Consider the following 281,547-nt stretch of genomic DNA (forward strand, 5'->3'; position numbering starts at 1 on the left):
ACCAAGTGGAGAGGGTGAAGACTACACACGCCTTCCTCTTCGGCGGTGATGAAACGGTGAGTGTGAAAGTGAAGATAACAAACGACAGAAAAGGGTTGCGCGTGGAGATGGAGCGCCCGGTGAAGCAAACAACGGATTACTCGAATAGGGTGTTTGAAAAAATGGAGGAAAAGATGGAACGTGAAATACGGAATAATATGTTGTCGATTTTAAGAAATGTCTCCGACAGTGACTCCGGTGTGAAACAGAACAGAGATCCGAACCTGCAAGCATCGTCCTTGGTGTCCTATAAGGAGCAGTGTGAGTTCCAACCCAAGGTTAGGTATTACGAGAACCCCGAGCCATAGTAAGAGGTGTGCACTAAAGAGAGCGATCCATGGTGGTATATTTAGTTCGAAATGTTGGTTTTAAATGAATCTTTTCTTAGTATGTTTAAATCTAATTATCTATTAATCTCGATACACTTTGTTGTTGTAAGATAAAATAATGTAATGTTTGAACTAAGTGACCTTAGTTCATAATATATAAATAAATTATGCTTCTTCTTCTGTTTTATTTGTTATTACAAACTTTTTCTTTGGTGTTGTGTATATATATTTTTTATTCCTGATAAAAAAAAATTCAAACTTTTCCTTTGATTAGGGAGTGCTTTAATCTAAAGGTATTTAAGGTAATAGAGATTAGTTATGAACAACTCTCCCCTTGTAAATATGAGTGGAGAATATATATATATATATATATATATATATATATATATATTATGTGATATTTTGAATAAAGGATGATAACAAAATAATAAGTATTAATGATGTTTCAGATTATGTTGAAATTATAAAAATATTTTTGTAATATTTTAAATAATCATATAAATGAACGTAATAAAAATAAATCATAGGATTATTTAAAAAAAAATTAAGAGATAATCAACTTTCGATATTCTTCATATATTATACCTTTTTACTTTAAATAACATTGTTCAAAGTTAATGGATTTTTACCAAAACTATTAAATCATCATATTATAATTATAATTATTATTATTTACATTCATTCTTCTTCTTATTATTATTATAATATATTACACAAGCAGCACAATGACCCGTGGAACCACTTCAGGAGCTTTTTTTAATTGCATCAACTCTAAACAAAATTTTGTGTGGAAAGGTGTATGGGTGGCAATAGTTTGAAGCAATGAGAACAAAGAAACAAAATATTATTTAACTTTAATGTAATTTGTGAGTTTTAAAATTAGAAATTATTATAAAATAATAGAATGAGCACTACAAGAAAACAAGAATTTAGTGTGGGCCAAAAATAGACTCTTATGCGTCGGATTTCCGTTGACCACAGTTGGACGAAAAAACTTTGGCCCAGGTTGCGTGGGGCAAGCCCACGCAAAATGGACGACACATAAAGGATGAAAAAATAAAATTTCATATGTAATGCAAATCATGTTACACACAAATTGGGGTGGGCAAAATTTGAACCCAGATCCTCTGGATGACAAAAAAACTTTAACCACTACACTAAACAAATTCTTTTGTCATAATATGATTTTTATTGTACTTAATATTATTATTATTAATGTGGGGAACGTGAAACATGCGTGGGCCGCGGCCGATGCAAGCCGACGCATATGCGTGGGCCACGACCGACGCAAACTGAATTTAAAAAAAATAAAATAAAAAAATCCACAAGTGCGTTCGTTTTGCGTTGAATGCTATTTTGCATGGGTTTTGCGTCATTTTAGCTGACGATATTAGCGTCCGTTGCTGGCCCACGCAAATATTTGGAAGCTAATAACTTGTTTTCTTGTAGTGAAGAGTTTGGATATGTGAAAGGTCAAAAATTGTGAGTGGAATTTTAATTATGTTGTTAGTGAGGTTTTAAGGTCATGATGAAGATTTTTCTAAAAGAGCTTCCTAAAGCCTAGAGCTTCCAATCATGGGTATTGCTCAAAGATAATGGATTTTCACCAAAATCATTAAATCAATTTAGTGATCTTATGATTATTATTATTTATATTCTTATTATTATCATTATAATATATTACACAAGTTAATGTTTGATCTTGGATTTCTGTAAAACTCAGCTTTCCTTCCTTCGGTTTCCTTTTTCTGTTGGTGTTTGGAACCTTCGGAATGTATGCGTCTGGTTGCTTGATGTATTTTGGGGTTTTTTCAGGGGCAGCGCTTTTCGCCTTTTGGTTTGGTAGGCATTGTTAGATAGTTTTTGTATGTATAAGGATTGATCCACCCCTAAAGTGGTTCGCATTTATATATTTGTTATTGCTGATAAAAAAAATTACATGTAATTATCTAAACATCCAAGGAAGTTATCTAAACATCCAAGGAAGTTAACATGTAAAGAAAAACAAAGAAATTAAATAAAAAAATAATTATCATAAATGTTCTCTACGAACACATGCAAAAATAAATACACAATAAATTACAAACATATCTTAATTTATTTATTTTATGTGTAGTGTCTAAATAATTGGTAGCAACAACTTTTGGTAACTAATTAGATATAAATTTAAAAATTATTTATTAATTTATTTTATCAGCAATCAAGAATATACATACACAAGAACAATGTCAGAAGATGTGATTCAATACAGAAAGATATGAACAACCTAACCACATAACACCTTTAAAATTATTTATTAATAATAAAAATTAATCTAGGTACTAATATTTTTTAATATTTTATTTATTCAATATAATAATTAATTATCTTTTTAAAAGTGACATTATACTCGGAACATCACTACTAGATATATGATAATTAATAAAAAAAAATATTAAATCAAAATAAGATGTTATTAATATCACATTTTATTAAATGTGACGAATATTTATATTCCTAATATAATTTAGTAACATTTTATCAGACGAATAAAAGCACTTTCAATAAAATTTTGACATATTAACCGAGACATATATAAAATATTTAACAGAGACATTTATAAAGATATCTCTAAATACTTTTAGTAACATTTATTTAATAAAAAAAAATATTTTAAAACTATTATCAAGTTTTTTTAGTAACACTTTTTTAATAATAAATGACATTATAAAAGTATCACTAAAAATTTTTAGTAATATTTTTTATTATAAAGTTGACATTTTAAAATGTTAATAAATTTTTTAGTAATATATTTTTTAAAATAAATAAAATTATAAAAATGTTATTAAATTTTTTAATAACCTTTTTAGTAAAAATGTGATATTTTAATAGTGTTATTAAATTTTTTTAGTGATATTTTAAAAAAATAACATATTGGAAAAGTATTATTAAAAATCTTTAGTGACTTTTTATAAAGAGATAATATTTTAAAGTTTTTACTAAATATTTAAATATTTTTGACAATATTTTTAATACAAAAATAAAATAATAAAAATATTATTTAAAATATTTAGTAAATGTTTTTTAATAAAAGGGTGACATTTTAAAATTATTATTAAAAGTGTTTATTAAGGTAACGTTAAAAATGTTACTAATATGAATATTTTGTAATATTTCAACAAATGATACTAAAAATTATTTAATAAAAAATATACAAATTATTTAAGTTTGAATTATTTAGATTTCAATTATAACGTGTGAATTTATTCATTTATTAATGAAATTTTACATATTTATATAATTTTTTTTATCAGTAAAAAATTAATAAATTAAAATAGAAAGAGATACTTTAGGATATTCCAAACGTTATGAAAACCACATTTCTGACTGAGAAAAGACTTGAAAAATCAATACAACCTAACATTTTTTATCTTTCCCTCCCCTATTACATATTGATATAATTAAAATTGATTTTGATTCGAAGTAATTATGTTTGCATATTTTTATTTAATTTTTTTTATTAACAAACAATAAATTAAATAAAAAGAAGTTTAGAGATACTTTTATTTAATAATAAGCTAGTAATAAAACTTTGGCTTTGGTAACACGATATCTATATCTAAGTAGTCTTAGAACCAATAAACAAGGTAGAGATGAACGTTGTGTTGGTTTTCTGTGGAGGCAAGTTCATATGAAGAGCCAAAACCCGGTGAAGTTGCACCATTTTTAGCAAGCATTCCCATTTGCCTTTTGAGCATATTTTTATTAAAATATGCTTATTTAATAAAGAAGAAGTTCAATAAGCCTTAGTAAGTCCAGCCTGCATAGGTCATGATGTATTAATTCAAGTATAAACACACGAACTCTAATAAAAAGTTTCATTAGTCTTCATCTTGACTTTGGAGTAAAATTAATCGAGAAATTGAAGGAAAAACCTTTTTAATCACAATGCAAAACGAACTTGCAACGAAGCACAATGTGACTGAGAAAGATGATGAAATCTTCGCGTGACTTGGGGTGTTAGGATTGCTCCCTCTTTTTCTCAGACTCCCCTCACAGTTTTCTTTTGGCTTGAAAAAAATCAAGATTAAATGACTAATCGCATGAAACCACATCGACTTCTCGATCTTGTTCTCCACTTTCTCTAGAAAATGAAAAGCAACATCCACAGAGAGACGGAACAACATCAACAGAGAGAAAATGAGAGTTTACATTAGATTTCGTTGATTGAAGGAATAAAAAGGTAAGAAATGAGGAAATGAAAAATCTATTTGAATCAAATTGAAAACTGTTGTGTAAATCAAATGATAAATTGTTATGTATCAAATCGAGAACTGCTCTCGCGGATTCAAATTGTTTCGTAAATAAAATGAAAAACCGTTCTGCTGATTCAAAAAGAAAAACAACAAATAGAAAATTAAATTAAAACTGTCTACAAAATAACAAAAAACGGTTATTTAAGAAAATTCTCTTTATATTTAACTGTTCTTTTAAAATAACTATATATAAAAAAACAGTTACAAAATAATAAAAATAAGAATAAAATATTAATATATAAAATATTAATAAAATGTAACTGATTTTGAAAATAAATTAAACCGCTCATCCACCTCTCTTTTAATTCATAATTGTTCCTTCACATCTCTTTCAATTCAAAACCACTCTTCCACCTCTCTTTCAATTCAAAACTGTCCCCACGTATACCAAATATTGTAGAAAAAAAAAAGAAATGACACAATTACCATAATACAATAATAAAATTAAATATTAATATAAGGATAAAATGGGGAAAAAAATGAAGAGCAGTTAAGAGGGGAATCCCCTTTATATATAGGTATAGATTACACAAGCAGTACAATGACCCGTGGAACCACTTCAGGAGCTTTTTTTTAATCACATCAACTCTAAACAAAATTTTTGTGTGGAAAGGTATATGGACGGCAATAGTTTGAAGCGTATGGGAACAAAGAAACAAAATATTATTTAACTTTAATGTAATTTGTAAGTTTTAAAATTAGAAGTTACTAGAAAATAATAGAATGAGAGTTTGGATATGTGAAATGTAAAAAATTGTGAGTGAGATTTTAATTACGTTGTTAGTGAGGTTTTAAGGCCATAATGAAGATTTTTCTAAAAGAGCTTCCTAAAGCCTAGAGCTTCCAATCATGGGCATTTCTCAAAGATAATGGATTTTCACCAAAATCATTAAATCAATTTAGTGATCTTATGATTATTATTATTTATATTCTTATTATTATCATTATAATATATTACACAAGTTAAGTACATCTTATGCAAGTTAAGGTTTGGTCTTGGATTTCTGTAAAACTCGGCTTTCTTTGGTTCCCTTTTTCTGATCGTGTTTGGAACCTTCGGAATGTATGCGTCTGATTGCTTGATGTATTTTTGGGTTTTTTCAGGGGCAGCGCTTTTCGCCTGTTGGTTTGGTAGGCATTGTTAGATGGTTTCTGTATGTATAAGGATTGATCCACCCTTAAAGTGGTTCGTATTTATATATTTGTTATTGCTGATAAAAAAAATTACATGTAATTATCTAAGCATCCAAGGAAGTTAACATGTAAAGAAAAAACAAAGAAATTAAATAAAAAAATAATTATCATAAATGTTCTCTACGAACACATTCGAAAATAAATACACAATAAATTACAAACATATCTTAATTCATTTATTTTATATGTAGTGTCTAAATAATTGGTAACAAGAATTTTTGGTAACTAATTATATATAAATTTAAAAACTATTTATTAATTTATTTTATCAACAATCAAGAATATACATACACAAGAACGATTTCAGAAGATGTGATTTAATCCTTATACAGAAAAATATGAACAACCTAACCACATAACACCTTTAAAATTATTTATTAATAATAAAAATTAATAAGGTACTAATATTTTTTTAATATTTCATTTATTTAATATAATAATTAATTATCTTTTTAAAAGTGACATCATACTCGGAACATCACTACTACTAGATATATGATAATTAATAAAAAAGAATTATTAAATCAAAACAAGATATAACATTTTATTAAATGTGACGAATATTTATATTCCTAATATAATTTAGTAACATTTTATGTGACGAATAAAAGCGCACATTCAATAAAATTTTGACATATTAACCGAGACATATATAAAATATTTAACAGAGACATTTATAAAGATATCTCTAAATATTTTTAGTAACATTTATTTAATAAATTTTTTTTTTAAAAACTATTACCAAGTTTTTTTAGTAATATTTTTTTAATAATAAATAACATTATAAACGTATCACTAAAAATTTTTAGTAATATTTTTTATTATAAAGTTGACATTTTAAAATGTTAATAAATTTTTTAGTAATATATTTTTTAAAATAAATAAAATTATAAAAATGTTATTAAATCTTTTAATAACCTTTTTAGTAAAAATGTGACATTTTAATAGTGTTATTAAATTTTTTTTAGTGATATTTTAAAAAAATAACATATTGGAAAAGTATTATTAAAAATCTTTAGTGACTTTTTATAAAGAGATAATATTTTAAAGTTTTTACTAAATATTTAAATATTTTTGACAATATTTTTAATACAAAAATAAAATAATAAAAATATTATTTAAAATATTTAGTAAATGTTTTTTAATAAAAGGGTAACATTTTAAAATTATTATTAAAAGTTTTTATTAAGGTAACGTTAAAAATGTTACTAATATGTAATATTTCAACAAATGATACTAAAAATTATTTAATAAAAAATATAAAAATTATTTAAGTTTGAATTATTTAGATTTCAATTATAACGTGTGAATTTATTCATTTATTAATGAAATTTTACATATTTATATAATTTTTTTTATCAGTAAAAAATTAATAAATTAAAATAGAAAGAGATACTTTAGGATATTCCAAACGTTATAAAAACCACATTTCTGACTGAGAAAAGACTTGAAAAATCAATACAACCTAACTTTTTTATCTTTCCCTCCCCTATTACATATTGATATAATTAAAATTGATTTTGATTCGAAGTAATTATGTTTGCATATTTTTATTTAATTTTTTTTATCAATAAACAATAAATTAAATAAAAAGAAGTTTAGAGATACTTTTATTTAATAAGAAGCTAGTAATAAAACTTTGGCTTTGGTAACACGATATCTATATCTAAGTAGTATTAGAACCAATAAACAAGGTAGAGATGAACGTTGTGTTGGTTTTCTGTGGAGGCAAGTTCATATGAAGAGCCAAAACCTGGTGAAGTTGCACCATTTTTAGCAAGCATTCCCATATGCCCTCTGCTACGGTGAAGAAAAAGAAGGATAGCTGTATGAGTTTAAGGTATTTGGTTTGATTTCACCAAGGTTTAACCACCTTCATAGTAATTCTCTCCTTGTTGCAGCACCCTCATTCCTAACTATGACTACTATTAGGCACTCAGCATACCTGTATTTCTTCCAGAACCTGCATGCTCATTACATCATTTAGCAGCAAACACCGTAGAACCTTGCAACGCCTTCTTTGGCCATCATAGATTCTATGTTACAACAATTTTCGCTTCCATTCAGCACGTCTCCCAAAACTCCTACCTATGTCAACTAGTCACAAGACCTTACACAAACACAAGCAGTGAGACAGCTTACAGCATGAAGAGAGAACTTTTCATATAACTTCAAGGAGGCAGTGGTTGGGATTCAAGAGCCAATCTGAAAACGCATATGAGAATCCAGCTGCCTTGTGTTTTAACCACAGCCATGACAGTAACTGAACATTTTGGAAAACTTTGTCAGCATCGGGGATCCCTCCTCTAAAGATTACCTGGTTTCGCTGCTCCCAAATGCTTCTAACAATTGCCGCCCATAAACCTCTCCACACCTGGTTTTGTGTACTAGATAGGTGGATTAAGTAGAAGTTTACCAAATGATTCCTTATGTCCTTGTTGTTGGCCCCAGAATGCCAATCCAACGATAACAGTGGGACCATACTCGTTGCGCATGTACACTCGAGGAAGAGATGTTGAGATGATTCGTCTGACATACTGCACAAGACATATAAAGGCGAATTCACCTGTATACCTCTCCTTATAAGATTGTCATTGGTGGGAAGTCTGTCAAGAATGACTCTCCAAGCAGTGATAAGTACTTTGGGCGTGACTTTCGACGGTCATAAAAGGCCAAAAGCATTATCCATTGTGCCATTTGTTTGATGCTGGCCAGAAGGGAGTATGCAGATTTTACCGAAAACATGCCTTTTGGATCTTCCCCCAGACGAGATGATCTTGAGCATACCCAATGACAATCTTGAAGATAACTCTTCCTCCATATTCCGCTCCCAATCATATTTAACCATTCTCCAATTTAACCTCCATAGCCACCTACCATCCTCCCATCCTCCATTTTTAGCAATGTTGTTTGAAGGTCATGACTAAACGGATTGAAGTTATGTAAAAAAGGTGCATGGCAATGCTTGTGATTCATGGTCTCTTTAATTTATAGGAAGTTTTTCTTATTTTTAATTTAATTTATAGCAAGTGAAGGAAATTATGTTGATGCCACATCTTCTTCAGTCATTCCCATTGGGCTATATCCATCATATATAATTTAGATAATTTGTAACCATTTTAAGTAGATTAATTAACTATTTAAAAAGACTTTTTTTTATCAATAATAAATAAAATAAATTGAGAATATTTCTGAGGTATTATGTCCCTTAATCAGTTCTAAAATACTAAATGGTCAAACATCTAAACCACCTCTGTCGTTGATGACTTTTTATGACAAGTGCACCGCGTTTGTCAGAAGTAATAATGGTCCTTAAGAACGGATATGATATCGATCCACAAGTAATAGTGAATTATCGAATACAATATTCGTTAAATATAACACTAAAACAATCAAAAAAAGTGTTTTAAGTTGGTTATGTTGGCACTGATCAATAAGAAAACAAACAAAGAATGAATTAGGTTTCATCTTTCTCACTCTCATGTATTTTGATTAGCATGTCAATATTAAGTTCTTTGATTGAAATTGATGTCCGTATAAAAATCATTTATATCAATCTCTCAAACGTTTAATAGCAATTAACATTTCAAGTCTATTCCTAACACTCAAATATGTTAAGTATTGTTGTTTAGGTCCAAACACTAAAAATAGCTCCAGTTAGAATTAACCACACATACTTCTAGCACCTTTCATTACCCAAGTAGTCCTTCAAATGACCAGGAAGCATTAACCACTAGATCAGAGAAGTTCTTTGGTCATATTATCATTTTTATTATACTTATTATTATTAATATAATTTATACATATTAATATAATTATTATTAATAATAATAAAATAAATTATATTAATATTTATTAATATTATTCATATTATTAATATTTATTAATATTATTCATATTATTAATATTGATTAATATTATTCATATTAGTAATATTATTAGTAATATTATTAATATTATTATTATTATTATCAATATTATAATTAATATTATTAATATTATTATTAATAATAAGTATAATAAAAATCATAATAATTTTAAAGAATTTGTTTGGTGTAGTGATTAAATTTTCTTTTATTATTGCAAGTTTTATTTTATGGTTGAATGGAGTGGTGGTGTTTTAAGGATTTTGGTTTTAATTTGAATGACCAAACGGACTTCAAATATTTTTTTCATTAATATAGAAATCTACATTCCTTTATAAATTGAAAATAATATGTATCTAATAAAAAAAAAACATCGATCCTATTTTATCATTACGGTATAATGATAAAAATGGATAGTTTATGCTACACTATAATTATCAGTATCATGCTAGAAAGGAGCATCCATCCTTTATTATATTAATAGAATAATCACAGTGGAAAGTATAATTCTTATATTTCTTTTCTTCTTATTGCGTTTATTCTTTTTCTGTGGTTGACAACTTGACAATTTAATTATTTTTATAATCTTATAATAGAACCTTGACCACAAACATTTTCTTTAACTTTTATCACATCCTAAGCAGATTTTTCATTTGCAGCCTTACAAAATTTCATTTGAAAGAGAATTATATAAAGAATGAGTCATTTTTTTTTTAATATTTGAGGATTTTTTTATCACACCAAAGAATTAATTAATTAAAGGGGATTCTTATACAAATTTTTAGGAGTGACTCTTCCATATATGTCGTCCTTCCAAAGTGATAGGATTAAAATTAAATTTTTATTCAAAGTAACTTATGTTCGCATACTTTTATTCAGTTTTTATTAGTTGTTATTATTACGAAGTGGACTTTAAGCCTAACCCAACCCCATAAAACCGGCTCATGAGGTTGAGGTTTGCACCCACGCCGAGACTGCCAACTCGTGCTAAGATAGGCTCGAAATGACTCTGATACCATATTACGAAGTGGACTTTAAGCCTAACTCAACCCCATAAAACTGACTCATAGGGTTGAGGTTTGCACCCACTTATATACAATGAAAGGCTCTAATCTCTAGTCGATGTGGGATCTCCAACAGTTATAATGATTAAATTAGAAATTATTTTAGATATTAAAAAAATTATTAATTTTTAAATTAGTTTCTATTATTGATAAATAGTTTTTAAATTGATATTTAATTAGTTATCAAGATTTTAACTATCAATTATTTAAATTCTAAATTTATTAGCAAAAATCTTATTAACTAATTAGATACCAATTTAGAAACTATTTCACAATAATATAAACTAATTTAGAAACCAATAATTTTTTTTTATTTTTAAAATGGAATAACTAATTATTTTTGGTTAGTAAAATTGGTTTATATTCAATTATTTTTAATAAGAAGTTAGTAATAAAACTTTAGAACACGCAACTCTAATACTTTGTTGGACACTAGAACACTATCCAAAAGCCTCATCCCTTCAAGAAAAACAGATTGCCTAACGTCAATGACTTTATTAATCACCTTTTTCATCCTGATAGCCAAAATCTCCAAAACGATTTTGTACACGCACCCTACCAACAAGATGGGTCTATAATTGGTAAGTTGTTACAGGTTATCAGACTTAGGAATCAACTATTACGACTTACCTATTTACATACTTTTTTTTTTCAAATATGTTTGGTGAATTTGGTGCAAAGATAAAATTTCCATTGAAATTTCACTTTATTAAGTATCACTACAAGAAAATCATTAAATAAAAACCAATTTTAGAGACCAAAAATAATTAGTTGCTATATTGACTAAATTAGAGATCATTTTAGAGATTAAAAAAAAATTTGGTTTCTAAATTAGTTTATATTATTGTTAAATATTTTTTAAATTTGTATCTAATTAGCTATCAAAGTTTTTGCTACCAAATTTAGAATCTAAATAATTGGTAGTTAAAACTTTGGTAGCTATTTAGATACCAATTTAGAAACTATTTAACAAGAAACTAATTTACAAACCAATTTTTTTTAGTTTCTAAAATGATATATAATTTAGTCAATATAGCAACTAATTATTTTTTGTCTCTAAAATTAGTTTCTATTTAATGATTTTCTTGTAGTGCATTAAAATATAAAGTAAATTATTAAAGTGAAATTTCAATTATGGTTAGAAGAAAAAAATGGAAAATGATACTTTTGTTGAATCAAGTGTGTTCAAGCTTTGAAGAATCCAAACCCTTTGAAGGTTGATGGAAGGCTGGATGTGCTTGTTGTTGCTGAAGCTGTCTTTAGATAAGATCTACGGTAGATTATATATGTTAAATCCACTCTTGATTGAATCCAAAGCTTAAGCATTCTCAAACCTTTTAAATGAAATGTGTTTTTCAAACTAAGTGAAAAACAACCTATTGTTTTGTCGAAACAACCGATTGTTTTATACTTAAGTGTTTTTAGAAAGGTTGAAAACTGTTTTTGATGGTTGACTTGCTGTCAAACCAAAACAACCGATTGATTTAAGCATTCAACCGATTGTTTGTTTTGGGACCATAACAGAAAACTGTTTTGTGCTTTGACTGAGCATTAAATGATTTTATAACTGAATACACTCCAGTTTTAAATGCTTTGACCAGTCTTTGAATGCAATAAATACTTTGTTCAAATTTTGTATCAAAAAACAACTGAGATTTAATCAAAGAAAAACATATTTGAGTTTTTCAATGATTTTGCTTTTGAGATTGCTTTGATCAAAGAGTGTGATATAGGATTTTCATATTGTATTGATTTCAGATTTTTTTATGTAACAAGTGTAATCCTTTGTACTTTGAAGAAACTCCGTGTGTGAAGCTGAGAAGTGTTGTGTGTTCTTGAGGTTGTCAAGATCAGCATTCTTAGTGGTGTTTGTGCTGAGCCAAAGGAAGTGTGTGTCTTGAGGGGATCAATGTCACTTCTTTGGTGGTGTTGTAAGTAATCTAGGGTTGATTGCTTAGTGGATTCCCAGGGGTTTCTGGGAAGACTGGATGTAGCTCTTGGTTAAGAGTGAATCAGTATAAACCTGTGTGTTCAATCTCTCTATCCCTTGAACTCTTTAATTTCAGTTTGTATTTGTGAATTGGTATAAACAACCGATTGTTTTCTGGTGCTATGCTTATTTGCTTTGTGTTTTGGCAAACTGATTTCTTAATCAAGTCTTTCTCGAAGTAATTTCATTCTAGACTTAAAAGTTTGTGAAAACCCTCTTTAAACCATTCACCCCTCTAGTTTAAAGTCATACATTCTAACAACTTTGACAACCTATGGAGTTGTATACAACTCTTAATATGATGGATTTAGAAATAAATATATATAAAAAGGGTAGGTTTGGAGATATGAAAAAGATATTAAAATAATAATATTGGAAGTTGTAATGTGGTTGTATGAAAAAATGAGAATTGTCAATATATCATTATAAAAAAAAGTTATGATATTTTGACACTCAAGCTCGTAAACCCACAATAAATATTAATATTTATAATAAAAAAAAATTTAAAAAAGAAAAAATCTCCTTAATAAAAAAAAAATTGTAAAAAGAAATACATAAGATATGTATAAATAGAACATTTTGGTTCTCTTTGTTATCTTGAAGGAAGGTGGCTCTTTAGCATATATTCCATGCTTTCTTCTAACGCTCCAAATCTGTAGATACAGCAGTTTCACCTATAAATGAACCCTAGCGCTGCAATGGATCATATAACTCACCACGTGAATCCAACAAAAAAGCATATTATATATAAATACACTAGTGATGTCTAAAGCCATGGAAGACCCGAAGAAGTATTTTATTAAGCTTAACTGTGGCGGTCCACCTGTGCAAGTGAAAGAATTCATAACGCAGAAATACCCCGACGGTGAAGAACAGGGCGTGTTCTGTGTGAAAAGGAGCACCGCATTCTGTGTAGGTAAGCGATTTTGTGCTCTCAACATAATTGAAAAATGCAAAGACAATGTTGTATACTCAGTAAATATCGACGTGAGGGAACAATTCGGTGAGAGTACTGGTACCCAAACGAGCATGAGCTTCGTGAGAAATAACATGTGCGATGTTTTGTCTAGCGTGGTTACATTATCATCTGCTTCATATGATTCGTTTAGGATGAATTATAGTGCGCCATCTCTGCCAGACATAGAAGCCACGGCTCTTTTCTGTCGTACGAGCGGTTGTGGAAGTTTCTCCACTCTAGAAAAGAAGAAAGTCGATGGGAGAGAAGTGGTGGAGAGGGTGAAGACCACACACGCCTTCCACTTCGGCGGTGATGAAACGGTGAGTGTGAAAGTGAAGATAACAAACGACAGAAAAGTAGGGTTGCGTGTGGAGGTGGAGCGACCGGTGAAGCTAACAACGGATTACTCGGATAGGGTGATTGAAAAAATGGAGGAGAAGATGGAACGTGAAATACGGAATAATGTGTTGTCGACCTTAAGAAATGTCTCCCACAGTTTCTTGGGAAAAACTCAGGAAACGGAGGTGCAAACATCGCCCAAGATCTCAAGAACTGTCTCCGACAGTGACTCCGGTGTGAAACCCAAAATGGTAACGTGCCCGTTGCCCGTGATGGAGTATCGGGAGCTGTGTAATGGAAGTTTCACAGGCAAAGAGGATGATTACAAAGTCAAATGGTATTGAGAGGTGTGCACTAAAGAGAGCGATCCATGCATGGTGGCTCTAATTTTCCCAGCGCTGGGATTTTTAGTTCCAAATGTTGTTTTTAAACGCATCTTTTCTTAGTATGTTTAAATCTAATTATCTATTAATCTCGATACACTTTGCTGTTGTATGATCAAATAAGTGATCTTAGTTCATAATATATAAATAAATTATGCTTCTTCTTCTGTCTTATTTGTTTGTTAGTACAAACTTTTTCTTTGATTTCAGATGGGATTTAATCTAAATGTAATAGAGATTAGTTATGAACAACTTTCCCCTTGTAAATAAGAATGGAGACTATACATATATATTATGTGATATTGAATAAAGTATGATAACAAAATAATGATGGTTCAGATTATATTAATTGAAATTATAAAAATATTTGTAATATTTTAAATAATAATATAATACGATTATTTAAAAATAAATAAATACAAAGATAATCAACTTTCAATAGTTTTCACTACACTTTTTTACTTTCAACAACATTGTGCCCTTAAGTTTAGAAAACAATTTGTTCATGATTTTCCAATCATGAGCATTGCTCAAAGATAATGGATTTTCACCAAAATCATTAAATCAATTTAGTGATCTTATGATTATTACTATTTATATTCTTATTATTATCATTATAATAATAAAAAAAAAATAAATAAAAATAAATATATATATATATATATATATATATTATACAAGTTAAGTATATGTAATTGATGCAAGTTAATGTTTGGTCTTGAATTTATGTAAAATTCGACTCCGCTTCAGTTCCCTTTTCCTGTTGGTGTTTGGAACCTTTGGAATGTATGTGTCTGATTGTTTGATGTATTTTTGGGTTTTTTAGGGACAACACTTTTCGCCGGTTGGTTTGGTAGGCATTGCTAGATGGTTTCTGTATGTATAAAGATTGATCCACCCCTAAAGTAATTCGCATTTATTGTTATTGTTGATAAAAAAAAATACATGTAATTATCTAAGCATCCAAAGAAGTTAACATTGTAAAAAAAAACCAAAAAATTAAATAAAAGAATAATTATCATAAATGTTCTCCACGAACACATGCGAAAATAAATACACAATAAATTACAAAGATATCTTAATTCATTTATTTTATGTGTAGTGTCTAAATAATTGGTAGCAACAACTTTTGGTAACTAATTAGATATAAATTTAAAAATTATTTATTATATTTTATCAGCAATCAAGAATATACATACACAAGAATGATTTTAGAAAGATATGAACAACCTAATCACATAACACCTTTAAAATTATTTATTAATAATAAAAATTAATCTAGGTACACTACAAGAAAATCATATTTTTAAAGACCAAAATAATTAGTTACAATAGAAACTAAAATAGAGACCATTTTAGAAATTAAAAAAAAAATTGGTTTCTAAATTAGTTTCTATTATTGTTAAATAGTTTATAAATTGATATCTAATTAGCAACCAAATACTTAATTATTATATTAAATAAATGAAATATTAAAAAAATATTAGTACCACTACAAGAAAATCATTAAATAAAAACCAATTTTTAGATACCAAAATAATTAGTTACAATAGGAACTAAATTAGAGACCATTTTAAAAACTAAAAAAGAAATTTGGTTTCTAAATTAGTTTCTATTATTGTTAAATATTTTCTAAATTGGTATCTAATTAGCAACTAAGGTTTTAACTACCAATTATTTAGTTTCTAAATTTGGTAGCAAAAACCTTGGTTGCTAATTAGATACCAATTTGGAAACTATTTAATAATAATAGAAACTAATTTAAAAATCAAATTTCTTTTTAGTTTTTAAAATGGTCTCTAATTTAGGTTTTTTTTTTTTATCAGCAAAAAGATTAAATAACAGGAACCACTTAAGGGGTGGTTCAACCCTTATACATACCTAACAAATATGAGACAATTTCTCTGGTCTCTCAAACCAACAAATAGAGAGACAAACAAATCTACCACTAAAAACCCGTACAGCCCATTCACTTTCAAAACTAACCCGTTTCAAATTCAAATCTAACCCGTACAAACTCAAAGCCAAACTCAATACAATCTCTTTGCGACCACAAAAAAAGGACAAAAAGAACAACAGAAGCTAAGAACAACAAATAACCCAACCGAAGGAGTAACTCAGACAAACAAATCTACCACTAAAAACCCGTACAGCCCGTTCACTTTCAAGACTAACCCGTACCAATTCAAAACTAACTCGTACAAATTCAAATCTAACCCGTACAAACTCAAAACCAAACCCAATACAATCTCTTTGCAACCACAAAAAGGGGCAAAAAGAACAACAGAAGCTAAGAACAACAAATAACCCAACCGAAGGAGTAACTCTTATAAAAGCTCACTTTATTGAAAACATACAAGCCTTAGGATCAATGCACCACTCAGAGTAAGTAAAACTAGCAGAAACAGAAGTTACCCAAGACCAAGCCTTTAATTGTGCCAAAGTGAACACTTTTGAAGGATCGATCACCCCTCCTTGGAAAATATGTTTATTCCTGTGCTTCCATAATTCACTAACTACAGCTATCCAAACACAATTCCAAACTACATTAACCTGGACAGGAGCATTTAGCAAAATAAAATGCAAGAAGTGAGCTGTTGGGACAACATGGTCAACCGACGCAATCCCTAACCATGTATAACACTAATTCCAGACTAACCAAGCTATCTTGCAGTAAAAAAACATGTGTTTTGTTCAGCCATCCTGCAAAAACTACATAGATTGGTATCCACCAAAACTCCACGTCTCTCCAAGTTAGCTTTTGTGGCAATTGAATTAATCAACACCCTCCAAGCGATAATCTGTGCTGAGGGCAAAGCAGTAGTCTTCCAGAGGAAGACAAACACACTTTTTCCCTCAACAGGGCCTCTTAAAAGATCATAGGCAAATTTTACCGAGAAACCACTATCCTTACCAGCCTTCCAAACGGACTATCTGCAGAATTCAAGATAGGGGTCTATTTCATGATTTTCTTATAGTGAACATTATAAAAGTATCACTAAAAATTTTTAGTAATATTTTTTATTATAAAGTTGACATTTTAAAATGTTAATAAATTTTTTAGTAATATTTTTTTTAAATAAATAAAATTATAAAAATGTTATTAAATTTTTTAATAACCCTTTTAGTAAAAATGTGATATTTTAATAGTGTTATTAAATTATTTTAGTGACATTTTAAAAAAATAACATATTGGAAAAGTTTTTTTTTTTCAACAATAAACAATGAATAAATGTGAGTCACTTTAGGGGTGACCTAACCCTTATACAAAAACACAACCTTTAACCTTTTCCACAACACACACCCCGTCAACTCCTAAATACTTAAATAAATCCGGAGAGAACCGCCTACAACCCTCACTCTTATACCCAAACAAAACATCAAAACATCATCTCCACACAGACCAAATGATTAACACACCAATCAGAAAAGGAAAAGATTGCATCCTGCGACTTGGAAGTAACCAAGCCCATGCCTTTAGTTGCACCAAAGTGAATACTTCCAATACATCTATTACACCCCCTCTAAATATTACTCTGTTTCTATGTTTCCAGATTTCGTTGACGACCGCGATCCAAATCACTCCCAAACCTCATTTACCGAAACAGACTCCTTGCTCAACCTAAACTGAGAGAAATTTAGCGGTGGAGCATTATGAAACATACTTTGCACGCCCAACCAAGCACAACAAAGGTTCCACACTCGCCACGCAAAACTACACTCAAAGAACAGATGAGTGTGAGATTCCTCCTCCACCCCGCAAAGACTACACACAGAACTTACCACTGTGATCCCACGTTTTTCCAAGTTAGCCTTAGTAGCCAACTTATTTTCTAACACCCTCCAAGCCGTAACATGTGCAGAAGGTACAACCTTACACTTCCAGAACTTCATAAACTCTCCCTCTCTCTCCTACTCGGCCCTCCCCTAGACGGAGATATTCAACTTTAACCGAATACTCTACCTCCTCCCCTTCCTTCCACTCCCAGCTATCTTCCTTCTCCAAATTCAACCTCACACCCTGAACTTCCTGAGACAGAAGACACACTAAATTCTTTTCCCACTCAAAAAGATTCCTTCTCCAACCAAACTTCCAAGTCTATTCCTAGCACTCAAATATGTTTAGTATTGCTGTTTAGGTCCAAACACTAAAAATACATCCGGTCAGATTTAGGATTCTCAATTTGTCATGGAGTTAAAAGTAAAAAACAATACCAATAATCATCAAGAAATGAATATTAATATATAAGATATCACCTCAATACATAAGAGTTCAAGTAGATTACTCTCTATCCCAAATGGTATAATTAACCACGCATACTTCTAGCACCTTTCATTTTCCCAGTTGGATTAGAATTCACTCTATGGTGTTTTTCTCTCAATCTGGCACATTAGGGTGAACTTCTAGCCCCCTATTTATTCTAATTTTCTAGGGTTAGGTGGCTTGTTGTGTCGCGCTAATGGGCTAAGTGATAAAATATAAAAAATGTCCAATCTTTCTCTACATCTTTTTTCATTATGGGACCTTCAAACTTTCTCTTTTTAGGTCAAATTATTTTCCTTTACTCCAAATCTTCAATCCTCCCTAAAAATATGCAATTAACACCAAATTTAGGAATAAAATGCTCTTATTCAAATAAAGCTCATAAAAATGTAAAAATGTATAAATTCATAAATTAGAAATTATTTTATATGTAAATTAGAAATAAATTCTCATAAATACCTATATTTTAATATAAAATATTATTGAAATTAGACACTTATACGTCGTGTTATCTCTTTCTTATGTTGAATAAAGTTATACGTCGTGTTATCTCTTTCTTATGTTGAATAAAGTGGTGGTGTTTTAAGGATTTCGGTTTTAATTTGAATGACCAAACGGACTTCAAATATTTTTTTCATTAATATAGAAATCTATATTCCTTTATAAATTGAAAATAATATGTATCTAATAAAAAAAAAGCATCGATCCTATTTTATCATTACGGTATAATGATAAAAAAGGATAGTTTATGCTACATTATAATTATCAGTATCATGCTAGAAAGGAGCATCCATCCTTTATTATCTTAATAGAATAATCACAGTGGAAAGTATAATTCTTATATTTCTTTTCTTCTTATTGCGTTTATTCTTTTTCTGTGGTTGACAACTTGACAATTTAATTATTTTTATAATCTTATAATAGAACCTTGACCACAAACATTTTCTTTAACTTTTATCACATCCTAAGCAGATTTTTCATTTGCAGCCTTACAAAATTTCATTTGAAAGAGAATTATTTAAAGAATGAGTCATTTTTTTTTAATATTTGAGGATTTTTTTATCACACCAAAGAATTAATTAATTAAAGGGGATTCTTATACAAATTTTTAGGAGTGACTCTTCCATATATGTCGTCCTTCCAAAGTGATAGGATTAAAATTAAATTTTTATTCAAAGTAACTTATGTTCGCATACTTTTATTCAATTTTTATTAGTTGTTATTATTACGAAGTGAACTTTAAGCCTAACCCAACCCCATAAAACCGGCTCATGAGGTTGAGGTTTGCACCCACGCCGAGACTGCCAACTCGTGCTAAGATACGCTCGAAATGGCTCTGATACCATATTACGAAGTGGACTTTAAGCCTAACTCAACCCCATAAAACTGACTCATAGGGTTGAGGTTTGCACCCACTTATATACAATGAAAGGCTCTAATCTCTAGTCGATGTGGGATCTCCAACAGTTATAATGATTAAATTAGAAATTATTTTAGATATTAAAAAAATTATTAATTTTTAAATTAGTTTCTATTATTGATAAATAGTTTTTAAATTGATATTTAATTAGTTATCAAGATTTTAACTATCAATTATTTAAATATCAATTATTTAAATTCTAAATTTATTAGCAAAAATCTTGTTAACTAATTAGATACCAATTTAGAAACTATTTCACAATAATATAAACTAATTTAGAAACCAATAATTTTTTTTTATTTTTAAAATGGAATAACTAATTATTTTTGGTTAGTAAAATTGGTTTATATTAATTATTTTTAATAAGAAGTTAGTAATAAAACTTTGGTAAGACATATCTAGTAGTATTACAAGCAATAAACAAGCTACATATGAACGTTGTCTTGTTTTCTCTGAAGGCAAGTTCATATGAAGAGGCAAAACCTGGTGAAGTTACACCATTTTTAGCGAGCATTCCCATATGCCTCTGCTACGTGAAGAAAAAGAAGGAGAAATAACAAAACTTGAACGAGGAGAAATATTTCAGCATCTTTAATTGCCGTTTTGAATCTTGTGGTAACTGCACCACCATTGTTTGTTGGGAAGAAAAGGAATCAATAAAGCCTTTTACTCTAGAAGTACAATCTCCAAAAACTGATCACCTTATTTATTCTAGAATTACAATCTCGAAGCATATTTTACTCGTTGAACTTTTGTTGTCCTATACAGAAATAAATCTTCTGATTAACAATAAGACAACCGTTACCATTGCCATTAACACATCCATCGTTGTGGATGAGGCATCTGCTGATGACACCATAAGAAGGAGAAGGATTAGGGTTTGCAGGATTCTTGTTTTGGTTTGGAAGCTGGATTGCCCAATCAGAACTGTTGGGATCAGGCCACCACCCTCTTGCTTTGACATCATCAAACATCTTCAACAACTCAGTTTTGGGATGCTCAGAAGGCTTCTCAATCTCAACTTTCAAGCCTCCATCATGGCTACTGCAAATCCTGGCCACAAGAGAGACACCGTGAGAATAACATGCAGAGAAAAAATAGTGTTTTATAGTGATCATGTAAGGAAGCGATTCATCGTCATCGTGTGTCCTTGCTCTTAAGAATACCACAAGACCCTTTCTGCCGGTGCGAGTTCCGTATAAGTAGGAGGTGGCCTTGAGAATCCCACCTTGCGCAGTAGGAATTTTGCACATCGGAAGACGCAGCACGGTTCCAGTAATATCACCATCTCCTAAGAGAAGACCTTCTTTAAACCTCACGTCAAACTTAAATTTAACGTATTCGTTTCGGTAGTTTGATGAGTGGTCGTGGATTGAGATGATTAACTGTTGATCCTTCTTGTTGTAATCGCCGTTGGTTTTGGCCAAGAGTTCGCAGGTGCTTCCCAATGACTTGTACTGAGCAGTCCAAGTGTGGACAGCTTTTGGCCCGAACTTGGTCTTGCGAAGGAAAACCACAGGTGAATTGCTCAAAGGAAACTCCGCAGAGTAGTTGCTAGTTTGAGTGTTTCCCATGATGGAATGGAATGGAACCTTTGTGTCTCTCTTCTGCACTCAAATATTTATCACAATGGTGAAAATTGGTGCTTTGATGCAGGAATATAAAACATAGAAGCTAGCGTCCATCTTCTGCAGTTCCTACTTTTGGATAAAGTTTCTTTTGACTATGTTCATAGAAATGGAATGTCAAAATTTGAGAATTTTACAGCACATCTCACCTTTAATTTGAGGATCCCGTGGGCATGTCTGAGTATGGCAGAGTGAGCGATAGTGAGAACTGTGCAGCAATATTTAAACATCTTTAAATCTAATTATCTATTAATCTCGATAGACTTTGCTGTTGTATGATAAAAAAATGTAATGTTTCAAATACTGAAGTACGTTACCTTTTTAGATCATATTATATAATTGATTATTTATTTAATGGATTCTTTTCACGATAAAAAAAATTATATTAGTCAACGACCCAGCTATATTATCATTACAGTATAAAGATAGAAAGGATAGTTTATGGTACATTATAATTATCAATATCATGCTAGAAAGGAGAATATATCCTTTATCATCTTAATAGAATAATCAGTGGAAGTATAATTCTTATATTTCTTTTCTTCTTATTGCTTTTATTATTTTTCTTGGGATTGGCAACTTGACATTTCGATATTTTAATTTACGAAGATTTTGATTGACTTGATCTCCATTTGAACGACATAAAATAATATAATTCAAATATATTTTCTTTGTCATAATTATAGATGGATAATATGATTCTTTCATTCACATATTAATATCTTTTGAAATGTCTTATATTTTTTATGTGGCTTATGTTTGTCAATTTGACTTTTAGCTGTTTTTGTTTTTTTTTATATCGGTAATAAATAAATTAAGCTAAATACTTTAGGGATCTTTCAAATATAAAGAAGCCAAACCTAAGGCCGAGACTATAAAGATTACTTAACCCTAATTGAAAGCTTAAAAGACTATACGTGTATATAATATATGCACTTTCCAGCATTGTGCAGGAAAACCAGAAAATATTTACCTTCTTCACCTCACTAAGCAACTCCCTTTACCTCTTTCACAAGCTTCCACTTCCTCACAAACTCCCCATCCAAATGATAACTGCAAAAGCACTCCTACCCTCATTTAAAGTTCTTTTTCTGCTTTTAGTGAATTTCTTTAAATGATATGGGTAAGTATAGTAGAAATGTGGGACGAAAAAAAGATGGTGGGTAACATTTTCTAGTTCTACGATTGAAGATGCTCTTCTTCGTGGCTCTTTAACATATAATTCCTTGCATTGTTAACGCTTGGAATCTGTGCGTAGGTTTACTTCTAAATTTAGTTATTATTGTTTCAAGTTACTGAATTCTTTGCATTGTTCTAACGCTTGGAATCTGTGGGTAGGTTCACTCTTTCCTATAAATGAAGATGCCGCAAGACAGGATTTGAGAAAAAAAGACAGTGATAAACATTTGAGCGGCAATGGCAGGAAATAAGAGGGTTGTGAAGCTGATTTCTAGCACTCATCCATTGGAAGTGAACACCAAAATGCAGAGAGCCGAAGATGAGAGTGGAACCATGGAGTTCACATACTCCCACAATAATACCCTCCTAACTATGAAGATAACCCAAGAGATTTGCTCCGGTTCTGTAAAAGCCCTGTGCATTCACCTAGAGGAGAAGACTGGTAAGGGTTCCGCTACTCTCACCCTGCGAGTAACGGAAAACATGACGTACGGCATTCTATGCAATTACTTGAAAACTAAATTCGTGAGGTGCTATGATTCAGATAAGGACAATTACTGCATGCCACCTTTCCTAGAGAGAGAAGTGGTTAGTTACTTATGTCGGGAGAGTGGTTCCGGAGGGTGTTTCACTCTGGAGAAGAAGAAGGAGGAGTTTGGAGCGGTGGTGAGGGTGAAGGCCACGCACGATTTCATCGTTGGCGAAGAGACCATGCACGTGAAAGTGAGAATAAGGTATGATGATGATGAAAGTAAAAAAGAGTTGAAAGTTGAAGTTGAAGGACCAGTGAAGCTTACGACGGAGTATATGAAACATGTGCTTTCCAAATCGGAGAGGAGGATGTGCGCTGCGGTTGAGGCAAGTACAGTAGGAAACGACGCCGTTAAGGCAAGTACCGAAGTCAAGGACGCCGTTCAAGCAAGTACCAAAGTCAAGGACGCTGTTCAAGCAAGTACCGAAATCAAGGACGCCGTTCAAGCAAGTACCGAAGTCAAGAACGTCTTTGAGGTAATTGAAACCTTAAGGGCGGCTGGTCTGTTGACCTTTAAAAACATCCTGGAGCTGTTTCCGAGGATTCAGCCAACAATTCAGCCGAGGATTCAGCCGACCGTTCAGCCGAGTATTCCTTACAGTTTTAACGAATCTGGGCCACGTTTGCAACGTGGGCAACGTCGGATAGAACACATCCAAAACAGAGCGTAACCATAAAATTTATAACCATTGGAAAATGAAAATTAGCAGAAAGGTATTATAAATTTAAAGGGTACTCATATGTTGAGAGGGTGAAGAAAATCATCCATTTCACATTTCAATAAATTTATATTTTATTTAAATGTTTGTAAAATATATATATTTTTTTTACTGTTTTTTTTATCGTAATATAATAAATATGCACCAATCCAAACCTTCCAGCAAACACCATAATCAGATTAGTTGATGAACCAATGTAGTCACATCTAGTTCCCAATGCACCCTTCCCCTTGCGCCTCCTGGTTTGGACGACAACAGCAGTGGAACATAACCAGTTCGCACTTTTTAGGTTATTTGTTCCGAGTTTTACTCTTTCTAATATATATTTTTTTTATCTTAAACCTTATCTTATGATTCTAGCCAACCCCTCTTGTAATTATGAAGAGGAAATATGCAAGTGGATCACATCGCTTACTCATCATCACAATGCATATATATTTCCTTATTTCAAAATAAAATCATTTTGTAAGAAAATAATTAGTAATTATAGGAAGATATAGGTGCCACACTTTATAGAATAAGGAATGAATGCTTGGCATTATACAAATGCATCTTATCAAGAATAAAATAATCCACACATAAGAGAATCACATTCTCCATTTCAATATCAGTATACTTTTCTTATCTCTCTGTCTGAATTCAACTCTCTAGGGTTTGTCAAATAACCTTTATCCAAAAGTAAGCATTGCGGAAGATGCACGCTTCCGTATAAGAACAATGTTTTCATATTGCCATTGTATAAGTGCACATCCATAGCCACATAATTAATTCAGTTCCAATACAAACACAAAGGTTCCATCATGGGAAATTCTCACGGTAGCAAGAATTACTCAGAGCGATTTCCTCTGGACGATTCTTCCGTGGCTGTGTTACGCAAAACCAAGAACCGCAAAGGAAGTGATGTTGAGGACACTTGGAGAGCAGATTACTACTCACATGGAAGGAGAAGCTGCGAACTCGACTTGACCAAAACCAAACGCGACAAGCGCGAAGAAGAGTTAACCATATCTATCTGTGACCATGTATCAAACAATGCGAACGACGACGTCGATTTTCAGATGAAGATGAGAGTGGAAGATGATCTTCTTTTGGCAAATGTTACTCTAAACGGACCCAGAAGCCTGCAGCAACTTCCGGAGAGGAAAGCCCCTATTCCGCAGGGTGGGGTTCTGAAATCCTCCTCCTTCTTATACGGACGAGACAATGATCGAAAGGGTCTTATTGTAGTTTTAAGGGCAAAGAGAAGAGACAACGATGAAGACCTTCCCTACATGATCACTGTGAAACACTATTTTGTTTCTGCATGGTGTTCTCATGGTGTCTCTCTTCTGGCGAAGATTCGCAGTGATAGGAGTGATGGAGGATTGAGCGTTGAGACTGAAAAGCCTTGCATGCAGCCCAAACATGAAGTGCTGTGCATAATTGATGGTGTTAAAGGAAAAGGTTGGTGCCCTAATCCTACTAGTTCTGATTGTTCCATGGAGCTTGCCACCAATGGTAATGTCCCAGTGATTAGCTCTGGGGGAAACCACAATAATTCAAATGCTAATCCTTTTTCCTATAGCATTAGCGGCCAGCAAAACATCTCGTCCCTTATAAGCTCAAGTGGATACAACAAAGGCGATTATAACGGTTCTATGATATTTCAGGACTGCCAAATTTCTATAGACGGTTTTCGTACTCTGAGGACTAATTAGTAAAATACACCTGCCATGCATTCGATTTGATCCTTCATCTTTCAGCTTCTCTTTTGTTGGTAGTATTGGGATAAGTATGATGTTTCATTTAGTATGTATAAAGATACTCTGTGTCTCTTATTTTGTTTTGTACATGAGTGTTGAACTATTCCTTAAATGAATCTGTTTAATTTAATTGTTTCTTGCTGATAAAAAAAATCACAATTTCTATAACTCTTAGAGATGATCTCTAATAATAAGATGCTCGAAATGGAAACGGTGGATAAATGGGTATGGAAGGATAGTGAGTCATCAGAGTTTTCAGTTAAGTCCGCTTATAGTTTTTTAAGGAGATAAGAAAGTGAGGAAGTCTCAAGAAGATATAATTTTTTCTAGAAAATTAAGGCGCTTCCCTCCGCTCATGTGACAGCTTGGAGAGTGATGGAAAACAAGGTTGCTTGTAGGGTTAATCTGGAGAGAAGAGGAATCGGGATTGAGAGTAATATGTGTTGCTTGTGTAGGAGGTATGAGGAGTCAACAAATCATTTGTTTTGCGAATGCAAAGTTGTTTGATTAATTCGGAATCTTTGTTATGAATGGTTAGGAGTAAGATCAGTCGATTTTATGGATCCTAGATCTCATTTTGAACATTTCAAGATTCTTGATGCGCCCACTTTAGTTAATCTTATTATAGGCAACGTGTGGATTGCGTTGATTAGTGAGATATGGAGGCATATGAATAACTGTTTATTTAAAGGTGGAGTGGTTGATCACACTGAAGTGTTTGATCACACTGAAGTGTTCTCTCTGGCACAGATTAATGTTTGGTCCTGGACCTCTTCAAAGATACCGTCAGCTAATTTCTTATTCTCTGATTGGTGCCTTGAATCATTGGTTATATGCATTCAATTTAGTTTGTTATAAGGATTGATCCTTGTACTTCTTTTTTATTTTGGTAGAGATGTGTTAGACTCTAGAAGGTCTTGTTGGTTGATATGTAGTTGGAAAGGTACTTTGTGAACATTATTTTACTGTATTATATAAGGGTTGGACCACCCCTGAAGTGGTCCATTTAATTTCATTGTTATTTGTTGATAAAAAATAAAATAAACCATTACACCTACCATGAGAGCTACAAGAACAAAGTTTCCTAAATAGCCTAATAGCGTGGAGATAAGTTTGCAGCAATGGTTAAACCCCACAAAGCACAGAAGATTCGTTGTAGCACGTATTTGGGGGAAATAGTGCATAAATCGCAGTTACAGTATAGATCCACGCATATCAGAACCTACTTACATGTTCGATGTATGACGTTTTTCATTGAATTTCATTGTTATTTTGTACTGTAGTTTCACTTTAAGGAATGACTATAAGGTGTATTAGAAATAAAATTAAAAGATATTTATGATGAATGAAGACAAATGCTATGCCAACTCTAAGAAAAAATAGATTATTATAAAGTGAATTAATTTAAATAAATATTAAAAAATGCTAATTGACATTAATTTTTATAAATATATTATTAAACATAAATAAAATTAATTGAAACTAATTTAAATAAATATGATTAGTATTAATATTAAATATATAAATATTAAAAGACAAATTAAATTAAAGTTCATTGTTACTAACTTAAATAGATATTAAAGTTAAGTAAACATCGACTTACTCATCGTTAAATATTAAAAATAAATTAGATATTTTAGTGTTGGATATAAATATGAAAAATAAATATGATTAACATAAAGTAAACTATGTGTTTGCTTTATTTTATTTATTCATTGCCGATAAAAAAAACATAAAGTAAACTATAGAACTTTCATCTGGTGGAAAATTTGTAGAAAATCTGGAAGTTGGAGATTTTGGGGTTTTAACTTTGAAGACCGTTTTAAGTGAGAAGTTGGTAACAGGAAGTGTATTAAGTTCTGGGAGGATCGGTGGGTAGGTAACGAATCCTTGAAGAATGAGTTTCCAAGGCTTTTTTCCTCTGTGTGGCGAGAAAGATGTGTCATTGGAACATTGTGAGTCTTGGAAAAATGGTGTATGGGAGTGGTCTTTGGCGTGGAGAAGAAGTCTTTTTGATTGGGAGAAGGACTAGCTTTGTCAACTCCTCGAGGTAGTGCACAACTCGTGCCATGTATTGGGTAAAGTTGATAGGTGGGTCTGGAAAGAAAAACAAGTCTCATGTGTTTTCTATTAATTTGGCATATAGGAAACTTAGAGGGAGGTCCGAGGGGGTATGGTCGGGGATGTTTTGTTGGTTTAGGAAGATTAAGGTCCTGCCTTCTGCTCATGTTACCGCTTGGAGGGTGCTGGAAAACAAGATTGTCACTAAGGCAAATTTACTTACACGTGAGATTGTGATCGAAAGCGCTCTTTGTTGTTTATGTGGGGTAAAATTGAAAGAGACTAATCATATGTTCTTTGATTGTAGAATAGTCTGGTTGGTGTGGAACCTCTGTTTTAAGTGGTTAGGCATTTTTTCGGTTACCCATGGTTCTTACTCTCATTTTTTGCAGTTCGAGATGTGTAATGTTTCTGAGTCGGTCAATTTAGGGATGGGGAGTATTTGGATTGTAGTGGTTAGTGAGATTTGGAGTCACAAGAAAATGATTTTATTCAAAGGTGGAGGGTTGGACTATTCTGAGATCTTTTCTTTAACTCAATTAAAGGTTTGGTCTTGGATTACTTATAAATTCTCCTATGTTTGTTTCTCTTATTCTGATTGGTGTCTTGTTCCTCTAGATTGCCTTATTTCGCTTTAGCTGTTGTGTGGTTGTGGTTTTTGGCAGGACTTGTTTTGAATTGTTAGTAGGAAGGTGTGTGATGTAAGGATGTATCCGTTTTTTTGTATACGGATTGGATCATCCCTGAAGTGATTTTTATGTATATATTAATTGCTTATTATTGATAAAAAAACATAAAGTAAACTATATTCATTTTAATAAATATTAAATATAAATTAGATTGGTATTATTTAAATAAATATTAAAAATAAATTATATTAATATTCGTTAAATTGATTTTAACTTAAATAAATATTAAAATTAAATAATATGAACTTAGCACTAATTTAATAAATAGTAAAAGTCAATTAACATTATTAAACTGTGCATAATTTAATAATTTTAAATTTTTTTTATTCTAGTTTATACATTTTCTACTAGAATAAAAAAAATATTAAAATTAATACATAAGGGAATTTGATCAAGAAGGTCTTGTAACATTAGGTGCTTTTGAACTATCAACTAGTCACTAGTCTACTATGTGAAATGCTCTAAGAATTTTAAACACGATTTGTAATAAATCAATCACACAAATCTTTATTCTAGTTCAACACAAATCATTTGTGATAAAACACTCACTACTTCTAAGTTCATAACAAATTTAATCACCAATCAACTAGAAAAAATCCAAGACTCAGAATAATTGCACTATGAACCTTCTCCAGCAACACTTTCATGTCTTTATCATTCTAGGTTACATCAAGCTTGAATTCACCTTCAAAAGCTTCAAGAAGGTCTTGTTGAACTAGAAGAACAAACATCTTCAACTACCACAACTCGAAATCATTCAAGCTGGTGAATTTCTCAACTTTATACTTTACGAAAGTCATGATGATTGAGTTTCCTCGCTTCATGCTTACTGCACCAGTTTGTAAGGAAATAACTCACAATTCACTAGATCGTCTACCAACAGAAACACACAGATATTCTGGAGTTCAAATACTCAGCGACATCTGGTAATGACCATGCACGGCCTTGCTACCATTCTTGGTGGTGGAGAGATTTAGAAAAAATATGTAGGGAGGGTAATGGGGAAGGCTGGTTCCAACAAGCTGTTACATGGAATGTCAGATCCGGGGACTTGGTGCGCTTTTGGGAGGATCCGTGGGTTAACAACAAAGGTATCAAGGAGTTATATCCTAGATTATTCTCTATCTCTCTCAATCAAGGGATGAAGGTGGGTGAGACTGGATTCTGGGACAGTTATGGGTGGCATTGGCACTTAAATTGGAGAAGGGAAAGATTCCATTGGGAATCCATTCTAGAGGATGAATTATCAGAAGTATTATCTAGGGGTGTTATGCACAAGGATTCTAAGCGTTTTTAGGATGTTATGGAAGACCAAAGCTTTCCCAAAAGCTCTTATAACAGCTTGGAGAATCCTCCTGGACAGAATCCCAACTCGTCAGAATCTTATGGTACAAGGGATTATGGTGAATTCTCCTCTATGTGTTTTATGTAACCAGTCAGTAGAAACTGCCCAGCATCTGTTCTTGGATTGTACCTTTGCTTATCGTGTCTGGACGCTATGCTCTATATGGATAGGTGTTCTGGGTGCATACAATAAGGATATATGCAACCATTTTTTGAATTTTCATCTTTCTAATTTGTCCGAGAAGCAGAACCAGGTCTGGAAGGGAGTGTGGGTGGCCATTCTACGCTGCATATGGGAGCACAGGAACAATGTGATCTTCAGACAAGGGATCCCTGACCATGAGGAAGCCTTTCAAGCAGCTCAACTTATGTCCTGGCTTTGGCTGAAACATAGGGAAGGGTCATTTTCCTATGCTTTCTCTGATTGGATCTTAAATCCAATACAATGCATGTTGTGTGTACGCTGAGTATCCTTGGCAGAACAGGTGGTTTCCGAAGGTCTGTTCACATCAAAAGTAAACCAAGCAGGGTCTCCATGTGGTTTGTTGATAGAGAGACACCATAATTGAATTGGGTTCGTTGGTGACGTTGGGTATCCTATTTGGGCTTCGATGCTGCAAGTACGGTGCTATCACTGGGACGAGTAGGGGAACCTGGTCAGGTTGCTCTTTTATCAGTTTCGGTTGGCTACACTAATTTTATGTGGATTCCGAGTCATGCTGGAGATAACCAAGAAATGGGTCTGGTTGGACCCCTAATTATCTTGAAATCTTGTGCTGGTTTGATTCTGTTTAGCAGGTGTCTTTGGAGGATATAAACGCTGCTTTGGTCTTCACGAGTTGAGTCTGTCTTAGGTAACAGGCCTTTTGTTGGAGCTAGACTTTTTTCTGGAAGTTGATAGTGGTTGGAGGAGGTATGAAATAGGGTATGCTTGGTTAGGAAGTTTTATGAACGAGAAGACCTAAGTTGTAACTGGCACTGTTGGAACCCCTGTTCGGGCACTGTTAATGCAGTTTTTATATGATGTTGTCTTGAAGGATATGATCAACTTTCTGTTCTCTTGAGTAGATGTGGGTGGTGCCTGGGAAGGATGGAATGTACAAGTTGTTTGTATAGTTGTTCACGTGAGCTGGTTCTGCTTTTCAGGGACCAATCTTTTTGATGCTTTGTGGAGGAAATGGACCTTGGCTCACGTTTATTGCTATAAGCCCAAGTTTTGTTGAAAAGATTAGGCATGCAACATCTTTATTTTTATTTTTATTCTCCTGTTGTAACTGTTGTTTAGACTTGTTGTTGTTGGTTCTGTATAAGGGTTGGAACACCTCTGAAGTGTCCCCTTTAATTTATTTAATTCTTTGCTGAAAAAAAAAACACAGATAGTTAAACAGAAAGAATAACAAAGAAAACATACAAGAAATTAACGTGGTTTAATTGAAGTGTTAACTAACTTTAATATACATTCTGAGTCAAAAATTGGTTAAAAACATATATTACAATTCAAAGTAAAGACTAATTAAAGGTCAACCCAATGCAAAAGAGGAAGTTATAATTAACGTGGGGATAGACAATTTGATATTTCTGTGTGCTCTCAAGACAAATATTCCAAGAAGACAAATACATAGTGTTAAATTATCAAACCATCTACTTCATCAAATAATCTAAAAATCTTTGAACATTTTTTTTATTTTTCTTTACATTACATTAAAAAAAAGACATAATATTAATTTGGAAAACATAAAAGGAATAAAGTAAAAATACTCTTTTATCATCTAGATAATTTTTTTTTATTATCAGACAAAATAAATTAATATAAACTATTTTAGAGGTGACTCAACCCTTATACATAATCATAATAGAACAGTTCCTCAAAACCCCTTCTAACCTACCTAATCCTTATAATCTTAAAACAACAAACACCCTAGTCAAAGAAATAAATCTTGTATAAACTCACTTAATTAAAAACATACAAATACAAGCCAATGATAAATATTCATATTCTTTCATATTCTTCTCATAAAATCATAAAAGAGGAGCATCGATCTACCTGACTTTAATTTGGAATTACCACATAATGTAAAATATGCATATTCTTTGTCAGTGGAAAAGATCAAACGAATTTTATCAAAAAAAAATTTAAAAAAAGCATTAATCCTATATTATCATGATGGAACGCGTGTGTTTAATATTTTTTTATTAATAATAAATAAATTAAATAAAAAAGATATTTAAGATATATTCTAAATACAGAAATCTGAATTAAACATGAAGAGAGCATACAAAAACACATCTGCCACTAAATTCAGAAACTGATGGATATTAATTTTACTGCAACATTCTACCCAATTGTTTCAAGATTTCACAATTCAATCATATATACTTAACCTAACTAAGTAATATGAATATCTTTTGTAACATGTAATTTTTTTCTCAGAAAAAAATAAAAAAATAAAAATAAATATATATATATATATATATATATATATATATTCTGTATAAGGTTTGTTTAGCAACTGTTTTTTTTATGTAATTAAACAAGGTTTTGGAGTAACATTTTCGTTGATTTTACTATATGACGTATAAGAGTGTCTCTCTTAGATTTTGGAGATCCTTAATAAGATTGGAACATCTTATTTTATTCATGGGAAGGGGGTAAATGTATGGGTATTGCTTGCAGAGGGGATGAAGTAGAGGTAGTTAAGGAATATAAGTGCATGGAAGTGAGAGACGCGGAGTGTATACAAAGGTTTGAGGAGGGAAAGAAGACTGGTTTTTATGCTGATCATTAGTTTAAATATTAGAGGTTTGGGGGGAGGAACCAAAGCCAGATACTTGAGGCAAGTTATTGCGTGTGAGGGAGCAGAAATCGTATGCATCCAAGAAACAAAGACCACTGTTTTTTCCGATTCTAGATGTTTTGCGTTGTGGGGGGATAATGAGGTGGGATGGATACACAATGAAGGTGAAAATGGAGGAGGTAGTTTGCTCACTATGAGGAAGAAGTCTGTGTTCGGGTATGAGAGTCATGTCATGGGAAAGGGGTTTATTGTTTTTTTCGGGAAACATATAAGCACTGCTATGAGATGTGTAATTGTAAATGTTTACGCTGCTTGTGCATACACAGAAAAGGTGAAGCTTTGGGAGGATTTGACTAACATTAAAGCAGCATCACAGGATCTGTTATGGTGTTTTTGTGGGGATTTTAATGCAATAAGAAACAGAAGTGAGAGGAAGAGTATTAATAGTACAGTGGGTTGCTCTAGGGAGATCTACGGTTTCAATAATTTCATTGAAACAAATCTGTTGTTAGATTTGCCTTTAGTAGGGAAAAATTACACTTGGTTTAAGGCAAATGGCTCGGCGAAAAGTAGATTGGATAGAATCCTTGTAACTGAAGAGTGGCTACAGATATGGCCAAGAAGTAAGCAGTATATTCAGCGGAGGGAAGTATCGGACCACTGTGCCATTGTGGTTAAATCGGTTGACAAGGATTGGGGGCCTAGACCATTCAGAACCATTGATGCATGGCATATGGAAAGGGGATTCTCTGGGATGGTGAAAGAAAAGTGGCAGTCATATGTTGTTCAGGGGAATGAGATAACAAAGCTCAAGGACAAACTGAAAAGGCTGAAGGGAGATCTGAAGGTATGGAATAGAGATGTATACGGAAACCTACATATCAAGAGGAGAGTAATTCTACAAGAAATGGATAGCATGGACTGTCAGGAGCTTACTGATGTCCAACATGAAAGTGTAAGGGTGGAAAGAGTGGAATTGTTGAGTCAACTGCGTGAGATTGATAGGAAAATCGACTCACTTCTAAGTCAAAAGGCTAGAATGAACTGGCTGAAATTCGGGGATGCATGCACCAAATTCTATCATTCATCCATTAGATGGAGAAGACTTAGAAATGAACTCAAGGGTGTGGAAGTGGGGGGCCAATGGTGTGAGGAACCTTGCACGGTTCGAATAGAAGCAAAGAAGTTGTTTGAAAATATATTTAAAGCAATAAAGGACCTGGGGGTGCGGCTTGATGTAGTTGATTTTAAAAGAATTAGTCAGGAGGAAAACTTGTTTCTTCTGGCAGCGTTTACAGAGGAGGAAATCAAGGAAGCGGTATGGCAATGTGAAGGGTCCAAGAGTCCTGGTCCGGATGGGTTCAACTTCAACTTCATTAAAAAAAGCTGGGATTTTATCAAAGATGAGCTAATTACAACTTTGGTTGTGTTCCATGATACAGGTACTATACCAAAGGGCTGCAATGCATCATTTATAGCATTGGTACCAAAAGTAAGGGATCCATCTAAGCTGGAACAGTATAGACCAATATCTTTAGTGGGGGCTTTTTATAAAGTCATATCGAAGGTGTTGGCGGGCAGACTTAAAAAAGTGTTACCCTCTGTTATTGATGAATGTCAATCAGCTTTCTTAAAAGACAGAGGGATTCTTGATAGCGTTCTCATGGCAAATGAAATAGTAGAGGATCTGAGGAGGAGTGGGAGATCTGGGTTGTGTCTGAAGGTGGATTTTGAGAAAGCTTATGATTTAGTTAGTTGGGAGTTTCTCTATGATATGCTCTTAAAATTGGGTTTCCAAAGTAAATGGGTTGAATGGATGCGTGGATGTCTGGAATCTGCATCATCAGTCTCGGTGCTTGTGAATGGTAGTCCAACAGAGGAATTCAAGCCAACAAGAGGCTTGAGGCAGGGTGATCCCCTCGCTCCCTTCCTTTTCTTAGTGGTTGTAGAGGGTATAGCTGGGTTAGTAAGGCAAGCAAAGAAGGCTAACCTACTATCAGGTGTCAAGATTGGGAGAAAAAAGGTTGAACTCTGTTCTCTGCAATTTGCAGATGACACTTTATTCTTCTGTGAGGAATCTCGTAGTAATGTGGTGGCTATTAAGGCAATCCTTAGGGGGTTCGAGCTAGCGTCAGGACTGAAGATTAATTTCCACAAATCCAGAATTGCAGGTGTAAATGTTAACCAAAATGCCATGGTCTGCTATGCAAAAATCTTGAATTGTGGTCAAATGGGAGTTCCGTTTAAGTATTTGGGCTTGGAGGTGGGAGGGAACCCAAGAAAGACTGCTTTCTGGGAGCCGGTTCTAAGTAAACTAAGAGCAAGACTTAATGCATGGAGAGGGAGATTTCTATCTTTGGCAGGGAGAATTTGTCTCATCAAATCAGTTTTAACAGCAGTCCCGCTTTTCTACCTTTCGCTTTATAAAGCACCTGTTTGTGTATGCAGAAGCATTATCAGCTTACAAAGGAGGTTCCTATGGGGTTGGGGGAAGGAGAAGAAACCGATCGCTTGGCTAAGTTGGGAAGTGCTGTGTAAACCAAAGGAGGAAGGTGGTTTGGGAATCAGAGATATTAGGAAGTTCAATTATGCTCTTCTGGCTAAATGGAGGTGGCGTCTGTTATCTGAAGAGAAAGGGAGGTGGAAGGAGATGCTGTTTTCCAAGTATGTGGAGGATTTAGAATATTGGCAAGCACCAATAAAAACCCAATCCTGGTGGTGGAGAGACTTACAGAAAGTGTGCAGGGAGGGAGAAGGAGAAGGTTGGTTTAATCAGCAAGTCGTATGGAAAGTAGGAAGTGGAAACAAAGTAAGATTTTGGGAGGATGCTTGGGTCAGTAATAGTAGCCTCAAAACTCTATTCCCTAGGCTTTATTCAATTTCTTTGAACCAGGGCCAAAAGGTGGAAGAGGTTGGCTCTTGGGTAGACTCAGTGTGGGAATGGAAACATAGGTGGAGAAGAGCAAGATTCGAGTGGGAAAGCATGTTGGAGTCAGATCTGGCTGTGCACTTATCAAGAGTTAGGCTAACTAGGGATTAGGAAGATATACGGGTGTGGGGTTTTGTGGATTTGGGGCTGTTTTCTGTCAATTCTGCATATGAATGTATTGCCCATCCAGTTAGAAGATCCCAAAATGATGTGTTTAGCTATCTTTGGAAAATCAAAACCTTCCCCAATGTGATAACCACAACATGGAGAGTTCTTATAGGCAGAATACCTACAAGGGAAGGCTTGAGTAGAAGAGGGGTGATAATGAACACAACTCTTTGTGCTATGTGCGAGTTACAGGAGGAAACATGCCAACATATTTTCTTAGAATGTAATGTTGCTCAGAGGGTGTGGGTGTTAAGTCTTAGATGGATCGACATTGTGTATGTCCAGCATAATATCATTTTAGCTCACTTTGAAAGTTTTTATCTACCCCAACTTAGTAGTAGACAAAATCTCTTATGGAAAGGAGTGTGGGAAACTATAGTGGCATGTTTATGGGAGCAAAGGAACTTTGTTGACTTTAGCCAAGGGAAAATAGATGTGGAGGAGATTTTTCAGAAAGTCCAACTTAAATCCTGGCAGTGGTTAAAGCACACGGGCCCCTCTTTTAGTTGTTCTTTTTCAGATTGGGTGTTTAATCCCCTTGTCTGCATAAGAAGCTACAAATAAATGGGGGAGGATGATGGTTGAGGGGGCGAGGTTGAGGACGTGAGGACATATGTACGCTTTGTGGTGTATAAAGAAGAGTCCCTGGCTGCAGGTACTGTGATGGTTGTTAAGCAGCCTTTTGAATTGTCTCAGGTAGAGGAAAACATAAGTGAAGGTTGAAAAGTTAGTGTGGCCAGCGTGATCTGTCTCGGCTTGGAACAAAGTATGGCGGAGTTTTGTATGTAAAGGAGGTTTGTTTCTGTGGTTTAGGAGAGCAACAATTGGTCTTGTTAAGCTTAGTTTAATCTAAAGCAGTTTGCTATTTTGGCTAGACTGTTGGAGGGCTACTTTATACCAATATTTGTACCAATTGTGGATGGCATAGCCACTGGTTTGTATACATGCTCTTGGCTTTTTGAAGACAGCAAACATAGTTGGAAAAGAGCTAAATGTTGTGGTCAGGGGAATGGGATGGGTGAGCAGAGTTCTTTTACAACCCACAGTATGGTGCAGGGTGGGAGTGGAGTGTTCTTATGCACTAAAGGGTGAAGAAATGAACTTTCTCTATTGTATGGAGACCAAGGCTGATGCAAAATATGTGGCTGTTAAAAGAATGGCAAAACTGCTGTGGTTTTGTGGTTGATTAGCTGGGGTATGTGGTCGGTGATGGACCAATTTGTGAGGATCTTGATGGCCAACACCTACGGATGAGGTCATATTCACACTAGCGAAGAAGAATATCCGGTTAACATAGCAGGTGTAGTGGGGCGAATTGGTTCTTTTTAGGAGGGACCACCGTGTGGAGGGTGAGGCTGATGCAAGGGGAAGATGTTGTACTGCCAGCCGTAGGGAGTTGGTTATGTTATGGTGGGAAGTTTTCGTTTGGCAACAATTAGAAAGGAAGCAGGGTGCTTGGTACATGTTGAAGTGTTGCTGCCACAAGCCTTGTTAGTGGTTGCTGCTGATGGCAGTTGCTAATCCAGGGTGCAATCAAGACCTTTGCAAGACCAAACGTATGCAAAAGGAAGCAAGAGGTTGTGGAACCTGTCTAGTAGAGGCGGTGGGGGTTGGTTTATTGACACCTGGGCTCTTCATGACGTTCTTAAGAAGTAGGAAGCTTAGTCACGTTGAGAATTGCAGTGTGCTTTTCTACTGGCCTATGTGTATACCTATACCCTGTGATTGGTTCCCCTCTAGCTGAAACCACCTAGTGTTAAGTGTTTTTTACCTCTGTTTTGTTTTGTTGTTAGCTTAACTATAGAGTGGTCTTGTATAAGGGTTGGGACACCCCTTAAGTGTTTCTCTGTTATTCTATTAATTTATTGCTGATAAAAAAAAATCTTATTTTATTTATTGTTGATAAAAAAAAATAAGTGCAATTGGTATATATGACATATTTATCAACATTTTTTTAATATTTTTTTTATCAGCAAATAATAAATAATAAAATGAGACATTTCAGGGTATCTCAACCCCTATACAAAACACCCAAAATTAGTTTCCTAACATCCTACCAACACAAGATCCAACAAATAATACACTACAAACCAACCAAAATAAACGAATCCAAGATATAGAAGCCCAACAAATACATTTATATCAACCAACCAAGAGCTCACACTTTTCAAACTAAGTACATGCACCGCACAACTAAACAGGACTAAACAGGACAGCAGGTGCCAAAAGAGAATCACATTTCTCTCGACATCTCCATTAGAATCATGCAAATTGTTAAAGAGCGATGTTTTCTTTTACTTGTGATTCCCTCAATTTGCAGCACGGCATAAAACAAAACTCGAATGGTACAATCTGACAAGCCACAAGTGGAACTTTTTCCCTCTGTCGGTTCTTTCTTATCTCGTGACCCTTCAGCACATTTGCCTTGCTTTCTTTGAACGCTAATTAAGAATCTGCATGTAGAGGTTCATCACTTTTACTGATAAATGACTGCAAGGCCAAGATTATATAACTGAGAGTACGCACATTCAACAAACTAAGAAAGTCACAGAGAAACAGCTTCAGAAGCAATGATACGAAACACACCAAACACAAACACCAACGTGATGTGGCTCAAGTCTGGCCCGGTGAATGTCTACACTGATAAGAAGAGATACATCGACAATGAAACGGGTGAGGAATCTGTGGTAAGGTGCATTTCATACTTAGTGGGGCACCGATATCTCACTTTCACCATAACTGAGACGTGCAAAGAAGATAGTGTAATCTTGGTATGCATCGACGTGAAGGAGGAATATGGGAGGGGTTCTTCTGCTGTTCTGAGACTCTGGTTCACGGCAAACGACAGGTACGGTGTTCTGAGTACCATGCATACTCATCTATCTGGTTCCTTTGAATTGGTTAAGCACAACTATCGTGTGCCACCTTTGCCAGACACAGAACTTGCGTGTTACTTTTGTCCTGAAACAGGTGATGGAAGTGGTTTTAGTCTGGAGAAGAAGAAGCGTGAGGGCAACGGTGATGTGGTGGAGATGGTGAAAGGCTTACACGCCTTCATGGTCGGCGACGAAAGTGTGGCTATCAAAGTGAAAATAAGAAACGACAGAAGAGTTGGGTTGCGTGTTGAGGTTGAAAATCCCATGAAGCTTACGATGGAATATACGAATCGTGTGTTTTTGAAAATGGGGCAGCGGATGGAGAATGAGATGGATAAGAATGTGATCTCCCTTTACAGAAACACCATGTCTCAACTTCAGGGCTCCTACCCTTACCCCTACCCTTACCCTTACCCCCACAGCCACCACTGATAATCTTAGGACAAAATTTATATGTTTATTGTTATGCATTTTTATAGCTCTTAGAATAATGATGCATTTCACGTTATCAAATGCAACTCTTCTAATTCTCTGAAAGGATATGTATAACAATGAACACTGTTTTTGCTGCATAATGTGCTGTTTTTGTTGCTTATAGTGCTGGGGATTTGCAGTTACTGCATTTCTTGGGGAGCCAAACATATGTTCATCTTCATAAGTTTAGAGAAGTTTTTGTTGCTTATAGTGCTAGGGATTTGCAGTAACTGCATTTGTACTAGCTAAAAAATTACAATAAAAGAATATGCATCTAACCCATCCAGCCCTATAACTTTTCTGTTTTGCTACTCAATCCAGGTTTTGCACCAACTCCGGCTAAGAGCTCCATTCTTCCAACATCCTCCATTTCATTACTTCTATCACCTTCTATCTCTGCTGCAACTTCATCACAATTCTGCACAGAGCCTCTAGTAACTAAGCTTATTTTTATTTTGAATGTGGAAAGAAAAGTGATCCATCACACCTTTGGAACAATATGAATAATATGAACACCTAGAGAGATAAAGATATGAAAAAAAGACAAACAAACATATATATAATAGCTGAAATATGACAAATAAGAAGCTAACCATAAATAACGAATGCCAAAGTGTTTGTTTAATGCATTTTTTTTTTACTAAAATTTATTAAATATTGTATATACCCAATGATACTAAAGTACGAGAAATTAGTCATGTAAATTTTCAATTAAAATTTACTAAAATAGAAAAGCAATCGACAGGTTTTCTAATATATTTCGTTTTGTTAAATAAATTTGATAAACCATTCAATCATCTTATCATGCAAAAAAAAAATGTTATTTCCAATTAACTATCAATATTCATATTAGTTATGTCAATTTTTTTCATCAGTAACGAAAAAATATTAAAAATATTTTAATAAGACACTTCAGGAGGAGTATTCCAACCCGTTTAAGCCAACAGATAAACTAAAAGTTATAACATAAAACATAAAAGTTTAGGCTTAAAAAAGACAAACTCTACAAGCCAGAACCAACCACCTACTTTTTCTACAAAAAGACCAGCGAATCTGATGGCACACACCTACATAAAAAAGCATATAACTTTAAAGAGAAAAAGCAGTTAACATGGAGAAGAAACCAGCACCCTTTTGCTTCGAGAACAGAACCAGATAACCAAAACATAATAGGGTCTGAGCAACTTCTTCATTTAGGCAGGCACTCCAAATTGAGAGTTCTTAACAATCTCCTTCTTGTATAGCAGCACTCCAATAAAGTGAAGTCACTCCCACCAGCCTTAGCTTGACTCTGTGAGAAGCATTGAAGACCCCAAAACATCTTTACTGCATCACCTTTCCTGCGCATAGCCAACATTGCTTGGTAGCTTTGCAGTTACCCGAACAAATCCCTCCTACATCAGCTAACACACTTCACATCTACACACCTTCCTTCAACTTCTAGTCACCTTCCAAACACTTCCTGCATGGTTCCAGATCCCATCAAAGGAGCATGAGGCTAGGCCAGCACCTCCAAACCAGGAGAGAAAGATCTGCCATAGGCAAAGAAAGCGCCTATTCTCTGTGTCCAGCATAATCATAGTCAACAATCCCAGCCAATCCAGATACTCAGAAAGCAGCTCGTTAACAACACTTTTATTTCAAGCCAGAAGCAGATAAGCATCAATACAACACCTCACAGCACCACTAGATCGCCCTTAAGCCCTCTGCCTCGCCTTCCCACTGATAACTAACATCGGAAGCAATACAAAGGTATACCTTGCACATATACATACACCACCAGATAAAGCAGCATTACTCATCAGACCACTCAACCCCAAGATTCAATCCAATACATCTTCCCCATCTTCAGACACCTCATTGGTTGACCCCATCGCTCTCTACTGATAACAGTAGCTACTCTCCTCCATAAACTAGAACGCCCATACAACCGTAAGAGCTCCCCCTCCCTCTTTATACATAGCTTTTGATGCATAGGTTGGGATTGAGTAGCCAATCCGAAAAAGAGTATGTGAAAGAAGGTAACATGTGTTTCAACCAAGCCAAGATCTAAGTTGTGCCATTTGGAAAGTTATTCCGCGTCAGATATCCCTGCTTAAAATAACATTATTTCTTTGTTCCCAAATGCTCTTTACTATAGCAACCCACAAACCTTTCCACACCAAATTTTATTTAGGGTTCAGGTAGCACCTCAAGTCTTTATGTTGGACGATCAGAATACATATCCATTTGAAAAATAACACCCATACACGTTGAGCTACGGCACATTCCACAAACAAGTGTTGGGTACCCTCTTCCGGTGCCTGGCAGAGTGCACATGACGACAAACTAACCATCACCATTCTCCTTATCAAGTTGCTTCTTGTTGGAATTTTGTCCAACAGAATCCTCCATGCAATTGCGAGAGCATTAGGAAATGCTTTAGTCTGCCACAACTAGTGAAAGATGGCCGATTGAGCCCCTGTGCTAAGCAATTGTAAGTTGATTTCATGGAGAACTTTTCTGTGAAATCACCTCCTCACAATTGGAGGTCCTTTTCCTTCCTTTTCATAGAGCCCATGGCTATAAGCTTTAACGTTTCTTCTTCTTGTAAGGATTGCCACTCGAATTTGGCTCTCCTCCACCTGAGATGCCATTGCCAACTTGAATCTTCTCACTCTCCTACCTCATACACCAACCTCACCAACCTCCCCTAGTCCAAGTCCAATGAGATAGAGTACATCCTAGGGTACATAGAAATAAGCTTGTTATTGTTGTGTCTAATTTCAGTAATATTTCATATTAAAATATAGGCACTTATGAGTATTAATTGCTAAAATAAATATAAAATAATCTTTAATTTATGGAATTATACCTTTTTACATATTTTATGATCTTTATTTGAATAAAAACATTTTATTCCCAAATTTGGTTTTAATTTCAAGTTTTTATGGAATAATGAAGATGATTGGTTTAAAGAAGAATAATATAATTTAAAAGGAGAAAGATGAAAGACCTATAATGCATAAGTGCACAAAAATGCCCTAATGTGCGATGCAGGAAGTCACCTTACCCTAGCAGCAAATTATGTTAAATAGGGGGTTAGAGGCATAACCCTAGTGTGCTAAATTGAGAGTAAAATACCATTGAGTGAATTGTAACCCAATTGGGGGAGAATGGAATGTGCTAGAAGTATGCGTGGCTAATTCTACCATTTGGGATTGAGAGTAATTTGCTTGAACTCTTATGTATTGAGGTGATATCTTATATATTGAAATATTCCGTTCTTGATTGATTATTGATATTGTTGTTTTACTTCTAAATTTATGTGACAAATTGAGAATCTTAAATTGAGAGGTATTTGTAGGGTTCGGACCTAAACAATAATGTAATATACTTAACATATTTGAGTGCTAGAGATAGACTTACTTGAAGTGTTAATTGTCATTAACATTTGAGTGTGATTCAAAGTTGTCTTTATAAGTATGCGAGAGATCGATATTTAAAAAACATTCTTAAGATTTTATATGCGAGAGATCAATATAAATGAATTTTCTACAAGTATCAATTTCAACCAAAGAACTTAATATTGACATGCTAATCAAAATACAATACATGAGAGTGAGAGAGATGAAACTTAATCCCTATTTTTCCTATTGAAGCAACCACTCTTTGATTTGATTTGTTTTCTTGTTAATTTTTGTCATTATAACAATTCTCCAACCAGTTTTTATTATTTTGTTTTTATATTTAGCAAATATTGTACTTGATAATTAAATTGTTTCTTGTGACATCGATATTCATCCTCAGGGACAATTATTACTTCTGACAACGTGGTGCACTTGCCGTAAAAAGTCATCACCCGTCCAGGTATCTTCCCAAAACCTGACTTTATCCCCCAACACCGACTTTCCAAACCAAAGATTCTTTGAACCAACCATCTACATCTCCCTCACCACAAACTCTAGACAAATCCCTTCACCACCAAGAATGGTACTTCCTGGGCAGCTGACGACGACTAGCTTCGGTTCCATATTTAGAAGTTAATATCCTTCCATTTTCCTTTTTCTTCAGCTCACAAACTACCATTTCCATTTGGCCAAAAGAGCTCCATTAAACTTTCCAATATCTTTAATCCCCAACCCTCCTTCCTCCAGAGATTTGCAAATATTAGTCATCATCATTTTAGGGTATTAGTGTTAAAAACTTTATAAAAAAATTAATGTAAATAAAATTGTATATAAAACATTAATCACCATCAATTTTAATTTAAAAAATATGAGATTTCTCTTTCAAAATGTAAAAAATAAAGAAGGATGAAGTGACGAGCTAGTCCACCCTGTCCCTTCTTTAACCCACTGGATTGACATGTTAGGCGGATCATACCAATGAAATTGGTAGATTCAAAAAGTTAACCTGTCCTACCTAAATAAGGGTTAGTTGGCGAGTCGTCACTTTGTCATTCTATGTATTATTACTCTACAACCCCATATCTAATCGAGTAACTAGATTATTACTAGAATTTTTATAAAAGTAAAAGGTATTTTTTTAAAAAAAAAGAATATCTTTATTCCATCTAATTTTTTCAAAATCTAAATTTGATTTTCCTTCCTATTTGTCATAATATGCTTTTATCAAACCACCATCCATCCACTTAACTTATTGAGTTCCTCCCACCAAACTAGATCATAATTACTCTAATTTTGCAAATTTAAATTTTAATATTTCTTCATAATCCATTATCTGCGGTTGCTAATCTCCATTTTTATTTTGCGCATAATTAAAAATTTATATTTCCTTTGTGCCTCAATCTCCTGGTTCCTTCGGTTTATATATATTCGACTACTAACTGGCGAAATTTTCTTTCCTCCATAACACCATCCTCACAAAAATCTGTGTTGCGAAGGATATTGCTTCAAATGCTGTGTCCTGTTAAGAGATTATAGTTGTCGTTATATTACATGCAGAATTAAATAGGTTCAGAAAACTTGAGATGGAGAGAATGAAATTTGACAAAGCTTGTTTTTTATATCAGTAATTAGGGTGTCCCAACCCTTTAACAAGATCCACAAATCTAACCTTCTTTGCCTCTTAAACCATCCCTACACTAGTGCTAAAACCAAAACAGGGCAGCAGCAGAGCACACAAAGGCCAACACTACACACTCTGCATCACCCTACAAGCACCCACAACACTGCAGTTGTGTAAAACTGCTACCCATGATAATACTAACGAGGCATAAACGCTAGACTCAAACTATACAGCATGACCATGAATACGAACCTGCCCAAAAGCTCCAATAAAAAACAGAGTAAACCATAACAGGAAATCACCTCATCACTAGATGTTACAAAGTAGACTTTAAGCCTAACTCAACTCCATAAAATCGGTTCATAGGATTAACACACCCTCTCAAGATAGGTTCAATAAATACTCGCTAGGATAGACTCGAAATGACTTTAAGATTGAGGTTTGCACCCACTTATATACAATGAAAGCTCTAATCTCTAGTCGATGTGGGATTTCCAATAAACCAGTGGACAATATAAGTGCTAGAAAGAAAGCGGCCATCTCTATGCATAGACATAAAAACAAAGAGGATGAGCACTGTAAAACCGGGCTTCAGAGAGCTAAGATACGCCCTCTAAAGGGTATTAGATCCAGAGAGAATGAGCACATCACCTTAGCATGTCCCTCAACTGGTTCTGCACATTATAATTTAACATTACACCACACCATATGTTTCATTACCTATGTTCTATGCCTTCACGCAGTGTACAAGCAAAACTGAAATTAACGCAAAAATTGAGAGAAAAGTGAAACGGCAGATAAATTAATACAAGAAAAATTAGTTTTAAAAATTAATTTATTAATCTCTAAAATATAATATTGGTTATTAGTGGGTATCACTGGGTAACGAGATGAAAATCTTGGTTATACGGTTAGTTCGAGATATGGTTAGTTAGGCATATAGATGTTTAAAGACAAAAGATAGAAGGGGATTTTAAGTTGTTATAGGAGTCATGGAACATCAAGGCTTTATCATCATCAATGACTACTACATGAAGAGTTCTGGCTAACAAACAGACTTCCAACAAGAGTCAATTTGGAGGAAAGAGGATTAATCTATACGTGGGGAAGAAGAGGAAACAAGGAACCATGTTTTCTTCAAATGCAAAGTAGCCTGGAGGGTTTGGTGTTTATGTTGTGAGAGGGTGGTGAGAAAAGAGGGTTTTTGTTGAATGTAATGCAGGAAAAGGAAGAAGGAAGTTGAGAATCTAGAATGGGAATCTAGATTGTGCAATTCTAATACAGATTTTTGCTCCTTTGTGGCAACAAAAGTTTTGTTCCAAGGGTCTAATTATTAGTTCTTGATCAACATTTGAATCTAGTGCAAAATCATGCAGAGGTGCAACAAGCAGGATAAGGCTAACACAAGTTTAGGAATAAAGTTAATATGTAATTATGCAGGATTTGTTGCATAATGTTGTTAATGATAGCTGAACTTGTGGACTTGCCATAATTTGTTCTTAACCAATTTGATAGTTGTTCTGTAATTCTGGAATAATTAGCGAAGTGTTTTTTTTAATTCATTTATTATTTACTGAGAAAAAATTAATTTAAAATAGATAAGTAATTAGATATCAATTTATAAACTATCTTATAATTTTTTATTAATAATAAAAATTACTTTAAATATCAATAATTTTTAATTTGTAAAATAACTTTTAATTTAATTAATATAATAACTAATTAGTTTTTATCTTTAAATTATTTCATAAATAATAAATAATCGTACCCAAAAACCTATTCCAACATTTAAGAGGAAACAAATGGAAAGAAGGGTGTTCTCCAACGCATACTTAATCATGTACACTTATTTATGCCGGTTTAACATGTAAAACTGATATAAGGTTATTACAACTGAAATTTTACATTCCCCTGTTTATTTATTCATTTTATTCTTTAATGATAAAGAAAAAACTGAATTTTTCTAATATTTTAAATTTTAAAACACTAATTTTTAGTTTCATAACTCTTTACATTTTAATCAATATATTATTTTTAGATAAATTAGAAAAGAGTATGTCTGTTTATTAAAATATAAAAGGATGTAAATAGTTTTTATTAAAATCTTTTTAAAACTTAAAAATATAAATATTATTTGATTAAAAACATTAAAAAAAAGTAAATGTTTATTTTAAAATTGTAAGCGACTTCTAAAACCGAAAAGGTAAATGCAATTTCTTCGCATCTATAATTTAATGCATATATCACTTGGTGATAAAAAAAAATTGGTAAGCTTAGATAAGTTGATGATGCAATGTGCTTGTGCGTCACCATATCCGCAAAGATTAATATTCATCACTTCATACAAATTAATGCATATATCACTTTATTTATTTTATTCTTTCCTATATAAAAAAATGGTAAGGAATTGATGTGCACTGATAATACAGAATAAAAGTAACTATTGTGATCACTCTATTCGCATTGTAAATAAGCCACAAAACATGGAATAACATTCTCCATTTCAATCTCACCACTTTTCTTTATATTCTTTTTCTTAGGTGTTTGTTTTTCAAAGAATGTCAAAATACATATTTTTTTTTTCTTTCTTTCTACCACTAATAAATTATATTGGGTTAGTTGCTTGGTTAACTAGTAAAAAAAATTGCAGATTTCTCTTACTCTAATTGGTCTTTGAAATTACTCTGATTGATGTTTGAAACTTCTAGTATGAATGAAAACCGTAAATTAATTTTGTTCATTTTCCTTTGGTTTGATTCTTTAACTCCTTTTAAGAATGAAGGAGTTGTGTGTTTTGCAGGTTGGTCTTAAATTTCGCTTGAAGGTTCTATCTTGGTTTTTGGATTAAGTAACTCTTAAGAAGAGCTAAAAAATTCTGTTTGTTAAAGGGTTGAGATACCCTAAAGTGTCTCCTATAATTTTTTTTATTTTTTGCTGATCAAATTAAAAAATAAAACTTTTAGGACTAGCTTTTGTGTTGGGAAATAATTCTCTTTGGTTTTGTTAATGTGTTAGTTGTAAAGAGGAGTTTGTTAAGTTCTTTAAGTTATTCTATTTGTTGGAGATTTGTGTTTGTGGTTTGCTTTTGGTTTTGTTCTTTTGGATTTTGATGTGTTGATATACTCTAACGGTTGTCAAGGATGATTTTCTGTGTAAGCGATATTCTTGAGTTTTTGGTTACTCAATAACTTTTGTTAAGAAATTATTTTAGGTTGAAACGTAAAAGTTTATCATTTTTTTCTTTTTATTTTATATAAGGATTGAGTCATCAATATTTATTTATTTATTATATTTTTTTTTGATAAAAAAAGTTAGAATAACTAGTGTTTGGGATTTGCTTGAATGATTTGTTTCCGGTAAATACTTTAAAAAAGTCAAATAAATTTAAATTATATATATAAATTAACATGGAAATTTTTCTATTAAAAATATCATAATTAACATGAAAGCTTATGAATATTTATTTTCATCTTCCTAATTCCGAAAATGGAAAAAAAAAAAGAAAAAAAGTAACATGAATCCTGTAGGAAAAGTAGTTATGTATTCAAAAGCAACAATTGCGGAAGGTGAACGCTTCCTTCCAAGGACAATGATTATTTGTTCTCTTGAAGTGTGTCCTATAAGAAAACATGCTACGCTGCTCATAGCATTCTGATTATTTTGTAAGTGAATCCATCACAGCACAAATCGAGTGTAGATAGATGCAAAGGTTCCATCATGGGAAACATTCACAGTACCAACAGTTACTCTGATCGGTTTCCTCTAGACAATTATTCAGAGGTTGTCTTCCTCAAAACCAAGAACCGCAAAGGGCGTGAAGTTGTGGACACTTGGAGAGCAGAATACCACTCGTTTGGAAGGACAACCTGCGAACTCCAACTCATCAAAACCACATGCAGTAATCACGAAGAAGAACTACGCATCTCAGTCCATGACCACGCAGCAAGCCATGCAAACGACGACTTTGATTTTCAGATGAACATGAGCGTCGAAGACGGTCTTCTGCTGGCAAACGTTTCTCTGCACGGACCAAGATGCATGCAGCAACTTCCCGAGAGGAAAATCCCTGTGGCGCAAGGTGGGGTTCTGAAGTCCTCCTCCTTCTTATACGGACGCGACACTGACCGAAAGGGTCTTGTTATCATTTTAAGGGAAAAGAGATGCGATGATGATGAAGAGCTTCCTCACATGATCACTGTGAAGCACTGGTTTGTGGCTGCGCGTTGTTCGCAAGGTGTCTCTGTTGTGGCAAAGATTCGCAGTAATGATGGGGGTTTGAGTGTTGAGATTGAAAAGCCTTCAAAGCATTCGAAAGGTGAGTTGTTGAAGATGTTTGATGATGTCAAAGAAAAAGGGTGGTGCCCTGGAACTACAAGTTGTGACGGTGGAATGGAGTTTTCGAACCAAAACAATGGTAATGTTCTTCCAGTGATGAACATGAGCGGCCACCAAAACATCTCTTCCCTTTTAAGCTCAGCTGGATACAATGATGGCAATTACAACGGTTCTGTCATATTTCGTGGATGTAAAATTTTGTTTGACAGTGCCTTTTTTCATCCGAGGAATTGGTCAAATATGGGGAGCAAGTGAAATAGTGTGATATATCTGATAATCAGAAAATAAATAGCAGATGTTTAAGGAATGTGTTGGTATATAAAATCTTTGTTAACGTTTTGTTTTTTCATTTTTATCAGCTATAAAGATTAAATAAATAATAACTATTTCACCGGTGGTACAATGGTTATACAAAACTATAACTATAACTCATCATTGGAGTACAAAACAAAGATCAAAGCTAACCTAGCTAAATAATTAAGATAAATTCAATACTAAAATCAACATTAAATCATATATACATATTAAATCATATTTTTTTTATCAGCAATAAACTATTAAATTAAATCGGTTCACTTAAGGGGTGATCCAACCCTTGTACATATAACAAAAGATAAAAGTTCCTTTCCACCATCGTATCTAAAATTCACAGATTAATCCTCTACTTCCTTTCCAATACTAATAGCTATAACTGAAGAAAAAAACAAATAACACACCAGTATTAAATCGAGTACATACATACCAAATGTTCAAGACACCATTCAGAGAATGAGAAACTCACTGAAGGTATCTCTGAGTTGATCCAAGACCAAACCTTGACCTGTGCCAAAGAAAATACTTCAGTATGATCAACCACTCATCCTTTAAACAAACAATTATTCTTGTATCTCCAAATCTCACTGACCAAAGCTATCCAGATATTACCCATAGTAAGATTAACTGAATGAGGTGCATCAAAAATTTTGAAGTGTTCAAAATGTGACCAGGGAATGATAAGATCAACCGAATTCATTCCAAACCAGTCATAACATAGGTTCCAAATTTGCCAAGCTACCCTGCAATCAAAGAATAAATGATTTGTTGACTCCTCTGATAACCTGCATAAGCTGCAAAGATTACACTCAATCTGTATCCCTCGTTTCACCAGATTTACCTTGGAAGCTACCTTGTTTTCAATCACCCTCCAAGTTGTGACATGAGTTGAAGGCAACGCTTTAATCCTCCAGAAAGATTTGTAAAACCTTGAATTTTCCTCATCTCCTTCTCCCTTTAAAAGCCCATAAGCAGACTTGACTGAAAACGCTCTTGTCTCACTATCCTTCCAGACCCATTTATCCCCTATCTCTGACTCAATCCTCTATTAGAAATTGTTTCTAAGAGCTGGCTTACTTGATCCTCCTCCCAAGTGAATAAACCCCTTCTCCACCTTAAATTCCACTCCCATACCCCATTAGCCTTTGATCCACATTCTCTTATGTTTGCTTCCTTAAGAACAGATAAAGAGAATAACCTTGGGAATCTACTTTTCAAATCTCCAGATGTTACCCAATTATCTGACCAGAACAAAATGTCTTTCCCATTTTCAACTTCCCAATTAACACAATCTTCAAACTTCCTTCCCCACTTCTCTGAACTCCATACCTTCATCAAATCTCTCCACCACAAAGAAACTTTGTTACTATCATTATGAAGTTCCTTTAGGCCTCTCCATCCACCGTACTTAGAATTTATTACCTCCCTCCATAACCCTCCTACATATTAAATCATATATACATGTAATTTAGAGAATCAAGACACTACTCAAAATAAGAAAAATAAATTAAGAATACTACCCACAATCAAATCTTTAATTAAATAATAGCAAACCCCTGGGTGAATCATCCTCTCCAAAATCTTTGTTAACGTGGAACTTTGGTGCTTTTTATAATACTTACAACAATTGGTGGTTGTTGTATAATCCCTTTTTTCGAGTCTCTGAACAAAATTTCAGTGAATACTCCTTCCATTGCTCAAAATGTCAAGAGAAGTTCACATTATCATCATTCAACTGTCAATGTATTAGGTTTTTATGATATTCTTTTAGTAGATAATCATACATTAATGATCTCAAATTTTCATATAATTTAAATATAAATTTATCTTTTATGTGTATTTATTTCTAAACTCATCACATCAAACATTATATATAACTCGGAAACTTCAAACTATCATTTTTCTCTTTTAATATTTGCACATTTTAATTCATTCTTTCTCTATCTTAGCTTTTGACACAAAACAAACTTCTTATTCATACAAACATATATATACGAGAGAAACTTTATCCATAAATAATTATTATGAGTTTTTGCAATTGTTTTCAGCACGTTTCGTTTCTTCATTTCGACATCTGTTTATATCTTTCCTAAGTGATAAAAATTATTTACTCTTTACAAACTGAATAACATTTCAGTCTTTCAAAGTTCAGATCTAGGCTTTGGACAAAATAATATCTAAAAGTTATGAATAGTTTTTTGCCGATAAAAAAAAAGAAGAAGTTATGAATAGTAAGATACACTGTCAGTCACATATAAATAATTCTATAATATTACATTAGTTCACACATTTACATTTATAATAAGATATATAAGTGTTTATCTTTAACGTCAGAAATAATACTAGTAATTAATAATATGTTAATTTTGCTCCCTCTCTGGTGCCAGTAGCAGTGTGACTGACAATAACAAACCCTTAATTGATTTGATTTTATGTTTAATGCTTAATAAGTTAAGTGAGAAATCACTATTAATGTGAATAGAAAATGAATGATAATGAAAAATATTTTCATTTTCTAAAGTAAATCAAATTATTCAAAGACTACACTTAGGTACAGAGTTGTAGTAGTTGGCTTTGTTTAATGCAGAAATGATTATAACTCAAATAGCAGAATTGCTGAATGGAATTGCCGAGAAATTTGATTGGGATAAAATAATGGAAGGTGATAAAATTATTGGACTCAAACAGGTGAGTTAAAATTTGAATGAACAAGGATGTGAGGCATTTCTTTTACAATTACAATTTAATTCATTTGTTTAAATTGCATTGTTATTGATAAAGATTTGAAGTTTTTTTGCACTTTATGTGAACCAGGGGAAGCAGAGCATATCATTGGATAAAATATATTATGCAAATTCATCTTTTCTTTTTTACTTCTCTTCTACACAACTGGTAACTGACTATGATTGACATTTTTATTTTTTTTAGTTAATAGCTATCTTTTAAGAATTTTGTTATATATCTATAGTAATTTTACCTACTTTAGATATTTAATATAATATGCATATACGATAATGCTATAAAGAAAAGTTAAGGATGTTTTTGGCCATGGTAAATACACTACAAGAAAATCATGAAATAGAAACTAATTTTTAGAGACCAAAATAATTAGTTACAATAGGAACTAAAATAGAGATCATTTTAAAAACTAAAAAAAAAATTGGTTTCTAAATTAGTTTCTATTATTTTCTATTATTGTTAAATAGTTTCTAAATTGGTATCTAATTAGCAACTAAGATTTTAACTACCAATTATTTAGTTTCTAAATTTGGTAGCAAAAACCTTGGTTGCTAATTAGATACCAATTTAGAAACTATTTAACAATAATAAAAAATAATAGAAGCTAGTTTAGAAACCATTTATTTTTAGTTTCTAAAATGGTCTCTAATTTAGTTACTATTATAACTAACTATTTTGATTTCTACAAATTGGTTTCTATTTGGTGATTTTCTTGTAGTGATAGTTAACGTGCTGCCAGAAAAAAAGTGTACTAGACCTTTCATTTGAAAGTTGTTATATTATAAATTGTTAGTTAATTATGATAAAAAAAAAAGTAATGCACAAAAGTTACACATAAGATTTTAAGCTTAGTTTTCGACAAGGATGCAACAAAATGGCTACCCAAATTTATATCTAATGCATTTATGAGACTTTGTTGGAGTAGTAAAGATGCATTTGTGGTTAAGTCAGTTGAACCTTTTCAGTGCAACTGCCAGTAGGACTGCATTTATTAACTTGCTTTATTATTTATTAATCATTTTCTATAAATTTTCTTCTTTCAATTACAATTTTATGTTTGATTATATTTTGAGTTTTGGGACAAATCAAAGTGAACTCTTATTTAAAAAACTAGAATATAATTTTCAGATTTGTTGGGTATTACTATATATCTGTGACAATCCAGTGCAAGGAGTGTTGTGAAGGTGTGTCTAATGTCTTGGGCTATCATATATTGGGGTGCAGCTTATGGAATTGATATGATAGGCATGTCTCTATTCAATGCTATTCGTCCTGCTGCTGCAGGTGGTACAATGTAAGTTTTCTTATGATTTCTTCACTTTTGTTTGGCTTACCTGTCAGTTCAAAAAATATGAATGTAGATCCCTATTTGGGATTAACATCTCAAATGATATTTGCCATAAGACCTGCCTGTAAATATTGAGATTTAAAAAAAAATTAAATAACTTTTTTATTTTTTAGATTATAATTTTTTTTAATTATGATACATGTTTATATTGCAGGTTTCTGATCGAAGAAGTGTGTCAACTAATAGAACAAACTCTGGACATCAAGAGAAGCATAGTTGAAGAATATAATATAATGTGAAAATGATTTGTCTTACTTTTGTTTTGTAAACAATATGATACATGAATATTCTTTTTTTATTGCTTTTTTCCTAATTCTTTTAACTCATATTTTATGTTTGAGTTTTAATTTCAGTGTGTATACTTCATATACTTTGATATAAATTTAAATTTAGTTTTATATGCATAAATTTTCAATTGATGAGTGTTATATCCATTTATTTGTTTTCTTTTATTGAAAAATTACTTTAACAAACATAGATAAATAAATACAATAGATGTAAATAATTGTGGTTGAAAAAGCACATGAATGCTTAAATGATAAACAAGTAAAAAAAAATGGTATTTTACGGAGGTTTAGAAACCTATGGTAATTTATGGAGGTTTCGAAACCTATGGTATTTTATGGAGATTTTGAAACCTATGATATTTTATGGAGGTTTTGAAACCCATGGTATTTTATGAAGGTCCTAAAACCTATGGTATTTTACGGAGGTTCTTAAACCCATGGTATTTAATGGAGGTTTTGAAAGACTTTTCCTTGGGTTTAAAAAAACCCCGGATAACACATTTCCCAGGGATGATTTAGCGGGGGAAATTGTAACACTGGGTAAATGACTTAGCGGAGGTTTTAACCCTTGGTAATGTAAAAATAAACTCTCGTTAAAATCATTTTTTCTTATAGTGTACTATGGTTTGCTTTCTAGATAACTAAGATTAAAGAATTAAATTGATTTGACTTTGATTTTAAAGAATAAAGGACTTGTAGTGTACTGCATATATAGTCATTGGGTGCAGATTGGTTTCAGAGTTTATTCAATCCCAATCCACATTATATTTAAAAATCAATACCTTCACGGCTACTTTTTATCATTATTCAAAAAGGACAATTCCATTTTTTATACAACCACATTACAACTTTTAATATTATTATTTTAATACTTTTTTATATCATTTAATTACAAATTTATCCTTTACTATATATATTTATTTCTAACCATATCACATCAAGGTTGTATAGAACTCTTTCAGTTCTCACACTATCATTTTCCTTATTCAAATGTGTTGTGCATTTCATTTCATATATTTCTTATGATTGTCATGTTATACACCATGTTTTATCACTACAAGAAAATCATGAAATAGAAACTAATTTTTAGAAACCAAAATAATTAGTTGTAATAGTAAATAAATTAGAGACCATTTTAGAAACTTAAAAAAAATTGGTTTCTAAATTAGTTTCTATTATTGTTAAATAGTTTCTAAATTGGTATCTAATTAGCAACCAAGATTTTTGCTACCAAATTTAGAAACTAAATAATTGGTAGTTAAAACCTTAGTTACTAATTAGATACTAATTTAAAAACTATTTAACTATAATAGAAACTAATTTAGAAACCAATATTTTTTTTAGTTTCTAAAATAGTCTCTAATTTAGTTACTATTGCAACTAATTATTTTGATCTCTAAAACTTAGTTTCTATTTCATGATTTTGTTGTAATATAAAAGAAGTTACACCTGCTAAAACTCTACTTTGAAGACGTGGCTACTCTACAATTTTAAGTATACACGGGACTCTGCTACCCTGCCATACAATTATGCAGGTAGCATTGGTTATCAAGTGTTATGGTTTTACGGTTTTGGATGCAGTGTTTAATGTTTATTGATTTTGAAAGCAACATGTAGAAGCTTTAGGGCACTTGTATTGTTGATTTTGGCTTAATCCTAAGTCCCACATTGGTGGGTTCATTGTTTGGGAAGGAGGTTTGAGGGTTATAAATTAACATTTCCTCCTTCACTGTAATATATCCTAATTTGTAATATATTCTCCCATAATAATAAAAGCGGGTTGTTTCAGCTGTGCTCGGAGATTAGGCTAAATTGGCCGAATTCCGTTAACAATTTTCTGGTGTGTTTTTCCCTCTTTATCTCTTTTATTATTCCGCTCTGTTTATTCAATATTATTTGTCGGGTAGCTCTGTTAATGTTCTGTTTTAGTGGGGAAATTACCCGTTTTTCCCAACAAGTGGTATCAGAGCCGAAGGTTCGCCCTTGGGTTGTTTGAAATTATTTGTAATATTGAATACTATATTTTGAGTTTGTAATGGCAAATCAAGAAGAAAAAGCGAAGGATGTATCCAGAGTGTCGGGCTCCTCGTCATCATGGTCGAGGTTCTCGGTGTCCACTTTGAAATTGGCGGTGGAAATATTTGATGGCACTGGACATTTTGGCATGTGGCAAGGAGAGGTCTTGGACTCTCTTTTTTAGCAGGGTCTTGATATTGCTATTGAAGGAGAGAAACCAGAAGAGGTAAAGGAGAAAGACTAGAGCATCATCAACCGGTTAGCATGCGGAACTATTTGATCCTGCCTGTCCAGAGAGCAGAAGTATGCTGTAAAAAACGAGACTTCTGCACACAAACTGTGGAAGGCATTGGAGGACAAGTTTCTGAAGAAGAGTGGTCAGAACAAGCTCCTGATGAAGAAAAGGTTGTTCCGATTTGACTACCAGCAAGGTACTACTATGAATGCACACATCACTATGTTTAATCAGTTAGTAACAAACCTGTTGAATTTAGATGTGAAGTTTGAGGATGAGGATTTGGCTTTGATGTTGTTATCATCTCTTCCTGATGAATTTGAACATTTGGAGACTACGCTCCTTCACGGGAAGGAGAATGTGTCGTTAGATGTTGTTTGTTCTGCTTTATATAGTCATGAATTGAGAAAGCAGGATAAGATGAAAACCAAATCAACGACATCAGAAGAAGCATTGGTGGCAAGAGGTCGTCAACAAAGCCAGACAAAGGGGAGAAGAGGGAGGTCTAAGTCTAAAGGTCGAGTCGTTGCCAAATATGAGTGTGTTTTCCATCATGAGAAAGGACACTGGAAGAAAGACTGTCCAAAACTGCAAAAGAAAGGGAAGGCTCCGCAAGATGCAAATGTTGCAGAATGCAAAAGTGATGTGGAATCAGATATCTCTTTAATTGTCTCGCTTTCAGCATCATCGTATCCAGATGAGTGGATATTGGATTCAGGTTGTACCTATCATATGTGTCCCATTCGGGAATGGTTCTTTGAATTTCAAGAACTTGATGGCGGTGTTGTTTACATGGGTAATGATAATCCTGGGATATGTTCAATCAAGCTGCGAAATCATGATGGATCCACCAGAATTTTCCGGGATGTACGGTACGTGCCAAAGTTGAAGAAGAATCTCATCTCATTGGGGGCTTTAGAATCTAAAGGCCTAGTTGTTTTTTTTTTATCAGCAATAACAAATATATATATAAAAGAACGAACCATTTCAGGGGTGGAACAACCCGTATACAAGGAAAAACATAATCTAATCAACTATCAGACCCTCCAAACCCATCTAGCAAAAGCACCAACCACTCTAAAAACCTAAATAACATTAAATAACCAAACACATACATTCCAAAGGTTCCAAACACCAGTTGGAAAAGGAGATCGAATTAGTGCTAGATTTTGCATAAATCCAAGACCAAACCTTTGCTTGCATCAAAGTACAGACTTTAGACATGTCAACCACTCCCCTATTAAAAATAATAGAGTTTCTGTGAATCCAGATTTCCCCCACGACCCCAACCCAAATAGTATTCCACACTTCATTAATCGAAGCAGAGGATGTGTTCATCCTGAATTGGGCAAAATTTGACATAGGGTCATTGTGAGATACGAATGACACTCCCAGCCACTTATAACAGAAACACCATACTCGTCAAGCAAAAGTGTAGTCGAAAAACAGGTAGGACTCTTCCTCCTTTCTACACAAACATCACAATGAACTTTCAACCAACACCCCTCTTCTATACAAATTAACCCTAGTAGCGATCTTATTTTGCATCACCCTTCAAGTTGTAAATAAAGCTGAAGGTACCACTTTACAACTCCATAACTTACTAAAAACCGGAGAAGGATCTGCCTCACAATCCCTCCTAACCAAAGAATAAGCAGAGTTAACTGAAAACCTCTGATCACCCCCTCCCTTCCACACCCATTTGTCTACCTCCCCCAAAACCAGTCTCGCCTCAAGTAAAGCCTGACTCAATTGATCCACCATAGACTTCTCCCAATTGAAAAAAGGTCTGGGCCAGGCTAAATTCCACACCCAAACTCCTTCGGACCGAGACCCGAGCTCAGCCACCCTAGCATTTTTGGCCGAACAAATAGAAAACAATATCGGGAATACTCTCTTCAGCGCACCACAACTGAGCCACCTGTCCTCCCAAAAAGAAATATCCTTTCCATCTCCAACTTTCCACTTGAACCCATCGATGTGAGATGAAATTCTTAAAGCAACTTCAGGAGCACTGGTGATGTTGAAAGGTGTGAGGAAGAACAATTTGTATTACTATCAAGGTAGTATAGTGGTGGGGATAGTAGCGACATCAATTTCTAGCACTAAGAAGGATGACAAGGCAACGAAGTTGTGGCATATGAGGTTGGGACATGCTGGAGAGAAATCCTTGTAAATTCTTACCAAGCAGGGATTGTTGAAAGGTACGAAGGCTTGCAAACTTGAATTTTGTGAGCATTGTGTTCTGGGAAAGGCACTGCAATTCACAATACCAAGGCTATTATGGATTATGTGCATTCAGATGTGTGGGGACCTGCCAAGACTCCGTCAATCAGAGGTAGGCATTATTTTGTCTCTTTTGTGGATGATTTTTCTAGGAGAGTTTCGGTGTTTACTATGAAGAAAAAAAATGGTGTGCTTGAAATTTTCCTTAAGTGAAAAGCTCAAGTTGAAAACCAAACAGGAAGGAAGATTAAGGTTCTCCGAACAGACAATGGAGGAGAATACAAGAGTGATCCGTTCTTGAAGGTATGCCAATATTGTGGCATAGTTCGGCACTTCACTGTTAGAAAAACACCACAGCAGAATGGGGTGTCGGAGCGTATGAACAAGACACTTGTGGAGAAAGTTCATTGTATGTTGTCTAATGCTGAATTAGGCTGAGAGTTTTGGGCTGAGGCTGTGACATACGCTCAACATCTCGTCAATCGTTTGCCATCGTCTACTATAGATGGCAAAACCCCGTTAGAGGTATGGTCTGGAGAACCTACAACTGATTATGATTTTTTGCATGTTTTTGGTTCTATTGCATATTATCATGTGATTGAATCAAAGTTGGATCCACGGGCAAAGAAGGCTTTTTTCATGGACTTTAGTCCTGCAGTGAAGGGATACCGTTTGTGGTGTCTAGAGGCAAAGAAGACGATTATCAACAAGGATGTTACCTTTGATGAATCTGCCATGTTAAAGAAGGTAAATCCAGAAGGAGCTGATAGTACTCCGCAATAGGTGGAGTGTGCCCGGAAGCAGGTGGAGTTTGAGCAGACAGTGGTGATCCCAACACGAAATACCACAAGTGACTCTCCTATGGCAGAAGAAGAGTCAGATGAGGAAGAGGTTCCTACCCAAGAATCTCAACAGCAATCAGCGCCAATTGCAGTTAGAAGACAGAGACGAGATATTCAGAAGCCTGCTCGTTCCATGGATATGGTTGCCTATGCACTTCCAGTTGTTGATGACATTCCATACACTTACCCAGAAGTCATTCTGAGTTCAGAGAGTGGTAATTGGGCAGGTGTGATAGAAGAGGAGATGCAGTCTTTGAAGAAGAACAAGACGTGGAAGTTGGCACAATTACCAAAAGGTAAGAAGGCAATTGGGTGCAAATGGGTATTTACAAAGAAAGAATGATTTCCTAATAAAGAAGATGTTCACTACAAGGCAAGGTTGGTTGCTAAAGGCTTTGCTCAGAGGGAGGGAATTGATTATAATGAGGCATTTTCTCCAGTTGTTAAACATTCCTCCATTCGAATTTTGTTGGCCTTGGTAGCACAGTTGAATTTAGAGCTAGCTCAACTTGATGTAAAGATCGTGTTCCTACACAATGATTTGAAAGAGGAAATCTATATGACTCAACCAGAAGGATACAAGGTTGCTGGTAAAGAAGATTGGGTTTGTAAACTTAGCAAATCGTTGTACGGACATATTGAAGAGCACCCACTGTGGATCTGAATAAAGAGGGATCAGAAAAGGTTGCAGAAGCATTTTGTGGAAGTTTTAAGTTGGTAATCATAGGTGTAGGTTGTGGATGGGACTCAAGCATTTGCGTTCGTTGAAGAAGACTTTGAACATAGTGACGCTGTGATAAGTGCAAAGATCCATCTTGGAGAGTGGAGACATCAATACCAAGGAAGTGATGTAGAGGGCCCAAGTCCTTTAGAGCAAAAACAAAACTAAGAGTGGAAATAAGAGAAATAATATCAGTAGGTACAGATCCAGTAATAATTATATCATCTACATAGATGAGAACAAACAAAGAAGAAGAATGAGTAAACCTAACAAACAATGATGGATCACTAGTAGTGGAATTAAAGCCAAGACTTTGAAGAGTGATACTTAGCTTTGTATACCATGAACGAGGTGCTTGTTTGAGACCGTAAATAGCTTTGTTAAGCTTACACACTAGCTGTGAATTGTTAGAGATAAAACATGGTGGTTGTTGCATGTAGACATCCTCATACAGATCACCATTTAAAAAGGCATTGTTGATGTCGATTTGATGAATGTTCCAATGAGCAGACACAGCATGAGCAAGCACCACTCTGATATTAGTATGTTTGATTACAGGACTGAAAGTCTCTGAATAATCAAGACCTTCAGTTTGACTATATCCCTTGGCCACAAGACGTGCTTTGTGTCGCTGAAACGTGCCATTTGCATTATACTTATTCGTGAAGATCCATTTACAGCCAAGCTCCTGATGGTAGAGGAGTCAAAGTCCAGGTTCTATTGGCAATCAGAGCACGGTATTCATCTTGCATGACTTGATTCCATTGAGGAGATTGGAGTGCAGCTTTGAAATTGACAGGTTCAGAAGGCACAGATACAAGAGATGCAGTATATATTTTGGGCTTGGAAATACCAGACTTAGCCCGAGTAGTCATAGAATGAACATTTTGGTTAGATAAAAGGAACCAAACACTCATTAGTGGTGACAGCAGGTGACAATGTGTGATTGTGTAAAGGTGTTGTGGGCAGAGTAATGGAATCAGAAATAGGGATGGAAGAGGGAGAGGAAGAGATCACAATTAAAACAGGAGGAGTAATTTGAGACACAGGGGCAACATCAGTGTTAGGTAAAAAACCATATTTTGAAATAGAATATGGAAAAATATCTTCATAAAAAACTACATGCCTTGAGATATATATTCTACCATCAGGTGAACGACAGATGTAGCCTTTATTACATTGACTATAGCCAAGAAATAAACAACAAGTAGACCTGAAATTTAATTTGTTAAGATTGTAGGGACGAAGGAGAGGATAACAGGCACAACCAAAACTTTTAAAAATAGTATAATTAGGTTTCTTGTGAAAAAGAAGTTCATGAGGAGTCTTACCCTGTATGACAGAAGATGGAAGAACATTGATAATCTGACTAGCAATGAGAAAAGCTTCACCCAAAAAATTTATAGGAAGAGAAGCTGCGGAGAGCATAGATAGGCCCATGTCAACTATATGACTATGCTTCCTTTCAATAGCACCATTTTGCTCGTGTGTATGTGGACAAGTGAAGCGGTGTTGTATACCAGATTCATTAATAAAAGATTTAAAACAATGAAATTCTTTTGCATTATCAGTCTAAATAGTTTTAATTGTAAGACCAGTTTGATTTTCAGCCAATAATTTGAAGGTTTTGAAGGCAACAAGCGTTTGTGATTTAGAGTGTAACAAATACAACCAAGTGAATTTGGAATAAGCATCTAAAAACGAAATATAATATTTTTCACCACTTGTAGCATGCATAGAAGCAGGACCCCATATATCAATGTATATCAATTGTAAAGGAAGAGTATAAACAGTTGTAGAAGAGGAAAAAGGAAGTTTATGAGCTTTCCCTTGAACACACGCATCACAGAAACCAGATTTAGAAGTACAAGCAATATTACATTGATTTAAAATGTTTTTGACTACATTAAAATTGCAATGACCAAGTCTGTTGTGCCACAACTGCAGAGCAGGTTTTTCAGATTTAAAGGATGTGTAATTAGCAGAGTAAGCAGTGGATCTTAGAGCAGGAAAAACGTATAGACCATCTTTAATGATTCCTTGAAACAGAATTTGCTTGGTTACCTGATGTTTAACATAACAGGAATCAGAGTAGAACTCAAAGAAAACATTATTATCTTTGGCAAATTTGGAAACGCTTAACAAATTTTTATTGAGAGTAGGAACATGTAAAAGGTTTTGTAAAGAAAGAACAGTGTTAGTAACAGGAGAAACACAAGATGCAGAACCAATATGAGAGATAGACATACCTGCACCATTACCAAGTTTAACATTTGCAGAGCCTTGATATTCTTGATTATCAGTAAACAGAGTTGAGTCGTGTGTCATATGGTGAGAAGCCCCACTGTCCGGATACCATAGCGGATCTTCGATAATGGAAGGTGTGCCAAGAATCGATGGTTCACCATCATCAAGAGATAGAGAAGAAAACGGGGATGTGTTGGCAGTGACCTTGGAAGAAGATGATTTACCAGTCCAATGCCAACATTGAAACGCATGATGACCAATTTTTGAACACAATTGACAGCGAACCCGATTAGGTTTGCAGGATCCAGAAGGAGAGGGGGTCCAAGAATCACGGTGAAAAGAGCGAGGTCCATTAGATCGAGAATACCCGCTTGAGGGTTTATGCGGAAAACGACCACCACGGGAGTATTGATTGAACGATGGACGAAAGGATGGGATTTGATGATACTGAGAATGAACAAAAGTAGCATTAGCTTGAAAAGAAGAGTGAGCAAGCTTATACCTCTGAAATCGTTCTTCTTGAGCAAGTAAAAGGGATTCAATCTCATTGATTGAGTAAGGATCTGTGTGTGACGTAACAGCAACAATAAATGCATTGTATTCTTCTGGTAACCCTTCAAGAATACTTTCAATATGATCTTCAGTAGTAATTGGGGAGCCGATTGCAGCAAGCATGTTGACAGCCTTTTTAATGTCATGAAGGTAAACAGAAATTGTTTTGTCATTCTTGGGAGTCTTGAGCAGCAACTTCATCTTCTGAATTTGAGCACGCGTATGAGAGGCAAACTGTTCTTGAAGACATTTCCAAATTTGCGCCGAAGAATCCAAGCCCACGACTTTTGTAAGAATCGGTGTAGTCATTGAAGCAAGAAGCCAGGCGATGATAAGCTGATCTTGTTGTTGATATTGAAGAACTTCCTCTGATGGTGAAGAGGGAGAAGATGAAGGGGACGAAGAAGGAACCTGATTTCCTTCAAGAAACTTCAAGAGTTTGAGACCACGTATAGTGGCAAGAACTTGATGACGCCAGAGAACAAAATTGTCTTCATCAAGTTTGAGGTTTATGGGAGTGGTGAATTGCTGAACAGAGGCCATCGGAGAAGAAGATGAAAGGAAAACAGAAGAGGAAGAAGAGGCAGTTGGGGATGAAGACATGTGTAAAAAAAAAAGGCTCATGATACCATGTTAATAGGAGAGAGAATGAGTGGAGGCATAGAGAAATAAAAGAGTAAAATATTCATATATTCACTTCAATGTAAACTGATACAGAGTTATGAAATATATAGGCAAAGATACACTTGGAGACTAACTGAACCTAACTTAAGTAATCTGCTTAACTTAGCTTGGAGCAAGTGCCATATTGGCAGTATCTCTTGCAGTCTGCAAAGCTGGTGCCAGCGTTCTGAAAATTCCTCTTTACAAGGTAATTATTCGTGAACTGTGGCATTTGATTAGCTTGGAGGGTGATTGAAAACAAGGTAGCCTCCAAGGTAAATCTGGTGAGACGAGGGATACAGATTGAGTGTAATCTTTGCAGCTTATGCAGGTTATCAGAGAAGTCAACAAATCATTTATTCTTTGATTACAGGGTAGCTTGTCAAATTTGGAACCTATGTTATGACTGGTTAGGAATTAATTCGGTTGATCTTATCATTCCCGGGTTACATTTTGAACACTTCAAAATTTTGGATGCACCTCATTCAGTTAATCTTACTATGGGTAATATCTGGATAGCTTTGGTCAGTGAGATTTGGAGACACAAGAATAATTGTTTGTTTAAAGGAGGAGTGGTTGATCGTACTGAAGTATTTTCTCTGGCACAGGTCAAGGTTTGGTCTTGGATAAACTCAAAGATACCGTCAGTGAGTTTCTCATTCTCTGAATAGTGTCTTGAACCTTTGGTATGTATGTACTCGATTTAATACTGGTGTGTTATTTGTTTTTTTCTTCAGTTATAGCTATTAGTATTGGAAAGGAAGTAGATGATTAATATGTGAATTTTAGATACGATGGTGGAAATGAACTTTTATCTTTTGTTATATGTACAAGGGTTGGATCACCCCTTAAGTGAACCGATTTAATTTAATAGTTTATTGTCGATAAAAAAAATAAAAATTGATTATATATCTTTGATGTAACTGGTCCTTCAGATCCGTTGTGTAACTGAAGCTGTCCTGAAAGTTTGTATAAATACGTGATATGTCTAAAGACAATAAAAATATTTGCTACTTTGATGTTTTCTTTACAATCCACCTAAATTTTATGAAACCCGGTCTTAAAGATTAACAAGATAGCTAGGTTTTATTTTACCATCACATTGTGTACAACTGTTCTCTTACAAAGATAGAATGTTTATTTGAATGTGGTTTTCTGTTGTTTTCATATTTTATTTTTTTTATCAGCAATGAATAAAATTAATAAAATGAGATACTTTAGGGATATCCCAACCCGTATACAAAACACATAGTTACTTCTTCTTATGGCTTATAACTACACGCTTGCAAGAGGAGCTAAGCATGTAGCTAGAGCCACTTGGAACAGCATCCCAAGGTTGCACCAACATCACAGAAAGCCTAAAAAATTTACGGTAACTACTTTATCAAATAGCACATTATCTAACCAAACTTCACACCACAAATTTTCCAGGTCAATCCCTTGCCAGAGCCATCAATTTGTGTTATGGTAACACTAAGCCTTAAGCTCTTTATCTTGTAGTTTTCATATATCGACATGGCATTCCATTCTTTTGGTGCAGCACATTGCAAATCTTCTTGGTAACAAAAAGTTGGTTTTGCCTGTTCCTGCTTTCAATGTCATTAATGGTGGATCACATGCTGGAAACAAACTTGCTATGCAGGCATGATTTTAAACACTTTTTTCTGTCTGTGAGAGGTGAAGCAAGACATGTGTTTCTAATATTTATGTAATACTATGAATATGCAGGAGTTTATGGTTCTTCCTGTGGGAGCCTCCTCTTTCAAGGAACCCGTGAAGAGGGGCGTAGAAGTATATCACAATTTGAAGGTTAGTTTGCATGTTGCATCCATTTAGTTTTTCCCACATGTATTTTTAAAATTTTTCCAAATTAGGATATCATTTAATGTAATAGATAACGTTTTAAAGTTCTCATTGCTTCTTAGGCCTGGTGCTTATCTATGAATGCTTTCATGCTGTGATGGCTTGTCAACTTGATTGTAGATATGTACTACTGTGTCTTAGTTATTAACGAAAGGCTATGCTCATTTTATTTCAGTTTGTGATTAAGAAGAAAAGTGGCCAAGATGCAGTAAAAATGTTGGTGACGAAGGTGGCTTTGCTCCTAACATTCAGGTCAATGATGATTTTTAACTCGTTTCTTTTTATGCAACTCTGGTACTTTGTCACTCATTTGCAACGGATCGTTATCTTGAATAAATTGATTCTTTCCTCGTTATCCATGTGTGCAAATTTATCCTCTAACCCACATCCGTTTTTCAGTGTGTAGACCTTAGTAGCAAAACAAGTATTTTGCTCTGAAGGTGTTAGTTGGTACTCAAGAGCCACAATTCATCTTGTTTAGGAGCACTTATATCTCATGTATACGGGTTGAGACATCTTTGAAGTGTCCCATTTTATATTTATTCATTTTTTGCTGATAAAAAAAAATAATCAAATTCATATTTTAAAAATTAAGATTTTTTTTACAGCAAGCAATTAAAAATAAATAATTGAGATATTGAATTGAAACTTTTAATAATATATGAACTACATTTGATAAATTTCAATACATGGATCAAAGAAGTAATAAAGCCTATTATTTATTATCAAATATAGTTTTCAAATTAGTTACTTTAAAAATAAGATTATAAAGATAATTAAATTGTCAAGTTGTCAGCCACAGAAAAAGAATAAACGCAATAAGAAAAAGAAATATAAGAATTATACTCCTACTATGATTATTCTATTAAGATAATAAAGGATAGATGTTCCTTTCAAATGTAGCATAAACTATCATTTCTATCTTTATAATGATAATATATATAGGATAAACCCTAAATCCTTTAATCTACCACTCGGATTGAGAACTTAAAATCACAAGACATGGAAACTCCACGTTTACCTATACGCAAATAATAATAAAAATATTGAAATGTCAAGTTGTCAACTACCAGAAAAAGAATAAACGCAATAAGAAGAAAAGAAATATAAGAATTATACCACCACTGTGATTATTCTATTAAGATAATAAAGAATATGATTAAAAAAAGATAATAAAGGATAGATGCTCCTTTCAAATGTAGCATAAACTGTCATTTCTATCTTTATACTATAATGATAATATAGGATCGATCCTTTTTTTATTGGATACATATTGTTTTTAATTTATAAAGGAATATGAATTTCTATCTATGATTATATTAATAAAAAATAATATTTGAAGTCCCTTTCGTCATTCAAATTAAAACTTAAAACACCACCACTCCATTCAAGATAAGGAAGAGAAAATGAATAATACTTCAGTCTTTTCAAAGATCAGATATTGATTTAGGCTTTGGACAAAACAATATTAAAAGTTATGAATAGTGAGATGCTCAAAACCTCATTACTATCAGTCACATATAAATAATTCTATATAATTACACTCTTTCACATTTAAATTTAAATTTATAATAAGATATATAACTGACTATCTTTAACGTAAAAAAAATACTAGTAATTAATAATATGGTACCTTCTGATTAAAAAAAATATGATAAATTTTCTAAATACATCCAAATATGGGACCATAAAAAGATGCTGGATAACATTTTATAGTTCTACGAAATAAAGATGGTCTTCGTGGCTCTTTTATAATGATACACTGAAAACTCCAATCTTATCTTTTATATCAAATTATAATTTTTAATATTATTATTTTAATATATTTTTTCATATCATTACAAATGTATATATACAAACTATTATTGATTCGGATATTGATGACTCGTGGGTTTGGAAGGATGGTATGCATACTAATTTTTCGATTAAATCGGCTCTGTCGATTAAATCGGCTTTGCCTGCGGTTCAGATTCTAGCATGGAGGGTGTTGGAAAACAAGATTGTTACTAAAGTCAACTTGGCACGGTGAGGGGTGAAGACTGACGTTTTAGTTTGCTGTTTTTGCAGGTTGAAGGAGGAATCTACACTCTTTGACGGTAGAATTGTCTGGCTCGTTTGGGATCAATGTTCCGCGTGGTTAGGAGTGTCGTCGGCAGCTTCCATTGATCATTTGGTGTCATAGGAACAAGGTTATTTTTAAAGGAGGTGTGGTGGATCATTATGAAATCTTCACTTTGACTCCAATTGAAGGCTTGGTCATAAGTAAAATATCTGTTTCTCCTTTTCTGACTGGTGTCTTGCTCCTTTATTTCATATTATATAAGTATGTATAAGGTTGAACTACCCCTTGTTGGTTTGGAAGACCTTCATATTATATAGGTATGTATAGGGTTAAACTACCTTAAGTGCCCTTAAGTGGTTCCTGTTATTCAATCCTTCTTGCTGATAAAAAAAAATTATTATTTTTCTTTTTAACATATATTCTTTGCCTTCTTTTAGGGCTTGGAATCTGTGCGTAGGTTCAGTTTTTGCTTGTGCGTAGGTTCAGTTTTTGCTATAAATGAAGATGCAGCAACACCGGATTAGAGTGAGAGCTGAGAAAAGAAGAAAAAAGGATTAGAGTGAGAGCAGACGTTAAAAACAGTGATAAACATTTGAGCGACAATGGCAGGAAATAAGAAGGTTGTGAGGCTCATGTCTAGCTGTTATCCGTTGGAAGTGAACACCAAAATGCCGAAATTGGAAGATGAAGATGGAACCACCGAGTTCACATACTCCCTCGGTAACACCCGCGTAACTATGAAGATAACCGAAGTGATTTCCTCCTCCGGTGGTGTAAAACAAGTGTACATCGACTTCTGCGAGAACAGTGGCAAGGGTTCTTTGGCTAAGCTGAACCTGCGACTCTCGGAAAACAAGAGGTACGGCATTTTATGCAATTTCATGAACACTTCATTCGAGGGGTCCTATAATTCGAAGAAGAATCATTACTACGCGCCACCTTTACCTGAGAGAGAAGTGCTTACTTACTATAGTCTTGAGAGTGGTTGCGGAGGGTGTTTCACTCTGGAGAAGAAGAAGAAGGACGAGTATGGTGTGGTGGTGACGGTGAAGGTCACGCACGATTTCATCGTCGGCGAAGAGACCATGCACGTGAAAGTGAAAATAGGGTATGCTGATGGTGGAGGAGAAAAAGGGTTGAAAGTTGAAGTGGATGGACCAGTGAAGCTTACGATGGAGTATGTGAAACATGTCGTTTCCAGATCGGAGAGGAAGATGTGGACTGCGATTGAGAAGGCAAGTACCGATGGAGACGGCGGCGCCGTTGACTCCGGCCGCAAGAGAATACAAATGGACGCCCTAACAAATTTGGAAATAGAACCACACACTGTTGTCCCTTGTAATAAATATGCTCCGTACATTAAAGAGTAGGGAGTGGAAATCTTTTATAAAATAATTAAACTAAATATATTTGAATTTTAAATTATTAAGTAAAAAAAATGTAATTTAAATATTATTATTTTGAGTCGTGTGTATTTTTTTATTATGTATGTCAAAATATAATCACTAAACATCTCAGGATTACTTTTAGTGAGTTTAGATATATGTAAATGGAATGGATTACCCTGTATTCCTAATAACAAAAAATACCTTAAGGGAGTGAATAATATCTTTGTTACAAAATTTATTGAAGATTCAATGTGTATATTTTGCATGTATAACTATTAAAGTATTATAGAATTCCACTAGTTTATTTGTTATTTATAAAATGTATTCTCAATCAAAAGAAAACAAATAATAGAAAAAGAGATCACTTCAATTCTAAAATTATTTTTTTATAAAATGTTTGATATAAAAAATATCACCCTATGAAATATAACCAACAAAGTAGTGTTGGGGTTAGGTTCTTACAACAAGTTTAAAATTAAAATGGAAAACTATGAACACAAGTACTTCAACATCTAACAACATATTTTAATAGTTCTTCTCTCCGTTTCATTCATCTTCTCGATCACTGTATGAAGTCTTTTGGTTTTTTATAAGGTTTTTTTTTTTCACTTAAACCAATCCCTTCTTTATTTTAAGCACAAATTCACTTATTTGCATTCAGCATGAATATTATCTACGAATTTGGATTCTGAATTACTAATGATATCAATGCATGGGTATTACTCATGATATTAATCAATGGGTATTATCTGTAGATATACATCCACCCATATATATAGATCCATGGATATTACTCCAAAGATAAAGATCCAAGGATATGGATTTATGTAGATAAATTTATGTACGAATCTAGTTGTATGTAAATTTATTCATGGACCTATATGCATGACTAATATTAATAATATTTTTTATTAATTTATTAATTATTAATAAATGTTATTTTTATCATTAATATTAATCTTTTTATTAATATTGTTAGTATTGTAATTAATGTTAACTAATATTTTAAATATCTTTATGTCATTATTTTTCAATGTTATTAATATTATTATTAGTGTTATTATTAATAATAATAATATCAACATTATTATTGGTATTGTTATAACTCTTGAAGAAATAGTATTCCTCCCTTTACAAAATATCTCTCTATAATAATATATATTAGAATTTTAAATTAAAAAAATATATATTATTTTAAGTTATCAAATGTGTATTTTCTGTATAATGAATCAAAATATCACAACTAAAACATCTCTGAACCTTACTACAGCTTTAATAATATAATAATACATATTAAAATTTTAAATTAAAAAATAAAATAAATATAATTAAAATATTATGATTTGCAGTTGTCAAATGTGTATATGATGAATGTAAAAATATAACAACTCAAACATCTCCGAGATGAGGTCTGATGATACTGAATAATGTCTTTTATCACAAAAAGTTTATTAAAGATTCAATGTGTATACAAGGGGTTTGACTTTGCTACACTAATAGGTTTTCAAGTGGGAGAGGGAAAGGTAAGGAAAGGTAAGGTTGTCTTCATGGCTGATACTTCGTTTTTCTTCACTAATATTCCGCCTGGTCATGAAGAAAAGGAGCTTTGGAATATTTTTTAAAGACGGGGTAGAGTTTTGGATGTTTTCATACCCAAAAAACTTAATTATAGAAAACAACGCTTCGGGTTTGTGAGGTTCCAAGGGGTGAGGGATGTTTGTGAGTTAGAAAGAAGGTTGGATGCTATTTGGATTGGGTTATGGAAATTACGTGTGAACATAGCCAGATACCGTAAGAAAGAACCGCCAAAGGAAGCGCGTAATCAGAACCGGAGGGTGGAGGGCTCTAAAAAAGTTTGGAGCCAGAAGGAGATGCACCGTTCATTCACAAAAGTGGTTATGTCTGGGAGTGCGAGTTTGCCTCAGGGAAAAAAGAGTGATGGTGAACAAAAGGAGCTCGAATTTGATTTGCCTTGTTTTAAGGTGGACGTGGAGCCATCATTGTGGCTCGAGAGTTGTTTTATTGGGAGGTTCTTGGAACTGTCTAATTTTCAGGCAGTTAAGGAGAGTGTTGTGGTGGGTGGTTATGGTTCGTTAAGTCTTAGCTATCTTGGAGAGAATTTTATGCTGCTAGCTGGTGATGGTGAGATTTCTGTCGCGAAGGTCATTGATGATAACAAAGAGTGGTTAAGGGATATCTTTGATTCTCTTGTCCCATGGGATAATTCTTTCTCCGTCTCTGGTAAAAGTTGCTTGGGTTCGAATTAGGGGTTTACCATTGATGTTTTGGAATAGACAATGCTTTGAACTCATTGGGGAGTTAGTAGGAAAGTTTATTGAGGTGGATGAGGCGACGGAGGCACGAGAGATTATTGAGTTTGCTAGATTACGGATCAAGATTCCAGCGGGCGGGAATGCAAATGTGGTAAAAAGTATTATTATAAATGATTATCGGTGTCGGATAACCTTTGAAGAAGATACGTGTCATCGTTTTTCTCAGCTTGGTTGCAGTAAGTGCATGGAATGGGGGCAACTGTCTGAGGGGAGTTCGGAGGCACGCTACTTAGTCACTGATGATGAAGATGTGGTTGAGTCCGTGTTTTTGGACATTGGAGGAGAAGATGATGGAGCTAAGGGCAACTTAGTTTTATTAGAAGATCCAGAGTTCATAGATTTTTCTTCTAAAGTTGGTGTAGACCTAAAAGAGGGAGTAATGACTGTTTTGGGAAGCCAAAACAATGAGTGGGAAAGGTTGGGAAGCCAAAACCGTGCATGGGAAAGAATGGAGATGGGCGGCGCATTTAAGGGGGTCCAAAACCATGTGTCAAGTGGTGTAAATGAGAGTAGTTCTGGAAAAGAAGGGGGGTGGTCTGATGAGTTTTTCTGTGTTGGGCCTACTTTGGCCCAAGTACACGTGGTTGGTGGGGCGGAGCAGCCATTGGTTTCAGACCCATTTGCAGACGTGGCAGACCATGTAGGTTTCCTTGCAACATGCGACTTTGGGGTGGGCGGAGAAGTGTATCCAAGCGGCGTTGCCCTTGGTGGTACGCCAGCCAGCGACGACGCGGTGGCTCCGACAATGTCAAATACTCTGCCTACGAAGGGGTGGTCGAATAAAGCGGAGATGAAGGTTGACGGCGACACCGTTAGTTACGTCAACGATAATAGTGACGACGCCTCTTGGGCACCTACTGGGTGCGTCGCCGTGTGACGAGGTGGCAGCGGCACCCGTTTATAGAGACAAAGGGCTCGAGGTCACCGGCGGAAGAGGTCTAGGTTACGACGAGCATTTGGGTGGTTCGCCGGCGGTGGAGGGTTTGTCTGCAGCGGCGGACGGAGGAGAAGTTGACGGTGCTAATAGGAGTGTCGGGAAGGAGTCAGTAGGGGCGGTTGAGATGGTGTTTTCGACGGAGGCAGCAGGTGGAAAAAGACTTGGCAACACTTTATCTAAAACCAGCCTTAAGAATATGAGAAAGAAAGTCGCTCTGTCCTCGCTGGCGGGTAAAAGGTTAGAAACTACTGTCTCTTCTATTTCTGACAATGATGTAAGGAACTGTAATAATCGTTATTGGCTGGAAAATAAGGAATCGAAAGCCCAAAAAATTTGGAACATGGGAAAAGTTTTGGGGTTTTCGTTTGCTGGGAAGGAAGAAGTGGTAGTTAAAAATTTGCAAGCCTTGGAAGCTCGGGACAGAGATAACATGTTGCTCAAAAGGAAGGAGAGTGTAGTTTCTGATGATGAAAATAATTAGTTTGAATGTGAAGGGGTTAGGAGGAAGTAACAAAAGAAGATATCTAAAGGAGTTGATTTTCAAAGAACAGGTAGGAATGGTGTGTATTCAAGAGACTAAGTGTTCTGAGTTCGGAGAAGAGAATTGCTTCAATATGTGGGGTTCTAATGAAATAGACTGGATTGAAATTGGGTCTATCAATAATGTTGGTGGGATTATTACTTTATGGAGGAGGAGTTGTTTCCATTTATTAAGCTCTGTTAATGGGAATAATTTCTCGATTATTGAAGGGGTATGGAAGGTTGGTGACGGAGTAAGAGTAACTATTGTGAATGTTTATAGCTCAGGTTCTCTGAAGGAAAAGAAAGCGAGTTGGGATGAAATTAATGCTCATAGAGCGTGTCAGTTAAACAGGATCTGGTGTGTAGTAGGGGACTTCAACTCAATCAGAACAAAGGAGAAGAGGAAAAGTTTGGCTATGGGCTTGAATTATAATAGAGAAATGCGGGATTTTAATGAGTTTATTGGAAAGGCTGAATTAATGGACATTCCGATGGTTGGTCAGAAATTCACTTGGTATAAACCGAATGGTACTGCTAAAAGTAGAATTGATAGAGTCCTTGTCTCTAAGGAATGGATGGAGGAGTGGTCGAACAGTAAGTAGTTCGTACTTAGTATATCTATTTCAGATCATTGTGCTTTGGTAATTAAAGATTCCTGTCCAGATTGGGGTCCGAAACCTTTTTGCAGTCTGGATGTCTGGCAAAAAGACAACAAGTTCCGAGAGTTTGTTCGAAGTAAATGGCTTAGTTATGAAGTTTACGGTAGGGGTTTGTTTGTCTTCAAAGAAAAATTGAAGAAGCTAAAATATGATTTAAAAGTATGGAACAGAGACGTGTTCGGAGATGTTAATCTGAAAGGGGAGATTTTAAAAAAGAAAATTGAGGATTTTGATGCTCGAGATGATGCTGGTGTCTTAGATGAGGAAGGCAAAGTGGAGAGGAGGTATTTGCTAGCAGAACAAAATGAAAATGCTTTTAGACAAGAAACAATTATTCATCAGAAAGCTCGCCTTAAGTGGTTAAAAAATTGTGACCTTAATTCAAAGTTTTTTCATTCGACTGTTAAATGGAGGAGGGCAAGAAACGGAATTAATTGACTAGTAGTTGATGGTTGTGGAGTGAAGATAAGGAGGTGGTTAAAGGTAAGGTTAGGGACTTCTTCAATGCCAGATTTGAAAGTGTTGATGGGCTTCAAGTCAGGTTGGATAATGTGCCTTTCAATTCTATCTCTGCTGCTAATAATGAGATGTTGGTCAGTACTTTCTCCGAAGAGGAAGTCAAGGAGACTGTTTGGGATTGTGAAAGCTCGAAAAGTCCTGGTCCGGATGGATTTAACTTTGGGCTCATCAAGTTTTGTTGGGAGTTTATTAGGGAGGATATCCTGCTGGTCGTAAACAATTTTGCTATAGTCGGAAAATGGCCTAGGGGGACAAATGCGTCGTTCGTGTGTCTGGTCCCTAAGCTGGAGAATCCACAAAGTTTATGTGATTTTAGACCTATTTCTCTGGTTGGATGTCTATATAAGATCATACCGAAGTTGCTATCTCTGAGGCTTAAAAAGGTGATGAGTAAAATCATTGACTCGAGACAGTCTACGTTTCTAGCTGGTAGGGAATTTTGGATAGTGTGTTGGTGGCCAATGAAGTCTTAGAGGAGGCAAAAAGGAGGAAGAAGAACTGCTTATTTTTCAAAGTGGATTATGAGAAGGCTTATGATTCGGTAAGGTGGGATTTCATCAGTTATATGCTTGAAAGATTAGGTTTTTGTGAACAATAGATTGCTTGGATTAAATCTTATCTGGAGTCTGCAACGGTATCTGTGTTGGTTAATGGCAGTCTGACTAAGGAATTCGTTCCTTCAAAGGGTTTGAGACAGGGTGATCCTTTGGCTCCGTTTCTTTTCCTTGTTGTAGCTGAAGGTTTAGCAGGAGTGGTAAGGAATGTTGTCTTGTTTGACTGGGTGGAGAGTGTGGAGGTTGGGAGGAATAAGGTTAAGGTTAATATGCTTCAGTATGCAGATGATACCTTGTTCTTCTGCAAAGCAACAACCAAAAGTGTTTTCTGTTTAAAATCTATTCTGACTTGCTTTGAGCTGGCTTCAGGTCTAAGTGAACTTTCTGAAGAGTAGTATTGGAGGTGTGGGGTTGATACTTTCACGATCAGTTGTTTCGCAAAAATGCTTAACTGTGAAGTGATGAATTATCCTTTCAAGTATCTTGGGTTTCCTGTTGGGGATGTCACAAAAAGGAAGCGTTTTAGGATGGGGTGGTTGAGAAGATAAAGGAAAGACTGGGAAGATGGAAAGGCAGATTTATCTCGATGGCAAGAAGAATTTGTCTGATTAAATCTATTCTCTCTGCTATCCCCTTGTTCTATACGTCTTTGTTTAAAATCTCTGCTATTGCTAGGAAGAAGATTGTGAAAATTCAAAGAAACTTCCTATGGGGTTGGAGGTCAGGTGGGCGAAAGATTGCGTGGGCTTCTTGGGAGAAGGTGTGCGAACCCCGTGGAAATGGTGGTCTCGGGGTTATTAATATTAAATTTTTCAACATTGCTTTGTTGGGGAAATGGATTTAGAGGTTGGGTTTTTCCAAAGGTGGTCTGTGGGAGGAGGTGGTAGAATCTAAGTACGGGGGTTGGAGAAAGTTGAAAGGGCCAAGTTCAAAAACGATGGGGTCCCTTTGGTGGCGGGAGCTAAAGGCGATTTGGTCGATGGAGGAATGGGGGAGAGAGTTCGACGACCGTTTCAATTGAAAAGTCGGTAATGAGAAGGAAATTAGGTTTTAGGAAGATAAATGGGTGGGCGATTTGGAGTTGAAAAACAAATTCCCAAGGTTATACTCTCTTTGCAGGGATGAAGATGAGTTGTTGGAATGTTGTGGGGTCTGGGAAGAAGGAGAGTGGAACTGGAAGTTTGGGTGGAGAAGAAATTTATTTGATTGGGAGAAGTCTCAGGTAGACCAACTTTTTGAAGAAATTAGAGGTTTGAGTATTGATTCGGATATTGATGACTCGTGGGTTGTTGTTCTTTTTGCCCCTTGTTTTGGTTGCAGTAAGTTTGTATTGGGTTTGTTTTGAGTTTGTATGGGTTTGTTTTGAGTTTGTACGGGTTTGTACGGGTTTTTTAGTGGTAGATTTTTTTGTCTCTCTCATTTTGTTGGTTTAGGAGACCTGAAATTTGATTCATATTATATAGGTACGTATAAGGGTTGACTCACCCCTTAAATGGTTCCTGTTATTCAATCCTTATTGCTAATAAAAAAAATGTGTATACAAGACTTATTTAGTGGTATTACTTTTTTACATTTTTAACTATTAAAGCATTCTTAAATAATTCTAAAAGTTATTTGCTATCTATTAAATATGTTCTAAATTAAAATAATAATAAAATAATAGAAAGAAAGATCACTTCCATCCTAAAATTATTTTTCTTTGATTTTAAATTTGATATACAAAATATTGCACCTATGAAATATAAACAACAAAGTAGTAATGAAGAGTTTTATAAACTGATTTTATTAGGTCGAGTTAGTCTTAAAATTCAGTTCTTAATAAAAGTTTTTTCTAACATAAAAATCGTAGTAAGTATTTTCAAATAAAAAATTATTAAATAGAAATCAATTTTATATGAAAAAATAATTAATTATTATATTAACTAAATTAGTTTTTATTATTGATAAATAATTTCTAAATTAATTTATATTTAAATGATTTTCCTGTAATAATATTTTATTTTATGTCGTTATGGAAAATCTAAGTCCATGAATGCACGTTTCTCTTTAATTGGAAAACAAAAAATAATTCAGTTTTCTTCCTTTTAATTTTCCGAAATTAAAATATTAAATATCAAGTTCTCATCTAGCCAGAAAGAGAATAAACGCAATAAGAAGAAAAGAAATATAAGAATTATACTCCCACTGTGATTATTCTATTAAGATCATAAAGGATAGATGCTCCTTTCTAGCATGATATTGATAATTATAATGTATTATTCTATATTGATAATATAGGATCGATTCTCTTTTTTTATTGGATACAATATATTATTTTCAATTTAGAAAAAAAATATTTTGATAACTTTCTACCTATCTTAATTTGACTATTTTAAATATATATATATATATATAAAAGTAAATTTTAAAACACCATCACTTTGTTCAAGATAAGAAAAAAAAAATAATTATTTTTTATCAGTAAAAAATAAATAAATAATAAAGATATTTCAAGGATACTTCAATCCTTATACAAGTAAGTCATCATGTGATTCCAAACATAAAACATATCAAAGACAGAATTCCAAATCAGATTAGAGTAGCACAATCATAACAACCTAAGACTTCTAACATCCAAAAATAAAATCAACACAAAAACTAATCCAAACTAACTACATATATCTATCAACATACCTTGCAATTCATCTAAACCCATCTTTTGTTTGTTCAACCACCTAAAGCTTTATGATAGATTTCATGCATATCAGCGGCTTAAGGCACCAGTTAGAATACGATAAGCTTGCAAGACGAACCTTGAAAGTCACCCATGACCAAACCTTCAATTGTGTCATTATGAAAGTCTCAATATGGTCTATCCTACCATTTTTAAAAATGATATTGTTCCTATGCTTCCACAATTCGTCTACCACTGTTATCCACACACATTATCAAATCTGATTACCAATTTTATTGAGTCCACTCAACTTAAAATTTATAAAATGCCTTTTTGGTTCCCAATGATTTGTCGACGCTAACCCTATCCACTCATAGCACATAGACCACATGAGTCAAGCAACTCTACAAGTGCAAAAAACATGGGACATTGTTTCCTCTTCCTCCCCACACAAACTGCAAATGTTACTTACTATACTGATCCTTATTCTCTCCAAAATCGCTTTAGTCGCTAACTTATCTTCCATGACCCTCCATGTTGTGAAGTGAGATGAAGGTTACCTTTATCCCCAAAAAACTCTAATACATGGTCACTTCTTCTTTTATCGGCAAGAAGCAATACAATTAAATAGACCCACTTCATGGGTGGTCTAACCCTTATACAGAATACAAGAGTTCAAAGAGTACTTTTCCATATACATATCAAACCAAAATGTAACCTCCTACTGTCTGCCTCAACACTACCAACTAAAGTAGAATTAGAAATATCAAGGATCAACCCTTATAAAGACATTAAATCAAATGCATACATACCAAGGGTTCTAGGCACCCGTCAGAGAACAAGAAGCTCGCTGACAGTATCTTTGAATAGATCTAGGACCAAACCTTAACCTGTGCTAGGGAAAAAACTTCAGTATGATCAACCACTCCACACCTTTAAAGAAACAATTATTCATGTGTCTCCAAATCTCACTAACCAATGCAATCCAGACATTGTCCATAATAAAATTAACTGAAGTAGACGCATCTAGAATCTTGAAATGGTCAAAATGAGACCCAGGATCAATAAGGTCGACCGAACGCACCCCTAACCTGTTATAACAATTATTCCAAATTAGCCAAGCAACTCTACATCCGAAGAACAAATGGTTTGTTGACTCCTCTGGTATCCTGCACAAGCAACAAAGATTGCTTTCGACCCCTATACCTCGTCTCTTCAGATTTACCATACAAGCAACCTTGTTTTCAATAACTCTCCAAGTTGTGACTAGGGATGACAAAGCGAGGCGGGCCGTGCAGGCCGGCCCGCAGCCCGCTGGTAAAAAACGCGAGGCGGCCTAACCTTTTCAACCCGCTAACCCGCAAGAAAAAAAATGGATGAAAGTTCTTCTAAGACGGCATCCAATGTTATTGAAATGGAAGAATGTCAATAATGTTTATGTTTAATGTTTTTGAATTAATGTTTATGTTTAATGTTTTGGAATTAGGTATTTTTAATGTTTTGGAAGTGGAAGAATAGTGATATTTGATATTTATCTTAATGTTTAATGTTTTGATGTTTGACTATGTTTGAAAAGGAAGAAAAAAAAATTTAGGTTTGATAGTAACAAATATATAGGTTTAATTTGATAATTTCTTAAGAACAAAATGTAAACAAAAAAATTAAAAAAAAAAAAACGCAGGCTGGCCCGCAAACCCGCGGGCCAACTCTTATGCGGGGCGGGTCGAGAATTCTAGCCCCTAGTTGAGACGTGAGCTAAAGGAAACACCTTAATCCTCCTGAAAAACTTGTACCTTCTCGAGTCTTCCTCGCATCCCTCTCCCCTTAAAAATCCATAAGCAAACCTAACTAAAAACTATGCTGACTCACTATTCTTCCAAAACTCATTTGTCTGCTTTTTCCAACTCAAGCCTCTGGTTGGAAATCATCTCTAAAAGTTGGCTTGCTTGATCCTCCTCCCAAGCAAAAAAACCATTTCTCCACCTTAAATTCAACTCTCAGCATTAACCCATATTTTGAGAATCACATAGATTTGCCTCGATAAGAAAAATAACATCTACTTTTGAAGTCTTTTACATCTACTTTTGAAGTCTTTTTGAGAATGCCCATGCCCAATTATCTGACCCCAAAACTGAACATCTTTCCCGTTTCCAACCTTCTAATTCCGACAATCTTCAAACTTCCCTCCTCAAACCTCCAAACTTTCATTAAATATCTCCATAAAAAAATATAACTTTGCTAAATACATCCAAATATGAAAATGGGACCATATAAAAAGATGCTGGATAAGATTTTCTAGGTCTACGATTAGAGATGCTCTTCGTGGTTCTTTTAACATATAATTCTTTGCCTTCTTTTAACACTTGGAATCTGTGTGTAGGTTCAGTTTTACCTATAAAGGAACATGCATGCAGGAAGACCGGATTAGAGTCAGAGAGCTGAGAGAAAGAAAAAAGGTTAGAGTGAGAGCAGACGTTAAAGACAATGGCAGGAAATAAGAGCGTTGTGAGGTTCATGTCTAGCGGTTATCCGTTGGAAGTGAACACCAAAATGCAGAAATTGGAAGATGAAGATGGAACCACCGAGTTCACATACTCCCTCGGTAACACCCACGTAACTATGAAGATAACCGAAAAGATTTGCTCCTCCGGTGGTGTAAAACAAGTCTACATCGACCTCTTCGAGAACAGTGGCAAGGGTTCTTTCGCTAATCTGAACCTGCGACTCTCGGAAAACAAGAGGTACGGCATTTTATGCAATTTCATGAACACTACGTTCGGGGGGTCCTATAATTCGATTAAGAATCATTACTACGCGCCACCTTTACCTGAGAGAGAAGTGGTTCGTTACTATAGTCTTGAGAGTGGTTGCGGAGGGTGTTTCACTCTGGAGAAGAAGAAGCACGAGTATGGTGTGGTGGTGAGGGTGAAGGCCACGCACGATTTCATCGTGGGCGAAGAGACCATGCACGTGAAAGTGAAAATAGGGTATGATGATGGTGGAAGAGAAAAAGGGTTGAATGTTGAAGTGGATGGACCAGTGAAGCTTACGACGGAGTATGTGAACTACGTCGTTTCGAGATCGGAGAGGAAGATGTGGACTGCGATTGAGGCAAGTAACGACGCCGTTGAGACCGGGCGCAAGGGTATAACAATGGCAGTTCGAAACCCAACCCTAAAACAAAAGGAAAACTCAATCGCCTTACAAAATGATATTACATATTAGAATTTTAAATTAAAAAGTAAAATAAATGCAATATTTTCAATATTATTATTTTGAGTTGTGTGTATTTTATGTATGTCAAAATATATGATCACTCAAACATCTCCAGTTAAGCTCTCATGCTATATACAACTTCATACATTTATTTATTTATATATATATATAATAAAAGATAAATTTATAATTAAATAGTATAGAAAAATATTAAAATAATAGTATTAATAATTGTAACATGATTGTATAAAAAATATAGTTTGTAAATATATTATTATCTAATTTAAGTGAATAATGTATTGGTTAATTGTAAAGTTTATTGAAATTTTCAGGTGTATGTATTAATAGTACTTTTTTGCATTTCTAATATTAAAGTATTAAAGGATTCTACGAGTTAGTTGTTATCTAACGAATATATTCTAAATCAAAAGGAAAAAAATAATAGAAAAAGAAATCAATTCAATCTTAAAATTATTTTTCTTTTAAATTGTAAATTTGATATAGAAAATATCACCCTATGAAATATAACGAACAAAGTAGTATGGGAGGTAGGTTCTCACAACAACTGCAATATTAAAATGGAGAACTATAAATCCAACTACTTCAACGTCAAACAACATATTTTAATAATTCATCTCTCACTTTTATCCCTAAATCAATTTCCTATCTACACCATCTACATCTTTATTTCCCTATCTAGCACCCTTTTGTTTTTATTTCCCTATCTAGCACTTTTTTATTTTTTATTTCCCTATCTAGCACCATTTTAAAAATAAATAAATAAATAATAAATTATTATTTTTTTATAATTTTAATTTTGAATGCATTAAAAAATAAATATTTTTAATGTTTAAAATAATTAAAAATATAATTAATGAATAAATAAATGAGTTTTTACAAAATAAAAATAAAAAAGTAATAAATTAAAAATGTTTAGTTTAAAATTATTTTTTTTTAAAATGAAGAAAATAAAAAATTAAACTCTACAACAACGTAAAAGTTGAATCTATAAACATAAATTAGTATTTATTTTTATTATTATTGATTATGTAATCATGTTAATTTCAAGTAAAAAATACAGGACATATTTATAAAAAAAACCAAAGTCAATTAGTATTAATTAATAGTGGACACATAAATAATATTGAAGTGTTTACTGCAAAATTCTAAAAAAAACTAATACAAACGTTACACTTAATGCTTAAAAATGAGAAGAAAAAAATGCAAAAATAAATAAGTCTAGAAAATAAAAACAACAACAATAAAATAAAAACAAAAACCATAAATAAATAAAGATTGACAAAAATAATAATAATAACTAAAAACATAAAAGGTATAAAATAAAGGAAAAACAAAATAAGATAAAGATAAAAGATATAAAAAAAATCAAATAAATCAAAACAAGATAAATATAAGAGATATAAGGCACTAAATAAGTATATGTGGATCATAAAAAGGAAAATAGATGAGAGATGATCATTCATTTAATATGTTCTTCAATGGTACATTAAATAGTTTGTGCGAAATGAAACATAATTAATGACGAAAAGTAGATGGTGTAGTAATGTTGGGACACGTTCTTCTTGTGTGTCCTGGTGTTTGACAATATTATTATTTTTTCTGCCATTCTTTATTTATTTCTATTTATGTTTTTATTCAGTAATTATATTTCTAACTATTTTAAATACTAAAAATATATTTTTTTAATGCATTCAAAATTAAAATTATAAAAAAAATTACTGGATTGTGCAATTCTCGTCATTAATTATGTTTCATTTTGCACAAACTATTTAATGTACCACTGAAGAAAATATCAAATGAATGATCATCTTTTATTTATTTTCCTTTTTATAATCAACATATACTTATTTAATATCGCCTTATATCTTTTATCTTTATCTTGTTTGAATTTTTTTTATATCTTTTATCTTTATCTTATTTTGTTTTGCCTTTATTTTATATTTTTTATGTTTTTAGTTGTTTTTTTTTTTTTGTCATTCTTTATTTATATTTATTTTTTGTTTTTATTTTATTGCTGCTGTTTTTATTTTCTATACTTCTTTAGTTTTGCATTTTTTTGGTCTCATTTTTAAGCATTAAGTGTAGCATTTGTATTAGCTTTTTTTTTAGAATTTTGCATTTAGGGTAGACACTTCAATATTATTTATGTGTTCACTATTAATTAATACTAATTGACTTTGGTTTATTTATAATTATGTCCTGTATTTTTTACTTGAAATTAACATGATTATATCATCAATAATAATAAAAATAAATGTTAATTTATGTTTATAGATTTAACTTTTATGTTGTTGTATAGTTTAATTTTTTATTTTCTTCATTTTTAAAAAAAATAACTTTAAACTAAACATTTTTAATTTATTACTTTTTTATTTTTATTTTGTAAAAACTCATTTATTTATTCATTAATTATATTTCTAATTATTTTAAACATTAAAAATAATTATTTTTTAATGCATTCAAAATTAAAATTATAAAAAAAAATTATTATTTATTTATTTATTTTTAAAATGGTGTTAGATAGGGAAATAAAAAATAAAAGAGTGCTAGATAGGGAAATAAAAACAAAAGGGTGCTAGATAGGGAAATAAAGATGTAAATGGTGCTAGATAGGGAATTGAGCCTACATATTTATCCACATATAGATATTTACCTACAAATACATCTACATATAAATTTACACATGGATCTATATGCATGATTAATATTAATAATATTATTTTTATTAAAAAACTTATTAATTTATTAATTATATTATTAAGAAATATTATTATTATCATTAATATTAATCTTTTTATTAATATTACTAGTATTGTAATTAATATTAATAATATTTTCAATATATAATGTTATTATTAATATTGTTTTCGATGTTATTCATATTATTAGTGTTATTATTATTAATATTAATTTTATTATTAATCATATTATTAGTATTATCATTAATATTATTATTGTTATTATTGTAACTCCTCGAAAAACATTCCTTCCAGCAAAATATATTTTTCTCCCAGATTTTGTTTACATACTTCACCAATGATGAAAATAAGATATAATTGTGGTGGAATAGAAAAAAAAAGATAAACATCTCCAAAATTAAAACTTTTTTCAAAAAGAAAAATATACTCACCTTAGAACCAACTTTAATAATGTAATTATACATATTAGAATTTTTAAATTAAAAAAAAATATAAATAAAATATCATTATTTTGAGATATCAAATGTGTATTTTATGTAAGATGGATGTAAAAATATCACAACCTTACAATTAATTTTTAATAATATAATAATTCATATTATAATTTTAAATTAAAAATAAAATAAATATAATTAAAATATTATTATTTGGAGTAGTCATGTATTTTGTATGATGAATGTCAAAATATCACAACTCAAACATATCCTAGATGAGGCCCCACGAGTACTCTAAGTGAATAATGTCTTTAATTACAAAGTTTATTAAAGATTCAATGAATACTTAGTGGTATTACTTTTTAAATTTTTAACTATTAAAGCATTTTTATAGAACTCTAAAAGTTATTTGGTATCTATAAATTATATTCTAAATCAAAATAATAATAAAATAATAATAGAAAGAGAGATCACTTCAATCTTAAAATTATTTTTCTTTTATTTTAAATTGATATACAAAATATTGCACCTATGAAATATAACCAATAAGGGAGCTATTTTGTTACAACAACAAAAGGAATTTATTTTTATGAATAGTGACAATTAAAGTATCTATTTTATAGAAAAATAATGTTTTGATATAAATTTGTAATTAAATAGTATAAAAAAAAATATTAAAATAATAATATTGATAATTGTAATATGATTATATAAAAATTGTGTATTTTCAATCTATGATTACTCTATTTTATAAGAGGGAGAAAAGCGTGGGAGGGAAAGAAGAAAGAGCAGACACAAAAGGAGCGAAGAAGGATTCCTACTCCCTTATCATCGTTGCCAAGATGAGTACTATGAAATTTTGCCGTGAATGGTTGGTCCCCTCTTCATTTTCCTCTTCAATTTTCCCTCTTTCAAATTCATTTTCTTCATCCATTGCTTTTGCTTCAGTAACAACATTCTCTACCCTAAGGAAGACAGGGATCAGAAGATTCTTCTCTACGCTTGCCGCAACTGCGACCATCAGGTTCTTCTCCTTTTCTTTTACCTCTTTTCGTGTACCCTTTACTCCTAATTTTTGTTTTCAAGTGTAAAACTGTGACGGGCTGAAAATTCTCTTCATGCTTTTGCCACGTCAAGTGCCAGTTTGCATTGGTTTATTTTGGGACCAAAAAAGTTTGATTTTTTAGTAGAAAATAGCGATTATTTTCTGGATTTAAGCTGTACCCAATCATGGGTCAAATGTTGGTTGTGTTTGTTTTGCAGAAAGTGTTGAGAGGGGTTCTTTGCATTTCTGATATTAGTAATTTTGATGGGACATGCTTGTTTGAGTAGTTGTTTGTTGTTAATGTTGTTGTTTTTGTTGTTGTTGCTCAGGAGGTTGCGGATAACTTCTGTGTTTATAGGAATGAGATACATCACTCTGTTGGAGAGCGCACTCAAGTGTTACAGGATGTAGCTGCAGATCCAACTCTTCCTCGAACCAAGTCTGTTCGCTGCACTCAATGCAATCATGGTGAAGCTGTCTTTTTCCAGGTAAAGTCCCTGTTCTATGTTTGAAACAGAGAAATTGTTTTGTTATTTTTGCAGTTTGCTATCTTGGTATTAGAATTTAGGTTGTACAATGTTCCTTGCCAAGGTTGGGACATATTGCAAGATTCTGATTTGGTTCCACGTTGGATGAGTATCCCCTTCTTCCTTGTGTACATGGAGCGATGTGGAGGTAGAACTGTGAGGATTTGAGGATAAATATTTATAAGTTTATTATTTTTTGCATATAGCACAATTTTCAGTGTTGAACACTATGCTGCTCTTTCTACTCTCACCCCCCTTTATTTAGAAGAAGTGGATTGCACAAGGAGAGCAACTAATAAAGAGATTTGAGCCTTAACATTTCGGTAATGTGTATAGCTGTGCAGATATTATGCTGTGCTGCTTAAGTTATCAAATCCAAGTGAGTCTGTTTAGGGTTGTGAAAGTATATTGACTATTGCATAGATAGGAGACATGAGATATAGGTTATAAGTAGATTGTGAACCTTCTCTTGTCTTTACATTGATATAGTATGATAACATTCTTAGTTGGAATGTTATGCAGCTTAACCTTAGAATGATTAAAACTTGAACTAGTTTGACTTTTTATTCAGCATGGCTTGTGATGCTACCATATTGTCCATCATTGTAGTATTCATGGTTCTGGGCAGATTTTTGCAGTGAATAAATTTCGACTTTTCTTTTTCTGGGAAAACATTGATGATATTTAGTACTGGGTGATTTTTTTTGTCCCTGCAGTCTTTTGTCAAATAAGAAACAAAGGGTGTTTTTCTTTGCTCAATAGTCATTGTTTTAGTGATATATGAAACTTAATGTAACGAGCTGATTGGTTGACTTGAAAAGGCTAATATCTTCATATTTCAAATGTTTCTTTTTCAATCATTGATCATGGTAAGATTTGATTCATGGTTTGGAAAGTAGGTCTTCCAATTCTATTTGCTTCTTACTTCAAATTCTAAATTGATTTCTTCTCTGAACACTACACACTAGTTTGACACACCTTGATGAGGAACCCACGATCGGCTGCAAATGTCTATGCTATTATGCTACACTTTAAACTCTAAAATCATGTCTATCTGTCATTATAAATGATGCAGTTATATTGAATAGAAGAAAGCATAATTCAGTATAACCTTTTGAATTTGAAATGTTGTGCATTATAACCCTTATGAATGCACTTTTGGCAAAAATTTCAAACTGCATTTTAATTACTCATGAAACATCGAAATTTTTTTTATGTATTCAGGCAACAGCAAGAGGGGAAGAAGGAATGACACTTTTCTTCGTTTGCTGCAATCCAAACTGTGGATACAGATGGAGAGACTGATATTTGAGCTTCTTCAGAGGAAGGTTCAATACTGAGGAGATCCAATATTTGTTTTAGCTTATTTTGAAAAGTTAATTGTTTTCTTTTTCTTGTCAAGTTTCTGAAAAACTTTTGGAAAACAAAAATTACTTCTCAAAATTTAAGCTAAAACAAAATGGGGTCTATTGTCTACTGTGTGACAGCGGAGAGAATTTGTTATCTGAAAAACTTAATTGAAGAGGAGAAAATGATACTGAAGTTGTGTTTTAACTGCAGTTTCTGATCTAATGATTAAAATAGTTCAATGTACAAACTGTTGCTGGTCAAAGTTGATAAATTTTATGGATAGGCCTAAAACAAAGTGCCATGTTTTTTTAAATTATACTCAACACTTTTTTAAATCTAAAAACGAGGTGTCATTTTTCCTGATACCAAAATTGTGTTAGGAAAATACTTCACATATATTTACTTACACTTCTATTTTATTTCTACATTGTTTTCTTTCTATTTCTCTTCTATTATATTTAATAGTTTCTCGACTTTTTTCTCCTTTTTCTTATTTATTTCGAACCAACACAAAGTTATATATTTATCATTAGGAAAACCTTGGTACCATGAAAAAAAAAATTCATATCCAGAAATAATGGATTTTATTATTCTTAAAGATGACTAAAATTTATTTGGTGGATGAATTATTTTAAAAATATTTATATAAATTTCCTAAAAGTTAAATAGTAACGTAGTGTTTTCACCAAAAATTAATTAGTTGTCATATTAAATTATTCAATAAGACAAACATGATGTATTTATAACATAAAGATTAATTCAAAAAAGTTATTTCCACCTTTCCAATAGGGGAATTTTTTCACCAAAAAGTTAACTAAAATGTATTCTTGGAAACATGATTCCCTATTTTCTAAAATACAAACCCGAATATGAATAAAATTAAAAATTTGAACTTCAGATATTCAAAAACACTAAAATGTCCTACGGGGAGAAATGAGTTACTTTTAATTATATTAATGGAGTAACATGCTCATTTTACAAGAAAATTGTTCACGGGTTTATAAAAAGATGTATTTGATACAATGGTTCTTAAATGCAGTTTAGTGTTTAGATACATTTTTTTGGGTCGAATATTAGTCCCTGTGATAAGGTCAATTTGAGGTTGACATACCTTATTGACACAAGTTTTATTACTGTATTATATAGGTGATACTACTTTAAAAATTAATTCATATTAAAACCACAAGTTTTAGTTAATATTCTACCTTTAATACACAATTACTGTAATGAACACTTTCTTAGGTTTAGCTTAATGTGCTTTTCCTATTTATTTTGTTTTTGTCTCTAAACAACTTACCCATCATCGGTTAACAAAGATGTAAAGAATTAAAAGTTTTTGTTGTAGAATATGTAAAATAATTTCATTGTTTTGCATGAGATCTATCAAAAATGGGAAAAGTTAGAAGAGGAAAGTTGGGATGAACATGATTTTTTAAGGGTAGAGGTGATGTTTTTTTTGTATCTTTAGATATGGGTAAACATAGTGGTGTTTGTGCTACGCAGTCTTCTTCAAGCCTCCAAAACGAGTGGAGTATGTCTTTATTTTTTTATAAGAGTTGAGATATTTCTAAAATACTTCTATTTTTTTTTCATAAAAAAACATAAAATAATGTCATATAGATGAAAATATATATCGTGATAAAGTTGACTCACAATGTTAAAAGTTTAAATTTGAGGATTTAATTTTCAAACAAATTAGCCTCACAAGTCTCTGCTTTTAAGATAGTTTTCACAGATATATTTTGTACACAGAACCTTAGACAATGGTAAGGATGTGCTTAGTTGTCACTTAGATCAGTTGAAAATAAAAGCACGTTATTTTAGAATGAGACATAATCTTTTAATTCCTTTAATACATGTTTTCATTTTGTTCAATTTTGATTACACATCATTTAATCCCTGCGTTGGTTGAAGATAGATATTAAGAATGTTCATGCTTAGAATAACCACAAATTCAAATTAATCTAACCTAATTCAAACACTTTGAATCGATGTGTTATATATTTTAATTAAATTAATTAAACCTATTATTCTTTACATTAACTATTAGGTTTTAATGTTGAAACTACAAATCCAACCCACGTTTTAAAATAATAATATAATTTTAATTTATAAGTTGTATGTTAAAAAAAGGAGACATCTTTCATCTTTTCTTGTCCCAACCTGTCACTGCATTAATTTAGTTTTTAAAATTCTTATTGATTTAACTTATTTATTCATAAAAAAAAATTAAAAAGTTATATCAAAATGCATCGGTAAAACAATAATGTTTAAAATTATAAAAATAAATTTAGTTTTTGAAATACTCCATCCAGCCTAGCCCATTAATTTTTTTAAGGAAACCTAACCTATTAACAATTAAGTTGGTTGGATTCAAATTTAGTAGATGAATATCACAAACCAATGGAATTCAATTCAAACTATTTTAATCAAGTCAAGTAAAAAATTAATGAAACTTAATAAAATGCTATCCATGAACACACCTAATAAAACTTATAAGAGATACTATTTCTTAAATAAAAATATTCCAATTACAAAACAATGTATAAGAATTGAAGTAGTAAACACCAAAATAAAGTACAAAAGAATATTAGACTAAATGAAGAAAAAGTTAAGACTAAAAATTAAACTTATGTCTTGTCTTGGTACTACAATTATCAAAATTGTTTTTTTTTATCAGCACAATTATCAAAATTGTATAGTATCGGTAGCAAATACCTCAACCTTACCAGAAGACAGGGTCCACAAATTCTAAATGCGAATTATGCATTTGCTATCAATGTGTTGTCTCTGTACAAACAATGAATGTAGCTGCAGAAATTTTCCACAGCATAATGCTACTTTATCCCGATATTCCTATGTCTATCCTCAGAAGCTAATTCAGAGAGTAAGAAAAAAGTAATCCAAAGTACAATTAAAAAATATATATCTACAAAAAATATGTGGGGGAAAATAACCAGCTGGGATGCTTTGGGCTTAATGCTGGCCAGTGGCCCCAGAAAGAAAAGCAGGAGCTATAGAGATGATAATGTTCGTGTGAACCATTCTGATAGACGTTTGATTTTTACTGACATATCTGCATCTTTTTCAAAAAAGGAAGTGGAATTAGCCAGTAAATTTGTCACATCGTGCTGCAGAGCTTCCATACTACGGTAGTAATTGTTCTTCAACCTTGACTGCACCAATTCAAGTGATATAGGAACAGGAAACCTGCAAATTAAATAGAAATATTTAATATGTGTTTGATTGGAGGAAAATGAAAGAAAGGGGGAGGGGATAAAAATTTTAATTTTCTTGTTTGATTCAAAATTTTGGACTGGAGGGGAAATTGAGGGAGCTAAAATCCTTGCTATTTTTGTCTCCCATCCAACAACGGGAGGACATTTTACTAGTTTAACTAAAAAAGAGACACTACTAAAAAATTATTAAATAGAAACTAATTATTTTTAGTTCTCATATTGACTAAATTAGATACTATTTTAAAGACTAAAAAAATTATTGATTTCTAAATTAGTATATAATTAACTACCAAAGTTTTAACTACTAATTATTTATATTATAAATTTGGGAACAAAAGCCTTGGTAGCTAATTAGATACTAATTTAAAAATTATTTATCATTAATAAAAACTAATTTAGAAACTAATAATATTTTTAGTCTTTAAAATAATATCTAATTTAGTCAATATAACAACTAGTTATTTTTTTGTCTTTTAAAATTAATTTTTATTTAATGATTTTTTGTAGTGAGAATGTTATTCATACATTTCATAGTTTCGTGCAAAAAGGATATAGATGGAATACCTGTTTATAAATTTGGACTTGCTTGAAATTTTCTTCAGTTCATGCACTCCATAACGATCCTGGATATTAATAACCAAGAAGTGAGTATTTACGTTTACCTGCACACAAATTCAACATTCTATGGGAATGTTTGCACAGATACCTGGACTGTGTTGCCTGACTGCAGTAATTTGGTGAGAGCAGATTGCAGTTTATTTTTCATGCTATCATCAATGTGAGGCTGTTCCCATACAGTGTCAGCATCAAAAAGCTCCCAAGGACTATGCAAATGCGTTTCAGTTAGGTCATTCTTGTACCGAACAGTACAACTCTCCCATGGACTGTCTGAAAATTCAGAAGACTTGGTTTTCACGCACAAAATTCGACCATCCCACCAATTACCAGAGGAATTATCCTCATTTCTCCACCAAACCCTGCATTTATCCCTGCGTGTCCAATTTCTTTGCATAGCAGCATCAAACCTAGTTCTTTCAACAAGAAAATCTGGGAAACTAGTCACTTCAGGTAGGGTTAACTTAAAAGATTTTCCAACAACACTTGAATTAGGATCTACAAACTGAAGGGTCATTTTGCAGCAGCTATCACCAGACCCTGCAAGATGGGAATACTCTAGGCTTTGAACTCTACAATATTCTACAGCTCGTATATGTCCCTTAAGTGATACCCAAGGCCCTGAATCACTTTTACGACAATAATCTATATACTCCCGGTGCCCCTGAAACACATATTTTTGTAGGTTAAAACAACAAAAATATCACATATGTAAAAGTTTTAAAAATATACTATCAGATAAATATTACGTGTAAGCTATGATTAACCTGTCTCAAATATACAACTTCATCTCCCTGTTGTGGAATATATCTGCATCCTTCTTCATGGGTTGATAACAACAACCATGATACTTTCACAGTCGATTGTAGTGATTTCCTTTTATTTACAGGACTGGTCTCACGAATATTATAACTAGACCTCCGACTCCTAGTGGACCTCAAACCAACAGTCAATTTTGAACTAGAACCCCTTTCTTCTTCTGTGAGTTGTCCTCCACTTGTAGAAACATTCTGTGGACTTTTAATCATAGAATCTCCATGTCCTTGCAGCACTTTGCAATTATTCTGCTCATAGTTTGGGTCACAACTAATTGGTTCCAACTCTATGGATCCATTGGTATGATTAGCCTCATTTGTGCCATTACTGAAGTCTGCTGTTGTGTTGAAATTACTGTTGCTCCCATTTGAAGTAGATTCACCCTGGCCACCACTGTCAGCTAAATTAGTCACAGCCCTATGTGATCTTGATCTTCTATAAACCGCTTTATACATTTTATCTCTTTGTGTTTGTGGTTCTAGCAAATCCTGAGAAGTACTATTTTCTCTAATCTGAGGATCTATTTCTTGAGATCCATTCTCTCCCAGATTAGATTTATCTCTAGTGTTGTTGCTATCCACAAGCACACGCTGTTCATTGTTCAAAGGAGCATTATCATTAGAGCTGCACGCACTATTCTTTAGAATGGAAGATTTTGCTTCATGCTTGGATGGACTTTCAGGATCCCTTGCACCCCTTTTCGACCTTAGTTTCGTTGAAACAGAACAAAAACCAATATTTGGTTCAGGTAGTTGGTCAACCTCACTATAGCTGATTGAAGCAGGAACAGTATCCTGGGGAATCACATATGTAGGAATCAGTGATTCATCTTTGTCCCTGCAATTGCTGGAACCTGTGATCTGTCCTCCATTAACAGTGGGATTAAAAGGCTGTGAGGTGATAGTACCAGCACAAATTTCATTAATCTCTATCAAACCATCTCCCAGATTGCCATCATTTTGGGTTTCAAACTCAGGAGTTGGTGCACTAAAGTTCTTCTCCTCTTTCTCATTCCCACTACTTACATTCTCTTTTTCATCAAGATGATTAGGACATTTTCCAGAGTAAGGATTTTCCTCTGATGGTACAGGTTCTTCCACTCTCAACGGTTTAGATGATCGTGCCCTAACCACTCCCCATTTAATTTTCCCCAGCAAGTCTACATGGTCTTTCACCTGGCCAGGTTTTGCTTGATCTGTTCTTTCAACTGCAGGGTAACTTGTACTGCCAGAATAGTACCCTGAATCCTTAAAACTTGGTCCGTTCCCATTAAAATCAGTAACTTCTGGTATAGTTTTTGATGATGAGCCAGCCAACTCAGCCTGGTAATCAAACTCATTTGTGGACTTAGATATATCACGAATTGGCAACTTCAGAACCAACCTCCTCTTGTTCATTGAATTCACATGAGTTTCAGTTAACTCATGAGATTTTGTGTCCTCTGATTCATAATAGGATACTTCTTTTCCCTTGGAATAATTCAATTGATCATTCTGTAAAGTTCCATCAGATTCATCACTGTCAATATTAGACTCTTGCAATGTTGATTCACTATCTGAAAAATCACCAATCAGACTATCGTCATCTCCATCTGTTGGTGTACCAGTAATTTTGGAAAATAGATGCAGAGCATTGCGTGCAGCAGCCCTTTGAGGCCGGGAAGATTTAGATTTCGAAAATTTCCTTCTTGATGTTTTTTGGCCACTTTTTCCCTTCCTACTTCGGCTACTGCCAATGGTATTGCCATCACACTCATCAAAGTTCCTCCTTTTCACACGTCTCCCAGAAGAAGTCATGATCTCAGTCTGTACAAAACAAATATAGAAACCGGAATGACTTAAAGTTGTTACAAAATTAACAAGCAGTGTTCACTTTATATTTTCAAATCTGTACTTACCTCAGTCTTCTGTTTTTTCCTCTTCGATCTACGAATGCTTTCCATGCGAGTGTCTTCCCCTTCGCTGTTGTCTGTGCTGCACCCTGAATCACCAGAAGCATTGGAGCTTGAACATCCTTTCTCACCCTTAGAAGAGCAATCTTCAGTGGCGTTATATTCTGAATCTGCATCATCACTAAACACCTCAACTTCAGGTTCCCATTCCATAGCATCTATAAACTCAGGCAGTGGTTCTGTAACCAAATCCAAGTCTGCCAATGGAAGCATGTGATAATCAGGGTCCAGACTGAAATCAGGACCAACAGCAAGCCTTAGCGATGATGGACGCCACTCAAGGCCTAATGCTCCTAATCTTCTTTGCTGAAATTCACTCTGATATGGCTCTGGGTATGGTATCATTGCTGAAAGTTTGGCAGCATAGATAACCAACAATTAATAAGATTACATGAGGAATAAAGAAATGGCTAAGAAATACCAGAAGGAAAAAGGTGTATGTAAACAGATCCAAGAAAACAAGTAACCTGAATCACAAAGCAAATCTTGCACATTCCGTCGATACGGAACAATTTGAGTTTCCTGAGTCAAATTTCAGTAGTACTTCAAATTAGAAAACACATGTATACGATAGTAGATAAAGCATACATTCAAAACTAAACCCACAATATCAAATAAAGCCATTTTAAACAAAAGGGCTCACCCATCAAAATCACTTCTTATGTAGTATACCTCTAAATATGTATCACAAGTAGAGCCAGTGAATGCATAAGTTAATATGTGCCAGTGTGAAAATTAAATACTTGACTACACGTTAACAACAGCTTTACATAAGGCTTTTATATTTTAAGACTACAATTTTTCCCCTTCCGAATAGATGTCATTTTGAACCCAAATACTCCTTTTTACCTTCAGAGTTCAGCTCCTCTTAACTAACACTGAGGGAATCACTTTAGAGGGAAAAATGAGGAGTTATAACCATAACTTGAAAAATTAACAGTCCATATTCAAACAACGACACCGTATATATATTTACAAGCATTTCAACAAAATTCCATCCAATGTATTTTTAATCAATTTCATCCGATATATAACTTCCCAATTTTCCCAAATGACAAAAATACATAGGTACACAACCAACCTAAAACAGATGTTCTAACCTAATAAATACTAACACTACACTACTAAATAGTAGCTGTGTTATGCCTTGGCTGTATCAGATTCAGATGCATGTTGGATTCTACATGAACAATTCAAATAAGTTTTATTGTATTTTTATAATTTTTACATTTTCATCCCAATACTGACCTTAATACTACAATAGTTAGATTAGATATCTTTTTGTATTGTGTTTAGAATGACTTATGATCATTTTTTAAACATGATTTCTCTTGTGATTTAAAATTTTTATTTTGTTAATTTTAGATTAATTTTATATATTATATTATAGCTGTGTATCCTATAATTTTAAAATTTACCATATTTTTGCCAATGTCATTTTATCTGTGACTCATGTTGTATCTGTACATCTTAGGATCTAACATCTAACAGTTTCATAAATGAAAAGAAAGAGTAGAAAACAAGTAATCAACTAACCTGGTCTAGTACATTACCATGGGTGTCTTGAATCAGAGGTCGATAATCACCGAGAAAGAACTGCAGAAATTTTGCAGACCACATCAGTAACAAAGCAGTAGCAAAGAGAAGAGAAAATCATAATAGCAGGTAATATATGTACCTGATCGTATTTGGCATCTTTCTGGGACTCGCCTTGACCTGTGCTTAATATATATAGTTGACCAACATCATCCGAAAGTATAATTGATGTTCCATCTCTAGGTGATAATAAAATAGATTTCAACAAATAACAAAGTTTAGCTGATGTAGGCAGTATACAATGAATTGGTGAAACACCTCACAGCAATACAAAAAGGCTATAGAACAATCCACGTAACATAGCTACATCTAATGAGTGTTTATAAATCAGAAAAGTAGAAGATTGAGTCCAACAAATCATGATGTATTCACCCGTCAATGTCATTTAATTTATTAGAAAACAGCATTCAAAGCCAGAGGGTGATCTAGCACCATATTGCAAATTGCAACCTGTACTGAGTACAGCAATGATTTCAAATTCAACAGGCACTGATTTAAGTGGGAAAGGCATTGGAAATTCAACAAGTCAATTTTATTAGTGTCAAAAAAGGATTCTAATAAATGATATCCAAATATAGGGACAAAAATTTTAATTTACCCTATAATAAATATGTATTTATGGAGTGATCCAAAAAAGATCACTCAAAAGCCACATTCTCAGAAAAATACCTAACTTATATTTCATCTCTAAAGTAATTTAAATTTAATATTTTGAGGGATTAGAAATGATTTTGAAAGTCACATAATAAATTGTTGTAAACAATAATAAATACACAATTCTGTCCATGAGTATCTGAAAATAACAACTGTAAATGATTGTGATTTGAGAACTTTTGAGAAAAAAATAAAAAAATATCCAAAAAAATTTAAGCAAAAAAATATTATGAGCCTAGTTCATTCATTGTGTACTTACGGAGAAAATTTTCCATCCACCAACTTGAAACGTGATATCTCATATATCCGGATAGGCATGCCCTCCCATATCTAAAGTCAGAAAACGTTAAGTTATTTAAAATATAGAGGAAAGCCGACAGAAAAGTGAGATAAAGGTGTAATTGAAGACTCACATCCCAAACAATAGTTCTTCCATCATATCCAGCACTCATAGCTATCCGGGGATTGAAAGGATGAACATCCAGAACATATGTCTAAAGTGAAAAGAACCAAAGCAAATTTAACCAGATAGACCCAAGAAAAAAAGTTAACTATGCATTTAAAATTATGAAGTTTCCTCCTCCAGCACTTGTCGTAGGACTAAAAGAAAAAACTTGGCATGTCATCAGAGAAAAAAGCGGTAAACTAAGCAACAGAAAAGTGGCAAGAAAGCAGAGGCTAATCAAAGACTGACACTGAAACTCGAGTTATAAAAGCTCACTTTGATCAAATTCGAGTTATAATATTAAAAAATTTGTCAACCGTGTTTTAACATGTTTGATCCTTGTTACCCTTGCTAACTGATATTTTTCCCTTGAAATAGAGTACAGCTTCAGTATACTCTAATTATTTCAAGTCCATTGTAGACATATGTGAGTGTTGTATTAAGTTTGTAATAGGCATTTTATCAGCTGTTCTATTACAGCTTTGTTTCTTTTCTTTCTGTATACAAAGAGAACCCTTGTTATTCTGTATGCCACTAATCATCAATACATATTACCTTTTCAGTTTCTCTTTTCTTTTGTTCTCTCTCTCTCACTCTCCCCTGAACTCTAATATGGTGTCAAGAGCTTAGTGATCCATGGCTTCAGAAAATAATCCCCCTCCTCCATCTCCACCTTTGTAAAGATTTCTGAAAAACTTGATGATTCAAACTTCTTTTGCGTCAACAAGTAGAACCATGCATAAAATCGCATCTCCAACATTTTGTGGTAAACCCTTCTATTCCTCTTCGATTTCTCAATGAAACTGATCGGTAATGTGGAAAAATTAATCCAGCATATATTTCATGGGAACAACAAGACCAAATGTTGTTCACATGATTACAATCCACTCTATCAAGATCCTTTCTTTCATGCATTCTTGGATGTATTCATTTTTACTACGTGAGGGATACAGTGCATGATTATTTTCAAAAACAAACAAGAGCAAGAGTGCAGCAGCTTTGCACTGAACTTTATTCCATGACTCTTCATGATAGTTCAATGGGTGATTTTCTTCTTAATAAAAAGCTTTGGTTGATTGTCTTGCTTCTGGTGGAGATTTGGGTTCTCTTTAGTAACACATTGATGTTATTGCTTAAGGGCTTCCTTCAAGACTGTTATTAAAAGTAAGTCTGAACCCCTTCCTATTTAAGAAGTTGAAGTTCTTCTTCTTGCATGAGTCTCGTCTTCCAAAGTATCACAAGAAAAATGTTCTTAATTCAGCTTCTTTTAATCTAACTCATGCACCTTTGTCCCCTTTGCTCTAAACTGACCGTTTGTCTCTTCCTTCAATTATGTGTCTATTACTAAATTTACAAGTGAAGCCATGGCTGGCCACAAATGACACCAGGCAATGCTGGCCAAGATGATCGATTTGGATGGCCAACATATGGGAGCTTGTTCCCTTGCTATCCAACAAAACCACTATTGGGTGTCATTACGAAGATCGCACTCGATGGTACAATTGATCTTTAAAAAGCTCATTTAGTGACTAAGGGTTATTATACTTGTCTCTCTTTTTCTTCTTTGGCCAAAATCACCTTTGTCTTGCCATTTTCTTTCCATGGTTTTCATCCGCCATTGGCCTCTTCACCAATTAGACAAAATAAAAGGTCTTTTTGCATGGTGAATTGCAAGAAGTGTAAATGGATCAACCATTTGGTTTTACAATCTCTAGTGACTCATGTCTTGTTTGTAGGCTTTGTCATTCAATCTACAGCTCGAAGCAATCACATTGTGCCTAGTTAACCTTATATGTCCGACTTTGCTTGAGTTTAGTATTATAACTCATTGGGAAGCCGATTACCCAATTTTTTCACTTCATTCTACGTCCGGCATGTGCATCTATATTGTTGTATATGTTGATGATATTGTCGTTGTTAAATGTATTTCAACATATGGCTTAGGCCTGTCTCCTTATAATATATTTGTACAATCTATATATAACATCTTCCTTAATTGTACTCAAACACACAAGGATTCATCCACATGAATATCCATCTTGTATTCACCAGGGTATCTAGAACCTAGCGAATCCTTTCCCTCTTGGTGAACCTATTGTTCATCGATGCAATTTTTTTCCGAAAAATGTGTTTCTCACTTATTTCTAGTCTTCTCCTCTTGCCACCAATTAATTTCTCGAGTCTTTGGATCTACGATTTGTGTTCACAATCTTAGTATTGAACTTCATAAATTGTGAACACAATCTCACAAGTGTCTTTTTAGGCTTCCCTATCTCAAAAAAGGTATAAATGTTTCTTACCCTCCATTTGTCGCTATTTGATCTTAGTTGATATCACCTTCTTTGATTCACTACTTTGGGTCCAATTCTTACCTATTGAGACTATCTCAACCACCACCACCACCCCTCTTGTCTCTTATACCACCCACATCTTTGGTGTGCCATCGGGCCCACCACCTTCATTGGGCTCAATATTGACTCTATTTCGATGCCACCTCCTTCATTCCTACGACCCCTCCTCTTCTATTTGGTCTTATTGTACTTTGTAAAGGCACACACTCTACTCATAATCGTTTTCATCATTATAAAGTTATCACAAGTTGTCTCCATCCCCATTATACTTGTCTCTCTTCCCTTTCCTTTCAATTCCTAAAACTACAATTGATGTCTTAGTCCACCTTGGATGGAGAAAGACTATGCTTGATGAACTGTGTGCTCTTTAGAATAGGAGTACTTGGGAATTTGTTCCCCCACCTTTTGGGAAATCTATTGTTGGTTGCCGATGAGTTTCACCATCAAAGTTGGCTTTGATAGTACCATCAATCAGCCCAAAGCACGTTTGGTTGCCAAAGGTTATACTCAAATCTTTGGGTAGACTATGGCGCCACCTTCTCTCTAGTGTCCAAGAAGATTGCTCCTCAATGTTGGCCCCTCTATTAGTTGAATGTCAAAAAAGCCTTTCTACACGGTGATTTGTTGGAGGAAATTTATATGGAACAACCTCCTGGCTTTACTGCTCAAAGGGATTCTTCCCACTTGGTATGTCGTCTACTCATTATATGATCTTAAACAATCTCTCGAAACATAGTTTGGTAGATCTGGTTGGGAAACTAAACTGCCTCACATTCACTTGCCCTGACATATTTTGTGTGGGTAATGTGGTAAGTCAGTTTTTGACTTCTCCATCTCGTATGATGTAATTCACATTCTAAAGTACATCTTATACTTTTGAGGGAGAGTGTTAGATGTAATGTACTTAGACCATACGTTTTGTATTTTTCTTATATAAATACATAACCCTATGCATTCATTATACACAAGGGATTAATCCTATACCTCTTTTTACTTTATTTTCACAATACACATCCTTCGATACATCAAGAATGCACCAGATCATAGATTAATATATTTGAATGAAGGAAATTCCAAGATTGTTTGTTATTTTGATGTTGATTGCGTACGATCACGGTTAGATAGGAGGTCTCAGTTCTAGATATTGTCTTCTCATTGGTGGGAACTTGATTTCTTGCAGGAGCAAGACCTAGAAAGTAATCGGTAGATCTAGTGTTGAAGTCGCAACAAGCGAGATTACATGACTTAAGCAACTTCTCCATCAATTAAAATATGGAGATACACAATATACTCCACTAATGTGACAATGATGTTGTCCTTCGCATTGCATCAAAACCAATCTTCCATGAGAAGGCTAAACACAGAAATTGATTGTCATTTTGTGAGAGAAGATGCTCTTTGTTGAGCTCCAATGACCAACTTGAAAACATGCTCACTAAATCCCTGAAGAGCTCTTGTAATGATCACATTTGTAATAAGCTTGGTTGATATGACATATATGCTTCAACTTGAAGATAAGTGTAAAAGATATAATTTGATCTTAGTAATAAGGGAAATATGTACAACTAAGAGTTATGGATGTTCCCCATTGTTAGCCATTATTAGGCTTTGCCTACTTACATTATACTTTGAAGGATTATAAATGAAGGACTTACATGTGTGACTAAACACACAATTCACAACAATAGAGAAACCCTTTAGGAAATATAATGAACTCTAGAAACCACTCTTAAGAGATCATCCAACATAGTAAAAGATAAGTTTAAAGGTAAAATGAAGATATTATAAAGACATTTCCTAGATGTTCTAACAGACCTTACATTCATTTCCTAAAGCTTGCAATGAATACTTAAAACTTGGTTTGAAGAGGCTGGATAAACATAGAGTTCAGAAAATACATCAATAAATCTCTTCCGGTGGTGCACACATCGTAACCGTGCAAAAGAAGTTTATGTTTGTATCCAAACTAGTAGAAAACAAATACTTATATAGGGAAATCATAAATAAAAAAGACAAATAATTTAAAACATTAATCAAATTAAACTCTAAATCCTAAGCAACGTCTGAAACAAAATCTGAGAAACACAACACTCAGCATCAGATGTCAGGCTTGAGTTAACTATTACATAAAAAGCCAGAGTTATCATACATGATCTACAAAAGGGTAAAAATGATATCAAACCAAAGTAAGAAAATAAACCAAAACCAAAAAATTAAACACTTACAGATTCAGTATGCCCAGTCAATGAGTGTACTAAGCTGCCGTCAGATGCATTCCAAACACAAATTCTGCAATCTGCAAGAATATCATGCAATCAGATAAAATAATAGTCTTCTAGCTTCAAAACCATGAAAGAAGATTACAATGGCTACAGCATTATCTTGACACTTGCACAAGAGTGGTATGATAACAAGAACAAGTAATTAAGGGTTTGTTTAGTAAAGAAAATGATTTTACATTTTAATCACCTGTCCTATTACAGATTACAAAAGAGGCTAATTGTTTTCAAATATTTGTGCATTAAAGGATGAAAACACCAAAAGGTTGTTTTCATTATTTCCTATTTAAATCAAATATCTAAAAACAAAAATAACTTGAAAACAATGTGATGGTTTTGAAATCTTTTAATGAAAATATAAAATAAAAACAAAATGATTTCAGATATTGTTATCATATTTATAGCTAAAGGCATATAAAACATAATCCTTCCTTGAAGATCCTCATGATTTAAGATCCTTACCCACTCTATTCCAATAATTACCATGGATCCTTTATCCTCCTCACCCTTTCTTGATTCAAATCATGTTTGGCCTATTGCTCTTAGCAAAAGGTATACAATCTTCTAGTTATCCATTTCCTGTTTATAATATATCAAGTTATAATCAAATTGTATTCTTTGCATTCTTCTTTTGTTTTCTTCTTTTCCACCACTACTATTCCTAACAATGTTACTGAGATTCTTGGTCACGTTGGATGGTGACAAGCCATGATTGATGAAATACATGAACTTGAACATTTGGGAGCTTGTCCGATAGGAAGCTTTGGGTTGTAGATGGGTCTATGTTACTAAGGTTGGTCTTATTGGTGAATTAGAACGTCTCAAAGCTCACTTACTATCTAAGGGATACACTAAGATTTATGGTCTTTGACTACTATGATACTTTTTCTCCTATGGTTAAGATCAGCATTATTCGTCTTTTCCTTGCTATAGTTGCCATTCACCACTGGCCTCTTCACCCTTCATGGTGACCTGGTGAAGGATATTTAAATGTAGCAACCACCTGAATTTGTTTTTCATAGGTAGTTTGTAAATTGCATTGGTCTCTCTCTCTATGGCCTAAAGCAATCACCCCGAGCTTGGTTTGGTAAATTTAGTAATATTGTGCAGATTTTTAGACTAAATCGGAGCGAGGCAGATCATTCAATGTTTTATTGTCATACTTCTCTAGGGGAGTGTGTTTATCTTATGGTCTATGTTGATGATAGTTATTACAAGAAATTATATCACTAGATTTGCTTAATTAAAAAAGCATTTATTCAGCCAATTTCTGACCAAAGATTTGGGCTATCTAAAATATTTTCTTGGCGTTGAAGTGGCTCAATCAAAAGAAGGTATTATTATCATTTCACAAAGAAAATATGTTTTTGAAATTTTGTAGGAAGCAAGCCTCAAAAATTGCAAGCCCATTGATAGTCCCGTGAACTCAAATCTAAAGTTTCTCGAACCCTAAGAGATATAGGAGGTTGATGGGAAAACTCATTGATCTCACTATTGCAGTGGATGAACACTATGGTGAACAGTGCAGTGGCAGAGGATGATGAATGGCAGCAGACAGCTCCAGAAACTCAACCAAAATAGGAGACAAGCAAAATGGGGTTGAACCCACTACCACACTTATAATCATTCAGATTGAATTACATTTAAGAGCAAAAATTAGACAATGTAACTAAAATGGATATGATAAGCCACAATACATAAATTTTCCTTTTAGCTATCCTAAATATTAATTCCCTAGGAGTAGAAACAAAACCAACTTACCCATAATAGCTGCAAGAACAAAGCGGTTGTCATGGCTCCAAACAATCATATTTACACCACGTGGAGTTGGTAGAATTCTCTGACGAGGACCACCTCTTTGAGGTTGAGGAGGCATAGGTGGAGGTGGAACTCTTAGATGATATGCACGTGTCCAGCGACCACTTTTTCCCTAAATGGAATAATTTTAACAAATTGAAATATAAAGTATCACTCTTTATCCAATAACCATTAGCTTTTGCAATTTGAATAACAAAGTAGGCTACCAATTCTCACTTTCTGTTAAAGAGAAAGATAACATAAGTAGAAGCAAATTGTATTGGATGAAGACTTACATGTGATCTACGTGATCTAGGAATCCATATTATAGCACTCCCATCACGAGAGCAGGTAACTATGTTGTCATGATTCAACCTGGAATAAAATATAGTCATTTAGATATTAGATCATAGAAAAGGCCCAGAGAATTAAGAATATAACATTTCTTGTTGTGAAAAGTAAAGAAGGGTGCCAACAATTAGATCATTTAAGAAGCTACTTCTAATTGACAAACACACCAAGAATTTTTAAATTTGGGAATATTTTCCTCCTTCCAAGTTTCTGTTGAGGAAAACCGAGATGGGACTGCACATCCACTGCAAAATAAGGAGTGGCAGACATCAGCATGCAAAAATTTCACTTATCAATTATCACAACCTACTAGTGCAACATAATAACCTGAATTGCACATAATTCACATCATTCTCATGCCCAGATAGCACGTCTATCTCATGATTTGGTTGGTCACTGTCATCCATGCTAAGTTTACAAGCATTCCAGACCTGCAAAACCTTTTAGGTTAGCTTAAAAAATTGTGAAGATGGATATCTTCTCAAAGAAATTTATGTATGGTTTTCATCATTTTACACTCACCATAGATGCATTTAGATGTCATCAATATGTTTGATAACAGATGGATAAATATTACATGCCAAGAAGGTTCAAACACCTCAAACTATTTTCAGGGTAAATTTCAGGTCCAAAACAAGTAAACATTAACCAACCGGATGTATTGTTAGCACTAAAGAAAATGGCCAGTAACCATCTCTAGGTGGCCAGAAATGGTTAAAGGCTAGGCTAGAAGGTCATCACTAACAGACAGGCCTTACCAAATGATTGAAAAAGTGGGACCAGGGATCAAGTAGCACTAATCAACATGCAGTGATGCTTATTGGAAATGGACATTAAAAGCTTGAACAGGGATAAAAAGAGACTTTTACTTATATAAAAGGAAAGATTAAAGAACAAAAGTGTAAGAAATAAATACAGATTATTAGTTTCTACAAAGCAAATAGAACCAACAGTTACCTTTAACAGTAATATTAAATAGTTATTAACGCATGTCTTCTAACTACAGATAAGTGCTTACAAACACAAACACGCAAACACACATACCCTAGCAAGATTGTCAGAGCTACCAGTTACAAAGACAGTTCCATTAGCATTAAATGCACAGCAAAAAATCTGATGGCTCTGTGGTAAAGTACTTGAAGATGGGCCATTGCTCTTCCCTAAAGCCAATAAGGTATTCCAAATTAGTTATTTTCACCAATAAATCAATCAATAGTTCACAAAAGAATCAACTAACCAATAACAGAATCCGAAGGCCTCGGAATGTATAATCTTGGACTTGACTGGGTATACCTTGCATCCCATATCCTACAACTTCCATCATCAGAGGAACTGCAAAGTAAACAAAATATCACCATGTTAATTTATAAAAGAAAACCGGGAATACCCAAGGGTGAGGATCATTCACATAAATCATGCAAGAATACTGAATGCATACAAAAACATGTAGCCTGAAGCTGAAAGGGAAAATTTCAGTGTCATAATCACACAGCATAGCATCAGCAGTTCAAGGCATCATTAGAAGAAATCAAGGAATCATTATAATCAATTGGTAGATCAATCCAACTTACACGGATCATCTCTCAGTAAACAATTATTAACACCTAAAATAAAAGGAAAAATAGGAGAGCATTCATCAAGAATTTGATACAAACAAATAGATACAGTTACGAACTTCACTGTATGCAATAATAGCAGGGTGATATACAGTTCACATTTGCATGTCTACTGCACTGAGAAAGCTTGCATGTTATTTCAAGAAATTGTAGTTAAATTAAATATACATCATGACTGAATTGGGACTTTCAATGTTACTGACATGACATAGCCTTCACATTGCTGGGAATAAGATTATATTATCAACTCTTTTTTTCTCTATGCAGAAGACTTACGATAAAAGCTGGTATACAGCATTTGGTCTGGGACTAAATGCTATTGCTGTAACAGCTCCAGTATGTCCCCGCAAAACTGATATTGGCAACCCATCCGGCAAGCGCCACTATGAAAATGAAATTGTCAAACATAATGTAGCCAAAAAAAGCCTGGGGAGTTGGGATAAAAGACAAAAACAAGAAACTTGCTTAGTAACATGAAATCTTACAACTCGAATGACACAGTCATTTGATGAGGATGCAACTAAAGCATTGTTTGAACTCACAGCCAAGTCAGTGATGTCACCCTATTAAATATAGAATGTAGTTCAATCTAACGGCTAACGAACATTAAGGCATATATCTACACAGACTGAAGGATACATATTTATAGTACAAAAACAGACTCACATCATGTCCACGGCAACTGGCCAAACAATATGCAGTTTCCATTGACCAAACCTTTACAAGGCGGTCATCTGAACCAGTAATCACATGCCTTCCAGATCGATCAAATATAGCTGTAGAATACATGTTAAGCTAAACTCAGTTGACAAGAAGCAGCATGCCTCCAAAAACAAAGAAAAAATCAAATGGAATACCCACAGTAAGATAGGGCAGTATGAAATTTATCCAATCTTGGAAAGGTACAGTAATTGAGTTCATTCAAAATATCCGACATATTTGGAAGGAGGGGAAACAAGAATCGCCAGTGTTATTTTAGAGCAGTTTATTGTTCATTTTAAGTGTTCTGGTGAAAACAGAAGGGCACAATTTTGTGGCACTGCAAAGTTTACTCAGTTTTCCTATGTATTTCTTGCTGGTGGAGAACTGCACAGTTTTGGGTCTCTACAAAGGTTTTCTTAAAAAGAAATAAATTCAGAAATCAAGATGGAATCACAGAATAGGTCTAACAAAATACTTAACAAAAGGAGTGTGCAGATGCGTAACCAACAATCCCTGCACGTTTGCTACAACTTATCTCACAATACCACAACATTTTAATTACAAATCATTGACACTTGATTGCACCATAGTTTACCCTAATAACCAATTCTTGTTAATTCTTTTCAATGACAAATTGTTCATTTGGAAGTTGTTTGGTTAAATGTGAATTATCTACAGTACAACTATACAACCATAGCAATGTAAAAAAACAAAGACATTCTAGAAATTGATTCAAGGAGAATATGTTCAAGATCGTCCATCTGAACAATTGCATACAAGTCGTCTGCTAGTACATATGCATCAACTCTTTGAGAGTCGCCTATTGAAAGCTTCTAGTAACCTACATGAAGAGTGTCTCATAAAGAGCATCTTTGTCTACTCATCTAGTAAGGAGCGTCTAGTCTACTTGTCCTGTAGTAGTGCCTCGTCTACTAGTGAAAAGCATCTCGTCTACCTGTCTAATGGTGGAAGGTCATCTTTTAAGCCGAACTCCATCTGCTGCCATATAGTGCATCTAATGTGTTTCATCATTGCGTCTAAGTGTGAAACACATTTTGCACATGTCACAGCTTTTGATATGTGATACACAGCATGACTCTTAGGGGAGTTTGTTACATTCATATAGTATAAATAGATGTCTTATGTAAGTCATGACAAGAGGTTGAAGCTGTTAGTTGTCAAAGTAAAAATGTGTTACATTGTAAGCAAATCATTCACTGTTTGATAGAGTAATGATTGAATTGTAATCTCTATAGTTCTTTCTATAACTTGTTTATTTTCCTTTGATTATAAATAAAGATTGAATGTGTGTTGTAACAATCACAAACTCCTGTAAGCCCATCTTTTACATATATATTCCACCAAATCTTAATAAAAGCCCTAAAATACTGCAGATAATTTAAATCACCTTTATTGCTTTTATGAGATTGTTGTTTTGCTTAATTTTTCTCCCTGGTTTAGTTTCTTTACTTTCATGATGGAGCTTTAATTAATCTTAACCAATAGATGTGTCTACTATAATCACTAAAGGGAAAGGAAAGGAAACAAGAATAATTATCATTTCAACAAGTGTACTACCAAGTTACACAAATAGGTCTAAATATAAGCTCAAGTGTTTACTACTCTGTAAAATAGCCTACCACAATAAACAGCATTGCGGTGTCCTCTTAACCTCTTGATATTTTGCATCTTTTGCACCATGGTAGAAGGTTTTGCAATGGCATAGCATGCAGAACGTATAGATGGTGCACGGTGATGTCTTGGGAAACCACCCCCTATTTCCCTCAAATTAAGCCCATGAACCTGATTGGCTTTCATATGAGGCCAGCGCATGTGAGGAGGTGGCCGTTTGACTTCTTTCATTTTATCCCTATCATCTGTAGTAGAGAAGCAATATAATCAACAAAGAATTTATTAAGAAATGATAGATACAAATGCAAAAGGAAGAGAAATTCTCATAAGCTAAACCAAGAATGAAAAGGGAGGGGGAAAACAACACAACACATGTAATGCAGCAGCCAGAGCCAAACCCTATACCAAAGACACCCCATAAAAAATACCCATAAGCAGAAGATAAAGAAGCCAAAAAGAAAAAGAACACAACACATGTAATGCAGCAGACAAAGTCAATCTCTCTATAGATCTAACAAACAGACCCCACATTAAAAGACCAATAGTAGAACACCACGAAGAAGATAAGAGAAATAATCACAAATGAACTAAAGCAATACTCAGTCAATTACATTTATAAAATCATTTACAACCATATGCACCAAACAAAAGCATATCAAGAACAACCCCAAAGCCTTTTGGCATCTATTGGTGCCAAAATCTCTAAATTAACATGCAGTTACTTTAGGAGATCCTTAGGGCAAACCCAATTTTCACCAAAAGCACCAAGCAATTTACTACACGGAAGGAAACTTTCATTTTTTTCATAATTAACTATCAATAAATTCACAATTCAGAGTGACGATTTGAAACCAACCTAAAGTGTTAAAAGTTGATCATGATTTAAAGAAGAAAAAAAAATTGAAGAACACATACAGCTCAGCAGTGAAAATGAACCACTTCCTAAAAGTGTAGGGACATCAGCTGCATTTGGGGCATTTCCAAGATTCATACCCAGTGATGGGGTGGCTGTATTTAATAACAATTGCTTTAAAAGCTTTACCAGGTGATCCTTTTCAATATGTGGATACCTGTATAATAATTAATTACAACATCAAAGAAGATATTATAAAGAGTGGAGCATAAAAGGACCAGTATAATAATTAATAATTAATTATAAATCACCAAAAAATCATAAAGGAGATGGGATGCATAAAAATACCTCTCCAGTAACATATTGTAATTTAAAGGGAATGATAGACCATCATCATCTTTGTCTCCACTACATGCTCCAGTCTTTGAATACCACGCATGATACCTTCTAGGCAAAAGTTCATGCTCAAGAAGCTCATTCCAAAATTGTAAATAAGTTTTATGACATGGCCCAGCTGAAAGAAAGTGCATAATGAGAAAATAAACTTCCCTAAGGTCAATATCCACATCCATGTTATGATTCTGATTTGCCTTGTCATGCTCAGCTTTCTTAGGCATCTTACTGGAAAAGGTCAAATGTTTCATATTAATGGAAGGTGCATGGCCAGAAGGAGCATACTTCTGCAAAGCCATATTCCTGTAAAGCACCAGAGGAACAAATAAAACACTAATTCTATAAATTGTGTACCTATAGTTGAGAAAAGTAGTGATAATAAAATTAAAGACAATAACGGAGAAAAAAATTAAACAAAAGATAACAAACAAAGAATGGCCAATATTCTAATTTTGAATTCATTTATAAAGAAAGAATATAGGATAAAACATTAGTAACACTTTCTTTTGCCTGCTTGTTTCCCATGATTCCACTGTCCCAAGAAAAAATAATGATAATTATCACCTTCCATCGTATCATACCTTCACCCCCAAACATATACAAATTTTAATTTTATCTCAAAATTAAGCAGTGAAGCAAGAGACATGACTAAATAACAACTAAAACCACCAGCCCTGTCTAATACTAACATCCTTAACAACACAGTTGTAACAATCACACAAGGGCTTCCCAATGCACAAGGCTCCCAAGGGCAGATGAATGCCACCTCACTCCCACAAGCAAAATCCATGAAGTCCAAGTCACAAAGAAAAAAACTTGCAATTGCACAAAGGCTTAACCACAATATAGGAATAACATCAGAAAAAAAAAACCGTTTAAATGAAAATATAGCTTATTTATCCTCATCCCCAAGACAGATAACAATGCCATTCAGAGGAAGGGTTCTGTTGCAGAAGAGAGTAATCTCCATCAGAGACAAAGATTGCCTTTCTGGAAGTGACAAGAGAACAAATAAAATGAAATGCCACAAATAAAAATCAAGATCATCACAAAGCACGTAAAGTATGATCCAAATATAAACCAAGTAATCATCTGCTCACAAATTTGTTGATCTGTTAATTGTTACAAGTTGGGAGGTGTAATGAAATGAGAGAACAGTGAGAATGAGACCACACTACCCTTACAAACATAGAACAGGAGGAAAAAAGATGAAAGTAGGGCAGAGTTTGAAAGTTTTGACCAAGTCAACAGTAACCACCCCAATACTTTAGTGCTGGTCTAAAAATAATTGGTTGTGCCTGCTTTGCTAAAATTGTCAAAACATCCTTCACAGTACGTGATCTAGCTATCAAAAAATTATCATTAAGAAATCAACCTCCTTTGAAAGTCAGCACTTTCAATGAAATTGTGTTAAAAATCTCACATTAACTAAAGGTAAGGCTTAATTACAGTATGTAAGTGGGGTCACCTTACAAGTCAGTTTTGTGAGATTGAGTTAGACTTAAACCTAATTCCAAATATGATATCAGAGTCTATCCTAGCAAAGTTTGTTAGGCCTATCATGTCACCCGATATCGAACCACCAACAAATATCTTGTCCCACACTCGAGATGTTTAATCCTTAGTGTGAGAGGTGTGTTAGAAATCTCACATCCACTAAATATAAGGTCAAACTATAATATATAAGTGGAAGCAAACCTTACCTTACAAGTCAATTTTGTAAAATTGAATTAGGCTTAAATCTACTTCTTAATAAATTGCAGGTGCACTTTTGTAAAAGCCATAAGTAACTCAACAACAGTACAAAGAAGATATTCAAATTCTATAATCTTTTTTACTTTCAAAGAGATGAACCAACAAGCACATTCTTCCAATTTGATACTCTGAGCATTCTGGCCATTTTCCACTCCATATCCCTCTTCCTTGCTCCGCATTCATAATTAAGGTTGCATACATCAACCCTCCCCAAACCCCACTAGCTGCCTCATCAACTGAATTGCCCTCTTTATCCCTCATCTAGCATACCTTACCTTCATTATATGCAACATATGGCAATGCTCCAGCAACAGAAAGCCCTTAATTGTTCTAGTAACACATTGCCTAAAGCTACTAGCCCTTCAAATATTTAAGTTAAAAACAGAAAATTTCACCCAAGTGCATGGTCTGCCATCAAATCCAGAACATTTCCCAACACAAAACCTATCCAGCAAACACACACAAAAAGTCTAAACATAGAACGAAAATAAGGGTCAGCACACAAACAATTAAGCACCAAAATGTCAGTCCTGCGTTCACACTCAAAAACTACTCCAATAAAGGCAAATGATAACAAAATATCTGCAACATTAGACATTAAATGAAAACAAACACTCAACCCCTACCCTACTCAGATTTTCAAAGCAATACTCCCACATAAACTCAAATTCCATTCAGCATCAATCAAACACACAATCAAAACAAAGAGTAATTAAAATTCAAAGAAAAAAAAACTTACAGATGAGTGACAAGTTCAACCAGAGAAGCACCCTCCAAAACTCTCATCTACACCTCTGAAACCCTGACCCTCCAGAGAATCCATCACACATTCCTCTGCACCATTAAAATAAACCCTAATTTTAACATGACAAAACTTCACAACCACAGAAACCAACCACAACACCCAACAAAAATGACCACAAACAACCAATCACAGCAAATCCAACACACGCCAAAAAAAACATCAATCCTGTAGAATCTAGAACCAAAATTTTCCAAATTGTAAAACCAAAACAAACATTTTTTATTAAAACAAGGATAAATAAAGAGGTTACTCTTAGTTGCTCTACCTTGAGAGGTTGGAGAAGTGAAATTCGAAAAAACAGTAATGGTGCCCTGGGCCAGTCAAATTAGGCAGAAGGAACGTGTTAGGATTAGGATGTGAATCGACACAATGCAAATTAAGATTCAAAAGGAAGCTCTCTGCAGTGCTATGCCTACAGTTTTTTCAGTGCTTACGATAGAAGTATAATGTAGAGAGGCACAGGAACAGAACGGGAAAAAGAAGAAGAATGAGAGAGAACGACGAAAGAAGGAAAGGGATTGAACCAAACGATGCGTTTTATGCCTTTCGGTGCCTCTCGTAGCCTAAGAGTACATGTCTCAATAAAATAATAATTTTAGATATTATCTTGTAAATTTAATTCTAGTTTAATATGTAATTTAAAAAATAAATAATGATAAAAATACAAAATTAGAAAAAAAAAACTCTGTTAATTGTGAAAGATTTCAGTGGTGTTGAAAATTAAAACTGAATAAATGATAAAATCTAAATATTTTAAATGTAAATAAATGTTTAGCAGTATTATCAAAAAAAATCATACATGTTTCCATACAACATTTTGTTTAGATTTGCTTCATGTATTTGGATAAAGTTATTCAGTCAAAAAATACAATTTTTTAGAATAAAAAAAAACTACATAAATCTTTTTTATTAAATTTTGAGAAAATAAAAATTATATAAATAACATTGACTTTTTTGCGTGTTAAAAGTTGACAATTGATAATTCAGTTAATAACTAACCGGTGGGAAGGAAACGGACAATATTTCACGCTTTGAAAAGTTATAGGAACTCTTTTTTACATTAAATATTTATATTTTATTTAAAGTATTTATTCTCTTTATCTATAAAATAAAATAATATATAAATATTTTTTCTTGTTTACTAATACTAAGTATTATAAATAAATATTTGTGACTGTAAACAAAAATTTAAAATTATTCATAATAAATATTATTAATGATTTTAAATTTTGAAATAATAGAATGATTAGAACATTTTTAAAATTAAGAATTTGAATATTTTAAAATATAAAAAATAACTAAATTATATGAAAATTATTGAAAACAAAATTTTATTTATATATATTTACTGAAATAAATTATGAGATTTTTCAATTACGATATAATTTTTTTATCTCAACAAGTTTTTCTGTTATTTCACCGAAACATTTTATTGTTTCACTTATAATCTAACATATACTTTGTAAATTTAAACATAATACAACTTTTAAAAAATTAAGATAATAAACAAATCATTGTAATTGTGATGATAATAAACAAAACTCTTAAAAATAAACAGAAAATAAGATACTTTAAAAAAAACTTGAATGTGTTAGTATGCTTATCTAAATATATCTAAATACATATAATAAAAGTAATAATTTTTATATATAGCAATCAAATAGTAATAATATTTTAATTCATGTTCTATTTTAAACTTATTTTAATTATTTTATTTATTATTTTACAATAAGTTACCGTGTTTATATCTTAAAATTATAATTATGATAATAAATTTTACTATAGAAAAAATTTCATTTCATAATTTTTTCAATTATATTTATTTCCTGATTTTTTAAAAATTAAATTTACACTTATTTTAATTGTATTATGATTAACAATTATATTTATATTTATATTAAAATTATAGTATATTAATGTATGTATTAAATATCTAAAATAATAATGGTTTAGTTAAATTAATTATATATTTTATAATTATTTACTTATTTTATAATACATTGATATTTGTACAAAAGTGTAATTTTGTATGTTTTTATAAGAAATTTTATAATTGGATGACAATATTTTTTAAAAATAATATGTAAATAATTTAATTATTTAAAAATATTATTTATTTTAACCTTTATCATTTAAAACTAACAAATATATAAATTTAAGAAACACGAGTCAATTTTTAAAAAAAAAAATGAAACACTAAAACAAAATATGTAAGCTTATCTTTTTCTCAAAGTATGTATTCTTCTTTTAGACTTTCATAAATGTTCAAGAATTAATTTGATTATTGTTCCATATAGATTTTAACTGGGTTTTTGTATACTGTAGTGTTTGTTGATTGCATGAAATCAGCATTTCATGACTTGGTATTCATTTGTTCATAAACAAGATTAGAAAGTTGCATTTCTACTAGTTTTAGTTTTAGATTAGTTAAAATTTTAGACTCTTAACTATTATTAAACCAAAATAAAAGTTAAAATTATAAAAGAATCAAAAATTGATGTCAAAATATGTGTCAAAAAGAGAAATGAGAATACACAATAAGGAAAGTAAAGCAAAGTAATTAAAAATAATTAAAGCTTTTTAGTGCAACATTAAATTGAAAATCCTTTACTTCAAATAATTCTCATATACTTGTTTGATTCTTCACATCTTTCCTATCATAGATTCATAGCTATATTTTAACACTTGATCGTGTTAAATGTTAAAAGTCTAATAAAATTCACACAAATAAAATATTGATTATTTTAATTTTTATAAAGTTTAATCACCAATTTGTTTTGAGTCATTTAATATTGTGACTATACTTACTAGAAAAAAATATATAAAAAATAATATCATGTAAGATTTTCTTAAAAAAAACATAATCATTACTTTTCTTTTTTAAGGAGGTTGTTTAAGGAATCTATAATAAAGTTCTAAGTCATGTTCATATCTGTTTTCTTATACAAACTAAGTAAACTTTCATTGTTCCATTCTTGAGTCTAATCCTCATGTTTGTAGTTAGAACAATTTCTTTCCTTTTAGAATAATTAATACATCTATTAATTTAGCAATGAATTAAATGGATTATAATTGAAATAATTAATATCATTCTATCTTCATGTACTTCAGTTTTCTTACACTTTCTTGTTCAAAATGTCATTTTATTATAATGGATATTGGCATGTTATAAAGAAAATATATGAGACTTTCTAAGGTCCTGAACAACTGTGATGGGTGGAAGTAGTAAATGATTTCAAAATAAAGTACATGTTTCTTATAGGTCAACGCAGAAAAAAAAAAGTTATAATTCATTCGTGATTTCTAATTGGTAAAAAAAGGAAAACAACTGATAAATTGAAAAACAAAAATGTGTATAAAAGAGAGTGATATGTCATAAGAAGTGTTAAACGACAAGAAAAAAATACTACAAAATGAAAGCATTTCAAATACCTAAAGTTGCATCCATATGAACTTTAGTTGTCTTACAATAATCCTACCACTCATAATGTTGTATTTAATGTAAGCACTAATGACATACAATTTTTTCTTAGCATAATACATTAAGATTTAATGCACATTCATTACTTACTCATTTACTATTGCTCTTAAGTTAGTCAAGGACTTCTTGTACAAAGAGAAAATCATGTAATAATGTTATTAGCAACAAATACAAATACGAGAAGTAGTTGCTAACGACACTACACTCTCCTTTTATACTTCATGTCCATCAAAGTATATTATTGGCCTCATATTTACAATTGAATAGTGTATTTTCTTTTGGAAGCATGTCCTTCACCAACTGGAGTAATTTTCTGAAGCTTTTATCAATTCACTCATTATTTGCCTTCAAATTCACCAACCCTAACACCACTGACAACCGTGTGAACTTAGTCAAACTAGGATAAAGCAGAGTCTTTGCATTGGTATTCATTTTTTCATGCACATGTGTTTGTGAAAACAATTATACTTCAATCATGAATCATATTCTCCAACCGATCCTCCAAATTTGAATCAATTGAATTATCAATTTCGTTGACATTTGAAAAATCTAACAATTAATCATACCATGTCCATGTCTCATAACTTTTAAGAAACTCATTGCACAAAAGATGCTCCTTGATTTCTTCAACCCCCACCTTTCTTTCATTTATTTTGCTGAACAAACTGCAAAAAAATCCTCCACCCATATACCCATACTTATAAGTTATACAATATTTATTAATCCAACTTTGATCTTTAACTAGGTTATGTAGGCATGAGATGAACATTTCAATGCAATCTCACTTTTTTAACCAATGTGTGTTCCTACCCATTCAAGAAGATTCATTTTCTATAGTTAATTAATACATAATCATTAATCAACATTTCTTATATTTCACAAAAAATCAACATCATTTCGCATTAATCTGTCAAGTGGCACAACATGAAAGTCGTGACATCAAATCTACCACAATCAAATATGTATTATGGGATCAAAACAAGATGTAATCAACCAAGAGTTATGCAATATATAAAATGTGATTAAAACATATAAAATCGTTCAACTGAACAATTCAAGATTCAATTCAACTATTGTTAGTACTACCTTATATTGTTTTTATATAAAAGAAATATGAACATTTTATAATACTTTCTTAGTATTGAATCGAATCTCAAATGGGACATTAAGATTCACTCAATGCATTATAATTTTACTGAAATTTTGACAACATAACATCTAAATTATGGACATAAAAAGAAAGTTAAATAATCACAAGTTATCATTGAGTTGCAAAATTCAAAACAAAATATAAGATAATGTCTAAAAACTTGTCAAAGTATCATTTTACTTATTTTTTTTATTTAATGTAACCTACATACATGTGCTACCAAAAAACCCTAACAAAACATAACCACATTTATCATTATTTCTCATTTTTATGATTGTTTTTTTTTGTAGATTTCACATATCGAAATAATCAGATTTAACTTCAATGTATCATTGTCAAACAAAGGTTGAAAAACATCTAAACTCATATTTTCATCATTCTTAACAACACAAAAATATCACTACATTGATAATGCGACATGAATATAAAGATGAATTAGGAACTACGAGTCATGCACCACACAAATCGCCACTCGAAGTCGCGAACCAACACTACAAAGTCATGAACCACTACTCCATCATGAACCGCCACCAAGACCACAACACGAAAACAACCCATATATATCAATTGAAAAGACCTTATAATGTGACACAATGCAAAAATACTTAACCCACCAAGGAATCACAATGCAAGGCAAAGAGAAACGAAGTAACACAATTCCAACAAGAGAGCAAGAAGAGAAGAAAAATGGTGAAAAAATGAACAATAAAACAGTATAAATAACACATGTAAAATTATTTTTCAGTATGAATTTTCGTCATATGCCAAGACGACAACGCTTTCTATTGAAGGTGTTGTCGTATATACACTAAATACAAAAGGACATAAGTCACATAATATGACACTTCTTTTGTGATTCACATCATTTTTAGTCATTGTTTAACTATTTTACACAACTTGTTAGTGTTTTAGTTGTCTTTTTTTGTCATAGACAATAAGATAGAGGTACTTTCGTTTTCCTAAATTCTAATTACTCAACATAACTCATTGCCATAGGAGTTCGTTTCTTACTTTGTGTTGGTACATGGTTTCATAGTTAACTCTAGGTGGTTGAGATACACATGTTTTTTTTTCATTGACACTAAAAATATGGCCATTGTAACATCAACATCATAATAGTGTTATGTTACTCCATGCATTTAAGGGAACAATGAAGGTCTAAAAAAATATTACAAGCGTATAATTAATAAAGGTGACAAATTTTCACTAAATTGGGTAATTTATTTTCAAAATTATTAAAATGGATAAATTTTAAAAAAAATTATAAAATTGTTAAGTTGTGTTTAACACAAGACTTCAAAATAAGAAGTTGTGTTTTTAAAAAATGACTTTTATATTGAAATAGAAGTCGTGTTTTGAATACACAAATTTTTATTATTACTTTATTTTTGTTTTTAGTAAAATCGTATGCTTAATACACTTTTTAGATTTTAAAAATTATTTTATTTTTTTATATAAGTCGTGCTCTTAATGCACAATTTTTATTTTATTTTTTATAAAGCACATATGTGCTTCAAAATAAGAACAAAGGAAAAATAGAAAATTAAAGTATGTGTGCTTATGAGCATAAGTTAAGTGAGATTCAAAATTTAACATGTATACTGAGAATATTTCAAGTGCCATAATTTTGCTTCTTCTTTCATTTACCGTAATAAGGATAATGAAATTTGAGGTCATAAACATAGACGACAACTTCGACGATGTTGTAGGTGGCGAACCACACTCTCATCTTGTTATGGGGTAGTTTAATTTTCGCAACCCACACTAGTACAAAATATGAAAACAACGACCCTTTATTTAGTGCGGCTTTGCGCTTAAACGCATTTGTAAAAAACGCGGTGGCATTTTTGTAATTAAATTGATTTATAAATGCGGTTCTAGGGTAAGACCGCATTGTCTCTTTCTCACTCCTTAATATGATTATAAATGAGTTTGTCATGAAAGTGGGAAGAAAATACTCGTTCTTGTTCCTTCGGCTTTCTTGGTAGAACTTTTGGAGAATATCCCTATGGTAAAGGTAGGTTTGTTTCTTCCTACACCTTCATTTGCTCCTCTCACCCCACAAGTAAAGCAAAAGATCATTTTGTCCTTAAAAATACATTTCGGGTTCTAAAATATGGAAATGTATGTTTTTCTATTTACACATCTTGGATTGTATAATCTAGAATGTTTATGGATTGTATAATATAGAAGGTTTATGGATTGTATAATACATAAGGTTCTTCCAGATTATACAATCCAGAATAATTTTTTTTTCTTGAAAAAAGTACATTCTAGATTACAAAATCTAAAAGGTATTCCTGAGTCCAGAAATACTTTCCAGATTCTGTAATCTGAAAATACCTTATAGATTTTATGATCCGGAATGTATATTTTTTAAACAAACTCATTTTGGATTATAGAATTCGAAAGGTATTTCTAATATGAAAATATCTTATGAATTCTATAATCTGGATTTTTTTGTAGACCATCTATTCTAAAATGAAAAAATTAATAAAATAAAATGTATTTTTAATATTTTAAGAAGTATGAGATGTAACAAGTTATGGGGTGCAAGAAGAAAAAGCCTAAAGGTAGAGAGAAGAGCCCAAAGGCTCAAACCCCAAAGACCCAAAGGGGACTCTTTCTTCCTACACCTCCATACCTTCTTGTGCCACCCCCATACTAAATATGAAAATACCATTTTATCCTTTTTTTTTCACCCCCTTGAATTTAAAAAATAAGCCTATGGATTATGTAATCCGGAATCCGAATTACATAATCCGGAAGTCAATTTCATATTTAGAAAAGACTTCTGGATTATGTAATCCGGAAGCTAATAACACATATGAAAAAAAGACTTTCGGATTACATAATCCATAAGCTAATCTTATGTATAGAAAAGACTTCCAGATTATGTAATACGGAATCTAATCACAAAAGACTTCCGGATTACATAATTCGGAAGCTAATTCTGAATCTAGAAAAAGACTTCCGGATTATGTAATCCGGAATATTGAAAAGGGTATTTTTGGAATAAGAAAAATTTATGGGGGTGGCACAAGAAGGTATGCAGGAAGAAGCAGCCCCCAAAGGGGTACAATTTAAGAAAATAGAGCCCAAGGTGTTTGAGGCACTTGTGGCAGTTTCTTCTTGCACCCCTACATTTCTTCCTTCACCCCCACAAAGTTGCGCAAAGACAAAACTGTCCCTATATAAATTGTATATTTTTTTTTGTATTCCGGATTATGAAATCCGGTAAATTTTCGGATTGGCGCTTCTGGTAAATTTTTGGATTGGCGCATCCGGTAATCTCCCAGATTGATGCTTCTGGTAGTACATGAATGATAGTGTTAATCCAAAATAAAAAAATGCAAAACATCTATAATTGAAAAAACCATTCTGGATCCGCCAATCCGTAATTCAAAATATGCATTCCGGATTCAGAAATCCATAATTGAAAAAAATCATTCTGGATCCACCAATCCGTAATAGACATTAGGCTTCCGGATTCAGCAATATGGAAATCAATAATTTATGCAAACTTTGCTTCCAGAACACCCCCTCATCCAGAATGCAACATGATTCACTTCCGGATTGATGAATCCGTAACACACTCCCAGATCTCGAAAATGTGAGGTCAGTTTCGGAATTTACAAAATTATGGGGGTACAGAAAGAAAAATGTAGGGGTGCAGCCGACATTTGTTAATATCTACTTTGTAAAATAAATAACATACTCTTCCTCAATCTCTCCTCTCTACCCATTCTTTTCATTAAAGAGAAGACGTGTATTAAGAATTTGACTTCTAAAATAATAAAATATTCTTTTAGAAAAACAAAAGTAGTACATTAAAAATATGACTTCACTAAAAACAAAAATTAAAATCAAATATCATGTATTTCTATTTTAATCAGAAGTCGTGTTTCTTAAATATGATTTATTTATTTATATAATTTTTAAAAATCTATTCATTTTGATAAATTTGAAAAAAAAAATTATTTGTTTGGTGAAAAAACCTAAAGGTGGCAGTAGATTACGAGTATGCCCCCCCTATAGTTGGTGGCTTCTTGGGCTTAAACAAGAACGTGTGGGCCCATGCTCTGTGAAAGTAGAGTTGTTCAAGAACTTTGTACTCATTCATTTAGAATTGTTCCTTCCTTGGCATCATCCAAAGATACCACAGTTCAAATAAAGAATATACATTGATTTCTATATATAAATATTACATTAAAATCATGATAGAAAAGGATACTTAAATTTTTATTTTTTTAACATTTTATCATTTTAAAAATTCTTAATTATCTTATCGAGTATTTCTTAATAATTTCAATTGTATCCTAGTTTTAAAAATGATTGTAGGGGCACTCTTATATTATTACCAAGTTACTTCAATATTTTAGAAATTAAAAAATGTGTTTCAGAAAAGATATTTCAAAAAAAGATTTTTTATTCTGAAAATATTTTTTGCTTACAAAATTCTTATTCTGAGAATACTTTTCATTTACAAAATTTCTGTTCCAAAATTATAAAAAATAATTCTTGTATTTCAAAAAAATGTAAAGATGGAGTAATACTGTCACATATTACACTGCCTTTACACATCTTGAATGAGTCGTGATGTTAATAAGTGATTCACTTTTTTTTCTAATAAATAAATAAGTGATTCACTTATTTTATACAATTTTTCAGAACTTATCAATTTTTATAATAATATTTTTCTAGTATTATATAGATTTAAAATATCATCTAGAGTTAAAAAAATGAAATACATGTAATATCAAAAAATATAAATTGAGTATATTAATCTCAATGTTTATGGCATGTACCACATATGTGAGACTATATTTCAATGCATAGAAGAATACTAAATTTCTCATAAATGCAGTTGACTTTTCTAAATGATATGTACAAAAGATAGGAAATTAATAAACAAATTAAAAAGATATATATAAACAAAAAGAAAGATATATATCCATGTAGCAATGGAAGGTATTTGTATGAAAGGGGCAATTTTTCCTCTTTATTACTTAAATATGATCGCTTTTGAAAAAGTTATGAGGTTGAAAAAATCGTATGGATGTGAGATGATTTTATTTATTATGAAAAATTTGTGTTAAAGTTAAATGATTTTGATCAAGTAAAGTCGTCTTAATAATTACTATAAAAAAATAATTAAATTTAAAGATATAAAATAAGTAGTCCTTATATTCATTAAATTAGATATTATTTTAGAAACTAAAAAATAATTGTATTTAAAGTGGTTTTTGTTATTAATAAAAATTTATAAAATAAAAATTGGTATCTAAATTAGCTACCAAAGTTTTAACTGTTAATATTTTAAATTCTAAATTAGTCCCTAAAAGACTAATAAATGGAGACCTTCACTACAATGTTATTCGTCGGCACCACTGTTACGGGGTTGTAGGAAAATTGAGCGTCTTTCAGTTGCGAACCCTCACTTTCATAGCCGCCACTAGCAGTGTCACGTCCACAATCCATGCATGGGTGCTTTCCAAGTGCAATGTGCTCGAATTGTTCTACTACGTCAGATGGGCCCAAACCAGTAGACTCCCCTACCTAACTTTCAACTTGCAAATGGGCCAAAAGTGACCCACCACAAATTAGGTCATCAAGTGCCCATTTGAAAGTTGTTTTAGACAGATTAAAACCTATGTGCCCGTTAGACTTAATCCCCTCCACATCTCCAATAATGATGCTACCCTCTTTCTTCATTTCCAAGTGACATTCTGACTTCTAAAAAGGAATTAACTCCATAGTTATTGCATGCGCCACCTTTAGAATTTCTCTCTCCCAGCAGGAAACTGAATAGTTTGTTCCTCTCCTCCCTTCTTCGCAGTCAGAACACTCAGATTCAAGGGGCTCTTCTCCGACACTATCCGCCATTCGAGCCTTTGGAAGGTCTTCAGAGAGCGCTCCCCAATTCGTATGAAGACACCCTAGTTATTGTGACCTGAAAAACATATCTCTTCTTTTAGTGACACCTGACACAATGTATCATTGATCCTCATAGATTTTGCCTTTCCCACTGGAATTCTAGTGCGCAATCTAGCATACTCTAAGACCTCTCTTGTAACAGTTGCCTCGTTGACTTCAACAATGTACCAACTAGAGCCCCTATACGCTCAAAACACTAGCTAATCCAAAGTGCCAACATATGACCTCTGTAACGAACCCACACAAGTTTGTCAACTACCACAAATGAATCGTTCCAGGGGATGATTGATTCGAAGACTCTGTCAAACCATTTTTTATTCTCTTATATAGATTTCACAATTATGCTCTCATCTTCACATGACAAAAACACATACTTTTCCCCAAGGTATCTTACTCTAACGAAATTGAACCGTCCCAAAAGGAAGCTTTCCTTGATGGACTGCACATTAGTTGCCTTGGAAACTCTACCAACAAAACAATTCTGCAACCACTCTGAAGACTCCACCTTGACCCTAAGTGAAACATGTCATCTTCTGAAGCTCCCTGGGAAAAACTCTCGCTCCCACTTTTAACAACCTGTGCAAAAGAATGTTGTTGAATCTTCTTGCTCCAAACTTTCCGATCTACTACAGTCTTCGTCTTTGGTTTAGAATTCCTTTTGTTCTTTGGAAACTCGTTCTTATAGTATTTAGGTATGTTAACCCTCATCTTCCAAGTTCCTATCCATATTGAATCCAATTTTCTTTCCAAGACATGTGTGTCCCCCACCCTTTGAAACCTAACAAACCCGAAATGTTGTTTTCTGGTGTTTAATTTCCTGGAAATGAAAATATCTAAGACCCTTCCCCATCTTTGAAAGAGTTTGCATAAAGCCTTTTCATTGTACTCATCCGGAAAAATTAGATAGAAACTAATTTTTGAGACAAAAAATTAGTTGCTATATTGACTAAATTAGATACTATTTTAGAGACTAACAAAATTGTTGATTTCTAAATTAGTTTCTATTATTGATAAATAGTTTCAAAATTGGTATCAAATTAGCCACCAAAGTTTTTGCTACCAAATTTTGAATATAAATAATTGGTATTTAAAACATTGGTAGCTAATTATATACCAATTTAGAAACTATTTATCAATAATAGTAATTTAGAAACCAATAATTTTTTTAGTCTCTAAAATAATATCTAATTTAGTTAATATAACAACTAATTATTTTTAGTCTCTAAAATTGGTTTCTATTTGATGATTTTTCTAGTAGTAATACGTTTTCCCTACATCTTTGCTTATATGCCAGTCTAGGTAAATTTTGTCTCCCCTCCCACCAGAATTTAGCTAGGTTTGAGTGATAGTGTTTACTCATAAGGCGAATAGAGAAGGTGGTGTGTTGCTACAATTGTGTAAAAACTTTTGGTAAGCAATTTGAGCTTCCATAGTGAGTTTCTGTGATAATCTTCACAATGGTCGAAATCACTATAGTGGTGTTTACAAAGTTTTGGTACCACAAAGGGTTGCAAATAGGCCTTTACCCAGCTTTGCCATATATGGTGCGAGTAGCTAGGGAGTTAAAACTGGGTTAACAAAATAAAAATATCAATCGAGTTTATTAAATTGATGGTGGACAAGATAACTTAGCAAACTCAATTCATTTTGCCAACCCTGCTTCAAGAAAACACATAAGAAAACCCTACTTTAAGAACACACATAATTAAGAAAACCCTACTTTAAGAAATCACATAAGGAGACAAAATTCTATCAATAGAAAATTGTACACTATCATAAATACCAAGAAATTGTACACTATCGTAAATACCAACAAAAGATGAAGAATCAACCTTTAAATGAATATTAAATCAAGTACATACATACTAAAGATTCTATATACCAATCAAAGAATGAGAAGCTGTTTGAAGCGATTCAAGACCAAACTTTAACTTGTGTCAAAGAAAACACTTCAATATTTTTTTTGATAAGCAAAGAATAAATAATATTAAAAATAGAACACTCCAGGGATGTTCCAACCCGTATACAACAGTCAAGAACTCCATACAACGGAAGCCTTTGATTCTTGACCACGAGATAGCACCTACAAGGCTCACAAAACCAGCTGAATAATGCAGTAAAACATCCTAAAGACTACTAACAACAGCAAAAAATTCCAGCATATGCCTTAAAGCTAATCGGAACCACTAACAATCAGAAAAGCACTGTTAGAGTGGCTTCAAAACTGAATGAAGAAAGAAAACACTTCTATATGATCAACAACTCCATTTTTAAATAAACAATTGTTCATATTTTTTTTTATCAGCAAAGAATAAATAAAATAAAAAGAGACATTTCAGGGGTGTCCCAACCCTTATACAAAACCCCAAATACAAGTATTCTAGTACCCTACCAACTAATGATCCAACAATACACAATCCCAGTACAAAATATAAGAACCCAACAAACACAGTTACATCAACCCACAAAAAAGGTCACACCCTCAAACAAAGATATACAAGAGGTTTTTGCCATCAGGCTGAATTACCATAACCAAGTGTCAAACTCGATAATAAAAGACACATCACCCAACAACTAAGCCAAATCTTTGTAACAGGCAAACTGTACCAAAAATCCAAAAACTAACATCAACAAACCGATCCTTCGAGGATAGTACATAGACCAGATATTGCTTGCAAGAAAAACGTAACAGCTTCCAATCGCAGTTCTGAGCAAAGAACTCAGTCCGGCCCTGCCAAACAAAATGTCCAAGACAACCGCAATACAGAGCAGAATCATCAATCTGACCCTGCCAGATAGGAAATACCAAAACAACCTGCACAACCACTTAAAGCTTTCCAAGCCTCAGTCTAGCCATTCATATAGGAGTTACCGAAGGAACCTGCGCAAACCACACCACAACTACCAAAACTAGGAAAGAACGTTAGTTAATAAGACAAAAAATCAGACTTTCAAATACCTCATACAACAAATAGGATCCAAACACCAGTCTGAGTAAGAGAACGCAACCGATTTTTCTTTTACTGTGACCCAAGACCAAGTCTTCCTTTGTGCCACGGTAAAAACCTCCACTAGATCCACCCGCCCATTCTCAAACACAACCTTATTCCTGTGATTCCAAATTTCACTCACAAAACCTACCCAAATACCCCCCCCAACACTTGGTACCTGCGTGGTTCAGACCAAGAGGTTTGAACATCCTAAAGTGCATTTGTGCATCACAATGTAGCACCAACGGGAAACCCAACCACGTGAGACACATACCCCAAATTCTCCAAGAAATCTTACACTCAAAAAATAAATGTCTTACCGACTCTTCTTCCACACCACACAGAGGGCACCGATCGCACATCAAAGGTATACCGCGTCTCGAAAGATTGTCCTTAGTAGGAATAGCATTACGTAACACCCTCCAAGCCAAAAAATGTGCCGAAGGTAAGGTCTTTAAAGTCCAGAAATTCGCGAACAGATCCTCCCCCACTACAGACTCCTCCCCCATGAGGCACTTATATGCTACCTTCACAGAGAAATTCGTATGATCCACATCCCTCCATAGCCATTTATCAGGTTTAACTCCACCTTCTCTTGTTAACCTTTTGGTATCCAACTTTCGCATTAGAAGATCAAGTAGACTGGATTCCCACACAAAAAGATTTCTTCTCCACCGTAGTTTCCAGGACCAACCATTATTACTCCAACTCCCAACTTGTGACAAAGTACAACCAGTATCCAAGGAGATTAAATATAATCTAGGGAATTTATGCATTAGAGGGATGTTTTCCAACCACTTATCCTCCCATAATCTGATTTCTTTCCCATCTCCTACTTCCCACCGACCTCTATCTTCAAAATCACATCCCCACCCCTCTAAGTGCCAAACTTTCCTGAGGTCCCTCCACCACATCGAATCCTTACAAGACTGATCTTGAGATCTTAAACCCCTCCACCCACCATACTTAGACTCTATAATATCCTTCCAAAACCCACTCTCTTCAGACTTAAGTCTCCATATCCATTTCCCTAGAAGAGCCAAGTTAAACTTTTCTATGTCAATGACCCCTAATCCGCCATTATCTTTCGATTGACAAATCTTATCCCACGCCACCCAAGCAATTTTCCGGTTCTCTGACCCCCATTCCCACAAAAAGTTTTTTTGTAACCTTTTCACTTCCCTCATCACAGTTACCGGCATATAAAAAATGGAGACATAGAAAAGCGGTAGGGACGTAAGCACCGATTTGATAAGACATACTCTGCCTGCCAAAGAGAGGGTTTTCCCTTTCCACGCACTCAGCCTATTCCGTAACTTAGTGATCACACCTTCCTAAAAGACACACCTCTTATGATTCCCACCTACCAACACCCCCAAGTAATTGAAAGGTGCCTTCATAATGTCACAGTTAAGAATTGAGGCGAAAGTCATCGTCTGATTTATATTCACACCCACTCCCCCAACCTTACTCTTGGAATAGTTAACCTTAAGACCAGAAGCAAGTTCAAAGCATTTCAGAATAGCCTTTAGTGTCAGAACATTTAGGATTGAGGCTTTACAGAAGAAAAGAGTGTCGTCTGCATATTGCAACATGCACACTTTTACTCGCTTTTCCCCAACTTCAATACCTTCTACTAGCTTCTTTTCTTCCGCCTGCCTAACTACCCCTGCAAGACCTTCAACCGCAATTAGAAAAAGGAACGGTGTTAAAGGATCCCCTTGTCTTAGGCCCTTCAAAGGTTTAAACTCAGTTGTAGGGCTTCCATTTACTAACACAGATATTGAGGATGATTCTAAACAATTTTTTATCCAATCAATCCACTTACCACAAAAACCCAATCTTCCCATCATGTAGTAAATAAACTCCCAACTAACTGAGTCGTATGCCTTTTCATAGTCCACCTTAAACACCACACATTCTTTCTTTTTCCTTTTTACCTCCTCCAGTGTCTCGTTAGCCACTAACACACTGTCCAACAAACCTCTTCCTTCCAAGAGAAAGCAGACTGTCTGGGATCAATAACTTTGTTTAGTACCCTTTTTAACCTTGAAGAAAGGATTTTAGAGATAATTTTATACACACAACCCACCAAAGAGATCGGTCTAAACTCATTCAGTTGTTGTGGATTTGCAACCTTTGGAACCAGGGTAATAAATGAGGCGTTAGAACCTTTCGGCCAACTTCCACCCTCTGCAAACCTTTGTACCGCACTCACAACATCTTCTTTTAAAAAATCCCAACAGAATTTTATAAAGCCAAAATTAAAACCATCCGGTCCAGGACTTTTGGAGCTGTCACAATTCCATACTGCCTCCTTAACTTCCTCTTCTGAAATACTTCCAACCAACGTTACATTGTCCTCCCTAGATATCACCTTAAACTGAACATTATCCAATCTAACCAGAGGACTTCCCCCCCACTAAATCTGCCCTCAAAAAATTCCTTCACTCTAACCTTTACTTCGGTTGGGTCTTCGCACCACTGATCTCCGACCTTGAGACCATTAATCCCGTTAAACATCCTCCTCCACTTAATGCTTGAATGATAAAATTTTGTATTCAAATCCCCCTGACTTAACCAACTGAATCTTGCTTTTTGCTGTAAAATCGCCTCTTGTTTCACTCGGACTTGCCCCAGGTCAGCTAACAATTGTTCCTATATCTCCAAATCTCTTTAACCAATGCTATCCAAATATTATTCATAGTAAAATTAACTGATATATGCTCAAATAAATCACTTAATTCTATTATAGAATATACTATATATTAAATTCGTGTTATATTATGTTGAACACTTCAAAAATTGCACATGACAAAAGTTAGGCTAATATTTGAAGTTGATTCAGAAGGTGCAGCAGCCCTATCATCATTTAGAAAAGGCAATTGGCTTTTATGGCTGCGGTGAGAAGCTAGTTAATTATTAATATAAATATTTAATGTATTTTGTAGGGCACATATACTTATTATCTTGGGTTTATATAACACCATGCGTAGATGCAATCAAGTAGAAGACTATTAAGGAAATTGAATTCTTTGGTATTTTGTTAACGTGGGCCCTTAATACCAAGTTGTTGATAGGAAAAGCTTTAAACTATGTTGAAAATGCTAAGCATTTAGATATATTCATCATCTACTTTGTCCCACTCTTCCAAGTGCATGCACTATCATCACTTGACTATTATATATATTTGTCTACATCATTTTATTTTTTTGCCAAGAATTATATTATTATGACTATTTTTGCAAAAGTGGATAAGATATAGAAATAGAACGAAAACTAAAATAAATAAATAAATAATATGATAGGAGTGGTAAAAAAACTGAAGAATTATAAAAAGAAAGGCATTAGAAAAACTATTAGTATCTAAAATGATTTTTAAATTAATATTCAATTAGTTAATTAACATCTAATAATTACCAAAATTTTAGTTATTAGTTTTAAAATTTAAAATAATAAATAACTAAAACTTTGATAATTATTAAATACCAATTTAAAAACTAGTTTAAAAATTTAAAAACTACTTTAAATATTAATAATTTTTAATTTATAAAATAGAATATAATTTAATTATATAATGATTAATTTTTTTTAGTCATTAAAATTAATTCTATTTAATAATTTTTTTAGTTGTAATACTAAGAAATTATTTTTAATCACTGATAAGGTGTATAAGTTTTATTTTCTTTAATTGATGTGATTTTGTGGTTTCCAGTTAACTGAGATGAGACAAAAAATTTAAACAATAAATGCTTAGAAGAAAATAACATAAGTTTGTTTAAGAATTATTAACTATTGTACCAATAGTATTCCGAATACTTATTTTTTTTCATGTTTATATATAAAGTGTCTATCATAATTACATTAATAATTTTGAGAGTTTTATTCCGAATTTTTTTTATTTAAGTGATATTATAATATACATATTATAATAATTACACTACAAGAAAATCATGAAATAGAAATCAATTTTTAGAGATCAAAATAATTAGTTGCAATAATAACTAAATTAGAGACGATTTTAGAAACTAAAATCAAATTTGATTTCTAAATTAATTTCTATTATTGTAAAATAGTTTCTAAATTAGTATCTAATTAGCAACCAAAGTTTTAACTACCAATTATTTAGTTTCTAAATTTGGTAGCAAAAACTCTGGTTGCTAATTAGATATCAATTTAAAAACTATTTAACAATAATAAAAATTAATTTAGAATTTTTTTTTAGTTTCTAAAATAGTTTCTAATTTAGTTATTATTGTAACTAATTATGTATTTCATATTTTTTTTTAGTGTTAGTATGGTGTATATGTATGGATAATTTTTTAGACTAGTTTTATTACATGTTTTAATAGCAAAATTAATGCATAATGTGTTTTTAGATATATACGTAGGAGAGTTATTTGAAATGTAGATTGGAAGAGAAAATTGGCAAGACCAAGACTTTTCATCATGGGTGGGTAAACATGGACATCAAGATTTATATTAATAATTGAAATTTGTTCTATGACTTGGTCAAGGAGCTAGCTGTGTTTATAAGAACACTGAAACAATGAAGTTTAATAAATCAATTCAAAGCCTCTGTTGAGGGCTAATCCTTCACTTCACCATTTTGTGGTGTGTTATAATTTTCCACCATGGCTTCTCAGTTCCCCAGAAACCAGAGGTTCTCATTTGCTGCTTTCCTTCTTCTTTTTCAACTATTCACAGTAAACCTTATCACAACAGGTCAGTTTCTCTCCATTCATTTATTAAGTTTGCTCATAGATTGATATGTAATACTAGTTTCTCAGACAAGATTGGTTCCTCACCATTTTGTTCTGGATAAGTTAAATGTATATATCAATCTATCTATTAACAGTACACTGAGCAGTTTCAAAATCAACAAAAAAGAAAAAAGAAAAATCAAATTATTATTTCATAAAATTAATTCAAAAAATTAGTTAAAAATCTATTTGTATATTGACAACTTAGTCTAAATATTAAACATAGTTTTTTTATTGATATTAAAGAGGTTGAATTTATTAAATAAACTAATAACCATAGCCAATGTAAATTTAATTTTTTAATAAAATTAAAAACTTTACACACATATATTTTTTTGGTCAAATTTATATATATATATATATATATATATATATATATAAAGTCTTAAGTTTAAAAACTTTACAAAATCTCCATCAGTAAAATAGATGGACAAGTCAACCTGACTTAGCTTTCCATTGCCAGATGCTAACTAGGTGTTTGATGTTTTTGCAACTATCCAGTTCATTGGATAATGACTCTATTTTATGTCTTTTTGTGTCTATTTAATAATGTTTTGCTATGACAATTAACATAATACATAAACATTAAATGAAATTAGTAGTTTTAGTTGACCTGACAAAAAAATATTGAAGAAATAGAAAAGTAGATACAAAATTTAGAGAAAGTTATTTAATTTGAGCAGAGAACCAGCTTCTTGAAGCTAACTTATTTTATCATCCTTAATATTACATCATATTTTATACATCCATAAAATATCATTTTCAATGTTAGGGGACATTATAATGCCTTTTTTTCTCAAATTATCATTTTCCAAAAGATTTTTTAAAGTCAAGCTAATGTAAATAAACTATTGACTATTTCTTTAAAATAAGCTTCACCAATTTTATTCAATGTTATTACTTACCAATATCCCTTAATCATATGTAGCATGTGGTTGCAGTTTTAATTTGACACAATTTTTTTTATCGTGAGAAATAATCATTTCAAAGATGACCTAATAACTCATAAAAAATAAAAAGAAAAATAAGATAAAATCTCATCCCAATCAAAACCGATCCCACAATAAACTATCGTCTAACCTAAAATTCAAGAATATCACACACACAAAAACTTAACTTTGACAACCCTCAGAATATATCAACACATCAAATTTGACAGATATGATTTTTGATTTGGTTAGCAGATGCTCAAATCGGGGTGTGTTATGGCATGATGGGCAACAATCTCCCATCAGCCAATGAAGTTATAAACCTTTACAGATCAAACAACATAAGAAGAATGAGACTTTACGATCCCAATCAAGCAGCTCTGCAAGCACTCAGAAACTCAGGCATTGAACTCATTCTTGGAGTGCCAAACTCTGATCTTCAGGGTCTTGCCACAAATGCCGACACTGCTCGTCAATGGGTGCAAAGGAACGTGTTGAACTTTTGGCCCAGTGTTAAAATCAAGTACATAGCAGTTGGCAATGAAGTGAGTCCTGTTGGAGGTTCCTCTTGGTATGCCCAATATGTTCTACCTGCTGTCCAAAATGTATACCAAGCTGTAAGGGCTCAAGGCCTCCATGATCAAATCAAGGTTTCAACAGCCATTGACATGACCCTTATAGGAAACTCCTACCCTCCATCACAAGGTTCCTTCAGGGGTGATGTTAGATCCTACCTAGACCCTATAATAGGGTACTTGCTATATGCAAGTGCACCTTTGCTAGTGAATGTGTACCCTTATTTCAGTTACTCTGGTAATCCTCGTGATATATCACTTCCCTATGCTCTTTTCACTTCACCAAATGTTGTGGTGAGGGATGGCCAATATGGGTACCAAAATCTGTTTGATGCTATGTTGGATTCAGTGCATGCAGCCATTGATAACACTAGGATTGGTTACGTTGAGGTGGTTGTGTCTGAGAGTGGGTGGCCCTCAGATGGAGGGTTTGGTGCCACGTATGACAACGCACGTGTGTACTTGGATAACTTGGTTCGTCGTGCTGGAAGAGGAAGCCCTAGAAGGCCTTCGAAGCCTACAGAGACTTATATATTTGCCATGTTCGATGAGAATCAAAAGAGTCCTGAGATAGAGAAACATTTTGGGCTCTTTAAACCCAGCAAAGAGAAGAAGTACCCCTTTGGATTTGGTGCCCAAAGGGATGCAAAGATTGTTGTTGATGAGTTCAATGCAACATATCCCCTTAAGAGTGACATGTAAGGTTGGAACCCTAGTTCTCAAAGTCTGTTGTAATATTCCACCAAAATAAGACAGAATTTTATGTTTGTAAAACATGTTTATCCTTTGGTTTTGGATAAAAAGTATGTTGGTTGTTAATAATAAAGTGAACCTACACTCACTTTTATCTTAGTTTTCTTGTTTTATTTCATCATTCACTTTCATTATAAAAACAAGCATTTAATGAGGATTAAATTTTTTAAAATTAACGAAATCCACTTTAAAACAAATAATTACGATTTATATATGTTTAATTAATCACAAGATCGTAAGATAAATCATTAATTATTTTTCATAACTTTTTATTTTACAAATATAAATAGATATGTTGTATTTTCTTAGTTTTCTTACCCACTTTAATTGATTGGTATGAATTGATTACGTATTCTTTGAACTAAGACATTTTGAAAGGAGAAGAGTCTTAATCATGGTCAATGGCTGCTTCAGTAGTTTTTGTTATCATAGATAGCTACAATCCTACAAGATATATTCAACTCCATAGCCGCCACTAAAGATCATCATTCATAATTTATCTACTTATTCATAATTTCTAATTCTTCTAATATTTATTGATTTATTTGGTGGGGTGCATGATAAAAAAATATCATTATATGCAAGATAATGTAGTACGTGTTCTGTTTATAAGAGTGTTCAGGTTGTATACAAAATAAACTAAAATATGTATAAAGTTAAATTATTTTATATTTTTGTATCGTACCACAAATACAATAATCTCAATTGTATTTTCATATTAAAACACGACTTTCTAGTCATCTCCAAACACATTCTCGTACACATGCAGTACAAAAGTAAAACATCTTTCATAGGAAATAATAAATAATTGTATTAGCAAGTTAATGGACTAAAATATATATTAAATGTCAACTACTAAAATTTTACTTAGTTTATTTTTTTAATTAAATATATATTAATTATCATTTTCTGTATGATTCATACAAAGAATACTATATACAAAGAATACAAATTATAAGACATAATTAGATTCTTAAGTTCAACTTAACCTTGCTCCCAAGAATACCAAACTTTCTATATTTTGTTATTTCTATTGTATTAATTAATATCTGACAAGTCACATATCATTCGGTCTCATTGATGAACTGATCTCGTATTAATATATTTTGAAAATATTTAGTAAATGACAGCAATAACAATTATGGAAACTTTTTACCAATCATAATCGTGTCCCACTGAATTTGGATAACATCCTCGAAAAATCAACTAATACTGATTCAGTGGAAGAAATTGATTTATTAAGATATTCTTTAAATATACGAACATACAAACATAACATATCAATATATCTCTCGGTAAATCAAGGATCATGTTAGAAATCAGTTAACACTAATATTTGATAGATTCAGTCCATGACTACAAAAACTCATGACTAAACACTTTAAATAAATCATCTCCAGAAGTGTAAGGTATGCTTTAATCAACTTTCACTATACACTCTTAACACTACTTACTTGATTGTCGAAGTATCTTTTTCAGGTCAACTCCAGCCGAACACCAACAATTAAAGGTGAAAAGGCAACCGAGACATCAAGACTTGTACAACCAATTATTATCTATACCTTCTTTGTCTATACAGGTACACTTATGATTAATTAATAAAAATAATATTATTAATATCATACATTATTTCGTATGAAGATAAAGTTAATAATAATAATAATAATAATAATAATAATAATAATAATAATAATAATAATAATAATAATAATAATAATAATAATAATAATAATAATAATAATAATTATAATAATAATAATAATTATAATAATAATAATAATAATAATAATAATAATAATAATAATTATAATAATAATAACAATAACAATAACAACAACGAGACAAAGTTGATATGTGATATAGATAAATTTGGTAATATATGAAATAACAAAAGAAGAAGTCGTTAATGTAAATTAGTGAACGACAAGATAAATAATATATGTGATATAAATACATTTACGTATGTGTTTGGAAAGAATATTCATGTATTTAAACAGATTCCAATAGTTTTGGTACTTATATATGTTAGGTTATATACCATTTATAACATTTAAAATGAGATCAGATTAATTCATTATGTAAGATGTGAGATCTGTATATTAATTGATTATGTATAATATATTAAATAAATTGAATTGGTTATAAAAGATATTATACTAGAGATTTATTCTATAATTAACATTTAATATTTGTTTAATAACAAGAGATATTGTGGAGAGTTTTTGTATTATACATATAATCATCTTCAACAGAGTAAGGAAGCAGACCAGAATTATCCAGTTCTCTAGTTTTAAGCATAAACGAACACAGGAACAAAGTGTGATCATCAATGCCTTCTCTCTTCACCACTGCCAAGATGTTCTCTTTCTCTACTCTCATGCTTCTTCTTCTTCAGCTATTCACAATCAACCTTCGCACTGCAGGTTCTCTCATTTACTTCCACCATTGCTATATAATGGTAGTTCATATATAATATGTTATCAGAAAATAACACTTTTAATCCTACTCAATTCAGGAATTGCTTTTTGTTTTTGTTTTCCAAATGATAAGTTTTATTTTAACCCTAACAAAATATAACATTTCTTTCAAATAAGCTTCACCACATTTATTCATTGTTCTCTATCAATTTCTCATATATGTATATGATAAGTATATTTCTGAGGATAAATCTTCTGAAGTGACTTTATCAACTGCATCAAATTTTTGTTCTTCAATTATAATATATTATTATGAAACATTCCATCCGACATAAGCACCCGCAGATGTCCAAAATATAGAATACAATAATAGAGTTAATATATATAGGAAATTAACATGATAAAAATCTTAATTGATGATTATGATTTATATAATTCATAATGTAAAACAATTTACTAAGGTTTGCAATTTTTCTAATAATAACGATCCTCACAACAGAATTATAAAAAAAATGCATCTTAGTTAAAATAACTTAAAAAAATTTATGTATCTTGCCATACTTAAAACATTGGGTCTTTGTTGTTAATAATTTAACTTCTACTTAATAGTTTGGCTCTTAGCAGATAAATATTTTAAATGATAAGTTAGGGATTAATAAAGTAGTTTATTGGATTCGAAATGTTTGGTAATCGTTGAAAAATGTAAAATGATACAAAATGATGTAATTACATAAGTTTTATTATATATATACATTTTTTTAAGAAAAAATATATTTTATGTATTTATGATTTATTTTTTAAAATAATTAAATTCTTATTGAATATTTTTAATAATTTTATTTATTATTTAAAATTGTATATACTTTTTTTTTATATAAATAAATCATGTTATTTAAATGAGTTAAACTAACTTATAAATTAAGCCAATATTTATCTTGTTTTGTTTTCTAAAAGGTGTTTAATGATCCTGATGGCCAGATGATGATTTTTGTTGATTGTTTTGTTGTATATAGAGTCGGTAGTATGTTTGATTTTGACTATTTTTATATGAAGATCAAACATTTTTAAAGTGTGGATTGGAATATCTTAAAATATTTGTATAGGTTGAGACACATAATCTTGTGAAGTGTGTCATCTTATTTTATTTATTCTTTGTTGAGAAAAAAAATAATTTTACTTTTTAATCATTTTATATTTTATGATAAGTTTAACCAAGAATATTATAGATGAGAATTTTGATGTGTTTGGGTAGCAGATGGTGAGATTGGCGTGTGTTACGGCACATTGGGTGACAATTTACCTCCCGCAAGTGAAGTCGTAAGCCTTTACCAATCAAACAACATAGCAAGAATGAGACTCTTTGATCCTAATCAAGATGCTCTAGACGCCCTTGCAAATTCAGCCATTGAGCTCATTCTCGGGGTCCCAAACGTGGACCTTGAAGGTCTTGCTACAAGCTCTGACACTGCCATTCAATGGGTGCAAACCAACGTGTTGAACCACTGGCCCAGTGTCAAAATCAAGTACGTGGCAGTTGGCAACGAAGTGAATCCCGTTGAAGCGTCTTCTCAGTTTGCCCCACATGTTCTACCTGCAATCCAAAACATATACCAAGCTATTAGGGCTCAAGGCCTTCAGGATCAAATTAAGGTCACAACAGCCATTGATTTGAGCCTCTTAGGAAAGTCTTACCTCCCATCACAAGGCTCTTTCAGAGATGATGTGAGGTCATACATAGACCCTATTTTAGGGTACTTGGTGTATGCAAATGCACCTTTACTAGCCAATGTGTACCCTTATTTTAGTTACTCTGATAACCCTACAGACATATCACTTCCCTATGCTCTTTTCACCTCCCCAAACGTTGTTGTGTCGGATGGTGAATACGGATACCAGAATCTGTTTGATGCTATGTTGGATTCGTTGCATGCTGCAGTTGATGCCACTGGAATTGGTGATGTGGAGGTTGTTGTGTCCGAGAGTGGATGGCCATCGGATGGAGGAGAGTTTGCTGCTACTTTTGACAATGCAAACACCTACTTAGATAACTTGATTCGTCGTGCTGAAACAGGTAGCCCTAGAAGGCCTTCAAAACCCACAGAGATCTATGTGTTTGCTATGTTCGATGAGAATCAGAAGAGTCCTGAGAGAGAGAAACATTTTGGGCTCTTCTCTCCTGACAAACAAAAGAAGTATTCATTTGGATTCAGTGGATGAAGGAACTATGAAGTTGTTATTTGCAACAGTTACCCTAATGTTACATGTAATGTTGTCAAAAGCTTATTCGACAAACTCCACCCACAAAAATAAGGGACAGTAGAGTTGTTTGTGTGAAATGATTTCCCTTCTTTTTTGGATTCAAGGTTGGAATGTTTGTAAAGATGGAACTATAATATGAGACACCTCTCTTTTGTTATCTACATGTTATTTCGATATCATAATAAAGTCATTTTTTTAGCTAATTATATTACTTTTTTTACCGGACGAACCAATCTCGACTTGGGTAACCGACAAACCTAGTAAAAAACACCTTTAAGTCAAGTAATAAATGACAATAACGACAATTGTAATAACACTTAATGAGTCGTATTCATATTTTGAAATATGCAGAAAATATCTCCAGACAAATCATCTAAATACGGATTAAATATACCAATATACTTCAGACAGTCCAATATACTAATATACTTCCCTATAAATCAAGGATGATGGTATAAATCAGTTAACAACGGATATTTGATTGATCTTCCCATCACAACAAAGACTCATGACTAAACATTGATCTTCCCATCACAACAAAGACTCATGACTAAACATTATAAATAATCTTTATGTGAAGGGTAAGGTACGTTTTTATCAATTACCAACATAGACTTTTTACAGAGAGTACTTTTATTTTTTTTTATCAGTAATGACAGAGAGTACTTACTTAATAGTTGGAGTGTATTTCTCAGGTCAACCAATCCCGATCGAACATCAACATTCGTGGAAAGAGTCTTGAAAAAAGAATCAAAAGATAACCCATACAACATATGAACCTGTATTAATACCTTCCATGATTGTCATATACAATCCTTTCTACACGGACATCATGTAGTTTAACATGCTTTGTTGTACGTATTTATGCATATGCTTGCTTAGCAACACCGTCTAACAACATATATAGAATGTACAAGTTCAGGTTATATATCTGTGAAGCTGCATTACTGCAACGCCCTTACGAGCTAAAAATCGTACATCTACTACTTCTTTATCAGCTGTTAAACCACATATTCAGGTGCTATATATTGCAATGCCCCACTATCTCTAAACAAGTAGCAGCTCATAAGTTTGTTTCTTATTGCATAACTCCTTGTATTATTTGCTCTTTAACTGTTTAGTGCTTCCTGCATGCTTCACTTGTTCTTGATTATTGCCTTCTAGCTTCCTCATGTGCAAGAAAACCAGTTGGAGAGGCCCCTGTGCTAGAACTCCCTTTGCATGATTATATTGGATTGTACCAACAGAGGTCCACAATATCCATTTTAACCTCATTCTCTTCCCGAACAGACTTCATGCCCTTGTTTCCTACTACTTACACATGTCTACTTGCTACCACTTAGTCCCAAACAGTATTTATACTCCGGCGCTAGACCCCTGTTTTCTACAGGGCGTCTGAGTTGATACCATTGCATCATAGATGAATTCTATACATTTCCTTTTTCTTATAGATTCATATTGGGTGAGAGAAAATTGAAAAGTGCCTTGTACTACTGAATACAAACATGTTGGTCTCATAGTGTACTGCGGAGTACCGAGAACTATCCGATATCAATGTATTATGGATTATCGAGATAATGCGATCTACTGTGTATTGAGGAGTATAAAGATGATGAGGTCAATTTGGTGAGACGTGGAATCGTGGTTGAAAGCATTTTATGTTTATTTTTGTGGGACGAAAGAGGAGAAAACAAGTTATTTATTTTTTTATTGCAGAATTGTTTGGAACATTTGTTATTCTTGGTTAACTATCATACTTCTGCCTCAGATCTCTTAGTTTAATTTACATGTTGTTCCTACATTTGTTAATTTAGTTATGAAAAATGTCTGAATTGCATGGTAAATGAGATTTCAAGACATCAAAATAAACACATTTTTAAATTTATAAATATTTTCTTTAGCTCAATAAAAGATCAGATTATGGGTAACTTTTTCTTTGATTCTAATTTTTTAAGAAATATTTATAACCTTCAAAGTTCATTTAGCTTGTTTTTTCTTTTTTTTCATATTGGTATCTTCCTGATATTCATATTCATAGTTGATAAAAAAAACTGATCTCAACTTTCATTTGCGTATTTGAGTAGTAGTGTGCCTTCTGGCTGTATTTTGATTGGTGCAACAAGTTTTTTCATATGGATTGGATTACTCCTATTTATATGGATTGGACTACTCTAATACTCCCATTAATTTTATTTTATTATTGATAATAAAAAAACTTTGTTGATTAGAAAAGGGAGCATAAAGTGTTATTTGATCAAACACAATTCTCCATATCATGCAGTTGTAGAAAGTTTTATGGTATATAGTAGCAGTAGGGAGACATTGTCTCTGTTCTTTTGAGAAGGAGTGTCGGTTATTTTTGTAATATAATTAACTAGATATATAATTTTCAGCCGTAGGAAATTAGGAATACAATAATCTTATGATACTCGTGAGCTGAAGTGGAAAATCAATTTTTATAATTCTTTATATAAGAAATTTTTCATTCACTCAAAGTATGCAACTGGCAAAGGTGGTCCATGTTTTTGGTGTGGAAGCAGATGAGTTATAAAAACTTTTAGGAAAATGGAATTTGCAAGCGTAACGAATCACATACTTTAAGTTAAACCATTTTTGATTGTGTGGAAGAGAAAGAGAGAGCTATGATTCTGGAAGACTTATTTGGAATATTGCATTGTTTATATTATTGGGCACTGAAATTGGAATTTTTTCACACTTTCGGTTGTTGTTGCACGATTCAATATTATATGTCCAAACCCATGAGAGAACAAAAAACAAAAACAAAAGGTCTAAACCCAATTTCATCACCATATCCTCCAAAAAGCAGATTCTCCCTCCACCATACCATTTTTTACCTACACTCAACAGAACTCTGTAAAATGTTCTATGTGTCCTTTATGTGAAATATCTATTGTATTTTTAATGAAATAAAAGCTAGGTTTCTACTACATCAATGTGTTTCCTACATCCAACCTTAAGCATCCAACATTCACTACCTTAGGTACGACGACACCCAACACACACCTGAGTTCCTAAGGCACGACACTGGAGAGGAGGAGAAGAGCCGTCGTTCACGGAGGAGGAGAAAAGTTGTGATTGTGGAGACTAATATGCAGTGCAGTAAGTTTTCATAAATTTTGTGACTTTTGAATATCTATATCCAGATGTGTTTTTTTTATTCTAGCCGTGTATATCCGGAGTTGTACCAGATGCTTATGCCTGAAAAGTTAAAGTTAATTTTTTGCCTTCGAATATGGATATCCATAAACATTCTAATTCTGGATATCGATGTTCGTAATCAAATAATACAATTTCAGATGACAATATCCATAAATAAATATGACACTTTCAATTGACATTTCTAGATGTCAATATCCATAACTAAATATATGATTTCTAAATATCGATATCCATAAGCAAATAAAACTTATATTACATGCATATAAAAATAATACGGGAGAAATTGCCTCCTTCAAACTCGTTTAAGTTCGTTCTTTCTATAAGAAGCTTATACATTTTGGTCGCTCAGAAGAGATAAATACGAAGCCATTAGAATAAAATATAATTAAATATTATAATTATATATAATATTTAATTATATTTTAATAGATATTATATATTATATGTAATCAATTATTTAATTTTTAGATAATATTCATATTCACTTATTATGCTTTATTTTAGTAGAAAACCTGGAAGGCCACGTAACCTTTTTCTGTAATTTCAGATTTGGTAAACTATATAATGATCATATAAATCAAGTTGCTAACTTTCCTCACCAAATTATTGACCCTATTAATTCTTTAATTCTTTTATCACGACACATAAATATATAAAGTAGAGAAATATTAACAACACACTACTTTCAACACATTCTTTACTAGAAGCTCGAATTAGTGATATATATATTTTTATTTCAACACATATCTGTGTAATATGAGAAATCACATTAAAATATTAATATAATTTAGTATATATTTCGAACAAAACCTACATCAAAACCCGTAAAACATTACCTAGACAAAAGCAAAACATCCACAAATCCTGGAAGAAGACTCTGAGTACAAAACAGAGCAACTAAACTTCTTCAAAACACTCAGCAATACAACCTATTACCACCTAAAAACTAGAAAAAAAGCCTATTAACCATTTTCATGAGCTATTCTTCCATACCAACATTTTCTTTAGCTATTCTACAATTTCGCAATTCCACAGTCAAAATGCCAAAAATACTGCATATAAGATAACAAAACACACACACATATATATATATATATATATATATATATATATATATATTTTGATGTGATTTCACAAATTAGACAGATATTCACTTTGTTTAAAATTCTATATAAATTCCTCTTTTATTTTAAAAATATAACATTGACGTCTCATTTTACATTATGCATGCACTTTTTTAAGTTTTAAAAACGTATTACCCATATCCCCATATACACACTTCTTAATGAAAACCATGGTAGAAAAAAGGAGATGAAAATCATGCTGTATCTTAAACCAATCATTAATCATCCTTTTTTTCATCTACAAGAAAAGTTGTACATTAAAACATACTTGTTTAATGGTAGGAGAGTAGCTAAATTACTTTCTACAGATACAACATCATAATCCCTGTTCCAGAGATTTGTATCAACTCCAATAATGAATTAGCTTAACTTCCAGTGCCAAGCTCTTATTTCAATAGTTGATCTTTAAATACATAAAGTAAAATATTTGCACACCACTTATTTCCCAAAAACAGCAAAAATTACAATCATATTTCCCAGAAACAGCAGTTTAAAAATTACAATCTATGAAGATTATAGAATGATTCAGAGAACCTGAGGTGTACCCAGTTGAATTGATAAGGCCTTTGTTGTATTGCTCCTTGATAGTGCTGGAGAAAGCATGACGAGCAATTTGACCAACCACTTCATGGCTCTTCTGGGGACTTGCCTTTGCTTTCAAAGATGAATTCGATTCTCCACTTTTAGCCTTTGCTACGTTACAGTGAGAACACGCACTACGCGACCAAATACCTGTTCTACGAGTTTTCACAAGGACCTTACGCAACTCATCACTGGGGTGGTTGAAAGGACCCTCCACTTCAACTCTAAAACAGTTTTTACTGCGTTGAATTTTGGCCTCAACAGAAAGACCAACATCTTTGGTGACATAATAGTGTGCCATATTCACCATATAAGCATGCTCACCGTTAACCTTTTTCTTCATTTCAAGAACAAAAAGACCCTCTCTGAAGGAACAACCATAAGGAACAATGGTTGTCTCTATTGTGTGATCTAGTTTTGCCCTTGTGAAGGACATTGGGGCATTACAAGAATCGATGCCACTTATCCCTCCTTGGAGACCATCACGACCAACCCTTGTGATTTTCAAGGCGAATTCGGTTTTGTTGTTAGCAAAGTCGCCTAATCCGAAATGTATGCTCTCGACACCATTGTTGTCACGGCTTGCCTTCAGATTAAAACCACATGTGTTCTTTTTCTGACTGGTTTTGTATTTCACACTCCAAACATCTGTGTTGTCTTTTTCTTTGTTATGGCCCATTGAAACTTCAAACGAGTCTCCCAAACGTGCTATTGTACCTGTCTCACCCGCATCATAAGAACTGCATTCGCTTCCAAGGTTAGTGTGACTACTGTGACCAGTTCCCATTGTGTGTATCAGTAACTAAATTTGGACAAAGAAGGTTATAGCAGAGCCATATGAGCACTTCAAATGAGTCTCAGTCTTTTCATGGCTACATAATTATATGATGTATATATATATATATATATACAGCCCGAAATGAGATTTTAAATATTTTTTTTATCGTTAATAAATAAATTAGATATATTTATTAGATAAAATGAGATAATTTAGAGGTGTCTCAATGTCTCTTATTGCAAACAAAACCAGAACGTACAAGACCAAGTGAGAGTACAGACATTTAGAGTTAACTGCATTTTTACTAGGTGAAATTGCACTAGTAGAGAAAAAACACTATTTAAGCATAAAAATATATTATATATAAAATGCACATTAGTTTTATTAGAAAAAATACACTTATTATTATATTAAATCTTAGAAAAATGTCTGAAAAATTGTGTATACATTTATGTTATTGTTCAGTATTCAATTACATCTTTAAAGAACTAAATATCTGTCTATATATAAGGATGGTAAAACAGGTTAACTCGTTCCGTATTTGGCTACATGTAATGAACGTAGGTTGGATTCTCTGTCTCGCCTCATATAAGGATCAGTTCATATTCGTTTTTTTTTTCTTTTCAGAACAACCTGTGTGGAGTGGAGGTCATGCATGCGTGTAGTGGAGTGGTGGTTGTGCATGCGTGCAGTGGAGGCTGACAACGGAGCAGAGCGACCATGCATTGTGGTGAAATGAATGCAAGGAAGGAAGGAGAGCAACGATATGTGTGTGCGCGTTAAAATGGAAAACCTAAAGTGACCATAAAAGAGAATAACACTCACTCTGTCAGTGTGTCAAGTTGCCAACACACAAACTTATTTTTTTTTTTTGGTTAGCGGACCAGTCCGCCCTGCCCGCTATTAACCCGCGCAGACTGCAAATTATGCAGGATGGACTAAAGCGGATATTATTGTAAAAGAATTCAAAAGCATTTTTTATTGTTTTATTGTGAGCATCATCATAGAAATTTTTATTTTTTAATCAGCAAAAGAATAAATCAATGATTATAGAAAATAGTCATTGGAGAATATGATGCCAATGAAGGCAAAGGACCAATGAAGGAGAATGGAAGAGTTGGGTTCTTGGCTTTTCTACGTGGTTCAAAATGAATATAAACAGAATAGAATCATGGAAACCAAACACTTGATAGTGGCTTGGGTATTGCATCAATCCTCTCTCTCATGAAGTCTTAGGACAAACATTTATAAACCTTTATCATATTTCAAATGTGTGTGGTCACAGAATAAATTCTCTTTACTGACATTTCTATTTGGATCAGTGAAATTTCTTCCTCATCAAAATCTTACTCAACTAAAGATTTTATTCTTTAAAAATAAATAAAAAAATCTTACATAAGAAAAACCAAACTTTAAATTTTGTCTCTAAGTTTAAGCTTTAATTTTTATTTATACAATTAAAATTATATATACGTAGCATTTAACTTAAACTACACAGCACACTTTAACTTCTTTATCAAATAACCACCTCCTGAAAATATTAATACAAGTGATTTTGTCACACACTTTACAAATATTTGGAGGCCAACGTTAAATCTTAATTAATTTTAAGTAAAATTAGTGAACCCATTTAAAAGAAGAAAAAGTTTTCCCATCACCTATTCCATCGATCTAGAAAATCAACTTTAAGATTTTAGAGAATTTAGGTGTCAAAACATATTCAGGTAGACTTATTTTAATCTTTATTTCTTTTCCAATAAGATTGACATGCAGAGAACGTATAGAGTAGAATAGAAAAGAAATCACGATAAAATTAGGATAAACTCGTGAAACCAAACTATACAAATGAAAGCAAATACCACATCTATTTTTGTAAAAAGAATTGAATTTAAGTCGACTTAAAGAAGTGAAAATAAGATTAGAGTCATATTTTGATTTTATTTCTTTTATAGAAAGAAACCTGGGATGGTATAATAAGGACAATTTTTCTTGCCCGAAAGGATGTAGTGAGATTCTAGAGATAAATTGTATTATATTTTTATTGAGTAAGATTATAAAAAAAAAAATAAGAGAAATCAATATTGTAATTCTGCTTTTATATTAGAGATATTTTATGGATTAAGTTCTGTGAATTTTACTCTTCAAGTACTACAAGAAATCATGAAATAGAAACCAATTTTTAGAGACCAAAATAATTAGTTGCAATAGTAACTAAATTAGATACCATTTTAGAAACTAAATAAAAAAATGGTTTTTACATTAGTTTCTATTATGGTTAAATAGTTTTTAAATTAGTATCTAATTAGCAACCAAGGTTTTAACTACCAATTATTTAGTTTCTAAATTTGGTCTCTAAAATCTTGGTTGCTAATTAGATACCAATTTAGAAACTATTTAACAATAATAGAAACTAATTTAGAAATCAAAATTTTATTTAGTTTCTAAAATGGTCTCTAATTTAATTACTATTGTAACTAATTATTTTGGTTTCTAAAAATTGGTTTCTATTTCATGATTTTCTTGCAGTGAAGTTGATGAAATTTGTCCACTTTTAAAATTCTTGGTGTCATTATCTTTTTGCTCTATTTTCTATTGTTTAGGTATTACTTCCATTGCTCATTTTGTATCACTAAAAAGTCTCGTGCTATTTATTCTCTGCAATAGTCTTCCATTTGGTCCATTGCCTCCTCTACTACTTTCCTTACCTTCTTTATAGCTACAAATCCAACACTCTTCCAAAATGTGAACTTTGTTGATGCAGACTAACTCCAATTGCATGAGTGGTAGGTGCTGCAATGACATATGGTCAAATCTGCAAAACAAAAACATAACCCTTCCCAAACTTTTGCTAGCATTAAACCAGAAAATACAGCAAGGATTTTTCATGAACAAAGAATGGACAGAGCAAAAAGCAGAGCATTTGCATTCCCTACTTTCTATTTCCTAACCTTTTCTAACAAGCTTCATTTAGAGTCATGTATGAACAATTATAGCACAAATTTAAACCCATGAGATAAACTAACACTGCACCTCTCTCATGTTCACCACATTTGCTGCACCACCATAATATGGTAGTATGTAAAAATAGGAAGTGTTATGATTTTTATCGAGTCAGAAATAACAATTTGTTTCTAAAAACGGATATTGAATCCACAAGAAACAATTATTTAGAATCTGAATACATTAAAAGAAAATCATGAAATAAAAATCAATATTTAGAGACAAAAAATAATTAGTTGCTATAGTGACTAAATTAGATATCGTTTTAGAGACTACAAAAATTTTGGTTTCTAAATTAGTTTCTATTATTGTTAAATGGTTTATAAATTGGTGTCTAATTAGCGACCAATGTTTTTGCTACAAAATTTAGAATCTAAATAATTGGTAGCAAAAACCTTGGTTGCTAATTAGACATCAATTTAGAAACTATTTAACAATAATAGAAATTAATTTAGAAAAAAAAAATTTAGTCTCTAATTTAGTCACTGTAGCAACTAATTATTTTTTTGTATCTAAAAATTAGTTTATATTTCATGATTGTCTTGTAGTGATAGTTACATTTACTAAGTATAAGAATATGTACAATAATTTAATTTGATATTGACAATAGTTTGCATGAAATTTAAATAAATAAAAACATAGTAATATTCTATCATTTGATTGATATTGATGTTCATATAAAATTCATTTATATCGATTTCTCGCATATAAAAGTATTAAAAGAGTTTCCTAAATATCAATTTCTCGCATATTTAAAAAAAATCTTTATCATATTACGGTTAGATGTTGATAGTAATTAACATTTCAAATCTATTCCTAACATTCAAATTTAAATATATTAAACATTGTCATTTAGGTCAGAAACTCAGTCAAAACTAAAGATTAATGAATTATTTAAGAATGTTTTGAAACTCATGGTATTGAAGAGAGTTTTGAAAGACTTTTCCTGAAATTAAAGGAATCATAATTAAAGTCCCAACTTTCAAAAATCATAAGAAGTCATTCATTTTAATTTTTTTTTAATATTTTAAAAATCAAAGTTAAATATTATTAAGTATTCTTTCGAGTATGATTGGTTTTAAATTATTTGAATAAGTGAAAAGTAAAAATAAATAAATGTATAAAGAAAACCAAAAAAGTTGACTTCGTGTTTGTACTATACCTTATTGTTACCAAGAACTAAGCCAATATATAGATGCAAGAAAGCAAATCCAATGCTTTTGCTTGACCCCACAAATCTATATCAATAATTTTCTAACATAAATTAGCAACATATTCATATTGTTGCACTTTTAAGTTTTAAAAACGTATTACCCATATCCCGATATACACACTTCTTAATGAAAATCATGGTAAAAAAAAATGAAAATCATGTTTATCTTAAAGGTTTTTATTCAATAATAAACAATAAATTAAATATGAATCAGAATGATTCAATCCTTATATATCTTGTTAATCTTCATAACACATTAGTTAGTATTATTCGACAAAATTACATTATTTAATCAATCTCATACAAATCAATAAATAAAAAACCAGTTAAAGTAGAAGAATGTGTAACTCAAAACCAAACAGAATGTTTATCTTAAAGTAATTTACCCTAAACTTTTAAAAATTCAATCAATAATCATCCTTGTTTTCATCTACAAAAGTTGTACACTAAAACATACTTGTTATTAATTGTAGGATAGTAGGAAAATTACTTTCTACAGATACAACATCATAATCCCTGTTGCAGAGATTTGTGCCAACTCCAACAATCAATTTGCTTGTACATAACTTCCAGTACCAAGCTCTCTTATTTCAATACTTGATCTTTAAATACATTAAGTAAAATATTTGCACACCTCATATATTTCCCAAAAACAGCAGTTTAAAAATTACAGTCTATGAAGAATACAGAATTATTTAGAGAACCTGTAGTGTATCCACTTGAATTGATAAGGCCTCTGTTGTATTGTTGCTTGATACTGCTGGAGAAACCACTTGGCTTTGCTTTCAAAGATGAATTCGATTCTCCACTTTTAGCCTTTGCTACGTAACAATGAGAACATGCACTACGTGACCAAATACCAGTTCTACGTGTTTTCACAAGGAGCCAACGCAACTCATCACTGGGGTGGATGAAAGGACCCTCCACTTCAACTCTAAAACACTTTTTACTGCGATAAATTTTGGCCTCAACAGAAAGACCAACATCTTTGGTGACATAATAGTGTGCCATATTCACCATATAAGCATGCTCACTGTTAACCTTTTTCTTCATTTCAAGAACAAAAAGACCCTCTCTGAAGGAACAACCAGAAGGAACAATGGTTGTCTCTATTGTGTGATCTTGTTTTGCCCTTGTGAACGACATTGTGCCATTACAAGAAATGATGCCACTTATCCCTCCTTGGAGACCAACACGACCAATCCTTGTGATATTCAAGGTGAAATCGGTTTTGTTGTCAGCATGGTCGCGTAATCCGAGTTCTATGCTCTCAACACCATTTTTGTCATGGCTTGCCGCCAGACTAAAACGACAGTTGTTCTTTTTCTGATCACTTGTATTGTATTGCACACCCCAAACTTCTGTGTGGTCATTTTTGTTATGGCTCATTAAAACTTCAAATGAGTCTCCCAAACGTACTATGCTACCTGACTCACCCGCATCATAAGAACTACATTCGCTTCCAAGGTTAGTGTGACTACTGTAACCAGTTCCCATTGTCTATACCAGTAACTAAATTTGGACAAAGAAGGTTATAGCAGAGCCATGAGCCCTTGGAATCAGTCTCACTATTTTCATGGCTACATAATTATATACAAAAATAATGGTTGAAGAAGCGCAAATGGAGTTGTTCCATCATACAACCGCCACTTGGTAAAAATAATAATATATTATTTACGTTATGGGCTCTCAAAAATATTCTCAAAGATTTACAATTTTGTTATTAGGGTAATAATACTTTAAATTAAGTGAATTTTGTACTGTTGTATATTTATGGATTCTAAAAACTATTTAATTCACTTTCTCCCTAACCTCATGCCCATCCTAATCAACCGACCGGAATAGTCACTTAACATTTTCAGAAATTTTTTTTCCAGAATCTGTGGGAAGTGAAGTGTAATGAAGTGTAATGGGAGTCTTCATATATTTCTGCGGTCACTACATACTATTACTCTTTAAGTTGGACAAATTTTGTAGTTATATTACAATTATATTACAATTTCAAATATTATTATTTTAATATTTTTTCATATAATTTAATTACAAATTTACCTTTTATTATATATATTTATTTCTAAATTCATTACATCAAATGATATATACAATTTTTGGAGTTGTCAAACCATCATTTTACAATCTGATTTAATTCACTTTCTCCCTACCTTCACCCAACTAACACGAATACCATTTTATATTTTTAGAAAAAATTGTAAATAATGTATTAATTAAGTCACAATTCTTTTAACATAATTTTACAATCTAACCTAAACACACAAAATTTCTGAACCCCAAATATATATATTTTTTTCACGTGGACGATTGTATGGTGAAACAATTCATTTGAAGTTATCCAAATATCGAGATCCTTTTATTTACATATAAATATATTATATATTATTTGGTGTTGCGCTGCTGTTACATGTGTTTCTTATGGCAGCTGCTTTCCAAGGCCAAATCAGGGATGCTGCCATATTGATGCTTTGGTTGGTAAAATCGAAGACTTAGGATTCCAACAATTAGTATTATGATGAAGGAAGAATATGTACTTATGTTGATGCAAGACTTTTTGCAGCGCTAGAGGAATGGCAGAAATTGTTGTTGTTGGTGTTTTAGCTCTAAAGAAGCCCTTGATTTGAGTCATCTAGGATATGGTTCTGTAGATTGTTTATGGTATGTGATTGGTAGTTTCAGGATGAGAAGTAGTGTGATATAGATATAGATATTCTCTTTATTTATAAAGAGGTTGTGATATATATGAAGTATCTCTTTTAATTTTATTGATAAAGAAAAAACGTTAGTTTTATTAAAATGAGTATACTTATTATATAAAATCTTAGAAAAATGTATGAAAAATTGTGTATACATTTCTGTTATTGTTTAGTATTCAATTACATCTTTAAAGAATACACTAAATATCTATCTTCATTTAATTTTAGTTAGTGCAATGAAGAATCCGTCGTATATTTTACAATTTTAAATTACTTATATATAGTTTAATTCGAACACCCAAGTTCTCCACATAATTCATTTTTTCATTGAAGATAACTTTTTTATATATAATTTAAAAAATTAATTTAATTTTATGTTTTAGTCTCTCAAAAAAATATTCTAATTTCATGTATATGATTGATCATTGACAAAATATTATTTCAGATTAAAACTCTTGTGTATAAATGTTTCATTCCTTATTAATATATTACCTTTTTTTATTTTTATAATTTAAGTTTTTTTAATATTTTTATCTTACTAGAAAAGAAAATTATTTTAATTATATATTCATTCCCTATTCATACTAAACTTAATATAATATGTATTTATACTCATAAATGTAATACATTTTAATAGTGCATAGAATAATATTGTCATCATATGCAATATTTTAATTTGAACTAAAAAATAAACATCAAATACAACAATAACTTTAATTTACTCGTAAAAATAATATAAAAATGAGGAAATTATTGTAAACAATTCAAAAGTATTTTTTTAAATTTTTTTTATTGTGAGCACTAGCGGCACTATATTTATATATTATAAAATCATAGAACCTTTGCTTTAAGTAATAAGTGTGGCATCATTAATGAAATTTTTATTTTTTAATGAGCAAAGAATAAATCAACCATTATTATAGAAAATAATATTGGAGAATATGATGCCAATGAAGGCAAGGACCAATGAAGGAGAATGGAAGGGTTAGGTTTTCTACGTGGTTCAAAATGAATATAACCAGAATAGAATCATGAAACCAAACACTTAATAGTGGCTTGGGTATTGCATCAATCCTCTTATCAAGTCTTCAAATCAGATCCAATTAAGCATCTACCAAATACACAAACCTTTATTTTTATATTTTTACATTTCAGACGTGTGTGATAAGAGAATAAATTCTCTTTACTGAGATTTCCATTTGGATTCACTGAGATTTCTCATATTAAAAATCTTACTATTACGAAGTGGGCTTTAAGCCTAACTCAACCCCATAAAACCGGCTCATAAGGTTGAGGTCTGCACCCATTTATATATTATGAAATGTCCTTATCTCTAGTCGATGTGGGATCTCCAACACACTCCCCTCACACCGAGAGTGATAGATAGAAGCTCGTGCGTGGGACTATATATTTTGGGTGGTCAGATAGCGGCCCGATAGCGGGTGGCACGATAGGCCCAACAAATACTCGCTAGGATAGGCTCAAAATGGCTCTGATACCATATTACAACAGTAAATGAAGATGAATATTCCTTGTCTGATGTGATGCTTTAATGTAGCGTACGTAATCGCACGTAATCGTAATGAAGAAAGAGAGGTTTTGATGAACCCTAATTGTAGAGAAAAATAAATATAAAAGAAACTTTTATTCACTTGTATATTAGAGAGTAAAATACATGGTGTATATATAAGAAAAAGATTAAGACCTAGCTGAAACAGAAAAAGGAAAGTTGGGTCAAACAAACAAAGTCCAATAATAATAAAAAATAGAAAATTAAATATATTAACACTTACAATTCTTTTTTTTATTCTCCCTCCACCAGATCAATTTAGATGTGTACTTCTATATCATGAAAAGTCGTTTTTGTCCTTAGTAATGCACACAATAACATAGAGAAGGAGTTGTCGACGGAGAAGAAGTGTGTACTTGAGAAGGTAGTGTTGGTTGTGATCATCCCACACATCAAATTCCCTTAAATTTCTAAGTATAAATTTTTGGTATCCATTGACACTGCTGCATAAAAATAAAAGTGCTTATCAACAACTTTTGCCTTTTTTGATATGCAAGTCCAAAACTAATATATTATTTTCAGATATGGTCATTCAGAAGCTAATATGAACAATAAAAACTGACCTTCCGCCAATGACCTCATTTTGAATTTGGAAATTCGGAGTACACAAAAAATACTTCCGAGATTTCTTCATCTGTGGACAATGTTCCAAATCCTGATATCCAGTAAAAGCTCAGTACCATTTACAACTGAAAAAACAATGAGAAAATAATTTTGCTTACCTCTCAAAAATAACTACACCACACCTAAAAATAATGACTTCACTCCACCGTCAGAACAAACCACTATACCACCAACACTTTCGCTCAAAACGCCTACCTCCTCTACATTTTTTTTTTAAAAATAAAAATGACAAGGACCCTTTGGAGTTTTCAATTTTATGTTGGTTCCATATTGATACGGTGGTGGAAGAATTATCCATTCTTCTTCAACTAAAGACTCATATTTTAATGGAAAGTAATCTTGCATAAGATTGTCTCTAAAGTTTAAGCTTTTAATTTTTATTTTATATAATTAAAATTATGTATACGTAGCATTTAACTTAAACTGGACAACATACTTTTTAACTTCTTTATCAAATAACCACCTCCTAAATATTAATATAAAGAGTGATTTTGTCACACACTTTCAAAATACTTGGAGGCAACGTTAAATCTTAATTAATTTTAAGTAAAATTAGTGAACCCATTTAAAAGAAGAAAAAGTTTTCCCATCACCTATTCCATCGATCTAGAAAATTAACTTTAAGATTTTAGAGAATTAAGGTGTCAAAACATATACAGGTAGACTTGATTTTAATCGTTATTTTTTTTTCCAATAAGATTGACATGCAGAGAACGTATAGAGTAGAATAGAAAAAAAAAAGAAAAGAAAATCACTATAAAATTAGGATAAACTCGTGAAACCAAACTATAAAAATGAGAGCAAATACCACATCTATTTTTGTAAAAATAATTGAAGTTAAGTCAACGTAAAAAAGTGAAAATAAGATTTCGAGTCATATATGTTTCCTACTATTTGACATTTATAAGCCATTTGATTTTATTTCTTTCATAGAAAGAAACCAAAGTTAGATGGTATTAGAAGGACAATTTTACTTACGTGGAAGGATGAAGGATAAAGGATGTGCCCTTACGATCCTACGAGGGCTTTTCATTGTACTTTCCAGCTAGATTTTACCAAGTCTGTTTGCTATATTTATTATTAGGTAATGATTTTTTTTATCCAAAATAAACAATATATAAATATAAACCATTTTAAGGTAATATAACCCATATACTAAGAATGAGAACAACTTAACAACACAAATCCTTCCAGATAAAAAATGGACCTTGCAAAAAAAAACTATCATGTTAAATGAGAACAACTTAACAACACAAATCCTTCCAGATAAAAAATGAACCTTGCAAAAAAAAACTATCATGTTAAAGCGAAGAAAGACCGATCAAAGGATCAAGACACCAATTAGAAAAAGAAAAACAAGTAGAGAAGAATTAGAAGTGATCCAAAACCAAATCTTCAATTGAACGAAAGAAAAGATCTGAAAATAATAATACATTGACAACCTCAATCTTTTATATAACCATATTACAACTTTCAATACTATTATTTTAATATTTTTTTCATATTATTTAATTACAAATTTATTATTTGTTATATATACAATCATTATGCAGCAGATCCATGCTTCTGATATAGCGTTCTTTACAAATACAAATCCAACTCTCTTCCAGAATGTGAACTTTGTTTGATGCAAACTAACTCCAATTGCATGAGTGGTAGGTGCTGCAATGACATATGGTCAAATCTGCAAAACAAAAACATAACCCTTCCCAAACTTTTGCTAACATTAAACCAGAAAATACAACAAGGGTTTTTCATGAACAAAGAATGGACAGAGCAAAAAGCAGAGCATTTGCATTCCCTACTTTCTATTTCCTAACCTTTTCTAACAAGCTTCATTTAGAGTCATGTATGAACAATTATAGCACAAATTTAAACCCATGAGATAAACTAACACTGCACCTCTCTCATGTTCACCACATTTGCTGCACCACCGTAATATGGTAGTCTATAAAAATAGTATAAAAATAGGATGTCTGATGATTTTTTTTTACGAAAAATGTACGTCAGAAGTAATAATTTAAGGGTATCGAACTCACAAATAACAATTATTTAAAATCTTAATAATAACATTTACTAAGTATAAAAATATGTATGATAATTTGATACTGACAATAGTTTGCATGAAATTTAAATAAAAACAAAGAGTTGTTAATTGAATTGAGAAAATTGGAATTAAGGTTTATCTTTCTTACTCTTTTGTATTTTGAAAAACATAGTAATATTCTATCTTTAATTAATATTGATGCGCATATAAAATTCATTTATATTGATTTCTCGCATAAAAAATTATTAAGAGAGTCTCCTAAATATTAATTCCTCGCATATTTATAAAAACTTTTTATCATTACAATTAGATATGTTGATAGCAATTAACATTTCAAATTTGTTCTTAACATTCAAATATATTAAGTATTGTCATTTAGGTAAGAAACTTAGAAGTATTTTTCAGTCAAATCTAAAGATTAATGAATTATTTAAGGGAATTTTGAAACCCATGGTATTTAAAGGAGTTTTGAAAGACTTTTCTTGAGGTCTCAGAAAACACGTTCCCCATAGATAATTTAGCGGAAGAAACTGCAACAATAAGTAAATGACTTAACAAAAGTTTTAACCTTTGGTAATGTAAAAGTCAACCTCCGTTAAAACCATTTTTTTCTCTTGTAGTGACTTTAATTATGATAACTAAGGCACAACGGCGGAGAGGAGGAGAAGAGATGTTGTTCACGGAGGAGGAGAAGAGTTATGGTTGTGGGAATTGATACACAATACAGTAAGTTTTTTCAAAATTTGTGACTTCTGGATATCTATATCCAGAAGTGTTTTTTCTATTCTAGACGTGCATATTCGGGTCTATACCGAATCCCTATGTTCGACAGGTTATAGTTAATTTTATGCCTCCGCATATGGATATCCGTAGACATTCCAATTCTGGATAACGATGTCCGTAATAAAATAGTACAATTCTGAATGACAATATCTATAGACAAACATGACACTTCTAATTTTTTTTTTAATCAGCAAAGAATTAATAAAAAAAGGAGACATTTCAAGGGTGTCCCAACCTTTATACAAAATTAGCCAAAGTCAACCATCTCAGCACCTAACTAGCAAAGAATCTACATACTCTATAGCCTCCAAACCAACCCTCAATAAAAAAAATGAATGACATCTCACATTAAAAATAAAGTCTTGCTACCCTAACCTAGCCCTAACAACCTGTCCTTTAGCCTACACAATACACACAAAAGACCTTACTTCAACCAAAAGTCTACAAACACGATTACAAAATAGAAAACAAAATATCATGCCCACATCCAGACCAATCAACCGCTCTCTTCAAAACCTAAAGGACTCATACTTACCACGAGGAACACAAACAAGGGGCGAAGCTTACCTTCATAGAGAAATTTCCTCCTCCAAACTCGTTTAAGTTCTTTCTATAGAAACTGAGATATTGTCCGCTTTGGAGGTCGGTGCTCCATCACGGTTTTGTACTTTAAAGACGTCTTAGTTGGTTGGAAGAGGAATGAGTACTTAAACTGTCATTGACCTCGACTCCTATCCTAAGCGATGTGAGACTGTATTGGCTGTACCGGAACAATATATAATATTTTATTTTATTTTAATAGATATTATATATTATATATAATCAATTATTTAATTTTTAGATAATATATATATTCACTTATTATGTGTAGAAGACCTGGAAGGCCACGTAACCTCTGTCTGTAATTTCAGATTTGGTAAACTATATAATGATCATATAAATCAAGTTGCTAACCTTCCTCACCAAATGATTGACCATATTAATTCTTTTATTCTTTTATCACCACATATAAATATATAAAGTAGAGAAATATTAACAACACACTACTTTCAACACATTCTTTACTAGAAGCTCGAATTAGTGATATTTTTTTTATTAACAAAAGATGAAATTAATAAAAGAAGTATTTTAAGATTTCTCGATCCTTATAAAAAATAAGTAGGACAATATTTCCATCAAAACCTACATCAAAACCCCTAAAAACATTACCTGATATATATTACTTATAAATGAATAATTTCACTAACAGCTATAATTTAATAACTTTTAACCATTAATTATTGTTTCAATAACTTTTAAACCTAGTAGTATTATTAGTTAAGGTTATTATTAAAATTGTTTATTAAAAAAAAGTACAAAATCAAGAAAGGAATGCATTAAACCAGAGAGATGAAACTTCAAAAAGTTTTGCTATATATATGGTGTTATCTTATATGCAGTATTTTTGGCATTTTGACTGTGGAATTGCGAAATTGTAGAATAGCTAAAGAAAATGTTGGTATGGAAGAATAGGTCGTGAAAATGGTTAATAGGCTCTTTTTTTTCTAGTTTTTAGGTGGTAATAGGTTGTATTGCTGAGTGTTTTGAAGAAGTTTAGTTGCTCTGTTTTGTACTCAGAGTCTTCTTCCAGGATTTGTGGATGTTTTGCTTTTGTCTAGGTAATGTTTTACGGGTTTTGATGAGGGTTTTGTTGGAAATATATAGTAAATTTATTATAATTTATATTACTATAATAAATTTATAGTAAATTTATTATAATTCACTATAATAAATTTATAGTAAATTATATTAATATTTTGATGTGATTTCTCATATTTTCATGTGATTTCTCATATACTTTGTTTAAAATTCTACATAAATTCCTCTTATTTTAAAAATATAAAAATTGACGTCTCATTTTACATTATGCATGCACTTTTTTAAGTTTTAAAAACGTATTACCCATATCCCCATATACACACTTCTTAATGAAAACCATGGTAGAAAAAAGGAGATGAAAATCATGCTGTATCTTAAACCAATCATTAATCATCCTTTTTTTCATCTACAAGAAAAGTTGTACATTAAAACATACTTGTTATTAATTGTAGGAGAGTAGCAAAATTACTTTCTAGAGATACAACATCATAATCCCACTTCAGAGATTTGTATCATCCCCAATACAGTAAAATTAAATAAATTGAATTATGTTAAAGGTGATCCAACCATTATAAAAAAAAAAACACTTAATCTTTCCTTAACACTACAATAACATCCTACCTATAACTCTGCAAAACACATGCAAATACCCAAAAAGCAACTAATAAAATTAAGCAAACGACCTAAAATATTATTTAACGAGCTTCATATAAATTCCAGTACCAAGCTCTTATTTCAAATAATTGATCTTTAAATACATATAAAGTAAAATATTTGCACACCACATATTTCCAAAACAGCAGTTTAAAAATTACAATCATATTTCCCTCAGCAGTTTAAAATACAATTTTTGAAGATTATAGAATGATTTAGAGAACCTGAGGTGTATCCAGTTGAATTGATAAGGCCTTTGTTGTATTGCTCCTTGATAGTGCTGGAGAAAGCATGATTAGCAATTTGACCTACCACTTCATGGCCCTTCTGGTAACTTGGTTTTGCTTTCAAAGATGAATTCGATTCTCCACTTTTAGCCTTTGCTACGTTACAATGAGAACACGCACTACGCGACCAAATACCTGTTCTACGAGTTTTCACAAGGACCTTACGCAACTCATCACTGGGGTGGTTGAAAGGACCCTCCACTTCAACACTAAAACAGTTGTTACTGCGATGAATTTTGGCCTCAACAGAAAGACCAACATCTTTGGTGACATAATAGTGTGCCATATTCACCATATAAGCATGCTCACTGTTCACCTTTTTCTTCATTTCAAGAACAAAAAGACCCTCTCTGAAGGAACAACCATAAGAAACAATGGTTGTCTCTACTGTGTGATCTTGTTTGGTCCTTGTGAAGGACATTGGAGGATTACAAGAATTGATGCCACTTATCCCTCCTCGGAGACCAACACGACCAACCCTTGTGATTTTCAAGGAGAAATCGGTTTTGTTGTTAGCATAGTCGCTTAATCCGAAATGTATGTTCTCAACACCATTTTTGTCATGGCTTGCCCTCAGACTAAAATCACAGGTGTTGTTTTTCCGACTTGTTTGGTAATCCACACCCCAAACTTCTGTGTGGTCATTTTCTTTTCTATGACTCATGGAAACTTCAAATGAGTCTCCCAAACATGCTGTGCTACCTGTGTCAGACGCATCATAAGAACTGCATTCGCTTCCAAGGTTAGTGTGACTACTGTGACCAGTTCCCATTGTGTGTATCAGTAACTAAATTTGGACAAAGAAGGTTATAGCAGAGCCATGAGCACTTGGAATCAGTCTCAGTATTTTCATGGCTACATAATTATATATATATGAGATTTTAAGTACTCGAGAAAAAACAGTAAATAAAACCTTTGAAGTATAAAAATATATTATATATAAAATGAACACTACTTATATTAAAATTAATTTTTTATTAGTAAATAATTAAATAAATAAAAATGAGTTTGTGATTAGAAGAAAATCGAAATCAATTTTAGAGATAAAAAATAATTAGTTGTTATAATAACTAAATTAGATACTATTTTAGAGATTAAAAAAAAATTGGTTTTTCTATATTAATTTTTATTATTGATAAATAGTTTTTAAAATGATATCTAATTAGTAAGTAAGGTTTTTCTACCAAATTTAGAATCTAAACAATTAGTAGTTAAAACTTGGTAGCTAATTAGATACCAATTTAAGAATTGTTTATCAATAATAGAAATTAATTTAAAAATCAATAATTTTTTAGTCTCTAAAAATAGTAAATAATTTAATCAATATAGTAACTAATTATTTTTTTTTATCTAAAATTGGTTTTTATTTAATAATTTTTTAATAGTGTAAGAATATTTTTGTAAACAATTAAAAAAGTATATTTTTATTTTTTTTACTGTGAGCACTAGCGGCACTATATTTATATATTATAAAATCATAGAACCTTTGCTCTAAGTATTATAGAAATATTTATTTTTTAATGAGCAAATCATTATAGAGAATAATATTGGAGAATATGATGGCAATGAAGGCAAGAGGAGCAATGAAGGAGAATGGAAGAGTTGGGTTTTTTAAAATGAATATAAACAGAATAAAAACATTTTATAGTGGCTAGGGTATATTAGGAACATATTCATATTGTTGGATATAAGAGTTTTGGAGAGTATATATGCTTTTTTTAATGGAACACTGGAGTCTAAAAGTTATTCGTTCATATCAAAGTTTTATTCTTTTCTATTTTTTTATTTTTTTTTACATTTTTCTCATTTAATCTTTAAGTAGTTCATATTTATGTATTTATTATTTTGGACTGTATATTCATTTTTTCTTCAACACTATATAATCTAAAAGTTATTCCAAGGTATCAAATATATGGCCTAAGAAGTACATAAATAAAAAAATTATTATTTTCCAATTATATGCTTACTTTTAATCTAACATTTAATTAGCTTAAATATATATATATATATATATATATATATTATAAAGATATATTACAAAATGAATATATTGAACATGTCATACTTATTTTATCAGATCAATATATAAAAATTATTTGATTTCATAGTTAATTCTTAATTTATGAAAACAAATAAAAAAAAATAATTAAACCGAAAGTCTTGGAGAATTTATTCATTATCTAGTGCTGCAACAATGAATAATATATGCTTACTGAAAAGTTCATTTAATAACTCAATAAATTAATATTTTAATTATATTCTTTTTTTAAAGTAAACTTTTTCTTATAATTTAATGTTTTTTTATTTTTTATTTATTTATTTCTTTTCTAACAAGTTTATATGCAATTTTTTCTCTACAGTTTCTATTTTTCTTCTTAGCTCTCTTACTTACCCCATTTCGGGTAGAAGGATATTATGGTGTCTTTATTCATATCTGTATTACTTTTTCATCATATTATTTATGATATTTTTTATTCCTTTGTTTTATTTTTATCCCTCTTTTTTAATATCCACATAAAAAAGTGGGAATGGAGTTGAACGTTTGACAAATAAGTTTCGTATATAACTATTGTTTATCTATTGAATTTACTTTGGTTGGTATGAACTTTCTTTAGAAAAAATTTAAGAACTTTTTAATCTACATTTTATAGTGTAATATATGATAGTAGGTTCCTCTTAAATAGCGTGTCCATGTTGGATACACGTATCAGACATTGAGACTCTATGATTTTTTATAGGACACAGTATCGGTGAAATGTACAATTCAAAAAATATTTATTGTATTTCTGACAATTTTAGCACGACTCTAACACAATTTTAAAAAAGAGAAATACATTAATTTTCTAAAAACTCAAATTTGTTGTATAAATTTTTATTATGATTATAAAAATAAGGAACAAATTCTTTTGAACTAGTCATTTATGCTCCAAATTTTTTTTGAAACATAGTGCACATAAATCTTTACTGTCTTTTTTTATCAGCAATATGAATAAAATAATTAAAGGGGGATACTTTAGGGGTATCCCAACCCGTATACAATTTATAAAATAAATATTTATTGTCTTTATTGTCAATTTATATAATTCATAATTATATAATATATAAATTTGTATCCCCATGTCCTACATTTTAAAGATTATACGTATTTCCGTGTCTGTGTTGTATCAATATTTGTGCTACATAGATAACAACAATTTCATTAGATTTAAATTTATTTTCAATCTCTATAACTTTATTAATATCAAATTTAATTTTATAAAAATTTAATTATAAAAATACATGTGTTATTATTGATTATTTATTAATTAGTAGTGCATTATTTGTTGTGTTTGCTTATGTTGAATATTGGTAAAAGAATGTTATATACGAAGTGGATCTTTTTTTTATCGGCACAAAATAAATGAATTAAAAGGAGACACTTAAAAGGTGTCTCAACCCTTATACAAACACTCTGTTGCTAATCACCATAGAGAGTAAACAAATAACTCTCTTGAAGGTGCATAAAAGGTAGGGATTGAGAGTGGTGAGGCCAACTCTACTTGGAAAGGGGAAATTTGTGAAGATCAATAGCCTAACCTAAGAGGTTTTGGGCAATAATTGAAATTGGCACAAATTGACAACAATTCACTAAGTATATTAATCTTGCAAATACATGAGTCAAGCCCTCTTATTTATAGTGTTTAGAGGATTGGAAATTCAAAAGAAAGTGTAGGAAAATTCAAATAAATTCCCTCCCAAAAGTGGAGCCTAAATGAGCACATGAGGAGGGGTGTGTCTAGTTTGTATGCTCACCCCCTCCATGGGCTTTCTAGACCGGCCTAGGTAAATTTAGAGGTTTTTAGAAATTCTAAGTTTACCTAGGTTGGTGTTTTAGGTGCCAAATTTTAAGAAAAATTACAAATAAAGTTCCTATGCTAATTTTTGACAAGAAATAAAATGCAACTCTATACTAGAGTTTATGGCATGTAAAATGCGTCATCTTGGTTAATCTTGACCATAACTCTAGTAAAATGCGTCCCCTTGGTTCATCTTGACCATAACTCTAGTGGTTGACTCCATTTGACATGTTGGTGGCCTTTCAATAGAGTTGGTGTTGGGGCCTCTTCCATCAGTATTGAACCTTGTAGTCTCCAAAACAAAACTTATAAAACCCATACCAGATATGAACAACCATATGGTTAAGGAGTGGACTGTACACACTTCTTTCAAACTGAAATCCTCCCACTCTTAACTCACATGGACCAGAAAATCGCTATATAATTATGCAGCAGGTTTTGCTCATCTCCTCACCATCTCTACCAAACCTATTCTTCCTGCAAAAACTCACCATCCTTCCACACTTCCATTCTACAAAATCTAATCACCAACAACATTACCAAGGATGACACATTACTACCCCATCTTAAGTACTTCAACAACAACACACCAAGTTGTAACCTACATAACCCCCTATAAACCCCTGACCTTCCACCATTCAAGATTTAGCAACAACTTTTAATGCAAATGACAGGATTCAATTGCCAATTAGAATAAGCATAATTGAAAGAATGTACCTTGTACTTCATCCATAACCATGACCTCAATTGAGTCGAATGGAGAGTTTCATCTGCGTCCGCTACCCTTTGCTTAAAGATAATCGAATTTCTTTGCTCCCAAATACCCCTTACAATTGTCGCCCACACCCCTCTCCAAACCTGATTATGCTTGAAACTCAAGAAAGTTAGGTGAAAACTCTCGAAATGGCACTTCAAGTCCTTATGTTGGACGAAGAGTACTCATATTCACTTAAGGCAAATAGACCACACTCGTTGTGCAAATGTACATTCTAAAAATAAGTGTTGAGCAGACTCTAATGAAGCTTGATAGAGCACACAACTCATCAATCTCACTTCCACTCCTCTTCTTGTAAGATTGGATTTGTTGGCAATCTATACAAGAGAATTCTCCAGGCAGTAATTAACACATTAGGCAGTGCTTTACTCTGCCACAACTGATTAAAAACGCCATCACCTGGGCCACTCCCACAATTAGCCAAACATACAAAATTTGATTTAACTGAGAATTCCCCTGAGATATCCTTTGCCCAAACTACTTTGTCTAATTTCTCCTTATCTAGAGCATCCCTAGATATATAGCTTAGTAATTCAAGTTCTTTTTCAGATTACCAGTCGTACCTTACCCTCCTCCACCTCAGTCTCCAATGCCACACAAACTCTTCTCACCTACCTACCTCTCCCACTGTCAAAACTTGATCCAATGACAAGGAGTATAGCCTAGGGTACATGTTGGCAAGGTTATTTGTACCAACCCAAACATCCTCCCAAAATCTTACTTTATCCCCAGATCCAATTTTCCATCGAATTGCTTTTTGAAACCAGTAGTCTTCTTCTCCATCTCCATAGACAATACACAGGTCTATCCACCATCGTGATTGAAATTTCACTGATGTTTGCCTCCAATCCATTTTCATACCGTATTTGGACATCAAAATGTCTTTCCACTTGCTTTGATTACCACTCACCATCCGCCACCTTCATTTTACTAACAAAGCACTGTTAAAAGCTCTTGTATCTCTAATACCCAGCCCCCATCCTCCATAATTAATAATTCATAATATGGTATCTCTATTCCAGGAACACCTTTTACTTATGGAACACCCTATTCCAAAATTATCTAAAACTGTTAAAGGTAAATATTTCAAAGAATGTAGGGGTACAAGAAGAAACACTCAGTTATATTTTAGGGTGTTTTTTGGGTTTGAGGGCGTTTGGTCTCATTTTTGTGAGCAAATTCTCCTTACACCTCAATGTCTCCTTCTTGCACCTCCATATAATTTTTAAATGGAAAATATACCCTTGATAGTATATTTGAGAGTTTTTACTGTGTCCGAGTCACTTTTTCTTCATTTTGAACTTTTCCCTTCATTGTGTTGTTGTTTGTGGGTTGTTGTTGGTGTTTATGATTGTAAGTGGTGGCTGTAAGTGGTGGCCAGAGGTAGTGAAGTCTAGTTGAGATGAGTTTTGTGTGCTTTTATCACTATTTTTTTTGTTTTCATTATATATATTGAATTGTTCATTTCGTGCACCTTTACAAACCGGTTTGTATATTCCGGTATATTAATATACCGGTTCGTACGTTCTGGTATGTTTCTCAACGGTTAATTAAAGTGAAAAAAAAATTAAGAATAATAAAGTATGATTAAAAAATTATTGGATTCGTGTTAATTTTCATAAATCATAAAATCCAGTAGAAAAGTATAAATAAAGGTAGATTATATGATAAAAGATAATGACTTTCTATCTCAAAATCCAAATAGACATATCAAACACCTCAACTTGATGAATAGATAATTGATGAATAGAAAATAGAAAAACTTGATTGAAGATATTTGGTTTCACACAAACACAAGAAAAGAAGAATAAGTAGTATGATAGAAGTTTTGGTGAAAAATAAAGATGAAAGTGGGACTAGAGAAGAAAACCCCACAGACAACACCTAATCTACTTAAAATCTATTAAGATGACACAATTATTTAGAAAACCATTAGTGTAGCCAGCGGCATTGATAATGCCTGTGAATTGGTCTCCCACACTTCCGAAGGAAGGAAGACGTTTCAGGATTTCACTTATTTGCTTGTCGCTCAAGGATGAGCCGTTGCCGCTGCTGGCTCCATTGTTGCAATGAGAACACGCACCAGGCGACCATACACCACTGCGACATGTTTGTTCAACAACCTTAAACAGATCAGCACCTGGATGTACGAAAGGACCCTCCACTTCAACAACAAAACCGTGATCTCTACTGCGACGAACTTTGGCTGCAACAGAAACACCTATTTCATCGCTGATATAGTAGTGCGCCACAGTCACCATGAAAGCATCGTGAGAGTATAGCAATTTCTTCTTCTCCAGCACAACAAGACCTCCTTGTTGTGACCAACCGTACGGTGTAACATGCGTCTCTATACAGAGATCTTGCACCTCCCTTTCAAACAACATTGGCCTGAAGCTCCCCACACCAGAATAACGAGACGCTGTTATCCCTCCATGCAGACGATCACGTCCAACCCTTTTGATATCCAAAACCAATTTAACATCATTATCGAATTCATCACTTAGCATAAAACTAATGCTCTTAACACTTTTGTTTTCACGACTTGCCTCCAGTATAAAACGACAAGTGCGCTTCTTTGTCTCACTTGTTATGTATTGAACACACCAAACATTTGTGTCTTTACCTCCTTTCCAGGTTGCCATGGAAACCTCAAAATTGTCTCCCATCTGAGCTTTGGTGCCACTGGAGCTCGCTTGGAAGGTAGTGGATTGGCCTAGTAGGTTGGTTTGTCTAGATCTACTATAAACGGTTCCCATTCTATATATCTGAGTTTGTATATATCACATGAGGAAGGTTTGAGGAAGATTTAGGTTAGACTAGAGCCATAACTGGAATGTGTTCGATTAAATGCGAGTAGGGTTTTGTTCTGGGACCTTCGATTTGTTCTCACCACCTTCTGCGCACATTTACACACAAAAATGTTATATGAAAATAAAAAAAACCTTGCTAGATTATTGTTGTTGTGACTTCTTTGGTCGATGGGTATGCCAACGCGACGATCAAGAATCTATGTCCAAGAAGATAAGAACGAATAATGAAAATGTATGAGATGCTCTTGAATTATCATAATGTTAAACATTAATCTTATTTATAAGGGTGGTATTAATATTGTGAGGAATATAATGTTATGCAAAATCGCTAAATTATCCTTTAATGAGGGTACTTTCACTTATTTGGAATAAACAAGGAGGAAAAGAGTTTTGGGAGCCAATCTTGAATAAGATAAGTAGGAGACTAAGTACTTGGAATGGACTTTTTTTCTCTTTTAAGGGGAGATTGTGTCTTAAGTTTGTTTTTTCAGCCTTATCGTGGTTCTACTTCTCTTTTTATAAACCTCCGGTGTGTAATAGTATTACACTATAAGAAAATCGTGAAATAAAAACTAATTTTTAAAAATAAAAAATAATTAGTTATTATAATAATTAAATTAGAGACTAAAAAAAAATTGGTTTCTAAATTAGTTTATATTATTGTTAAATGGTTTCTAAATTGGTATCTAATTAGCAACCAAGATTTTTGCTACCAAATTTAAAATCTAAATAAGTGGTAGTTAAAACCTTGATAGATAATTAGATACCAATTTAGAAATTATTTAACAATAATAGAAACTAATTTAGAAACCAAAATTTTTTAGTCTCTAATTTAGTCACTATAGCAACTAATTATTTTTTGTTTCTAAAAATTGGTTTCTATTTCATGATTTTCTTGTAGTGTTAGTATTCAGAAGAGGTTTATGTGGACATTGGAAAGAGATCACACACTGATATCATAGGTTGGTTGGGAGAATATTTGCAAAGCTATGGAGGATGGAGGATGATAAATCCTATTCCTGGAACACCTGAAATGATAAATTCATAATTCATAAAATATGTTATGGAAAATATATTCCAAAAACATTCAAGAAAAGGGCAATGAAGAAGTTGTTTTTAAAAAAAGGGTAAAATAGTCTTTTACAAGAAAGATGAGGTGCAGTGAGAAAATTGTTGCAGTACAGGAGGAAACACCCAACATAACCCCAACCACAAAAAGGAAACTAGAGGCCCTCCAAGCCCAAAAAAGAGTCCACACCAAGATTGATAACAGTCAAAAAGTAATTCCCGCAACCACCCTTTTTCTCCTAAGAACAAGAAAGCCCGGTGATAATAGCAAGTACAAAACATGATAACACAAGCATGGATTTGCACCAACCAAACAACTATTCAACTCTATCATTCTCCTTTATAACACATATATATACATTTTTAGTATTTTCTCAAAAATTTATTAAAAAAATACTACTTTTCCCTTTCAGATTATCTAATGTTTTTACACATACATTAAAAATAACTACAACTATTTTTTAATTTTTTTTCTAAAATAGAACTATTGACTATAATAATTATATTAAGTCTAATTAATTTCAATGAGTATATTTGTGGTAGTTGAACAATTAATAGATACACGTATTCAAGATTCATTAAGATTGAAGTCATAAGAGCAAATTAGGAAAAAGAATAATGAAAGTAGATATAATTTTCAAAATGAGATAATTTATTTTTGAACAAATTGCAATGATAAAACTGTAGATGATTTGGTAGGGAAGGAGAACTTTTTATCCTTAAAAAACGTCTTTTATAAATTTCAACAGAAATAATGATTATGCTGTCATGTCCTTAACAATCATACGAGATTGTATAAGTAGTAAAAAAAGTTTAAGGGAATTTTTTCTAAAAATATTTCACAATACTTAACAAAATTGACAACTTCTTACTAGCTAGATTAATTTAATTAATTTACGAATGATGGTTGTTTTGTTAAAGAGATTAAATCATTTGTAAGGATCAATGTTAAAATTGAAAAAAAAAACTAAAACTAATTAATAAAGGAATTCAATAAAATTTCCTAAAATCTTATTAAAAAAATAAAAGAATATGTACTTCAAATTAGTTGAGAAGAATTTGAAAAAAAAATTAAATAATATTTGTAACAGCGTTTTTTTAAACACAAACACAGAGACATCACACACGGTTTCTTTCTTTTCTTTCTTCCTTATCTCCATTTCTCTCTAGATTTCTCCCTTCTCTCTTAATTTTCTCTCTCAATCTTCATCTATTTTAGAATCTGATCGGACCGCGTTGTAGCTGGCGAGTTAAGGAAAATTTCTATCCGATCAGATTTTCAAACAGAGTAAATTCATTTTTACTCTAAAAATCTTTTGTTATATATTTTTCCTTAGAATTTAGTCATCAATCTTGGTGGGGTCAGTTAAGAAGTTTAATCTTCTCAACTTATTCTATTATATACTGAATTTTTATTCTATTTGGATAACTTGCATTAGGCCCATAAATCTTGAAGCTTATCCAGACTGTGAGGAATAAAAATTCTAGAAGTTGCTTGGAAAGCAAACAATTATGGTAAGAGAAACTAAATTTAATTTTTAATAGCACCCTAGGATAGAAGATCTAAATAAGGAAGGGACGTGGTCCCAATATTCAATTTCTCTTGCAGGGATGTTGTGTGTTTATATATTGTGTTGTTTGTTTATATATTATTTAAATTTGTAAACATATTAGATTTTGATGGTTTAATATTCAATGTTTTTTTTTATGTTAATTACGCTTTTGAATGTTGTGGATCGTGTTTGGAATGATATTGTATGATGAAATGATGTGGAATTGAATTCATACATTTGGGATAATGTATGGACTGATGTTTGCTGTGTATTAAGTATTGATGCCTATATGGTAACAAAGATATCTGAGCTTCACTGATGATCTAAGTCACATAGACTAAGATATCAGGTAGTCTGATGGGGGTTCATGCACACCGTGACATATGAAATGCACAACTTGAGTTGTATTGAACTTACCCTGATCCTTTCTATTGGATTCGCTGGTAATCTTTGGATCAGGTGTTAGTCTCTGGTAGGACTTACTTAATACGATTCTTCCAGAAGATGTGGTTTGTTGAATATTCTGGATGTGTAGATCCACGTGAGATTTATGTGATTGTTTTATGTTAGAATTTGAAGAAAATTGAATAATTGAGAAATTGATCATGTAATTTGATTTTCTCTTTTAATTTAATTACGTATATTATAAAATTTTATTTTCACTAGCTTACTCTTGCTTTTCGTGTTGTGTTTGAATTGCGATGACGGTACTATGTACACGAGCAGATGATCATACAGGTACAGGAGAGTCTTAAAGGTTTCAGAGTTTTATTCTGAACTACGAATATGTAAATATTTGTATTTCTATAAGTCATAATCTTGTAATAGAAATATTTTGCAAAACTCTAAGTTTGTATAGAAATAAGTAGAACATGTATTTAAATAATTAGATGTTTTTCGGGGTATTGCAAGTTTTACTTTTATTTGTTTCATAATATATTAATCTGCAGTAATTTACAATTTCTATTTAATCTTAGTTTTATTAAATTTTCTTAAAATCATTTTAACTTAATTAATCGAGTCTTTAAGTTGGTTTTCAAGCTCTTGCCAATTTATACACTTTTAAAAATAGAGTGTGTTAAAAAATAATCATTATAAGAGAATTTTCAACAGATGAATTTATTCTGTAAACTGAATAATAGAAACCTAATATTCTGAATCCGAAATTGAAAGCATGTAAAGAAGAAGAAGAAGATATATATTGGGATTAAGATAATAGATATATTAAATAGACCATAAGAGTGATAACTCTACATTATTTATGGGTTTAGGGTTTATAACACAACAGAACATGAACATGTAGTAGATCATGCATGTTGCCCCTTTTATCAAACACAGATAAAATAACTAGTAATAACGTGGAACATAGTGGTTGTTTTTTGAGGCATTGAAGCCACCCTTGATAGTGCCACCGTTACCGTTACCGTTGAAAGTACCAGAATTATTGAAAACCTGTTCATCGAAGTGCTCAGAGTGGTTAATCCTGTTACGATTCCCAGCATTTTGGCCACTGTTGATGGTTGCACCCTTGAAGTCCTGGGGGCCACTGCCATGGTTGTTGAAGGCGTTTGAAGTACCATTGTTTGATGAGCCTTTCCCTGCTTGCTCAGCCTGAATCAGTTCCATGATTCTCTGCATCAAGTCTCCCATTCTGATGATGATCTTCTCTCTGCAACTCAACTTGTTTTGTGAATGGCCTTAGGGTTACCTTCTAACTCACCCAAGTATATATACATGCAAGCAGAGGAATCCAATTCTTTTCTGGTTTATGCAAAGTTATGGTAATATCACATTTTAGCAATTTGTGCCTCAACTAGATGGAGAATATATCCATTAATATCAAGTGTTGCAAAGAGAATATATCCATTTATATCAAGTGTTGCAAAGAGAATATATCCATTTCGAATTCTACTCCTTTTGCAACTTGTCTTTAGATTGTTTGTTTCAAACTATTGGATAGACTAACTTTAATTAGGATAAATACAATAAAAAGTTTAAAATCTTTTTTTTTTTTTATGGATCAAAAGAATAATATATATATATATATATATATATATATATATATATAAAAAAGAAGTACTTATAATATATTTCTAGTTTGAATTGAATTGGGGATTGTTTATGTTTGTCGGTTGTTTTTTTATATTCATCTCTGAAATATTCTTATTAATTTTAATTTATTATTTATTGATAAAAAAAAATTCTCAGATACTATTCTCAATTTTTGAGAATTCTCTATGGTTGGCTTTGTATAATCTTGAAATATCTTAATTTAATTTTTTCATTTTTCTGATAAAAAAAGAAGTTGAAAACTAGAAAATCTTCGATTATATAAATCCAACACACAATTTGATACTTATGATATGTCTCTTATCTACAAAATACTGAAGAAAATAAGAGTATTTGGTGAACATAACCATGCTTTGAATGGAGCATATTTATAGATATTGCAGCAAAATTACTTTGTTGAATACAAGTTGTAACAATAGTAATAATACTTACAGAAATTTGTTGAGGAAAATTAGGAAGATAATTTTTTTTATAGGACAAAGAACAATTTTGGGACCGGAGACTTGATTTATAATTCGAGTATTAGGTCCTATTGCTGCTACCCATATTTGGAAAATACATATGCTTATTGCTGGTAGCATATGTATGTTTATAGTTTTAATTTTTTATTTATACAATTTTTTAACTTTTTTATATGGGTTGTGTATCTGTGTGGATGTCAGGGTCAGAGTAATGTTGATCCACGTCGATACACAATTGTCTTCGTGCCAGCAGCTACCTAATTCTCCAAGTCCTTCTTCTTTCCTACGCTCGTTCGTCCGGTCGGCGGGGTACCTGCGATTGCACTCTGACGCTCAAGTCAGTGCTAGTGTTTAGTTTAGTCTATCTGATATTATGAAAACGTACCTTTCCCCCTTTCAGAAGTTCCTTTTATAGGTTGACTTGGGCTTTGGTTCGTGTGGGCCAGGTAACCGGTTACTAAAAACATGCGTAGTGGTCCTTATGTTTAGTGTAGTGGCTTCCTGATATTAAGGAAGTGCTTCTCGAAGTGTCTCTAACTTATTCAACGCTAGTTGTAACCGTTTCCTTGCCACATATTTACTATATTAGATTATTTTAATGTATAGATTCGATCGTCCGGGGCCGACCGGTACACCTGCCCCCCAGGCTCGAGGACATGATTGGCCGAAGAGTCGTATAAGATGGACGAGACTTTCAAGACAGTGCTTGATAGCTGGCACATTAAATGTGTAGCAGAGACGTGATGTTTGGCAGAGCCATCATATTAGTATATACTGCTTCATCCGATGACTTCAACGGTGGGGATTTCGTGCCGTTTCGAATGCCAGATGGGTTTAGCCGTTGGATCATCTTTGATCCAATGGTGCTGGATGATTGATGGGGAAATTTTTCTCTCACTTCCTTGCCTATAAATAACACTTCATTTGCACGTAGAAAGGTTTACAAGCTTCTTCTACTATCTGAATTTCGCGCTATCTGCTCCGAGTGCCGAGTTCACTACAAGTTAGTCTCGTCGTCGAGTTTGCTTTAGTCAAGGTTAGTAATGTCATCCTCTGTAGAGTCTTCCTATAGTGTGGATTCATCCTTGACTCGTACTTCCTTTTGTTAGAAAAGATGGCTTTAAACTAGAGGGGGGGGGGGGTGGTGAATTGTTTAAAAGAGTTTTCGCAAACTTTTCTAAGCTAGAATGAATTTATCTTAGAAACCAATTGATTCAGCAATTCAGTTAGCCAAAACAGCAAGCAAAAGCTGTAATACCAGAAAAACAATCGGTTGTTTACACCAGTCAAACAACAAATAAACTGAATTTAAAGAGTTAGAAATAGAGAGATTGTACACAGTTGTTTATACTGGTTCACTCCAAACCAGAGCTACATCCAGTCTTCTCAGAAACCCTGAGGATATCCACTAAGCAATCACCACTTGATCACTTACACAATAACCAAGAGAATGACCTTGAACACCTCAAAAAACACACTCTCCTTGGCCAACACTAAGATTGCTGATCTTGAACACCTCAAGAACACACAACCAATCTCAGCAAACACAGAAACGAAATGTTCAACAGATTACAAAGATTACACTTGTTACAGATGAATATCTGAAATCAATACAAGTAGAATCCTATTCCAGCACCTTGATCAATCGCAAACTCTTAAGCAATCTCAGCACTTTGAAAAACTCTTTAGAAAAACTTTGTCAAAAGATTCTTAATTCTTAAATCTGTTTTTCTGAATTTATACAAAGATATAGTTTGTTATCAAATCTTAACAAACTCTTAAATTGCTTTAAAAGATTGGTCAAAGCATTTAATGACTGGAGCGTATTCAGTTAAATCATTTAAAGCTCAGTCAAACACAAAACAATTTTTCTGTTATGGTTCCAAAACAAACAATCGGTTGTTTCCTCGAATCAATCGGTTGGTTTGGTACTTAACAGTTTCAACCATTCAAAAACAGTTTTCAATCTTTCTCAAAACACCTAAGTATAAACAATCAGTTGTTTCGACAAAACAATCGGTTGTTTCAACTTAGTTTGAAAAACATTTTACTTTGATAAGGATTGAGATGCTAATTGCTTGAGATTTAATACAAGGGTGGATTACAACATATAAACTACCCCAGAACAAAACTTAAACCAACACAGCAACAACAAGCAAAGCAGAGGCTTCAACATCCTTCAAAGGATTTGGATTCTTCAAAACATTGAACATCACAAGGTTCAACACCTTTGGTAGTGCAAGTCAGTCATCGGACGACCCAAGCTATGATTGGATTGATCCGTCCGTCCTTAAAATTCCTACTAAAATTAGGTCTGCTGATGATTTGGATGAGTTCTTTTTTGTAAATAAGAACTTTCTAGAGTCTGACTGTCCGACTGAGGCATTGGCCGTGGACTTTTGCGGCGTAACCGATCGTGTATGTCACGATCGGGAGAATGCGCCGCACGACTTTTACTTTGTGTATAGCACATTCTTTTCTCACCTGAACATAACTTTTCCCTTCGACGATTTTACCATGAGAGTCCTTCGGATTCTTAATGTCGCACCTACCCAGTTGCATCCAAATTCGTGAGCAATTTTGCAAGCCTTCCGAATCTTGTGCCAAATATTTGGCCTTAACCCCACCCCCGAGTCGTTCCTGTATTATTATAATACCCACTCGACTACTCCTGTGGGCTGGTTGTCATTGTCCAGTCTGCCCGGGAATGTACGTTTTGCTGCTTTTACCACTTCCTATAAAAATTTTAAGGAATATTATTTTAAAGTTTTCGTTGAGCCGGACGGTCGAGACCTTTTTTATAATGCCGATGGAACCACCAAATTCCCTTTCCATTGGACTGAGAAACCTACCCCCCTTGACAACCGATTTTGGAAATCTTTATCCTCTTTCAACAAAGAAATATTGTTGATTGTAAACCAGTTGCCATGTAGACTTCCTACTCGAAAATTGATAGCTTTGTATGGGTCGTCCAAGAAATGGGAAGATCTAAATGGTACAAGTTTATTTGCTTTCGGTCATTCTGCTATTAGTTTTTAATGTAGTTTAATTTTACATGTGTTTTGCAGATATCATTTTCAAGATGGATCTGAGTTTGAGCAAGTTCATGAAGAGCCTGAAGAGGCAGGCTGAGGAGCGCAAAATCTCTATTGTTGTTGGGGTTGCGCCTCAACCGACCGCTATAGAAACTGTGTCGCCCGAGACCACTGTCGTTGCTCCGGTCGTGAGCAAGAAGAGAGGACGTTCGTTAAAGGCGCAACGACCGGAGGTGGGTACCTCATCCGGTAGGCCAATAAGTATGTTGGGTTTAGGGATGAGGGTCGCTCCCACTATGCAATTTGATCTTCGACCGGAGGACGAAGGTATCTTGGCAGTTGTTCCCACTCTAGATTTGATTGAAGAGATGGTGGAACTCCAGTGCCGGGCGGTAGTGGTAAGTCGGGCTATTGGTGACGAACTCAAGAGGGCTGAGTCGGTCGTGATTCCCAAACTGAAACCCCAGCTTAACGAATCGACCCTCTCCTTGAAAAATGCCTTGGAGGCTGCTGACAAATGCCAAGAGCAGAGGCAGAGGGAGAATCGGCTGGCTTGTGAAGAACAAGAGGCCCTAAAGGCCACGCTAGGTGATGGTCGAACGGGACAACCTTATGAAAGAAAAAGTCGGGCTGACAACCGAGAAAGAATCCACTACAACAAAATCATGAAATTGAAATCAATTTTAGAAATAAAAAATAATTAGTTGTTATAGTGATTAAATTAGAGACAATTTTAGAAACTAAAAAAAACTTTTGGTTTATAAATTAGTTTATATGATTGTTAAATGATTTATAAATTGGTATCTAATTAACTACCAAAGTTTTTGCTACCAAATTTAGAATTTGAATGATTGGTAGTTAAAACCTTGTAACTAATTAAATATCAATTTAGAAATTATTTAAAAATAATAGAAACTAAATTTTTTGTTAATTTCTAAGATGGTTTCTAATTTAGTCACTATAACAACTAATTATTTTTTGTCTCCAAAATTGATTTCTATTTCATGATTTTCTTGGTGATCCTTTAATATGTCGTCTATTGTATATGTGTATTTATTAATTCTTCGGATTATTTAAATATTAGAAAGGTGATCTTTATATTTTGGTTCACTTTAAAATTTTATTCAAGAAGATCTTCTTAAAAAATGTACATGTATATATAGAGAAATAAAAGAAGTTTAGCAAAATATCTTGTTATTAAAGTAACAATGTGCAATAACTTTTTTTATTGAAAGGAAAATATATTTGTTGCACCACTGATAAATTTCAACTTTAACTTTACTTAGAATCGATCATTAAAAGTTAACGTAACATAAATCGATATTCAAACGTCAATACTAATAAATTTGTAGTAATAATTTTATAATTCATTATATGTATGGTGTAAAAATTTTATATTATTAATTAATTTATATGAACTTTTACTTATTAATGCAAAATTTTGATATTATTAATTAATTTATGTCAACTTTTACTTATTAATGTATGAAACAACGTTAAATGCTAAAAAGAATTCATAAATATCTTTGTTTATTTAATTTATTTATTGATGATAAAAAGAATATATTATTTGGTTTTTTAATATGAAAAAATGTTTTCATTGTTTCCAACTAACTTCTAATTATTAAGTAGCAGTTTGAGAAAAAAAAAATAGAGAAGTCCTTTGTTTATGTGTACGAGAAAATATAAATAAATATTTTTGTATACGTAACTGATTGAACAATTAACTTCTTCTTTTTTTGATGTCTTTTGCTTCTACCTTCCTTCGTTTTTAATTCTTAAACTTTTACTCTTAATCGAGAGTGTGTCTAAAAAAACTATTGTGATGCTCAAATAAATGTTCATTATTCCATGTATAATGAGTGTTATATTAATTATGTATTTTTACAATATTTCATGAGTTATAATGTGTAATGAATAAAAGTATAGATGCAAACAAATATTCTTAGTTTTTTGTTATTGGATTGCCTTAACATTATCTACTAATTAAGCCAAATGTACAGATTCTCGCAAAGAATCAAATTCTTTTCTGGTTTATGCAAAGTTATGATGACATGACATTTTATAAGAAGCTGGACAATAGGAGTTTCATAAAATATTATATATCTCTAATCTGAACCAGAAGCCGTTGGTGTCAGAAGAAGTTGTGCTTGAAGGTGAAGTTGTTGGAAAATATATCTGAATGATTTTAGCGTTGATTTATGTAACATTAAAAAATATAATATAATTATAGTCAGATGATTATACATCCCTTCTAATAAATCCAATAATAAAATTAATAAATAAATATTTAAAATTTATCTACAATTAATAAAGTTAGTCATTAAGGTGAAGAATATATATATCCATTAAGAAGTGTTATATAATTTGTAAAGGTCCATTGCAATTTGTGTGTCAGCTTGCTTGCATGCATTACAATATACGAGGTTCAGACACTTTGCATTAAGACTTATGAGGTTTAGACACTTCTCTTAAATGGTGTATCCGTGTTGGATACATGTATTTGTGTCGACACTCCTACAACACTTATCGGTGAAGTGTTCAATTTAAAAAAAATATTTGTTGGATTTTTAAAAATTCTATAGCACGATTTTAACACAATTTTAAAAGATATAAATACAATAATTTTCTAAAACCGCAAATTTATTGTATAAATTTTTATTATGATTATAAAAATAAGGAACAAATTCTTTTGAATCAGTCATAAAAAATATCTTCCTTTTTTCAAAAGAATCTGAAATATATTTTGGCACATAAATATTTATTTTCAATTTATATAATTCAAAATTATATAATATATAGATATGTGTTCCCGTGTTCTATATTTTAAAAATTATACGTATCTCCATGTCCGTCCGTATCGTGTCAGTATCCATATCCGTATATGTGGTACATAGCTTAAGACTTATAGCATAATAACGTCATGAAAGCAACAATATCCACTAGTGCAAAATGGACGACAAACAAAACTTGATATAATTAGATAAATGCAATTAAGAATTGTATCAGAATCTCTTTTTCACAACTGGCGTGAGAAATATATACGATTTATGGATAGATCAAAACCTATGTGGGTACTCACGGAATAATTTGAGCTGCTAAATTCTTTTGTATGGCCTATTTTATATATATTTAAGGATTTGTTTATTGACATGTAGAATCTGATGAATTTGTGTAGATAGATCACGTGTTGAGTAAGTTTGTTCTAACTATTTTTTTTATAACGGTTAGGAAATTATGAAATGTTTCATTTTATTTATTTTTTATTGATAAAAAAAAAAAAGTCACAATCACGATTCACGATCAAGATAAAAAAAAAAAATTCGAAACTCTTCTTCTAATTATATGCATAGTTTTTTCATATAAATATTAGTCATATTGAATGAATAATATATTTATAAGTCTTAATTAATTATTAATTATCTTCTAAATCTTAATTAATATAATTCAATCTTTAAAATTCTTCTCAATTAATTTTAAATACCATAAAAAAATATAATTTTGATTAATTATCTTTTATATTTTAAATTTTAATTAATATTATTTAATTTTTTTTAAATTCTTCTCAACTAATTTGAAGTACATATTCTTTTATTTTTTTTAATAAGATTTTAGGAAATTATATTTAATTCCTTTATTAATTAGTTTTAGTTTTTTTTTTCAATTTTAACATTCTGATCCTTACAAATGATTTAATCTCTTTAACAAAACAACCATCATTCGTAAATTAATTAAATTAATCTAGCTAGTAAGAAGTTGTCAATTTTGTTAAGTATTGTGAAATATTTTTAGAAAAAATTCCCTTAAACTTTTTTTACTACTTATACAATCTCGTATGATTGTTAAGGACATGACAGCATAATCATTATTTCTGTTGAAATTTATAAAAGACGTTTTTTAAGGATAAAAAGTTCTCCTTCCCTACCAAATCATCTACAGTTTTATCATTGCAATTTGTTCAAAAATAAATTATCTCATTTTGAAAATTATATCTACTTTCATTATTCTTTTTCCTAATTTGCTCTTATGACTTCAATCTTAATGAATCTTGAATACGTGTATCTATTAATTGTTCAACTACCACAAATAAAGAAATAGGAAGAAGGAATAAAATCAAAATACAAAGAGTAGTTGACAATACATAAACTATCATAGATAAAAAAAATTATATAAGAAATCAGAAAAAATATATCTTGAAGAAATTATTAATTTATTTACAGAAAATTACCGATTAATTTGTGGTAATCGATAATTTTTAATTATTGATGAATTTTATCGATGATATTAATTTATGCTCAATTACTAAATGATTTTATATAGATATGAAAAATAAAAAAAATATATAATATTTTTGTTTATCCGTCAAAATGTGAATTAAGAGTTATATAATAATATTATTAATTAAATTAATAATGATATTTATGATAATAAAAATAAAAATAATCTTTAAAAAATTATAATAATTATAATAATTTTCTTAATATTAATAATAATTTATAATAAAATTTATAATAAAGTCGTGCCAAATTGGCACGACTTCAAATTGACGTGTCAAAGTCGTAACAATTTGGCACAACTTCTACATATGAAGTCATGGCAAGTTGGCACGACTTGCCTCATTTTTGTATATTTTTTAAACGAACCCCATTTTGGTAATAAAGCAAAAAAAATAATCCCACAATGGTAAAAAAACTCCTAAAATATCCCTTTTAATTTCATTTAATTCTTTACTTATAAAAAATAATATTTTTTTATGACTAAATCCTCAATATATACACAATCATGAAAAGATTTAGTTCTATGATTGTTGTTTTAGACATCCTTCATTTCTTGTTATAAAAACTTTTATTTCCCTTTTTTTTTAAGGAATTGAATTCAAATATGCAAAATCTTTATTGTGAGGTTTGTGAATTGACAAACATGTTATGTTATGTTATGTTTTCTCCTACTTAAAATAAAATAAGTTTTCCTACTTAAAATAAAATAAGTTCTAATTGAGTTTATCTAATTCATACTAATGTGTGGGGTCCCTTTAATAATTCAAATATTTCAGGAACTAAATGATTTATTACTTTTTTGATAATTACAAAGGTAACACGACTTTTCTCAAAAAAAATAATATGAGGTTAGTTTTGTTGTTATGCAATTTATATCACTAATTAAAAATCAATTTGGTGTGGATATTAAGAAATTTAAGCATGATAATGCTAAATATTATTTTAATCATAAATTAGAATATTTTTTTTCAAAATGAAGGGATAATTCATGAATCCTCATTTGTTTATACACCCCAACAAAATGGAATTTCTAAATAAAAAAATGGACATCTTTTAGAATAAATTAGAGCACTTCTCTTTCAAAATAATCCTCCAAAATTATCCATGTTCATAAACAGCATAGGGTAAAACTTGATCCAAGAACACTTAAATGTAGGTATGCAAAGGTCAACATGATCGCCGGTTGATGAAGCGGCGTTCTATCAACATGATCGCCGAGCGATGAAACGGCGTTCCCCATATGTGTAGTCGGTGGTCGCCGTAGGTATGCAAAGGTCAACATGATCGCCGGTTGTGTGTAGTCAGAGGTTGTTGTAGCTATACAAGGTCAACATGATCGCCGGTCGATCTCCATGTGTGTAGTCGGTGGTCGCCGTAGGTATGAAAATGTCAACATGATCGCCGGTTGATGAAGCGGCGCTCTGTCAACATGATCGCCTATCGATGAAACGGCGTTCTCCATGTGTGTAGTCGGTGGTCGCCGTAGGTATGCAAAGGTCAACATGATCGCTGGTTGTGTGTAGTCGGAGGTTGTTGTAGTTATACAAGGTCAACATGTGTAGTCGGTGGTCGCCGATGTTGGTTATTTTTTGTTGGGGATGATTTTCTCACTTTAAGGTTGGTCTACCCCAACCATAAAGGAGAGTTTCGTTTGTGGATGACTTAGGAAGTCCACTTCTGGTTTTGTATATGGGTTGGGATACCCCTGAAGTATCCTCTTTAATTTTATTTATTCATTGCTGATAAAGAAAAAACACTTAAATGTATTTTATTAGAGTAAAAAAGGGTATAAGTGTTTTCATCCTTGTTTCAAAAAAATTGTCTTAAGAGATACCATTTTCAATAAACAAGTTACCATCCTCGACTTTAGAGGAGGATTTAAGAGAAGATGATGAGCCTCTGAATGATTTTATATTTCCTAAGAATAATACCATTGAAACTGAAATTGTTGAGAGGGAAAGAGTGGTATCTTCCTAGAGCGATTCTATTAGATCACATGATGTTGAATACACCTATAGAGGAAAAAGTTATTCCAGGATCTAAACATGTCCAAGAGTTCAATCGTTTACCACTGTAAAAAGTAAATATATATGAACTTATAAACTTTAATTCCACTAACCATGATAAATTTTCTTGTAACGAGCCAATAGGAGAGAACTTAGATCTTCCAATATAAAAAGAACTAGAGTTGTGACTAAACTTGTTTATCCTTTAACATACTATTTATCATTTGAAAAATTCTCTCCTTCATGTAAAACCTCTCTCAAAAGTCTAAACACTACAATTATAAATTCTTTTTATTTGGGTCATTAATTGATAGGAAATGGAAATAGACCATGGATTCAGAAATGGAGGCATCAAAGAAGAATAATACTTGAAAGTTAGTCACTCTACCACCTAGTAAAAACATGGATGCAAATGAATTTATACAGAAAAATACAAAGCTAATGGAACTATTGAAAGGTACAAGGCTAGACTGGTGGAAAAAATGATTCACTCAAATATATGGAGTGACTACTTGGAGACTTTTGCACCAATTCTAAAAATGAGCATGGTTAGAGTTATTTTTTTCTTAGGAGCAAAACATAAATTTGCAATAATTTGATATAAAAAAATATTAGATAATTAGGTAACATAACATATTGATGATGTATTGATGATAATGTGTGTAATTCATTTAGATCATCATTCAATTTTAAGTGAACATTAAGTTAACCTTTTTTATCAACAAAATAATGTTAACTTTTTTTATCAACAAAATCATTTAAATATAGAAAGAAGTACATAAAATGTTTCAATCCTTTTAAAAAAAAGTCGTCTTTTTATTAACAATAAGAAATAAAATTAAATTAAAAAAAAAGTCGTATATACATGACAACACAAGCTCCTTACTTTTGTCCTCATATTAAACTTATCTTTCAGATATAATGTATGTTCTAATAATTCTTCATAGCTTACACATCATATGAAGCCAACAACACACGTAATATATTTTAATAATAGTGAACATGTTTTTAAACCCCACATTCAATTATTGAGATTACATTTAAAAATAAGAAGTGGTTGATTAAGTTGGTTCTCCTTTGTAATACTCATGTTGTCATGTAGTTCCTTGGTTTATATGCTTCATTTATGCAATTCATTTTGACAGTGATACATCACCTACACTCATATATGAGTCATGCATCCATACTTTGACAACAAGCATTATAGGTCCCAAAACTTCAACCCAAAACTTATGCCTCTTGTTTCAACATATTCCATCTATCTCAATATTAACCCCTTCCATCAAATTTGAAATAGTTTACAGTGAAGTCATATATGAAATACATAGTTGCACAAAGAGTAAGGAGGAGTAGCCTTGGATTTTTGTATATGGGTTGGGATACCCCTGAAATATCCCTTTTAATTCAATTTATTCATTGCTGATAAAAAAAAATGTTGCACAAAGATCTCCCATTATACACATACACATTTGGCTATTATTAAATTGGCTAGAAAACAAATTAAATTGTTTTTTTTATTTCTTCCCTTTATGCGTCGGTCATGGCCCACACTAGTTTTTTTTTAAAATTTGCGTCAATATCTGATATAATTTTGCGTGGACCTAGCCGACGCATAAGCGAAATTTAAATTATGTGTCGGTTTTATCCAAACATATGCGTCCGTTTTGCGTCCATCTAGATTCTGCGTGTTGCGTCCTTTTCAAGATGCGTTCATCTTTCTGACCCCGCTACTTGCCTTTTGCTTCCATCCGTTTTTAACTTTTGCGTCCGTGGCTCATACAAAATCGATGTTTTCTTGTAGTGTAAATTTAGAAAAAATTTAATTAACTAACTAGAACCATGTTTTAAGCAAAACTAGTGAGAAAATCTTTTCAAATCCACCTTGTCATTTCTAAATATGATTGTGTTTCTTAACAATAAGATGCTTTTTATTTCTGATTTAATTTAATTTAATTTCTTAAATGAAATCACACACACTTTCAAACGTGGAATTATCGCGTTGAGGGAAAACCCAGAGTGAATGAGTGAGAGACACAACCTGTTCAGTGGGACCTTCTGCACTTTTCCCTTTACCCTTTTTTCCCCCATACATATCTCCTTTGCTTGCACCCCATTGGTACTCTCAGCTTCTCACCACTAAGACAAAACCAAGTGCAATCATTCCAAGTTTCAAGCAACTGATTAAACACGTAGGAGCTTCATGTACACATAAATAACAGATGAGGAAAGGGATAAGAAAAGAGCATAGGAAGAGAGAAAAATGAGTGTGAAGGTAGCAAAAGATGGGATGGTGGTTGGGAAATACGAGTTGGGAAAAACGATCGGAGAGGGAAGCTTTGCGAAGGTGAAGTTGGCGAGAAACGTGAAGAGCGGGAACAAGGTTGCCATCAAAATCCTGGACCGTAAACATGTCCTCCGCCACAACATGATGGAACAGCTCCAGCGAGAAATATCAACCATGAAACTCATCAATCACCCAAACGTTGCTAAAATATTTGAGGTCACTACCCTACACCATACTCTTATATTATACACTCCTTCGTAAGTATATTACGTGATTGATCTCATACTTTTCTGTATAAGGTTGGACTATCCTGAAGTGATTCTTATTTATTTATTATTGTTCATTAAAAAAACACTTCTTTGTATATTATCTCTTTTAACATCTAGTTTTTTTCTATTGTTGTTAAAAATGTCTTCCTAGATGATATTATTTTTTTTATAAATCATATTTATTATTTTTTTTTCTTATAACAAAAAAACATCTAGTTTTTCATTAATTAAATTCATTCAAAATTATAAAATTCATTTTTCAATTATGTTTATAGAATAAGTTGGATGATTTAAATAGTAACTGAAATTAAGTAATTTTTTTTCTAAAGAATAACTTGATTTCCTCAATCTTAAAATTTATATCTTATGATTTTGTCAACAAGTGTTTTTTTTCTTTGTGTAAACATTGATTTTTTTTATTGCATCCAAAAAAAACTATTTATCTTAAAATAAATTTTTAGTAAGCTTAATCCAACAAAAATTGATTTTGATTATAATAAATTAATTATATATGCTCAATTATTAAAATGATTTAGTTTTGTAACTCTCTCAAACTCATCCTATTTTTTTTTCTAAAGTAATATAAAAATTATCTGTGTACTCCACACCTCAAATTTATTATACACTTAACTAGAAAAAAATAGAAAAAATATAAAAATAATAAATAGGTGTGTTGAGAGAACATTTCTTTAACAAACTATTTTTAGTATATTTTTTATTAATTAAAATTTATTAAAAGCTATGAAACCACGAAAGAGATTTATGAAATAAAATGTAAAATTTACGAGATTATTAGTTTTGTAATAAATTTTAATCAATTTTTTTTTCTTAAAAGAACGTGTTTCTAGTGTTTCTGATAAATAATATAATATAAAAAGTACTCGTAAAGTACTTAAAAAAATACTAAATATGGTGACTCCAAAGAGCATGTGCATGAATACAAAAAGAACAAAAAGCGTCACACTATCCAATGAAACTTACTCTACACGTGATACTGTCGAAATAGCTAAAAGTTTCAAACAGTTTCTGTAATTTCAAAGTTAGATGGAATCATCACTACATACAACCATGCTGACACAACAAGTTCATGTGAAAATTGATGATTTTTGTAAATCGGATTCTAAATTGTTGAACTCACTATGAACTTCCACAACTGATCTGGTTTAGTTGATAAACTGTTCAACGTTAATTAATACAAATCATTTCATGGTCCTGAGGGAACTTTAGTCTCTTTAGAAAGCAACTTGTAACCACACACCACTCTCTTTTTTTTCTTTAATTAACGTTTTTGGCTCTTCTGAAAACTCTTTCTATGAAACTGATTTTCAACTAGAGTTTTATCACGCTTCTCATGTAAAAATGTGTGCTTCTAAACATAGATAGATAGGCATATATATTGTAATTAGCTAGATTACATGAGTTGCAAATGGTGGATATAATGTAACTAATGTTTTCTCATTCTTTGAATCCACTGCATCACTTTATTCAGTCAATATATGTCCTTTATTAAAGGATAGGTGATGGCTAGCAAAACAAAGATTTACATTGTTCTGGAGTTACTTGATGGGGGAGAGCTATTTGACAAAATAGTAAGTCTTATTTACTCTATTTTTTTAGATACCTATGTTGGTCTTTTTTTTATTATTTGGTGTTATCATTTCTCACATTCATGTACTTTAATGTGTTTGGTGTTTTTGAAAATTTCTGAATTGTTTTGTTAAGTGATATTTAACAACATCGGAATAAACATATTTTTAAAAGAAAAATGAATTTCGAAATTTGATTCAACTGAAAGTCTGTTCTTGGGTTACTTCGAAAATTCCTTCAGTTTATTTCTCCTTTTCAGATTGGTGTCTTGATCATTTGTTTTGCATATTTTTGATTAAAAACAAGTGATTTATTCTAGATTGAAAAAATGTTTCTTTCTACTGTTACGAGGGATTATTGTTTTTGTTTGGATAATTGTGGACTAGATGTTCCATATGTATAATTATGTATAAGTATAGTAACACTTCGAAAATAGTTTTTATTTATTTATTTTTTATTAGCAATAAAAAAATATTTCTGGATTTGATACATATAATTCTTGGAATGCTTCTTTGATTTCTAGGCTGCAAAGGGGAGACTTAAAGAAGATGAAGCTAGAACTTATTTCCAACAACTTATTAATGCTGTTGACTACTGCCATAGTAGAGGCGTGTATCACAGAGATCTGAAGGTCTTTCAACTCCTTAATCTTCTCTCTCAAGCACCGTTACTTTTAAATATAGATTGATATAGGATTCATCAGGATTTTAATTATTTTATGGTCATCTTCATTGTATTTTGCAGCCTGAGAATCTTCTTCTGGACTCGAACAGTGTTCTTAAAGTTTCAGATTTTGGATTGAGTACGTACTCGCAGAAAGTAAGATAATTTCTTCCATACTAAGTTGATGCACGTTTCATGTTATTTGTCCTTTTACTTAGACACTATCCAAAGTTACAAAAAAAAATCTTTAATCTTAATAGCATCTCAGGTCTCACTAGAATTCTTGACAATCCATAAATGGTGCTGTGATTGTTTCTCTTAGAATTTACATACCTCGCATGATTCGTGTGCAGATCATAAATAGTTACAAGGCTTATATCAGTCAAGTTTTCAGGTTTTGATTGTTTTGTAGAAGAAATAGCTTGGTGCTTTGAAAATATCTGATTTTACTTTTCACTTCAGCTATTTAGTTTAGATTCACTTGCATGTGACCTTTGGCCTCACTTTCCTCAAATTCTTATATAATGCAGGACGATGAACTGCTCCACACTGCATGTGGAACCCCACATTATGTTGCTCCTGAGGTATCTACTTTAGGACTTAACTCTTGACATGGTGAATGACATTGTAAACTACATTGGTCTTAAGTCCCTCAAACTTGCAGTAAATGGTATATGTTATGTGCCATTTGTATCAGGTGATTCATAATAGAGGCTATGCTGGTTCAACATCTGACATCTGGTCTTGTGGAGTCATTCTCTTTGTACTTATGGCTGGGTTCTTGCCCTTTGATGGCCCAACTCATATGGCTCTGTTCAGGAAAGTGAGTGATTTGAGATTTTTATTACCTATGACATGAGAATGTATCATTATTTATACAAGTCCAAATCTATAAACACTATTATATTTGGGAAAACATTACTTCAGAACTTCAAAAACTTCAAAAAGAGACCAGTTTACAATTGTAATTTGATCTATACAATTTTAAAATTGTTCAATTTCAATCAGTTTGTAATTTGGTGAATGGTTTTCAACATATGAATACTCTGATATTTCAGATTATCAAGGCAGAATTCTCTTGTCCATCATGGTTTCCACCACAGGCAAAGGCACTGCTGAAACGCATTCTAGACCCAAACCCTCGAACGGTTAGCTTTGAATGTTTGTTTCATTTCCTATTGGGCCATTTCTATTGTATTTTTATGATTCTGTTTGTAGCCAATTGCTTCCTGTAATGTACCCTTCAAGTTCTTTTGTTTGCTTTTTTGCAGAGGATAAAAATTCCTGAGCTCTTAAAAGACGAGTGGTTCAAGAAAGGATACAAACCAACATGTTTCAGTGAGGAAGAGGACCTAAGTTTAGATGATGTAGCCGTCGCTTTCAACGAGTCTAATGTACTCATTTTTAGCCAACGTTTGTAGTCAACTTCTTCTTTCATCCATGTGGAAATTCTGCTGCTTATTCATTCACTTTGGTTTGTAGAAAAATCTAGGGACAGAAAAGAAAGTGAAACCCGTCCACATTAATGCTTTTGAGTTCATTTCTAGATCACAAAGTTTCAATCTTGACAACTTGCTCGAGATGCAAACGGTATGTCAGAATGCTTTGTTCTTTGGTCATGTTGACGTTTTTATGCATCTCTTAGCTTTTTTTAATGTTGTTTTAAAATCACCAGCTGTCAGTTTCCATGAAATTTAACTAACCACCTGTGATAATTTGTGGACTACGATGTCGGTCAATTCTTTCTCCCTTCGAATGAACTCCTTGCACTCTTTCCGCCTCTTTACTCCTTGTCTCCGTGTACTCCAGACTTTGATGGTACCTACAAAAGGCATTCCGATGTTCAAGTGAGATTTCGGTATTCGGCACTCGACGTATTTAGTAATAAATGATGACGTACCTGATTCTTGAAATTTTTGTCTATTTATATGATTATCATGGATCATTTGTTATTGGATCAGATTAAGGATATGGACCGTGATTAAGAATGTATTATCTAGTATTTAGTTGTTGATTAGTCTTGCTAATCTTCTTAGGGTACTCTCACGTTGTTCGGCGACCGCATTCCATCCGGTCGTCCTAACCGGTACAGGATAAATTTGTGTTCTATTTCTTAATCAGATCTAAATTCAAGGTAGTAGTTTGTTCATTGCATGAAGAGGACGATAAAATGTTATTCCTTCTGGTTGATGCTTGTTGTTTCTTCTGATTTTTGTGTCTCGACCCTGTAGGATGAAGTGCAGCAAGAAACCTGTTTTACTTCACAGTGCCCTGCAAATGAAATTATGTGCAAAATCGAGGAAGCAGCCAAGCCACTGGGGTTTATTGTACAAAAGAAAAATTATAAGGTAACAGTGATTCTCTTCAATTTTACTATGCATTTCACATTGGTCTGTATTGTCTATTTCCTAAGAGCTGTTACTTTGTAGTGCTGTAGAGTATTGTTACTTATATTTAAATACTGCAGATGAAGCTGCAAGGTGACCACAATGGGAGGAAGGGTCACCTTTCAGTGGCTACTGAGGTACTGAAACATTTATTTAGGAAAAAGCTTTTTTTGTTTCTGTTTGTTGCTTGTGGTCATATGACAAATTTTCTGTCCCTTTTTCTTGTCTCTGATTAAAGGAGGGCAGGTCAGAACAAAAATTTGTCTCTCCCTCTTAAATGCCAATAACTTCTTTCATTCTGATGAGTTATTAACATTCAATTAGGAGATAAGATAAAAGATCTGAATCCGTAGTCACAAGACCACAAATTGGTTATGAATGATTCCAGTTTTCTTTACCTAAATCATCTCATTTCACAGAAATTGATCAATTCTGGTCTGACATGACTTTTAGTCTGGCTTTAAAGTGACAGTAATTTATATGACAACGGGAGATCTAAAGGCAGTACACTTTTTTACAATAATTATTTGATTCCAACTCTGGATCAACTTTTGCCTAACCGTAGCATATTGACTCTAAAGTATCTAATAATATTTTGAACATAAATTGAAGTAATTTTGTTCGAAATTTCACGATTAGAGATAATAACATTTCATAATTTATAAGTGGGTGTAGATCTTATCTTATAAGCTGATTTTATTAGGTTGAGTTAACTTTAAAGTTCACTAAGTTTAAAGTTCACTTCTTAATATAGTATCAAAGTCATTTAGAACCTATACAAACCTTAAAAGCCGATTGATTTTATAAGGTTGAATTAGTTTATAGCTCATTTTTTAATATGGTATTAGAAATATTTAAAGTCTATCTATCGATCACCATAATGTATAATCTTACGTATTTGTTGGAGAAATTTCACGTCGATCAAAGATTGAAATATTTAATAATATATAAGTAAGTGCAAACCTCATCTTATAAGATTGAATTAAGCTTAACGTCCAGTTGTTCAACCTTTTAATCACAATGTGTGAGAAGAACATATGATAATAGATTTTCGTTGGCCTTCTTTCCAAGGTTCTCTGACCCGAATTGATTGTGTTTGTCCTCAGGTTTTCGAAGTGGCTCCCTCAGTGCACATGGTGGAGCTGAGAAAGACAGGGGGTGATACACTAGAGTTTCATAAGGCATGTGAAAGTTCCTACTAAGTACTACATTCCTTTGCTTTTCAAGTAAAATATGATGACACCCTCTTTGGTTTATATATGCAGTTCTTCAAAATCTTCTCGTCAGGGTTGCAAGACATTGTGTGGCATACTGAAGGAAAAAAATGAAGCTTTAAGGTATTTAATGTAACATTTCTTTAATAGGGTCACTTCTTCAATGATTTGTTTCATTAATTCATAACTCGGTTGTGTTCTGTTTCTAGTGCCATTATCATCCTGCAGTTCATGGAACACTAGTGCTTTGCAAAATCCTTGGAAGTGTCTGGTTGAGAAAAGCAGAGTCTATATGGTTAAATGATGTTGTTTCTTCATCTTAGAGTAGAATGTAAATAGGGAGAAATTAGTAGAAGTAGGATTATCTTAGAGTGTGTATAATACTTGCACTTAGATTTGGGTTATCTGTGTTTATTAAAACTACTGCACATAATTCTAACCATAAAAGTATGCAATACTCTTCTTCACATTTTTTACAATATTTTCTATAATTTGTTAAGGATCTTAATTACTGAAACTCATTGAAATGTGTAATTTTAATAAATAAATAAATTGTGTCAAGTTGATTCATTTATTTTGTTTATTATTTATTATTAGAGTGACGAAATTAAGTGACTAATTAAATTTTCAACTCTTAAAAAAAATACTATATATTCCTATTTTTTTATATAAATCATTTTCACTTTCACATCTATATTGTCAATAACTCAAGAAGATCACTAATGAAATTGGAATTCTTACAAAGAAAATTTGGACTTAATATTGACGGAAAGCTTACACAAATGACAAATAGACTACGTAAAATTGTGATTATCGAATATCTTGTGTTGATAAAATTATTCATGATTTTCTTTACGTTGAGTTTTTGATATTAGATAATACTAATGTCGGCTAAACTTATATTGAGATAAATATTAAATTGAATAGATTTGTAATTTTTAAATTTGAGACAAAGACACTAAATTAAATAAATAGATATATTATATTTGTCTCAATAACCATAATATTTTCATTAATTTTTAAGAAGTCAAAATAAAATAATATTCAATTAATTAACACCAACACACTTTTTTTTTGCAAAAATTAAGAATAGTGTTGGTTAGAACGATGCTTAAAAATATTTATTAATAAAAATAAATAATATAATAATATCAATTACATTAATACTAATTCATTGAACAAAACATATTTAGCATTATTAGAGTGGATTAAGTCAATTCTAATATTCTTTTGAAATAATTTTTATATACACAATTTGACGCATTATACATTATTAAAAAAATATAAATATATTGTGTCGCATTACAGTTAGTTTAGCCAACTCTAAATTTTGGAAGCTACATTAGAGTTTTCTGTTAGAGTAGTGAATTATGTGTTAATTTATTCACATTACATTCATGATAATTTTTTCTTATAATTTTTAATTACTTGATTTATAGAATGTTATTTACTTTTTAAATATATTTTTCTTTGTTTTTAATTTTTTTTTCTTAAATTCAATATTTTTTAACATAGGGGAATTTAGATATTTATGAACCAACTTAACTTATTATGGTTGGATCGAACATTTATTATTAAATTAAAAATTATAATTCATAATAAGAGTATAATTGATGCATTTTATAATATATTTTTTTAATAATTATTTTAATTGAGAATGAGACTAATAACTTTAGTTTTAATACCAATTTTAAATCAAATGTTAATAAAAAAGTTATAGTTAATAAATCAAGACACAACTAATTAAGTAATATAATTAAATTATAATTTGAAGGATAATTGGTGCACTTTAAACTTACAACAATCACAACTTTAAATCACATTAAGTTAAAAATATATACTAAAAATTTGGATAAAATTGAATTTGAGTCACTTGCTCAATTTTGAGTTATCTTGAAAGTAGGTTGATCCTGTAATTATCATATTTTTTATTTTTTCATTATAAGTGTTTACTAGTCTTAACTATGTAGGTGTCATCTGAATTGTATTCGAATGATTTAGATGTTTATCTACTTAATTATATAATATAAGTTGACATTTTTATTTTTATTTTTATTTTTACTTTTTAGTATCTATATATTTTTTATAATATCACAATATTACATTCTAATTATGGTTAACATTAATTTTGGTTAACTAGTGAATATCATAATTCCATTATAATATATGTATATATAAAAGGTTGAGAGAATAAAAATATTTTGAATTGAGTATAATATATAAATGGATTGAGTTTCACACCCTAATAACAAAAAGGTGATTAAAAAAAATAATGATTGCATGTGAGTAGTTAATTGGGCAAGAGAAGGTGTAGCTCATGATTATGATTGTCATTATTTTGATACACATTGATTGAATTAGTTTATAGTTGGAGAATGACAATTCATATATGAAGCTATGGACATTGTGACCCAAAAGTTTTAATCTCACTTGCTAACTCCATTGCCATGTGCTTATGAAGCTTTGTTGTATTTCATTTATGTTATTGGGGACCATTATCAACTTGCACATTTCAAACTGTCACATTCCTCCAACCAACCCACCATCTTCAAAGATAACTTGTTTTTCTCCATATAGGAATCATACACCCATCAAGTTTAAACATTTCTTTTTAAATCTATTTTTGAAGTGTGGATTTAATCAAACTTTTATAGTGAATTAAAAACTATAGGAAAATATGAAAAATAATGTGATGAATTCAAATAAGATTTCAAACTCTGAAAGTTGGAGATAGCCTTACCCTTCACTCTCTAGGGACCAGTTTCCAAATCTTGGCTTCCTTCTTTCAAGAATTAGAGATATTGTATCAAGAAAGAAAACTGGACCCACAACTCAAGAAGCTTGAAAAAAAACTATTGGAGTGTCAATTTTAAATATAATTTTTATTTATTAATATTTAAAAAAAAATTAAGATGTAGAAAAATATAATTTTTTGTAATTTTGTTGGAGATCTCAAAAACTAACATCAATTTACGATATATAAATAATGAAAATCAAATTTAAATTTAATTTGGAAAGTATATTTAAATAGAGATCATTTTCACTACAAGAAAATCAATTAAATAAAATTTAATTTTAAAAACAAAAATAATTAATCATTGCATTAATTTAGATATTATTTTAGAGACCACAATATCTAAATTTATTTTTATTATTAATAAATAATCTTTAAATTGATGGCTAATTAGCTTATTAATGTTTTAGCTACCAACTAATTAGATTATAAAGTAGGTAACTAAAATTTGTTAGCTATAATTAATTGGTAACTAAAACACTAATAAGCTAATTAGACATCAATTTAAAGATTATTTATTAATAATAAAAATAAATTTAGATATCAATAATTTGTGGTATCTAAAATAATATCTAATTTAATTAATGTAGTGACTAACTATTTTTTGTCTATAAAATTAATTTATTTATGTTTAATGATTTTTTATTAATGTTGGTAGATATTATCTTTTGTCTCTAAAATTAATAATTATTTAATACAAGTGTTTGTACATATTAAGTAAACATTTAAGAAAGACACAATATCTCCCCATTATTGTATTCTCCTTTATTAGAGTGTGTTCTCTTAGATCTTAAAGTTTATGATATGGTTTGATATTATAAACACCATTATTTGTGGTTGCAAAACTCACAGCTTCAAAGTACATGGTTTGTGGTCAACCAAATAAAAAAACAATAAAAGAGTTGAAGAAGGTCGGTGAACTACATGCACCTTATATGCATGGCTTTAGCATGTAATCCACGTTTTGTTAGGGTCCATGGTTTTCCAATGGATAAGGATCTTCATCAATGAAACACCAAGTGTAAAAACAAATGATCTCTAGACAATGGTGTGTCAGAAATTTCAACCACAGAACATAGACATCAACAAAGGTAACATTAAACTGATAAGAATGAACAACATAGAAATTAACGAAGTATACTCTACTGTATGAATGCACTACTGTATCAATTATTTTTTTGTCTCAATGATTTTTTTTAGTGGGTGATTATGTAATTTCGAATTTTTTTTTGTTGGCCTAAAATGACTTCTCCACCAACTTAGATAGAGATAATGGGTCATTTCAATCCAATTTTACTTGAAAAAGTCAAACAGTTTCTGAAATCCACCGTCCATTACCAAACTCATAACTCCCACTCCTGGCTTTAACAGTTGAATGATTTTAGATAAGCTACTTTCTATTACTGTTCCCCAACTTCTTCCAACTTGTGTGGTTTGTTGCATGATTGAGTTATAGTAATTTAGAAGAAGAAAAACGTGCACAACAAAGAAATTATCCATAAGCTCCATAACCCAAGAAAAAACACTGCACGTAATTAAGTAAATATGGATAAGTAGAGGTAATAGCAATGATTTTCATGCAAATCATGGTTGATGATTATTTAGAAGTTTTGAAATGGGGTTGAGGTTTTGACAAGTTAGCAGAATACCATTAATTGTTCCATGATGACTAGCCACCAACGACTACCAGTTTTCCATCACTTTTCCAAATTTCGCCATCTCCTACACTGGCCAATACAATATATGCACCCAAAAATAGACATCAATTTCTTTTTTCTTTCTTTTCTCTCTTCTTTTGGTTCATATTTGCGTGTTAAGAGCATCAAGTTTGAATCAAATGCATACGGCAAAGATTTTATTGTAAAAACAAATGGAGAAAGAGCAAAACAGACACACGTGATGACAGCCCCCATTATTTGGAGAAAGAAAATCATACTTTCATACATACAGTTCCTAATGTAAAAAGAGCGTTAACGAGTTTATAGAAATAAATATATATAATTTTGGAAATTCTATATCGATTAGAGATGTGAATATTTTATTATATATAAGTGGAGGCATATTTTATCTTATTAGTCAGTTTTATAGAGTTGAGTTAAGTTTAAAGTCTATTTTATAATATAGTATCAGAGTCATTTCGAGTCTATCTTAATGAGTGTTTGTTAGGTTTATACGTGATTATATAAAAAAATTGGAGTTGTTATATTAACTCTTTGATTGGAGAATATCTGATGAAAAGTGAAATTTGCCTATCCAATGGAATGTGTAATTATTTGCTATTAATAGACATATTTATTAGCAAAAACCCAGGTTGAAGTTAAAATAGATTGGTTTGTTTTAAAAGAGAGTTTGGTTTGAGAAAGTTGTTGAGCTATATATTAACCCTTTTCAAAACTACCAGCACAAGATTAATTAAGAAGATGAAGAAAAGTGATGAGAATGAAGGTAGTATGTTTATGTTTGTTGAAGACTGTTTGAGGATTTGGATTTTGTTTTTTTCCGAAAGTGCAATAATGGTTCAGCTTCCTCCTAACACCACACCCCTCTAGTCTCGGCTTTATAAGCCAACGAAAACCCATCACTTCCACATCAAACAAAACACACAACACAACACAACACTTCCTCTGCATCACCAAATTCAAACCATGGGTGGCGACACCATAGACATGGACAAGGAGAGATTGACGGCGGAGATGAACTTCAAGGACTCCTCTTCCGCCGTCATCAGAATCCGCCGCCGTCTCCCCGATTTTCTTCAGTCGGTGAAGATAAAGTACGTGAAGCTGGGACTGGGATACGGTTACTCATGCAATGCAGCCAGCATTGTGATGCTGGCCATCACCCTTTCTCTCAGCTTCTCCCTCACCGGTCTCAAACTCTCCAAACTCTGCTCGCACCAGCTCGACGCCGAGACCGTGGCGGCGGCTTTCGCGGCAATCCTTTCCCTCGCCGCTCTCTTCCGGTGGAAGCGCTCCGGCGCGGTGTATCTGGTGGACTTCGCGTGCTACAAGCCGGAGAAGGAGCGGAAAATCTCGGTGGAGTCGTTCCTGAAGATGACCGAAGAGAGCGGGGGTTTCGAGGAAGAGTCTCTTCAGTTTCAGAGGAAGATTTCGACGAGAGCGGGTTTGGGCGACGAGACTTACCTACCCAGGGGAATCACTTCCCGGCCGCCGAATCTCTGCATGAGCGAGGCGCGGTTGGAGGCAGAGGAGGTGATGTTCGGGGCGTTGGACGCGCTTTTCGCGAAAACGGGCGTTGAGCCGAAGGACATTGACATTCTGGTGGTGAATTGTAGTTTGTTCAACCCTACCCCTTCTCTCTCCGCCATGATTGTGAACCACTACAAGCTCAGGAGCAACATCAAGAGCTACAACCTCGGCGGCATGGGATGCAGTGCGGGGCTCATTTCCGTTGACCTCGCCAAGGACCTTCTCAAAGCCAACCCCAACTCCTACGCGCTGGTTCTCAGCACCGAGAACATAACCCTCAATTGGTACTTCGGCAACGACCGCTCCATGCTCCTCTGTAACTGCATTTTCCGAATGGGCGGCGCCGCCGTCCTCCTCTCTAACAAGCCTTCCGATCGGTCCCGATCGAAGTACCAGCTGCTCCACACCGTCCGAACGCACAAGGGTGCCGACGACAAGAACTACAACTGCGTCTATCAGAAAGAGGACGATACCGGAAAAATAGGGGTGTGTTTGGCGAGGGAGTTAATGGCTGTGGCAGGGGATGCTCTGAAGACAAACATAACAACCTTGGGGCCGATGGTTCTGCCATACTCGGAGCAGTTGATGTTTTTCCTGTCGCTGGTTCGGAGGAAGGTGCTGAAGATGTCGGGGGTGAAGCCGTACATTCCGGACTTCAAGCTGGCGTTCGAGCACTTCTGCATCCACGCCGGTGGAAGAGCGGTGTTGGACGAGTTGCAGAAGAATCTGCAGCTGAGCGAGTGGCACATGGAGCCATCCAGAATGACGCTCCACCGCTTCGGCAACACCTCGAGCAGCTCCCTCTGGTACGAGCTTGCGTACACGGAGGCGAAGGGTCGGGTCGCGAAGGGGGACCGGGTCTGGCAGATCGCATTCGGGTCGGGTTTCAAGTGCAACAGCGCCGTGTGGAAGGCCGTGCGGGACATCCCGGAGTTAACTGAATGGCGTGGCAACCCCTGGGACGATTCCATCCACAACTATCCCCTTCATCTTAATCTTCCCACCACTTCTTAATTAATGTCTATCCATCAACACAATCTTCATTATTTACTTCATCAACTATTATTACTTCAATTTCTTCATTGCCTTCATCTTTTCTATCTCTAATCTTAAATTTAAAACATTCCAATTAAACACATTTCTACACACTACACTTCCACATCTTAGAAAACAACATTGTGGTTTTGTATGGTGTTTATTTTCGGTTGATTGGTCAACCTATTTTTTTTTCCTTGTTATTTGAATGATCTCATCGTACTTCTCTCGTTTTTCTGCTTTCCGTCTCTGTAAATTTTAGGTTCGGATGGTACTTGCAAAAAACATTTCAATGATCAAATAAAATTTTGGTATTTGGCACTGGTGTTATTAGTATTAGATGACGACGTACTTAATTCTTGAAAATTGTGTTAATTATATGGTTATTATGCACATTTGTTATTGGGTCAGATTAAGGATTTATATCATAATTAAAGATATATTATCTAGTGTTTGATCATTGATTAGTCTCATTAATTTTCTGTTTGGATAAAAAGGTTTCAGGCGGTCTTAATCGGGTGTCGAATCTCCAAGTGTTATAGGGATATGATGTATGATGTATGGTTAAAAAAAAACTCATTAGTTCTCTATTTGGATGAAAAGATTTTGATCGGTTTTAATCGGGTGTTGGATATCTAAGTGTCATACGAATCCGATCAGTATATGGTTAAAAAAAACTAAAAAAAACTAAAAGATTAAGAAATAGAGGAAAATTTGACAGAATAACGTGAGAATTATTTCTCTTGTATATTTTTTCTTCTAACTTAAAAAATTATATATGAATAACGTATTATCCTTGCATGATGACAGTTGGATAATACTAATGGGATTAGTTGTCATCCTGATTTGTGTTACGTGATCATTAATTACAAATTTCTTAACAAAAATAGTGTCTAGTAGTTTGACATTCTTACTGCAAATCCAAATATCTTTGCATTGATTAATATTTCCCTAGGTAGACGCAATCCGCTATTAGGGTAAATTAAATCACAGCTTTATTCCTTATTTAAAATTCTAACTCAAATTTTAGGGTTGTCAATCGTCCAACATACTCTTATAAACGTAATTTAAAAACAAACTAACTAATTTGGTCTAACTCTTTGTTACCCAAAATTGAAAATGAAAATAATTGTAATCAACTTTTTATTAGTGAAATTATTTGCAATCAATAAAGAAAAATTCAATGAAGTCTAAGTTCGGATTGCTTTTTTTTTTTATTGGTAAAAAAATAAAAAATATGTGGCACTTTAAAGGTGGTTCAATCCTTATACATCATGAACACTTAACAATTAGCTCAACATAACAGAAACGACATCCTTTGCAAACAGCGAAATAAGCACCTAATCAACTTAAAACAAATCACTTGTTTTTAATCGAAAACATATGTACCAGAGGGTCTATACTCCAATCTAAAAAGGAAAAACAGGTTGAAGGAACTTTGGAGGTAACTCAAGACCAAACTTTCAATTGAGCCATAGAAGAGATTTAATAATGATCGATCACTGTGTTTATTCCAATGTCGTCAAACTTCATTTACCAAAACAATCCATACATTTCCAAAAACTAAATTAACAGATGTAGGAGCACCAATCAACTTAAAGTGCAAGAAATGTGAGGCATAAGCAATATGGTCTATCGATTTCAGCCCTAACTAAGCATAGCAAAGATTTCAAACAAGCCAAACAATTATGCATTCAAATACCAAATGCTTTGTTGTCTCCTCTTTCACCCCGCAAAGGCCACACAAAATGTTATCAACCACGACCCTTTGAGATTGCTATTTTCTAATATTTGAGTTATCTTCTTTTAACTATTATTTAGATATTAATAAAAATATATTGTTGAATGTTTTCAAAACTATCAGATGACATGTTAGAGTCTAATAAGTCACATTTAATTTTGATTAACTGTTTTATAACAAAATATAAAATGTGATTTTTTTAAGCATCAAATCTCAAGAAACGTAAGTATTTTATCTGACTAACCAACGCAACACATCTTGTATACATATCTTTGTATGATAAGCTAACTTTTGGACATACGACAGAGATATGTGATTTGAAGCATCATATGGTACATTTTTAATATTATAAATATTTATTCTACTTTCAATATAATGTCTCTTTTGTTTACTTTTGAAGAGAATCTCGTGAAGACCTATCAACATCAATATCTCTTAAAGAATCCATTAAAACTACTCCATACCAATCAACTTATGTTGTGCTTTGTGCTCATGTGTTCGCTCGACCTCCTCCTTTCGATCTTCTCTATTATATTCAGCTTGTAGTATTTTCAATCTGCTCTCATATGTTCGATTTGAAATATTCTCGGTCTTCCCGTCAATGTCTTTTCGAAATACAGTGTGGGGACAAAAACATGCAAAAATATTTCCCGACACTCAAGTCAACTTTTATGTGTCCAAGTGAGTTATTAATGTTATGTTTACTTATCTTTTTCCTATCCATTGAATGCTCTATTTATACATATATATGATGGACTTAGTAGTAGATGATGAATAGTATTGGACTTCCTTTGGATTTTGATATTTCCTTTCATCCATATAGTTGAGTTATTCAATGATTTAATCTTTAAAATATATTGGCAAATGATAATATTCACAAGGTGTTTTTTACAACATCAACTCGCAGATTTTTCAAGGCCAAAAGGTCGAGATAATTGCAAATCGATTGTCCAAGTGATCAGTGTTCTCTGGCATGTATTGAGCCGAGAAACGAAGATGTCGAACGGTAGAGTATTCAATTTTCATATGAATATTATAGCATTATTGTATATTTTATTTTTTCCTTCTTTGTTTTGAAATTTAATTGTTCATTTAGTTTCTATATTTCATAATTTCTATGTTTTATTTTTTATACATCACTCATTTTCATCCAAACACAATTTTTTTAACGTGCTTTAGTTCCAATTGTTCAAAACTGTAAAAACAAAATCAGATTAAAAATGTAAGAACTAAAACAAATTAAAAATATGTATGAAACTAAAATAAATAATTTTCAAATATAAACACTAAAAGGCAAAAGCATTCGATCTTTAAGAACAAAATAAATAACACTCATTCTTGTTATGAACTAAAGACATATAGACAATTGGCATTCTATAAACCACAAATAGCAAGAAAGTGATTGAAAGAGCTCTCTCATTGCAAAACAAGACATCCACATTAGATTCAAAATTGTATTGTCATTTTTTCAAATATAATATTTATATATTATTAAGCTGTTAGAAGGAATTCGAAATCAAGTTCACTAAATACATGTGAAAATATGTAACCTTTAAATCAAATGAATATTGAACTTATTTATTATTTATGTTTTAATTTTTAAAAATATTTTTTATTTCTATAAATTTAACTCTTTCTTAAATTTAAATAGTGATGTAATATTCAAATTTTATAACACTCCTACAATCAATAATTTTATATTAATTAAGAATCGAGCTAAAAAACAATTTGAAAAACATTATTTTCTTAACATATTAGTGATTAAGCCTATTCAACATATTGATTTTTTTTATCAAAAAATCATTTAATATATTTTAAAATATTAAAATTAATATATTTAATCCAAATCTTAGTAACTATAATATATTTTAAATGTCAACCAAGTTCACTTCAAAAGAAAGCAACATTAGATTATTTTATATTTGTAAACATTTTTTTTTTATAAAATAATATAATTAAAAAGGAAGAAGTGTAAGTAAAAGAGAAGAAGGAAAAAAAAGATGTGGTTTTGCCCAAACCACGCTACCCCCTTTCACAAGCCTCTTGTTCCCTCCGTCTCCGCCACCTCATGGAGGCGGAGCCACGGCGTCTCCGCCACCGCCAACGAAAGGGGTGGGAATTTGGGGCACAACCTTGTGGGAACTCTCCGTTCCAATTCGACTCCAATTCCGAAACTAACAGAACAAGGAGATATGAGTGGGTCAGATATCCTTTGGGCACTGCAGAGAGCGAGTGCTGGGAAGAAGAAGAAGCACGGGAAGAATAAGAAGGAGCATCGGAGGGACGAATCCTCTGTGGGCACTCTCACCGGACAAACTGCTGTGGATTACACCAACGTTCGTCCACTGTCCATAAATGCAAATTGGGCTGCTAAATTGGAGGACTTGGATAAACGTCTTCGGGAGCTTTCAGATACCATTTGATTCCACTATTTATTGTTTACATCAAGGTATATTTTTTTTTTTCCTCTGGTAATAATTTAGCATAGTTTGGTTTTAAATGGTTGCTTAATTTTGCTTGAAGATTGGAACTTGGGTTTTCAGTATTATACTAAATGGATGGAGTAGCAATGAATTAGCAAGTTGGAAGAATATTATTTTGGAATTTTTAGTTTTAATGATAATGGCATATTTAAATTGCATACTGATAAGCTGAAGATGATTAGGTTTGGATTTGGTTTTTCATGCTTGCCTGGTTTTTTTCCACTAGCAAAGAGGTTGTGTTAATAGAGTTCAATAGTTGTGTTGTGATGGATGTTTGATACTCAACAGAATCACTTAATGATCCGTATTAGACGCTTGATCCTTTAATATATACATCAAAGTTTATTTTGTCTTCTGGGGGCGACACTGAACCATTTTTCAATTATATTCTTAACTTGCTGTGTTGTTGATGATGTTACACCAGATAAAGATAAAAATATTTTATTATATAAGTAGTAGGTGTAAAACTCCCGTAAAGTTGAATTAAACTTAATCCTTTTTAATAGTTGTAAATTATAATCAAAAGAAAATGATGAAATTCCATTAAACAACATTGTTCTGGTGGGGTAAGAAGCCAATCTTATATGTTTGAGTTGACTGGTTAGCTTTTTTCGCAAGACATTAGCACGTAGGGGAAGGAAAATGTCATTTCATTTTCAAATCTTTTGGACAGATTGTTCTGGTTCTGCTGTAATGTATCTTCTGTAGGAACCGGTATTGCTTATTAGGTTACCATAACTTGCATCATTCACAGAACTTTTATTATTGCTAAGTTGACAGAATGCATTACTATTTGCTAGCAGTAGCATTTAGGAATTAGTTGATACAACTGAACAGCTGTGGTACTGTGTGTGTTGTTTTTCAAACTAACAAGAAACGGTGTCTACTCTTAGAAAGCTCATATATATATGGACAGAGCAGCACAACAAAGGAAAGAAAGATCACTTGTAACTAACTTCAACTGTAAAACAATAACCTCTCTAACAGTTGCATATTCCTATACTATATGCTAAAAAAGACTTTTGATCAGTTCACCATAAAATACTGAAATTGACTCCTTAAATCATTCATTTGATAATTGCAAAAGAAAGACACTGAACTGGTATCATGCTGTTTTGCTACCTTGAATATTCTGCCGGTGATCACAGTTGAATTTCAAAATTGCCTGATAAGTTTGCAGGGTGCTGCAGTTAGATTATGGCGTTTAAATAAAAAGTTTGCAGTGTATTAATGATCGAGTATCAGAGGGAATGAGCAGAACTCTCCACTTCAAAATGCTTAATCCTCGTTGACACCATTACCACAATCTGCCCTTTAAGATTGAGCTATCTTCCCCCTCGTCAACAAAATGAAAGCCGGTGAACCTATTCTAGTGGGGTCGGGGCCTCATCTCTGAAAATTTTCTCGTGATCAATCCATTTTTTATGTATGAATGAAATAAATTGTAGCATTCAACAATACCAGCTTTGCAAGCAACCATGTAGTGGTTAATGAATAGCACGAGCTAATAACATACAATGATTTTCAATGTTTGAGAAATCTTTTACAGTATCCATGCAAAAGCAGGGGCTATAAATAATGGTTAGAAAGCGCAAAATCTTCGTTGGCTTTGTTTAAAAAGTCAAAGATGGGAATTTGGACTATAGGAACTAAATGCTGGCATTTGATTGATGCAGCAAAACCAAAAAATTATGCATCGACTTTCCACCTCGATGCTTATTTCTTCTAGGGATCAACGCTCTCAGATGTCAGCAGATTTAGCCCTTCACCTAAACAATAAAGGGTAACAATATAAATAAGATTTAAGAAATTACTTGAATTTCGGCGGCGATCAATGCACATTCGTGAAAACAAGCCAAACGCCCTAATCCTTCAGTTGTCCATTTTTCTCGTATGTGTTTTTCCTTGAATTAGTTGTGTTTATTTCATTCTTTCATTTTACATGGTTTGAATTAGATCGAATGCATTTTATAAATGGCACAGACCTGGGTCTCTTTTCTGTAGTGAAGTAAGGATTGATTAACACTACTAAAAGTGCTACTCCATTTAAGCTCACAAAACTGCCACTAACATATAAGGAGCGTTTCAGTTATGAAAATGGCCACAAAACCGGTTAAGTTTTTCTGAAGCCAAATTAACACAATTTTCTACTGGCTGTCAATAAAAAATTCCAAGCATTACAAGCTGAAAATATGGCAATTACTCTGCTGTGACTCATCTAACAGCAGTAGACACCAACATTAAAAAGTTAAATAGAATATTACTGGTCCTAATCCTAACTTTCTCTTTATATTTTTCTTCTTTTTTTCCCTTTCATGGGATAGAGATTTGTTAAGGGATTCTGTGAATGTATAGCAAATGAATAACAGGTCCCTGATTCCCAAAGTCCCCTTCACCACCAAAAGACAGTTTGGGGGCAAAAGACAGATCGCATTAATCTGTCTTCTATCCCTAATAGGGTCGATACCTTCTACTACGATTGCCTTCATCATTGCCACTACCTCCTCCTCCTCCTCCTCCTCCTCCTCCTCCTCCTCTCCCTGGCTGCCCACTTGGACCATTACTCCGTTCAATTCTGCGAGGTCTGCTAGGTGGCGCTTGTACACCAGGTTGTTGACTGCACCATATCAGCATCATCAAGATCACTTATTTTGCCAATTTTCACATTTCAATTCAATACTAAATAAACATTACTCCATAACATACGACACAAACTTATGATTTATATTTACAAACATGGACGTAATTTTATATTAAGATTGAAAATCATACATGAAGTAAAAGAAAATAAGACAGCATTTCATAGTAATGATAAATTAATATGCTTTTTCTACAACATCACTAATTTAAAATAAATATTGGGTAAATATGACTATTTCCATTACTATGTTAAATTACTATTATGCATAATTGGCAATGCAATTTAAAATTAAATTGACATTAACAAATAAGCCATCATATAAATTTATAACATGATTTAAATTTAAGAGCATGTTTTTATTAGTATTTCTACATAATAAATTTATCTAAATAAAATGTATCGTATATTAATAATCATTAGATATCATTCGTACATGGGTTAATATCAAATATAAGGAAACGAAACCATTTAAATGAATTGTACAAACTTACAGGACATAGCCAATTCGACCGTCTGGTAACACCATTGGAACCATTTGCATTCCTGCCGGCATTGGACCCCTACCATATATCATTGGCTGCACAAAAGTACACAAGAACCCACAATATCCAAGCAGATTAGAACAAAGAATAAAACAAACAAACAAACACGTCAGTTATAAATATACACTGTGACTCAGTCAATACCTGTTGATAACCACCACCAACACCATATCCAGCCCCTAAAGAGCCATAAGGATTTCCAGAAAAGTTACCATATGCAGGATGAGGAAGATGGTTTGAATGCAGTCCAGGATTGTAGCCATACCCTCCATCTGGTTTTTTATCAGCTTGAGGTTTGGCAAGAACAACTTCAAGTAGTTGTCCTGCAGTTCAAATACATTAAACAAGTTTAAGTGAACACACTAAGAACATTCAAAGAACTTCTTTTACTGACAAGTGATAACTGACACTTGTTAATGATTTTTATGCAGGATACTCCTTATTCCTTTTTTTCCAGAGAAATTCAATTAAAGAAAGAGAAAAAGAGATAAACTTGAAGGGACAATTTCGTTTATTTATAACAATAGTATAAAATAAGTACCATCAATTTCATATTTCTCAGTCTCTTTTACAGCTTTCAATGCACTTGACCTCTCTGCATAATGAATGAAACCAAAATCACGTTTCCCTCCAGCTTTGCCAGGTGGCATGACCACTTTTGTTACTTCGCCATGACGACGGAATAGTTCCTTCAGTTGGTCAGTGGTAACATTTTCTGGTATGTTTTTGACGTACAGAGCTTTTACCTGAAAATGCCAAATACAAAAATGTTTGAAAGCAAAACTTCAATTACCTAATTAGTTCCCGTAGGCTCACACCCTAAAAAACACATCAATATAACCACCGCATATCAATTTATTTTTTAGTGCTGATCAAAAAAATAAAAAATAACCACCGCATATCAACATTTATGATGCTTTCGACGATCAACATCAATCCCTTTTTTAAACAAACCAGCTTTCTGTAAGTGTCAGTCATATTAATTTCACCAAAAATGATGGTCCAGAATCTAGAGAGTAAGTAAAGACACTTAAATGTTTCTGATATCTGTTCATTTCCATGCCAAGGAAAGATTCAGACACATGGCACGAACCAGAAAAATTTGAGATAGAAGGGATATGATAAGAAACCCAAAGTGATTGAAAGGGTCAATGTTATGCTTACAGAAACATTGATGAGCTTATATGTGCCAGAAGGCTAGCTTCATAATTGCCAGTACTTAACTAACAACCAAATTAACCAACTAAACAAGTGGTAATAGCTCCTAGCAACCTGAACAATAGACATTACAACCTAGGCATTAATAACACAAGCCATGAGAATGAGAAACAGCAATGACCAAGATGCATAATTCTTAGAAGTCTTTAACAAGTGTATAGGTAAACTTAATCTTACTCTTACACCACTATGGTACTTACTAAAGCATATTGGAATTCTTTGGGCCACCATATTGCGGGAACAATAATCTAAATTCCAAACCGAGACAGAGACTTAATAAGAAAAGGCATAAGCTGAAGTCAAAGTTTAACACCTAAGGCAGTTGCAAACCAATCCTGAATATAAAATATGCAGATGATTTTGAAGATTCTGACAGTCAACACATGGAAAATATATCCAATAGGAATATCTGAAGAAATGAGTAAAAGTTAAGATGATTTATATTAGTTGAATGAAATTAACAGACACAAGCACAGAAATATTCTTTGCCAAGTGTTTCCCTTCTCAAATGACTGTCCCTTACAACTGAGCACTTATGAAATTCTCTCCAAATTTATATTCCTGAATGACCCTCCCTACCCTTACTACCTCCATATATTTAACTAATCCTCTCCAGCAAACCAACTGTTGTAACTGTATGTCCTCAGCAAGACTTGTAAATTGTGACAAGCCCTGACCTTGAAATAAGGTAAACTTATCTCCCCATCAACCTTTTTCTAACCCATAAAAAAATGTTGAGAGCCAGTTTTTCCCCCTTTTTTTTTTCTTTTGGAGGAAATGATACAACTTGCTCAAATTCACAGTTTGAAAATGCAGCTCGAAAAATCAAAACACCTAAATCACAATTAATTTCTCCAACAGCAAATAGGTTTTCCTATATGCTGAGATCCATGTCAAAAGCATAAAGAAACTTGAAAATAACCATAGGATTGGGCTCTGCAGCGTGAAAAGGAAAAGGAGGAAAAGATTGCGGAGAAGGGATACATGTCCAATCAAACCCTTGATGCAATGATAGAAAAAGCAATAAGAAACTCTTAATTTGCATTCCACCTTAATTCTGGAAATTACCTGCGAAGAAGCAGAATGATCAGGAGAGTTCTTCGGATCTGCCCATGTGACAGTGGGGGTATTGCCATCCAGCTTAAAGCTTGCACTTGACATCTTTTGCCGTGAATAATCAGCACATGCATTATTGTAATACAAAACAAAAGCAAATCCACGATTCCTACTTGGATTTTGAGGGTCCTGATAAAAACAAAAGGAGTAGGAATAAAACATTAGGCCTGCCAAAAGTTTAATGTAAGCTAGTAGCACAGCCACCCGAGACTGCACCTTTATGAGCTCGATGTTTTCAACTCCAGGACCAACTCCTTCAATGACTTTCCTAAAGTCATCTTCCGTCCAAGTTTTTGGAACATTACCAATGAATAATCTGTGTTTGGTTTCAGAAAGTGAACACCTCAATGTTTTCCCCTGAAATCGTGAATAATTTTTAAACCATTCACCAAAATTAGATTCTTAATTGAAATCTGTCTTGAAAATAAAATATAGACAACAAGATTTCCAGGGAGTACATAAATACCTTAAATTCCCTGCTATGTATCTCCTCTATTGCCTTTTGTGCTACCTCTTTTGTTTTAAAAGCAACAAAGGCATAACCCTTGTTTTCTCCAGTGTCCCTGTCTTTCATTAATCGCACCTGAAAAGAAACAACAAATAAAAATCTTTTAGCAAATGTTCCCACCTGCAGAAAGGACAAGTTTATAATATCATTACATCAATTTATGAAGGCTCACCTCAAGAATATCACCCACCGGCTCGCACAAATCCCTTAAATCATCTTCACATACATCCCGAGGAAGTCCACCAATAAAGACTTCCGAACCATGAGGTGGAAGGGCAAGAAGTTCGTCATGCTTCTCTTTCTCATCTTCATCAATGAAAGACGGTTTTTGATCATCATCACCAAATTCAGTGGCAATGTCACTTTTTTCTGCTTCAGGTAAATGGTCCTTCCCACCAACCTCTGCTGTTGAATCCTCATATTCATCATGTTCCTCAACACTACCTTCAGCATTTTCATCTTCACCTCCATCCACTCCATCATCATCTATTTGTTCTTCAACATCATCATCCATCTCTTCCATAAAATTTTCCTCATCAAGGTCCACTCGCTCATCAATTTCTGCACCTTCTGACATGATTGGATCAGACTTTTGTCATGAACAGCTGACTACCTGCAGGTTCACAAATTAATCACAAAATCTGTACAGAACTTTAGGATTTATAGGACACCAGGTTTAGGTAATTGCTTTTTCAGAGGGGAATTTTTTTTGCTAGGAAAGTTAGAGTGGAGGCATACAGAGGCATAATGCCATGCAGAACCACATATACCACCCAGCAACATGACTAAATTTCTTTCATTTGACCAGTAAGTAACTGAATTGAGAACCTAAGGGTCATCTTTGAGAGAAAAAATATGGAAGTGAAGGGAAGGCATTGGAGGGAGATTTATATTGGCTGGGAGCATTTTAAAATGGGGGAAAGAAAAGGGTTTGGAGAATTTTTAAAACCCTCTAAAACCCTAATTCCTCCAATTTGAGACATTAGTAGAAAAACAAAATAAATTACTACTAAATTTCTTTCATTTGACCAGTGGGCAACTGAATTGAGATCCTAAGAGTCGTGTTTGAGAGGAAAATTTGGAAGGGAAGGGAAGGCATTTGAGGAAGATTTATATTGGTTGGGAGCATTTTAAAATGAGGGAAAGAAAAGGGCTTGGAGAATTTTAAAACCCTCTAAAACCCTAATTCCTCCAATTTAAGAGTAGAAAAACAAAATAAACTACTCAATAATCCCGGCCAACTTTTGGAAATTCCAGCTCATTCATTCTCTCTGATTTATATGCAAGATGCAGAAACCCTATCTCTCTCTCATCCATGTTTGTCTTCTCAGAACTGGGAACCTCTGTCTCAGCCCTCCAAACCACTGGTGATTCCAATCAACAAGAAGAGGCAATGGTAGACCTGGTCCTTGAGGATCTGGATGACATATGTTCCCACCGGCAGCAAGATCATTGAAACAAACGAGGATAAATGGATGATAGTACTGACCAACTCTACCAGACCTATCCATTCCACTTGTAAATCAATGACAAAATTGAGGATGAGTACTGGGGACTTCCCCTTCATTTCCTTTCCCTCCTAATTGGGGGAATTTCAGACCTAATTATTCATTCCATTCTTGACCTATTCCAGTTATAGTTCTACACTATGAAAATGGCAATAGGCAAGTTTAAATATTCTCATCGAAATCTCTATGCAGACAAAATCGTGTTTGTTCAATGTTGGGACAGAGGAATGGCAAGAAATTGAATCAGCTATTAAAATTAAACGAGAAAAAGAAGCAGACATGCAAATCTAGGGTGAAAAAGAAAACCCTGAAAGGTTAGGGTAGGGTTAAACCCTCCGATGTGAGTGGAAGAGGATAAGACAAGGAATATAGGGCAGAGATTTGTGACATACCAAAGAGAAAGATGGTTTGTTGGTAGATTGGGAGGCCAAAAATGGCGTTATGGGAATGGTTAGGATGGGATCGAAACAAGAAGTGGGGCGAAGAAAAAGAGGCATATTTATGATGGAAATGAAAAAAGGAGGAATTTTTTATGGCGTACCAGTGCTAATAAATGAAGGGTTTTCGGATTTGCTTCTGGGTGGGTTTCGGTTCTGTGATTCTTCTTCTTCTTCTTCCTGTACACAGAGAAAGAGAGACAAAGACTGAGATGTGTGTATGTGTTTATCTGCCAAACCCTCTCTTTTCAGATTCCCCTAATAGTCAATAATATCAAAAGGTCGTTCTCACTTTATTCATTTGCACCCGCTCTCTCCCTCCATTCATCAATCCCCACGTGTTTTTATACTCAATTATCACCTTTGGATATTGTCCTTACCCTAGCTTAAATTTAAATTTTCCTTATTACCATTATTATAAAAAAAATGTTCACCAAAGAATATTTTATACATTAACAAATCAGTATTTTTTAAATTACCAATTAAGCAATATTTGAAATTATAATTAGGAATTCAATTCTTCTATTCACTTGTAGAAAATAGAGAGATTTTAGTTTTTTTTTATATAGATCATAATATATTTTGATTAAAAAAATTGTACATATGATCAAAAGATGCCCGATTCAGTTGAAAATAAAGGTAACCCTAATATTGTTTTGAATCTGCAAACAATTTATCACATTTACATGTACATTTATATATATTAAAATGAATATAATTATATAACAACAATATTTTTTAAATTAACAGGAAAAGCTATAATTTAAACAAAAATAGGAAATATGAGTAATTTAATAGAATAAAATTTAAATATCATAATATAACTTTTTAAAATAAATATTTGACATCATAAAACTTAAAACTATATCATTTTTATACATAATAGTCTTGGATTACAAGCATAAAAAAAACTACAACATTAACTTTCTCCAAATTCTTCTATTTTACAAATTTAATTTCAAACTGTCTTACTAATGTAACATTTTTTTTCCCACTTTCTAGTACTTCAATCTTTTCAATCTTATCATTAAAAAAAATCATTAAATAAAAATCAATTTTAGAGAAAAAAATAATTAGTTGCAATATAGTGATTAAATTAAAAATCATTTTATAAACTAAAAAAATATTAATTTATAAATTAATTTTTATTATTGATAAATAGTTTTTAAATTGATATCTAATTAGTTACCAAGATTTTAACTACCAATTATTTATATTCTAAATTTGGCAAAAAAACTTTGTTTAGAAACTATTTATCAATAATAGAAACTAATTTAAAAATAAATAAATAAATAGTTTTTAAAATGATCTTTAATTTAGTTAATATAACAATTAATTTTTAAAAAAAAATTGATTTCTATTTAATAATTTTTTTTTAGTATATATTCATATTATTATTATTATTCTTTTCATCTTTATAACCATCTCATTTATTCTTATATGTTATTATTTGATTAATTTATCTTTTTAGGAGATGAGAAGTTTTTAGTGTACTTTTAAGTTTTAAGTTTATCTATGGAATTTGAGTTTGAAAACTAACTAATGAATTAATTTTGTTGGTGTAAAGTTAATTTTGAAGTGTGTTAGACATATAAAAATCTAAGTTCTTTTAAAACTTAAAGAAAACCAATTTTGTGATGATAATTCCCCCACATTCATGGAGGACTTTCTCACATGTGTTTTTCCTTTTGATATGTCTCTCTCACCTATATGAATACAATCACATCTATGTGATGTAATATTTAAAGTAACTTGTCTCCTATTCTTATGCAAGTGAAGTCTCATTTCTATTGGTGAACTAATACAATTTTCACATTACCATACATTTTACATATTCATGTGATTTCACTCACACTCTCATAAACAAATTTCTAATATGATTTTTTATAGCAGTGTCTTATTTTCATGTGAAAATAAAACTAATATTTATTCTAGTATTTCCTACACTTAGCATGTTTTTTTTTTAAATTTTGTTCGATCAATCATGGAAATGGTTGAAGGAAATTCATGTTTGTATGTTTTGGAAAAAAAAAGAATTTTAGTAATGTCTATAAAAACAAATTTAAAGATGCATCAAGTCATTACAAATAAATAAACAGAATAAATGTGCAGATAAAATAAATAAATAAATGTTAATACAGCCACAAATAATTAAGAAGGTAAAAATCTTTTAAATTTAAAATTTTAGAACTGATAATTTCCTCGACTTAATCCCAATTTTAATTAATTTTTTTTCTTTGTATTTCACTTTATGCTTCACAAATATTTTTTTTATTAATAATATTTGTTCTCGAACGTGTGTTGGGGTCTAGAGAACAATTGTTCTTCGACTCCCTTCGGTCGGTCACTACCACTGCTGACTTCCTGCTTTGCCTTCCTCCCCTCGGTCGTCTGGTCTCACAGGCTGGGATTGTACCTGCAAAAGACACTCCAACGCTCAAGTCAGTTAGGGTGTTCGCACTCAGGTGTCAGAGTACTGTAAATAATGACGTACTTGTTTCTTGGAGTTTGTGCTATTTATATTACCTTAATGGGTCTTTGTTAGTGGGCCAGATTAGGGGGTTGGTTCATGTTTAGGGTTGTGTTAAACAACCTTTAACCGTGAATTAACCCTGCCGACTTGGTCAACCCATAGCTTATCGTCATGGGTCGATTGGTCACGTGTCGTCATGTGACCTTTTCATTGTGATTTATTGATTGAATTGTCAAATTCCTGACCGACTCGTTGTGGTTGACTCGGACGATCCAATACAATATCAAATTACTAATGAGAATATTATTATATTGTGGTTTTGCTCCCATCCTTTATTTCCTAAATGTTTTTAATTTCAAGCTAAGTTTATATTGTTATTTATACCTAATTACAAAATATTAAACTACAATTGAAAAACTAGCCTAATGCTTATAATTACAAGTTATTAAAATAGTAAAATTATATCATCACAAGTTATTGACAAATGTATATTAGCTCATATATAATATATCTTCACTAACATTTTCAGTATATGGATTAATAATTTTTAGGTAAAAGTTTAGGGAGAGTGAATAATTCTCCATTATGACAATAAAGTTTCGTTTAGACAGTAAAGAAACTTAAATTCATGTTATCTATATATCAATAAGTTAACAAAAATTAAAAATAGTTAAAATTTAAAACAAATGTTTTTTAGCCAAAATTTATTAGTTATAGGTCGAAAATTTAAATTATTAGTTACAGTTATGGTAAGTTGGAACATGAAAAAAAATATAGAAAGAAAAAAAAAATTACAATATAATTTTTTATATTTTATATTAGTTTTGTCAAATAACATGTGAGGTGAGTGTTTTAAAAAGGGAAAAAGATAATCTATATGTTAGATAAAAAAAATATGAAGTGCTTTTACAATTTTGAAACATTTGCAAACATGTCAATGTAAAAAAAATCCATATCTATTAATAAAAAGATCTTTTATAACCACTTTCTAATATTTTGGTGAATATATTTTGTTAGTAATTTTACTTGTATTAATATAATTTATTTTATTAATTCTCCCATTGTTTTCTTTATCTTTATTCAAATATACAAGAAAATAGGAGATTCCAAACTGTGGAGATGGAAAAAGGAAGGTAGAAAGATACATTGAAACTCAATAGTGTGCTACAAGAGATAATCTTAGGCTTATATCTATACTCATTTCCTTGCCTTTGTCATAAATGGACAAGGATATCTAGTATGGCTCACAATCAGATTAAGCAGAATTTTGACCTCTTTTGTTTGGCAAATTTAAGTAAATTTATAGTGAGAATCACTATAAAAAAAAATTATTAAATATAAACTAATTTTAAACACAAAAAAAATTAATTATTATAGTGATTAAATTAGATATTATTTTAGAGATTAAAAAAAATATTAGTAACTAAATTACTTTATATTATTAATAAATAGTTTCTAAATTTGTATCTAATTAGTTATCCAGGTTTTAACTATCAACTTTAGAATCTAAATAATTTGTAGTTAATTAGATACTAATTTATAAAATATTTATCAATCATAGAAACTAATTTAGATATCGGGGTTTTGATCATCATAAGGTCTTTTTTTTTCCCTTTTTACCAAAATGGTGTCGCTTTAAAAAAAATTACAAATTTGGGCAAGTCATGCCAACTTGGCACGACTTTTGCCACGTCAACCCCTGAAGTCATACCAACTTAGCACGACTTTGTCCACGTCATATATATATATATATATATATATATATATATATTAATTCCAAGCTTATGAGGTCCAATTTAATCAATGAAATAGATTATTCAATTCTAAATAAACAAAGAATTGCAGAACCGAAGGTCACAATAGAAGCAATTGTCCGCACAAACAAGCTTGATAATAAAATTCAATTTCAAGTTTGATTATTAATTTACTCATTTTCTTTACATAAGTATTTGTTCATTCATAAAAAAATTATTTATCAAATTAATTTCAAATATTACATAACTCATAATTTTAATTATAATTAACTAATTCTAATATATATATATATATATATATATATTTAAAAACAAACAAAAAAATTAAAAAAATATGACATGGATAAAGTCATGGCAACTTGACACGATTTCAGGTTGACGTAGCAAAAGTCATGCCAAGTTAACATGACTTCAGACTGACGTGACAAAGTCGTGTCAACTTGGCATGACTTCTACATATAAAGTCGTGTCAAGTTAGCACGACTTGTCCGTAATTTTTTTGACAGTGACTCCATTTTGGTAAAAAAAAAAAACAAGATAGTAAAAAAAAACCTTAGATATCAATATTTTTTTTAGTTTCTAAAATATTATTTAATTTAGTCAAATAATAATTATTTATTTATTATCTTTAAAATTAATTTTTACTTAATATTTTATAAGAGTGAATCCTGAGTGAGCACAAATGAAAGCTCAAGTCTGTATAACAAAGAAAATGTCGAAGTTGGTATAACAAATAAAACGTGAAGGACTTTATTCTTGTATCATATCATACCAGTGAATATGTCTTATAACATGTGTATAGACTGAAACCAAGTGTTGTCAACTCTGCTTCTTTGCCATTAAATACTGTGGATGTTTTTTGTGATTCATGTCATTAAAACCTTAGTAGGTAAATTATAATGTAAACTGAATAAACTAGAACTGATAACAAATTAAATGACAGACATCACTCTTGAAGGAGGAAGTAAGAATTTTGTTTTGGAAATTGAAAACTTTTGAAGCAGAAGTAGTATTAAAAGCAACAAATGATCTATAGTGCTTCAGAGTTCATCCTTCACATCATCTACTTCTCTGGTTCTCTCAGCATCATTAGTACAAACCCTTGCTTCCTTATAAATTCTCCCTGGCCTGCATAAGTAACCCTTCTTTGGTGCACAGTGACTATCTTGTGAGCAAATGCACAACCCTTCCATTGCACACCCATTCTTAGATACTGTCACCCCTTCTTTAAGTCCAAGCATTTGGTCTGTCCACTGGCTCGAGAAAACCCCTTCTGGATCAAACTCCTCTTTAACCTTCAAAAATTTCTCTGCATTATCATATTTCTTTATTACTCCTAGAAATGCTAAGTTTCTATTTTTACCCCAGTGGGGTGATCCTCCATATTTGAACAACCCAATTTGTTCTATCTCTTCAAGTATATCTTGGAAAAGCCTAGGAGCCAATGGATCTTTACTGCGATAGTAGGTGATGTCAAAATCCACACCATCTTCTGATTTTCCAAGGTATGCACTGGAAGCTGTGACATAGCGCATAAGGATTCCATTTGCTGTTTCTAAGCCACACAGTGCCTTTGGCTCCAACTCGACAAGCTTTTGCACATCTTCAATAAAGTTTTTTACTACAGACAGGGAAATGCTAAACGCAGTTTGGTGAAAGAACTCTCCTTTTATTCTGGAATCCCATGGACATGCTGTGATCAATCCATCGTTTAAACTATCTAAACATGTTCCTGATGCTTGCATCCTGTTGCTAAATCCAACAATAGGATACCCAAGAAAGACACCTACATCATATGTTTAAACAAATAGATTAATATTGTTGAATCTTATTGTACAAGGGTAGAAGGGTTTGGACAAGGGTTGAAGGGTTTGGACACTTGTGAAGTGTGTCTTTAATTATATTTATTCTTCATTGATAAAAAATTATTAATATTGTTGAATTTGAAGTTTTAAGATTAGTAGGATGAATAAAAGTTTTAATAAGATATGGGGTTGTGTGTGGGTAGCTATGGTAGCGAAATTGTGAAAACATAAGAATAAGAAGATTTTTAAAAGTGGTAGTATAGATTATATTGAAATTTTTTTCTATGTTGCAAGTGAAGGTATGATCATGGGTGAATTTCAAAGACTATGGGGTAAGTTTTTCATATTTTGACGGATGTTTTAAATCTTTGGTATGCATCTATTAGAAAAGGGTAGGAGTTTATGTTGATTTGTGGGATTGTTTACGTTTATTAGTCATGACCCTCAATTTTATGTGTTCTGATCTATGTAAGGTTTTTTTTTAAGATAGATTTTGACTGACTTAACTTTATATAAGAGTTAGAGTTGAGGTATCAGTTCAATTTAATTCTTTTTTTTTGGCCAATCAAATTTTTTTTTGTTGAATTTGAAAGTTTTTTCATTTCTGAGTCCAAATTAATTGCCATTTTACTTTACTCAAAAACAAACAAAAAAAAAGAATGGTGAAAAAGAAAAATGAGTACCATTGTTAGTCAATCCATAACCAATGCCTGACAGAGTTGCAGTTATCAACTTAGCACCAAGGCACTTCCCATTAGCATCACGTGTTGCTTCTTGAAGTTCCTCTGTTAAACCAAAATGTGAAAAAACAACTACTATAAACAACAACATATTTGACTGTTAAGTTGTCCTTTCTCTCTTTTGTATTCATATGCACGTACATATTCAAACATGCATGCACTGTCTCTGTTATATTTTATATTATGAAATATTAAACATATCTGAATTGTTGTTTAATATTGATTATGGAAGAATAGAAAAAATAAGAATGGAACCTGTAGATCTAACAATGGCTAATGCTGCTGAGAGTGTGGAACGAAATGGGAAGAAATCGTATAAGCCATTTCCAGAGGTATTAACAGACACACGGTCATCAATTCTATAGACAGCTTTTTGTTGACTTGGGTACCATGTTACATCACCAAACTCATGTTTTCTTCCAAAACTAACAACTTCATCTCCTAAATCCGAATCATCTTTGCTCACATACGTAACAGATCGCTTGAAGAGAGGCTCCAATTTTAGGGTAACCTGTATAAAAGTGTAGATCAAACTAAACTGGTATCTGTAGAATACCTAACACACTTTACTTTGGACATAATAAGAGTTCATATATGTTTGAAAAAAATAAAATTTTATCTTAGTTATATTCTTCTATATCGATTAGAAATTAGAATAATTTTAATTGAATTAGATTTAAATTTTATTTTTTAATATATATTTTTTAAGTTAAAATATGTCTTTTTAATTCAACTAGTAAAATGTAAATAATTATATATCATGTTTTGAAGGTCACCCTTGTATCTTATTTATTTGGGAGGTGGAGGGTGAAATTCTTGGCTTGATCTGCACTGCATTATTTCAAGATGAGAAAGGCTTTTTTATTTCTTACAGGTGAAAATATTTAATTAGAAAGATTTGACTTGGCATTCACGTGGTTACTTCAAAAAAAATTACTAGTTGGATTTTTTGAGATTTGAAGATTTTTTAAACTCTCACCACATCCTATTACTAATTCGTACGTAAAAACATATATAAAGAGTGATCTAATAATTTGTATATGAAAATATATGTTATAAATAATTCGATAACGGTATAGTAATTAGAATGATTTTGATAACATATTAAGAAATAAACTTTAAACTTAATTCAATTTCGTAATATTGTGTTATAATCTATGAGGCTCGGACACATATCTTAAATAAACATATCCGTGTCGGATACACGTATCGGTGTCGACACTCATAGGACATTTATCGGTGAAGTGTTCAATTCAAAAAATATTTGTTGAATTTTTTAAAATTCTAATACGGTTCTAACACAATTTTAAAAGGTATAAATACAATAATTTTCTAAAAACTTAAATTTATTGTATAAATTTTTATTATGATTATAAAAATAAGAAACAAATTCTTTTGAACTAGTCATGAAAAATATCTTCCTGCTCCCAAAAGAATATGAAACATACTTTTGCACATAAATATTTATTTTCAATTTATATAATTTAAAATTATATAATATATAAATCCGTGTTCTCGTATTATATAATATATAGATCCGTGTCCTCGTATCTTACATTTTAGATATTATACGTATCTCTGTGTCTGTAACCGTATCTATGCTAGATAGGTTATAATTAAAATTAAAGAGTGAAATATTCTAATCTTTTAACGATAATTTTTTAAAAGTCTCACAGACTAAAATGATATTAAGGAAAAAGGAATACGTATATACCTGGGAAAGAACTCCAAGAACTCCGAGGGAAACTCTGGCTGCATCGAGAGAGGAGTGAGATTGGTTAAGGGTGCGAACCTTAGCATAACCATCTTCTTCTCCAGCAGGAGTAACAATTCTTAACTCCACCACATACTCATGAACCGCACTTCCTTTCCCCCACAACGTGCTTCCATGAGCACCAGTTCCCATGAGTCCACCAATGGTTAAACCCCACCAGTACGGAGCATAAGGCAGGGCCAAACCAGCCTCACCAGCCGCGGAGATGATCTGTCTCAGCGACGCGCCACTCTGCACAGTCATCGTCCCTTTCTTCGCATCGATCTTCAGTATCTTGTTCAGATTCTTCGTGCTTATCAGCAACCCGTTTTCGCCGTCAGGACAAGCCAGCTTCGTTATGCTGTGGGAAAAGCGCGTCGCGGCTTTCACTTTTCTTTTGTTCTTGGAAGCTGAGGCCACCGCGGACACGAGCTCCTCCTCCGAGGTGGGGTAGATAACCTCGGCGGCGCGGCAAAGGCTCCGGTCAGGGAAGATGCCATAGGTGTTGGTGATGGTGCAGTTTTTGTTGTTTGAAGCACACCGAATTGGATCCTCTGGAGGAGTTGCAATGACTCCACATGCACAGATAAATAAGAACACAAATGCGTACTTCAAAACTTGTTCCCTCATCTTTTTACTGTAAAGTTCTTATCTACTTCCTCTGCACTATGCATCCTATTTATACACCATTACATATCTTAACAAAGAGACGTACATGATCACATTTTTAAACACTTTTAAACACGTTACACTATTATTTTAATATTTTTTCATATTATTTATTATAAATTTACTTTTTCTAATATATATTTATTTCCTATTGCATAAAAAAATTATACACAAGTATTATTTTGATAAGAAAAAATGGTAGATGAACCAACCATGGACTAAGGTGAATACTACACACATTTGAAAAATATTTTCGCTATTAGCGCACGTTATCGAAGTCTGCATCCAATATTATTTTATTAAGTAATGCTATTAAACTTGGTCTTCTATAGTAATCTAATCGAGGTTTAGTGTGATTATAGTTTATATCATAAATACAAAGACTTTTTAAGTCATTGTTTTGCTTAGTCAAGCCTAGATCAAATTGTTTATCTTTATATTCTAATTTTTTTTAAATCAAACAAACTAAATTTCTAGCTCCTAACTGGTAAGTATGTTGGTCTGTAATAGTTTTGGATTGAAAGTTAAACGGTAAGTTTAGTTTAGTATTTATATAAAGATTGAGACAATATCCTCTTTAATTTATTTATTTATTTATTAATAAAAAAATATATACTCTAATATTATTACAAACTTATTTACATCTAATCAACATGTGGGATACCTTAACTAACTCCAAAAATGTATATTTATTATTAGTACATGGAATTTGTTATAACACTATTATTTTTTTGCATAATGTGTTTTCCATTTTAAACTTTATATAGAAGTATAATTTGTTAATATCATATATATACTCTAAATTATGACACATGTGTTAATTATTTTAATTCCGACACATATGTTAATTGTTTTAATTCCTCGACATCATAATACTTTTCAACGAATTTCTCTTTAAATCATTTGGAAAGAAAAAAAAAGCTTGTTATGTTCATTCAAAACAACTATTCATTTTTCATTAATTTGAGGATTTATTGTCTTAAAAATGTTTTGTAAATAGTTATTGTTGGATTTGCATCAATAACAAGCATAAAAAGATAATAACAAAATTTTAAAAAAAAACATTTTTATTAACATTAAAAGATTTTATACATAAAATCTAACATAGTACAAAATTATTTGTACACAATAGTCTTTATATATAAAACATACACCAAGGAATAACAAAAAAATATTAAAATAATTAAGTATAATAAATGTTGTCATTAGACGATCTTTACATTATTACTAGACCATCTTTTGTCTTCTCATCCGATGATCTAATCATTTGTGTTTTTTTTATGAGTAAAAAAATAATGAATAAATAAGAGGTATTTTAGAAATACCGCAATCCTTATACAAAAGATCTTCTTGAGACTCTAAATTTCTAACCTCCTAACAAGAACTGAAAAACCTACAAGGAGTTATCTCCTAGAAACATTGACTGACCTCGTGCAAATCAAGGATTCAAGACACCAATCTGAATAAAAAAAACTTTGTTTAAGTTCTTCAACTAAAAAATTGTTTGATATAATTTAAAATCAATTAACTATGTAAGAAAATAACTTTATCACTTTTATTTAGTATATAAAAATGTGTGTTAAGGACTTATACTTCTAACATATACTTTGTACACAATTTAGATGTTTCAACCATAAATGCTTCTAGGTAATATAATTTTTTTCATATATATTTTGAATACCTTCGTATATATCCCACAAATGAGTATATATACCATAAAAATATAGGGTCACATAATTTAATCCTCTTTACTAAATAAACTACTAAATTGAATTGTGATGTCAATAAACATTTCTTATTTACAAGATAATTACGACTACATTTTTATAGTTAATTTAATATGTTATGATCAATTACTTTAATTAATGACCTCTTCAACCATTTTAGGTAATATGCCACAAATAATTACTATAAATTTATGGTAAGAGAATGACAATAATAAGATTTAAATTAATAATAAGTTTGAGATCTTTCTTTACACTCAATATTTTATTTCTGTTATGCTTTTTCTTGTAAACACCTACAAAAATTATTTTCTTAAATTTTTTAACAACGTAAAACACATTAGCATCAAATTTATTTGTTTGCCAGAAACTTTGGTTGTAACTCCAAATATACATTTCTTTAATCTAAATATTTATGATAACTTACATTATCATTTTTTGACTTTAACATTCATAAGCTACTCAATTATATTATTATATACATTATTTTCTACATACATTACATTTATATAAGTTCTAACCGAGAATAGTCATGGAAGGAAAACAGGTCTGATATGCTCACAAGGTTTAGGGTTCCCATAACTATGGAGGAAACATTTCAATCAGTGAAAAAAAATGTTGTGAAGGAAGAATTTTTTTAAAGGGATATCACATGAGAAACTTTCCTATCTAGAAGAGTGGGATTGTTTTTTCACTAAAAAAAGTATTAAATAAATATTAACTTAAAAAAAAGTTAATATATTAACTAAATTAGATATTATTTTAAAAATTAACAAAATTATTGGTATATAAAGTAATTTTATTATTAATAAATAAATTTTAAATTAGTATTTAATTAGTTATTAACTATTTTAAAATTAAAATTATTAGCTAAAATTTGAATATCTAATTAAATATTAATTTAAAAACTAATTTATAATTTTATTAATAACATAAACTATTAGAGTTAACTCATAAATAAATAAAGTTTTTTTTTTATATGAAGGAAAAACTTAAAAGTTTATTTGGTTCACAAATAAAAGTTATTTTCGTAAATCACATGAAATATTTGTTAATAAGCGTGATATTTAATTATTATACGAAGTTCCGTGACTTGGATTAGATATGGTGGAATACAAGTATGACATTTAACATTAGTATTGAATCGCAGTCATTTTTGACAACTTGGTAATTATCTATTCAACCAAGAGAATTATATATTTGGTGTCTTTCATCCATTTTTGAAAGTTATTGTATAATGGTTAAGGATCCCTTTGGTGTTATCTCCAATGCAAGTTACACTTTAGTTTAATGAAAAATAAAAAAAATACTTCCACTAGGTATGTATGAAATTCTTTTCAAAATCTAATCTAGATCTAATCTAAATATAATAAAATAGATTAGATCTAAAATTCAGATCTATTTTAACAAATCAAATTTATTTAGATTTTTTTTAAATTTATTTAAAATAGATTAAATTCATTTTATGCATTAAATTAAATATTCTATCACTAATGAAAAAAAAATCTTAGATAACCATTTTTAAAGATCTTAGACAATGGTTTTGAAATCGTAATTTATCAATACGTACGCTATATCACTACAAGAAAAAGTGCTTTTAGAAACTAAATTTTTGGTTTCTAAAATGATAAAATTAGTCACTAACTTAATTAGAAACTAATTTAGAAACTAATAGTCTTAAGTGGCTAAAATCATGGTCGCTAATTTTAGATACCAATTTAGATTCTAATTTAGAAACCAATTTAGTTACCATTAAATAAAAACCAATTTAGTGACCAAAAATATAGAAACTAATTTAGTGACCAATTATATAAAAACCAAATTAACAACTATTTTTTTTTAAACCAATTTAGTGACCAAAATATATAGAAACTTATTTAGTGACCAAATATATGAATAACAAAAAATGTCACTATATTGGTCTCTAAATAATGTAATTTATTATAAAAAATATATATATATATTATTATTTATTATAAAAAAAATATTTTATTATTTATTATTATTATTATTATTATTATTTATTTTATATTTAGTTTTTTATTTCTATTTATTTTATTTTTTATCAAGTGTAAAAATCAATTCATTTAGGTGTGGTAAAGGAAACATTCTATTGATAAAACTTACATATGTATTGTCAAATCTCTTAGGATTAAGAATGTAATTCATTGCAGTTCTGGATAAACATGAATAAAAAAAAGTCAATTACATTTCAATTTCAACTTTGATTTGTTACAGCCCCAAACAACAGCCACGATACTCGCAATCTTTTGTGTATCAATTGACATTACATAGCATGGTAACTTTCAACCAAATAGTAAACAAAATAGGTAAACAAGCCTGCATGAGATAAATACCCAAAATCCACCTAAAAGCACAAAATCCACCGGGACGAAGAATACAGTGCATTTCCATGAGATAAATACCACCTAAAAGCACATGAGAATATCCCCCATTAGAGAGTGACTAAAAAATTAGAGTGAACTTAGATACTAGTTAACAAGTCACGTATAAACACCAAAATAGGAATTAAATTGAATGCCTGAGTTTATGTAAAACCTTAGCTAGAGGATGAAGGTCCTATTGCATACCATCTCATCAATGATCATTGATCATTGATCACCCATCAACCAACGGAAACAAAATCATAAAATGTGTTGGCTTTACATTAATTAAGTGCAAGGCACTAAAAAAGCTGGATCACATAAATAAGAATGAATTCTGTTTGATTGATAAAATTCAATTTGCATAGAAGATTTACCAAATTCCGTCCATGGGATAAGGCATCTGGAGCAATGAGCCATGTCAAAGGAGTTTGATGGGAAAGGAAGTATTTGTGTAGATATGACACCAAGAATAGCTGGTATTCCACGCTCTAGAGCAAATTGAACTTGAGCTTCATGGTTATCTCTTGGAGCAAGAAAAACTGTTGGAATCCCCTGATCCAATAAATCACCACCCCAGCTAGCAACCTACAATAAATCAGAGTTAAGTTATTAACTTTGAAATAAACCTCAAGAAAAAGAGGTTATGAGTAAACTCACCCCACAACTAGTATCAATGGCAGTTCTCACTGTCCCATCTTTCATTTCTGGGATTAGTTTTGCATCAAATCAACATATTCACCAACACCATTGGGAAACATAGTACCCCCACCTGGAAACAGAAATTTCTCCCCTTCCTTAATCAACCAATGTTGGTTAGACTTCTGCTTGTTGATCCACTCATAGGGCACATTCCTGACATTAATGTAACAGAAAAGTTGAACAAGTGCATAATATTTATAGTTAACTCATTCAGTCTTTTTCTTTTTAACTCATAAAGCATATTACATTATACTTGTACCAACACTCATCTCTGCTCTTTGACCATCTGATTAGAGGCTTGTATCCATCTGGTGGAGGAACCAAGCATTCCTTCCTCTCAAAAATTGGAGGGCAATGGCGTTTTAACAAAGTAAGCCGGAACGTGCCATATTTTCTCCATCTCTGTAAAATTATGCATGCTCAATCAACAATGAAAATTAAGCATCAGCAAATGACTACCATTTACGAAGCCTACATTGAGATAGTACATGGAATATATTATCAAATGGCTGCAAAATTGACATGGCTAAAAAAATAGAACACAAATACAAATTGAGATAATACTATGGACTTTTTTTTTAGAAAAAACAAAATAACCCATCAAACTGCCCTATTATGTATAGGCTTTCACATATTTCCATGGAATAAAAGGAACAGACCCTCAAGGCCCGCATAAGTACCACTAGACCATCACTAATTTGTATCAACATATAAATGGAGGAGTAAAGTTAAAAATAACATTTTACTTATTCAAGACAATACTGATTGAAATTCATAAATTCCACAAGGTTGAAAATGGGATCCAATAACAAATTGATGATGAAACCAACAAATTGATAGAGGGATCCATGAATTTTATCACCCTAACAATAGTGTGAAAAATAACAAGTTAAAAAACATGTGGCCGCCAATCATTCAAAATGGAAAAAACAGTAACTACTGCCATTGCCATCAACAAAATATAATCTTATATGATAAATCTGAGTAACAAACCCACATTCAACCCAATTATTCATCAGTTCGTGCAACCAGAAAAATATTTGCATAGCCCTCGGATAAAATAATTAAATGCAAATCAAATAATCTACACCCTGGTTTCATTTACAGCCTTCTTGCACAAAAATAAATAAATGAACGAGTAGATATGAATGTAAGAGAGAAATAGAGAGAGAGAATGGCAATGGTTCAGGTATAAAGAAACCAAATGGCAGATCACTAATAGTCCCTCCATCATTGGGCATCAACAAATAGCACGGTAGACAACTTACTGTAATCTTTAATTTATGTTAATGAGCAAAACATTGTTTCACTATCTACTTATAGTTCTAAAAAAACACAATTAAATATGTAAACCCTTATAAGAAATTTGACTTCACAAATCCCTCAGATCTTATATACAATCACTTAAAACATTTATTACTTACTGTAATCTTTCAAAGAAAATAAATTATTAAAAGAATTAAGAGAGAAAAAGATGCAAATCAAGTTGTGAACAAAACCACAAAGCCGCTAAATAGTCTACTTGTACATCCTTCGCTATCATTGCAGATTTGGAGGTAATTAGTTTTCCATTATCATTCTCAATTCTCAAATCCATTTATTATAGTAAAAACATGATAAGAATAATTATAATCAATACGAAAAAAAAATGAATTAGAATAAATGGGAGAATTATTTAATACTAAGATTAATGCTGAAGCACGTCAACTATAGACTTTATACAGTTCCTATTCCTCTATTCTGTTGTTTATCAGCTCTTTCACATTCGAATAGAATGTGGTGCAGTGTGTTCTGTGGGATTGAAAATTGAAAGTGAAAGGATAGGAAACCGTTAGGAATTGGGAATAGCAACGAAGGAGAATGAGTAACCTAATTTAACCTGAAGATGAAGAGCCTAGTGATTGGGGGTATCCAATTCCGAAGGGTTGAATTCGTGGTCAATGTCGCAAAGCTTTTGAATCTTTGTGATTCGACTGAAACAAAGACACAACAAGCGTGACAGAGAGAGAGTGGATAATTAGAATCAAAACACAGTAAAGGAATGAATACCTGTGGAGCTTCGTTGCCGTCGCAGGGTGCGTTTCCGTCGCGGGTGCGTTGTCGTCATGGATGCGTTGCCGTCGCGGGTACGTTGTCGTCGCAGGGTGCCATTGCAAGGTGCGAGTTGCAGAGTGCGTGAAGGTGCGGGTTGCAGAGCGTGTGAAGGTGCGAGTTGCAGAGTGTGTGTTCGTGAGAGTGAGGGACGAGACAGATAAACTTTCAAATTTCAAACCATTTGCTCAGATTTTGAATAAATTAAATAAATTTTTGAAAAATATGCATTTTTATTTAAAATAATTTATTAAATTTTTATTTTAAATAATATTTTGAATTTATTATTAATTTAATTTTATATTTAAATAAAATTAAAATATTAAAATATTATTTTAAATGTAATTTTTAAATTGATAGAATTATTTTAATATTATACTAAAATTAATAAATTTATTCATACCAATTTAAAATATTTTATAAATTAATAATTAATTTTATAAAATTTAATTACTCCAAAATTAGTATCTAAATTCAAATAATAATGACTAAAAATTAAAGCATCTAATTATATATGATGATTAGAAACTACAAATTAGTTTCTAATTCTATTATTTTTAGAGACCAAAATTTAGTTTCTAAAATAAATTAAAAGTGACTAAAAAAATGGTTTCCAATTACATCTTCACAAGAAACTAAAAAAATGGTGTCTAAAAAAAACTTTTATTTTTATTTTTATTATTAGCAACCAAAAATATAGTATCTAATTATATTACAATTTTTATTAATAATAGATACCATTTTAGTAACCAATAAATTTTAGTTTATAAAATGGTATCTAAATTAGTTACTATAGAAACTATTTATTTTTGGTTTCTAAATCGGTTACCATTCAATCATTTTCTTGTAGTGTATTTTCGACTTATAAACGACAATTCACGACCATAGTCTATAAGGCATTATAAACGACAGTTATTTTGACCAAGTGTCTACTATAGTTCACAACAAATAAGGTCAAAGTATAGACAGTTGTTGTTTTCAAAATTATTGTTTATATGACATTATAGAAGACGATTGTAGACACAACTGCTGTATAGTGCAAAATATAATGTTGAGTCTCGCAGTTTCTTCTGAACTGAATAGAAGAGATACAATTTGTGACTTAAAACAATTTAAGAACATCACAGAGATACAATCTGTGACGTAAATTTGTTCCACTTCAATAAAAAATAAAAGTTTATTGCTAGGATGTGATTTAAAGGTTTATTTTTTTTTCAAAAATAGGTTGATAAAATGAATTTTGTTAATAATACTAATTAAACAAGTTTACCGTTTTTTACTTGATGTTTTTTTATCAACAATGAATTAATAATATAGAACGGGACATTTAAGGGGTGTCTCAACCCTTTTACACACCCTTACCTAGTTCAAGAGTACATCAAAACAAGAGACATTATATGAACCAACACTTAGCTCAAGAATCTTAAACTATTCTAAACCCCCCACTCCCCATACAAACCCAAAGGATACAAAATTCTGCCCAAAAACAGCACTACCAAAAAAGATAAGCAAAGCTATAAGAAATTAAAAAGCTTGAAACAGAACATGATTGCCTCCAACACCCTATATGGATAATATGCATATGGATAGCTTGCCTTGGATAACTCAAAACAGAACACTAGACCTTGGATTTCATGCATAAGATACTTGAATTTAAGGGTTGCATGAATCATAGAGAAAACATTCCAATTGAACAACCATCAACATAGCATTTTTCAAGAGAGCAGAGTGAAATTGCTGCATAAAAAGTACAACAAACAAGACCTTTGCAACACACATAACTTCTTCTCGAAAAAGTTGAGTTGGCTTACATACTTACCTGAATAAAATATGCATCAGTTGTTGCATAATTCTGCAAGAAACCAACCTTACACCTCAAAGCTTCACAATCCCTCATAACCACCTTAACATTGGGAGCCAACATCTTCTATGTCTCTTAACCTCCCTTGTCCCTGTAACTAGTTTTGCAGCGAGCACCCGCCTTTAACCCCTTACCAGACCATTCCTCTCACAAGACGCTTTTAATGCAAATAACTAGATTCATATGCCAATCAGAGAAGGAGTAGTTAAAGGCACCCAATTTGTGTTTCATCCATAGTCATGACTTTAGTTGTGCCATTTTAAAAAATCACCTCTGCATCTACTACCCCTTGCTTAAAGGCAATATGATTCCTATGCTCCCAAATACACCACACTATCGCCCACATACATTTCCAAACCAAGTTTTGTTTATATGTACCGTGTGGCAAGACGAAATTCTCAAAATGACTCATCAAATCGTTATGATGAAAAAACACAATCCCAATCCATCTGAAGCATTGAGCCCACACCAGTTGGGCAATGATACATTCAACAAAAAGATGTTGTGAAGATTCATCTGAAGCTTGACACATCACACAATATAAAGGGGTTACCACTCCTCTTCTAGATAAATTAGTTCTTGTAGGAATTCTATCCATAAGAACCCTCCACGTTGTTGTCAGCATATTTGGAAAGGCTTTGGCCTGCCAAAGGTTCTTGAAGATACTATTATGGGGGCTACATGCATGCCTAGCTAGGCAGTCATAAGCAGATTTCACAAAGAACTCCTCTGATGCATCACCTCCCCACGCCTAGACATCCTTAACCTCCTTATTCCATCGGATTCTGGAAATATACTGACACATTTCCTCTTATTGTGAAGCTTCCCATTAAAACCTAGCCCTCCTCCACCTAAGCCTTCATCTCCACACCGAATCCTCCCACCCTTCTACCTCTTCCACCTTCTCCCCTTAATCCAACAAAATGGAATACAACCTAGGATACTTGGAGATGAGAGTGACATCATAACACCAGGCATCTTCCCAAAATCTAACCTTATCCCCACCTCCCACTTTCCATACTAATGCTCCTCGAAACCACCCCTCTTCTTCACCCTCTCAGCAACTTTTACATAAATCTTTCCACCACCATGACTGGTACTTAAAAAAAGACTGATTATGTCTACACTCCGTGCCATACTTAGATATGAGGATATCTCTCCACTTACCCTTTTCCTCATTTAAAAGCCTCCACTTCCACTTAGCCAAGAGGGCAACATTGAACTTCCTAATATCTTTAATACCAGTCTGCCATCCTCAAAGGGTTTACACAGGGTCTCCCAGCTCACCCACGAGATAGAGCTCTTCTCCTTCCCCCAACCCCACAATAACTGCCTTTGAATGCTAATAATTTTGTTATACACCACCTCTGGGGCTTTGAAGAAAGACAAATAGAAGAGCAGTAATGATGAAAACACCGATTTCACTAGGCAAATTCTTCCGACAAGAAACAAAAGTCATCCCTTCCAAGCATTTAGTTTAACACTAATTATGTTTATCATAGGCTCCTAAAACTTCTTCTTCCTCGGGTTACCACCTACTTCTAACCCAAGGTACTTGAAAGTTACCTTCATAGTACAATGTAAGGTTTTAGCGTAAACTTCAAGAGATTGTCTCTCCACATTAATACCTGTCATCTTTGATTTGTGGAAGTTCATTTTCAAACCATACGCAAGTTCGTAACACCTAAACATAGCCTTTAGAGAGAAAACATTAGAGTAGGAATCCTAACACATAAAAAGGGTGTCATCTGCAAATTGGAGAACACAAGTATCGACATCGTCAGCTCCCACCTTCACTCCTTTAAGCAAGTTAGTTTTAAACGTCTGTCTAACCGGTCTAGCTAAACCTTCAGCTAGCACAAGGAAAAGGAACAAGGCTAAGGGATCACCCTGTCTCAATCCTCTCAATGGTTTAAATTCCAAAGTTGAACTACCATTGACCAAGACTGATATCGTTGTTGGTTTATTACTTGATGTTGCTCTTTAGTAAATAGAGCCAACTGATATCGTATATTGCTTTCAACTAAAACTCAGTTTTGTGTCTAAATAGATGAAAAACAAACACAAAGGACAACCAAACATGTATATAATAACTAAATTCAGTGAGACAAAACCGTACTGAATGGGTCTAACACAAAATATAGTTTGAATATGGACAAAAATAAAAGAAATAAGTAGAGAACTTTCTCTTTAATTAGGCATGTAGATTATTGAATAAGAAAATAAAATAAATAAATTTACGGACATAATTTTATGCTAATTAAAAAAATTCAAATTTACTCAAAGATTTAAAACGTTTACTTTATTATTTGTATTGTAATAAAATTGTTTTCTATTAATTTTAATTGTGTGTTATAAAATTATTTAATTTTAATAATTAAAAAAATGAAAAGTATAAAAAAATTTCCCTTCCATAATTTTATGTCAATTTATGTTCCCGTAAAATCTTCCTTTTTTTTTCTTTTTTTAACAAAATAATTATAAATTATTATTTTTAACTTTTCTCGCCTTACCTTCATTATTATTTATTGGGTACTTACATATTGCAATGACAGAAACTCCAAATAGAAAAGTTATAATCAAACAAATATGAACAATATATAGAAAATAAAATAGTAACTCTTATATTACACTTACTAATTACTCTCTATCCAGAACCATAATGACTACTTCAAATATATCTGCTATGTAGTTATCAGCATTCATATAAAATTGAAAGAAACTCAAAGTGGTACACTTCTTAACGTTTTCACCCCTTAAAGTTTCTGATTATTTATTATAATTAAATAACGTTTTAAAATTAATCCACTTGTTCTTCTTAATTCCCCACCATGTATATGAACTATATCTGCTATATGTATGTATTACCAGCATTCATAATAAAATTAGAAGAAAAATCAAAGTGGTACACTATCACCCCTTAAAATTTCTGATTATTTATTATATTATCAATCAGGCTTAAAAAATTATCTACTTGCTCTTCTTTAATTCTCTATATATTTTTTTATCAATAAAAAAAATAATATAGATATTTTAGGTTAGGATTAAGGAGATTCTTCCATCCTTATACAAGCAAGTTATCCTATAATTCCATATACATAAAACATGACGAAATTCTAAATCAGAAGAAAGTAATACATAACAACCTAAGAACTCATATATATATATATATATATATATATATATATATATATATATATATATAACAACTTGCTAGGATTTCATAGTAACAAGTAACTTATCTGTTTTGAACTGTTGACGCACTACAAGACAATTATAAAATAAATTAGTTGCAATAGTAACTAAATTAGAAACCATTTTAAAAACTAAAAAAAATTGATTTCTAGATTAGTTTCTATTATTATTAAATATTTTTTAAATTGGTATCTAATTAGCAACCAAAGTTTTTCTACCAAATTTAGAAACTAAATAATTGGTAGTTAAACCCTTGGTTGCTAATTAGATATCAATTTAGAAACTATTTAACAATAATAAAAACTAATTTAGAAACTATTTTCTTTTTAGTTTATAAAATGATCTCTAATTTAGTTATTATTTCAACTAATTATTTTAGTATTTAAAAGTTGATTTCTATTTCATGATTTTTATTTTTTTTATAATCAGTTCATATATCCATGTTTATTATCGCATCTTCTTTTATTTAGTTCTTCAACTATATGCAGATACATTGTGGAAAGTTATTTGAAACTTGTTACATCTTAAGAACCTGAAAGAGCACAAATCTTTGCTTCCTTGTAGACTTTGCCTGGTCTGCAAAAGTAGCCTTTGGTTGGTGCACAATGGTTGTGATGGGAGCATAAACATAGACCTTCTAATGCACACCCATCCTTTGATATCATTAACCCTTCTTTTAGACCAAACACTTGGTCTGTCCACTCACTAGAAAATAGCCTCTGTGGATCATACTCATCTTTAACCTTCAAAAACTTGTCTGCATTTTTGTACTTGTTCATCACTCCTTCAAATGCCACATTCCTGTTCTTACCCCAATGGGGTAGTCCTCCATATTTGAAAATCCCTATCTGCTCAACCTCTTCAATGATGTCTTCATGCAGCCTTGGAGCCATTGGGTCCTTGCTACGGTAGTATGTGATATCAAAGTCTATGGAATCCTCTTGTTTCCCTAGGTATGCACTTGAAGCCTTCACATAGCGCATTAGAATTCCATTGTATATCTCTATGCCACAAAATGCCTTTGCTTCCAATTCAACCAGCTTTTTCACATCTTCAATGAAGTTCTTTACCACAGACAACCCAATGCTGAATGCCGTTTGGTGAAAGAACTCTCCTTTGATTCTAGAGTCCCAAGGACATAATCTTGTCTTTGTGTTCATATCACTTCCCAGGCATGACCCTGAAGCCTGAATCTGGTTATGAAATCCAACTACAGGGAATCCAGTGAAGATTAAACCTGCAAGTTCCATTATAGAATATGTGATTAAATTAGTTCTAAGTGCTCTTATTACTTCATGAAACATGAAAGCTTTTGTAAAAAAAATGAGCTCTAAGTACTCATTTGACTAAAATAGATAAGATAAATTCAACACCATTGTTAGTTAGTCCATAAGCAGTGGCCATAAGGGCATTCGTTGTTCTCTTTGCAAGGAAGCATTTCCCCACAGCATTACCAGTAAGCTCCTCAAGTTCCTCTATAGTAAAAAAAACAAAGGAAAACAATATCACTTTCATTAGAAATTTTGAAGACAAGTTATTAAGTACTATTGCTTGGACTAACAAAAGCATTATATCCGTCACCCTATTAGTAACTATTAATTAAGTGCATACATACTACGAGTTATAGATACTAATCAGAGAACGAGAAATTTACTGAAAGTACTTTTGACGAAATTCAAGATCAAACACGTGATTTTTATGTAACTAAATATTAGTTTACATTAAGAAAAACTCGCCTGTGGTTCTGAGGAGTTCTAATTCAATTGCAGGAGTGGAACGGAAAGGGATGAAATCGTAAACACCATTGCCTGATGTATTAATAGGAACACGATCATCAACACGGTATACAGCTTTGTGTTGATGTGGGTACCAAATTATATCTGCAAACTCATGTTGTTGTCCAAATGTTATGATTTGACCCTCCAAATTTGCATCGTTTTCGGTCAGATATGTAATGGATCGCTTGAAAAGAGGTTCAAGTTTCAAAGTAATCTGCAAAATTTATCAGCATTGTATCATAATCACCTTCCCAACAGAAATGTAGTGCCACAAATTAAGACGTTTTAAAGAAACAAAAGAACATATATTATGTCATGTGAATGCATTGCAGCTACTGCATAATTTGCTAAAAAAAATCTTAGTTGCTTTTTTTTTCTGCTTATATTTTATATTCTCATATAAGAGTTTGGATAGTTTTGAAGTGTTTTTATTTTTATTTTTATTATAAATAATAATAATAATTATGTTGCTGGAGAAAAGGCACATTGTCAATTTCTTGCTTTTTTGCACATATTTGTGGGATATTTATCACAACAAGAAAATTATTATATAGAAACCAATTTTAAATAAAAAAATAATTATTTATTATATTGACTAAATTAGAGATCATTTTAGAAATTAAAAAAAAATTGTTTCTAAATTGATATCTAATTAGCAACTTAAGTTTTTACTACCAAATTTAGAATCTAAATAATTGGTAGTTAAAACTTTGGTAGCTACTAATTAGATAACAATTTAAAAACTATTTAACAATGATAGAAACTAATTTAGAAATCAAATTTTTTTAGTCTATAAAATTGTCTCTAATTTAGTTAATATAACAACTAATTATTTTTTGTCTCTAAAATTAGTTTCTATTTGATGATTTTCTTGTATTAGTTTCTATTATTGTTAAATAATTTATAAATTGATATATAATTAGCTATCAAGATTTTAAAATAAATGGTTAAATCATACTACACACTATTTTTTGTTTGAAATGACAAAAATATCTTTAAACAAAAGAGACTACAAATCAAAATATATTTTAGATTTTTGTTTTAACATGTTTTCAGATTTGAATTTTTGAAATACTTTTCTGGTGTTTTAATATATTTTTACATTTTGATTTTCACAATTTTTTTCTAAAATGTTGTTAATTCTTCAAAATTGTTTTTCCGAAACGGAATTTAAATTTTTTAATTCTGTTTTTGAAATTTATTTTATAGAACACACAAATTTAATTATTTTGAATTTACTTTTTCAGAATTTATTTTTTAATTCTGAAATAAAGACAATTTTGAAAATTTTAGAAAGTGTAGATCACAATTTGTAAGGTGAAGAATTTACCTAGTGATGATAGTCTTCATGTTTTTTTTTTGGGCAAAAAATGATGATAGTCTTCATGTTTGTGAGAGGCCAAGTATATCCAATAACTCTTTAAGGTTAACAATTAAATTTTTACCTCAACAGGCTTAAGCTTTTTGAAACTTATTAAAGAAAATGTTTCCACTTGAGTTCTTAATCCCTCCAATAATATAGGTTTATGTGAGGTAGGTGCACGATGTAACTATCACTAATTACACTAAACCTAATCTAACCTACCATGTCAATATTGACTTTTGTGATGCATATATTTAGGTTCATACTTCAGACTCACATGACAGCAAATCCACCACAAAATACTATAGATATCTTGGTTCTAAAAATAGTACAGAAGCTAAATACAGAGAATTTGTAACAATTTAAATAAATACTATATGAAATCAGTCTCCTCTAACTAAATTAATTATAAGAGTACCACTTTTATCTCTTATATTGTGATATTTTAGAGTTATTGTGAAGAGTACCTATTTTATCTCTTATATTGTGATCATTTTGAGTTATTGTGTTAGTATAGTTAATTCGGTCGTGGATAATATCGAATGTACGTGTAACATATTTTTCTTATTCAGATTATTGTTTTAATAGTTGGTTTGCATGAAATTCATTAAAAAAAATTTAGGTGCGAGGCTTGTAAGAGTTTCACTACAAGAAAATTATGAAATAGAAACCAATTTTTAGAGACAAAAATAATTAGTTACAATAGAAACTAAAATAAAGACCATTTTAGAAACTAAAAAAAAATTGGTTTTTAAATTAGTTTCTATTATTGTTAAATAGTTTCTAAATTGATATCTAATTAGCAACTAAGGTTTTAGATACCAATTATTTTGTTTCTAAATTTGGTCTCTAAAACATTGGTTGCTAATTAGATACCAATTTAGAAACTATTTAACAATAATAGAAACTAATTTAGAAATCAAATTTCTTTTTAGTTTCTAAAATGATCTCTAATTTAATTATTGCAACTAATTATTTTGGTTTCTAGAAATTGGTTTCTATTTCATGATTTTCTTGTAGGTTTGTTGTCGTATATTTTGTAAACATGTGATCGACAATAAAAACTATGATAGAATAGTTTTTTTTAGATTATGTTATTCTGTTTGTTTTAGAAGTTTGTCTCTTGAATGTAAAAAAATCTATTTATATTTTTTTTATAAGAGTTGATGTATCTCTAAAATATCCCTATTATTTATTTATTTATTTATTAAAAAAAACTAATTCAATCGTAACCTAACGAATATAATATTTTAAATTTAAGTGGTATAAAGTTGGTAAGAAAGAAGTTGGTTAGTTATCTTCCTGTTCAATATAATTTGGTAACATTCACAAAAGCTCTCACTTTATAAATTTTAGAAGTACCAATATATCTATCGATGAGTTTAAGGTAGTGTTAGAGTAGTTATCACGAAAACTAATTATGAATGTTTTATTTTATCTTTACCTTGTACAAATCCTTTCGGAGTTATATTTTTACTATTTTGTGTGTGTGTGTAAATCCATTAGTTTTTCTCCCGCGTTAAGGTACCAATATTTTGGCTGTATTCTCGGAAGTTGCTACACAACGACATAAAATTCGTAATTAAAAGATAGTATCTTCTTCACAGTTTATATTCATTTAAAAACACAAAATTATACGAATCACATCAGAAACACACATTAAATTTCTTTTGAATAAAATTATCAGAAGGTTCAAAACTTGAAAGTAAAAGTTGATTATGTTAAAATAAACAAAAAGTAAAAGACACGTGTTTGAGAATAATAATATTTTATAACTTAATTTCAACTTTTAACGAGTTATTTAAAGTTTATTCTAACGAGAATTTGTTTGGTTTATCAGATTATTTATTGTCGAACCATCCATACATATATAGTCTCACGCACGAGTTGACAAGTTTTAAAAAAGTATATTGAATATCTCATATCAATCATAAATGAATTATATATTATGAGTGATCCGATAACGAGTGACTTAATAAGTGCAACAAACAATTGTTAGGATATACTCGAAATAACTATAATACCATACTTAGAAGTGGATTATAAAATGTTCTAATTTATAGTCAATGTAAGATTTTTAAGTGTGCAACTCTTTTACACCGATTTTATAAAATTGAGTTAATAAGAAAATGGAAGTGAGGGTACATGCAGAAATACATACCTCTGAAATGACCCCAAGCAAGCCGAGTGAGAGTTTTGCTGCATTGAAATGTTGATCTTGTTCATGAGAAAGGGTGTGAACCTGAGCATAACCATGTTGAGGAGATGCAGGCGTAACAATTCTAAGCTCCACAACCTGTTCATGAACAGCACTTCCTTTCCCCCACAAGCTGCTTCCATGGGCTCCTGTCCCCAAAATGCCCCCCACCGTCAAACCCAACCAATACGGCGTGTACTGCAACCCCAACCCCGCCGTCGCCGCCTCCTCCACCAGCTGCTTCAACGTCACGCCACTCTGCACCCTAACCGTCCTTTTCTCGGCGTCAATTTCCAACACCCGGTTCAGATCTTTGGTGCTTATTAGCCACCCATTGTTGCCCTCAGGACACACCCACTTGGGGACGCTGTGGGAGAAACGGGTGGCGACTTTCATCTTCTTGCCGTTTCTGGTGGCTGCTGCAACCACTCTCAGAACATCTTCTTCTTGCGTGGGGTAAAACACCTCCTCTGCTTCACAGATGCTTCGATCAGGGAATGTGGCGTAGGAGTTGGTGATGGTGCAGTTTGTGTTCTGTGAGGAGCACTTTATGGGATCCTCCGGAGTAGAAACTGCGACATGGAAACCAAGGAAGAACAAGAGAAGAAAAAACATTATATGATCCACAATTGTGTTTTCATACCACTCTTCATATTTATTGCAAAAAAATTATACCAAATGTGATAATTTTTTTTTAAAAAATATAACAAAAATTAAATTTGTAACTAAATAATGTGAAAAATAATTAAAATAATAAATATTGAGAGTTATCATTATAAAAAATTCATTAAACAAAAATTAATTTTAAAGATAAAAAAATAATTAATTGTTATAGTAATTAAATTATAAAATATTTTAATTAAAATATTGACAGTTAATTAAATATCAATTTTAAAATTATTTATCAATAAAAAAATTAAATAAATTTAGAAATCAATAAAATACATTAATTTGTTGTATATATTGTTGGTATAAATAGAGTTTAGTAGAGAGTCCCTATCAACAACACCCATCCATAATAATATCGGTGAGACCAATTTGGCACACGTTTTTATTTTCTTTTCATAAATTTAATGACTTTATTTACTTTACCAAATCAAAATCCTAAATTTTAAATCCTATCTAAAACATATAATTCAGAAAAAAAGTATAAAATATTTTTTTTTGAAGTTTCTTAACCTTTTTATCGTTTGAAAAAAAAACGTTTTAAGAAATTTGGTAATCTTTAGATGTAACAACATCTTCCTTTTATAATATCTTCAATTAAAGCAACAATAAAAAAATTTAGTATGAAGAAAAAGATTTTTAAAAGTACTCTAAAGTTCTTTTAAAAGTAGATCTTAAAAAATATAAATTTATATACTTTTATACCAACCAAAATTAAATTATGAGAGTAACAAAAAAAAAATAAGATTCTAAAATAAAATTTACTATTAAAACAAGAATTGGATAAGATCTTATATATTTATATTATATGATAAATAAGATATAACATAAAATTTTACATAAGATGCTTCAGAAAAACCTGAATTTTTTTTACCTTTTATGTATCAAGACAATCTATTAACTTGGGATTTAAAATAATTATATATCATATTAATCTTGAAGTAAATTGAAGTGTTATGTTTAATGTGAGAGTTTTTTTTTTAAAAAAAAATTGAAGTGTCGGCGCTGTTATTGGGTTTTAAACACTACTGGACAAATACAGTTAGTGTCTTATTAGAAATAGTTTTAAAATATTACTTTTTAAAGACATATAAATAAGAATTCAAAAATATCTAAAAGATTATATATATTATGTAATGTATTTTTTATGAGACCATTTTATGAAACTAAGCTCAACTTTATATATATATATATATATATATATATAATGATTTTAATTTAAGAAATAGTCTAAAAGGTTAAAGATGTTTTTCATTATTAAATCACGAATTATTATCAAGGTAAGTTATATAAAACTCATACTAATAATATTTTTATAAAATAAAAAATTAATCCAATAAAATGTATAGTGACGAGAAATTAAATTAACATAAATAAATTTATTAAGGTTTTACAATAATTATTTTAAATTTTTTTATGAAATTATATACACTTGTTTTCTATTATTGTATTAGGCTTCTTTAACTGTTTAAAAAATATTATATTATACTTCTTATACATTGAATTATTTTCGTAGTAATTTTAGATCGACCGATATAAATGCAATTCAGAGGCGGTATAAATACAATTTAAAGGAGCATTTTCTATTTCTGGTTGATAACTAATGCAAAAAAAAACATCTCCTTTTAATAATAACTATGTTGTTTATCTTTAATCTCAATTTTATAATTACAAAAATTCATAAAAAAGGACTAAAAGAGGGGTTAACAATGTACAAAATAGAAACTAAATAATTGTATAAAATTATATTTTTTTATAATATTGTTTTAGTAAAGAGATCTCCTACTAGAGCATAGTGTTAAGTAAAAAACAGTAATTTCTAGTATTAGTGTCGTATTTTATGAATTGAACTTCGTTCTTTTTTAACCTGGATCATTTTGTTCTATTTCCTAATTTAACTTTGATGATTCGGATTCCAATGATCTGCTTAATTTCATAATCTCTGTCTCCTCATTACTATCTAAAACCAAATACGAATTCTCATAAGAATTATGGTTGGAAATGAGTCACTCAACAATATTATTGGATTCGATCATGACTATACAAATATAACTGATAATACATTAAAGTTTTCTATCAAAATGTATGATAGAATTTTCAGTTTTGATTCAGCACTTGTAGTTTTTGTTAAATCAAGTGATTCTATAAAAAGAATTATAATAAAAATGATTTATAGGTTAAATATGAACTCAAAAGTCTAACTAATAGAAGTATAGCTAGAAAAACTACGTTACAATATAGAAAATAAAGTTATATAAAAGCAGTTTATCTGAAAGTGAGAGTGAGTTGTGTGAAATGAGGAGAGGAGAAGGTGATGAAGGTTGATTAAAAGAAGCAAAACATCCTTACCATAAATGAAAACCTGAATTTGTCTTCTAATTAGAACATCCACCATTAGTTTCTACTAGAATCAATAATAAGGGTAATAATAATAATAATATTATTATTATTATTATTATTATTATGAAATTTGATAATAATAATAATATGAAATGTGATGTAGGGACAAAATTACTCTTATGTAATAAGTTGAGGGTGATGAGAGGTTGGTACTTAGAAAGGGCCCACAAAGCAATTACAATGATTGACGCTGTGGGCAATGTGAAGAGTGAGGGCCCAGGCCCATATCAACCAGTATCCCCCTCCACACACATATATTATCTGTATTATTATGTATAAATTTTATATCATTTTAATTTTAATTACATTAAATTTATTTAGATTTTTTCAAATTCATTCAGTGGATTAAATTTAGATTATAATTATTTTATCAAGTAAATTAAATCTATTTCGATTTGAACACAAGCTATCTTGACTCAACTTGGATCTAAGCTAATTTGACCTAGACTTGGATTAACTTGGTTAGATCTATATCAGGTCCACTTTTCTTTCATTTCTAAATAGAAATTAGATCAATTTTTGGAAATGAAACAAAGAGACTCAGTATATTTAAATAGAAATAAATAAGTGTTCCGAATGATAGATTTGGATATGAGCCGACTTAGCTAGATTTGGACCTGGGTGAATCGGGTCGACCTAGGCCCGAACAGACTCGGCTCTACATGGACTCGAGATGACTCAGCCTAAACCTGGACCAACTCGGCTAAATCCATACCAGGGCCCACTTTGCTAGACCTGGACCCGAGCTGACTTGGCTAGATTTTGACCTAGACAAATCAGGTTGACATGAGCCCAAACTGACTCGACATGGGTCGGGGTCGACTTGACATGACATGGCCCGAGTGCCAACTCAACTTGGGCTTTGGCCCACTCAGCTTGACTTGAGCTAGGGTTTACTCGACTTGACTATGGCCTAGACCGACTTGACTCGAGTTTGGCCTGAATTGACTCGGCTCAAGTTTGGCTGGATTGAATCAGCTCAACTTTGGTCCAGGCCAACTTGGCTCGACACAGACTCGAACTGACTTTGCTCTTAGGTCCAGATTGACTCGGCTTAATCTAGGTCGGAACCAAGTCAAAATCCAACCTAAAATTCATTTTGGATAATTAAAAATTGCATCCAATCTATATCTAATCCATATCCAATTAAATGGAATAGACTTAAAATCTAAATATATAAATTTAAATTTAAGATAAAATCATATAAATAGATTAAAAATAATATAAATTTAAATAATTATAGATTGGATTTGATAATTTAGATTTTTCTCAACCCTATATATATATCGTATTACCATTGAGTGATTTTTTTGTGCTTCTAAATTCCGGCGACACTCACTAAAGAATTTAAGGATTAAAGTTAGGATTGAATCACAAAATTTTGTCCAATTTCTACAATAATTCATGGGTGTGTGACATATAATACGATTTTTTTCAATGCACTAAATGAATCTATTTAAAATATTAAATAGATCATAATTTAAAATAAAAAGGTAATTTTTCTTGAATTTTGATTATATTTTGATATTAGTAAATTATTAAATTTTGCATTTTTAATCATTTCTCTTAACTTTTTATGTGATAAAAAAGCTTTTAAAAAATAGCCAGAAATTGTATAATTTTTTTGAACAAAAATAAAATAAAACCCATTACAAAAAGAATTAAAGATATATTAAAAAGTAAAAAAAAAGTTGAATAATTTATCATATATAAATTGTTTTTCTAAGCAAGTTCACCTCGTAAAACTTCAGCAAACAAAATATATTCTATATATAGCCATTAAACTTAAACTTTATATTCCAACTTCATCAACATGAATAATATGTGTGAAATGTTGGAATAACTTTAACAACTCATAATTTTAATAAAATCATATTATAACTCAAAATACTATTATTTTAATATTTTTAACATTATTTAATTATAAATTTATTTTTTATTATATATATTTATTTTTAAACCAATAACAACAGTTATATACAACTTTTAAAGTTTTCAAAGTAAATTTTTCATTAATAAAATAAAAACATAACATGAGAAATCAATTATAAACAACAAAAGACCAAAGTTTTAACCAATTTAAGCACCTATAAAACTTGATTCTCAGTCACAGGAAGTTGAGTGATCGGAATTCGGCGCAGACAGCACGCCATTGCCGCCGCACTTTGCCACCATCCTCAAGCTCTCCACGAACGCCTCAGTCTGTGACTCCTGCGACAATATCTCCGACAGCTGTTCCGGGCTTATCGCCAGCTTCACCTTCCACACTCCTTTCCTCGGACACACTTCACCTGTTTCCGACCACATCCTATTGTTGTTGTTATCGTAGGTACACATTCTGTACGGCGTTAACGTCGCACTGGCGGCGGCGTTGTCGGATAGTTGTCTGGCGGCGTTCTTGGTGGATGGCAACCTGCAAGAAGGGTCGAGAGGGAGAAGATAATAGAGGTCCCCCGCGTGAAGCTCCTCGTCGCGATGGAGCGGCTCCGAGAAGAAGTCGCGGCGGCTCCGGAATATTCCGTGGCCGGAAAACTCTTTGGTTATGCAGTCGGCGGTAATGGGGGTGTAGAGCTCCATGATGGCTCCGTTTGGGGTGAGGACCTTGACTATGTTGTCGTTTTCCGAAAGAGGTTGAGTTGTGGTGATTCCTTTGAACGCGCAGTTCCCCATTGATGGATTAGGTTTTGGTTGTGTGAAGGTTTTTGTTGTTTATGTTATTATGGGAGGATAACTATTAAGTACCCGACACATAAAGCATCTAATTCTTTTCTTCTTTCTTTTCGAACCTTTCAGGGTATCTTTCTAATGCTTTCTTTGTTTTAATCTAGTGCGGTGGACCCACTTAGTTTGTGTTATGAGTAAAGTAAGATTGGATCATCATTCTAAATTTTCTTAATCATTATTACAATCTAATATTAATATTAACGTTCATGGATTAGATATAATGACATGTTATAATTTAAAAATGAATGCAAATTGTTTTAGAATGGGTTGAGGTTGAGAGAACTATCACCTTCTTTCTCAGTCAGTTATCTTATGATTTATCTTCACTTCACTAAAGAGATCTCTTTCTCTCCTTTTGTTCTTCTTCTCTTCCTTGCAAACTTCTAGTTTGTATGGTATTTAGTGTAATTAATGTGTAATGATGACGTAATGCTTAATCACTGTTTGATCATGTTAATTTTCTATTAGGTTTAACGAATCTGGTCATGTCGGTCGACACTAACCGGATGTTGAGACCTCCACCCTTCATCCGATACCAACCGGTACACTAATATCATTTATATAAGATTGAATTAGATTTAAAGCCGACTTTTTAGTATGATATTCATAGTTATTTAGAGTCTATTTTAGTGAGAAATTTTGTTAATCATTATTACACACTAACATTAATGTTGATCAAATACATACGAAAACATTTTCTAATATATAAGTAAATGCAATGTCATTTTATAAGATGTATATGATTAAATTAGATTTAAAGTTTACTTCTTACTATAATATTAGAGTCATTAACAATATAGTTTATTCAACTTATCAACCGAACTTCTATCAAATCATTCATAAAAAAAAATAAAATAAATAAATAAATAAAATAAAAATAAAAATATATATATATATATATATATATATATATATATAATCATACACACTATAGTTCTTACCAGACTATGTAGGAGATGAAAAAGATTGAAATTAGTATTAGAAAGAATAAGTGAAAAGTAGAGCGTTTAAAAGTTGGAACAATCTCTGAAAAGGAGATAAGAAGCATAGCGTCCAGGTTTAGTGATGATGGTCAATGGACACAATGATGGGTTCATGGAAAGAGAAGTGCTTCATGCCTCTCCCACTCTTTTATCTTTGTTTTTTTGTGAACACGTACACAGTAAATTATATAATTTACCCAACAGTAATAACATTTACGCTGCATAAAGCATTTTTAATTCTGAATACGAGGTAAAAAATATATAAAAAAAAGTATTTAAAAAAAGAGTAGACAGAGCTCTCTTTTTTCCCTTTCCCCTATAATTTTGCTTATTCATCATAGTTTTTGTTTTACAACTCATAGATAGCAGATTCATTTTTTTTCTTACTTGAAACAACGAGTACTCGATTTATAATAATGTGAACATGTTGAACAAAAAGTAAATAAAAGATAGAATAGTATGTAGCTTAATGAAATTGTTCTCAAGTATATATTCATATCACATAACGTATTTCCAATTATGGGATAAAAAATGCGTAATCCAAGGTTTTTTTTAATGATTTTGGTGAAAAAAGGGGCAATATTATGAAATAAAAAGGAGAGAAAAAGGAAAAAGTGTGTGATAATTGGTGAAAAGGGAATATTGAGAAAAGCTTATAAGAAAAAGGAAATGAAGCACTTAGAAGATACATTTAACAACATTTGACCAAATTTTGTTAATATTATAAAATCGTTTTTAAAGTAGTTTCTTAATTTTTATTTTTTAGATATAAATAGTTTTTTTATTAAGAAACATATTTCTTTTTTGTAAATGTTTTATTTAATTATAAAACAAAAGATTTTATTGAAAAATTAAAACAACATATTTCTGAGGGCCCAACCGGGTTCGAACCGGTGACCTCTTGATCTGCAGTCAAATGCTCTACCACTGAGCTATGGACCTATTTTTGATATACTTTGATGACATAAATTTCATAATAAAATAAAATACTATTATGTTATAAGTTAACCATAATTTAATATTAGCTTATTATTTAACATGAGATATAATCTTGAAAACCTATTTAATTATGATGTCATTATTACAATTTACTTACCTAGGTAAGAAAATATAGAAACTTAGGTGAATATTGAACCTCCAATTATTTCACACTATTTTTTTTCTCTCACTCTCACTTTACAACTTCTATTAATAAATAAAATATTATATTTTTTTTAATAAAAATTAATATAAACAAAGTTGGTAATGAATATTGGGTGTGATTTTGTAGGAACAAGGTGAGATAAAAGTTGTGTGAATTGAATTAGTTGAACAATAATTTGAATATTTATTTATTTATATGAAGAGAAAAGAAGAATAAGTAGTATTAGTAGGAAAAGTTAGTTGTGTATTGGTGGCTTCCCTCTCTATTCTCCGTGATGTGTGATTGAATGTGTAATGTGTTGTGAATTTCAGTTTTTATGATTTCGTCTCTTCTCTCTTTTGCATTTCCTCAAACACATTAACCTCTTTCTTTTTCTCATTCGCAAATCGCAATACCATAACATTAACAATGTCTCTCTCTGTTCCCAAGTTTGCGCACCCTCTTCCTCTTCCTCTTCAGCACAGATCCAATGGCTGCTCCATGTCTTTCCACACGTTCACTCCCTTCCTTGGATCCACTCACAAGCTTCGTTTCACTGCCCCCGTTAAGCTCAATGCTCGCTCTAATTCCATTGTTGTCTCTGTCTCCGATGCTGTCAAGAACAAGAAGCTCAAATCAGCCAACAATCTGGTAACCCTTTTACCGTTTTGTTTTGAGTATCACAAATCAATAATCCATTCCTTTGGGAATAGGAGATTTTCATTTGTTCAGCATGGCATGGATCCTGCATGATGGGTTTTTGAAAATTAAATAAAAAAGTTATCTTTCTACTTAATTCAACCTACCCAATTAGTTTTTGAGTAAATAAATAGTGTAACCACGAACCGTATAGAGAGTTTTTGCACAGTCAATCAATTAGAAATTGTTACAATACTTACCTTAGAAGTTATGCATGAGTTTTTGATTTGATGACAAGTATGAAGAGTTTTACACTTATGGTTCGTAGAGATTAAACTCTTGTTTTATAAGCTGCATGATTCAATATTTTATTTCAAATGTTGTAGATTTTTCACAATTTGATGGTATAGGTTTTGTATTAACTATAAAACCTGTACCATCAAATTGTGAAATATCTACAACATTTGAAATAAAATATTGAATCATGCTTCTTTAAGGAAAGAAGAGACTTTTTATGCCTGCTATATCCAGTTAGCTTCAGATTCTGAAAAATATGTTTTTGTTTTTTTGGAAATGAGTGTTTGAATTGAATTATTGTTTTTTGTTTGTATTGGTGTGTGCAGCTTATTACGAAAGAGGAGGGCTTGCTGCTCTACGAAGACATGACTTTAGGCAGGTTCTTTGAAGACATGTGTGCCCAGATGTATTATAGAGGCAAAATGTTTGGCTTTGTTCACTTGTACAATGGCCAAGAAGCTGTGTCAACTGGCTTCATCAAGCTTCTCAAGAAAGAAGACTCGGTGGTGAGTACATACCGGGACCATGTTCATTCACTGAGTAAGGGGGTGCCAGCGCGTGCTGTAATGAGTGAGCTCTTTGGGAAGGCCACGGGATGCTCCCGAGGTCAAGGTGGCTCTATGCATATGTTTTCAAAGGAACATAATGTGATCGGTGGGTTTGCTTTCATTGCTGAAGGAATCCCTATTGCCACTGGGGCAGCATTTTCCAGCAAGTATAGAAGGGAGGTTTTGAAAGAGGCAGACTGTGATCATGTGACATTGGCATTTTTTGGAGATGGAACATGTAACAATGGACAGTTCTACGAATGCCTAAACATGGCAGCTTTATGGAAATTGCCTATTGTGTTTGTGGTGGAAAATAATCTGTGGGCTATTGGGATGTCACATCTCAGGGCAACTTCCGATCCTCAAATATGGAAGAAAGGGCCAGCATTTGGAATGCCTGGGGTTCATGTTGATGGGATGGACGTTTTGAAGGTCAGGGAGGTGGCAAAGGAGGCTATTGAAAGAGCCAGACGAGGAGAAGGACCGACTTTAGTAGAATGTGAGACCTATAGATTTAGAGGACATTCATTGGCCGATCCTGATGAGCTTCGTGACCCTGGTGAGCGTTTATGTTATGCTTTCTTCTCTTAGAATGTACTTCAAATATGCTGTTAATTTTTTAGTATATTATGTTGCATTTCCTTTGCACTTTTGTTGGTATCTTAAGTGGTACTGAACATAATACTTGTACATTTATTCTTCTGTAAGCTTTCTGTGCATTATCTCTGTAGTTTAGTTTTAGGACCAATTTTCTCTTGATGTTAGATGTTGAGAATGCAATTGATATTAAGATTAAGATCATGGATTTGGATCACTGCCAAACTTGTATGTTAAAGAAATTGAACTTGTATTTGTGCACTCTAAACCTGTGAATGGTGTAAAGATTTACACTTTATTGTTTGGATTTGAAATATGGCATAACTACATTATAAGCTGTACTTATACTACACTTTATTGATTTGTCTCTTTGAAAAGTAACTTCTCTTATCATTTTGATGGCAAGTGCAAAACATCATGGTGCCTGATCAACAACATTCCTGTTGAAATATGGAAATGTAGTTTGATTAATATTTGTAAACAATTTTTATAAACTAAAGTTGTGGATGTTTTTTCCTATAGTTTGATAATGTTTTTGCAAGGTATTATTTTCTTGCTATCAATGTGTTAAATAATGAGTTCATTTAACCGTGTGGACATAATTCAGATTACCCTGTGGTTATTGTTGCTCTTAATGACTATGTTAGCTGATAAAAGTAGCATATTTTATTCTTTTTTGAAACGTCCTGCTAAATCTTATAGTCTTTGTTTTCTATGCATATTACATCAATAGTGTCACGTGATCTATGTAACCAACCTAACTAGTGGGATAATGTTTTATTATTGTTTTTATTCTTGTGGCAATAATATTATGATTACCACAACCGTTTTTCTAATTTCAACAAGTCAGGATATTCATGCCATGATCAAAATAACTCACATCTTGCCGAAGTTTTCTTTGTCTTCTATTTGTGTCTGCCAAGTTCATGGTAATTATTCACCATCATCTGAATGTGCTTTGGCAGCTGAGAAGGCACATTATGCTGATAGGGATCCCATCTCTGCACTGAAGAAATACTTGATTGGGAACAAATTAGCCAGTGAACAAGAGTTGAAGGCCATAGAGAATAAGATTGATGAGGTTCTTGAGGAGGCAGTTGAGTTTGCAGATGAGAGCCCTCTTCCACCACGCAGCCAGCTTCTAGAGAATGTCTTTGCTGATCCAAAAGGTTTTGGAATTGGACCTGATGGCAAGTACAGATGCGAGGACCCAAAATTCACTCAAGGCACTGCTCATGTCTAATGTTATCCAAGTCTGACATCTTAGTTTTCAGTTTTAGATTCATGTTCTTGTTCTTGTACTTTCTAGAAATCAAACATTACGGTCCAAATGCCCTTCATAAAATATAGAGAGGATTTGTTTAGGTTGAAATTTTGTTTTTTCTTTCCTTATATTTGTTAGCATTCTTGGAACTAGTGTCAACAATGACAATTTCCAATCATTCCTTTTATTAGTCAGTTGTTGCAATTATAACAGCCATCTATTCTTCTTGTGGATTCCTTTAATTTTTCAAAATGAGTATCTTGTAGTGGACTCATGAATTCTATCTCCAAGGCATGTTCTCTCGGTATAGTCATGATTTATCCTTCACTCACTTTGTTATGATTGAGATGAAGTAAATTTGGTTAATGGTAGATATAATGTATTTTAATTTAATGTTGAATATTTGATTGAATTTGTATCACAGATTTTTGCACAGTAGTAAATTATTTTTAAATTTTGTGACATGGAATTACTTAAGTAAATAATATAATACAATAAAATTTGTATTTACTAAAATACTTATAATTTTATATCCTTTAAACTAAACTTAGATCTCAATTTGTATTTAGGATATCAATTTTGAATTGCAATAAATTCTTCATATATTAACTTCGTTTTGATTATTTAAAGAGGCTAGAAGTGCAAACCACTCTACATATTTTCTTTTATTTTTTATGCAATCTATACACTTTCAACTCTGTAAAGCATCTCAAAAGTGTGGCTAATGCCACAACAAATAAATGTAGAGTCCTTTATTATCGTGATTTCCTACTACCATCTCAATATTTTTTAAATAAGATTCTCATTATTAAAGTTATTTCCTAATGCAATGAGATGATTTACAATATAAAATGAACCACAATAATCTGCAATGCAACGAAATAACAATTAATTACTCAAATAAATGCAACACTAGTATATTATGCAATGCAACGAAACGCAAGAAAAAGTTGTTTGGTGGAAATGAAATATTTAATGAGAAAACTTTACTAAACAAGCATGAACTAAGTCTCAAAATTGATTTACAAAATAAAAAATAAAAAAAATTCAAAATTGGTAAGTGGCTATTCAGGAACAATGATCGTTTTACACAAGATGCTTTGATGTAGGCAGCCTCTCGGGTGGCAAATCTGAATACTCCTTTCTTATTCTTTTGCCTTTGAATCTCACAAAGCAAGTCGCATAATGAAACTGTATGTTAACTTACCAAACATCAAAAGTAGTAAGAATGAAGCTGTAATACTTATCATATGAAGATTGAAGTAGAAAAAAAAAGTAATGTGAAGAGACCATATAAACGGATATTACAACTTCACAGCAGCTATTGCTTCTGGTTTAAAATCAACCCGCAGACCCAATACACGTCTAACTTCTGCTGGAGTTAATCTCCAGGTCATAGGTCCAGAGTTCTCACCCCAGAAATCTAGAATCTCAGAAACCTTTTCTAAATTTAGAATTGTTGCCATTTGAGTAAGACGTGCAAACTTGTCCCTAACAGTTCTCTGTGTCATGACACTGAAATGACTTACCAAAGCTCTAGCATCTCGGTCCAGCTGAAGACCGCCTAGCTGACTAAATCTTTTCTGCATCATAATAACTTCTAGCCTTTTCACAATGAAATCAATAATCAAATGAACAAACGTGTCATAATTGTTAGTAGTCATTAGTGGCTGCAGCCATGCCACATTTGTCTCAACAGCATGGAGAAGTCTCTGAACCCATGGGTCATTCACCTCATTATCTGCATACTCAGCCTCTGAAAGCTCATAGCTAATTGGTCCAACGCTGTCTAATACTGGTCTTATTCTAGGTGTAATGGTTGACACAAGTTGTCCTATGCTAGCAGTCAAAGCTTGCTTGAAAGCATTGCTGCTATCTGCCAACTCAGTCAAACAAGATTTTACCTTTTCTCGATCAGCTGGTGCAGGAAAAACCTGTATGAAGTTATTCAGTCCGTTAATTCTGCAACTTTAAACTTGTATATTATATAGGCAAAGTAAACAGACATAAAATAAAGAATAACCTATAATTATAAACCAACAAAGGACAAATTGACATAGCGCTATATAAATTGAGAAACAGTTCTTAAAATAAATAGTCTATAGCACTGTTCCAGCTACATTGCTTCATTTAAAAATGAAGGGAGGAGCAGTTGACAAATATGAAATATTCATTTAGCAAACTTGCACATCTGAAGAAACATCCAGTCTAAAATGGAAAATAGTTCATAGAGTGAAATCATCAATACTAAAACTTTGAATTTCTAAACCATACTTTGATCGCATTTCTCTAATCAATCATCTCCATATCAATGTTAACAGAAGGATTGCTACAAATTTGACCATGTACTCATCACAACATTCGGGGGAAACATGTGTATGTACATAGTTTATAGGGCAAAATCATTGCTACAATTTCTGAATTTCTAAATCATACTTCAAGTGCATTCTTCTAATCAATTGTCTCCATGTTTGTTACAGAAAGGATTACTGCAAATTAATCTGTGGTTTTGAAGTTGCCAAAATGTCAATCTTGAGATTGGTTTATCCTATACTGCTGTCTTTATATTTTTATCCAATATTTGTAAATATCACATAAAACTCAAAATCATGTTACAGAAATTCAGAACTACATCCTGCACAAATTAAATGACACGATCTGCACACACACATTTTATGAATAATCCCTAACCCATGAATCTAAAATTACCTTATAATGGGACCCCAGGCACACAATGCATAAAGCAAGGGTGTGCCAACTGTACTTACTGCTAAAATTAACATCATAATTCAAAATTTAATGAATATAATCAGTGATATATAATTGTAAGGTACTAAAAATATACAACACTCACCTCAGCACACTGTTCTTCAATTTCATGTTTTAGCTTCAGAACATACTCACAGCTAACATCCATATTATTCAAAGCTGTTGCAATTTCTGTCCCTGTCTTTTGCACACCAACGCCACCAAAGAACAACTTTGCACCAAGGTTAGGCTCTCTTATTTTTTGTTGCAAGGCTTCATGATATTCATTACCGAGCAAACTGTTGGCACCACTCAAAACGGCAACAACAGAACTAATATTGGAAGTGGATATTGCCCTCCGCAGGCAACTCTGCAATACATAAAACACATCATCCACCATAGAAGTGGTAAGGCTGTCAGGCACGTGTTCATCGATCCTTATTGCTTTCCTGACGTTCTCCAACATGAAAAATCCCTCCAAAATGACGTAAAAGCCGGTTAAATCTTGTGCAACCTTGCTGAAACTTCCACTCCGGAAAGCCCTGGTGGCACGAGGAAGCAACTCAGGGTCAACAGAAGTAAGCGCTTTGATCTTTGAAATCATGAATTCGGTGTAATCCTCACCAAGCTGCATAAGGGAGAGAATCTCCTCCAAATATAACTCAACCTCTCGTGGGTCAGGACCCTCAGGACCTCCTCCAACAGCAAGCAAATTGGTGTTGTGTGCATTTATCTCAGAGGACAACTTAGCCAACTTCCTATACTCCATATACTTGTTTAAAATCACAGAACCACGAGAATCACACTCCTCCTGAAGCTCACAGATTGCATACACAATACCATCCTCCCCACAAAGACCACTCAAGATCTCACTATTCTCCTCAATCGCCAACACAATGTCCTTAAACAAATTGGTCAAACAACCAACAAAATTGACATTACGCTGATCCATAGTCTCTACCAACTGCTCAAACTCCATTCTTGACCTCATTGCAATCACCTTCTTCAAGTACCCAACATACACCTGCAATCCCTCCTCCTCCACACCCAGCGGGGTGAAGAGCCGAATGAACCTGAGCAATGATGGATCAAGGTTCAGGCATTGTGGCACAAGTTGTTTTCTTAACTGTTCTTAACATAATATCAAGTTCAATTCCTATGCACTCAATGCAAAAAATATATATAAACACTATCATCCAATCAGAAAAATCATGGTATGAATGAGTATTAAATTAACAAATCTGAAAGTGGACAGACTCATCAAATAAAACAATTTGCAATTGGATGACAGGAATCCAGCGAACAAAAGATGCATATACAGTTTACTCTTATATGTAATATATATGTATATATGTATATTCATTACTCTCATAATTTAAGATATAGAAAAAAAAAGAGTCAATCTATTATACTCTTGTTCCCGCAACTTAAAATTTGAATATCCATGACTGAACCTGAGAATGGCGGGGTGGTCGCGCTGATCCACTGCGGCAGAGAGCTTCTTCCTTACAATTCCCTCCAACTGCTTCTTCGCTGCTAACAAGCGATCCCTCTGAAGCTGATCGGAGCCGGAATCCTTGTACTGCGCGTCGATCTGGAGGAACGTCTGCACGTAGCGCGCGGCCGACTCGTAGTCCTCTGCCTCGAGTGCACGGTGGACGCCTTCGAGGGAGTTGGCGCGCTCCACGATGGCGTCGATGCGGAGGAGCGTGTTGCGGACGCGCGACTGCGCCAGGTCAAGCTCGCGGACCTTGCGGCTGACCTGGTCAGCGAGGTCGGAGGTGGAAGCGACGTTGGAGAGCATGTAGTCGGCGTCGGAGTTGACGATGTCAAGGACGTCGGAAGAGCGCTGGAGCTGGAGGAGGTGACGGTCGAGGTCAGTGCGCTGCGAGAGAAGCTCGTCGAGTTCGACGTCGACGGCTCTCTGGTGAGCGATGCACTCGTGGAGGAGGCGCGTCATGGCACCGACGTCGGTGAGGGAACGGACGAATTCGACGGCCTCCGCCGTGCCGAAGTGAATTGAGCTGGCGACGGTTTCTTCGTCCGCCACATTATTCCCGTTTGCCTCAGGCGTAGTCCCCATTTTCCTCACACTTCAGATCTCATCTCAAATCACTTCAACAACAAACTCACTCTTTTCTTAATTAAGCTACCATTTTTATTTTCTATTTTTATCATCAATTACTTAACTTTATGTATTTTTTTATAATTTTTTTTCCTTTAAATTTCATCATAAGCTATTTAACATAGATACTCTTTTATTTATTTATCAGTAATTTTTGTTTTCAATGATTTTTTATTTATTTATGATATTATATTTTGATAACAGTAATGTTTTAGAAAAGAAAAAGGTGTGACTTAAAACAAAGCACACCCATTTTCCTGAACTCAAGTGTTAGTGTAGCACATCAGAGGCTAAACATGGCACCTAATGCCACTTTCTTTCTCTCACTCACATCTTCTTCCTTACCCTTTCCCTTATTCAACCACAATCTCCATACCGAATTCACATCTTCTCACAAACCATTCATTTCCTTTTCCAAGGCTACGACTTTCTCCTTCACCGCCTCGCCGGCCACGGTGGATAAAGCAAGGGTCGTTCACGGAGGAAAACATGCGGAGAAAGAAGCGTTCAAGCAACCAAGACCAACCGAAGTCTACATCTGCAACCTTCCCAGTAGCTGTGACGTACAGCATCTACTTCACATGTTCAACCCCCATGGAACCGTACTTTCTGCTCAGGTTTATCGATTCTTCCACTTTTTCATTGTTTAACATCAATTCTACTATACCCTCTCTTCTCTTCTCACTAAACTATTCAATTTAAAAGAAAAATCAGAGGTTGAAATCTTCTTTGCTCCATCCATTATCTTCATTTTCATTGTTAACTGGCTAGTTCCTATCTAAGTATAGTATAGATACTCATTAGTGACTATGTATGTGAATATGTATGTTTTAGTTTTTCTTTTGTAATAGATTTTTTTTAAAATTGTGATACAATTTGGGTTAGAATTGTCAAAAAATCAATATTTTTCAATTAGACATTTTACGAACACGTCTCCTACAAGTATCATCGTACATACAGTGTCTTGGTGACAGAAGAAGAAGCGTGTTCGAGCCTTGTAGATCATAACAAGGTAATGTGTTGATGGGGTGACTACACTTTTGCAGGTTTCCCGGAGTGAGGAGAGTGGTAAGAGTAGAGGGAGTGCTTATGTGACAATGGCATCTATTGACTCCGCAAAGAAAGCAATTGATGCATTGGACGCATCGGTTCGTGAGTGTGAAACTCGCTTCATGTATCTTTTTGCATAGTGTGTTGTGGCTATCTGTCTGAAAATGTGTTTTTGGTTCCTTTTTCACAACTGAAGGATGTTGGTGGGCGTGAAGTGCTGGTTAGATTTTCAGCTGAGATGAATCCCAAGAGGAGGGATCTTGACACAATGAATTCGTTACCCATTAGAACTATGTACTATGAAGGTCCTCATAAGTTGTATGTTGGGAATCTTTCCAAGTTTACTGTGCCTGAAGACCTGAGAGAGGTTTTTGGCAGATTTGGTAATGTGACTAGTGTAAGGATGTTGCATGATATGAGACAAGGGAAACAAAGGGTCTATGCGTTTGTCTCCTATCTTTCAGAGAGAGAGCGTGATGCAGCAATGTCTCTCCATGGAACGGTATATATATATGTGTGTGTTCTACCTTTGCTCTGCCACTTTTCATTGTTGTGCTTCTCATTCATGAGTTAGTCTCTGGTCTGATCTTTCTTGCAGGTGCTTTGTGGTCGAACACTGGTGATTCGAGAGCGTGTAAAGAGAGAAGAATAAGATCTAACTGGATATTCAGATTTTGCCTAGTGATTGTTGCAATTTTGATTGTTTAGGAAGAACTTCCCCAGCTAGAATATGTCAGCAAGTGGAGTAGATCTGCTGTCAAAAGTCCATCAAAATCTGGGTTTATTCCTTGTGTTTAAAATTTCAATCAGCAATATCTCTGTATATTTTGATAGTTCAAAACATGATTTTTTGAGTGGAAAAAGTATTCAACTTAAGATCAAGAAATACAATGGCAGACCTGATAAGAAACTTATCTTTATTTTCACATATCTGCAATTATTTAAACTCACTATGGCAAAATGAGAAAGATCACTGAGGCAACTCTTTACCACTGCTGTGCAGTTTTGAAACTAATTTCCAGGTATGTATCATAGTTTGAGTTTTTAAAAAATAATGAATTTATCCTTTATAAAATTATGTTAGAATTGTCTTAGAATTGTCTGAAATTTCATAAATATTTTTTTAATTAAACATTTTATGGATACGTGTCCTATGAGTGTTAATGTTCGCTATCGATGCGTGTGTTTAACAAAAACACATCATCTAAGAGACGTATCTTAACCTCATAAATTTCTAGTCTCCAAATGGACAAAATATACTACAATCACATCTTGATATACAAAATAATTATAATGATAAAATTGTTTTCTTTATAACTTTCCAACTTAATATTAAACGAAACTTCACAAAATATAATCAAATTCATCTTTGAACATCATGACATGATAATTGTTAAACTTTTTAGGCACGTAGAATTGAATCAGAAATTTTGTTCTTTTGTTCCCTAAATTGTCCATTGTTTTCAAGATAAAATCAGTACCTTTAGTTTTTTTTTCATTAGCAGTATTGCAGTTCTGTTTGTTTTTGTGACTCTAATGTTCAGCTGCAACATAATTTTGAGCTTTCTGTTCTAAACTTACAATGCGTTTGCAAATTTTTATTAAAAAGTGTGATACTGTAAGAGGAATCGTATTTTACAAAATTTATTAAACAGGTTCTTCATCATTAGTAACAATCCATTACTCTGTTCTTATTTCGGTGCAACGAAGTGGCGGTTTTGTTGTTTTATCTTTTACACGTTATACCATGAGACTTATATGGGGTGCAATTAGTAATCATTAGGTGCAGGAAGCAAAAAGTTCTTCCTTAAGTAATAAATAGGCGGACAATATCATCACCTCAAAGGGATTGTTTCTTATTGTACTTCCATATGTTCTTCTCTCACCTTCATAAATTTTTGTATTTCAATCCTTATATAGTATTTTGAATATGTAATACGAAAATCTTTTTTCAGATTCGTAATTAGCTTTCAAATTATGTAATCCAAAAAGCCTTTTTTTCAGACGCGTGATTAGTTTCTAGATTACATAATCCAGAAGTATAGTATTTTCTAATATGAAATTAGCTTTTGAATTATGTAATCTGAAAACCTTTTTTCAGATGCGTGATTAGTTTCCATATTATATAATCTAAAAAACTATTTTTTTAACAATATATTCTGAATTACATAATCCGAAAGTTATTTTCAAATTATATAATCCAAAATATAATTTATTAAAAATATATTTTGGATTACATAATCCGTAAGCTATTTTCGAATATATTAGATTCAGGATTATGTAATCCAAAATATATATAATTTTTTTAAATTGCTTCCGAATTTTATAAATCTATGGGTGGCACAATAAAGATAAAAATGTGTTTTCACTTTTATATGGAGGTGACACAAGAACATGTGGAGGTGCAGGAAGAAGCAATCCCTCAAAGGTTCATCTTTTTTTTTCTTCTTTTTATTGTTGTTTGTGTTGGGCCTGTATATTGGGCCTCGGTTTCATTTGTTCTTCATCCTCGCGCTGCAACACCACACAACAGAAACACAACACAACATAAACAAACCCTTAAGCCGTTACCCACCTGCAATGCCGCTGAGGTTTGATATTGGTTTGATTTGTTGAAGTTGAAAGTGATGGAGATGGAGATGGAGATTGAAGCTGAGAAACAGCACAAGTTCGATGTGGACCTCGGCAACCTCATGGCTTTCGACTCCAATCACACCTTCCCCTCTCAACCACCTCTTTCCAGGTACCAAGGTACCCACCTACCGTCTTCTTCCTCTTCTTTAGGGTTTTTCGTTTTTGACACTGTCTTTGCTTACGTTTATTCCACACAGGGAGCACCTCGTCAACCAGTGTTTACTGAAAGCCACTCACCTGGTTCAAGCTGTTGCAGATGCCCTCTTTACCTTACCATCAACGGAAGATGTAGATGGCCCCCTTGTCAACTTGCCTGCGCCACTCACTAAATTGCCAAGAGAAAAACATGTAATCCCACACTCCAATTTTTGTTCTTCTTAATTCAAAGGTTATATAATTTATTGATTCTCACTTTTTTCCTTTAATGCTCGTGCCCCTAATCCTTATTCCTACTGTATTGCAACTTTATATATGCGTCTGCATTGCAATTATCTATGCAATTGTATTGGTTATATGATTCTAGGAAAATGATAGTTTGATAACCTTAAAGATGTATACAACTGATGAGTTTAGAAATAAATATATATAATAGAGGTAAGTTTGGAATTAAATGATATGAATAAGAAGTTTGGTTCTTTGTTTGTAGTGTTTTTTTTATGTCTAATCACTCAAATCACTGGCTCATCAATTTTTGTGATGCTTTTTTCAGTTGCCAAAACCTAAGCCTCCTACTAAATGGGAAGTTTTTGCCAAAAAGAAAGGTTTGTCTATTCATGCTGCACATGTGACTCTCAAATAATCTTAATGCTGGTTATACGGTCTGTGTTTGGCTTAGTGCTTCCTAATTTTTATTAGTTGAACTGATGTATTTTAACCTCTGTGTGTTATTTTGCAGGCATACAGAATCGGAAGAAAGACAAGATTGTGTATGATGAACAATCCGGAACCTGGAAACGGAGATATGGGTATGATCGTGCAAATGATGAAGATGCTGTACCTATCATCGAGGCAAAAGAAACTGATGGTATATGATCGAACATCCCTTTCCTGGATGTGATAATCTGGAAGTTAGAGAGTATTTATATGTCTATATTTCAAATCATATAGATGTTTATTTAGACCGTTTATGTTTAATGTTATTATTCTCTTGACTTTAACATTTTTATCTTTTCATGAATATAAACTTGTAATTAACGTTTTTTGGGTTTGTTTTTGTACACTGATCAGAGCTATATGTATGGCATGTTAGTAATGGTATTTTTATAACATTTTGTAGATCCAGCAGAGGATCCTTTTGCCAAAAGAAAAGAAAATAAGAAGAAAAGAATTGAAAAGCAAGATAAAAATCGACTACAGAACTTGAAAGAAGCTGCTAAATTCGGTGCTTTACCAAGGTTTGTAACATAATGTTCTTCAATTTACCTTGAAGATTTTGTAGCATGGGAATTCTATTTGTTAATGTTCATTATAGTATACATCATTGACTTATAGTTGTGTGCACAATTATTTCATGGATCATGGACCTTTGCCTTTTAATTTTCCATTTGAGTCAATTGTATCTCACCTTTGCTATTGGTGGCATCTCAATTTCATTTAATGTCTGACTTTCGTACATGTTGTAATCTCCCCACCTTTGGGAGCAATTGAGTAATCTAGAGGCAACTGTCCTACCTTAAAAGTGTGCAACTTTCGACTAGTTTGTTGTAGAGTTTTGACCTGGTGTTTCTTGTTTTCCTTTAATATATATCTTTATTATTTTTCTCTCTGCTATTCATGATATTTTCTTGATTGTAATGAAATCTGAACAAATTATTATACAGCCATGTTCAGTTGGCAGCTACAGCTTTGCCTATAACAGGAACTCAGGCAGCACCCAAGAAAGTTACAAAGGATGAACTAGGTAATGTAGCAGGAATTGCGGCAACTGCAACAGCCAGTGGTGGGAAATTTGACAAGAAATTGCCTGGTGAAAAGCCTGCAAAACATAAAGGAAAATATCGGAAGGTTGTGCACTGTACACTAAGCATATATAACTGTTTCTCTTAGCCATGTAAATTGTTATGTGTAGAAACATCCATTTTTAACTAAACTGTCTTGTTAACTTCCATTGGTTTGTTTTCATCTAGTTCCTGCCAGTGGTGGAAGGAACCGGGATAGGATCACAAGAGAGAGAGCAAACTGAAAAAATATTGAACAAGATCATGTCCAAGAATTCTCATAACATACTGAACGTTGAAAAGGTACAGTAGATTCATTTAGTGACATGGATTTCAAATTTGCCCTGTTTTATTATTAACCTTTTTTTCGTTAAAATCGTGCTCTCGGAATTCTAGGCCGTCACAATGCACAATGTGAAGAAAGAGAAGAAGCGAAGAAGCGATAAAGGGAAGGCTTCACCAGCTGACAACAAATTGAAACCTGAGAAAAAGTCTTTTAAAAAGGGAAATTTCAAGAAAGGGAAGAAAGGGAAATAGTTTAGGTTTTATTTAAAACAAGTTTTGTAGAGTTCTTGGAAACTGTTTACTGGTTTTTAAGTTTTGTAGGCTAATTTCATCTATCTGTCCCTATCCTCTCTATTTTAAGTGACAAAAAGCTTTTAATTTATCAAACGAATAACATCGTCTATGGATAAAATAAAACATGTATGCATTATTTTAACTGTTATTATTTGTACAGTATAAAATTCAATATTTAGTGTAACTAACGAAATGCATAGAAGAAAACTTCTGTAAAAATATAATGTTTAAATTTGTAAAGTGATACTTCGGACATTGCCAGCTTCATTGTTTAAACAACAATTTATTATCCAAATAAATGCAACATTATTCTGCAATGATAGTGAAATTCTTTACTGAACAAGCATGAACTACGTCTCAAAACTAATTTACAAAATAGAAAATGCAAAATTGGAAAGTGGCTATTCAGAAGAAAAACCATTTTACACTCTGTATATACGCGTATGCCTTTGAAGCTAACAATGCAAGTCGCATAATGAAACTCTATGTTAATACCAAACACCAAAAGTAGTACAAATGAAGCCGTAATACTTATCAGATGAAAAATTAAAGAAAAAAGAAGAATGTGAAGAGACCATATAAAATTGTCGTGTTCTATATTACTACCAGCAATGTTAAATAGTTCACATGTGTACAACAAAATTTTCTTATTGATGGGAGTCAAACTTCATGGCAAGGTCTAATATATCAGTGCTGACTGACACAGGGAAATTTCTTGTTTTGGTATACTTCTATACACATATTCAAATCTGTAATGATTGGGTGGGGAGATTACTTATCTGAAAAGGATGAGATGAAAATGACAAGAATGTCTAAGTCAGTGAACAAGAATGTCTTAACCTAGTGAATCCATGTTGATCCGTTTCGGGCTTCTATGTTGATTGTTGAATATTACAGAAAGTCACCAGCGTTCGTTTGAGCAGAACCCATCCCTCCTTTCTGGAGTTCCAAAGACTAGCCGAATTTATAATATCCCAGCTGTCCTCATATTAACCACTGTTATACTCTATTTTCCAGTCGAGTAGCATAATTATGATTGACATGCAAAAAACAACATCGTCACTTGAAAACCTTGGTTATCTGTTAAAAGCAAGCCAGATTCTTGGGCAATGGCATTTTTATGCAGGCTACACTCGTAGGAAAGCAACAAACATACCACAAAGATCCAACATGAATGACAGAAGCATGACTGTAAGTTGTAAGTCCTGCATAAGTTTTAGAATACTCTGGAGTTGGCTCGTATCTTCTTAATCAAGTAGTTCTCCAAACCAATGCCAGCATCCACAATTCTAGTATGCCCTTTTATTTCAATCTTAAGAACTTCCTCCAAAGCACCACTGATTTTCCCACCATCATCAACTTCACATATTACAGGCATTAAGACCATCCAAGTATCCACATGAGGAGCTTCCCCATGTTCAAGAGACATAGTAAGAACTCCACAGGCATCCTCAGCCCTACCAACATTACAAAACCCCTTCACCAAGGCGTGAACAACAGCAAAATGAGGAGAAAAACCTTTGCACAGCATCTCCTCGACATACTTGCGAGCCTCATCAAGCATTCCCATGTCACACAAGCCCCTCGCCAAAGTACGATAGGACACCAGATTAGGCAAGCACCCATTGGCCCGCATGTCCGCAATAACCTTGCAGGCATCGTGAGCACGCCCCTCTCTACAGAACCCCAATATAACAGTATTATAATGAACAATATCAGGATTGCACCCTTTGACCTTCATCCTACAGAGAAGCTTGTAAGCCTCCCTGAGCTTCTTCTTCCTACACAAACTGTTCAATAAAGTGGTGTAAGTCAAAGAATCCGGAACAAACCCTTTGTTGAGCATATCCTCCAACAGATCAACAGCACCATTCACCTGACTCTTCCGACACAAGGCCTGCATCAAAATCCGGTAAGACTCTATATCCGGCATAACATCTCGTTTGAACATTTTGTTGAACAGTGAGTAGGCAATGCTAATGTCCCCATTGAGACAGAACGCGCGCATGAGAATGTTGTAGGACTTGGTGTTGGGTTCCACCCCATACCTGTGAGCATCCTTGAAGAGAAGGAAGGCGGGGCGAATGTAATTGCGGTGGGAAACGAGGAGCTCAAGAATGCGGTTAAGGTGTTTGGGCAAAGGCTTGCAATCGAAGTGGAGAATGTTGTAGAAGGTTTTGAGGGCTTTTTCCGGCAAATCGGCTTCTGCGTAGACTCTGATCAAGTAAGTGAAGAGGGTGGGAGTGATGGGTTGAGAATCGGATCTGAGGCAGCGGAGGAGATGGTCGATGAAAGAGAAGTTTTTGGAGCGACCCAACTTGAGGATGAGAATGAGATAGGTCGAGTAAGTGTGGCGGAAGTTAGGTTGTCGAGAGGCCACATCGAAGATTTCTTTGGCCAGAAGAGGGTCTGATTGGGAAGCTATCAGCTTCTGAACTCGTGTTGGTGATCCGAAAGGGGTGTTCCCACTGTTGCTGTGAAAGCCTTGTTGTTGCTTTGGGTTTTGCAGGTAAAGGGGTGGTGATGGAAGGAAGAAGATGCAATTGGAAGCACCCGTGATTAGGGTTTTCGACCGAACAAAGATTCTCTGCATTTCTTCTTCTTCTTCTTCTTCTTGCTTCTGATGGCTGACGGAAGCAGGAATGAATATACCTAAGAATTCCACGTGTTGGTAACCAATACCTCCCAAATGAGGACGACGTGGCATTTCTCGGAAGATGAATGAGGCACGTGTCTAATAACTAATGGTGGAGAATGGGACACGTCAGAAGGGGAAACAGAGGAAGTTGAGATCTGAGAGTGATTATGTATCTATGCATGTATGTGGCATGGCGTGAGAAGATATTTTGTAGAATTTTCGCGGTTGTGAAGCAAAGTATTGAAGGCGGTTTGAAAATTCCGAAATTCTCTGTCTCTTTTTCTCTCTGCCTCCACTCAATTTAGCAGACTTTTTAGATATTTTCACTGCCCAATTTAAGATTCAGCATCAGGTGTCTTCTTCTTACTTTTCTGGCGTCAAATTAGGGTTTTGATTAATGCAGCAGAAGCAAATTGCTTGAGAATGGGTGAAGTGGCGGGTGAGAAGTGTGTGATGCAGATGCAGGGGGAACAGAGCAACAATGCCTCCACGGTTCGGTGGGAACGTTTTCTGCCTCGGATGGTGCTTCGAGTGTTGCTTGTGGAAGCTGATGATTCTACTCGACAGATCATTGCTGCACTTCTCCGTAAATGCAGTTACAAAGGTTTTCTTTTTAAAAAAAATGTTGTTTAAATTATGTGTGAGAAAATGAAAACCCAAACCACCTCTGTTTCCTCTTTAAACGTGTTTAATGTGAACAAACTAACTCAAGTAGATATTTCAATAACTGGGGGTATCAATCTGGTTTGTTTCACTTACAACGTACTTGAACTAAATAATGGTTATTTATTTGTTTTAATTAAATATAAAGGGAATGATTTCATGCAAATGTGTACTTTTGTGGTGGGCACTGTGTAAGGTATTTCCTTCCACGGTAGTGTTTGAAATGGGAATTTTCCCTCAAGCTCAAAATGCTTATGAACTTCTTAATTGCAATTTTTACATGCAGTTTCCACAGTTTGTGATGGCTTAAAGGCATGGGAGACATTGAAGAACAAAGCATCTGACATAGATCTCATATTAACTGAAGTGGATTTGCCATCAATATCTGGATTTTCACTTCTTAGTTTAGTCATGGAGCATGAAGCTTGCAAAAACATTCCCGTCATAAGTATGAGTTGACTTGGTACTGTTAGTAGTTAGATGTGGCTAATGGACTCAAATTTGTTCTCACCTTCTTATGATTTTGCAGTGATGTCTTCCCATGATTCAGTTAGCATGGCGTTCAGATGCATGTTAAAAGGTGCAGCTGATTTTCTTATAAAACCTGTTCGCAAGAATGAGCTGAGAAACTTGTGGCAGCATGTGTGGAGATGGCATGTTGTACGTCATATTCTTCAATTTTATTCTGGCAATTCTTTGATATTTCTTTTGTCTATTAGTGTGAACTTACTACTTTGACACCCTTGATAAAAAAATACACCCAATTTTTAACCCACTATAATAGTATATATTAAGATTTGAAGTTAAAAAATAAAATAAATATGATTAAAATATTATTATTTTGAGTTGTCTTGGTGGCTGTCAAAATATCACCTCCCTATTTACTTCCCATTTATTGCTTCAATTCATGTTTTCCATACATATAAGCAGGCCTCCTCAAAGTTTAACACTGTCACAGATTGAACTTGGTTTTGCTGCAGAAAATCATGCTGCAAGCAATGATTCTAGCGGTTCTGTGGCTTCGACACCAAAAAATAATGAATGCAGCGAGAAAACAAGTGAGGCTCAAGTAAGTTTTTCTCTCCCGGCCTCTAAACTCTCACTGAAATAACAACATGCTGCAATATGCCTGCAACAGATGTCAGTTTCTCAGATTTCTGTGTTAGGTGTGAAACAACAATTAATTTTTAATTCTGCTAATTCAATTTCTGAAGTTTCATCTACACTTTCATTGCTTGGCATGATTAACACACAAAGACATAAACATTGAATCCCTTTTCCATTACATGTATGAAGCCACTCTTCTCCCAACTTGGGACATTTTCCTTTATAGGTTAGGTTGGTTTCATGATTTTATATAGAAACGACATGTTTTGCCAACTCCTATGTAGAGAGAACTAGTACACCTCCATTTTTTTAAGCTGAGAGTACATTCATGGAAAATATGCAGGATATTTCACTGCTGAAGAGTTCTTCAAATTTGAGCGATATTGGCACAGTTAAGCATGAAAACTCTACAAAATGTGAAAGGGAATCAGATGAGCATAATGACGAAGCTGGAGGTGTGCAAGTTTCCTTTATTTTGTACTTTTGTTCAAATCTTTGGCCCTTATTTTGTTACTCAGTTACAGTTAGCATGTATTGCAGCCAAATCAATAGTTATATCAGAAGATGAAGGGTGCAACAAAACTTTTAAACCAACAGGCTTAAGGCTAGGTCAAGGCTATGATTTTGGTGAAATGGGAAATCAGGATGAAGTTCTAAGAATAGAGTTGAGCAAAGCCAATCCTGAGATTAATGTCGATATTCATGGATGCATTGATGAATTGGAAGGCCCTTCTACTGGGGCCATTGACTTGATTGGTACATTCAAGACACTTCCAAAGAGCACTGATGAAAATTGTAGTTTCAGTAGTGGTAACATTGCCAAGTTTGACTTTGATACACAATTGGAACTTTCTGTAAGAAGATATTTTCCTGGAAGCTCATACAAAGATGTATCTGAGGAAAGGCAAATATTGAACCATTCAAATGCTTCTGCCTTTTCTAGGTTAGTTCTCTACTTGTTTTGGACTTTAATTCGTAATCAAGTACTAAAGATAGGAGTTGTACGAACCTTTCTTTGCTCTAACAATAACAAATTCAGCAAAATGAATTTTAACTTTCATTTCTATAATTATACGTGTACTTTCTAGAGTCTTTCCCATTTTTGCTTATGTCACTCTACATGCCGGGTAATGGAGTTAAAAGTTTACCAACTGGCAAATTGATATGGACTAAAACCATTTTAAGAGCATGTATTTATGGTCTTCCGAAACACTAAGTGGTGGTAAATTTGTCCAAGCTTCTATATAGACACCAAATATATTGTTGTGTTTTATCCTCAGTCATCAGCAATTTAAGTAATACTTCCCACCAAGCCTGAATTTTGGGGAGGTGGCGGGTGACCACTTGCCTACTACTTTTGTAGGTCAAGAAATCAGTATCAATTATTGCTTTCCAAAGCATGTCTTCTATTGAACTTTCAAAATATAAAGAGAATTTTTTATGATGTGATAAAAAAAAAATTGCAGGTATGGTGGTAGTAAGTTGTTGCAGACCCTTTGTCCAACACCATCAACTATCTCTGCAAAATTAACAAACGGTAGTCATGATTCTCAGAAATCCCATAAGTTATCTGAAAACACATCAACTTCTGATCAATATGGTGCAGAAAATCAAATTAAGGAGAAAATTACCACTTCAGATATTGGTCAATCTGAACAAGTTGATCCAAATTTACCAAACAGTCAACTTAGATTCTTTCCTGCTACAGGGGTGACTTATGATCACAAGTCTACTGGAAATGGAAATGTCTTCCCTTCTATGCTTTATTCTCAATCAGTTGTCCATCCCATATGGACTCCAAAATCAGTGTTCCAGAAAGAGAGCTCTCCCTTTCCCTCAAGTACTTCCTCCCAGTCTAATCATCAATCTCCCAACTCAAAACATCATCACTGGTCTGACGATGCAACCCATGCTTCTGATCAAAATGTAAATGACCAAAGCCATTTGGATTTTGAGACACAGGACTCTCCGACTGCTAGTCAGAGTGCTGATACTGCTCTTTACCATGATACAACAAATCATAATTGTAGTGGCGTGTACAGAAGCATAGGCTGTAGAAGTGAAGGAAATGCTACTTCGGCTAAGGTAGCCAAGGACAACAATGAAAGTTTCTTTGATATTGGTCACCTCGGTTATGATGGATTCATAGGGACAGATTCTCATCGCACCAGCCAACGAGAAGCAGCTCTAACAAAGTTTCGACTTAAGCGGAAAGACAGATGCTACGAGAAAAAGGTATTGCTGCCGTGCTATTACTGCTTCTGAAAAGAGCTACTCTTGAAATATTTATGGTAAAGGAATTATCGGGGCCTCATGCAATTGCTTGCTGCCATGTATTTCTAAAATTATCAGACTTTAGGATTTGAAACTTAAATTGTGATTGCTTTCTTGTCTAACGCAGCTGCTTATTGTTGAAATTTCTTGCTCAGGTCCGATATCAAAGCCGGAAGAGATTGGCAGAGCAGCGCCCTCGGGTGAAAGGGCAATTTGTTCGCCAAGTACACAGTGATCATCCAGTATCAGACCTGGGTGGTGATTCCTGAAATTTTTTTATTATGGCTTCTTGAAATTACCTTAATCGCTGAATTAAAATTTAACTTCCAAAGCTGATTTGCCTCTCTCGACAAGGATTAACTATAGGTATAGTGTGTCTGGTAAAATATGTTTCCTTTTAGCGTTGTTAGTATTTTCTTATGACTTGTCATATTGGTTGTCTCTTAGAATGTAGAATTGATTTGAAATTTTGATTTTACCTCGTGTATATGTTTCTGGATTGAAAGCTAGTACAGGGTTATAGTTATATAGGCAGTAGTATGCTATAAGGGTTGAAATAGCTTCTATCCTGGCAAGCATCTATGGTTTGTAATCAAATGAAAACAATCTTTCTTTAATCTTTCCATTGATCATTTGAGCCCCCTTTAAGAATACTATAGTCTTGGTTGCTCAATCAACCAAATCCAGTCAACGTAGGTACATTTTGAAATTCCTGCAATCACTGAAGACTCCTCCTCCCAAGTCCCCTTATGATTTGTAAAAGCACTTGGACCCCATTGTTCATGTATTTCACTTTTCTTTTCCTAATATTTTATGGGTCGAACCTAATACCAACTCCAAACTGACTTTTCTTTTCCTAATTCCTACTAATATATTATTTGTTCAGATTCTATTCTTATGTTTTTAATTAATCCGAAATTTTAATGTGTAATACTATTAGACTTCATGCCTAGATAAAAAATATAGTAAGCAATTTTTTAACTATAGTTAAGATAGATTTTAATGTGATCTTATAATTTGGATAAATCAGTTTTGAAAGTCTTAATTAGGGCATTGAAATCATAAACAGTGTTAACATGTGTGATGTGTATAAATTGTATGCGACTTGCATAGCAGTTGTGGGAAACACATCACATCATGCTGAGTTTGGTGTATGATCTTGCGAAGCATGGTCCAAACGGAACCGAACGTGTGTATAACTGAAGAGAAAACACATAGTTCATTGCATGCACACACTGTTCATTTTTTAAGTCTAAGTTTATCCATATGTCGGTGAAAGGAGTCAAATTGAGCCACATCTCCTTTAGCTATTCCTTTCGGTTCTCCCCTCCTCTGCTTTTGTTCTCTTTTGGTTCTTCATTTATTTTTCTGAACAAAAACCAAAAGCACCACTACCTGACCCCATGCTAAATTAAGAAAATGAAGGCGGTGAACTTTGTTGGTTCCACATTTATTTTTATCATACGTTTGACTATTGGTATATACTGATATATATGATATAAGCAGCATGAGAGTTAATTGTGTAGCTTACCTATGAAGAAATTAAATGAGGCACTTGATTTAATTAAACATAGGGTTTACAGTACTTGCTGTATTCTATTAGAAAATAATGTGGAATTGTGTGCTATTTAGGTTGAGAAAAATAGAATGAAAATTTAAAAGATATTTTATAAATTTGTTTGGTTTGGATAGAAAAAAGAGGTATACTATGATTAAAAATACTATTTTGCTGATAAAAGTGTATATTATAGTATTAAATCCTTTTAATCCATTATAAAAAACAAGAGTAGCACACTTTTCTTTTTATTCAATTAGAAAATCTACAACAATTCATTCATTCTGCTAAATCAACTGAATTAGACTTCCTTAATATAAATATCACTGTTTAATCACATGCTGTCATTACCTTTCATCACTGTGATGTGAAAGTAAATAAAATTAAGATCTACAGGCTTACTATTTTTTTACTAACTAATTTCTACCAAAAAACTTCTTATATTCCCCAACTCCATCTTATATCTACTCTCTCCTCTCCATTTCTAGGACACCAAACATAACATTGAAATTTATTCCTTAATGACAACAATATTAAAGTTTTGGAGGTCTCACAGCAAAAAAAGAAATTATTTCCATGAATTTTATTTGCTTCCCACTTTTTATAATTCCAAACCTAATATAAATTCCAGTGCAAACTCTTTCTATTATTATTTTTGTGTATTCTCATTGTTAATTCATTCATCTTCCCATGACAGAAAAAGACAAGTGTAACCAGAAGAAGTGAAATGAGGGAGAAAAATGCATATAAAGAGTTAGGAGTTTGGGTGAGGGGAAGTAAAAGACATTGCCAGCAAAAGAAGTGATGACTAATCAGAATCATAATGTACACTCACTGAGTTATATTCTTAGCAAGAGATAGGCAAAGAAAAGTGAAAGGCATAACAAGTAAAGAAGAAGAAAAATTGGACTGAAAGAGATGTAAAAGCACTCCAATACCAAGTGACCAATTCCAACTCTCCTTTGTGACTTCTGTGATCCATTACATTACTACAGCATCTTTCTTTTGGTGAGAGGTAGTTAAAAATAAGCAATTTTTGGATAATGATTTACAGAACTTGATTCAAGTGTAGAAAGAGTGAGAGTTGCAAAAAATAAATAAAAATGAGACACAGACATAGACACGTTTATATATGAAAAAATGTGAAGTAAAAGCATGCAACAGTTTCCTCTTAGATTCTTCTCCTCTATTGACCTCTTATTTCTCTGTCTTTTTTCTCTTCTTCACTACCAAACTCCAAAGTCACACACTGCAACACAGGGAAAATGTCGAAGGACAAAAACTCGAATGATCCGAGACGTGCAGCATGCACAGGCATCACCATCTTCCTCCTCTTAGCGGGTGTCACTCTTCTTGTGCTCTGGCTTGTCTACCGTCCTCACAAGCCCCGCTTCACGGTGATCGGAGCCGCCATCTACGGCCTCAACGCCACCACCCCACCGCTCATGTCGACCACCATGCAATTTTCCGTCCTCATAAAGAACCCCAACAGGCGTGTCTCCATTTACTACGACAGGTTCTCCGCCTTCGTCTCCTACAGGAACCAGGCCATAACGCCGCAGGTCCTGCTGCCGCCGCTGCACCAGGGCAAACACACCGCTGTGTCGGTGTCTCCGGTGATCGGAGGGACGACGGTGCCGGTGTCGGTTGAGGTTTCAAACGGATTGGTGGTGGACGAGGCTTATGGGGTGGTGGGTCTGAGGCTGATATTTCAGGGCAGGGTTCGGTGGAAGGCTGGTGCCATCAAAACTGCTCATTATGGACTGTATGTGAAGTGCGATGTGTTGATGGGTTTGAAGAAAGGGTTGGTGGGTCCAGTTCCTCTCCTCGGAGTTTCACCCTGCGATGTCGATGTATGATGTCTTCTTCAACCTACCTTTTCTTTTTCTGTCATCGATTCAGTGTAATAATTGCAACTCTTTCTTTTTGTTCCCCTCAAAACCAGAAAATTCATATATAAGAGTTAGTTTTTTTTTCAACTTCAGTGTGTTAGAAAAGGTAAAAATGAAAGAATTTTCAAGTTGCAGTGTACAAGGTTTATGTGGTATTGTATATTAATTTAGAGGAACCAGAATGAGAAGGCATGTGTGTTTCTTCTCTTAGTCCTCAAATTGTTTGTGACTGGAGTTTTATCAATTGTGTTGCAATGGTTATGGCACTTGGTGCAGCAAAGTAAGACTTTACAATAAAGTGTTATTTCAAGTCTAATTTAACTTCATAAAAATTAATAATTTAAGTCTAATTTAACTTCATAAAAATTAATAATTTAAGTCTAATTTAACTTCATAAAAATTAATAATTTAAGTCTAATTTAACTATATAAAATCGTTTAATTTAATTCAACTTTATAAAATCGATTTTGGGATGTCGAAGAATTTCTAGTCGTGGGAGATTTAGGATATAATTGGGATATAATTGAGAAGTTAATTTTCATAGCAGGCTTTTGCATCTGCTACCATAGACAAGTGAGAAGTGGTGTTTTAGATATTGGAATCAGTGCATTGTGTGAGATGATCAAATATCTCATAAACATATTATTATTATTATTATTTTTGGTTATTCTATTTACATACTTCAAATGATATACAAATTAAGGAATATAAGTAATATTTTTATTCGATTTAGACAAGCTTTTAATGTTTCTTAAATTAATAAGTTTTTATTGTAGTATTTAAAAAAAAAATTATCTTTCAAAAAGTTGAAATTTTACTTTTGTATTGGTGATTATGTGATGCTTGCTAATGACTTATCTTTTCATAATAAGGTCAATTGATAATCTTAAATAAAATCAACAATGGTATAGTTAAAAATATAATAATTAATATAATCTAAAATTAATAAAAGGATAACAGATAAATGAACAATGGTATAAATTTCAATGGTGGGCATAGCATCTATGAAGCTTCCTCTGTTGGAGTTTGATTTTGAGAGTGAAGTTTGTTGTGAATCCGATTCCCTTTTATGTGATTGATTAGTGCATAGTGGAGAAGAACCAGAACTAAATAGGTAAAGGAATAATCACTTTTTAATGCAAGTGTCCAAAAGTGAAAAAAACAAAAACATTATAATGTTTTGTTCATAATCTTCCATATTGTAGCAAAGTGTTCTTCCTGCAAAATTTTAAAAAAGTTGGATGTTAGAATCAAATTTAAAAGTTAAGTAGGAAAGTGTTAGATTCAATTTTCTTCCCTATCAATTATCTATGTTGTTTTGAAGTTCTACATTATTATTCAACCAATAAGATAATAAAATATGTGACATTTTGAAAGTTAAACGATAAAATATGTATAAATAAAATAGGTGTGCAACAAAACTTCTGTACTTTAATTTATATACACGGAATACATTTTAATTTTTAAAATACACGTCTTTTTAGTCACTTTTACTTAATAAAATCATTTACCTCAATTGAAAACTTGAAATTTTGGTAAAAAGTTAATCACATTCCATTTAACATGCTACCTTACATTTTATAAAAATTCAAAGACATTTTAATAATTAAAATAAAATTATGTGATATGTTTCCACTATATTAGTTGTTTGTTTCTTCCCTGCCAAGTTATGAGAGAAATTTGTAAAGTTCATTTTTTTTTTGTTTAAGAATTAAATTCATTATTATATATATAAGAATTAAAATAATTTAAATGAAAATATAACTAACTAAAAACACTTTTTTTTCTTGTTTAAATTACAGATATTGCACGATTAAAGTCATTTATTAATTGAACAGAGTAGAACCCTTGAGTTGTATATATGTTCTAATCCCCTTAATTGATTCACCACCTATCTTACCATATCATTTTGTGACTTTTTTTTTTCCTGCAAGTCCATATATTCTTTTCTCACTTCCATAAATTTTCGTATTTCTAAAAATATCCCTTTGTAATATTTCAGATTATGTAATTTAAAAGTCTTTTTTTCAAATTCGCATTTAGTTTCCAGATTACATAATTGAGAAATTTTTTTCAAATGTATTATTAATTTTTGGACTATATAACTTATAAGTCTTTTTTAGCTTTCGAATTATATAATTCAAAAGTCTTTTTTCAAATGCGTGTCTCGATTATATAATTTGGAAGCTACTTTATGAGGGTGGCACAAGAAGAATAAAAAGATATTTTCACATTTTATATGAGGTGGCAGAAGAACATATATGGAGGTGAAGAAACAGTCCACTTTTGTATATACATAGGACAGTTAAATACTTGTGCGCACAAAGAAGCATCCAGTGTAGGCTTAATATATCCTAATTCTCCAACCTTATTTATTCACCCCCACATAAAATTAAATTTTCAATTTTATCTTTAAAAAATTATAATGCATTTTAAGATTTGGAAATAGATATCAAAATATATTTTTATATCCAAAAATATATTTGTACACCTTTCATGATATATTAATATATTTCAAATTACACATTCCATGATCTATTTTTAAAATGGATATTCTAAAATAATTTTTAGAATTCACATTCTCAAATATATTCTTAGAATGTATGTATTTTTAAATCTCGAAATATACATTTAAGAATTAATACATTTTCGTAATTTTGGAATGTGTACAAAACTTCAAAATATACTATGATTATCACTCAATCTAAAATAAGGTTGTTTTATAAATCTGAACTAGGGACATTTTTTATTATATTTGACTACCCTCATGGGGTTGCAGCTTCAAACTGGGGGTGCAGAACCCAATGGCCATTCTCCTTCTCTTTGGGTCCATAGACTCCAGTCCAATCCTTGGGCCATTATCCATTTTTGGCAAGGCAGTACATTTTTCTTCCTGCACCCCCACTTGCGCAAAGACAAAAGTGTCGCTCTATAAATTGTACATTTTTTTTTATTCTGGATTATGAAATACGGTAAATTTTCGGATTGACGTTTCCGGTAAATTTTTGGATTGGCGCATCCGGTAATCTTCTGGATTGATGCTTCCGGTAGTACATGAATGATAATGTTAATCCAAAATAAAAAAAATGCAAAACATCCATAATTGAAAAAATCATTCCGGATCCGTCAATCCGTAATTCAAAATATGCATTCTGGATTCAGAAATCCATAATTGAAAAAAAATCATTCTAGATCCACCAATCCATAATAGAAATTAGGCTTCCAGATTCTGCAATCCAGAAATCAATAATTTATGCAAACTTTGCTTCCAGAAGACCCCCTCATCCGGAATGCAACATGATTCACTTTCAGATTGATGAATCCGCAGCACACTCCCAGATCCCAAAATTGTGGGAGTTAGTTTCAGAATTTACAAAATTGTGGGGATGTAGGAAGAAAAATATAGAGGTGCAGGAAGAAACTGCCTTTTAGCAATTGTTTCCTGCACCATATTACCGAACTCAATTCCATTAGAAAAGACAAAAATACCTTTAATGTATTATTTTTTGTATTACAGATTTTCTTATCTGGAATGGACTTTTGATTTTTGTTTCCAGAATACAAAAAGCTCTTCCAGATCTATTTTTTCCAGAATGTATTATTTTCTATTTCGGATTTTCATTTCTGGAATAAAGGGTATTTTTGGAATTTGAAAATTCTGTTGGGTGAAGGTTAAAAAATGTTGGGTGTAGAAAGAATTTGCCTCATTTTTTTTCTTTTATCCTTTAGCCACCAAACTTTACCAATTATGATTGGGGAAATCTTTATTTCCCATTACAGATTGACAGTACATTGCTTGCTGGATATTTTGTGAAGGTGTATTTTGAGCCAGAAAAGAGTTGATGAAAAAAAGCATTTTAGAAGAAAGATATTTTTGCATGATTTGAGGCTTGGAGGAAGTGCAAGCACATTGTATCCAAGGAAAAACCATAAAAGCCCTATCTTAGCATCCATGTCATCACACACACTATCCATAATGAAGAGAAATGAGTGGTTCAGCACTTCAAACTGTGGCAGAAGAACTTCCAGCAAAATTACAAACACACCAAATAAATATCTCAACAACATAATCTATATTCTTTCCCTGTTAGCCTCAGAATCTTCATAGGACACTAAAAGTAGGAGTTGCAGAACAATAACAATGGCCTCAACCTCCTCCCCCACCCTCTCTATATCCTCTTCCTCCACCCTTGTTGATGCCAAGCCTCCAAGGCAATCACCAGCTTCTTCCCCACAATGTGTTACTCTTCCCACTCTTCCCCCACCACCCCTGCACTCTCACACTCGTCCTTCCAAGACTGCTGCTTTCTGTAAGTGAATTACCTAAAAAAGCTTTCACTAAAAAGAAAACTTATATGTAGTGACAGTATGACGGTTATTAAAAATCATCACAATTAGTTATATAATACGACACTTACATAAGTGTTATCACATTCAAGTTTCTGTATCAGATTATAATTGAAAAGAGAAATAATTTTTACTTGAAACAATTTTAAAATTGTTTTGATCAAATCAGAGTTATAAACTTTAATCTTTCAGTATGCAGTTGTCAAATTAACATTTTTCAAACACCTTAATGTCTTATAATTTCAGTATGAGTTGTGAAGATTAATTTCTGCATGAATGTGTCATGCCCATCAGTTTGTGAATCATGGATATTTCTAGCCTTGCTTCTTCAGTGGTACTAACTTTTCAAGTTTGATTCTTTCAGGCCGCAAGATTGCTCGAAATGTTATGGGAATGGCTACCACAAGAGAGGCCCCAGCAGCAGAAGTTGCCACAACAGAGCCTGCTATTGCTGAGACGCCAGAGATTGTGAAGACTATTCAAGAAGCTGTAAGGATCATCTCAAATTATCTGATAAAAGGGTGATGATATATGTGACCTTGCTATTGTGTTTCTGACTTGACTCATTAATGTTGGCTAGTGGGAGAAAGTTGAAGATAAATATGCAGTGAGTTCATTGGCAGTGGCTGGTGTTGTTGCATTGTGGGGCTCAGCTGGAATGATCTCAGTAGGTTTCTTTTAATACAGAATTTCCATCAAATACATCATCATCAAGTGGTTTCTGAGGTAAATTATTAAGTTGTTGTAACCTAAGCAATGATATGATTATCACTTGTAACAGGCAATTGATAGGCTTCCTTTGATTCCTGGAGTTCTTGAGGTAGTAGGCATTGGCTACACTGGGGTAAGTCCATTTGTTGGATATCGCTACATTCACTAGAGATTGAGACATTTCATTTTTTATAGTGAGTGTAAATCTCACCTCATAACATAACTGGTTTCATGAGGTTGAGTTAGACTTAAAGTCCACTCTTAATAGTATCAGAGTCATTTTCGAATTTATCCTAACAAGTGTTTGTTGGGTTTATTAGACCGTTATCAGACCACCCATAATATGTTGTCCCACGCATACGAGCTGTCACTCTCGATGTGAGGAGGGTGTGTTGGAGATTCCACATCGACTAGAGATTGGAACATTTCATTCTTTATAGTGGATGCAAACCTCACCTCATAACCCAATTTTATGAGATTGAGTTAGATTTAAAGTCCACTTCTTGATACCATCAAATCAACTTTTAATTCAAAATGATATCATCAATAAGCTTTTAATTCAAAATGATATCATCAATAGTAGTTCATCTTCAATTTATCTTTCTCTGCAGTGGTTTGCTTACAAGAACCTAGTTTTCAAGCCAGACAGGTAGAGCAAATTCTGCTGATAACTTACTATAATTTGGTTGCATGAATTATAACTTGATGATCAATGTTTTATTTCCATAATTTGGTTACTGTGACAGGGAAAATTTTCTAAGAAAGGTAAAAGAAACATATAGCGAAATACTTGGGAGCAGCTAAAGCAGTGAGCATTTTGTTGAAGTTGCAGCTGTGCTTTATTTTGTCCCAGTAAGCTTCTGACCAACATACTTCATCCCATGTAATGTAATCTAGCCTCCAAATAAGTGTAATCTTTTTAATATATTCAAGAAGATATACATTTCTTCAGTTATATATATATATATATATGTTTATATCCCTTTCTGAATTTCAAGGTTAACATTTTTAGTTAATGCATTGAAACTGAATCCTTGAATTTGAAGGATACCTTATCATTTAGTCCATTTCATTTTCTGCCAGAGCTTAGTTAGGATCTTGCTAAAATAACATGTAAAACAGAGCATCAACACAATAATAATATTAGTCACTTCAAAAGTTGAAGCAAAGGGAGCACATATATAAGACCATAAAGGGAATTATTGGAAATATTTTTAATACTTTCATTATTTTCAAAAAAATATTATTATTATTTTAAATAACATATTAGATAAAAAAAAATCCAATTAAACTTAAGTGAGTTTTGGCAACTTTTTAAGCTAATACACAAGGTCAAACCCATTTTAGAACTTCTACATGTTAAAATATATAAATCTTGTTTATATGTATAAGTTGACCTAATTAACAACATAACTTGACCACCTTATTTAAAAGCAAAAAAATGTTTCTAAACAATTTGTGGAAAAAGAAATCTACAATGCTTTCCAAAATGCATAAGTATGGTCTTTTTACTATTAGATATATCTTGCTACAAAACCATTTTCATGAAAGGAAGTTCACCCTCAAACCAAAAGGTTACATATTTGATGTGATTCTTTTTTGTGAAAGTTAAGTAAAATGAAAACAATAATAATAGTTAATCATAACTAAAAAAAAAATTAAAACATAAATCTTGACATATTATGTGATTCTTTATGTTATATATGCATTGTATGTCTCTATTTTAAGTTGAATATGAGTATTCCTAGTTTTTAATAGATAAATTTATTGTTGGAGATCCCACATCGACATGAGGGCAATTTATTGTACATAAGTGGATGCAAAACTCATCTCATGAGTCGGTTTTATAAGATTTTTTTAAATTAAAAACTCATTTAATTATTAGAAAAGTATATTATTAGTAATTTGTATGACTTTCTTCTATTTTTATATTTTTTTGCATGAACTTTGAAATAAAATTGGTAAATAGTAGTACCAATGTTACTTTTATGCATTGTAAAAAATAAAAATAAAATCAAATGTTGTAAAAAATAAATTTCTTCACCCTTAAATTGTGAAATTTAATTTAATTTATTAAAAATTTAGAAGGGGTTGCTTTTGTGTATTTTTTACCTGCATTTCTATTTTTTTTTCCTGTGAGTTTTAATAAGAGGAAACAACAGTTATATACCAAATAGAAGTTCCAACATGTCCTCTTCATTGAAAAGAAAAATCAAGAGAACCTTTATGATAACATATTATTCATGGAAATCGTCTTAAGCATCTAGTTTCCCATGTTCTGCTGCAGAATTTCACTCCCCAAAATCACATTCTGCATAATATTCATTACTTGTAGAACTCCATAACCCAGTTGCCACATACACAGCATATGAATCTGACCCCACTAAACCCAGATGCTTCTGCCAATTCTATGATTTCTTGACGTGTTCTTTCTTTCCCTCCTGGGTTTTGAGTCATCATTATGAGGTCATATCCCAAAGCACTCTTAGCAGCAAGACTTGTCTCAGCCACCGTTGACACAATTGAGTCCACCACAATAACCTTTCCATCATCAGGAATCCCTTTGTAGCAGTTCTTCAAGAGCTTCACGCACTGTTCATCACTCCAATCATGAAGTACCCACTGAAATTTTTTATCCACCATGGTTATGATGTCAATTAATCGTGTGATAAACATACTATTATAAGATTAAGAAGTGAATTTTAAATCTAATTCAACCTTATAAAACCTGTTTATAAGGTGAGATTTGCACCCACTTATATAATACGAAACTATATATTATGGTGGTCTGATAACGGTTGGTTCGATAGTAGATAGTTTGATAAATCCAACAAACAATAGTTAGTTATGTTTTGATATCATATTAAGAAATAGACTTTAAGCATAACTCAATATCATAAAACTGACTTATAAGATGGGGTTTACACCCACATATATATTATGAAATGTCTTAATCTCTAGTCGAATAGGATCACCAAACCGTTATCTATGTCCAGGCAATAGTTAAACATAAAAATTACTTTTTAAATATTACATTCTGCTACAATATTTAGATGCATATATATAACTTTGGTTGAAAAAGCTTAATAAGCAAACCCACCTTCATAAAAATGGCATCTCCTGAAGGAACGCTTTCAAACATGTCTCCTCCCACATGCTCTACACCTGCAGGACCAAAATAACTCTGAGTTTATTATTTGTTTGTCAGAAAGTAACACAGATACAAACACTGATACGACACGATATAGACACAAAAATACGTATAATTTCTAAATTGTAAAACACAAAGACACGAATCTATGTATTATATGATTATAAAATTATATAAATTGACAATAAAAATTTATGTGCACAAGTATGTTTCAGTTTCTTTTGAAACAAAAATACATTCTTCATGGCTGGTTACGTGTCCTACAAGTATTGTGTGCCAGTGTTCAATATATGTGTCCGACACGGATATATTATTTAAGAGGAATGTTCGAACCTTATAGTTCATAATTCATCATAATAAATAATCATAGATAATACCTGAAAGGAGGGGGGCATTTTCCACTACATGAGGCAAGTCAAAATTTATAGCTTGAATGTGAGGGTATTTGGATGTGATCAATTTGAGGTTGACCCCATGACCTCCACCAACATCAACCAGCCTAGTGACATGCTCAAAACCATTGTATAACTCAAGAATCCTCTTCGTAATTACAGTGGTGAGGCCTGTCATACCGTTGTTGAAAACCTCATTAAACCTGGGATCCACACGTGGATATTCGAAGGCATTCATGCCATGAGCCCTGTCGAATGCTACACCCCCTTCTAGGATTGATCCTTTCAGTTCACCCCTGAATCAAAACCCCATCACTCAATAATTCATTGCCTCAAAACAAAACGAAAAACAACAGAGAATTAAGCAAAGATTTATGTTTCAGTGAAGAGGGGTAAGAAAAAGTAACCAGCTTTTGTAGAAGATCTGGTCGAGAAGCAATTTGATGGAGGATCCCAATGATGCACCTTGAGGATCAGTAACAAAATATCTGGAAGCAGGGGAGAGGGTGTAGAACCTCTGAGGGTGTGGTTCTTGTTGAGTGATGGAGCATGATAACAGAGAATGAGTAACCAAAAGGGTAAGAAGACGATCCTGTTGGGAAAAACGGGTAATTTTCCCACTAAAACAAAACCCTAACAGAGCTACCCGACAATTAATATTGAATAAATAAAGCGGAATAATAAAAGAGATAAAGAGAAAAAAAACACACTCGAAAATTGTTAACGGAGTTCGGCCTGTTTAGCCTAATCTCCGAGCACAGCAAAAACAACTCCCTTTTATTATTATGAGAGAAGATATTACAAATTGGGATATATAACAGTGAAGGAGAAGAGTTTAATTTATAACCATCAAACCTCCTTCCCAAACAATGAACCCATCGATGTGGGACTTGGGATTAAGCCAAAATCAACAAATCTCCACCTTGGCTTAATTTCAAGTCCCACCTAAAACAAATCTTCTCAAAACATAACAAAAACAAACTTTACAGTGCTTCAAATTTGCGCCTCCGGGCGCCAACTTCAAATGTGCAAAATATTAACCAAGTCTAAACAATGTTCAAACTTGGCCCTTGTAACCACCTTGCCTTGTAGCGAACATCTTCTTTATTAGAAAATTCTTCTTTCTTTGCAAATACCCATTTGCACCCAATTGCCTTCTTACCTTTTGGTAATTGTGCCAACTTCCACGTCTTGTTCTTCTTCAAAGACTGTATCTCCTCTTCCATCGCACCTGCCCAATTACCACTCTCTAAACTCAGAATGGCTTCTGGGTAAGTGGATGGAATGTCATCAACAACTGGAAGTGCATAGGCAACCATATCCATGAAACGAGCAGGCTTCTGAATATCTCGTCTCTGTCTTCTAACTGCAATTGGCGTTGATTGCTGTTGAGATTCTTGGGTAGGAACCTCTTCCTCATCTGACTCTTCTTCTTCCATAGGAGAGTCACTTGTGGTATTTCGTGTTGGGATCACCACTGTCTGCTCAAACTCCACCTGCTTCCGAACACACTCCACCTGTTGTGGAGTACTATCAGCTCCTTCTGGATTTACCTTCTTTAACATGGCAGATTCATCAAAGGTAACATCCCTGCTGATAATCGTCTTCTTTGCCTCTAGACACCACAAACGGTATCCCTTCACTCCAGGACTAAAGCCCATGAAAAGAGCATTCTTTGCCCGTGGATCCAACTTTGATTCAATCACATGATAATATGCAATAGAACCAAAAACATGCAAAGAATCATAATCAGTTGCAGGTTTTCCAGACCATACCTCTAACGGGGTTTTTCCATCTATAGCAGATGATGGCAAACGATTGACGAGATGTTGAACGTATGTCACAGCCTCAGCCCAAAACTCTCTGCCTAACTCAGCATTAGACAACATACAACGAACTTTCTCCACAAGTATCTTGTTCACACGCTCTGACACCCCATTCTGCTGTGGTGTTTTTCTAACAGTGAAGTGCCGAACTATGCCACAATCTTGGCATACCTTCAGGAACAGATCACTCTTGTATTCTCCTCCATTGTCGGTTCGGAGAACCTTAATCTTCCTTTCTGTCTGGTTTTCAACTTCATCTTTCCACTTAAGGAAAATTTCAAGCACATCATTTTTGTTCTTCATAGTAAACACCCAAACTCTCCTGGAAAAATCATCCACAAAAGTGACAAAATAATGCCTACCTCCGATTGACGGAGTCTTGGCAGGTCCCCACACATCTGAATGCACATAATTCAGAATACCCTTGGTATTGTGAATTGCAGTGCCAAACTTCACTCTTCGTTGTTTTCCCAGAACACAATGCTCACAAAATTCAAGTTTGCAAGCCTTCGTACCTTTCAACAATCCCTGCTTGGTAAGAATTTGCAAGGATTTCTCTCCAGCATGTCCCAACCTCATATGCCACAACTTCGTTGCCTCAGCATCCTTCTTAGAGCTAGAAGTTGCTGCCGCTACTATCCCCACCACTGTACTACCTTGATAGTAATACAAATTGTTCTTCATCACGCCTTTCAACATCACCAGTGCTCCTGAAGTTGCTTTAAGAATTCCATCTCGCATCGTCACGACTAGGCCTTTAGATTCTAAAGCCCCCAATGAGATGAGATTCTTCTTCAACTTTGGCACGTACCGTACATCCCGCAAAATTCTGGTGGATCCATCATGATTCCGCAGCTTGATTGAACCTATCCCAGCTGTCTTACATGGATTATCATTACCCATGTAAACAACCCCGCCATCAAGTTCTTGAAATTCAAAGAACCAATCCCGAATGGGACACATATGATAGGTACAACCTGAATCCAATATCCACTCATCTGGGTACGATGATGCTGAAAGCGAGACAATTAAAGAGATATCTGATTCCACATCACTTTTGCATTCTGCAACATTTGCATCTTGCGGAACCTTTTCTTTCTTCTGCAGTTTTGGATAGTCTTTCTTCCAGTGTCCTTTCTCATGACAGAAAGCACACTCATCTTTGGCAACGGCTCGACCTTTAGACTCAGACATCCCTCTTCTCTCCTTTGTTTGGCTTTGCTGACGGCCTCTTGCCACCAATGCTTCTTCTGATGTCGTTGATTTGGTTTTCATCTTATCCTGCTTTCTCAATTCATGACTATATAAAGCAGAACAAACAGCATCTAACGACACATTCTCCTTCCCGTGAAGGAGCGTAGTCTCCAAATGTTCAAATTCATCAGGAAGAGATGATAACAACATCAAAGCCAAATCCTCATACTCAAACTTCACATCTAAATTCAACAGGTCTGCTACTAATTGATTAAACATAGTGATGTGTGCATTCATAGTAGTACCTTGTTGGTAGTCAAATCGGAACAACCTTTTCTTCATCAGGAGCTTGTTCTGACCACTCTTCTTCAGAAACTTGTCCTCCAATGCCTTCCACAGTTTGTGTGCAGAAGTCTCGTTTTTTACAGCGTACTTCTACTCTCTGGACAGGCAGGATCGAATAGTTCCGCATGCTAACCGGTTGATGATACTCCAGTCTTTCTCCTCTACCTCTTTTGGTTTCTCTCCTTCAATAGCAATATCAAGACCCTGCTGAAAAAGAGAGTCCAAGACCTCTCCTTGCCACATGCCAAAATGTCCAGTGCCATCAAATATTTCCACCGCCAATTTCAAAGTGGACACCAGGAACCTCGACCATGATGACGAGGAGCCCGACACTCTGGATACATTCTTCGCTTCTTCTTCTTGATTTGCCATTACAAACTCAAAATATAATATTCAATATTACAAATAATTTCAAACAACCCAAGGCGAACCTTCGGCTCTTGATACCACTTGTTGGGAAAAACGGGTAATTTTCCCACTAAAACAAAACCCTAACAGAGCTACCCGACAAATAATATTGAATAAATAAAGCGGAATAATAAAAGAGATAAAGAGGAAAAAAACACACCCGAAAATTGTTAACGGAGTTCGGCCTGTTTAGCCTAATCTCCGAGCACAGCAAAAACAACTCCCTTTTATTATTATGAGAGAAGATATTACAAATTGGGATATATAACAGTGAAGGAGAAGAGTTTAATTTATAACCCTCAAACCTCCTTCCCAAACAATGAACCCATTGATGTGGGACTTGGGATTAAGCCAAAATCAACAGATCCAACATTGCAGGAGCTTCAGGGTTGTTGCTACCTATCTCAACTGCAATCTCTTTTGCACTGAGTTTGCCACCATTTTTGGCTAAGATATCAAACACCCCCAGCTCAAACAATGTCCTCAGAGCCATTGGAACCACAAACGAAACCATCTTTTCCATGCAAAACGTCAACTCATCTTCTTCTTCCCGTTTAAGATGATGCTCCTCTCTCCCATTCACAACTTCTCTACCTGTTTCCAACGTTTCTGCCATGACAGTTCAAAAACCTAACACGCAACAACACTCTATCAATTTCTTTGAAGTGCAGTTTCTAGTTCACTGGTTGATTCACCTTTATACACCTCAACTCATGCTCAAAACATATTTTTGTTGTTAGTCAAAAGTTAATAAAATATTATTAACAACTACACTTTCACAAGTTCAGATTTGCATATATGAAATTTTGTAATCTTTAAACGATGCCGAACTTCAACACACTTCACGTCCAGAGAAACACACTTCACGTCCAGAGTAACAACTTCTTCTACATGAGATAACATATTATGAATGATGAATGATCCGATAACAGTTCGATAGTAGGTGATCTGATAAACTCAACAAACACTCTTTAGTATAGTTTCGAAATGACTATATTAGAAAATAGATTTAAGTCTAACTCAACTTTATAAAATAAATTTATAAAGTAAAATTTGCACTCATATGTATTATGAAATGCTTAAATATCTAATCGAGATATATTTAAATATTAGTTTAAGTATTATTCATCCTAAATATTGTAAGATAAGTCAAGAAATATGTGTTCCTAGCTATCATTTTTCTCCATGAAGTTAACAGAAAGAGAAAAATGGAAATATACATCACTTTCGCTTGAGGCAAATTAGACCGCTATGCTGTCTTTTAGGGGAAGAACTTCAAAATGAATGGAATATTGTTGGATTGGTCCAACTTTTAGATTCTTCAATTGACTTTTATGCTTTCAACAAAATAATTTTATTATTACTATTGAAAAATTATCATAGGATTTTAGTTAGTATCTACTTTGTTTTGACTTTCATTCCTTTTTTAAAATAAATCATTGCAACTTTAATAAAAAAAATATCATTATTAAATTAATAATAACTTATTTTAGTGTCTCTGAATGTAATGGTCCTTGTGAAATACATAATAAGTCTTCTCACCCACTTCATACACATCATTTTTCAACAAAACATTCTTGATAGATTCCATTATACAAATTAAACTTTTAAGTTATTATAAAATTGGGATAGTTTTTTTTTTAAAATTTTTTAATCAGCATAAAATTGGGATAGTTAACATTACATTAGTAATTTAAATTTAATATTTTCAATTAATTAAAAAATTATACTTTATTTCCTAAAAATTGTGACTGGTTGAGATTAAACACAATTATATACTAACTTTGATTATAAAAAAAAATTACATGACTTACCCCCCATAATATATTTATATATACTTTAAAAGAATCTAACAGATTATTTTATTTTTGCAATCTTAAACAGTTGATATTAAATAAATAAATTTATTACTGTAGCTTAATTATATAAAATGATAAAAAATGTTTTTTTTTTAATTTTAAACATGCAACAAATTCTATAAATGTTTTCTTGAAATAGTTGGAATGAAAAGAGTATAATTTAAACCATCAATTTTAATTATTAAAAATTATTATAAATACGTTTTAAAATTATTTAAACTATGAATAGTTTGGATCACATAATTAAATTTAAATTTATTAATTTTTAAAATTTTAAAATAGTATAATTAAAAAAATTTAATTTTTAAATATAAATATATGTTTCAAAATTTAAATAATTACATTGAAATAGTAAATCCAAGTTTACTTATTTTAATTATTTACAAATTAAAAATTATTTTATATATTTTAAAAAAAATTATATTTTAATTATTAAAAAATATTCATACTTTCTTGAAATTTTAAACTTTTGAAAATATTATAAATGCTTTATTAAAATTCATCTTACTGAGACTAATTAAAAAAATATTTAATAATTTTAATTTAAAACATTATAAATATTTCATTGACCTTAGGACTGTTAAAAAATATTTAAGATTTTCTAAATTTAAAATATTTACAAAAAAGGTGTACAATGTTTTTGGTTCTTTCAATTTGGATCAGTTTATCTTTCAGCTTCCCAATTTTTAAAATAAATTTTTAATCTTATAATTATAAAAATGCTTCTCTTAGTTATTTTGCCCTAAATATTATTACAAATTTCAAATAATTGCAAGAAATTTATATGGAAATTTATTTCAAAGTTTACATTTTATTATCAAATATCTAGGCATATGTTTCTTTTGCTTTCAAATAATTGTTTCGATAACTTTTTACATATTAATATATTCGGATTTAGATTGAAAGATTAAAAAAGTAATTTTAAATTTTGAAGAACTAAACAAAATTTAACTCAAATTTAAGAAATTAAATATATATTTAAATCTAAAAGATATAGTTAAATGAATTATTCAAATAATTGTACAATTAGATACTTTTCAAGGTCGCGATAAATCTTATTTTCTAATTAGTTATTTTGACCATTCAATAACCAAGTCTTTTGTTTTATTGATGAATGTACTTTTTGAAAATTCTACTAAGAAAATTCAAGTGTTTCTTTTTCTATAAGAGTATGTATAAGGATATACTTTTTTTTTTATATATAATAAATGTTTCTTTAAATTTAAGGTAGATTGCCAAACAAAAAATTTAAATCTGATTTAGAACAATATTAAAAATCTTATGATATTTTGTATAATAGTACTTGGATGGAACCAAGTTTATAAGTGATTATAAAATTTATACTTACTACATCAAATAAATTTTATTGTTATATTATTATTATAACTATTATCATTATTATTATGACTATTATTATTATTATTATCAATATTATTATATTTTTTTATAATAATAATATTTTATTATTATTAATATTACTAGTAATATTAATATTATTAAAAATAATATTACTAATAATATTAATATAAATATTAAGAATAATAGTATTATTTATAATATGAATAACAATAATAATTTTTTTATTAATATTAATGTTATTGTTATAATTATTATTAGTTTATGGATAATTACTATAAGAAAACCATGAAATAAAAATTATTTTTTAGATACCAAAATAATTAATTACAATATTAACTAAATTAGAGATTATTTTAGAAACTAAATAATTGGTAGTTAAAACATTTGTAGCTAATTAGAATAAAAAATTTATTTAGTCTTTAAAATAATATTTAATTTAGTCAGTATAGTAATTAATTATTTTTTTTTCTTTAAAATTAATTTTTATTTAATATTTTTCTTGTAGTGAATAAAGAGAATCTAACCTTATATATATAGATGTGTATAGGTAATTTTTGTATGAATATGTCATAACTCTATGTAGATAATAATTCTATATAATGCTGAATTTATTAATGATAAAAATATATAGATAATATTATACGTAATACTAAATTTATTTATGAATTTGTATATGTATGTAATAATTCTTAATTAAATTTAAAGTTTCTTAGTATAATAAAAAGTATTTTATTTCTTAACATAATAAAAGTAATAATTTGCTATTCTAAACTCTGATGTAATAATAATGATAATATATTTATTATAAAAATATGAAATTTTTTATTTTAGAGTTACGTATAAATAATCAAGATTTCATGTTTTTTTCATTAAAAGTGACGCAATAATTTCCATTAACATTTATATGTTTTCTTGAATCTTTATAGTCAAATTGTTGGTTCCGATTTGGCCACGGTTGTTAAGACTAATGCTTTACTAATATAATTTGAGCAAACACTGTTTGGTAAAGCTTTAGAATTAAAAATATTTTATAAATTAATTTATACACAAATTAATTTTAATTTATAAAAATGTCACACAAAAAAATCATTCCATACAAATCGAGACAAAAAGTAATTAGTTGTTATAATAATTAAATTAAAAATTATTTTAAAGATTAAAAAAAATTAGTATCTAAATTAATTTATATTATTATTAAATAGTTTTTAAATTGGTATCTAATTAGCTATCAATGTTTTTCTACTAAATTTAAAATCTAAATAATTGGTAATTAAAACTTTGGTAGCTAATTAGAAACCAATTTATAAATTATTTAACAATAATATAAACTAATTTTGATTTTTTTTAATTTTTAAAATAATATCTAATTTAATTATTATAATAATTATTTTTTTTCAAAATTAATTTTTGTTTAATAATTTTATTGTGATATTTTTATTCGTTGAATTATTTATAAAACTTGTCTAAACATGCCATTTGATATATGAAACAATAATTGAATTCAAGCTTTCTTTCTACGAAAAATAAATAAATAAATAAAGTTAAAATGTTTACTTTTTGATTTACTAATCAATTTAGACCACTAGTCGTCGTAAGTATGATGGTCAAAAGTAAGATAGTCAAAAGAAGTAAGATGGTCAAATCTCAAGCCTGAAATCCTCGTAATTCAAATTTGTTTTCTTTACGCTAACTACGAAAATTGTATTATTTCAATAATATATGACTAAATATTTTTTAATGAATAGATTTTAATTTAAATTTTTAGAAAAAAATATTTTATTCTCTTTAAGTTAAACAGTATCAATTTTTATTTTTAATATCATATAATAATAATTAATTATTTACATATTAAATAAAAATTATATAATCACACAATATAATATAAAAAAAGTGTTATTTAAAAAAATATTTATATCTATTCAAATTAAATTTTAATGTATAAACTAATTAAAAAATAATAATTCATTTAACATGAAATAATTTTAATGTTTTTTTATTGAAAAAAATGAATAAATAAGAGATATTTCTGGGATACCTCAACCCTTATACAAAAGACTAATGTTCATCTTCCTCACACAAACAATACAAATATCATCTATTAATTACAATTGAACTTTTAAAGGCCCTCGACTCATAAACTAGATCTCTTAATAGTTTTTGACAGACATCGTGCAAACTCGAGACTCAAGACACCAATCAAAGCTAGTTTCCTCTTCCTCCCCGCACATACAACAAATGTGACTAATCATACCTAGCTCCCTTCTCACCAAATTCACTTTAGTCACTATTTTGTCTTCCAAAATCCTCCATACTACGAGCTGTGATGATGGTTGTGCCTTTATCCTCCAAAAGCCCACAAACAAATCCTTCTCTTCCGCTTGAGCATCTTCTTTAAAAATAGTATATGCAGATACACTGTTACACTGTTATCTCACAATCCTTCCAAACCCAAGAATCCTCCTTATCCTCCCTTATCTTTTTCTCTTCAAAAAGATACATTAACCATTGTTCCTGATTCTTTTTCCATTCAAACAAGTTTCTTCTCCATTCCAACTTCCAAGACCACTCTAGATTAAGTATCATCTCCCCTACTTGCCAAAGATAAGCTT

At 32.3% G+C, this 281,547-nt stretch overlaps 30 protein-coding genes, 1 non-coding gene and 1 pseudogene across 43 annotated transcripts; 19 read left to right on the plus strand and 13 right to left on the minus strand.

The window, feature by feature from the left end:
• Positions 1–23,134: 23,134 nt before the first annotated feature.
• Positions 23,135–24,282, plus strand: LOC137821265 (uncharacterized). The gene has a single exon (XM_068625774.2). It carries the CDS (start codon positions 23,186–23,188, stop codon positions 24,149–24,151), a length of 966 nt encoding a protein of 321 aa, XP_068481875.2. The 5' UTR covers positions 23,135–23,185; the 3' UTR covers positions 24,152–24,282.
• Positions 24,283–29,689: 5,407 nt separating this feature from the next.
• Positions 29,690–30,502, plus strand: LOC137822469 (uncharacterized). The gene is made up of 2 exons (XM_068627355.1): positions 29,690–29,782; positions 30,128–30,502. Exons 1-2 carry the CDS (start codon positions 29,690–29,692, stop codon positions 30,500–30,502), a joined length of 468 nt encoding a protein of 155 aa, XP_068483456.1.
• A 7,740-nt stretch (positions 30,503–38,242) lies between these two features.
• On the plus strand, positions 38,243–39,361 carry LOC150025309 (uncharacterized). Its single transcript, XM_090295904.1, has one exon. The coding sequence runs from the start codon at positions 38,498–38,500 to the stop codon at positions 39,233–39,235; it is 738 nt and encodes a 245-aa protein (XP_090152030.1). The 5' UTR covers positions 38,243–38,497; the 3' UTR covers positions 39,236–39,361.
• Positions 39,362–62,701: 23,340 nt separating this feature from the next.
• Positions 62,702–64,943, plus strand: LOC137821728 (enolase-like; annotated as a pseudogene).
• A 2,269-nt stretch (positions 64,944–67,212) lies between these two features.
• LOC150025310 (uncharacterized) lies at positions 67,213–68,335 on the plus strand. Its single transcript, XM_090294682.1, has one exon. It carries the CDS (start codon positions 67,338–67,340, stop codon positions 68,103–68,105), a length of 768 nt encoding a protein of 255 aa, XP_090150808.1. The 5' UTR covers positions 67,213–67,337; the 3' UTR covers positions 68,106–68,335.
• Positions 68,336–71,950: 3,615 nt separating this feature from the next.
• LOC150025311 (uncharacterized) lies at positions 71,951–74,042 on the plus strand. The gene is made up of 5 exons (XM_090295721.1): positions 71,951–72,509; positions 72,567–72,858; positions 73,086–73,476; positions 73,527–73,634; positions 73,692–74,042. Exons 1-5 carry the CDS (start codon positions 71,951–71,953, stop codon positions 74,040–74,042), a joined length of 1,701 nt encoding a protein of 566 aa, XP_090151847.1.
• A 4,642-nt stretch (positions 74,043–78,684) lies between these two features.
• On the plus strand, positions 78,685–79,573 carry LOC150025312 (uncharacterized). The gene has a single exon (XM_090295558.1). The coding sequence runs from the start codon at positions 78,785–78,787 to the stop codon at positions 79,523–79,525; it is 741 nt and encodes a 246-aa protein (XP_090151684.1). The 5' UTR covers positions 78,685–78,784; the 3' UTR covers positions 79,526–79,573.
• A 3,832-nt stretch (positions 79,574–83,405) lies between these two features.
• LOC137821813 (DNA-directed RNA polymerases II, IV and V subunit 9A) lies at positions 83,406–85,887 on the plus strand. The gene is made up of 4 exons (XM_068626575.1): positions 83,406–83,541; positions 83,619–83,694; positions 84,045–84,203; positions 85,467–85,887. Exons 1-4 carry the CDS (start codon positions 83,513–83,515, stop codon positions 85,545–85,547), a joined length of 345 nt encoding a protein of 114 aa, XP_068482676.1. The 5' UTR covers positions 83,406–83,512; the 3' UTR covers positions 85,548–85,887.
• Positions 85,888–88,339: 2,452 nt separating this feature from the next.
• LOC150025313 (uncharacterized) lies at positions 88,340–109,993 on the minus strand. The gene is made up of 26 exons (XM_090295279.1): positions 109,877–109,993; positions 109,708–109,753; positions 109,377–109,471; positions 106,838–107,185; positions 106,552–106,706; positions 105,645–105,881; positions 103,969–104,078; positions 103,788–103,865; positions 103,579–103,685; positions 102,924–103,018; positions 102,731–102,846; positions 102,014–102,117; positions 101,854–101,931; positions 101,632–101,710; positions 101,300–101,468; positions 99,485–99,555; positions 94,877–94,957; positions 94,723–94,793; positions 93,892–93,988; positions 93,750–93,809; positions 92,681–92,735; positions 92,160–92,560; positions 90,214–92,067; positions 89,538–90,110; positions 89,396–89,454; positions 88,340–88,802 (listed from the first exon to the last, which is right to left on the minus strand). The coding sequence occupies exons 3-26, from the start codon at positions 109,421–109,423 to the stop codon at positions 88,607–88,609; spliced, it is 5,241 nt and encodes a 1,746-aa protein (XP_090151405.1). The 5' UTR covers positions 109,424–109,471; positions 109,708–109,753; positions 109,877–109,993; the 3' UTR covers positions 88,340–88,606.
• A 17,416-nt stretch (positions 109,994–127,409) lies between these two features.
• Positions 127,410–130,119, plus strand: LOC137823024 (glucan endo-1,3-beta-glucosidase, basic isoform). 2 transcript variants are annotated; one of them, XM_068628092.2, is made up of 2 exons: positions 127,410–127,725; positions 128,945–130,119. In XM_068628092.2, exons 1-2 carry the CDS (start codon positions 127,635–127,637, stop codon positions 129,967–129,969), a joined length of 1,116 nt encoding a protein of 371 aa, XP_068484193.1. In that variant the 5' UTR covers positions 127,410–127,634; the 3' UTR covers positions 129,970–130,119. The 2 variants fall into 2 exon arrangements, with proteins under 2 accessions (XP_068484193.1, XP_068484194.1); XM_068628093.1 differs by having other exon boundaries at positions 128,948–130,119.
• Positions 130,120–132,331: 2,212 nt separating this feature from the next.
• LOC137821645 (glucan endo-1,3-beta-glucosidase, basic isoform-like) lies at positions 132,332–134,686 on the plus strand. Its single transcript, XM_090295482.1, has 2 exons — positions 132,332–132,443; positions 133,690–134,686. Exons 1-2 carry the CDS (start codon positions 132,350–132,352, stop codon positions 134,652–134,654), a joined length of 1,059 nt encoding a protein of 352 aa, XP_090151608.1. The 5' UTR covers positions 132,332–132,349; the 3' UTR covers positions 134,655–134,686.
• A 4,520-nt stretch (positions 134,687–139,206) lies between these two features.
• Positions 139,207–140,459, minus strand: LOC150025314 (uncharacterized). The gene has a single exon (XM_090294722.1). It carries the CDS (start codon positions 140,367–140,369, stop codon positions 139,491–139,493), a length of 879 nt encoding a protein of 292 aa, XP_090150848.1. The 5' UTR covers positions 140,370–140,459; the 3' UTR covers positions 139,207–139,490.
• A 4,557-nt stretch (positions 140,460–145,016) lies between these two features.
• Positions 145,017–146,165, minus strand: LOC137820205 (uncharacterized). Its single transcript, XM_068624139.2, has one exon. The coding sequence runs from the start codon at positions 146,068–146,070 to the stop codon at positions 145,234–145,236; it is 837 nt and encodes a 278-aa protein (XP_068480240.1). The 5' UTR covers positions 146,071–146,165; the 3' UTR covers positions 145,017–145,233.
• Positions 146,166–154,616: 8,451 nt separating this feature from the next.
• On the minus strand, positions 154,617–155,723 carry LOC150025315 (uncharacterized). The gene has a single exon (XM_090294750.1). The coding sequence runs from the start codon at positions 155,654–155,656 to the stop codon at positions 154,772–154,774; it is 885 nt and encodes a 294-aa protein (XP_090150876.1). The 5' UTR covers positions 155,657–155,723; the 3' UTR covers positions 154,617–154,771.
• Positions 155,724–178,548: 22,825 nt separating this feature from the next.
• Positions 178,549–185,637, plus strand: LOC137820207 (CBL-interacting serine/threonine-protein kinase 9). Of its 8 annotated transcripts, XR_011082578.2 has the most exons (16): positions 178,899–179,278; positions 180,849–180,920; positions 181,442–181,549; positions 181,663–181,737; positions 182,112–182,165; positions 182,279–182,404; positions 182,640–182,729; positions 182,853–182,975; positions 183,064–183,171; positions 183,391–183,428; positions 183,618–183,715; positions 183,813–183,929; positions 184,049–184,105; positions 185,075–185,149; positions 185,234–185,305; positions 185,392–185,637. XR_011082578.2 is itself a non-coding variant. In XM_068624141.2 (14 exons), the coding sequence occupies exons 1-13, from the start codon at positions 179,039–179,041 to the stop codon at positions 185,294–185,296; spliced, it is 1,308 nt and encodes a 435-aa protein (XP_068480242.1). In that variant the 5' UTR covers positions 178,549–179,038; the 3' UTR covers positions 185,297–185,305; positions 185,392–185,637. The 8 variants fall into 8 exon arrangements, 3 of the variants coding, with proteins under 3 accessions (XP_068480242.1, XP_068480244.1, XP_068480245.1); XR_016515781.1 differs by lacking the exon at positions 183,391–183,428 and having other exon boundaries at positions 178,750–179,278; positions 180,821–180,920; XR_011082575.2 differs by lacking the exon at positions 183,618–183,715.
• A 4,701-nt stretch (positions 185,638–190,338) lies between these two features.
• Positions 190,339–192,259, plus strand: LOC137820206 (3-ketoacyl-CoA synthase 1). Its single transcript, XM_068624140.2, has one exon. The coding sequence runs from the start codon at positions 190,622–190,624 to the stop codon at positions 192,197–192,199; it is 1,578 nt and encodes a 525-aa protein (XP_068480241.1). The 5' UTR covers positions 190,339–190,621; the 3' UTR covers positions 192,200–192,259.
• A 3,666-nt stretch (positions 192,260–195,925) lies between these two features.
• Positions 195,926–197,972, plus strand: LOC137820209 (uncharacterized). Of its 3 annotated transcripts, none has more exons than XM_068624147.2 (2): positions 195,926–196,410; positions 197,618–197,972. In XM_068624147.2, the coding sequence occupies exon 1, from the start codon at positions 195,962–195,964 to the stop codon at positions 196,382–196,384; it is 423 nt and encodes a 140-aa protein (XP_068480248.1). In that variant the 5' UTR covers positions 195,926–195,961; the 3' UTR covers positions 196,385–196,410; positions 197,618–197,972. The 3 variants fall into 3 exon arrangements, with proteins under 3 accessions (XP_068480248.1, XP_068480247.1, XP_068480249.1); XM_068624146.2 differs by having other exon boundaries at positions 197,625–197,972; XM_068624148.2 differs by having other exon boundaries at positions 197,635–197,972.
• A 561-nt stretch (positions 197,973–198,533) lies between these two features.
• On the minus strand, positions 198,534–204,571 carry LOC137820208 (heterogeneous nuclear ribonucleoprotein Q). Its single transcript, XM_068624145.2, has 9 exons — positions 204,519–204,571; positions 202,642–203,082; positions 202,428–202,544; positions 202,178–202,318; positions 201,914–202,090; positions 200,169–200,373; positions 199,772–199,950; positions 199,577–199,662; positions 198,534–199,061 (listed from the first exon to the last, which is right to left on the minus strand). The coding sequence occupies exons 2-9, from the start codon at positions 203,044–203,046 to the stop codon at positions 198,896–198,898; spliced, it is 1,476 nt and encodes a 491-aa protein (XP_068480246.2). The 5' UTR covers positions 203,047–203,082; positions 204,519–204,571; the 3' UTR covers positions 198,534–198,895.
• A 4,797-nt stretch (positions 204,572–209,368) lies between these two features.
• Positions 209,369–213,641, minus strand: LOC150025316 (putative L-gulonolactone oxidase 6). Its single transcript, XM_090295819.1, has 4 exons — positions 212,901–213,641; positions 211,442–211,697; positions 211,130–211,231; positions 209,369–210,427 (listed from the first exon to the last, which is right to left on the minus strand). The coding sequence occupies exons 1-4, from the start codon at positions 213,567–213,569 to the stop codon at positions 209,682–209,684; spliced, it is 1,773 nt and encodes a 590-aa protein (XP_090151945.1). The 5' UTR covers positions 213,570–213,641; the 3' UTR covers positions 209,369–209,681.
• A 3,856-nt stretch (positions 213,642–217,497) lies between these two features.
• LOC137823105 (putative methyltransferase PMT21) lies at positions 217,498–222,433 on the minus strand. Its single transcript, XM_090295722.1, is given in 7 exon segments — positions 217,498–217,508; positions 217,690–217,761; positions 218,094–218,304; positions 218,377–218,435; positions 218,438–218,571; positions 218,678–218,820; positions 222,329–222,433. Coding segments are annotated over 7 exon segments (735 nt in total).
• Positions 222,434–225,994: 3,561 nt separating this feature from the next.
• Positions 225,995–231,528, minus strand: LOC137822849 (putative L-gulonolactone oxidase 6). The gene is made up of 4 exons (XM_068627855.2): positions 230,868–231,528; positions 227,302–227,557; positions 226,939–227,040; positions 225,995–226,802 (listed from the first exon to the last, which is right to left on the minus strand). The coding sequence occupies exons 1-4, from the start codon at positions 231,516–231,518 to the stop codon at positions 226,090–226,092; spliced, it is 1,722 nt and encodes a 573-aa protein (XP_068483956.2). The 5' UTR covers positions 231,519–231,528; the 3' UTR covers positions 225,995–226,089.
• A 4,433-nt stretch (positions 231,529–235,961) lies between these two features.
• Positions 235,962–236,806, minus strand: LOC137822667 (uncharacterized). The gene has a single exon (XM_068627609.2). The coding sequence runs from the start codon at positions 236,637–236,639 to the stop codon at positions 236,073–236,075; it is 567 nt and encodes a 188-aa protein (XP_068483710.1). The 5' UTR covers positions 236,640–236,806; the 3' UTR covers positions 235,962–236,072.
• A 1,740-nt stretch (positions 236,807–238,546) lies between these two features.
• TRNAC-GCA (transfer RNA cysteine (anticodon GCA)) lies at positions 238,547–238,618 on the minus strand. The gene has a single exon. It is a non-coding gene; the product is annotated as a tRNA-Cys (tRNA).
• A 309-nt stretch (positions 238,619–238,927) lies between these two features.
• Positions 238,928–242,434, plus strand: LOC137820919 (pyruvate dehydrogenase E1 component subunit alpha-3, chloroplastic). Its single transcript, XM_068625260.2, has 3 exons — positions 238,928–239,450; positions 240,062–240,842; positions 241,846–242,434. Exons 1-3 carry the CDS (start codon positions 239,229–239,231, stop codon positions 242,121–242,123), a joined length of 1,281 nt encoding a protein of 426 aa, XP_068481361.1. The 5' UTR covers positions 238,928–239,228; the 3' UTR covers positions 242,124–242,434.
• A 939-nt stretch (positions 242,435–243,373) lies between these two features.
• LOC137820921 (conserved oligomeric Golgi complex subunit 4) lies at positions 243,374–247,006 on the minus strand. Its single transcript, XM_068625263.2, has 3 exons — positions 246,347–247,006; positions 244,999–245,965; positions 243,374–244,078 (listed from the first exon to the last, which is right to left on the minus strand). Exons 1-3 carry the CDS (start codon positions 246,973–246,975, stop codon positions 243,449–243,451), a joined length of 2,226 nt encoding a protein of 741 aa, XP_068481364.1. The 5' UTR covers positions 246,976–247,006; the 3' UTR covers positions 243,374–243,448.
• Positions 247,007–247,074: 68 nt separating this feature from the next.
• Positions 247,075–248,993, plus strand: LOC137820925 (28 kDa ribonucleoprotein, chloroplastic). The gene is made up of 4 exons (XM_068625268.2): positions 247,075–247,634; positions 248,064–248,165; positions 248,264–248,569; positions 248,666–248,993. The coding sequence occupies exons 1-4, from the start codon at positions 247,314–247,316 to the stop codon at positions 248,717–248,719; spliced, it is 783 nt and encodes a 260-aa protein (XP_068481369.2). The 5' UTR covers positions 247,075–247,313; the 3' UTR covers positions 248,720–248,993.
• Positions 248,994–250,584: 1,591 nt separating this feature from the next.
• On the plus strand, positions 250,585–253,359 carry LOC137820924 (ribosome biogenesis regulatory protein homolog). The gene is made up of 8 exons (XM_068625267.2): positions 250,585–250,810; positions 250,899–251,049; positions 251,411–251,462; positions 251,597–251,725; positions 251,978–252,095; positions 252,522–252,705; positions 252,828–252,941; positions 253,035–253,359. Exons 1-8 carry the CDS (start codon positions 250,695–250,697, stop codon positions 253,173–253,175), a joined length of 1,005 nt encoding a protein of 334 aa, XP_068481368.1. The 5' UTR covers positions 250,585–250,694; the 3' UTR covers positions 253,176–253,359.
• Positions 253,360–253,789: 430 nt separating this feature from the next.
• Positions 253,790–255,924, minus strand: LOC137820923 (pentatricopeptide repeat-containing protein At4g01400, mitochondrial). Of its 2 annotated transcripts, XM_090295767.1 has the most exons (2): positions 255,094–255,924; positions 254,871–255,007 (listed from the first exon to the last, which is right to left on the minus strand). In XM_090295767.1, exons 1-2 carry the CDS (start codon positions 255,922–255,924, stop codon positions 254,999–255,001), a joined length of 840 nt encoding a protein of 279 aa, XP_090151893.1. In that variant the 3' UTR covers positions 254,871–254,998. The 2 variants fall into 2 exon arrangements, with proteins under 2 accessions (XP_068481366.2, XP_090151893.1); XM_068625265.2 differs by having other exon boundaries at positions 253,790–255,924.
• An 89-nt stretch (positions 255,925–256,013) lies between these two features.
• LOC137820922 (two-component response regulator-like APRR9) lies at positions 256,014–260,516 on the plus strand. Of its 2 annotated transcripts, none has more exons than XM_068625264.2 (8): positions 256,014–256,459; positions 256,805–256,966; positions 257,048–257,178; positions 257,477–257,587; positions 257,969–258,080; positions 258,166–258,568; positions 259,092–259,860; positions 260,055–260,516. In XM_068625264.2, exons 1-8 carry the CDS (start codon positions 256,279–256,281, stop codon positions 260,166–260,168), a joined length of 1,983 nt encoding a protein of 660 aa, XP_068481365.1. In that variant the 5' UTR covers positions 256,014–256,278; the 3' UTR covers positions 260,169–260,516. The 2 variants fall into 2 exon arrangements, 1 of the variants encoding a protein (XP_068481365.1); XR_016515794.1 differs by having other exon boundaries at positions 256,031–256,459; positions 259,334–259,860.
• A 2,063-nt stretch (positions 260,517–262,579) lies between these two features.
• LOC137820926 (NDR1/HIN1-like protein 12) lies at positions 262,580–263,565 on the plus strand. Its single transcript, XM_068625269.2, has one exon. It carries the CDS (start codon positions 262,720–262,722, stop codon positions 263,311–263,313), a length of 594 nt encoding a protein of 197 aa, XP_068481370.1. The 5' UTR covers positions 262,580–262,719; the 3' UTR covers positions 263,314–263,565.
• Positions 263,566–267,303: 3,738 nt separating this feature from the next.
• Positions 267,304–269,361, plus strand: LOC137822083 (protein CURVATURE THYLAKOID 1B, chloroplastic). Its single transcript, XM_068626988.2, has 6 exons — positions 267,304–267,656; positions 268,058–268,182; positions 268,274–268,360; positions 268,475–268,537; positions 269,016–269,053; positions 269,151–269,361. Exons 1-6 carry the CDS (start codon positions 267,488–267,490, stop codon positions 269,206–269,208), a joined length of 540 nt encoding a protein of 179 aa, XP_068483089.1. The 5' UTR covers positions 267,304–267,487; the 3' UTR covers positions 269,209–269,361.
• Positions 269,362–270,580: 1,219 nt separating this feature from the next.
• On the minus strand, positions 270,581–276,371 carry LOC150025317 (isoflavone 3'-O-methyltransferase 4-like). The gene is made up of 6 exons (XM_090295351.1): positions 276,092–276,371; positions 275,327–275,330; positions 272,355–272,539; positions 271,933–272,243; positions 271,505–271,569; positions 270,581–271,026 (listed from the first exon to the last, which is right to left on the minus strand). The coding sequence occupies exons 1-6, from the start codon at positions 276,334–276,336 to the stop codon at positions 270,730–270,732; spliced, it is 1,107 nt and encodes a 368-aa protein (XP_090151477.1). The 5' UTR covers positions 276,337–276,371; the 3' UTR covers positions 270,581–270,729.
• Positions 276,372–281,547: the final 5,176 nt, after the last annotated feature.

This window comes from Phaseolus vulgaris, chromosome 9 (genome assembly GCF_051622355.1).
Source record: "Phaseolus vulgaris cultivar YP4 chromosome 9, ASM5162235v1, whole genome shotgun sequence".
In the NCBI taxonomy this organism is placed as follows: domain Eukaryota; kingdom Viridiplantae; phylum Streptophyta; class Magnoliopsida; order Fabales; family Fabaceae; genus Phaseolus; species Phaseolus vulgaris.

Excerpts from the sequence above, each read along its gene's own strand:
- LOC137820925 (XM_068625268.2), top strand. The coding sequence starts at position 247,314 with ATGGCACCTAATGCCACTTTCTTTCTCTCACTCACATCTTCTTCCTTA. Across the intron at positions 247,635-248,063 it reads GAACCGTACTTTCTGCTCAG|GTTTCCCGGAGTGAGGAGAG; the intron begins GTTTATCGATTC and ends ACACTTTTGCAG. Across the intron at positions 248,570-248,665 it reads CAATGTCTCTCCATGGAACG|GTGCTTTGTGGTCGAACACT; the intron begins GTATATATATAT and ends TCTTTCTTGCAG.
- LOC150025310 (XM_090294682.1), top strand. The coding sequence starts at position 67,338 with ATGGCAGGAAATAAGAAGGTTGTGAGGCTCATGTCTAGCTGTTATCCG.
- LOC137820208 (XM_068624145.2), bottom strand. The coding sequence starts at position 203,046 with ATGTCAGAAGGTGCAGAAATTGATGAGCGAGTGGACCTTGATGAGGAA. Across the intron at positions 202,319-202,427 it reads TACATAGCAGGGAATTTAAG|GGGAAAACATTGAGGTGTTC; the intron begins GTATTTATGTAC and ends TCACGATTTCAG. Across the intron at positions 199,062-199,576 it reads GGTCGAATTGGCTATGTCCT|TCAACAACCTGGTGTACAAG; the intron begins GTAAGTTTGTAC and ends GATATGGTGCAG.
- LOC137820209 (XM_068624147.2), top strand. The coding sequence starts at position 195,962 with ATGTGGTTTTGCCCAAACCACGCTACCCCCTTTCACAAGCCTCTTGTT.
- LOC137820926 (XM_068625269.2), top strand. The coding sequence starts at position 262,720 with ATGTCGAAGGACAAAAACTCGAATGATCCGAGACGTGCAGCATGCACA.
- LOC137820206 (XM_068624140.2), top strand. The coding sequence starts at position 190,622 with ATGGGTGGCGACACCATAGACATGGACAAGGAGAGATTGACGGCGGAG.
- LOC137820924 (XM_068625267.2), top strand. The coding sequence starts at position 250,695 with ATGGAGATGGAGATGGAGATTGAAGCTGAGAAACAGCACAAGTTCGAT. Across the intron at positions 251,050-251,410 it reads AATTGCCAAGAGAAAAACAT|TTGCCAAAACCTAAGCCTCC; the intron begins GTAATCCCACAC and ends TGCTTTTTTCAG. Across the intron at positions 252,942-253,034 it reads ACATACTGAACGTTGAAAAG|GCCGTCACAATGCACAATGT; the intron begins GTACAGTAGATT and ends TCGGAATTCTAG.
- LOC137820921 (XM_068625263.2), bottom strand. The coding sequence starts at position 246,975 with ATGGGGACTACGCCTGAGGCAAACGGGAATAATGTGGCGGACGAAGAA. Across the intron at positions 245,966-246,346 it reads GACCACCCCGCCATTCTCAG|GTTCATTCGGCTCTTCACCC; the intron begins GTTCAGTCATGG and ends ATCATTGCTCAG. Across the intron at positions 244,079-244,998 it reads TTGAAGAACAGTGTGCTGAG|GTTTTTCCTGCACCAGCTGA; the intron begins GTGAGTGTTGTA and ends AACTTCATACAG.
- LOC137820205 (XM_068624139.2), bottom strand. The coding sequence starts at position 146,070 with ATGGGAACTGGTTACAGTAGTCACACTAACCTTGGAAGCGAATGTAGT.
- LOC137820922 (XM_068625264.2), top strand. The coding sequence starts at position 256,279 with ATGGGTGAAGTGGCGGGTGAGAAGTGTGTGATGCAGATGCAGGGGGAA. Across the intron at positions 256,967-257,047 it reads CAAAAACATTCCCGTCATAA|TGATGTCTTCCCATGATTCA; the intron begins GTATGAGTTGAC and ends ATGATTTTGCAG. Across the intron at positions 257,179-257,476 it reads ATGTGTGGAGATGGCATGTT|ATTGAACTTGGTTTTGCTGC; the intron begins GTACGTCATATT and ends ACACTGTCACAG.
- LOC150025315 (XM_090294750.1), bottom strand. The coding sequence starts at position 155,656 with ATGGGAACTGGTCACAGTAGTCACACTAACCTTGGAAGCGAATGCAGT.
- LOC150025313 (XM_090295279.1), bottom strand. The coding sequence starts at position 109,423 with ATGAGAGTTTTGGAGGGTGCTTCTCTGGTTGAACTTGTCACTCATCT. Across the intron at positions 99,556-101,299 it reads TGTTCTTGCAGCTATTATGG|ATTGCAGAATTTGTGTTTGG; the intron begins GTAAGTTGGTTT and ends ATATTCTTGCAG. Across the intron at positions 88,803-89,395 it reads AAGTCCAAATTTATAAACAG|GTTTCCTGTTCCTATATCAC; the intron begins GTATTCCATCTA and ends TTTAATTTGCAG.
- LOC150025312 (XM_090295558.1), top strand. The coding sequence starts at position 78,785 with ATGGCAGGAAATAAGAGCGTTGTGAGGTTCATGTCTAGCGGTTATCCG.
- LOC137822849 (XM_068627855.2), bottom strand. The coding sequence starts at position 231,518 with ATGTTTTTTCTTCTCTTGTTCTTCCTTGGTTTCCATGTCGCAGTTTCT. Across the intron at positions 227,041-227,301 it reads AGAACTCCTCAGAACCACAG|AGGAACTTGAGGAGCTTACT; the intron begins GCGAGTTTTTCT and ends TTTTTACTATAG. Across the intron at positions 226,803-226,938 it reads TTATGGACTAACTAACAATG|GTTTAATCTTCACTGGATTC; the intron begins GTGTTGAATTTA and ends TGGAACTTGCAG.
- LOC150025309 (XM_090295904.1), top strand. The coding sequence starts at position 38,498 with ATGATACGAAACACACCAAACACAAACACCAACGTGATGTGGCTCAAG.
- LOC137822083 (XM_068626988.2), top strand. The coding sequence starts at position 267,488 with ATGGCCTCAACCTCCTCCCCCACCCTCTCTATATCCTCTTCCTCCACC. Across the intron at positions 267,657-268,057 it reads TTCCAAGACTGCTGCTTTCT|GCCGCAAGATTGCTCGAAAT; the intron begins GTAAGTGAATTA and ends TGATTCTTTCAG. Across the intron at positions 268,361-268,474 it reads GCTCAGCTGGAATGATCTCA|GCAATTGATAGGCTTCCTTT; the intron begins GTAGGTTTCTTT and ends CACTTGTAACAG.
- LOC137823024 (XM_068628092.2), top strand. The coding sequence starts at position 127,635 with ATGGCTTCTCAGTTCCCCAGAAACCAGAGGTTCTCATTTGCTGCTTTC. Across the intron at positions 127,726-128,944 it reads AGTAAACCTTATCACAACAG|CAGATGCTCAAATCGGGGTG; the intron begins GTCAGTTTCTCT and ends TGATTTGGTTAG.
- LOC137820919 (XM_068625260.2), top strand. The coding sequence starts at position 239,229 with ATGTCTCTCTCTGTTCCCAAGTTTGCGCACCCTCTTCCTCTTCCTCTT. Across the intron at positions 239,451-240,061 it reads TCAAATCAGCCAACAATCTG|CTTATTACGAAAGAGGAGGG; the intron begins GTAACCCTTTTA and ends TGGTGTGTGCAG. Across the intron at positions 240,843-241,845 it reads TGATGAGCTTCGTGACCCTG|CTGAGAAGGCACATTATGCT; the intron begins GTGAGCGTTTAT and ends GTGCTTTGGCAG.
- LOC150025316 (XM_090295819.1), bottom strand. The coding sequence starts at position 213,569 with ATGAGGGAACAAGTTTTGAAGTACGCATTTGTGTTCTTATTTATCTGT. Across the intron at positions 211,698-212,900 it reads TTCTTGGAGTTCTTTCCCAG|GTTACCCTAAAATTGGAGCC; the intron begins GTATATACGTAT and ends ACTTTTATACAG. Across the intron at positions 210,428-211,129 it reads TTATGGATTGACTAACAATG|GTGTCTTTCTTGGGTATCCT; the intron begins GTACTCATTTTT and ends CATATGATGTAG.
- LOC137821813 (XM_068626575.1), top strand. The coding sequence starts at position 83,513 with ATGAGTACTATGAAATTTTGCCGTGAATG. Across the intron at positions 83,542-83,618 it reads ATGAAATTTTGCCGTGAATG|TAACAACATTCTCTACCCTA; the intron begins GTTGGTCCCCTC and ends CTTTTGCTTCAG. Across the intron at positions 83,695-84,044 it reads GCCGCAACTGCGACCATCAG|GAGGTTGCGGATAACTTCTG; the intron begins GTTCTTCTCCTT and ends GTTGTTGCTCAG.
- LOC137822469 (XM_068627355.1), top strand. The coding sequence starts at position 29,690 with ATGGGGAAGGCTGGTTCCAACAAGCTGTTACATGGAATGTCAGATCCG. Across the intron at positions 29,783-30,127 it reads TCCGTGGGTTAACAACAAAG|TCAGTAGAAACTGCCCAGCA; the intron begins GTATCAAGGAGT and ends TTATGTAACCAG.
- LOC137820207 (XM_068624141.2), top strand. The coding sequence starts at position 179,039 with ATGAGTGTGAAGGTAGCAAAAGATGGGATGGTGGTTGGGAAATACGAG. Across the intron at positions 181,550-181,662 it reads TGTATCACAGAGATCTGAAG|CCTGAGAATCTTCTTCTGGA; the intron begins GTCTTTCAACTC and ends TGTATTTTGCAG. Across the intron at positions 184,106-185,074 it reads ACCTTTCAGTGGCTACTGAG|GTTTTCGAAGTGGCTCCCTC; the intron begins GTACTGAAACAT and ends GTTTGTCCTCAG.
- LOC150025311 (XM_090295721.1), top strand. The coding sequence starts at position 71,951 with ATGGTGTGTATTCAAGAGACTAAGTGTTCTGAGTTCGGAGAAGAGAAT. Across the intron at positions 72,510-72,566 it reads GATGGAGGAGTGGTCGAACA|ATTCCTGTCCAGATTGGGGT; the intron begins GTAAGTAGTTCG and ends TGGTAATTAAAG. Across the intron at positions 73,635-73,691 it reads ATGAGAAGGCTTATGATTCG|ATTGCTTGGATTAAATCTTA; the intron begins GTAAGGTGGGAT and ends TGTGAACAATAG.
- LOC137820923 (XM_068625265.2), bottom strand. The coding sequence starts at position 255,924 with ATGCCACGTCGTCCTCATTTGGGAGGTATTGGTTACCAACACGTGGAA.
- LOC150025314 (XM_090294722.1), bottom strand. The coding sequence starts at position 140,369 with ATGGGAACTGGTCACAGTAGTCACACTAACCTTGGAAGCGAATGCAGT.
- LOC137821645 (XM_090295482.1), top strand. The coding sequence starts at position 132,350 with ATGCCTTCTCTCTTCACCACTGCCAAGATGTTCTCTTTCTCTACTCTC. Across the intron at positions 132,444-133,689 it reads AATCAACCTTCGCACTGCAG|CAGATGGTGAGATTGGCGTG; the intron begins GTTCTCTCATTT and ends GTGTTTGGGTAG.
- LOC137822667 (XM_068627609.2), bottom strand. The coding sequence starts at position 236,639 with ATGGGGAACTGCGCGTTCAAAGGAATCACCACAACTCAACCTCTTTCG.
- LOC150025317 (XM_090295351.1), bottom strand. The coding sequence starts at position 276,336 with ATGGCAGAAACGTTGGAAACAGGTAGAGAAGTTGTGAATGGGAGAGAG. Across the intron at positions 272,244-272,354 it reads CAGATCTTCTACAAAAGCTG|GGGTGAACTGAAAGGATCAA; the intron begins GTTACTTTTTCT and ends GTTTTGATTCAG. Across the intron at positions 271,570-271,932 it reads AAATGCCCCCCTCCTTTCAG|GTGTAGAGCATGTGGGAGGA; the intron begins GTATTATCTATG and ends TTGGTCCTGCAG.
- LOC137821265 (XM_068625774.2), top strand. The coding sequence starts at position 23,186 with ATGGCAGGAAATAAGAGGGTTGTGAAGCTGATTTCTAGCACTCATCCA.